At 41.1% G+C, this 209,526-nt stretch overlaps 7 protein-coding genes and 1 long non-coding RNA gene across 29 annotated transcripts; 4 read left to right on the top strand and 4 right to left on the bottom strand.

The window, feature by feature from the left end:
- The first annotated feature begins 3,927 nt into the window (after positions 1-3,927).
- Positions 3,928-6,939, top strand: lrrc10b (leucine rich repeat containing 10B). Its single transcript, XM_074634327.1, has one exon. The coding sequence runs from the start codon at positions 5,297-5,299 to the stop codon at positions 6,485-6,487; it is 1,191 nt and encodes a 396-aa protein (XP_074490428.1). The 5' UTR covers positions 3,928-5,296; the 3' UTR covers positions 6,488-6,939.
- A 2,773-nt stretch (positions 6,940-9,712) lies between these two features.
- On the bottom strand, positions 9,713-21,438 carry saxo4 (stabilizer of axonemal microtubules 4). 2 transcript variants are annotated; one of them, XM_074634325.1, is made up of 12 exons: positions 21,277-21,438; positions 20,849-21,023; positions 20,590-20,713; positions 18,662-18,821; positions 18,526-18,571; positions 18,272-18,372; positions 18,063-18,128; positions 17,865-17,948; positions 17,713-17,781; positions 17,515-17,609; positions 9,883-9,981; positions 9,713-9,797 (listed from the first exon to the last, which is right to left on the bottom strand). In XM_074634325.1, exons 1-12 carry the CDS (start codon positions 21,409-21,411, stop codon positions 9,779-9,781), a joined length of 1,173 nt encoding a protein of 390 aa, XP_074490426.1. In that variant the 5' UTR covers positions 21,412-21,438; the 3' UTR covers positions 9,713-9,778. The 2 variants fall into 2 exon arrangements, with proteins under 2 accessions (XP_074490426.1, XP_074490427.1); XM_074634326.1 differs by having other exon boundaries at positions 21,264-21,322.
- Positions 21,439-40,591: 19,153 nt separating this feature from the next.
- Positions 40,592-131,166, bottom strand: syt7a (synaptotagmin VIIa). 6 transcript variants are annotated; one of them, XR_012593579.1, is made up of 13 exons: positions 130,900-131,165; positions 92,293-92,396; positions 76,063-76,142; positions 74,554-74,688; positions 68,346-68,762; positions 63,184-63,315; positions 51,041-51,143; positions 46,604-46,871; positions 44,998-45,167; positions 44,560-44,674; positions 43,741-43,940; positions 42,592-42,819; positions 40,596-41,819 (listed from the first exon to the last, which is right to left on the bottom strand). XR_012593579.1 is itself a non-coding variant. In XM_074632761.1 (12 exons), the coding sequence occupies exons 1-12, from the start codon at positions 128,782-128,784 to the stop codon at positions 42,715-42,717; spliced, it is 1,860 nt and encodes a 619-aa protein (XP_074488862.1). In that variant the 5' UTR covers positions 128,785-129,323; the 3' UTR covers positions 40,592-42,714. The 6 variants fall into 6 exon arrangements, 5 of the variants coding, with proteins under 5 accessions (XP_074488862.1, XP_074488863.1, XP_074488861.1 ...); XM_074632761.1 differs by lacking the exon at positions 130,900-131,165 and adding an exon at positions 128,754-129,323 and having other exon boundaries at positions 40,592-42,819; XM_074632762.1 differs by having other exon boundaries at positions 40,593-42,819; positions 51,047-51,143; positions 130,900-131,166.
- LOC141766169 (uncharacterized) lies at positions 129,490-158,624 on the top strand. The gene is made up of 3 exons (XR_012593582.1): positions 129,490-129,895; positions 157,888-158,011; positions 158,480-158,624. It is a non-coding gene; the product is annotated as an uncharacterized LOC141766169 (long non-coding RNA).
- slc25a22a (solute carrier family 25 member 22a) lies at positions 136,088-154,308 on the bottom strand. 8 transcript variants are annotated; one of them, XR_012593580.1, is made up of 12 exons: positions 154,154-154,308; positions 145,660-145,847; positions 145,443-145,568; positions 144,819-144,874; positions 144,483-144,573; positions 143,803-143,857; positions 143,065-143,125; positions 142,692-142,833; positions 142,450-142,604; positions 142,285-142,360; positions 138,973-141,298; positions 136,088-138,576 (listed from the first exon to the last, which is right to left on the bottom strand). XR_012593580.1 is itself a non-coding variant. In XM_074632772.1 (11 exons), exons 2-11 carry the CDS (start codon positions 145,677-145,679, stop codon positions 141,145-141,147), a joined length of 936 nt encoding a protein of 311 aa, XP_074488873.1. In that variant the 5' UTR covers positions 145,680-145,847; positions 152,930-153,005; the 3' UTR covers positions 138,916-141,144. The 8 variants fall into 8 exon arrangements, 6 of the variants coding, with proteins under 6 accessions (XP_074488873.1, XP_074488874.1, XP_074488870.1 ...); XR_012593581.1 differs by lacking the exon at positions 154,154-154,308 and adding an exon at positions 150,433-150,609; XM_074632772.1 differs by lacking the exons at positions 136,088-138,576; positions 154,154-154,308 and adding an exon at positions 152,930-153,005 and having other exon boundaries at positions 138,916-141,298.
- On the bottom strand, positions 154,409-168,307 carry pidd1 (p53-induced death domain protein 1). Its single transcript, XM_074632758.1, has 15 exons — positions 167,280-168,307; positions 166,352-166,765; positions 166,087-166,239; positions 165,930-165,981; positions 165,615-165,816; positions 164,229-164,378; positions 163,963-164,136; positions 163,736-163,883; positions 163,527-163,662; positions 162,628-162,778; positions 162,330-162,453; positions 162,065-162,180; positions 160,226-160,333; positions 159,754-159,950; positions 154,409-158,008 (listed from the first exon to the last, which is right to left on the bottom strand). Exons 1-15 carry the CDS (start codon positions 167,854-167,856, stop codon positions 157,747-157,749), a joined length of 2,964 nt encoding a protein of 987 aa, XP_074488859.1. The 5' UTR covers positions 167,857-168,307; the 3' UTR covers positions 154,409-157,746.
- A 3,778-nt stretch (positions 168,308-172,085) lies between these two features.
- pnpla2 (patatin-like phospholipase domain containing 2) lies at positions 172,086-183,254 on the top strand. Of its 2 annotated transcripts, XM_074632724.1 has the most exons (10): positions 172,086-172,414; positions 174,401-174,633; positions 176,122-176,187; positions 177,655-177,864; positions 177,988-178,048; positions 178,735-178,947; positions 180,192-180,324; positions 180,537-180,659; positions 181,031-181,143; positions 181,240-183,254. In XM_074632724.1, the coding sequence occupies exons 1-9, from the start codon at positions 172,228-172,230 to the stop codon at positions 181,137-181,139; spliced, it is 1,335 nt and encodes a 444-aa protein (XP_074488825.1). In that variant the 5' UTR covers positions 172,086-172,227; the 3' UTR covers positions 181,140-181,143; positions 181,240-183,254. The 2 variants fall into 2 exon arrangements, with proteins under 2 accessions (XP_074488825.1, XP_074488824.1); XM_074632723.1 differs by lacking the exon at positions 181,031-181,143 and having other exon boundaries at positions 172,087-172,414.
- A 5,743-nt stretch (positions 183,255-188,997) lies between these two features.
- LOC141766145 (protein phosphatase 1 regulatory subunit 12A) lies at positions 188,998-208,274 on the top strand. Of its 8 annotated transcripts, none has more exons than XM_074632715.1 (25): positions 188,998-189,424; positions 194,374-194,504; positions 196,003-196,121; positions 197,258-197,414; positions 197,553-197,703; positions 197,801-197,875; positions 198,000-198,079; positions 200,162-200,343; positions 200,508-200,617; positions 200,719-200,916; positions 201,015-201,097; positions 201,203-201,292; positions 201,470-201,571; positions 201,658-201,759; positions 201,897-201,987; positions 202,074-202,202; positions 202,296-202,398; positions 202,500-202,603; positions 203,249-203,308; positions 203,549-203,571; positions 203,678-203,732; positions 203,825-203,929; positions 205,056-205,106; positions 205,316-205,366; positions 206,958-208,274. In XM_074632715.1, the coding sequence occupies exons 1-25, from the start codon at positions 189,143-189,145 to the stop codon at positions 207,042-207,044; spliced, it is 2,721 nt and encodes a 906-aa protein (XP_074488816.1). In that variant the 5' UTR covers positions 188,998-189,142; the 3' UTR covers positions 207,045-208,274. The 8 variants fall into 8 exon arrangements, with proteins under 8 accessions (XP_074488816.1, XP_074488815.1, XP_074488821.1 ...); XM_074632714.1 differs by having other exon boundaries at positions 200,138-200,343; XM_074632720.1 differs by lacking the exon at positions 201,203-201,292.
- Positions 208,275-209,526: the final 1,252 nt, after the last annotated feature.

The raw sequence follows: 209,526 nt of genomic DNA, 5'->3' as shown, positions 1-209,526 counted from the left end.
GCTTTTACAGGCTTTTCTTCAGCATCACAACCAACAAAACCGGCCGTCAGTCACAAAACATGGCTGCTATTGTCAGCAATTCAATAAAATAAATAAGTATGTTTAGTACAATTTTGAGGCATTGGTACTTTATTTGAGTAATTACATTTTAGACTTTCCACTCTTTTCAAACAGACATAATCTACTTTTTACTGCGCTACATTTATCTATTGGCTGAAACTTTATAGTTACTTTTTTAAGATTAAGATTTTACATTCAAAACATGAAAGGACCTCATTAAATATGATGCACTGCTACAGATTAAACAACCCGACAGTACATAACTGCATCTAAAGCAAACTAATAACACATTAATGCATTCATAATTTTAGAAGAGATGTTTATTTACAATGAGTACTTTGACCTTGGGTATGTAAATACATATTGCTGTGTTGGAAGAGGTATTCAGACAATAATCACAAGGCAGAAATACTGCATTACAAGTAAAGCGTCCTGCATTCAGAAGTAGAATTGAAGTAGATTTACTTCTACAGAAGTAGTTTTACTACACAAAATTTGAATAGGCCTACTTAAGTAATACTGCAGAAGTAGCTCTACTGCAGAAAGTTTTACTAGGCCTACTTAAAGTGGCAGTAGGTAGTATATTTTTGGCATCATTTGGCAAAAATTCCATAATAACCTTCCTGCATATTGTAATTCAAGTGTTCTGAGAGATAAAGAGACTCCTACACCTCATCCTGGCTCTGTTTTCAGGCTTTAAAACATCTAGCCTGTTACGGGAGACTTTGACCAATCACAGGCCAGTTCATTGAGAGAGCGTTCCTATTGGCTGTGCTCCGGTCATGTGACCGGAACTTGACGTTCCTTCGAAAGATTTCACAATGGCTGCTGCGTTACAAACTTTCTAATTTTACAGCTAAACCGTGCACTACAAGATGATTCTGAAAATATTTGAGGTGAGAAATAGGCATTAACGTAACATAATATTGATTCACATTTGATCAGCGCTGCCTAGTTTGACCGTTTGGTTGGAGTTCGCGAGTGATTGACAGCCAGCTCATAGACAGCAGCTGGACAGCAGACCTCAGATCAGCTCTGACTGCTTGTTTTCCTCCTGTCTGTGAAATCTTGCAGATGCCATTAGGAGCACCGGAGGACGCAGAGGCACATGATTTTTTCAGATTACCTGTTTCATGTACTACTCTCAGGATATAGTGACCGTTTTATAAAAATAATTTATTTTTAATCATATTTGCTCCAATCTCGCCTACTGCTGCTTTAACGACCCCTCGGCGTCACTTTTCGTTAGCTGTAAACACATGCTTTATGTTGTGAAGTAAACAAAAACACTTGCTTAGGTTCAGGTAATAAAACCACTATAGTTACGTTTAGGAAAGAACAACATGGCTGGGCTTAAAACTACTATGTTTGTACAGTTAAAATGACACTGAATGTGTTTTTCAGGTTACCTGTTTCATGTACTACTGTCAGGATATAGCGATCGTTTTATAAAAATAACTTTTTAAATTCATATTTGCTCCAATCTTGCCTACTTCAGCTTTAAGTAATACTACAGAAGTAGCTTTACTTAAGTAGCACTTAAATGCACAAATGCACAGAAGTCGCAAAAGTACTCATTGGGTAGCAGAATGCCCCCTGTCAGTGTTATATAATTTTTTTAGTATTAATATATTTGTATTACTGCATTATTGGATTAATATTACTAATGCATCGCTTTGTAAGCAGCATTGTAATGTTGGAGCTGGTCATCATTTTTTTTGTCTGTAAAATCTTAATGTGCAAAATAACTAAAAAAAACATCCAAATGAATGCAGTGGAATAAAAAGTACAATATTTCCCTCTGAAATGTAATGAAATTGAAGTACAAAGTACGAAAGCATGACATGGAAATCCCCTACTAAAGTATAATTACCTCAAGATTTGTACTTTAGCACAGTACTTGAGTAAATGTACTTAGTTACATTCAACCCCATGTACTATACTCTCAGTACGCAGTTGTAATGGAGTATTTTTACTCAGCTTTAACTAGAAGCGGAGGTGAATAATCCTGCACTGGATAAAGTTAGCTTGTACTGCTGATGTCCTTTTATTTAAAACTTGCTCTGGGCTCATCCACAGTCTGGAGCTATTTTGAGCCACAGTGTATGAATAAATTTGAGTCGTGTCTCATTTGTGACAATCTGAACTGCAATTTAGTGGTGAAACTTTACTTGGTTATTGGCATTTTGGTGAGACTTTTACTTCACTACATTTATCAGATGACTCTTTGCAGATCAATACCAATAAACTTACCTTAAACTTACCACAATAAGCATGTTAAAATAGTGCTTATCCTACTAGTTAATGCATCAATAATAACAACAATTCTTACATTGGTCTCAGGTTGAACACTGCGGGGGTGGCAAGTAGTTTACAGGTTGTTTTTGTTATTTTTGTGTCTGTTCTGTGTCAAAGCAGAAAGTCACATGAAGGCTGTCGTCACAGCTTTTTAATTGGCCTATAAAAACCCGCTGGAGCTAATGTCGTGCCTGTAGTTTGATACAAACCAGCTCTAAAGTTACCATCTTTGGAGGTCTAGGAGACTGTGTGATGATTACTGATCTTTTACTACAATGTACAATGTATCATTATGTATTTACAGTATTCAGATCCTTTACTTAAGTCAAAGTAGCAGTATAACAATAAAAAACACTAGTACAATATTTTCCTCTGAACTTTAGTGGAGTAGAAGTATGAAGTGTCTAATAATAATAATACAAAATTAAAATAATGTCTATTTGAATTTTAGTATCGCTGTTATTGTTTTGTTTCATTTTATTTTGGGGTAGCTTTGAGTGAAGATTATAGGCAGAGAAGATGGGGGTGGGTGAGGTGGGGGCTGATACATTAGTGTATGTCTGGATGTATTTGCGAAAAAAAAAATAGAAAAAAATAAGAAGAACAAGAAGTATGAGGTGATATAATCTGGAAATATTCAAGAAAAGTACCTCAAAATATTTATTTAAAAAAAAAAAAGAAGTAAAAAAGTAGAATACGCACGTAATTGTATTTTTGGTTCTCTGTCTTATTTGAGTGGGCGGGGGAGGGGGGGGCTTAAAACGTTTTATTTTTCATATTAGTGCAGACTTTACAGTAGGCCTACATTAATGGTGACTCTGACAGATAACAGATGGAAAAAAAGACAACAGGACAAAATGTTTACACACAACATATAACGGTAAAACTTCATTTTACAGGTCCTCAAATTTCATGGTAATTAGGTGATAATTAGCAAGTAACCTATTTGAAATTTACTAATTTAATAAAGTACCCCAATATTTATCAAAAATTACTTTGTTTGGCTGTCTTGACTTGGGACTCGATTCTGGACTTTTATTATTATTATTTTATATCTATTATAAATATTATTCATTATTATTATTCATTGTTATTATTATTATTATTATTATTATTATTAATAATACGACTACTACTACTACTACTAATAATAATAATAATAATAATAATAATAATAATAATAATAATAATAATAATGAATAATGAATAAATAGCTGTTAATTTATTTAATACATTCCAGCAAAATAATTCAAAGTTAATTTATATGCTTTACTTCTATGTCTGCTGGTAAATAGATAATAATTAGCAAATAACTTATTTGAAATTTCTTTAAAAAACTCCCTGAATCATTACATTAGCTACCAGGTAACATTTGTGTAGACAATAAGTCACACAATGGTGAGATTTGTGTCTGATCAGAAGTGTCTTCTATTATTTTAAGCGTGCAGCCGCTTCTCAAGTCTAAGGACCCTATTTTAATGATTATATGCTATTTTAGCATATAATTATTAAATAATGTTTATAATAAAGTAATTTTCGATACATTTAAGGTAAATATTGGGGTAATTTTGCAGTAATTCCAAAGAAATTTCAAATAGGTTACTTGCTCATCATCACATAATTACCATGAAATTTGCGGACCAGTAAAATGAAGTGTTACCCATAATGCATTCCAACAAAACAAACAAAAAGTAAACAAACTAGATAAACGAGGGAAAATGAATGTATAGCCTATATGAGACACTATATGTATATATGAGATATTTGTATAATAATAATTGAGATGCAAAATGATTCTAATAACTCAGGTAAAAGGGAAATAGGTGGCACACGATTGGAAGTGTAGGCCTATAACTGCACAAAAATAAGAATAAACAAATGAATTAAGATTTATATCTAAAAAAAGGGGAAACATTTTTGACATTTATATTGAACCCTGAAAGTGCTGTCTTTAAAATAGTTTTTAAACATGTTAAAAAATGCCTATGATAGGAGAGTATCAGTATTCATCTACTACTTTTAACACACACACACTGACACACACACACTGACACACTGACCATGTGATGAATGCCCCCTGCTCCGGTTACAGAGGGAGGGAAGAAGAGGAGGAGGAGGAGGAGGAGGGAGGCAGCAGTTCAATGTAAACCTTCACACTGATGGAGAGCAGCGGCCAACATGAGGAGAGCACAGTCACTCTGTCAGCGCTGCAATTTCCCAAAATGTGCAGTTTCTTTCTCCGGCGCGGATTAAAAGTCTCCGGGAGACCTCGGCCTCTAATGGGGAGCAGCTGCATTAACTAGTGGACAGACTTCCATTAACTGCTTTTCTTTGCCGCCGGCCAGGTCACTGAGCTGCGCACGCACTCTGGGTTTATCCACCGACACCCGGCAGGAAGAGGGACATTAAACTGACTATTTAGAGTCCTAAAGTGGCACTGTTTTCCTGTTCTGATAGAGAGACTGCATCACGTGGACAGGTGACCTCAAAGCTGAGCGTTATCTTTCTCTTACAAGCCTGGAGGAAGTGACAGGAGGAGAGGAAAGGGTAAGGACTGCAAGAATTCAATTTCGGCTCAAAATTCAGCTGGTTGAGCTCAACCAGCAGCAGCACTATAACTACTATTATTACTACTACTACTATTACTACTACTACTACTACTACTACTACCACTACTATCATTACTATTACTCCACAGCTTGTTAGATATTTCTACCGGTGTCTTCTGATCAAGCAACAGATGAAGGGTCAGAGAGACACCTGACAAACATGGCTGCAGGAGTGTTAATTGGGCCGGACTGTGATGCCGTTTGCAGCCGGCGGGTTCAACAACAAGACAACTGCAGCCCCCAGGCGGAGGGTTAACTTGTCACAGACACTACCTCATCAAATGACTCTGTCCTGACTCACATAGGAGTCAGGGGCTGCAGGCCACAGCATGGGCAACTCCTCCAGGAAGGGAGAGGGAGAAGAGGAAGAGGAGGGAGCGAAGGATGGCGAGGAGGCGGAAATCACAGAGAAGAAGAAGGAAGAGGAGGTGGAGGTGGAGCAAGAGCTTCCGCTGGGGGTGGAGGAGATGTTCGAGAGTGGGGATCCCGTGCTGGACTTATGCTACCGTAAATTCAAGCGGTTGCCGTCGCAAGTTAGCGGACTGATGCACCTGGAGAAGCTGTACGTTTGTGGAAACAGCCTGCGCACTCTGCCAGACAGCGTCGCCCAGCTGCAAGGTCTGCGCGTCCTCGCCCTCGACTTCAACAAGATGGAGGATGTTCCCGCTGCCGTCTGCCAGCTCACTAACCTCACTCGCCTCTACCTGGGCAGCAACCGGCTCATGTGCCTCCCGCCTGAGCTGAGGAACCTGCAGAGTCTGCGCTGCCTGTGGGTGGAGAGCAACTACATCCTAAGTTTTCCCCGGGAGCTCTACGACCTGCCTAACCTCAAGTCCCTTCAGATTGGGGACAACCGGATGAAGACGCTGCCTTCTGACCTCTGCCGTATGGAGGCTTTGAGGGGATTATGGCTCTACGGGAACCGCTTTGAAACCTTTCCCAAAGTCCTGCTGCGCATGAAGGGTTTGGAGATTTTAGATCTGGACCGCAACAAGATAACAGAGTTTCCCAGCCTGAAGCGTCTCCCTGCCCTGCGCCTCTTCTCCTATGACCACAACCCCGTGGATAGCCCTCCTAGAGTGGGCGAGGAGGTGCTCGTGGTCGGGGAAGGTGCTGCGGAGTTCTTGGATGAGCGCGAGGCCCGTAACGAGAGGCTACGGAAGGCCGCAGAGCAAGAGGCCGAAGAGTTGGCTCTGGCGGGAGAGGAGCCGGTGATTCACGGCATCCTGAAGAACAGCAGCTCCAACCCAAAACAAGCTGCGGGGACTTCAGAGGACGCAGACGGTAAAGACGAAGACCCTCTGGCGAACGATGAGGAGGATATGGAGCTGCCCGTCACTGAGTACGACGGAGCTGAGCTCGAATATGATGAAGAGGGGGTCGAATACGAAACGGAGGAGCTGATATGTGAGGGAGAGGGGTTTGAGTATGAGGGGGACGAGCTGGAGTACGATAGGGCTCACATGGACTACGAGTATGAGGAGCTGGAGGACACGGGGCGACAAGATGAAGGGGCATGAAGTACCCCTCATACATCCAGTCTCAGATGATCTGCAGGCAGGCGGAGCTGGATGAGAAGAAGCTGACACAAATTAGCTGTGCTGCTAATTTCTAATCTATCGTTAACTGTGAAAATGAACAAGCACTGGGGCATTATGAAACTGTAAACTGACAGCAACATCTCAATCAGCTGCAAATGACCAAATCAGAGCGAGTGTGTGTGTGAGTGTGTATGGGTGTTTTACATTAGGGTTGTTTTTGTGCACACAGTCTTCCCTGATTAAATATTAACTCAGCTGATGAAGTCAGTGTCAATCATTTATGGGAGAATATGTCTTAATTGGGACCCAGTGAACGCACCAGCTACTGTTTACTTCACTGACACTCTGTAGTATTTCCACAGTGTCTGTTTTATGTGCCAGTGCACCTCGGCTCGACTCATTGCTATTTTTATAAACCGATGTTATGTGTGTGCGCATGTAAATGTGTGTATTGGATTTAGATTTACAAAATATTTATGACATGTTAAACACAACCCTTGTCAGTGTTGTGTAAGCAGTCCTGCGAGCGTCAGTGCCAAGAACGAGAGGGAGACGAGGCAAATTATTAGAGGGATGAATAGCTGGGGTGCCTCACCATAAAAGGCTAGTCCATAGGGAGGCTCCAAACATGAAATAGACTCACTATAAGTATCAAGCAGGAGGTCAGCAGGTCAGAGACTCAGGCCCGTCGTGACCTCTGTATACTCCTTTTTGTCGGCGAGCGCACCTTTTCTACCTCCGTCTCTAACATGAAGCAGCTCCGGCTCTTGTTCTCCTCTCATCTCTGCACTCATTATTCATGTGGGGCTCGTATGTAATCCAATATTCTTTCCCTCCACGTATCTTTTTCTCACATCTCATTGACAGAGTGAAATATTTATCCCTAACGCTGAAATATTAATGCTCGTACTCATGTGGCAGCAGCGTGTCTCGACTCCCGCGTCTGTGCTGAGGGAAACATTTGGAGAACGGACTCAGACTGATGATTGCTTTTCTTAAATTTCTAAATGTTAAATGCAAAAATCTCCCTTTATACATATAAAACCACAGATTTTACAGATATTTAAGGCTATTTGTGTTATGTCTGGGGCAGCTGTTAATGACTTTTTGTATCCATCTGCTGATTATTTTCTTGATTAATTGATTGATCCATTGAATATCAGAAAATAGTGAAAATTGCCCATCACAGTCTCCTAGAGCGCAAGTTGATGTCTTTAAATTTCTTGTCTTGTTTGACCAATAGTCTAAAACCCGATGATATTCTGCTCAGAAAAAAGAAGCAAAACATTTGAGAAGCTGGAACCAGTCAATTTTTGTCATTTCTTTGCTTAAAGGTACAGTGTGTAGGATTTGGCAGCATCTAGTGGTGTGGTTGCAGATCGCAACCAACTGAGTACCCCTCCGCTCACTCCTCCCTTTCCAAGACTGCGGTAACGTGAGCCACTGAGTGCAAAATCGTGGTAACGCTGTTCGCCTCGCTCAGAGGCCATCCTTACCATAATACTTTAGGAGCAACGAGAGTCAGACGGCAGCTGGCTGTACCACGGTTTAGCACTTTGTGGCTCACGTTACCGCAGTTTCATAAACGTGTCCGAAAACTATGGTGGCCTTCAGGTAACGTAAAAACGTGAAAGGCTCTCTCTAGAGCCAGTGTTTGGTTTGTCTGTTCTGGGCTACTGTAGAAACATGGCGGAGCTACATGGCGGACTCAGTGAAGAAGACCCGCTCCCTATGTAGATATGAAGGGCTCATTCTAAGCTAACGAAAACACAACGATTCTTAGTTTACGGTGATTACACACTAATGAAAACATAGTTATGAATATTATATTATATTTCTGCTAATAGATCCCCCGAAATGTTACACACTGTTCCTTTAAACCAATGATTATTTTCATTAATTTGTCAACTATTTATTAACTAGTAGGTTAATTGTTTTGTTTAAAGAATGTCAGAAAACAGTGAAAAATGCTCATCACAGATTCCCAGAGCCCAACGTGACATATTCATATGTCTTGTTTTGTCTGACCAAAACCCAAAGATACTGAGTTACTGTAATTATCATAAAATAAATGCAGCAAGTCCTCCCACTGGAGGAGCAGGAGCAGCCACGCTAGCAGCTCTATGAGGCTGTCCTCAGGCAGTGTGGTGCAACATGCCCATAGCGACAACGCAACATGCTGATGTTTAGCAGGTGTAAAGTTTACCATCTTAGTTTAGCTTATTAGCATGCTAACATTTACATATTAGCACTACACACAAAGTACAGCTGATGCTGACGGGAACGTCATGAGTTTGGCAGGTATTTGGTCATAAACCAAAGTATTGGACAAAATGAAATGTTGACCTGATGATGGTGCTAGAGGACAAGCTAAAGGATCAAGTTATTAAAATTCATCCAGAGGGGAACCTGAATGTCTGAACCAACTTTCATTGCAATCCATCCAGTGGTTGTTGAGATATTTCAGTGTGGACCGACCGACATTGCTATCCTTAGAGCTGCTAGCATGGCGTATATTTCCATCTTTTCACTGTTCACCTCAGGAAGATGTGTCAGCTAATTAAACATGATTTACTGTCTATACTTTGCTGACACCAACACTTATTTGCAGACACTGTGGTTTTTATGTACCTCTTGTTTTGACACAGCAATCCTGTGTTTATTTGACTTGAGTTGACAATGTCAAACCACTGCAGAGTTGGCCCACAGTAGGTGTATAGTATAGTATGGAGCTACAGTATACGACACATAATAGGACGCTTGTGGAAACTAGATCCTCCTCCTCCTCGTCGGTCTGTGCTCTGCTGCTCATTCCACAGCTGTGGGTGGCAAAACAGTTTGACACACCGCAGACGTCGATGGGAATCTGTGCCATACTCGGAGTCTGAGTATAATTATTTTGCTCATTAGTTTACACTCCTCTCATTCTCTGTAGGTCAGTGTCAGACAATTCATCATCTCCTTCACTCCCTCTTTGGCTTTCACACGACTCACTTCACAGAACTGTCTGACTGGCAGCTTTTCAGCTCGCACAAAAAGGACTCCACAAAGAGATGAAAACGAGCCGACAGGACTATTGTAAAACAACACAGACGGGGGAGCGATGAAGGTTTTCAGGATATGATTATAACGATATATAATACTGCAACAGTTCTTACTCACACATTCACACGTTCTTATTTCTGCACAAATGACCCAGAGTAATGTGTTAACAAGAAACCCCACATTTTATTTTTAGTCGTGCAGGTACCTTCTCAGGTGTGTGAAGGTCTAGCCCCTTAAGATGAACCTGTGTAATAAAAGTAGGTCATGTGAGTCAAAGGAAACGTAGGCCTATGTATGACAGGACTTCAATTGGTAGCTTGTTTGTGTACCTGTCCATTCCTCGATGATTGTAGCTGCTGTCCATTTTTGCGCTGATGTTTCCTGCACAAGTGTGGCCAGATTTCCGCCTTTCAGCATCACGACAAATCCTGGACAATAAACAATTTTTAGTTGGATATTAGTCAACCAAACAGATGCTTGGATATTATCCTGTAATGTTTGATCCCTGTTAGCTAATCTTAGCATTGTCTGGGGCCAGGTGCATAAACGTAAAGTTTAAGTCTAGTCTTGGCCTTAGACTGGTCTTAGATTGTAAAGTTAGATTAGTCTAATTAAGCCTGTCTGTTGCATAAATATTAAGACTGACTTCATTTGAGGAAAGTTAACCACCTTTCCCCTTGGCTAAGGTGAGGTGAGAGCTTTGTTGCTATGGCAACGATCTGTTAGAAGGTCAGTTAGCTATTTCAACTTTAATTCCATTACTTTTAGCTAACAATTAGCTAACTATTTCAACTGTTTACCCATTACTTTGAGCTAACCACTTCAAATGTTTACCAATTACTTTTAGCTAACCACTTCATCTGTTTACCCATTACTTTAAGCTAACCACTTCAACTGTTTATCCATTACTTTGAGCTAACCACTTCAAATGTTTACCAATTACTTTTAGCTAACCACTTCATCTGTTTACCCATTACTTTAAGCTAACCACTTCAACTGTTTACCCATTACTTTTAGCTAACCACTTCATCTGTTTACCCATTACTTTGTGCTAACCACTTCAACTGTTTATCCATTACTTTGAGCTAACCACTTCAAATGTTTACCAATTACTTTTAGCTAACCACTTCATCTGTTTACTCATTACTTTTAGCTAACTTTTAGCTAACTATTTCAACTGTTTACCCATTACTTTAAGCTAACCACTTCAACTGTTTATCCATTACTTTTAGCTTACTTTTAGCTAACCACTTCAAATGTTTACCAATTACTTTTAGCTAACCACTTCATCTGTTTACTCATTACTTTAAGCTAACCACTTCAACTGTTTATCCATTACTTTTAGCTTACTTTGAGCTAACCACTTCAACTGTTTACTCATTACTTTTAGCTTACTTTTAGCTAACCACTTCAAATGTTTACCAATTACTTTTAGCTAACCACTTCATCTGTTTATCCATTACTTTGAGGTAACCACTTCAACTATTTACTCATTACTTTAAGCTAACTTTTAGCTAACCACTTCAACTGTTTACTCATTACTTTAAGCTAACCACTTCAACTGTTTATCCATTACTTTGAGCTAACCACTTCAACTATTTACTCATTACTTTAAGCTAACTTTTAGCTAACCACTTCAACTGTTTACTCATTACTTTTAGCTAACCACTTCATCTGTTTACCCATTACTTTGAGGTAACCACTTCAACTATTTACTCATTACTTTAAGCTAACTTTTAGCTAACCACTTCAACTGTTTATCCATTACTTTGAGCTAACCACTTCAACTATTTACTCATTACTTTAAGCTAACTTTTAGCTAACCACTTCAACTGTTTACTCATTACTTTTAGCTAACCACTTCATCTGTTTACCCATTACTTTTAGCTAACTTTAAGCTAACTATTTCAACTTTTTACCCATTACTTTAAGCTAACCACTTCCACTGTTTACCAATTACTTTTAGCTAACCACTTTATCTGTTTACCCATTACTTTTAGCTAACTTTTAGCTAACTACTTCATCTGTTTACCCATTACTTTAAGCTAACCACTTCAAATGTTTACCAATTACTTTTAGCTAACCACTTCATCTGTTTACTCATTACTTTAAGCTAACTTTTAGCTAACCACTTCATCTGTTTACCCATTACTTTGAGGTAACCACTTCAACTATTTACTCATTACTTTAAGCTAACTTTTAGCTAACCACTTCATCTGTTTACCCATTACTTTAAGCTAACCACTTCATCTGTTTACCCATTACTTTGAGGTAACCACTTCAACTATTTACTCATTACTTTAAGCTAACTTTTAGCTAACCACTTCAACTGTTTACTCATTACTTTTAGCTAACCACTTCATCTGTTTACCCATTACTTTGAGGTAACCACTTCAACTATTTACTCATTACTTTAAGCCAACTTTTAGCTAACCACTTCAACTGTTTACCCATTACTTTTAGCTAACCACTTCATCTGTTTACCCATTACTTTGTGCTAACCACTTCAACTGTTTATCCATTACTTTGAGCTAACCACTTCAAATGCTTACCAATTACTTTTAGCTAACCACTTCATCTGTTTACTCATTACTTTTAGCTAACTTTTAGCTAACTATTTCAACTGTTTACCCATTACTTTAAGCTAACCACTTCAACTGTTTATCCATTACTTTTAGCTTACTTTTAGCTAACCACTTCAAATGTTTACCAATTACTTTTAGCTAACCACTTCATCTGTTTACTCATTACTTTAAGCTAACCACTTCAACTGTTTATCCATTACTTTTAGCTTACTTTGAGCTAACCACTTCAACTGTTTACTCATTACTTTTAGCTTACTTTTAGCTAACCACTTCAAATGTTTACCAATTACTTTTAGCTAACCACTTCATCTGTTTATCCATTACTTTGAGGTAACCACTTCAACTATTTACTCATTACTTTAAGCTAACTTTTAGCTAACCACTTCAACTGTTTACTCATTACTTTAAGCTAACCACTTCAACTGTTTATCCATTACTTTGAGCTAACCACTTCAACTATTTACTCATTACTTTAAGCTAACTTTTAGCTAACCACTTCAACTGTTTACTCATTACTTTTAGCTAACCACTTCATCTGTTTACCCATTACTTTGAGGTAACCACTTCAACTATTTACTCATTACTTTAAGCTAACTTTTAGCTAACCACTTCAACTGTTTACTCATTACTTTAAGCTAACCACTTCAACTGTTTATCCATTACTTTGAGCTAACCACTTCAACTATTTACTCATTACTTTAAGCTAACTTTTAGCTAACCACTTCAACTGTTTACTCATTACTTTTAGCTAACCACTTCATCTGTTTACCCATTACTTTTAGCTAACTTTAAGCTAACTATTTCAACTTTTTACCAATTACTTTTAGCTAACCACTTTATCTGTTTACCCATTACTTTTAGCTAACTTTTAGCTAACTACTTCATCTGTTTACCCATTACTTTAAGCTAACCACTTCAAATGTTTACCAATTACTTTTAGCTAACCACTTCATCTGTTTACTCATTACTTTAAGCTAACTTTTAGCTAACCACTTCATCTGTTTACCCATTACTTTGAGGTAACCACTTCAACTATTTACTCATTACTTTAAGCTAACTTTTAGCTAACCACTTCATCTGTTTACCCATTACTTTAAGCTAACCACTTCATCTGTTTACCCATTACTTTGAGGTAACCACTTCAACTATTTACTCATTACTTTAAGCTAACTTTTAGCTAACCACTTCAACTGTTTACTCATTACTTTTAGCTAACCACTTCATCTGTTTACCCATTACTTTGAGGTAACCACTTCAACTATTTACTCATTACTTTAAGCCAACTTTTAGCTAACCACTTCAACTGTTTACCCATTACTTTTAGCTAACCACTTTATCTGTTTACCCATTACTTTTAGCTAACTTTTAGCTAACTACTTCATCTGTTTACCCATTACTTCAAGCTAACCACTTCAAATGTTTACCAATTACTTTTAGCTAACCACTTCATCTGTTTACTCATTACTTTAAGCTAACTTTTAGCTAACCACTTCATCTGTTTACCCATTACTTTGAGGTAACCACTTCAACTATTTACTCATTACTTTAAGCTAACTTTTAGCTAACCACTTCATCTGTTTACCCATTACTTTAAGCTAACCACTTCATCTGTTTACCCATTACTTTGAGGTAACCACTTCAACTATTTACTCATTACTTTAAGCTAACTTTTAGCTAACCACTTCAACTGTTTACTCATTACTTTTAGCTAACCACTTCATCTGTTTACCCATTACTTTGAGGTAACCACTTCAACTATTTACTCATTACTTTAAGCCAACTTTTAGCTAACCACTTCAACTGTTTACCCATTACTTTTAGCTAACCACTTCATCTGTTTACCCATTACTTTGTGCTAACCACTTCAACTGTTTATCCATTACTTTGAGCTAACCACTTCAAATGCTTACCAATTACTTTTAGCTAACCACTTCATCTGTTTACTCATTACTTTTAGCTAACTTTTAGCTAACTATTTCAACTGTTTACCCATTACTTTAAGCTAACCACTTCAACTGTTTATCCATTACTTTTAGCTTACTTTTAGCTAACCACTTCAAATGTTTACCAATTACTTTTAGCTAACCACTTCATCTGTTTACTCATTACTTTAAGCTAACCACTTCAACTGTTTATCCATTACTTTTAGCTTACTTTGAGCTAACCACTTCAACTGTTTACTCATTACTTTTAGCTTACTTTTAGCTAACCACTTCAAATGTTTACCAATTACTTTTAGCTAACCACTTCATCTGTTTATCCATTACTTTGAGGTAACCACTTCAACTATTTACTCATTACTTTAAGCTAACTTTTAGCTAACCACTTCAACTGTTTACTCATTACTTTAAGCTAACCACTTCAACTGTTTATCCATTACTTTGAGCTAACCACTTCAACTATTTACTCATTACTTTAAGCTAACTTTTAGCTAACCACTTCAACTGTTTACTCATTACTTTTAGCTAACCACTTCATCTGTTTACCCATTACTTTGAGGTAACCACTTCAACTATTTACTCATTACTTTAAGCTAACTTTTAGCTAACCACTTCAACTGTTTACTCATTACTTTAAGCTAACCACTTCAACTGTTTATCCATTACTTTGAGCTAACCACTTCAACTATTTACTCATTACTTTAAGCTAACTTTTAGCTAACCACTTCAACTGTTTACTCATTACTTTTAGCTAACCACTTCATCTGTTTACCCATTACTTTTAGCTAACTTTAAGCTAACTATTTCAACTTTTTACCAATTACTTTTAGCTAACCACTTTATCTGTTTACCCATTACTTTTAGCTAACTTTTAGCTAACTACTTCATCTGTTTACCCATTACTTTAAGCTAACCACTTCAAATGTTTACCAATTACTTTTAGCTAACCACTTCATCTGTTTACTCATTACTTTAAGCTAACTTTTAGCTAACCACTTCATCTGTTTACCCATTACTTTGAGGTAACCACTTCAACTATTTACTCATTACTTTAAGCTAACTTTTAGCTAACCACTTCATCTGTTTACCCATTACTTTAAGCTAACCACTTCATCTGTTTACCCATTACTTTGAGGTAACCACTTCAACTATTTACTCATTACTTTAAGCTAACTTTTAGCTAACCACTTCAACTGTTTACTCATTACTTTTAGCTAACCACTTCATCTGTTTACCCATTACTTTGAGGTAACCACTTCAACTATTTACTCATTACTTTAAGCCAACTTTTAGCTAACCACTTCAACTGTTTACCCATTACTTTTAGCTAACCACTTTATCTGTTTACCCATTACTTTTAGCTAACTTTTAGCTAACTACTTCATCTGTTTACCCATTACTTTAAGCTAACCACTTCAAATGTTTACCAATTACTTTTAGCTAACCACTTCATCTGTTTACTCATTACTTTAAGCTAACTTTTAGCTAACCACTTCATCTGTTTACCCATTACTTTGAGGTAACCACTTCAACTATTTACTCATTACTTTAAGCTAACTTTTAGCTAACCACTTCATCTGTTTACCAATTACTTTTAGCTAACCACTTCATCTGTTTACTCATTACTTTAAGCTAACCACTTCAACTGTTTATCCATTACTTTTAGCTTACTTTGAGCTAACCACTTCAACTGTTTACTCATTACTTTTAGCTTACTTTTAGCTAACCACTTCAAATGTTTACCAATTACTTTTAGCTAACCACTTCATCTGTTTATCCATTACTTTGAGGTAACCACTTCAACTATTTACTCATTACTTTAAGCTAACTTTTAGCTAACCACTTCAACTGTTTACTCATTACTTTAAGCTAACCACTTCAACTGTTTATCCATTACTTTGAGCTAACCACTTCAACTATTTACTCATTACTTTAAGCTAACTTTTAGCTAACCACTTCAACTGTTTACTCATTACTTTTAGCTAACCACTTCATCTGTTTACCCATTACTTTGAGGTAACCACTTCAACTATTTACTCATTACTTTAAGCTAACTTTTAGCTAACCACTTCAACTGTTTACTCATTACTTTAAGCTAACCACTTCAACTGTTTATCCATTACTTTGAGCTAACCACTTCAACTATTTACTCATTACTTTAAGCTAACTTTTAGCTAACCACTTCAACTGTTTACTCATTACTTTTAGCTAACCACTTCATCTGTTTACCCATTACTTTTAGCTAACTTTAAGCTAACTATTTCAACTTTTTACCCATTACTTTAAGCTAACCACTTCCACTGTTTACTCATTACTTTAAGCTAACCACTTCATCTGTTTACCCATTACTTTTAGCTAACTTTAAGCTAACTATTTCAACTTTTTACCCATTACTTTGAGCTAACCACTTCAACTATTTACTCATTACTTTAAGCTAACTTTTAGCTAACCACTTCAACTGTTTACTCATTACTTTTAGCTAACCACTTCATCTGTTTACCCATTACTTTTAGCTAACTTTTAGCTAACTATTTCAACTTTTTACCCATTACTTTTAGCTAACCACTTTATCTGTTTACCCATTACTTTTAGCTAACTTTTAGCTAACTACTTCATCTGTTTACCCATTACTTTAAGCTAACCACTTCAAATGTTTACCAATTACTTTTAGCTAACCACTTCATCTGTTTACTCATTACTTTAAGCTAACTTTTAGCTAACCACTTCATCTGTTTACCCATTACTTTGAGGTAACCACTTCAACTATTTACTCATTACTTTAAGCTAACTTTTAGCTAACCACTTCATCTGTTTACCCATTACTTTAAGCTAACCACTTCATCTGTTTACCCATTACTTTGAGGTAACCACTTCAACTATTTACTCATTACTTTAAGCTAACTTTTAGCTAACCACTTCAACTGTTTACTCATTACTTTTAGCTAACCACTTCATCTGTTTACCCATTACTTTGAGGTAACCACTTCAACTATTTACTCATTACTTTAAGCCAACTTTTAGCTAACCACTTCAACAGTTTATCATTACTTTTAGCTCATGTTTAGCTGATTCAGCTGTTCTATTTCAGCTGTTTATGACAGATTATTGTGCCATATTCTTGAATTGAAATTTCTGAATGTATTTAACGGCTTATTTAACAAACAAATTGGATTTAAGCTGTTTATCTTTTCTGTTATTTTCTCCCATAGGCTACTTGGTGTGGTGTCCCTGTTGGATCCATAATGTTTTCTCTCCTGTGAAGTGTCTTATTTCACCCATAATGCATTGCGCTACAGGCTATCAATGTTTACATTAGTCACTCACAGGTAAAGCTTTATGCAACAGGTACATTTAAGTCTGACTTAAAGACATATTTAAGACAAAGACTAGGTCTATTTTGATGAAACTGGCCCCTGAACATATTAAAGACACTTACGTGCTTCTATAATGTGAGCTGAAGTGTGAACGATCAAACGGTGTGTTAGGGAAAGCCTGGTTGTTTGAAGCATTGCGAAGATGCCCTGATGGTTCCTAGAAAACACAAAAACAGGCTAAAAACAACAGCTCCAAACACAAAGGAAATATTGATTAAAGAGGGGAAAAAACTAGGCTATAAGATAAAAATATATAAAACCTTTTTTCCAATGGTCGTCTCAGTTGGAGCATTACGTTTAGTCTGTAGTTGTGAGGGCAGAAGGGAGGCCTAGAAGAGCAGAGGGAAGGATGTTTAAAGTTAAAGTAATACCATTACACACTAGAGCTCACTGGAAGGGGATCAATACTCACCGGGCAGGCCAAGGGAGCGCTGGCACCTCGAGTGAATCCTGATTCTCGAGAAAAATAGCTGCTGCACGGTCTCGCCTCAGTGCCCTCAAACACAAGCAGAGAAAGATGCTGTTAAACCTCACAGCTTCTGGAAAATAATCTTACAAACTTGCATCCTTTCAAAGGAGAGGTCAGAGTGGATAAGATATGTGGGTCAACCTGCAGAAATGATGGTGGAATGAAGTCACTTTTCGTCACTGAGCTGCGAGTCTGGAGAGGTTCAACCTGAACATCAGACAAAGAAGTGAAAGTAGATGTTGCTTGGGGATAGATAGACAGACACATACATTAAAAAAGTAAGTGGTGTACCTACTGTGTGATTACAGACACTGATTCATTTGACAGGAATGGTTATTTTTAAAACATACCAGGCAGTTATGTTTGTCCCGAAATGTGATTAGTTGAAGGTTGGTTCCCTCTGTGAAACCACTTTCTCCTCTTGGACCCACAATCACATGTCTCTGGGTAACTGGAGGAAGGGCGACAGTGTAAATGCACCATTTAGAAACGCCATCAGGTCATGAAAAGCAGCATAGAATATAATTTTTTGTCTTTCTCACATCATTTATTTCTATTAAGTCATGTTTTTAAACTTTAAATTGACATAACTTTATTATTTTACCTGTTGGTGTGAGACGATGTGGCACAAATATTCTTTGGTATTCTGACTGAAGAGAAATATTCATGAAAACAGATAATAAGAAATGTACTACTTAGTATGCACATGTGATGCTTATTAACATCTTTCTGTGTCCTACCTTTCCCACCACAGTCACTGTTTTCGGCCGATTCCTCCGCTGGAAGGCGCTGTCTCTGGGTTTGTTAATGACGTTTGGCAAAGACCCCGAATAATCCGACCGGATGTGAGGCTGGAAGTGTAGTTTAGTTTGAGACGTGAAACTGTCAGATAACAGGAGTCTGCAGACAAAAACAACACACCTGTTATTTGAGGAAACAGGCTTAATGAAGCTGGAGAGGAAGAGTCGTTTCAGTTGTCAGTTTAATCAGTTCAAAGAAACTTTGCTATCAAAATGTTCTTGTATGTGTCAGTTCACCCAAATTACAAAACTATACATGCTCTATTGTCTCTAGTGGTTTCTAACCATGCAGGTAGCTTTAGTTTTATTTGCCTGCTTATTGATTAAGATCACCTGTGAGGATTTACCATGAGTGAGCAGGGCCTTAAAGATATCCCTCTCTGGGATTTCAGCCTCCACTCCCATATCGCATTGAAAACTGGATTTTTAAAAAAGCAGCAATGGTAACAGTAGCTGTATAAGAGGGACTATTTCTTTGGTAGAAAGTTCAAGTCTTCACAGCAAAATCTGGACATTATCCAGATTAACAGGGACCTTGTTTCTGTTTAATCAAATTCTTCAATAAAATGAGCACCACATGAACCTCTATTTACTAGATGTTTGTCTTAAAAGCCCTGCACGCCCATTGTAAATTCACACAGGTGATTGATTAGACCTCTTCTCACGACTGTTAGGATGTACAGAAAGTGCTTGATTGACATTATATTGAATAGGGCTTTCACGTTTAGATTTGCCCTAAACGATTATCCAAAAAATAATTCCTGATAACGATATTATTGTGATATCTTTAAAAAAATGGAGGAAAATTTTTTTTTATTGTGCATTTTGGCAAATGAACAATATGAATGTAGGAGCAATTTTCAGTGTGCCAAGAGTCCCGTTCCCCTGTAATGCTGTGTGTCCGACATGATCGCTTTCCTATTGCTACTAGCCAGAAGAAGGATACTTTTATACTGGAAATCTCCCACTCCGCCTCTACACTAGACGTCGCTCAGTGACACCATGTTGTTCCTCCAGCATGGGGAAATTAAGTACGCCATCAGAGGGCCTTCATTGGGTTATTGTGCTTTCTTTTTCTTTGTTATTCTTAAAATCCCTTGGTGATTTGTACATTTCCACTATTGATTGTGGTGCTGGATTATTTACACAATATTATCATGTGTGTATTATTAACATGATATCAATATTGCATATTTAAATAATACCGTATATACCACGCGACACCCTCAATATTCAACATATTAGGGCTGAACAAGTATCCCGTCTATCGGCTTTTTCACAGCAGACACTTTGACTAGTAGGAAAAGCCAGCATGAACAACACCAGGACACTGAAACCCAAGCAGCTAAATGGAAATTAGCCATCATTAGCTTTATTATTCACATCTGTGCTTTTCCTACTGGGAGATGTTGTGATGAACTGACCCTTTCAAGCTTCTTCCCTTTACTCAGGAAGTGTAATAAGTTATTTTGTTTTTTACAATTTATACCTTTAAAAAGTAATTATTTACTTATTACTTGGTATTAAAAGTAATTAGTTACATTACTCGTCATATTACTATATTACTTTCACTGGAAATTGTAATCCCTTACTTACTACACGTAGTAATAATATTACAATTATGCATTACTGCTCAACACTAGTACCGACACAGGTGTTTTCACTTACTGTATGATTGTCTGATCCTCATTTTACACTTTTATCTCGCTGATTTGTGCACAGAGTTCACGTAGCTCCACCCAGCTTCCACCTGACTAGACGTCCAATCAGACAGGGTGATTTGAAAACACCTGTGTGGGGCTTTTTAAACTAGAAATCAACTGTTTAATGAACTCGTTTAATTTTCATACACCTGCCCTGACACTTACCCAAATGGAGGGTTGTCAATGAGGTCCAAACTGGGCCTGTAATATATGGCTGGTCTCTGGTTTGATGTGAAGCCTGACATGCCGGGACGTCCGAAATAAGAAGTGAAGTTCACCCTGCCGGGGTCTGAGACAGTCATACAAAAAATGGCCATCAGAATCCTAATCTGAATCTGAATCAGTGTGATAAAGTTATTTATGTTTATGCTGAGACTGTTTGACTATGTCCTTTAATGTGAATTAAAAGTCCCCCCCCCCTCACCATAATAAGTGTTGTAGCGTTTGACTGTGTTGCTGGTCAGTCGTCCCCTGCTGCCTGTTGCTCCAACAGTCGGCGTGACCATCCTCCCCTGCTCAGCCATCTGTGACTGCTGTAATGGAAACGCTCGCTGACAACAGTGATGGATGGCAAAAGTCCTCTGGGCATGTGCACAGTGCTGTAACCACAAAAACAAAAGCAGCAAACAACGTGTAACTCTCTTTATTTTTGATAGAATCCAACAGAGCTCTCTGAAGAAGTGATTACAGAGTCTGTAGCAAATAATGCAATAAGTGCTCTCTTTATCAAATACTGTGTGAGTGAGGAGAAAAGTTCAGCAGCACTGCAGCACAGCTACAGATATATTCATTTACACCAGATATAAATTACCCCCCGAAGAAAGGAAAGCTTCACTTACTCCCCAGACGTACCTGTAACTCCAGGTGGTTGTTCAGTTGTGGTGGTTTTGCAGGTAAACAGGTCTCTGTTGCTAGGAGACGCCGCACATTGCAGCTGAGGAGTGACTCCAGAGTGAAAGGTCGACTGCTAACATGTAGAGTTAACATCAGATAATGTTTCTACTGTATATCAGGTTTATGCTTTATTTCCTATAAGCAAGTTATTTGATCATTACAAAACTAGATTGCATCCTTTGGATTATTTAATGTTGCAACATTCAGCTGCTTTTCTGTATTTTATAATAACACCAAGTATGTTCCAAATGTGTTCATAAAAGAGGATAGAGTTGCAATAATGTCTTTCATACAAGACATAACAATAATGGAATTATTATTTTTTTTCTTTCAATCAGTAGGGTCTTTGTTTAAGTTTGTATTCATACAACTATTGGAGCAGAGTCTGCCCTATAGACATAGGTGGAATAGGCGAATGCTCGGGGCGCCATCCATCCATAGGGGCACCCCAAATGAAGGAAGAAACAAAATTCAAAATGTATAACTTTTACTTATTCAATCTTGTGAAGGGCTCATTGCATGGGTGGAATATGATCTAAAAACAAGTACAAAATGCCAGTCTCCTTCAAAAATAATCCAAGGCACACTGTAGAGTTTGAACAAAATTAAAATGCCTTTATTTTAATTGTTTAAAATGACCACCGCGTTGCGACCGACACAGGTCATTCCATGCTTAATGACCCTGTTGAAGACCTATGTCGGATCCAAAGAGCACCTGTATGTGATTACCACAAAGACCCAGCATCACTTCTTCTCAGTTGTCTTCATGTATAACTTTTACTGTTTTTTTACTATTATTTCAATATTGTTATTTTGAAATATTACCCCAAAAAGCCTACAACAACATAACCACGTAGCCTATTAAATAGGCCCTTTTTTCTGTGTTGTCCGCAGCATCACCCAGCAAAAAGTCAGAGGAAATGTGATGACTGAATAGTTTATCTATTGCACAGTTGAAGTAGAGCGCTACTAGCTTACTTTGGCAGATAGTAACGTTCACTAATTTAATAAATAGCTAGAGTTAATGTCAGTTACTCTCACCTTAAATTCATTAGGAAAAGTTGGAAAGACTATTCAGGTGTTTGGGGAATAACCTGCAACATAATTTTGAGAAATACTCATTTATTTAAGTGTGATCTGCATAGTTTAATCTCAAAGACATAAAGCTAAGCAGTTTCTGAGTGACTACCTACACCTCGTCCACAATAATATAATTTATTATATTATTACTAGAAGGATTAATCATTTACTAAGTAGTAGCAACTTTAACACTGTAATACATTGCATTATATTACAGTTACTTATTACTTTATAATGTCGTATCTTTTCTGCGACAGTGCTGTTGAAGTGATGATGAAGAATGCTCCGAGGACACTGTTCTTGCTGGTAAAATAGAGTTTATTACAAACAAGCCACACATGTCATACGGACGTCTCGAGCAGTCCGGAGGTTTCAAGTCGAATATGAAAGTCCTCCCTTTGGGGCTCTCGTACCTCCTTATATTGGGTTCAATTCAGGCAACTTGCTGAGCTAAGCGTATGCTTAGGTATGTGACCTTTGACCTACATGTTTATCTTTCAGCCCCTGGATCCACCGCATGACCCCAGGTCTCCCCGTCCGCTTCCTGCACATATGTTTACAACTGGGGGCCTCTCTGTCCGGTGCAAGACCTGAAAATATACCACAATAATGATACAAATCATAACTAATCATTAACATTAACTAATCTGTTTACCAGAATCCAGTTATGGGCTCTTCAAAAAAAGATCTTATATCTGCTAACGACTCCATTTTAGTGTGTTATATACATTTATTAAATGTTTATAAATGGAGGGATTAAAGTAAAGTGGTACCATTATGTGTAGTGTGTGTATACTGCATACAGTATATTATACATACATAAAAACTACTATACAGTATTTCTACCTATATCTATATGATGTACAGTACACACACCATGGCTGCCCGACTTGTTTTACTTTAACGAGTCACTGAACAACCTTAATAGTCATTATTACACATATATATATTTGCACAACCAGTGGTGGAATGTAACTAAGTACATTTACTCAAGTACTGTACTTAAGTACTATTTTGAGGTCCTTGTACTTTACTTGAGTATTTCCATTTTCTGCTACTTTACACTTCCACTACATTTTTTCCGACTGCTATAGTTACTTTACAGATTCAGATTATTAAAACAAAATATAATATAATATCTATTATTCTGCATAATGAGTACTTTTACTTTTGGTACTTTTAGTATATTTTGATGCTGATACTTTTGTACTTTTACTTAATTAAGATTTTGAATGCAGGACTTTTACTTGTATTTGTACTTATTGTGGTATTACTGCAGTAAAAGACCTGAGTACTTCTTCCACCTCTGTACACGATTAATTTACATAGTCTAAGGTATTTGATATAATACATACATGTTTTTATTGATTTATTTAAATCAAATTGTTTTGGGTGTCGTATACAGATTGTAAAGCATTCTGTGATTTTGTGATGTATAAATAAAACTGACTTACATTAAATTGAACAGCCGTGCAGCAGCTCTCACAACCAAACCTCCTCAGCAGAGCAGACAGTTTCTCTGTGTGTCCATTGGATGGCAGTGTGATGCCACAGTGGCTCTGACTTCAGTCCAGCCCAGAAAAGATGTAAGGTTATGTAAAAAATGATGGATGGCTTGAAATTTGCATGACATCTTGATAAAAATGTCCATCCGAGACAGGGAGTTATCATCCACGGCTGTTAGTGGGAGAAAATGTCCGTACACCATCTATACACCTGTACACCCACAGCTACAAGAGCATCTCAATTTAATCTGGATACTCTCCTCCTGGAGTATTTAGGACATCACAGAAAACTGTCATTCTTCCAGATCCAGATATAGACACATATTCTCACTAATTAACCACCAACTGGAGAAAGAGGGCTATTTGGATATGGACTATCGGCTCTGGGCTTGACAGTCAGAGAAGCTCTTCAAACACTCCAGGTGGTGAACACTTCACTGTGCTTTTCTTCACTGTTTTCATTACTAGGTGGGATTACAGGTATCACATCTAACTGGGGGATTTTCTCCCACTACAGCCGTGGATGATAACTCCCGTGATCACTGAATCTGACAATGCATCATCATCCTCACACCGTGTCCGCACGTTTCCTTTAATTCTCACTTCCTATTCTGTCTCTTTCCATCTCATTTCCTTGGACTCACGCTGCATCTTCACCTCTGTCACATCACTTCTTGCTCCCTCCATCTGTCCAACGCTGGCAGTCGGAGGAGCCTATCTTTACCAAGCTGTTGCCGTTCCACAGTCTTTCTTGCTTGACGTGCTGTCGTGCCAAAGCCTGGGACTGTTCATTATCTCCTCCAGAAAAATAACTACAGGGGAAACGCCTGCATCATTGAAACTGACAGTCTCATTTCCTGCTTCTTTTCTCTTAAACACAATGTGCACATTATTGGCATTTCTAATTATAAACTCACAGGGACCCGTGCAACAGGAATAGACCAGACAGGCGACTATTTTCATTCAAAGATTACAGCAGATGATTTCACTTATTAGAACAACTTCATCCATAGAGGAGGGAGTGATCAATGGAAGCACCTGCTGTACTCTGAAATGAAAAACCAGACTCTCCACATGATTGTTTATCTCTTCAGTGCAGCAATCTGTTTGTTCTGCATCTGCATAATTCACATTATGTGCACAAACAGTCCGTTCTCATTCCCAGGGCGTCAAATACAGACGCTTTGTCACGGCACCCTTAAGCGTCGGTATGAGACGCAGCAGGCGTTCCATTAACTACAATGTAAACCCATCTGTGTCAATATTAAACGCTCAGGGAAAGTGGGCCGGGAGTGGTGACGTATTTTAAAGAGTGAAAAGACACACACTGGGCGGGAGTGGAGGTGGATGGGGTCCAACAAACACACGGCTTTCATCCAGGAGACCGCTGTTCGTTGTCCCGTGCGTCCCATAACAATTAGCTGTTCGTTCATATCCTTGGTTCACAACGTTCAGTGTCATTTTCACTGTACAAACAGTAGTTTGAAGCCCAATCATGTTGTTTTTTCCTAAACCATAGTAGTTTTATTGCCTGAACCGAAGAAAGTGTTTTTGTTTACTTCAAAACATAAAGCACGTGTTTACAGCTACCGAAAAGTGAAACCGAGGGGTCGTTTAAGCAGCAGTGGGTAGAAATGGAGCAAATATTATTAAAAATAAGTTATTTTTATAAAACGGTCATTATATCCTGACAGTAGTGCATGAGACAGGAATCTGAAAAAAATCATGTGCCTCTGTGTCCTCCGGTGCTCCTAATGGCATCTGCAAGATTTCACAGACTGGAGGAAAACAACCAATCAGAGCCGAGCTGGAGTCTGCCGTCTCTGAGCAGCTGTCAATCACTCGCAAACTTTGATCAAACGGTCAAACTAGGCAGCGCTGATCAAATATGAATCAATATTCTGTTACTGTAATGCCTATTTCTCACATCAAATGTTTTCAGAAACATCTTGTAGTTTACTGATCAGTTGAGGAAATATCAAGCACCGCCCACCAGCCGGAGCAAACTTTCTCATTTTACAGCTACACAAGATGTTTCTGAAAACATTTGAGGTGAGAAATAGGCATTACAGTAACAGAATATTGATTCATATTTGATCAGCGCTGCCTAGTTTGACCGTTTGATCGGCGTTCACGAGTGATTGACAGCTGCCTCCGTTGAATGAACAGCCAATAGGAACGCTCTCTCTCTCTGAAATGACCTGTGATTGGTCAAAGTTTCCCGTCAGGGGCTAGATTTTCTAAAGCCTGAAAACAGAGCCATGAGGAGGTGCAGAAGTTTTCTCTCAGAACACTTGAATTACAATATGCTGAAAGGTTATTATAGATTTTTTTTACAATTGATGCCAAAAACATTCTGCCTACTGCAGGTTTAAGCACGTGTTTACTGTGGCCAAAAAGAGTGACACCGAGGGGTCTGACAAAGTGTCAGTATGTGACGAGTTGGGACGAGAACGCCTTGCCACATATACTGTTCTGTAGCTAAACTCAGTTACAGACTGCATTCTTGACAATTGACAATAATACTGTGGAAAAAAAGATAAAATGCTGCACCTTCTGTGACAGTTTACACTTGAGATAACACTTTGAATACAGAGGGAGCTTAGAAGACGAAGGTGGGTGCAGCTGTTCTAAAAATAGATGGAGGTGATGCAAGCACGGGTCTCCCGTCGAGATGATGCGCTTGGCTCGCCTGCAGCCGTCTGTTGTAGTTCAGGGAGGGACGAACCCACGGCCTCTGTCTGCAGGAGCTCGGCTGGCTCGGAGCTCGTCTGTGTTTCCTGCCCAACTCTGATGCTCTGCTGCACCGGGAGGAGGATCTCGACGGTTTCTCTGTCGGTTCAATAACCTGTTTCTGTGTCTGCCATAGAATAGCATGGAATTAATATTTAGAGAGACAGCTCAGGCGCTAAGACCCTTCTTTGTGTGTCAGGTCTCTGAGGTGCTCTCTCTGCTTCACCGCCTCACTGTTCTGGGTCTTATCTCCTTCCTGCTTCCTTTCTGACTTCTGTACTTAATAGGCAAATCTGGCACGGACGGTTTGCAGTAAATTGCATTGTCATCTTTTTCCATTTTGAGTTACAGCCTGCTTTGGTGCGTGTAATGCTAAAGAGGCAGGCTGCGATGATGCAGAGGGGGATCCGGGCATAAAATAAAACATTTTAAACTCAAAACGTGTACAAGACAGGAGATTCTGTAACTCGATGAGAAGCAGAGTAAATTAAAGAAAAACTATTTCACCATCACGTGGATGTGGCAAGATATGCCTTTGAATGTCTGGTGGATTGAAGCTGAGACACACAGCTGCTTGGCTGAAATGTCACAAGTGCAACAAACTGTATGAACAATGCAAGAGCTAATTAACGAGAAAATCTGTCATCATCCTTTGAAACGGGATGAAAGATTCCCTCAGAGTGTAGCATGTAGCTGTGCGATTCATTTACCTTCATGCTGACTAATGTGCTGCTCAGAGGCAGAAGCTTTTCCACCATACATTTTTAATTGCACTCAAAGGCAAAAACAACCTTTGCAAATTGCCGCCTCTAACAGCAAACGGTGGGACATGTTAACTTGGAATGGTGTCATTACAGTTCCTAATTGTTTATATAGCAGTTTAATTACGCTGTATCTGTGTCTGAGTTGATTAAAAAAAAGAAATCCAGAAGATACACCATACGCCACGAGTATATGGACACATCTGTTCATTTTTTTTTTGTTATGGGGCTGTTTTTTTTCTTTTCATTTTTCGGCTTGAAGCTTCCAATTAAGAGAAATGTTAACGTTATAGCACATAATGATATTTTAGACAAAACTCAGTGTTCTTACAAGTTAACCTATCTAAATCTCAAAGTCTTTTTTGTTCAACCAACAACTCAAAACCCAAAGATATTCAGTTAACTATCATAGAAGACTAAAAACAGTCACATTTAAAGGGACACTTTGCTTTTCAACCAGCTCTGTATCATTACGATGTGGGTAGTGTATGCAAATGAACAATGTTGAACTTCCCTCCATGTTCCCAAAGGCCTCCGCTCATTTACCAGCAAAACAGTCATCCGGCGAATTTATGCTGTGTTCCATTTACCTCTGAAATCGGAAGTCTGGGAATGACGTCACACCTGAGTTGACTGCGTTCCAGCACAAGTCAAAAAACTTAATGTTTCCTCCAGCCAGGTTAGACATCGTTAGCAATACCAGTTGATAACGACGCATTACGCATACTAACACCGTAGCAAGATGTCCACAGATAGGAGTTGGTCAGTACTGTGTATACGACTGATTTAATGACACAAATAAGACGCTAATAAGTGCTAATAAACAGTATATTACTACAGCTTTTTTTTTTTTTTACTGTTGATGCGCAGAGCAGTCATCTTGGATTGTGAGGTTGGTTAGGTTCGTCCGACTTTCCGTGTCGGAAATCTGACTTCAGGGGGCATTCACGTTGAAGTTTCCAACTGGGAACTCGTAAATTCCTACTTCCCAGTTCGAATGCTGTATGTTCAAACCACAGATTATATTAGCGCATTTTTTGTATGCCCGCTCCCACGGCTCCTCGCCGCTGCAAGATCAAAACAACCAGTGGAAGACAATGGCAGAAGGAAACGCTATAGATATGGAGGAAGAAAGCCAATTTCATATTGTAATGCCGGAATCAGACATTCTGGGCTACTGTAGGCTACAAGAGCCAGAAGACAGTGCGGAGGAATTATGGTTTATGGAGGAGGATGAGGCCGCCACAGCCCAGAGTCACGCACCGCCGGCCGATGAGGATAGCGGCGCAGAACTTGTGGTGCTGCTGCGGAAAATGTGCACCAATGGAAACTGAAGTGGAGTCACTTTGCTAAAGCGAATTTCACAGAGACCAGTTTCTTTTGCAACAGCAAATATTTTTTCTGAAATGTCACCGTAAAGCGTAAAGCGTAACGCAACGAGCCCAGTGCATTCTGGGCGTTGTAGGGTTTTCTTTACTTTGCACGGCAGCTGGATTCTCTTCTGCTGCAACAGCATCACTTATATCAGAACTAGAGAGTATTTCTTCATTGAGAAAGGAGAGCAAACAAACGGCACTGAAGGCTTTTCTCGATGGAAAAGATGTGTTCGCTTTTCTCCCGACTGGCGAGTTTGACTGACGGACGGTTCATCCAATCACCTGCCAAGTATTTTTGTGAAAGTGCTTGCCCTTTTCCAAACAGTTTCCAATGACGACAGATGGTTCTGTGTCACAAACCATCTGGCGGATCAGGTTAGGCATTTCTACCTTTTGAGCCTTTTGAGTGAAAGGAAATACCACAGCCCCCTTACACCAATTTAAGAAATATTTGTGCCTTTCTGCTGAATAGACATACCTTTATGAAAATACCATCTTTCCTGTGGTGAAATACTTCTTTAAGAAGCTGGAACCACTATATTTTTAATTAAAAAAGACTGAGAGTGACAATGACATTGCTGATGTTTAGCAGCTACAGTATAATGTTTACCATGTTCTCCGTCTCAGTTTAGCACGTGAGCATGTTAACACTTGCTAGTTAGCACTAAAGTACGGCCTAAGTATTTGATCATAAACAAATGGACAAATACAAATTTGGGTAACACTTCATTTTACAGGTCTGCAACTTTCATGGTAATTAGTTGATATTTAGAAAGTAACCTAGCAGAGATTTCTTTGGAATTACTGCCAAATTAACCTAATTAAAAAATATATCAAAAATGACTTTATTATAAACATTATTTAATAATTATATGCTAAAATAGCATTTAACCGTTAAAATAGAACCCTTAGGCTTGAGAAGCGGCTGCTCTTCATCGGAGGTAGAAAACCAAAACTATTATAAGACACTTCTGATCAGGCACAAATCTCACCATTGTGTGACTTATTGTCTACACTAATGTAACCTGGTAGCTAATGTAAGATAAGATAAGATATAACTTTATTAATCGCGAAGGAAATTCTCAAAATTACTTAATTACTGTAATGACTCAGGGAGTTTTTAAGAAATTTCAAATAAGTTATTTGCTAATTATTATCTATTTATCAGCAGACATGGTAATGAAGCATATCAATTAACTTTGTATTCTTTTCCTGGAAATGTATCAAATAAATTACCAGCTATTGGGAAATACCAGAATATAATAATTAAATAGTGATTATAATAAAGTAATTTTCGATACATTTTGAGGTAAATATTGGGATAATTTGTCAGTAATTCCAAAGAAATTTCAAATAGGTTACTTGCTAATTATCACCTAATTACTATGAAATTTGCGGACCTGTAAAGTGAAGTGTTAACAAAATTTGACTGGATGATGGCACTAAATGCAAAGTTAAGGGATCACCAACCTTATTTGAATTTATCCTCTGGGGACCATGGATGTCTGTCCAAAATCTCACGATAAACCCATTCAATAGTTGAGATAATTCATTCTGTACCGAAGTGGTGACGTCCCTAGAGACACGCCATGAACACGGCTAAAAGGACTCATCTATAGCAGCATGTTAACGCCCACGGTTACAGAGTGAGATGGATATAAGTGTAATGTTTGGGTGTCTACATACTTTTGGCCATTTAGTGTATCTCCGGCGTCAACGGCCGTCTCTCTTCAAATAACCTTGAAAGAAACACAGAAATAAACATTGAATCTCAGCACACAGGAGTAGTAAAAATGAGTCTTTAATATGGAACAGAATCAGAGCTCAGCTCCTTTGCTCCGTCCACCCAACACACTCTGTAACACTGATGGGTGGAGGAGAACGAGAAAAATCAACCAGTAAGATCACAGTCCGCTCGGCCAAAAAACAGGAGAGGCTAAAAAAACATGGAACGCAAAACCAAAGTGCTACTGGGTTTGACCTCGAGACGCCCTCGCTCCCTGCCCTCCTGACCCAGGATGTGACCTCAGGGACGGGCCTCTCTGCCGCCTACCAGGGCTCTCCCACCTCCTCACCTAACTCACCCTCCTCACCCCAAAGGAGGTCAGTGGCTCCTCAAACCAGTCGGTGACCCGCTGACCACTCGGAGCGCAGTGAGCTCAGCGTGAAGGCGGGTTTTTGGAGGAGCAGAGAGGCGCGTGTGACGGTCTATCAGCTCTCAAAGGGACGTGAGCACAGACAAGACGTCTTGGTTATTATCATGGCTCCAGTGGAAATGTCTGTGGTTCGGTCCCTCTACTGGTTCACTCCCAGCCTACGTGATAAATCTAATCATCTTTAAAATGTTGCTCACTTGAGATTCAGGTGGAATGTTTTGAAGTATTTTGAGGAATGAGACGAGACAGTAGGGAGAGGACGTCTGCGGAGGCCGCCCAGTAAGAACCCGTTACTATCCTAACACAGGGACATCAACAGAAGTACTACACAGATATGTACAAAGCAACCAAGCAACACATCAGAATACTGAGTAATAAATCTGGTGCGGGAAAGGGAAGGTAATAATAGTCCACTACAAATGCACATATCCCACTACTTTTGTGTGTGTAGTTGGTCCAATCTTTAAGGCTATTCTCTTTCTCTTGCTACAAACGGGGCGGCGGTGACACCACCACAACATAGATTGGAGTGCTTGACACCTGAATATGGCTGCTTTGTGTTTCTGCGTGCTGAGCCGGCAGCTGCCCTTCTCCTCAGAGAGAGCGACACCATAAAGAGAGGAAGAATGACCAGGGATGCTGTTTTTTTTTGTGCTAAATCATTCTCTGGTCCACAGAGCTCTGCAGGGAAAACAAGGTGATGTGGAGGGTGACGGATGAGAGCTGCTAATGGACAAAGAATCGCAGATAGATGAGGAAGCATGGATTACTGGGAAATTAGACTCTGGTGGTGTATGCATTACCAGCTGAATGGGAGAGTAAATGAGAAACTGAGCAGAGGAAGTGGAAATCTATACTTGGTGGAGGATTAAGATGAAGCGTTGTAATGAAGAAGCAGAGTGGACATGAGGAAAGAGAGAGAGAGAGAGAGAGAGAGAGAGAGAGGGCATCTGCCAGCTTCAGCCAACAGTCATCCTGCACCTTAACACACACTGCGTCACATGACAAACTACATCAGAGAGGGAGAAAGAGGAGGGAGGCACTGCACAGAGAGCACTAGCACTACTATGGACGGACACACACCTAACACACACACACACACGCTCGCTCACACAGACACAGACACACACACACACACACACACACACACACACACACACACTACTGCACAGGGTCCCAGTCTGCGTTCCACTGCACTCTCCTGGCTGCCAGAACCTCGCTGTGTCTTGTCAAGAAAAAACAAAACCGATTAACAAACGAACGGACGAAAAAGAAGAAACAACACACACTTTGGATCCCACTGGCAATAATGATAATAAAAAAAAATAAACCAGAAACGAAACCTAGGATATAAAAAGGAGCCAGTGGCACCGGGTTTTACAGAAAGCATTTTCTCAATGACTGGCTTTTGAACAGCTCTACGCTTTTTCTTTTAGTCTACCAAGTATATACTATTAACCTTACCAGGCAGCTAAAATCTATACAGTACTGTCTTTTTTCATATATTTATAGATATTTATACACTATACAAAGTTGGCAAAAATACATAAATAAATACATTAAATTAGATTGTACACATCACAATTGTGTGTTTTAAGTTAGAGCACTCTTTGTTGAAGAGGTGGGCCATGGCGAGTTGAGAAAGGAGGTGAAGAAACAGGAGCGTTACCCTCCACATCCCTTAAACGCCACCAGACTCGGTAAGTAATATTTCAGTGTATGGCGTTAAGATTAATTAAGTGTATTGCTTATTACCTACCTGATTAAAAAATGTCCACGTTATGGCAGGAGTTAGAGGCGGCTCTAACCGAGTCACAAAGTCTATTTACAACCGGCGAGGAAAGAAAAAAAACACGTATTGGAAAGGATCTGGGTTTAGGGATAATTTATTTTCAGCACATCGAGAAACGACAGATTGTGTGTGTGTGTGTGTCTTCCGACTCCCCGTGGGACTCCCTCTAAAGGATGGTATTACAAACGAAGACAGGACTGTATCCACCGTCCTTCCTGCAGACAGCTGCTGGGAGTATCTGCTGCACCGTATCATGTCTGTGGCGGAGACAGTCCTAAAAGTAAACTGATAAGCTCTGTCCCTGCACTGTACACACACACCCAGCCAGATACATAAGGCTGTGGCATATGGAAAATCGGAAAGTAGGCGTACAGACACCTGCATTGGAAATAACTGGATTACAGTCCTGTGCACTTTTTCAATATATTTTTTGGATGCGGCAGTGAGTTGAAAAGGCACAGGGCACATTTTGGACATTTGGAAAGATCAATCTTACTCTCCCTCACTTATTTTCAATGATTAAAGGTATAATATGCAACAGTTGGTGTTTGTAAACACACCACATTCAAAGTTGGCCACACCTCCGCAGCTCAACTAGCGAGAGGGAGAGAAGCGGTGGTCGAGCGAGTGAACGGAGAGAGCGGCGTTAGTGAGAAGAAAGCAGCGAATCAGAGAAATAAAACGTGATTTTTTTTTAATTGTTTCATGAAGGTTACGTTCTGAAACACAAATAAACACACAACTAACTCCACACACCTCTGTACAACCCCGCGGGAAGGTGCACAGCTGCCGGATTTTGAATGAATGCAGCCGAAAGGCAGGCTGTCCTCTCTGCGGGTTGTGTGTGCCTCGGTTAAACTGACACACAGCACACAGCAGCCACTGCACACAGCAGAAGAGAGACAGAGGAACAGGGGAACTCACACTGATGTAACAAACTCATTCTCATCCATCAAATATGGCCGCAAAGCATCTAAAGGGGGACTTGTGCCCATCGATGTATAGCCTAATGCTTGTGCCCTGGTCAGAAGCCGAGGGGCGTGACAAGTTTCCCACCGGTTAATAAATTTGTGACAAGGCCGGTGTTACCGATTACACCAGACATTTTACAAGAAAATATGACGGTCAATATGTATAGAGTGCTAACTTTGATCTTTACCGTCGGGTGGCTGTTTGTCTCCGACAAGCCTAGGTTATACCCCCACGTGGGGCCCAAAGGCTGTTTGCTGACGCCCAGAAGCGTCCCGAGTAAAGCAAAATAATAAGAAAAGAGAAAATCCAGGCAAAGGGCTGCAGGGTCGCTGCAGAAACAGACACGACACACACTTCTAGCGGGGCATAAGTGATGATTGAGAGGGATTATTTTTGTGTCAGTCTATAGTTGTTTTTTAGGAACTTATTGCATATTATACCTTTAAAACCCCTTATTTCCACTACACGTCTGCCATATGGAGATTTATAGCGCTAATCCTGGCTTTTTCTGAGAGTTCTTACAAACTAAGCAGGAGACGCATATTATGTGGCGAGTTCACGGCAGTGCTAATCACGAGTCTCACCCCGAAATAAGAGGCTGAGTCACAATGCCTTTACAGGGTCAGACGGATGATGTACGTCCCTCCATACGTGCCTGTCCCCATGTATGGCCTCCAGCTGAGCAATAATGACTCCAAATTCAATGAGGAAAGCATCATCAGTGTCAGTACAGGGCCAATCCCGTCTAACACAATGGCATTACAGTAAATCCCCAAGCCTATAAGCAGACAGGGTGAGATGTGATGCCAAGCAACTGTGGAGGACTGACTCCACTGGGAGGTGAACAGTTTTCTCACACAGCCAAGGAGGAGCCAATTTTTTTGGTAATGCAAATACAAAGATGGCGAAATAACACAGGCTACAATTTGTGCCACATATCGCTCAGTGTATTTCCTGAAAATGTGTCGGGTTGGAGGGTAAAAGGTGTTTGTGGCAGTGTTGCTACAGCGGGCCCGGGATGTGTCGGGTATCACTCCTTCCCTTTGTTTCTCTTGCCCGACCTCACGGCACCTCCAACAAAAATACAGCGGACATCAAAAGCCCTTATTCAAGAAGGGCAGGTATAATCAGCTTCAGCATCATCAACATCACCACGTTGTTATTCATCAATAATCATTGTTTTCTTCATCATTTCAAGTGACAAATGAAAACTCGGCGTACAACAAATGTCAATTTTCACCAACGATATTTACATAAAGTTTCCAAAAACAGAAGGATTTTCTTATCACGTTTTTATAAAGAAATAACACCAAGCACACACATACACACACACTGACCAACAGTCAAATGTGCACGGAAAGAAAAATATTATTACTCATTGTTGTTTTTCATATTCATTTTGTTACCATTCAAATAATGCTTACTTGAACCCTGATTGGGAGAAGTCACATTGGTTTTCACCAGATGCTTAAAACAATTGAAAGGGTGAGTTAGGGGAGGCGAGGTCCGTCTGCGCAGGGCGAGACTCGCACACGGGCCGACCGGACAAAATGACAAAGGTGACCCAGAAGTCTTCTGGGCTGACTCAGCCGTCATAATATGATTCAGCAGAATAAAACAACGACCGCAGTCCCTCCAGGATGAGATTACTACATCCGGATTTTAACCCACACACACACCTGAAGTTCTCCGAGACATAAAGCACAGCGGACCTTTAATTTAATATTGCACAAACTACAGCGAAGCAGGCACCTTTCCAATAGAGTGACTCATTGATGCTCGTCTTAAGAAAGCCATATCCATCAAGGAAACCTAGTGTCGCAGAATAAGGAAGGGGACGAGAGTATGACAAGGACAAACAATATCAGGCTCAGAAATATATCTTGCTAATCCCTTGGCAAACAGGTGTGACCCCTTCAGCCAATAAGCTTTCAGTTTAGAAAGTAAACAGAGAAAGAAAGGCTGCAGGTGACAATGATAAATTTAGGGTGGGCACACCCATTCCCTAAATAAACATCTTAGACAAGATGAAAGTTCTCCCTCAAGCTGTAGACAGCTGGCAGCTCTGTGAGGTTGTACTCACAGGTTTTGCTAATGTCCGCGTGCTCACAATGGCAATGCTAACATGCTGATGTTTAGCAGGTTTAATGTTAACTATGGCTTTACTTAAAGGTACAGTGTGTAGGATCTGGCGGCATCTAGCGGCGAGGTTACAGATTGCAACCAACTGAAACTTCTCCCGTGTGCCAAGCGTGTAGGAGAACTACGGTGGCTGAAGCCAGTGTTTGGTTTGTCCGTTCTGGGCTACTGTAGAAACATGGCGGTCGGCTCCGTGAAGAGGACCCGCTCCGTATGTAGATATAAACGGCTCATTCTAAGGTATTAACGAAAACACAGGATTCTTAGTTTCAGGTGATTATACACTAAAGAAAACATACTTATAAATATTATATTCCATTTCTGCCAATAGATCCCCCTAAATGTTGCACACTGTCCCTTTAAAGTTAAAGAAATTTGCGGAAAACTTAAAAATTGAAATTAGAAAGCGTTCCAACAACGTACAGATTGAAAAATAAATAGTAGGGATGGGTACCGAAACCTGCTATTAAACAGGCACCGGTGCTAAATTATTAAAGACTATATTAAGACTATATTATTAGTATTGATAAGCTCCGACGTTATTGTTTTTTTTATCGGTACTTTTTTAACACACACAGACACAAGCACACACACACAGAGCGAAGTCATAATCCTGTTCTATATTTAATCTTTTTTTAAATAATATATCAAAAAGCAATTATTTAGTAATGAAAAATTACCGATAAGAGTATTGACAAAGAACCGAACTGATAAGGAAAATAGTAGTATCAATAAAATCCTAACAATACCCATCCCTATTAAATATAGAGAAATCTAATAAACTGTGTAAAAAAATAATTTATATAACCCAGAAGTCAGTTTCAAGAACAAATTAAGCGGCACTTAATTCAGAGACAAACTTGTGGGCAGAGTCGTGTCTGTCCTCTTGATTTAAACCTCAGTAATCAAACAGTAATTATCCACACTGTGCACCGACCAGTTGGCTTCGCCAGGGAATGAAACACTGATGGAAGACGGAGCTGAGGCTGAATACAAGTGAGAGCAAGTACACTGAGTGGAGTTAGTGTGAAAAGAAGTCTTGACTGGAGCATCTGCAGCGCTGCCGTGCTGTATTCATGAGCCTCGGATAGTTGAAGGTCGTTGCTGACAGTGTTGCTGCCAACAGAATGCAATACGTTTAGAGGTGCGAGACAGGTGGCAGTATAATAAAACTGGGATTTGGAAATTGCTTTCTCCTTTCTACTGTTTGGCTCTGAGCTCACCATCCGTTTTAATGGTGCTGCTGTTTGACTGCTGGTGATGACAGAACAGAAGGTTCGAGACTTCTGGTTATTTTAAGGAAAGTGCAACTTTCTGGGTACTCTGCTATGAATCATACGCCACCGTGAGACACAGTGTTCCCTGAAAGTAAATAACCTCTCAGACTGAATCTTATGAAAGTCAAGGCAATGCAATCACAGTGGAGCATTTTGTTCTTGCCATTTTTAGAGGTAATAGTTAACTTTGTGACCATGAGCATGAAGAGTCACTCAATCTGTTTTAATGTAGATAGATGTTGGATACCGGCTGAATATTTTGTACTATGTAGAGCTTTGATGTAGACATTTTTGGTTCAAAATCTGCACAAAAAATAAGTTTTATCAGCTACTTCATGACTAATTTTATGAAAATTAAACTTGTTTAAGCATAGCCCACATAACATATAACACATGAAATATTTTTTGGTGTTATGAATATATGGCTTTATGGTCATTTTGTCACCTTCATCAAATATGCAGTTTATAGCAAAGCGAAGGGCTAATCTACATATTGGGTTTTGATAAGGCCAGAAAAAAAGATTTAAACTGCAATAATGAACTAACATAACATTGACATATCTTCACATTTTATGTTGATATGGCAAACTTATAAGAAAACAGTTGCTTATTAACACATCCAGAAGTTACAGAGCAACATTATCATTTATTTGGAGTCGTGTCTCTGGCCACCTGATGAATTTAAGTCCAATAATCACTCTCTTTTAGCTCTGGTTTTGGTCTCAACCAACTCCTGAGGGAAATATCTGACTCTTTAGCTGCTACATGTTCTTCTATGTTCACCAGCTAGTCGCTAACTGTAATTGTAAGCTGTTTGGTGCTGGTCAGATAGTGTTCAGTGGGTTTTAGAGCTTTTTCTGCGAGAACAGCTGCCTGCTGTGACCGACGTTATGAGAGTGAACCGAAACAATAAAGTTGTGGGCCGGACAGCTAAACAATGAGCTGAAACTCAATATAAAGCTCTGTAAAACCGAGGAGAGCTGCAGATTCGAGTGATAATTCTTCACTATGAGTGACCGCTTTCACAATGTCATGTTGTCCTTTGATACAGTGTTATTGTTAAAATATCAATTAGCCACTTTAAAGGAGAAAAAAAAGGTTGATTTTGTCATTATTTTTACATACCTGAAACAATGAGGAAGTAAAGCCAATGTTAAGTGCCAATAAGTGACATTCATTTATTTTAATCATGATGTTTTTTTATTAAACCTAACAAAGTAGTTTTGTTGTGTTTTTCTGTTTTGTTTTATTTCAATTTAGAACGTTAACCACGTGTTTAAAACTATTTGAAAGTGTGACCGTAATCCGGTAGGATATATACTGTTCCCTCGAAACAGATGCAAATAAGTTGTATGGGAGCGTAATTTGGTAGGACACAGGGTGTCACTGGCTAATTATTTGATGACCGTCCCATTTAACTTTTAAATATAGAAAATATTGTTCATCGGAAATAACATTTTAAAAGTCCGTATTCAAAAGTAGTTTTAAAAGCCTGCAGCCCTCCAGCCTCCCTTCGAGGATCAGCGACTTCGCGCTGTGCCTCGTGTTACTAAAAATAAATCCATATCCTCCAGTTTACAGGGTCACTGACGACTGAGCTTTGTAAACCCTCGCAGCATAGCAATTTATCACTCCTTGAGCTGCATGTAATCTTGGTGAAAGGAAACGGCAGAGGTATTGTGTTGACTCATCACCTGCACACCTGCACATTCAAACCACGTCTGGTTTTCACACAGCCTTCACGCAGCGATCGCCCACTGATCATTCTCCTCGTTTTGACTGACAAGCCTTTTATCCCCGTCCATCATCTTCATGCGTACTAATGAGCGCGCTCCATTATAGTTTTTGTTTTTGTCTTAGCAAGTATTACCTCTGCAAATAAGCGAGTCCCCGAGGACCAAGAAAGCAGATATTGCTCCTTTCTGACCACCTAATGGGAGTGTAATGTGCTGTGACACTGCAGGCAGTGGCTGTCAAAACAGTGGGCCCTTTTCCACGGCTGGCCAATTGTTCTGAAGGGTGCTGGACCGGATCAGTGCATCACAGCAGCCAGCACCGAGTCTCACGCGAAACACTCTGCCCAGAACACATTCACGGCACCCAGTGAGCTGCCCAGACCGGCTTATGGAGACACTAGACCAGGACTAACCTGATGTAGATTAGACTACAATTACATAATCTTTCTGGTGGTGATCAAGTTATCATTATCATAAATCAAAACAAGCACAAAACCATAAGATACTATCAAATTATTGCACGATAAGAGGAAATAAAATCCACCGCAGGGCCCTCTGTATTTGAATGGGGCCAGAGTTAGGAGGAACTACATTAACAGGAGCAGTGATGCTTTGACTAAAACACTAACAACTGATTATATTTGCTTGCTAATTCAGTCAAACATGAGACATGTTTGAAAGGTGCTCATTTAGACATAAAAACTAAGCCGCACCAGTTAAAAAAACAAATCCTGAATAGCTGACAGGATTATGCTTCACAGGACTTTATAAATGTGAAAACAGACAGACAGACTGTTACAGTAGAGGAAGAGTAGACGTCTGTGTGAGCAGCTCTTAATGGCCGACAGTGTTCACGTTGCTGCTTTGTGACTGTTTTATTTACGTTACAGGAATATCGAGCTGAGCTGAATGGGCCTGACAAGCAGGGCAGCTACCAGTACACTCTGTGGTGCTCTCAAGCACTCAGGGAAGAGATAATGTCTAATCTGCTTCTACAGTATCTCACAGCGGCAGATCGGACCATCATCTAATATCACACCCACCGTCTGTGATACACAGTCGTTCATAGTTTCTGGGAACAACAACAACAACTCAAGAGAGTTATCTTGTTTACTTTCAGCGTTAAACCAAATCTGTCCCGCTGTTTCCAGATATGCACTGATTGTTCAGCATCGTGGGCTCATGCAGGAGCATCCAGACCATAGGAGCAGTGTGAACTTAAAGGTTGGGGGTTCACAAAAATAAAAAATCTAGAGGGAATGTAATGTGTCGCCTACAACAGAGGCTTCGTTTACACAAAAATTAATAATCAGGCACCAGCAGGTGCATTTTCAGATGCGACGCAGCACTGCGCAGTGCGACGTTTGGAGTTGAACTTTTGTCAGACACTGCGTTTCTATTTATTCCTGTCGCCGGCGCTGAAAGCATTGCAACGGATGAGGAACGGCAGATTTGCGAAGGTTGCAATGAGGAGTTATCTATATGTTACCTCCTCATTTCACAACAAAAACCTAAATAAGGAGGCAGCTGGCTGGAGGGAGATCATCTGAAAGTTTCCTACTTGCTGTTGGCTATACTGTATGTCTGTTCCAGTAAATATCACAATATAAAATATGCTTTTTCTGTTTAAGAGTAGGCTACAAACCTAGAAAGATAGCAAGTGTCACCCATCTTTTAAATGCTTACATCTCCAGTCTGATCTTGAGCGAATGACTTAACATAAAGTGCATATCTTTATATATTTTTATCTTTATATATATTATTAGTTCTGTGTTGTTATAAAAATATAGATAATATTTAAATCCCTACATGCATTTTTGGCTACGGCCACCAGGGGGTTCAGCGAGCCACCAGGGGATTCAGCGAGCCACCAGGGGATTCAGCGAGCCCCCTGAACCAACGGAAACTGCACCTGTGATCCAGACTCTTGGTTAGAGCTCTGACCACAGCCGCTGTTGGTCAACACATTGTGTAATAGCACTGTTGTGTTGGCCGGCCTCCATGATCCTGATCTCTCCATCCTCGCCTGACATTTCAGACACTAGCAGCCTGCCACCGGGAGTCTGCTAGCTGATATACAAACACACACGCACTTGTACACGAAGGGGAAAAAAGAGGAACAAAAAGAGGAGGATGAGAGCCCTTCATCGCTCCTCTGTGTCCTCCACTTCATCTCCAAGCCCTGAAATCACAGAGCGGACGTCTCCTCTCCCCAACTGCTGCTCACCCTCTCAGATACTCCTCCCTTAATTTTCACCAGTACTATAATCATCATCAAAACTGTCATCATTATTATTGTTATTACATTTTCAAAAAAGTGCAGATAGAACTTCCCTGTGCCCTCGTTCAGGAAGGCAGGGCAGTAAAGGAGGACGGGGGAAACGATGGCAGTAAGAAGAGCAACAAGAGCGCAAGATGAGAAAGAGAAAAGAGAAGAAGATTTCTGCCGAGCCTGAATTGTGTTGCTCCCGTGAACACACACACTCACACATACAACAACAGGCACACGTTAACCATACAGTCGGAGGAGATCGACCCCCTATCGGCACAAGACAACGGCACAGGGCAGCACAAAGGATTCATAGCATCAATAAACAGACAGAAGAGTGCACACGCGACCGGATGCATGTGCACAAACAGCGCAAACTTTTTGCTTCTGTTTTCGTCTTAAAATTGGAAAGTTTTAAATTGGTTTCCTCAGTTGGTGATGCTGTGAAAAATGACATCATCGTATCACAGGGGGATTTTTTTTTTTTTTTTTCATCTTCTTTTTTCTCTCTCCATGTCAGGGCTTTTTGTCTGGAAAAATCAGGAGCGATCCATTTCACAAGTTTATTGTGTTCCCGCTTTCCCAGCTTCGGAAAGTTATTTTCTTTTTAATCTCTATTTTTGTTGGAGCTACAGCACAGCACCCACAGCACACAGACGACAAGGGTGGGGGGCAGGGTTGGGGGTCCAGAAAGGGTTGGTTACACTAATATTGTGCCAGAGGAAGAGAAAGAGGGAACAATAAGGGGGAAAAAAGAGATAAGAGAGGAAAAAAGAGGAGGGAGAAAAGAGACAGCGGTATCAACAATTTCATCTAGAGTTCAGCTGGTTTCATCACAAACCGAGTATTGATTGCTTTCCACAACTTCAGCTGAACATTAAACCACTTTTGAGTAAAAGGAGGGTGGACTGAAATGGGGAGAGGATATTGTACACTTGAAACAGATGACAAGGCGACAAATGAAGAGACAGGAGAGATGTGAAACAGCAGACAGGCTATGGAAAACACACCGTATATTAGTCATGTGTATAGGGGGAGTTCTGCCAATCTATCTTTCTAATATATTCATATATATATATATATATATGTACATATTGTACATACTGTATAGTATTGTGTACCTGGAATAGTCATACAATAGGATTATATGAGACTAGATCGTTAAGATTCTCTGTGATCCCACGGGACTGGCACCTTAAATGGGTCGGGGGGGGCTGCAGTGCAGTTCAGAACCAAAGGGGTCGACAAAGAAACTGAACATCGGACCTCCACAGGCAAAGTGCATAAGGACAGACAGACATACAGACAGTCAGAAACAGGGGGACCATCGGCAAAGTGGCGAGACACTGAAAACTAAGACACGGCCGTATGAAGGGGAGGGAACAGAAGAAGTGAGAAGAGTCGGAGAGGAATAGAGATCTTGAAAAAAAAATAAATAAGAGTTTAAAGGTTTAAGAGAGCAGATGGCTAATTGTACCCGTGTTTCGCAGCCTGGCAGCAAGTCAGTCTTGTGCATAAGGACGGGAGGAGGGAGGGAGGGAAGGAGGGAAGGGGGGAGTAGGAGACGGGAAGGGGCCACGGAGGGAGCTGGGCGGTGCGATCAGGCCTTGAGAGCGTGCCACTGGGCGACGTTAGTACGCGGCCGAGCGAGCATGTCTTTCCAATGCTTCACCTCCCCTGGTCCACTCTTCCACGATAGGTAGATCTGAGAGAGGGGAGGAAGAGGAAGAGAAGGCATGATAATGTAGACTTGTAAAATAATCTATAACCCTTTTCAGATCTGGAGTACGTAACATTTCTGGCTTCATCTCTCTGTTAAAGTAATGGCCATTACGTTAATGTTCGCACTTTATTCAGACATGACAGCACCTTTTTTAGAAAGAGCCACGATGTCAGTGCGATATTTGGCATCTGGTACGCGAGAGGGAGCAACGGCGCTGCCGGAGAGCAGCGATGAGTTGAGAAGTAATGAAATGAAGGAAGAAGAGCGGTCTCACTTCTCTCACAGTCTGCATCACTTATGGATTTTAAAACATATTTTGCTGTTGAGACGTTAATCAATGAAGCCTATTTCTTGGATGTAACTCCCTGGAGTCTCCGCTGGTTGCCTGGCAACTGCTAGAGCCAGACCAGAGCCTGGCTAACCGTTTCCCCTGCTTTCAGACTTTGTGCTAAGCTAAGCTAACCGTCTGCTGGCTGTAGCCTTATATTTAATTACCAGACATGAGAGTAGTAGCAATCTTTTCATCTAACTCTTTGCTAGAAAGTGAAAACATTTATTTCCTAAAATGTCAAACTATTGCTTTCAAATAGAGGAAATGGAAATAGCACCATGACAACATTAATACAGTTTTGCTAATTAGGAAATGTTGTGACTGCTGACCAGATAATCAAACTTTGGAGCTAATGTTGCTCCTGGACCGTTTCTCCTCATTGATTTGTTCGTCCACTGCTTGTGAAAAATGTACAATTCAGTAATTAATTACTGTATTGTTTTCCTTACTGTGGTTGCCATGGTCACAGGGACCAAGACCAACATTTTTCTGTCACATTTATGTAACCAGGAGCTGAAGGTGCTCATATGTTGCAACCAAAGGCAACGACACACAACACTGCGAAGCGTTACCTTGCCGATAACGTCGTTGCGGCTGAGCCTGTCCTTGTCCATGACGGTGATGATGATGGTGGTCTCCCTCAGCACATGGGCGGGCACGTCGAAGGGGAATGACTCGTTGAAGATGGGGTTCAGACAGCGCTTCATCGTCACCGTCTTCTTCTTCTCTACGCGCTTGTCCTTTTGCATCAGCCACACCTTCACGTATGGATCTGCGACGTGGAACGTGGAAAACAGCAGTTTACATGAGAGCGAGGATGAAGATGCCCACGGAAGGTGAGTTTTAGAGTCAGGTTTGCAATTACCCTCCTAATTGTTAAAGTCAGGGAAGGCAGCAGGGAAGCAGATACCTAGTTAGAGCTCAAGGTCAACTTGTCCCCTGAGATAGGAAACATACAAATGAGGAAGTATTTATGGAAATAGGGCCTGGGATTTGTACTACCAGTTCTGGAGCATTATCATATTCTGTGATACTAACAGACACTCCTACTACTGCAGTAATTTCACAAAAATATGCCACAGAAAGCGATTCACAGAGAGACTTGATACTTTAAAAACGAGCACCAGACTGAGCTGACACAGATTTGGCTGGAAGGCTGAAGATCCTCATAGATATGCAGAAGGAGAAAGCGAGAGCAGGAAAGGGAGCGATGCTTGATGTAATGTCACCGTGCTGCCGCCGCTAACCCGGCTTAGGAGCCGGACGGCTACCGTCTTCTGCACGGACGGGTCAGCAAATGTTTGAACACGGAGATGGAGCTTCCAATGTCACGAGAAGGGCTTCAGACGTGTGGACGAGGGTTAGGAAGAGAAAAGACTAAACAAACATACCTGAGGTGCCCCCGATATCCATGGCTTTGAGATTGCGCGCTTTGATGATGTTCACAGTGATGGTGTTGGCACTGGGATTATAGCAGAGAGACAGCAGCAGGTCTCCTCGTCTCCCCTGAGGAACACACACACATACACACAAAGGCGTATGAATCAGCCATGTCTAATATCACATTTCATCAGGGAAAATCAAACTCCAGATTACTCACTAGCTCGTTGTGTAATCTTACATCACCGCTCTAACCCCCTTGTGCCAAACACAGATGGTCCAGTGACCAGGCTGGCAGAGCCGAGCCTGTTGCTCACCCTGAAATTACGTCAATCAAGCTCACATGCAGAGAGCACTCAACAAATGGCATCGCACTTTTAATAAAACTGTAATTACGACATCTGAGTGAAAACACTGGATTCGTCATCATCTCTTTTTCCCGCTCTTACACTGCCATCACTGCAGGGCTTGAGCTCCTTCCAGAAGGTCTTTATCTGGCCCAGTTCCACCTTGTTGAGGGGGATTGACACCTCTCCAATGGGGTCGTTCCTGCTGAAGCGGTCGTAGTCCAACACCTGGAGGTATAGAGTGCGCTCTCTCACCTTCTCGTAAGGGAAGCCTAAAACAGAGAAAGTTACAGAGAGTGAAAAACACCTTCTTGACAGTACAGAGAGGGCGTTGTAATGTGCACCCTGCTTACAGGCATGAATTTGGCAAAGGCCAAAGTGCATTTCAAAAACTGCAGGACGAGCCAGCGCTCTCTCAGATGACTGAGAGGGATCATTATACTCCAGTCACAAAGAACTATCTCATTCATTTTTCAAGAGCGCTGGCTATTGTTCTAATTTTGGAGCCTTTTGAACATTATGTTGTGCTGTTTTACCGTTGTGCTGTCATCCAAGCACAATGGTCATAATGAAACAACTTTCAGATCATACAGAGGTGAGACACTTCACTACTCTCGGCGTGGCTGCTACTTAACATCTGCAGCACTCAAGAATATTACTTCTTTTAACAAAACCTGTCTGTAGTTTTTTGAGTTGGAGGTTTAATAAATGCAAAAAAATAATTGCTGTTGTAATTTCACACCCTGTTTGTGAATCTTCACACAACTCCCACAATGCTCTTTCTGTGTTGACTCTTTGTCATTGCCATGAACACTTAATGGAACAATGGTACAGACTTAGGTTTGTGAATGCATTTCAGCAACACTTGAGTCTATTCTTAACCCTAAGAGACCCACATAGACCCGTTTTTGTCTTTTTAAGGGGGGGTACAGTGGGTCTTTTAGGGTGAGATAGCAGGTCAACAGTAGATGTCACATAGAAGTGGTGTACATCATCTGAAGGCTGGGAGCCTGAAGCCTGATATCTTGAGGTCAGAGGTCAAGGGACCCCTTTGAACATCGCCACACCAGTTTTCCCTTGCCAAAATTTTGCCTAAATTCTGAACGTTTGCTATAAGACTGAGCCCCTAATGTTTGTCTGTTAAATATAACTCCAAAGTATAACCAAGGTTAGCTGAGCTTAACATGACTGTAAGCGGGGGGGCAACAGCTAGCCTAGCCCTACATTTTTACACTTCAGTTTTTGTACAAATGCTATCTTAACAAGATACAGCATGTAAATTAGTGAGCTTCAGCTGTTGCTAAGCGAAGCAGTTCCTTGCTTTAAACAGGATTTACAGCTATGCCAAGCCCTAACAATGGCAAACATTCGCCTCAAGCCGGCAAAGCTGACTGAGAAAATGGGCCCTTTATCAATCAGCCTCTTATGATGAGTAATGTGTGAAACTAATGTTATGAACACAAAATGATCTGCCAAAGTTTGAACAGTTTGGTTATTTTACATGAGAGTTTTTCAGTGTTCAACTGTTAATAAATAATGACTAAATATATATATTGTACTTTCATCTGAAGTGTTGCTTATTTAGTCATGAATATTTAATGTTGCAAGGATATGCGTAGGATTTGAAACCAAGTTTTCAAATATGTATTAACAACAATAACATTTGCAACAGCTCTTTGATAAGTAGCTGAGTGGAAACAACACAGACCCTCAAACAGGAAGGTTTCGTTCCAGTGGGGGTTGAGGTTCTTCCTCTTGATCTTCGTCTCCAGCCTGTGCTTTTTGTCGGGCAGCAGGTAGATTTTGACGAAGGGATCGGAGGTACCGGAGAAGTCCTTGGCCGGGAGCTCCTGGCCCCTGAGAACTTTGACGGTGAGGGTCGTGTTTTGGAAGCTGTAGCCTATGCTGAACTGGATCCGGCCCAGCTTCTCACTGATGGGCCCTTCACCGTCATCATCCTCCGAACCTGGAGACAGCTGCGGGGGAAAGGGGCACAAAAAGTCAGTCAAATAAATATAAATGCAACAGCAGCAGCAGCAGCCACTCACATGAAAAGTTCAGTCCAAGGGCGCACACTTTCTCTGACACAAGCACGTGCACACAGACCGTGACAGAGAGAAGCTGTGAGGGGAGGAGATTTCAGAGCTGCATTTCTATCACGGCGTACTCAAGCAGCTGCTCAAAGGCAGAGATTGGTCTGACATTAAGAAGACTGAGAGAGTTTAATTTCCTTTCTAATGTTCTTAAGAGGCAGGAGGTGCTCAGATTGAAGATAGCGGAGCTTTAGACCACCCATTCTCCCTCACAGCCACTCTGACTGCTTTATCACTGCTGTGCACTAAAAGGCCACTATCTGATAGAAGGCGGCGGACAGAGAGAGAGCGAGAGGCAAACAGAAAGAGTAGGAGAGAGACAGAGAGAGAGAGCCTTGCATGAGGGGCACGGAGAGAACCAAAGCCCAGCTCAAGGTTGGCATTCGGCACTAGTGGCTAGGCTTTGTGGTCACTTCTTTTCTCCCTGTGGCTCCACCTTCTGGCTCCGTCTTTCATTTCTTTCTCTCTCTCTGCAACAATAGCACTGATTTGAATGAGGTGTTTGAGGACTTAGAGGGAGACGAGACAACCAGCAGTTTCATAAGACTACTTTGTGCAAGTGCCTCCACTGATACTTTGAAAAAGCCCTTGCAAGCAAACTCTCTCTTGGAGAATTACCTGAAATTGTTGATTTCACTGCTTCAGGTCGGACCTTCAGAGTTTCAAAGTGGAAAAGACTCACTCACTCAGATTTTGTCAATATGGGTTTTAGAAGTGACAGGCAGACCAAGTGTGAAATATTCCAAGCCTAATTTATCAAACAGTGTGAGTCACCTTGAATGGCTTGTCTCGCTTGATTGCCGCGGTAGGAGCTGCCTGTGTGTTCTTTTCCTATTACGGCTCTCTTATTACCACGTGCAGCTTTAAATCAACCTCTCGCATGGAGGATGACTCTGCAACACGAGTACTACCTGCTGACTAAGCGATGCCTTGTGTAGTACATTGTCAGTAGTATGTGGACAGCCACATATTCAGCCCTGTCTCCTAAAATTACGTTCCCATACAACTAAACTGCATTCTCAATTACGTTTTGAAGGAAATGTATTTTGATGCGGATTACGTTTGTCTTTGACGTATCTTGTAAATCCATGAACAGCCGCAGCAAGTGACGTAGTACAACGAGCGACGTGCAGAGCAGGTGACGTAGTATATGGAGCGATACTTAATCACTCGGCAGTAGAGCCATTTTGGCTTCATGCGCCACTGAGTAACTCTCATAGTAATGCTCCCCTACATCGCTGTATCCAGTTCTTTTTATACATCCATTATCCTAACCTTAACCATTCGGGGCTAATGCCTAACTATAACGATCATGCGATAGTTTCACAACTTGGGGGTTACCTTCAAGACATGATGTGGTATGATAACGAGTATAACAAGTAAAAAAAGTCCACTACTGTCGGGTGGATGGGATAACCAATCACAGGACTTTCCTCCAGGAGACTGCTGTTCGTGTCCTGTGTGAAACAGTCATTTTAAGCCAAAGCATGATGTTTTTTTTACTAAACCTAACCCAATAGTTTTGTTGCATAAACCCAACTAAGTAATGTTGTTGCCTTTTTTTGTTTAGCTTTGTTTCAAATTACAATATTAACCACGTGTTTAAAACTGCAACCGTTATCCGAGAAATAATACATTTCCCTCGAAACGTACAGAAACATGCAGTTTAGTTGTATGGGAACACAATTTTGTATTTTGTAGGAGACAGGGTTGCACATATTACACACATATGTGATCACTTATTATTTCATTCCAACACCATGGGCATCAATATAATTCCTCCACTCTTCTGGTTTCAGGCTTTCCAAATTAATTTGGAAACTGATCGGAGGGATTTGCTTCCATTCAGCCACAAGAGCATTCATGATGCCGGGCACTGATTCTGGCTGAGAAGGCCTGGCTCACAGTTAGCGTCCTGATTCATCACCAAAGATGTTGGATGGGGTTGGGCAGGCTAGTCAAGTTTTTCAAACTGGAATTGCCATGTCAAGGTCAGTTTACTCACAAGGAGTACTCAGCCAGTGAAAACAGCTGTATAAAGTCATCTGTGGTTGGCATGGAATTTAAATACACAAGCATTTAGGACGTAGGATGTAGTGTTTTTAGAACTTGAAACATACTCAGGACTGAAAATCAGAACATATTGGCCTTTTCTTCATTTTAATCTGTCTCTTGTGAGTCCGCCATTTTTTTGGAAGTGCAATATTAAATTGCTGGAGAGCCCTTTTAAGATGTCCCTTCATGAATAAGTCTGGCGAAATTCTATATATTTCATACTGTCTAGAAATCCAATGAAAAGCCAAAAACTAACAATGAATTGATCCTGCTAACGGTTGTCTGTGTAGCTAAAGCCTCACATAGCTTATTCCTCTATACCATAGAGCGCCATTGTTATGTTAAAAAAAAAACTATCACTCATAGACTGTATATAAGAAGTAGACGTTGTCACTGTGGCATCACCCATTGGTTTGTGAACTATCGTTTTGAAGCCTTGAATTCAGGTTTTTGACCGTCGCGATTTTGTTTTTTTGCAACCAGAAGTGACACGAGAGGGTGGAGCTAAGTACAACTGAGCGCTGAATAAGACATTTTTAGCTGGCCAAAATAATTAACTTTCATGAACTGAAAATCTACTGTGAAAGGGTTAACGTTCTAAGATGAAAACACGGACAACTCCCAGACCAGACCAACGCTTTGGTAGTGACCTGTCAATCACAAGGTGGCTAAGCCTTAAAGCATACCCTGCTTTATGGTCTATTTGACTCTAAATGGGATCATAATTTACTAAATGAACGTCATGCTGTGTTGAAGAAGACTTGAAACTAGTGATTGAGACCATAAACTCATGTTTACAATGTTTACTGAGGTAATAAATTAGGTGAGAAGTAGGGTCATTTTCTCACCGTTCTATACAATCAGACTTCTTTTTGCAACCAGAGGAGTCGCCTCCTGTTGGCTATAAGGGAGAATGAAAGTTTAAGGCTCTTCTGCATTGACTTCACTTTTCAGAACCAGAGGTTGCCCACTTCTATCAATACACATAAATGAGCCACATCGTTGCACTGGGTGACATGTTCCTTCACTAGAATAAACATGTGCACTTTCATTTATTTTGAGTCAATCCCACATACAAGTGGCGCATATTCATCCTCAGCTAAAAATAGTCCCAAACAAAATCGCTATTTACTCCAATTTGACTCACACTTGCTAAGATCTATATTGCCCAGCTGTTTTAGGAAATAACTTTTTAAATGTTCACGTGTTCAGTAGGAATCAACATGCTTGTGGCTTGATGTCACAGACAGGGTAGGACAGGCTATCATAATGTTTAGTTTTTGGCTTTAAAGGGATAGTTTGGGTATTTTGAAGTGGGGTCGTATGGGGTACTTATCCATAGTAGATGCATTACTTACAGTAGATGACGGTCGGTGCACCCCCAGTTAGGAGAAGCAGACAGGAGCATCGGCACTGGAGCGATGCAATGTGCTGCTGTGGACGGGGCCGGCAGCAAAACGTATTTTAGCCACCTAAAAAAATCAATATCCGTTTAGGTGTAGACTATATTTAGAATATTTCCACCGCTTTATCTTGCCGTCAGACAGCCCTTTCCTTCTCCTTTCCGACAGGGAAATGAACTGAAAGTGGAACTTATCTATACTCTCTCCAAAGCCAGCAGGCTCTGATGACAAAACAGTATAGATAAGTTTCACTTTCAGTTCAGTTCGCTGTCAGAAAATATTCTAAATATAGCACACACTTAAACAGATATACCTTTTTTTGAGTCTTTCTTTTAGGTGGCTAAAACACGTTTTTCTGTTGTTCCCATCCATTACACTGTATTGCTTAGCTCCGGGGCTGGTGCTCCTGTCTTTTTCTTGATGCTGGGGGGCGTGCCGACCGTCATCTACTGTAGGTAATGCACTGACTATGGAAAGGTACCTCATACAACCCCACTTCAAAACACCCAAACTATCCCTTTAATGGGATATGTTGACACCCACCATATCCTCAGCATAAGTTGGCTGAATCTGTGGTGGGATAGAGGCGCTTACCATTACCATGTCTCCAGTGAGCGAGTTGGCCAGGTCAGTTACGGAGGAGTGGCCATCAGCATCAGGGGGTTGGCCCTTAGGGCTGTTAGCTGGCTTGTTGCCCCTGTAGGCAGAAACACAGGTTGATCCGGAGGGAAAGCGGCGAGGACACGTGCTGAGAAGCTAACTCGTCTGCAGAAAGAGAGAATGTCTGAGCACACGGGGAGTCCAACCTCCACCTGTTTGGCACTTGAAAACCCGCCTATCTGAAACGACCAATTGAGTCCAAGTTTGCCTTGGATAGATGTCACTTCAAAGTGGATTGAGCTTTCTCGAGCTATCATGAGCGAAGCCAAATCAAATCTGCCAAAGATTGCACAGATTAAGGGCGGGCGCTAGAACTGAGGACATTTGATGCGGTGAGTTGTGTTTGATGAAACTTGGAATCTGGGATGACTATGCATATGTCCAGTGTGGCAAACATCCATATCTCTAACAAGAAAGTTACCTCCACCAACAAAAAAAAACACATTTTCAGACAGAACACAAAACAGAACCGCTAAATTTAAAATGAAACCAATTCATTATCTCCATAGAGTTCATGATCAACCCTTATTCCCTCTACAGACGTTAACAAGACACACATGTATAATGACATGTATAGCAACATGACGTCACTATATATACAATAGACAGACATGTAGAGGACCAGACGTTTAACAGGACAGATGTTGAACAGTTTTGTGTGTGTTTAAATCTCTCAGTTATATTAAGGATATGCATCAACAACACAAAGTATTAATAAAAACATAAAAGAGAGAACAGAGATCTCCCATGGCACAGCTGGTACTTAGGTGCAAATGTTAACAGATGTTAAGTTGCGTTGCCTCACACGAGGATCGTTGACAACATGACGTTAAAGTGGGACAAACATTCTGGGAGAAAAACCTCTATGTTCATACATCAAGAAAACAAGAAGAATCACACAAAAGAAAATCAGCAGAAGAAGAGAAATTAAAAGAGAATAAATATTATGAGATTAAAGAAAGAATGAAAAAAAGATAGATCGATAGATAGATAGAAGAAGAAAGAGCCAAATGTGAAAGTCCTGGCCAATGTAATGTGACACATTGGACACACAGCACTCCATAGATGACTGGTCAAGGCACATGGAGAGGCTGAACACTGAAACACTGTTAGGCAATAAACAAACAGTAAATAGAGAAGAAAAACAAGAACAGACACACAGAGAAAGAGAAAACAAATGAGCAGAGAGGATGCTGAAGTAGCGGACGCACACACACACACACACACACACACACACACACACACACACACACACACACACACACTGGACAGAAATCATAAAGACTGTAGATAAGATAGAAGGTTCAACAAGGTATGTAAGAAATAGAAAAGAAAGCTGAAAATTATTTATCTGTATTAGAAGAGATAGAAAGTATTAATAGCATGAACAGTGAGGTTACGAAAACCAAAAACCAAAACAGAGAGTGAGATTGTTACAAACACCAGCACATTAGAGAGAAAAACAGCTGCAAGAAAAGATAGGGAATGAAGGAGGGAAAGCCTGGAAACACAAGAGAGGCTTAGTTTGGTCAGTCTGATAAGTATCAAAGAATAAGAGACAAAAATAAAGAGCTATGCACACAGAATATCTCTAACAAGAGACAAAAGGACGGACATGCTAAAGGGAGAGAAAGAGCACAGAGAAGAAAAGAAAAAGACAATAAATACAATTGATCAAAGGAGAGCAAGAACCGTCGTTCTTTACGTGGAGAGCTCAAAATAAACGATAGATGGGATATAGTATGAAAGAGAAATAAGGCGTAGATATACCATACAAAAGTATAATGTCATTGAAAACACAAAAAGGGACGAATAGTAAGAACATAGGAAATGCACATTTAGAGTGTCACAAAAGAGGGCGTTGGTAGAAATGAACTACAAATTATAGAAGTTGACTTTACATCTAACCTGATTTCCCAACCATTAAGCAACACTCTAAAAGTAGTGGACTGGGGACACAGGGGCCAAAGCACAAACTGGCATTGGCTACATGTGCATATATAATATATGCAAGTAGTTGTCACTCAGAGAGTGAAGGCAATGCCTTGGACTGGCAGGAAACAAGGAGCGCATAGAAAGTCTGTCTGTCTGGCCAGCAATCTCTGTCGAGCTTTTCACTGAGAGAATGTACTTTTTTTGTTGCGTTGAGCGCTCTGAACTGCAAATTGGGATGATGTTGAATGCAATAATGTGTACATTTTTGCTGAAGACAAGGACAGAACCGGGGGGGAAACTATACTGACAAATAGACAGACAGAAAAAGCAAGCAAACAAGACAGGCAAACAGACAATCACTTCAACCAGCAAAGGAACCAGAGCGAGACGGGTGGGGGTGGGGGGGAGGAGGGATGTTAACCGTTTCGAGAAGGGATGGGAATATTCATCAATTGGTGTTAGTTGGATTAGTTGCCAAGGGAGGTAATTGCATTTTCAGGGGTCTGTTTATCTTATGCGCAGACTCTTAACTGCAGGCAACGAGCTGGAGAGGCGAGGAAAAGGGCTGGGTAAAACACTAAACCAAGATCTGAGGATCGGCTCAAAGGAGCTCTAAAGCACAGAGAGAGACTTCGGGTTTGAAGTGAAGCAAGGCACCTCCCTCCTCCTCCACCTCCCAACTATCGATGGGGGAGTGAACGTGTTCAATTATTCATTCTGCTTCATGCTTCATTCAGGGGTTCAGTGCATTCTCAGGTAAGAGCTAGTGCAGCTGTGGGAATGGCCTTTCTACCAGCCCTGCTCTGCAACACCTGAGGAGGACCTCTGCTCCAGCGCTGCCTTCAGGCTGTTTAAACAAAACGGCTGGAGCTGCGGATTTGTTGCACAGAACAAGACACTTCCTCCAGATCATACATGAATTGAAAGTGGTTTTATTTAATTTCTAAAAAAAAAGCTATATTAATTGCGGCAGATGGTAACACTACAACTGCTACATCCTGGTGCCAATGCTTTTTCTGTCCGACCCCCTTGGGGGGTTGATATGGAAATTGACGCTCTAAAGCCTGCAGTTGTCTACAGTATCCAGTGGGAGGCAGAGTGGACTCAGATCAGATTCTCCCACAAGCTAAGGCACAGAAAGTGGGCTGTTGGCATAGCAACGGCTCTAGAAACACAGACCATACATTTGGGGGTTTGGGGTGCGTGTGGCAAGGGGTTGTGGGCGCAGGGGAAAAGGGCGTGTTTAGAGGGGTGCAGCAAACAGGCAAACACAGTGAGAACAAAGAAGATAAGGTATAGGATATATGACAGGTACGGGTGAGAACCTCGCAGACACACACACATGAACAGACATATGGAGGCAGGCGGGGGCCACTTTGGGTTTCACCGTCCTGTGATACTATCCTGTTTTTGTTACCTGACCGAGGGCCAGCAGCTCGCAGAGAGGGGGAGGGGGGGATTGACACTCCACTTCTAGGCTGGAGAGAGACGCGAGAAAGAAAGCCCCACCCAGCCCCTCTTTTTTTTTTTTTTTTTTCCTTCCCCACCCCTCTGCAAACATGTCACACTCAAACAAACACGCTCGCCTGAGACCATGAAGTGATGTATTTTCAATGTCTATGCTCAATTTCATAGCCGCCCACTAGATCTATCATTCTTCTTCAGGGGGCCACAGTACACTTCCCAGGATCATACACACTCAAAACCACAGCAGTGAAGCATGGCGCTGCTTACATAACTCATCATCCACATGAAACACATGTACATTCACGCTGGAGTCATTCCTGCTGCTTCACTTCTCAAGCTACGACCAACAATTCTGCTGCGACGTATAAATATGGATGCTTTCACTGTTAACTAATTACTTCCTGCATGTTGGAACTGGAAATGAGTCTGAAATAGCATCGTTTATACTGAAATCCCATTTCAGGGAGAAGCAACAAGGGAGGTGCTAAATGCTGCCTTCTGTGTATCTGCTTCTTCAAATGGAAATAGAAAAACCACAAGACAATTCAGCCGGTGCCAAATGTTGATCTTTATAAGCACCGTTTCATGTCTATTTTCATTTTATTAGAAGCCGTGTTTCAGATGTGCTGCTTTTAACTTTGGTGGCCGGCAATTGCCCTTTTGACTACGATACAGTCGAGCATTGCAAACATGATTACTTTTGAATCCAAAGATGAGCTTAGTGGCTACTCTATCTAAAACAGTCGAGCCCTACCTCCCTTTATGGCCTCCCAATACTCTCCGCAATTTAGCATTCATGATGTCTCCGAGCTCAATTAAAACAACTAACCTATCGTTCTGGGGAATTTCAGCAACATGAAATCATCAAAACATTTTTCCAAAGTCCATTAAAACTCCAAACACGAGTCGACCAAATGTTTAGAATCCCAATTAGATTTCAAAGATTGCCTCCGAGGTGGATGCTGCTGCAGATGTGCCACCTGTTCTGAGGCAGGACACGAGGGTCCCGGGTTAATGCTCCAAATAGCTCGTCTCCGCCAACCGCCATCCCTCTATCTGTATGTATGAGATGAGCATTTATACCAGCGTGTACCTGCTGGCTAGAGTGCAGCCTTCGGCCCCGCATAACGCATGGATGTGCAGCGTACAATAAGTACTCCCTCCTACTACTCTCATGGAAGGAAGATGGATTTGCACCCTGAATATTCCCTCATCTCCCCCTCACATATGGATGGATGGATGTACGAATGCACTAACCTCCGCCTCCTCTCTTTGTGACTCCTTTTTTTCCGCCTTAGTGCTATCTACTTTCCCCCTCTCTTAGCAAGTAACTGAATGCATCTCAACATTCCCCCTGTGATGTGTAGAGGAGCATGGTGGCCACGGGGAGCCAAAGCCTCTGGGATAAGGTCTTAAGCAGAGCCCCCGAAGGTTCGGCTGATTAGCCGGGGCCCGTAAAGCCTCTGTCACAGGAGGAGCAGACTAGCAGAGCATAGCATAATCAATTTACATGTTTATGTACAAACAGATGATATCATCTGGAAGCAGTTTTTTTTCCTATTATCTAAGAAAACAAGGCACAAAATTACCACTTTAAAAGAAGTGTTTGACATTTCGGGGGATCTATTGTTAGAAACGGAATATAAAGTTAACGCAATAGTAACGCGTCAAATTCATTTAATCCTTTTAATTTAATTTCTTTAATGCATTAACGCAACTTGCGATTTTTAGGTTGTAGCGGGTTCAGATCTAGAGTGAAGATACTGGCATCATATAAAACTAGTGTCCACTGGTACCAACAATGTCATACTAGCTTGTCAGGAAGGAGGCCAAATAAGGCTCCGAACTTGCGCTAAATTATGTCGAGGAAAAACTGGCATGGTCATTTTCAAAGGGGTCCCTTGACCTCTGACCTCTAGATATGTGAATGAAAATGGGTTCTATGGGTACCCACCAGTCTCCCCTTTACAGACATGCCCACTTTATGATAATCACATGCAGTTTGGGGCAAGTCATAGTCCAGTCAGCACACTGACACACTGACAGCTGTTGTTGCCTGTTGGGCTGGAGTTTGCCATGTTATGATTTACGCTTATTTTTATACTAAATGCAGTACCTGTGAGGATTTCTGGACAATTTTTGTCATTGTTTTGTGTTGTTAATTAATTTCCAATCATAAATATATACATACATTTGAATAAAGCATATTTGCCCACTCCCATGTTGATAAGAGTATTAAATACTTGACAAATCTCCCTTTAAGGTACATTTTGAACTGATAAAAAATTATATGACGGATCAAATTTGCGATTAATCACCATTAACTATTTTAATCGATTGACAGCCCTAATTAATAAGTATGTTTTCTTTAGTGTATAATCACCAAAAATGATAATTGTTGCGTTTTCGCTACCTTAGAATGAGTTGTTTATATCTACATAAGGAGAGGGTCCTCTTCATGGAGCCGGCCGTCATGTTTCTATATTATCCCAGAACGGACAAACCAAACACTGGCTCTAGATAGGGCCACCGTAATTCTCCTACACACTTGGCATAAAGGAGAAGTTTCAGTTGGTTGCAATCTGCAACCTCACCGCTAGATGCCACCAGAGCTTACACACTGTACCTTTGAAATGTTACTCTGCACCTGCACAGGAGCAGTTTGCGTTGGATCAGGTGGCTCACTGAACCTCCTGGTGTCGGTAGCCAATTAATACATAAGATTTAAATATTATCTCTATATTTTTTTGTAATAACAGAACTAATCATTTATTGTAAAGATGAATAATATCGATCTAGTCGTCTTCTTATTAAAAGAATAAGAAACCAACCAGATAACTTTTTGTGGTCTGATTATTTGCATCACTCGTGGCCTGTTAAGACATTCCAGTAGGAAACAATGTAATCAAACTGTCGCTGACACTCACTCACTTTGCATTCAGTTTGGACACGGTGTAGTGTTTTAACATATATTATTATTATTCATATTAGACGCTACAAGTACTTTTGGTCAGTGGTGTAGTGAAGGGTATACTGGGTATATCCCACCTCTTTTTCTGGCGGTTTAAAGTATACCCACCTATCAGCCAAAAAGCCATTGGAATAGAGAGTATACCCACTTCCTCCTCAGTAACCTGCTACCCATCTACCTACAGTACACCCACCTCATCAACGACCACTAAACCACTACTGTAGGTCTATCGACGAGCCTGCGAGGTCCATCTCTGCTTTACTGTTGGGTTTTGCGGTTTGTGCGAGTTCGGTTTCTACGATAATTCTCGTAATATTACATCACTCATTGGGCATATTATTCGGGATATGAACATGCACCTGCTGGTGTCTGATTATTAATGTTTGTGTAAACGAAGCTACACATTACATTACCTCTAGATTTTTTTTTTCTGAATCCCCAACCTTAAACTTCAAACTGCACCTGTGTGCACATGAATACATGACCTCAGAGTGACCTACCATTACATTAGCCTAAACACACATCCTCCCCCACACTACAAGTTAAACTCCTCCTACTCAGACTCATGTGGTTAGAGCACAAACACGCAGTCATGACGTTAAATAAACACACATTAACTGTATATTGATTTAGGTTAAAGGTCATATGCTATGTTTGTCTTTGCCTTTCATGTCAAGTTAAGCGATATAATAAGCTCATAAATTATGAAGCAATATTGTATAGCCCACTTGGCAATTAACTGACACTCAGAGAATCTCCCTGAGTGCATCACGTCTTTGAGGCAGAGTATACATCTATATTTATCCATATCTGCAAGATCTATTCTGAAAAAAAAAAACTCCACTGGCTTACACAAAATTATGTAACATGCATGGATGAATAATTGAAAGACCACAGGCAAGTGGATTGAATGTTAATGTGGCACAAGGATATATCCCGCCTCCTCTGTCCCGAACCTCCATCCTCATTGGCCCGTTCGCTGGCTGCTCAGAAAGAGCTCTAGATTCAAGGCTCTCGGGGATTGTGGCATCTCTTTATAGCAACACTGGAGGAGAACCTACAGTATACACTAGGTTCACTGAGTCGCAACAGCATTGTATGAGTGGAGACCAATGAGGCATTACCAAGCCACTCCAACATCCTAATTAAGCTTTCTAAGATCCACAACCTATAGATGCCGGGGATACAAACATCTCAGCATGTGTGGCCCCAGAATCTAAGCAAAACACAATCTTTGTAATCCAACCTTAGCTATTTTATCATGCAGCCTTCAGTCCCTCTCTCTCCCCTGAAGATGTGTTACCTTGGTTTCAAAGTCTCAATCACTTCCACCAACTCTGGTGTCAGTCAGCTTCCGCATCACTTCATAAACAAATGGCAACGCAGATCACGTTCATCAAGCGATCACACACACAAGGTCAGTGAAAGAGTGTAATGAAGATCACGCGCTATAACACTTTCTCATGGCCAGTGGGGATAACAGTGTGTTTGTTTGGCTCGCCTTCAACTATGGCCAAGCAACAGTGAAGCGTGTAACACATGGCTGAAGGGTAAATGAAAGGCCTCTACATACATGTTCCCATTAACAAGATTATTTTGCTAACTGTAGTGCAAGACCGCGAGTATTACTGTTTCCAGTGGTGGAAGAAACCCTCAGATCTTTTACTAAATTAAAAAATAACAATAAAACAATGCAAAACTACTCCATTGTAAGTAAAAGTCCTGCATTCAAACTCCTACTTAAGTCGAAGTACACAAATATCAAATAGAAGTAATCATTCTGCAGAAAAATCTATTATAATATGACTTATTATTAGACTGTGGATATGGATGCATCAATGTGTTAGCAACATTTTACTGTTGGATAATGTGGTAGGTAGCTGCTCGAGATCTGACTAGTTTTAAATACTTTATTTACTGTTAGCTAGTGCATTGTCCAGTGTCCAGTGGTTCTCAACCTATAGGGTCACCAATATATCTGACCGTTTTGAGATGGAAAGAAGAAAAAAATAAATTCTGCTACACAAATTTGTATATTTTTAAATATATTCTCTAATCTTTTTTTTTTTTTTTTTTTTAAATATTTGATAATTTTACGTCTTTGGGCCTCGAACAGCTATCTAAATGAAACCATGTGTGATATTTCAGCCGATTGGACTGTTGTCAGGCTATTAAATAGGCGTTATCAGTCGCTATGAGCACCATAAACATGGGTCAATAGGGGCCTACTACGCCAAATATTTTTATCATCGGGGTTTTATCATCTATTAAAATGGAAGATCAGCAAAAGAAAGTATAAAAGAACACAACAGCGACCTCTAGCAACCGTAGTATTTATGACAGGAGCAAAAGCGGAAGTCAGGTGCTGCACGAGACCAGGGTTCACGTCCCATGTGAAACCAACAACTTGTAGCTGTCTTTGTGTTCATAAGCGTTGGAAGTTTCACTTTCACTTTAGAAATGTATTTTAAGCCAAAACACAATGTTTTTCCCTAAACTTAACTAAGTGTTTTTGTTGCCTAAACCTAAAGAAGCCTTTTTGTTTATGTTCAAAACGTAACATTTCATTCAGTTTTACGTGTTAGAACGTGTTGCTTTTATGTTTTGTTTTCACTATTACAACGTAGTAGGTGTAGCAGGACCATATTGACCCACATCTATGGTGCTTATAGCAGCTGATAACGCACATTTAATGGCCTGATAACAGTCGAATTGAGTGGATGTTTAGTAGCGAAATGTCTCTTAGGTGGAACTGATACAAATTAATTAACATCTGAAACGTGACAAGAGGCCGCAACTAAACACTGCTTTTTTTTGAGGAGTTAAAAGCCAAAAAGGCTGGAACCCACTGGTTTAATCTTTAGCTATGCATTATATTTTATAAGTCAATACATGTCTTATTATGTCAAATGTGAATCTGTTCAGTAACTATTAATTATAGCTGTTGAATAAATGTAGTGGAGTAACTTAACTTAGTTGCTTTCCACCACTAGTTGTTCCACTAATGTAGGGCACCACATATCATTAGTGCAGAGCAGCTCTTTGATATTCATCAACAGTGGAGAGATTTCCCTTTTATGTTGGCATTGATGATGTTTACGTTTGAGAGTCCCATCAACATAAAGCCTCTCAAGTTAATATGAATACATTAACTTGAAGGGCTTTATGCTTGACTAAAATAATTTGCCAGTCATGATCCATTGAGCAGAATAAATCCATGGGGTATAACATGAGTGATGCAGGTATGGAGATGAGTGATGGGCACATGAAGGACATGTCTGATGTAAATGCGCAGACTGTGGGGATGTGGCTATACCAGGGGTGTGGAGAAAGCGGGAGACGAATGAAAGCGCAGCTTTGTCTCCGGCTCGAGAGCCCCTGTTAGAATGAGCAATATGCCAAGAGCATGATTGATTAAATCATGGTCAGACATCTGTGAAGTCAGCACTAACACCACGGGGAATGATATACTCCCAGCCAGCTTATACCTTGCATTTCTAATATACCGAGGACTTATTAACGTTTATTTGAGCCTCTATATTTAGCATCCAATTACAGTGTGGCTAAATCATTTATTATACATATGAATTTATAATCAATCATGAAACAAACAAAACAATGAGTGGCTCAAGTAGAATTAGTTTACAGCTCAGGAGAGGGATACACAGGAGCTGGAGGAAGGGCGTTTGAAGCTTTCATTATATTCAAATCAGTTTTTTTTATTACTTCCTACATGTAGTTCTCTATTGTTCACAGACTGCACGCTGCCAGTCATTCTGATTTGACTGAAGGAAATTAAATGAACCTCAGGTTAATCTAGAAAATACCACAATGCACTCAATCACCGTTAAATCGAGTCCTGCTGGCCTCGACCTGGACTGAGCAGCCCGCGGTTCCTGCTTGCTGTTTTAGTCCATTAGTGGATTTCACAACCCATTTAAGGAGGTTTCCAGGTGAACACAGAAGCTGGGAAAGCCAGATGTAATGTGCACAGCAAATTACACAGAAAATTGTACTCCTCTGTAGCTCTACGGGTTTGACACTAATCCTGAACAATGGAGATATTTTTGATGTCACATTGTGCTGAAAGAATATTTTCATGCTTGTTTGTAACTCCGTGCGGTGCTGTGTTGACTCTGGGAAAAAGGCCACAGGATGCTTCAGGGTAAGACTAAAAAGAGGCAGACAAGCCAAAAGACAAATATCTTTCACTAGTTGTTGCCGTAGTGCAGCTCTAAAGGATAACTTTTTAAGATAAATAAAGGTGCTCATTAGTTAAGAGAAGACAATTACTGAAGACACAAGAGACGCTGCAACTGTCTCCAGTTGCACAGCCCACAGGTGCAGCTTCACACTGCAGCTGTGCAGTCTAGATAAGAAAACAGTTACCATCTGTATTGTAATAGAGCCCTAGTTTAAAATCATGTGTCAAATTGATGAAACACTTGTGAATGAGGAATAATTGGTGTGACGAGTAAATCAGAATTTGTTCACCCTCCCCTGCCATTTTGTTTTAAGGTGTGTGTCATATTATGAATCTCCAAATTGTCTCCAATTTGTCACAGAATCAAAGTGAGGTTAAAACCACCTAATTGGACTGCCGAGGAAATTGAGTGTGTCGCATCTGCCTACGGCCGGACTAAACGCAGGATTTCACTCCGTGGTGTTACACGCTGGCGCAAATAATCAAAACCGTCATCCATGGCCGAAGAATGAACCACGCGAGCACGGCGCGGTTTCAGCGGTTTGTTTCACACGACACAGCCACTGTACTCATTTGTTAGTCTTAAACTGTTCCACAAAAAAATTGGTCCGATTCCTAAACAGAATGCAAAACTAATTATTTTGGGAGACAGGGAGATGCGAGCGAGAGAGGTGCATCCTTATGGATGAGTGGAAATATTTTGGCTTCTAGTGTGTGTGTGTGTGTGTGTGTGTGTAAGGTGGCTGGCAAGGAAAAGGTTTATTTTTAGCAGCGTGTTTATGTAAGTGACTAACATGTTGTGGAATAATGAGGAGGCTCTCTGGGCCCTCGGTGGAGCTACAGAGACGGGACTCTCAGAGCAGCAGAGGGTGATTGAAGGAAGCTAATGAGCAGGAGGGAAAAAAACGAACACAGGAGTAGAAAGGATCAAAAAAAAGCATGAAAATACAAAGGAAATACGACAATTACCAATGGGAGGTCTCTGTAAGGCAGGAGTGAAAAGACAAACAAATAGAGATGAAATGGTGGAGGAGAATGTCATTGCAATGGGGGAGATGATTATCATGGTCAAGAAAAAACGACCACTGGCATGAGAAAACATTGTTTCTATTTGATTCACTGAAGAAAGGACTGGAGTAGCAGTGAGCATTTGATTTATGAGCTCATAGCTGCTTTACAGCCAACATCCAAATTGCTTTATCGCTTTACTCATCTCATCATTAGAGGTATTTTTTTTCTACATTTGGTTTCATAGTCAGCTCTCATTTTTTTATTTCTGTAACAGTGTCGGTGCAGGTCTGTGGCACAATTCACTTAAGTGCAGTGACTCACCAAAAACACTACAAAACAAAACTACTCTCCTCTGCCTAGATTCTGAAATCATCTCCTGTTTTTTCTACGATATCATATCCTTCACGTCCTTTCATTAGCACCCCATCGTTCTCACACCCACCCACACACAAACACACACAACAAGCACGCTCATACATTATCGGGTACCTCTTCTCAGGAGGGGGCTCCTGATTGGCTGGTGGTGGTGCCTGCGCTGTTTCCTGCAGGTCAGGGATATTGGCAAAGTCATCTTGCTCGGCCACACCAATGGCCAGAGCCAGGACCACCAGCTTCCCTTCACTGGCTCCCGCATAAAAAAAAAAATACGACAAAGAGATAGAAACAGAGATAGAGGCCAGAAAAGAGAACAGATGCAAAGGATAGGGGAAATCGGACATAAAGAAGGTGTGGTGCAGGGGGGAGAGAAGAAAAGAGAGGTCATTTCAAGTGACAGCGAGGACAAAATGCCGAGGGGCGGCGGGACAATAAGAGACCATATGAGAGTAAACAGAGGAAGCAGTAACAGAGAAAATGTTCATTAAAGGAAAACACCACATAATAACACCCCAGCAGTAAGCACTTTGTCCAGGGAAGGATATTAAGAGGAAACCTTAAAACTAAAAGGCCAAATTAATAATACGGTAATGATGTTAATGAAGTGGAGCTGACGACAGGTGCCGGCTGTGTTCACATCGTACAGACAACAAATAATTAAGGGAACTGCTGGTGATTAGTTAATGATTGTTAATGGATGTGATATTCAGCAGCTTGCACACATGTAAAAGGTATGTACACTCACACACTCACAGTAATTTATTTAGTTATTTAACCTGCCATCTGCTTTCCCTCCAGACTCACCTTTCCCATCCAACACGCCTGTCGCCTTTCTCCGGAGTTAAGATTTAATTAAGCCTCATTAAGAAGATCTGGACTAATTGTTTCTATTTGAGTGACACGGTATCTAGAGGTGCTCGCCGGATGTCACCGCTTTCTGGGTCACTGCTCTCTCACTCTCCGTGTTGCACTCTTCGCATTTCATTTTCTCCATTATGCCACACTTGCTCTCCAAATCCCCTTTCCCCCCCTCACCGCTATATCCTCTACTGTTAATTCTCTGCCTCCTTCCCTACTTCCTGTCACCCACACCCACGGTTCTATAGCTTAAGCCTCTGACTGCATTACAATACGTCCGCCTGGAAAATACGGCGCTGCCAAGCTGTGGAAAGATATCAGCCTAAACTTTACTATTTCATCTTTCTTATGCCGTCAAAAGCTTTTCTTGCAGCATGAAGCCTTGTTTAATAATCTTCCTGTTATACGTCTGTATCGGTGGTTCCCAGCCTCTTTCAGATTAACCTAAGTACCCCGTCACCAACACCACCCGTCATAAATGTGTTCATTTAAAGTGATTTTATCTATATTGTCTATTTCGACCGTGCATCCGTTACTTTTATCTGTTTCAACTTCTTTCCTCGCTTGCCGACTAGTTTCCACAAACTGCAGTAGCAACACATGGTTCCTGTGTTACAGCTGATTCAATATTTGGATTCTTTCCGAATCAGATCATATTAATTTCTTAATTAATTAATTGAGCTACTCCACACAATCTTTCCACATATCCCCTGGCAACTGCAGCACTACTCCCTTGTGAACACTGGGCGATATTGCCAAAATCTTCTATCTCAATAAAGCTCATTTCAAGAGATATCGCATGTTTTCTGGTAATTCAATAAATAAATAAATAATCTATATGAAATAAACCACATGGTAAAGCTTATTTTTGTTTACTCCTGTGTGAATTAAATACTTGACAAATGAAAAAAAAAAAAGTTTGATTTAACTGAGTTTGATCCCATTTTCTGAGAAATTTGAGTTAGTATGTGCTTGTTATTTAAGACTCAATAATTTTGAAAAAAATAACTAATTGTGATTATTTTGACTGATATTGTGATTGAGATATATATATAGGGAATGATAATTTTTACATAATTATTCTCATTTTTATTGAAAAACATATTAAAATGATTATGGTTTGACTTTTGTGGGGATCTGTACCAAACAAAGATGTTTTCTTAAGTCAGTAGAATATGATGTGTAGACCAGAACATCTCTGCAGCACCACAATATTTAATTTTAAATGGTATTTTGACGCACATTTCACCTTATCAAACTGTGCGCCTCCTGCGATTTTAAAATTGCAGCAGGGTTATATTGCGATTTCCGTAAAATGTCTATAAAATGTGCATCCCTGTTGTTATTATAGGTTTAAACGACGTAACTGTGTATCACAATATCTCAATATATGATTTCATCACGATACGATATCATTAAAACACAATGAATTATCATATTGGAGTTATCACCCAGCCCTTCCTACACATACCCCTGGTTGAGAATCTCTGGTCTATAATATATAAGGGTGTTCTGATTGATCGGCCACCGATTCTTAACGGACGATATTCGTTCTAAATAGTTTGATTGGTGGTCTCTGTAAAGACTGATCAGAAGAGCCGATCAGATGAGACAATTTCTCTTTGTGCTGCTAAAGTGGCTTCACCAGAGTTGTGAGTTGTGTCTCTAATGAGAGAGAGTGGAATATGTTGCCTGCCAATAATATAACAGTTGTCAATAAATTATACTTTCTCGTCTCTTAATTGTAATTCTTAATATACAATATTGTTAAGAATAGTTAAATAAATAAATAAGGCTACACGATAAATAGGCCCCAAAAATCCTGCTTGGAGCACCCATAATAATATATATAATGGCATGGTGCTTGTATTGATACTATAAGTGTAGGTTATTGGTTAATGGCTATTGGATCCCTCTTCTCCCACCACCTTTTAAGTATAAGCTTTTACACTCAAGAATATTGGTAAAACACTTCAATTAATGCGGCGAACATTAAGGAAGCAGAGGTGAGAGAGGGAACAGACGTTAATGGCACCAGGATAAGTTATTGATTTTAAGCCAAAAAAGCATGGAGACCAATCACCCAAGAGATCCATTTGGTCAAATGGCTCCAAAAGACTAGATATCTGTGTCAATCACATCAACACATTCATTGAGCAATGATTCACCCCGATAGGGAATCTGGCCAAGAATCTGCCCAAGATTGAAAGTAACTGGCTTGAACAATGTTTCATGTCTATTACTGGACCGCTCAGTCATCAATCACATGACGTGTTGCTGTTGCAGGTAAGGAAATACATCACAAAATGTGACGTCAATCTCACGTTTACAATGATGAGTCGACTGGTTTCGTTGAGTATTACGGGCAATATTCTCAATGACCTTGGTGGTGGCGTGCGCTACATTGCTAAAGCTCAGCTAACCGGTGACATAAGCTCAGCTGTGTCACGCCGAAATGCCCGGAGAAGCTTTTAACACAAATAAAAAAAAGAAAACGAATGGTGAAAAGGGACTGTAAAATGGATTCGTTGCAAAAGGACATAAAACACATGTTGTACCTTGGCGGTGTCCTTCCTCATCCCTTCATCACACCCCTCTCATCTGCCCTCCCTCCACTTCTGGCCTGAAGCAACAATATGTTGTGGGAGTAATGGTGCTGCTGACATAAGATCAATGCTTCAGGGTTAACACAAATCTACACACAGCTGCTTAACCCTTGTTCTTTTATTGATGCACAGTGACACGTGGACTGTGTGATGTCCACACGCTGACACGTATGTCGGCAGGCTATCCGCACAACCAGCAGACGCAGATTTTCCATTAGCATAAAAGTTACCGGAAAAAGAGGTGACATCTTAGTTTGGAAATACTCATGAAATATGGATTAGGCCTACCGGTGTGTCTCCTAAGCAGGATATTTAACAGTCATTCTAAAGCATGGCTTAGGAATAACATCATGTAATTAAGTGGGATGGCGTGAATATAAAATGTGACTCTTTATGACACCCTCTCATGAATATTATGAACTAGCAGCACCAGCTCTGTCCTGTAAAGACAATTGCGGCAGACAGGCTGAATGCCATCCAAACAGATGTTACTGTTTAGCAGAGCATAGAGTGTAAACATTGAACAGTTCTTCACAGAATGGGATAGAAATAGCTCACAATATGTCCAAACTTCCTCGCCATTTTTCATGCGCATGATGTTATTCTTTCTAAAATTAGGAACAATTTGGTTTTTTTTAGCAGATTGTTCAATAAGAAGCTTTGTAATTCATTTAAAATTATCACTGATACGATGATATACTGATATGAACAAATGATGGAAACTATCATTGCTCACGATTCATTAAATAATTGGTTTCAGTTGGGATTTGAAAGGATCATAAAACATAAAGTGACCATAAGTACTCCCCCTCGAAGAATAAAATCTAATTAACATAATGTATGACGTCTTCATAAAATGATCCATCTCTTACACAACCACAGGGCTTAGAGCTAAAAAACAACAGCTTGTTTACATTTATAACTCTACCCTTATTAACATTCATAATAAATCTTTCAAATAAGCCGACCTCTGGCCTCCTCATCTACGTTCAACTTCATCTTCCTACATTAACTAACAACATGGATTAAATTGCCTTTGTAAACTGAATATAGAATATCTCCTTCCCAGTGTTAGTGTGAAAGCAATAAGTAGACTTTGTGAAACAAAATCCTGCACATGCTCCAATAACACAATCTCGTATAGCCGTGAACCTAGGGTAGAGCGATATGGAGAAAATCAAATATCACAATATTTTTAACCAAATACTTCGATATCGATATTGTCGGGTTGACTATCCGTGCTTTTACAAAATATTTACAAAATTAGATTTTTGATAAATAGTCATACGTAACGTGGATATAATGAGTAAGTGGGTAAAGGCAAATAATAGACCAGCTAGAACTGTCTGGAAAGTTCCCCTTTAAAACCAGGAAAACAAACATATTACAATATCCAAAATCCAAGACGATATCTAGTCTCATATCACGATATCGATATAATAGCGATATATTTCCCCGCTTACGTGAACCACAAAAACCACGCCTCCATAATACACATTCATACGTATGTATGCGCACAAACACACAGTACATATTTTGACAGACAGAAATAATATCCTTCCCTGGATATCAGATGCAAACTGAGAGCAAACACCCGAAAGAAGAGAAACAGAACACAAAGGCAAAAGGTAAAAGCAGATTAGTTAGTACTTAAACATAGATCCTATACATTATTAACTATTCGATTCTAAGCCATTAAGCGTTAGCATAGCATAGCATGTACTGTAAGACACAGATAGAGACAGAGGCCTAAGGCAGGTGACACTACAAAAGACTCCATAAAGATATGAAGGAAGAGTTGAAGGGACTCACAGGAAGGACTTCACGTCCAGGCCTCGATTCCGCATCTGGTCCATCGTGTAATCCCAGCTGCCAGGATTGGCACGTGAGCGCCCTGCTCCACCTCCACCTCCCCTAGAGCGAGAGGCCCCTGCTCCTGCTGGGCTGCCCCGTACACCCCTGGGACCGCCTCGTGTACCTGCACCCCCACCCTCACCACTGGCGCCGCCGCCACCTCCCTCTCCTCTCCCAGCACCCCCGCCTCCCCCGGGCTGTCCAGGTGCAGTGTGTAATTGTCCCAAACTCTGGGATGTGGTGGGGGGGTGACCGAGAATGGGGCCCGGTGGCTGGATGAGAGGCTGCTGGAGGCTCTGCTGGCGCAGCAGCGTCCGAGGCCGGGTGGGGATGTGCTCCAAAGTGGATGCGTACGATAAGACCGGATCCCCAAAGCTGGGAGGGCAGAGGAGCAGGGAGGAAAGAGAGCGCGAAGAAGGCCACGGCCGGCAGAGGATAGGATGATGAGGAGGGAGGAAGGAGTCAGAGGGCACGGAAGAGGAAGGAGGAGAAGTGGATGTAGGAGAGGAGCCGTGGCGACAGGAGGTGAGTTGGTCAGAAGTGGTGGGGTCAGGAGATGAGACGTAGAAGAGAGGGAGAGAATCATCAGAGATGAGACAAGGTGGCACAGGGCAGTAGGGAGACACAGCAGAAGAGGTCAGGTTGACGTCAGGATAGAAACAGAAAAGTTCAGCCAAACAGGAAGTTGATGATCGTGAGGAGGGGGAGGAGGAAGGAGGAAGAGTGACATTTGATGACGAAGTGGAGAAAGAGGTAGAGGGAGGAGCGTTGGGAGGTGGAGACAGAAGGAGGAGGAGAGAGAAAGAGAGCAACGTGAGGCAGCAGCAGTAACAGCAGTAGCAGAAATAGCAGTAGAAGGTGCAGCCTGAGTGATCGCTGTGTGCCGTGTACCGCTCATAGGGCTGCGTCGGGCAGCCCTGTGCCGACTGCGAGCCCGCCCTGTGCGTCAGATGTGCGTGCACCTTGCGTGTCTGAGCGTGCGGTTTGCGTGAGGGTGTGTTTCGCGTAGGCAGCGGTCGGATGTGCACTGTCCGCACGGGCGCGGCGCGATTCTGTGCTACGTGACTGCGTCGAGGCGTGTGGGTTGTGGCTTTTTTCAAGGTTCCGGGCCTTCTCGACGAGGGTTTTTTGGTCTGATGAGCGATCCCCATGTCCTCTACTTGTCAGTCAACTTTTTCCATCTCTGATAGCCTCTCTTCCTGTCTCTTTCAGTCTTTTTCGTCTTTTAAACACATGCTGCACCTCTAGGGACATCCCAACAGCCAACCAAGTCCTACAGTATGACTCCCTCCCTCTGTCAGCCGCTCATTTTCCACTCCTCCCCTTTATAAATGCTATTTTATTAGCTCATTGCCTTTCTTACAAATGTTAAACGTTATTTAGGATGTCATCACTTACTTACACGTACACCATTACCTGTGTTTTGTGAGCTCTACAGTATCCTGTTTCATCTATTTTATATTTTTCTCTACTCACCAAATATATCCTCCTCTCCTTCAGATCGCTGTGTAACCCAGACTACCAGAATTAGGTCATGAGAGAGCTATTCACATCAGTTAGGTGCAGTTTACGCCGCTCTGCATTACTTCATCTAACATAATTTCGCACAAGGCTTTTAGTGTCCATCATATTTAGCCGTCACAAATAACAGGATAAAAAGGGTAATGGAAGGTTTTGCAGAAATGTAACAGTTTGTGGGCAAAACAGAAGTAAAGGAGAATAAAAGAGGAATGGCTTCACACATTGACAGAAAGATGGAGGGAGCGATGGGAACGATAAGAGCAGAGGGTGACGATGGAGGAGAGACAGAAAATGGGGTGCGAGACACAAACACAAGAGACACAGACACTTATAGCAGCCTGAAAATAGAATCCAATTATAGACAGGGGGCAAAAAGAAAGATGAGAAGAGGAGAGAAGGAGGGAATGAGGAGTGTGGTAGAGATGAGTGTAAATGTGTTTTGGAGGAAGAAATCACAGGCACGAGGTGCCAACGGAAGGAAGGTGCAAAAAAAATCAAGAAAACTGAAAATGAACTGCCTCATTTACAACACGCTGAATATAGACCCTGACTTATGTCATACGTCATGGTTGGCGGATACATGCAGTCGGTTCCCAACATGAGGCTCACATTCCAGCCTAAATCTTAATTAAAACTAAGGCGGGTTGGCACGCCATGAGGCATTATTTCAGTCGGTGTGTGAAAACGAGACTATTTCTGTATTTCATTTTTTTGAAAGTACACTTGCAGTCAGAGCAGTTCCTCACATAAATAAATCATTTCCTCCTGCAGATTCATACACGAGGCTATATTGTGCAGCTGGGCCGACTGAAGGTTTGAGTCAGTGTGACACAGCTCGAGCAACTATTGTTATCTTCTCATGACGACGAGAGTTCACACGTCCCGGTGATAACGCCATGATCTGTGCCCACACCTGTGCTCACCTTGACACCTGAGCTGCACTTTCCTCCCTGCTGAACTTGACCTGACTCCCCTTGTTTCTACTCAGAGCTGATTCATTCATCTAATCATAGCTGCTGCTGTCGAGGTGAAAACTTGTACGAATAACATTTGCATTGTAATAAGGTGTTTATTCGGCTGCACATTCACTAAAAGTTTGTTTTTTCTTCTACCCGGTTCTGAACTCACTCGCTGGGTCTCAATCCTCCGGACTGCATGTGGCCCTGGACGGTCTGCCACCTCCCGGCCTTCACTCCCTCTGTCACCATGCTCTTCACGCTGTCACTGCGATTAGGACCCCCCCTATCATCCCCATGCCCAGTTGCTGCCCCCTTCTGACCCCCTGACACTGCCCCACTAAGAGCGAGAGACAGGGTGCCGAGGTCCCACAGCAGACAGAAGGTATAGAAGAGGGAGAATAACGACAGGCAGAGGAGAAAAAGACCAAAGAGCGTGAGAAAGACAGACAAAGACACACACACATACACACAGGAAAATAGATTGAGTAACCACATGGCTAAGGAGGTGAGACAGATCAGTAGAGTGTGTGAGGGGGCAGGTCTAGTTTTCCAGGCCAAGTGAGAGGCAGGAGGACGAAAAAGGTCTGTGTGGAGTCCAGTGTGGAGAAAGAGAGGGACGGGGGAGAGGAGATAAGGGAGGAAGAGGAGGAGGAGAATTTACAGGGAGCCTGTGGAGGATGGAAAACCAGCAGGATGTCACTCCTTTGGGCCTGGAGGACCAATACTACAGCTGCCAGCATTCACTAGTGGCAACAGTGTGTGGACGCTGGTCATTTAGGCCTCATTCTCTCATTCATTTAGGCATTTGGGTTGAGAGATGTGCTACAAGGCAATTCAGCGGTGGCAACTTAGAGCAATTGGAGGACGGCTTGTACTGAAGTGCCTCATGAGCAAATAATCGACTCATTTTGGAAGTCATCCAACGTGACATTCGGTTAAATACAAATGCATTTGTTCCTATAGAGAACATCAATTACACTCTGTTTTTAGATCTTAATGTGCAATATTTCATGTTTTAAAGTTCTGCTTGTCATCTGATCACCACTTAGCATCAATAACAGTAAACAGGAAGTAGTGAGATACATGTACCACACGGAAAGAAAGGATCATGAGGGCAATGTAATCATATCGACCTCGTAAAAACGTACAGAAATGAATCAGTACTTATTAAGAGCACTTGCCAACTAAGATTTCCTCTCAAAAACTGGTTTTAGGTTTAAAATGTCACATCTGCTTAGAAAGCAGTGATGATCAAAAATAAAGCACAGTAGTGCCCTCTGGTGACATGACTACATTTCATTAATATGCATGGTGCTCCTGCTCCAGGAGACGTAAAATATGAGGCACAGAAGACACTGGTATCTGGTGTGTAAGCATGGGGTCGGGGGGGGGAGGGTGCTATACTTGCATCACTTCCCTTCGAAGGTCACCTTTCACATTTAATTCTGACCAACTGACCTGACGGTGAATGTGGATAAGTCATCAATCACAACAACAGCATGGATGACACTGCTGAAGCGACGGTCAACACGAGAGACGCAGGCCTCATTTATCGAGCACAAGGTGAACGTCTTTGCTCTTTATTAAAGGTGGGAAATAAGTGGGACCATAAATCACTGAGAGTATTTACAGGAATATAGCTTTCAGATATCAATCCTGTTTTCTGACTGAACTTCACAGAGAGTAGAAGTGATTTACAAAAGAAATATAGCCACAAAATCTTTTGACAGTGCTTCATCTCGAAGCTGTCAGACTGATCAAATGAAGTATAATATACTTGATGCGTAAATTTGAAAAATGGTGTGTGTTTATGTCACCATGACTTTAAAATCTTCATAACTAGTGTTGACATTAAATATATAGCAGGTTCAATATTGAAAAATGATAGTATTGAACCTCCAATCCAATAAATCCTTAAAACATGGAGATTGATCGTGCAGGGTAGGTAACCTGTTTGATAAATGAGGCCCAGCGTCATTACAGAGATTGAAAGCTGCTGATCTCCAGAGAATCTCAAGTAGGAAATAATTCCCAGCTGTCTGTTGGCTTTAGCGTCATATTATTGGTTGGTTGGTGTCTCTCCTAGTTACAAATATCTTCATAATGTTTTCTTATTTTAATTGAAAGTCAGAATTATTACCGGCTCACATACACTACTGATAAAACAGCTCATTTTACCGTTACTGCAGTGGAAAATTCATTTATTTTTCTACCGCTGGAAAGACAGGAGCTGCTGAAAAACAGCTTTATGGACAATAAATGACAACCTTGAGGGTTTTCTAAAAAATGAACTTCTCAAACACGATCACTCCGGTCTAAAGCTGGTTTTCTGAGATCAGCAGCCATCATCTTCAGGCAGAGTTTTCAGACAGCAATCCATATATCCACCTCCGTTCATTAGCACGCCGCTGCCTCCTTCTCTGCAGGCAATTTAACACCCAGTCCTCAACAGCTAGGTCTATTAAAGATGACCAGTTATTAGACAGTTTATCAGACAGATGCCTGGTAGCAGGATGTCTAAGCTTACAGCCTTGTCGGTGCCCGGAGGGAGATAGGTATGACCTTGCTACGGCTTTATTGGATTCAAGTGCCTAGTGAGTGGAAAAATGACTTTCATTGCATCAAGTAAAAAACACTGTTACCTTATCTCCCAATACGATGGACAGTAGACACAGTTGCAGTGCTACAATGTTAGTACAGGTTAGATATTGGGTTGATGGGGATCAGAGAGAAGCCAGAGATGGATGTGAACCACAGGTGAACACAGGCACCACACTGCAACCTGGTTTAACGGTCAACCCTCCACAACAACAACTTCAGTTCACACAGGCAAAGGACAGGGAGATGCACAGAATACAGAGAAGGTGGGTTAAAGTATACACGTGTTTTGGAGAGGGAAGCTACGAGGGTTGTCCGTCTCCATGGTTACAGCCCCATGGGAAAGAGGTGAGAGGTTAGAGGTCAGGGAATATTAGTGGGACCGGCAGGGCTGTAGGGAGTGGGGGGGCATCCGAACATGCGCCTCTGTGTTCATTAGAAGGTGACGGGATGTGAGGAGTAGCGGCAGAAATTAGCCCGGGGAGGTTACAGGGCTGTGCTGCTTTGACGCTGCAGTAATAGTCGAATGGCTGTCGCAGGGACGCTGTAATGTGCGTGTGTGACATTTCCTACACTCACATTTTCCCAGCAGATTATGACTAATCATTAGTAACCATTTGTGCCCTCCAGTGCTCTAACATTGGTTGTTATGGTTGATGTTATTACTATTGTTGATGGAAATCGCATTATACAACAATAACAAGTCTAAAAATGTGCAGCTTGTGTATATTGCAACACTATGACATTTATAGAATGGGCTTTTTCCAAAAAGGCCTCTGGCTAACAATCCCTGGTTACTCATGAGAACATTTTGTCCTCGGGAAAATAAAAATAAATCGAGATTATGAAACAAGTTGGTTTTAATAAGCTGTCAGGCATTTTAACATCCACATCTAATGGTTCAATTTGATGAGTGGCTAGTGGTGGTGTCTGCACAACTAGAAAAGAGGATGGGGAGAGGAGAGGAATGCAAGGAAAGGACTAAAGGAAAGGAAAGAGGGAAGGGAAAGGGGAGAGTGGCACTGCCCCTGCCTCGTTACAGCCCTGCTCAGGGGGAAGTCTCTTACCAACCTTGGACCAAGACTCACTTGAGTGTGAGGCGAGGATCTCCATATGGGGCATAGGGAGAAATGTTTAGTACGAACTCCTTGGGCGGATAGGAGCTCCACCTCTGCTGCACTGTGCTGCTGTCATTGTTATTCCAAAAGTCTCTGTCTAGATCACTGTGGCCAAAGAGAGAGACAGGTCAGAGCAACACAACTATGGACAGCCTTGGCACCAGCCAACCGCTCGCCACAGGCGCTCCTGCTTTGATGCGATGGCATGGTGTGAGGAAGGAGGGCTGGTCTGCACTGAATGGGAGTTTGAAACAAAACAGGGCCAGATTAATGTCTATTTTTCCACCTGAAGTTGACAAATCACCATAGCTGTTTGATTAAAAAATAAAAAAAAGGGGCAGCCTGGGGGGGAAAAAGGCATTCACGAAAGCTTTTTCTTAATGCAATGTGCTGTAGCAAAAGACACATAGAGATAGAGCGAGAAAAGAGGAAGTCATAATCTGATGAATACATACAGCATGTCATTACATTCTGTTCATCTAGCACGGCACCACTGATGAAACACATTCGAGTAAACATTAAGAAGTCAGGCCCCCATCCTCGGCGTGAGCGGCGAGAACGCATGAACACACGAGACACAAGGCAAGAGAGAGATAAATCACAGACAGTCAAAAGTAGGAAGGAGGAAAAGGTGAGCAGAATCACTGATGTCATACAAGTCACACAGCAGTGGTCAGAGCTGTAGCACAGGGACAGAGCAGGAGAGAAAGGTAGTGCACAAAGAGAAGGAGTTTGAAGCTGAAATGACCAACTGAGCACACCAATGCTGCTGGAGCCAGTGAGAAAGAACAAGCAAAAATTAAGAGATCGAGGGACTCAAGTCAGAGTACATTCACATAGTCCATCTTTAAAACCGTTCGTACAGAAAATAAAAACAAAAGACATTCAAAAGCAGCTGAGACAGCAGCAGGCTATAGAAGAGAAGTAGTGATGAGCAGGTTAATAGAGGCATTTTGTGGAATAAAGTATTGTACTTAGCATTACAAAGCTGACATTTCCTGGCGCTGACCTATAGCCTTGTTTCATCAAGAACAGAAAATGCCTTAATCTTAGTTTGAGCCCTGTAAGAAATGTTAAATCCTCCCAAACATTTATACTCCAACGACTTCACATAGAGCGCTCAAAGCCCCTCACTGTTTACTTAAACCTGCACCATTTTAAGCAATGCAGAGGCGTGGTGGCTAAAGGCCTGCACTTAAGAGAGACCTATCTAACAACCCTTAAGATAAGTGCAGGAGAGGCTCGTCCAGCCAAACAGGTAGAATAATGCAGATTTAATCTATACTGATTAAATCACTAACCTTTTGTTTAATGTCTACCCGAACATGCTCTTGTAGAGATTGTGCTCTTCAAGATAAAAACACCAGGCCTCATTTTCTGCCTTTGTTTGTGTGGTGTACGTCACGGGACTCAAAGCGGAACCAAATGGAGTCGATTATCACCAGATTATTCTATCCCGACCAGTTACCAGGCACTTACTTGATGGCTTTCTTCTCCCCTCGCCCACGTGCCGAGTCTGGAGTGTCTGCTGTTTCCACTCCTGGCTTATTCCTCTTCCCCTTGAGCCAAGCGGAGGGAGGAGATGACAGAGAAAGCAGAGAAACAAAAGGTTAGCTTAGATTTGTCCTTTGAAGCTGTGTTTTTGCTATACTAATTTCGAGTGTAAATGCCTCTCCCATTATCTCGGGAACACTGTGCCATCAGTCCTTTACCTGATGGTCTCCTGATTACACTCATCAAAGTCAAATCAAATCTGCGGTGGAGAGCCATCTCTGACTATGATTATCATTCGCACCACCCTGAAATTTACATGCCAATTGCCTCTTTAAGGTAATCCGCTGGGTACTGGAGAGAAGCCTCTAGCAAGTCCTGCACCAGCCTGATTTCAAACAGCTAGAGCATGACCTGCTGTAACCATGGAAATAATGGCAATTTAAAGGCTTCGAAAAGTGAGGTCTGCTGGGCGCATTCTACTGGAAAAGCTCATTACAGTTAAAGGTGTTTCACACGTGTCACAATGCAAGTAATCTCTATTGACACTTTGCTACAAGTGGGACAGGGAGGGGATCAGTCTAAAGCTGCCCCCCGCCCCGAAATACCATACATGCTGAAAGTGATGCTCTGATACACATCAAGGATAGGCGAGGATTCTCCAGCCCAGAAAATGAGTAGGAGGAAAAACACACTGAGCTGCCACCCTGGCCCGGCTTGGACAATTGGATCTTAAGTTGAAGGGCAATTTGTGGTAGGCTTGCTTGTTGGGGATTGAGCATGGAGCCTGAGAGCATGGAGCCTGAGACTGGAGATCTTGGACTAGGCAACTTCTCTGCTTCCACTTTACTCTTGTAATGAGCCTTCATGATAAGCCTTACCAAACCTCACTAGAGTTCTGCTACATGGCCTTAACCCCAGCGAAGTGTGTTTTGTCACAAAAAGTGTCAGTCTTGCTTATTTCCAAATACCATGTATCATTAAATGTGTCCGTGTCTCTTTTCTCTCTCTGATTGTGCCAATCATCTCCATCAATGCCTATCATATGTAATGTCCATTGGGAAGGGCAACATGGCGTAGCCAATAGGGCTGGGACGATTCACCTATCTCCCGATTAGATACTATCACGAGACTTGGGTGCCGATTTGATATATATTGCGATTTTTAAGTATTGTCATTCTACAAGTATTGCGATTTGATATTATGATTTATTGCGATTTTTGTTAACTTTTTTAACACTAGACTGTGGGAAAAAGTTGAATCATACACTTCTAGTGTCTTTTAATTTGAAAAATATCTAAATTAATACATTAAAATGTTTGTTTTTCAGCATGTATGTAGTCAGAGATATACAGTATATTAGTCATTGTCAGGCATTATTTATTAATTTTTTTCCAGCAACCCAAAAATCAAGAATAAAAGACACACCACAATACGTTACCTATCCATAACAGAGTTAGCATGCAGCTTTAGCCATGATGTCTAGCTCTGCTTTTCCTGGCAATGTATGAAACCCAAAGTGTTTCCATACTTTACTGTATGTGTCATATTTACCACTTTGGATTTAATATGTGAGGGTTCATGTTGTATCCACACAGACCCTCCGCTGTTTTGTACTCCCTTGTTGTGTTCGGCTGCAGTTTGTTTTGGTTGACGGATACGGAACGGATATGACGTCAAGTTACTCAGACTACAACTATAAAAGCGATAACTTCCTTCTACCTCCGCATAGACTCAAATGAAGCAAATATATCTATTCGGCATTAAAAAATGGATTTTAAAAAAATAAAAAAATAAATGGCGATACATAGGTGAATCGATTTTTTTCCCACTCTTAACTAACATGTGCTAAAAAGCACACGCAGCCGGCCCAGCTATGTAAACAAAGCACAGAGAAGCTTGGATTACAACACACACAGAGGGAGAGTGACATCATTCTCTGCTCAGGTAGACATCACTCCTCTATATCTTTACATAGCAAATAGTTATTTGCGGCTATATTAATGCTCTAAATATCGAATTTAGCACATTTAAGGAGAGGGCAGCATATACAACTGCTCATATTCAATCTGTCTTCATAAAAACAAACCCATCAAGGCAAGCACTAAACATGGGGAAAAACTCAGAGAGGTAATCAGACAGAGGTTATGTATGAGTTTCTGACAGAGAGTGAATTGACTCAGATATATGTATGATGCATGCTTATAAAAAGCCAGAGCATATGGAAATGCAAACTGCGCCACAGCTTATTAACTGAGCTTCAGAACCTAACAGGCTGACTGACGTAGACTCCATAAGGTCTAGATAACACAGACATCATTTCAAACTACAGTCCACACCTTGGATATTATGGCTTTGGATATTGTTGGACCTGTTACAAAACCAGAGTTGACAAAAGCACTGCTGAGCTAAAATGATAAAGCCCACAATGGCACAACTGAGCAAAAATGATATCCATCACACACAAGGAAACAAAACCGCTCATCTGTTGTATAATCAGCACCAACCTGAAACAGAAAGGTCAACACATGAATAAACATTGATCTGATGGGAACGACTAGTTAAACAGCTGCATACAAGAGATGTGTTTGTAATTTAAACACTGACTTCTAGATTAACAGTCTCTTTATAAACCCTCACAGACATGGAAGTCTATATACTGAACACATCACAATATGCTCCCAGCCAACACCATAGAGGCCATTCATGATCTTTTATAGTCCGCTTAAGGCTTTTAATAGCTGTTATCATTGGATTGAGATGCTGGCTGAATAGATGAAATGACTTCATAATTTTGTACACCATTTTGAAAACACAAAGACGCATACAACCCACTATTAGAGCTTCAAAACATCTGCATGCCCCGGAGGGAGACTCTTCCCCGTACAAGAAAACCATTCTACATAAGCACACCACAATAAATACTGTATTCTTGTACGCCAATTTCTGGGGAGGCGAAGCTGTCTGAATCTCTGTCAGGCGAGGACAAGCTATCAAAGGAAGCTCATGTATCATTCAATGCTATCGTAAAAATTTCAGGAAGGTGGGAAGACACAGAGGATGAGCGCGAGTCCAGTACAGAAAGAGGGGTGAGAGCTGAAAATAGAAATCAAATTTAAAAAAAAAAAAAAGGCAGTCAGAAGGAGAGAAAAACAAGGACAGTGCAGGACGGTATGCGAGACAAAGAGATGGGAGGGAGAGACAGGTGCGAAAAGTGAGCTGAGAGAAACAATGAGTGACAGGAAGTCCCGAGTGGATTGGATGTGAAAACAAGCAATGGATGGGCATCGAGTCCCAAGGTCCGCATTTCCACACACACACACACACACACAACTTCAGAAGCTTTTCCTCCACCTTTCCTCCAGCTCATTCACAAGAGAGGATAACAAACACTCTGCTTCTAGCTTCAAGGGAGTTGTGGAGGCTGCAGGGATCCATAGTGATGAACATAACAAAGCCCACCAGCCCACCAGACAAGATACAATAAAGCAAATCAGCTCAATGCCCCAAATGAGGGTTAAAGCATACCCATGGAAGAGTGAGCAATTTCCCCCCCTCATCCTCTACTCAAATACCCTTGAAAATACTTAAGTCTAATTTAAACCAGCCGTCTTTTTGTTAAGCGACAAAGGGTTTCACACGATTACAGTATTCAGTGCTGTCTGGCTCCGAGCCATGAGTTCAAAAATAGCTCCAGCTGATATGATGAACAAATTATGAGGCAGATCGCAAGCCTCAACTTGGACAAAAAAAAATCAATCCACTAACACGTTTTAACAATCAAACCCCAACAGAGTGTTATAAACGGCATTACTGGAGTCTAGTGCAGTAGATGAGCAGGTGCGTCGTAGCGAGAGGAATAGTGGAGCTAAGTATCAAGAGCCTCAACATAGGGATGGCTCTTGGCAATTTTTAGGTTATTAGCATTATAAGTACACATACTGTTGGCCAAATAAATATAGAGCCTCTATTAGAGCCTTTCAGTCATCTTGATCAGTTTTACTATTGTGTTTACTAGGGCTGACCCGAATACTTCAAAGCTTCGACTGTTGCCATGGTAATCAACCTCCAAATCAGTATTCGAATGCTTCGTTTTTTTTTGTTGTTTTTTTTTTACATAAGTATGTAATAATAATGTATAAATCCCAAAATAGCCCACAAAATAAGGAATAATCCCACAACATTATTCATGATTCATATTCAACGTTAATTATTATAAGTTATTCTCAGATGATATCGCTGTTTGTTCTGTGTAGAGGATTCTCTCCGAAGCTTCGAAAACCAAAAAATTATATTCGGGACAGCCCTAGTGTTTACAAACATTACTGATGTAATCCAATCTTCAGCATCATCAGAGCTGTTTAATAATTTAGACTGAGTTGTTATTTAATAGTACTTCCTGTATTTAGACCAGTCAATAGCAGGTTCTAATCCTGTGTTATTAGTTTCTTTATTGTATATACAGTGGCTTCAGGAAGTATTCAGATTTGCTTTTTTGCTTGTGTTAAGATGTAATTTTAAATTGTTTTAATTGTCATTTTGCCCATCAATCTACACTCAATAACCCCTTATGACAAAGTGAAAACGTGTTTGCAAATTAAAAAAAAAAAATCAAAAACTGATATATCTAATTTACATAAGAATTCAGACACTTTGCTGTGCTTTTAGATGTGTCCACCTGTGGTAAATTGAATCAATTGGACATACTGTAGTTAAGAAAGGTACACACCTGTATATAAGGTCCCACAATTCACACTGCATGTCAGGAAAAAAAAACAACCATGAAATCCAAGGAGCTCTCTGTAGACCTCCACGAAAGAATAGTGATGAGGCATATAGTGCCCTCAAATGGGGTCGTGTTTACCGTGTACATTTTTTTTTGTAAGTACAGTTATGGATGTCTGAACCATAGTCTGTTTATAAGAAGTGGACGTAGTCACCGTGATGTCACCCTTTGGATTGTGGACTCCCGTTTTGAAGCCTCGCGTTCGGCATTTTGGTCGTCACCATTTAGTTTTTTTGCAGCCAGAAGTGACACGAGAGGGTGGAGCTAATGGTGCCTTCAAATGGAGTCGTGTTTACCGTGTTCCCGAGAAGAGTCCATATGAACGCCCCCCTCTTGTGGTCTTCTCGACCTCGTATGTGGAAAGTTTCTGAAAGCTCCAAGTTCACAGGTTGTGACGTGTTTGTTGACGTTGTCAGAAATGGCGGAGGCCAAGGAAGTTAATTTTTCAGTGCATAATTAGTTAATGTATTGTAATATTACTCGTTTATTGTTTTTCTTCGTAATTTTATAATATGTCTGAGGAAAATGTTGATATTCCCAACGGCCTCATCTTTTCCTTCTGTCATTATGCTTTTGCATTTCCTGCATTATGTTACCCACTTGCTAGCTTGCTAAATTGTTAGCCTCTGTGGCTTCGAGACGGCGACAGTAACGTTAACATTGCCGTTGCTTAGCAGCGGTGTTCTTCACGACTTGAACGACTTCACATGTTTATAAACACAAGCTCACGAGTTTCATTTGAAGGCGCCAATAGATCAGGGCATGGGTTTAAAACCATTTCTGAAGCTCTGAGTGTTCCCAGGAATTCAGTGGGCTCAATAATTGTGAAATGGAAGAAGTTTGGAACCATCAGGACTCTTTCTGGCCATCCGGCCAAACTGAGTAACCAGGCAAGAAAACCCTTGGTCAGGGAGGTGACCAAGAACCCAACGGTCAGCAGCACTCCATCAATCAGGCCTTTATGGTAGAGTGGTTAGACGGAGGCCAGTCTTGAGTAAAAGGCATATGACAGACCGCTTGGAGTTTGCCAAATGGCATTTGAAGGACTCTGAGAGCATGAGGAATCAGATTCTCTGGTCTGATGAGACAAAACAAAGAAAGCACTATGTCTGTCAAACACCAGGCACTGCAGCTCATCACCTGACTAATACCATCCATACAGTGAAGCATGGTGGTTGGTGGCAGCATCATGCTATGGGGGAGCTTTTTAGCGACAGGGACAGGGAGACTGGTCAGGATTGAGGGAAGGATGAATGCAGCCAAATACAGAGATGTCGTTGAGGAAAACCTGTTCCAGAGCGCACGCAACCTCGGACTGGGGCGACGGTTCACCTTTCAGCATGACAATGACCCGAAGCATACGGCCAAGAACACAGCGCTGGAGTGGCTTCGTAATAAGTCTGACAGTTGTCGAGTGGCCAATAAAACATCTACTGATTTGAATGGAATCGATATGACGATAGTCAAGAAAGTCATTGACAGTATTGCAAACCCCCTAACCTACATTTGTAACTTATCATTCATAACTGGCACATTTCCACATAAAATGAAAACTGCTAAAGTTATTCCACTATATAAAACAGGGGACAAACATAATTTCACTAATTACAGGCCTGTATCTTTACTTTGCCAGTTCTCTAAAATATTGGAGAAACTGTTCATTGGAAGATTAGATAACTTCATTGACAAGCACCATTTACTGACAGACAGTCAATATGGGTTCAGAGCAAACAGATCAACAGCAATGGCATTAATGGAGCTAACAGAAGAAATAACCAGTTGTATTGATAACAAGAAGTATGCGGTAGGAGTATTTATAGATTTAAAAAAAGCATTTGACACCATTGATCATGATATATTATTCAATAAAATGGAAAGGTATGGTATAAGAGGGGTAGTGCTGAACTGGTTGAGAAGTTATATAGGAAACAGGCAGCAGTACGTGCAAATAGGGGACTACAAATCAACATGCTCAGGTATTACTTGTGGGGTCCCGCAGGGATCAGTATTGGGTCCAAAATTGTTTATTATGTATATAAATGACATAGGTAGGGTATCAAGGACACTGAATTTAGTTTTATTTGCAGATGACACAAATATTTTTTGTTCTGGGGAAAATCTGCAGCAGCTTTTGGAGGTGGCCACAACAGAAATCAGAAAATTGCAACGGTGGTTTGACAGAAATAAATTGTCATTAAATTTGGACAAAACAAAATTTATGTTATTTGGAAACCAAAAAATAGACATACCAGTACAAATGATAATAGATGATGTGACTATTGAAAGAGTATATGTAAATAAATTTCTGGGTGTAATACTGGACCACAAAATCTGCTGGAAACCTCAGATAAATTATGTAAGAACAAAGCTGGCAAAGAGCATAGCAGTCTTAGGGAAAACAAGACACACACTGGATCATAAATCACTGCACATTCTGTATTCTTCACTTGTATCACCATATCTGAATTACTGTGTAGAAGTTTGGGGTAACACTTATAAAAGCAACTTACAACCATTATGCATACTACAGAAGAGAGCAATCAGGATAGTAAATAATGTGGGATATAGGGAACACACGAACACACTGTTTTTGAAGTCACATGCATTGAAATTTATGGATTTAGTCAAATTTAAAACCGCAATAATTATGTTTAAAGCAAGACATAATTCACTTCCGGGCAATATTCAAAAAATGTTTTGTGACAGGGAGGGGGGTTATAATTTAAGAGGAAAATCTAATTTTAAAAAGCATTTTGTTCGTACAAAAAAGAAGAGTATGTGTATTTCAGTTTGTGGGGTGGATTTGTGGAATGGGTTAGGTGATGGGTTGAAGGGGAGCACAAATATAAATCAATTTAAAAAGCTATACAAGAAAGATATTTTTGGGAGGTACATGGTTGAAGAAGAGTTGTGTTAAAGGTTGGTTATATACTTTTTAACTGCGGATGTATTTGTGGGTTGTAAATAAATGTGGGATGCTGTTCATATATTCAACTTGGGATGTAAATAAATCTGAGATAGTTTTTATATTATATTATCATTCTATGATATATGAGTTAATAGAGGAGAAGTGAGAAAGGGGTAGGGTAATATAAGTTTTTCTTCTACCTACTCCTTTTCGGACACTATAACTCTTGTTTTGTTTGTTATTATTTTGTATCTGTTTTTATTTATTATATGTTCGAAATAAAGTCTTTCATTCATTCAAAGCCTGGGCTTTCACCCCATAGAACATCTGACCTGATGATGGCAGTTCACAGACACTTCCCATCCAATCCAACGGAGCTTGAGAGGATCTGCCAGGAAGAATGGGATAAACTTCCCAAATCCAGGTGTGCAAATTGTAGAGACTTACCCAAGAAGACTTGGAGCTGTAATTGCTGCCAAAGAGGCTTCTACAAAGTACTGAATTAAGGGGTCTAAATACTTATGTAAATGAGAGATTTCACTCTCAAGATTTCTAAAAACATGTTTTCCCTTTGTCATTATGGGTTATTGAGTGCAGACTGGTGGGAAAAATGGCAATTTTATTAATTCAAAATGAAATCTAAAATACAATAAAGTATGCAAAAAGTGAAGGGGTCTGGATATGTTCTGAAGTCTCTGTATGATTGTGCCTTTTAAGTTACTGACGTTTTATTATGCTACTTCTATGTTGTAACAGACTTGCCTTAATTATGCAAATAAAGCATGATTCCAGTGAATACAGTGACCCTTTCTCAGGACACTGTCCTCCCCAGAGGGACGACAGCATCAGCTGTTTCAGCCAGTACTCCAACACTACATATGTTTACATTCAAGCTACAAAGCCCCCTAGTGGATTTTGTCATTGTGACAGAGGCCAAAGAGGAAGTCAAGTGACAGTGTTATAGCGTTACAAAGTCTGCGTGTAGGGAGAAGGTTGGGGTGGAAGGATGGGTCAGCAAAACATTGGACTTAAACACTGGAGACCAGCATTTGTTTCCTGTTTCAATTCACGAAACAATTGTTACCAAACTTTAACCACATGTTTATTGTTGTCACCATCACACAAACGTCCCCTAGCCTTAAACAAAGTAGATATTTCAACCCAAACCATGATGTTTCCTGACCTTAACTAACTACTTCCTTCAACTCAAACCACGATGTTTCCCTAAACTTAGCCAAGAAGTATTAATATCATAAAACCAATTTATTTTTCAACAGTAATTTGGAACAGTTTTGGAAGGCACAGACAAATGATGTCGTCCTGCCGATAGAGGAGTCAGATCAGAAAATGCTGTTTAGACCTGATATTAACATGCGTCCTAACTCATCGGATCACAAGTGAACTCTAAGTACAGGTGAGAACGCACTGAAGATGCATCGAAGATGCATTGAGATCTGTTCACTCAGAGGTGGTCTGGCTGCATATGACCACATTCATTTAGCATTGTGTACGCAAATGTGTCCTGGTTCACTTTAAGGACCACCTACTCAACTGATGTCCCGCTGGGATCTGCAGGGTCTCTGAGCCCCTTATGTGAAAAGACAGGCAGACACGAGCGCTTGTCTGCCATATGCCATTGAAATGGCCTCTGTGCTCTGCTGTATTCTGTCGGTACAACTGTATTTTATTAAAATATATCTTATCTATAAGCTACATAATCTACAGACTATCAGACTAGAGGAAGTGCATTATTATCATACTGTCGGTGATGTGTCTGTGTTTTTGTTCCGGTGCTTTGCACGGAGCTGATACCCACCCACCCACTACTACTACTGACATACCTGTAATATTACGTCACAACGTCTGCTGTATTGGCCGTGTGTTTACTACTGAAAGCTTCACACAGTTATTGTAATATGTTGACAAAAGAGGGCTGAAATACGCTATCTTTAATGAACTAATTACTGATTACCCTAATAACCACTACAGATTCATGTGTTTTACTCGCTGAGTCAGTTATAATAGATATATATTTAAAGGAGAAGTGGGCCTGCTGAGGCTTCATATGGGCCCAGATTATTTTTTTGCAACTGGACTGCAGTTGAGTGAGAAGAGACTCTTCGTTGGACTGCCCAGGGTGATGCTGAGGGTTTTCTTGAAGAATCCAGACATGAGAGGAGACAGAGTGAAACTACCACTCTCTCTGGCTCAGTTGGCAGTGCACTGCCTTCCAACACCCAGCTGTGTTTGTTTGCTGTGAATTAGCAGGCAGCAAGAGTCTACATGCTCGCTCAATATTACCCACATCACACCATAATTAGAGGGGAGTGCACTATTAAAATGAGCGTCCGCTGCTAAATCATCAGGCGATCATTCATTTTCAGGATCTGTCAAAACAATCTTTTTTAAATACCTGTGTTCTTGTGTAGTATTTCACTGACACCGAGAGGCATGGAATCGCAGAGACATCCGATTTACATATCACCAGGTACACTGGCAACACTATCTGTCACTTAAATGCGACAGGTCAAAGATAGAGCAGTATGATTATGGCCAAAATGATAATCACGATTATTTTGATCAATATTTACATCACGATTATTTACTATGATTATTCATTGAATTTAGGGACAGAATATTTGTGTTGCATTTTCACATTTAAATCAACAGGGCACTGCTTTTACCTTCACGTTGTGCAACATTCCTGCTAATGTACAAATCTTTGCATCAAAATAAGACCTTAAAATAAGGTACTTCTTCACCCGAATTCAGTCAGTGCATTTTCATTTTGCCCGTCTGCTCTCTGTTGTATATTGCTCTTCTACTCTGGACTGCAGCTGTAATATTCAGGGAAGTTTTTCACAGGCTGACTTTGTAGGGTGCGTGTGCAGTGGCATGACAGCGCCCCAAAAAGCCAAAACTCGATCGCCCCCTGGTGGCTGGCTGTTAGTTTAGGAAGCACTTGATTTGATGTGCTGCAGAGTTTTCTAAGAGCGGAGCACACATTTTAAACAATAAGATCGTAGTCGATCTTGTTCATTTAATTGTGGGAAGTCAAAATCGTGATCGCAATTAATATTCGATTAATTGTGCAGCCCTAGTCAAAGATGCACATAATGTGCTCTTATTATAATATTTCCAATGGTTGTGACAATTCTCCTTCGAAATTCTCTAATTATACACTTTGACATCTTCACTCTCCTAACTGTGAACTCCTGACTTCCACCTAATGCACCCAAAACACTGAGGATTGCTGATACAAGCCCAGCAGGGATTGAATCAGGCTGTGAATGTAGTCAGGTCCAATCTCAACTCCACTCACAACTATGTCACGGATCAAACGGCACGGGGCTCACAGGAGCAAGCAGAGGGTGTCTGAATGCCAAACAGCCACTGCTGCTCAAAACAGATGTTAGCTGCACCACCTCTGATATCTGAAAAATCCCACCCATCACCTCCAACATGAGCCCCTGCTGACGATAATCAGCCCCACAACGCAGCAGCTTACTAACCACGTGACCATTTGTTTTGTTGTTTTTGTTACCTCGCCTTTGTCTCTAATTTCAAAAACCCTAATAAAGACAGACATGAAAACAAACAAAAATCAATCAATACAAAAGAATACTTTGTGAAAGCTGAGTAAAAAAAAATGTGAAGTCGCTTATAAAAGATGATATTGGCTCAGCACATATTCTAAAAATGTCATGCTCATGCATCTATAAACAGCCATAAGCAGGCAGCAGAAGGGGACGATAGCATTCAATGCACAGTTTTTTTCCAGGGGGCTTGGATAACAGAAAGCCAAGCAGGAGGGAGGCTTCAGGATGACTGCACATGAGGACTTTTAAAATAAAAACCCATCACACTGGTTGCCAAAGCTAAAACACCGAAAGCAACACTCACCCAAAATGTCTTGTCTATTAACCTATGAATCATAACCAAAAGTGGCATGGGCCCACTCGCAACTGACACGTGAAGCTTGAGGCAAACATTTGTTCTTATGAAAGCTGACACTGTCAAAGAGTACTCTCGGAAACATCATAAATGAAAGTTTTAGACCTGGCCTGGCTTGTGGTAGCTTTATGTAAAATGAGCATTAACCACTGAGCGCTTACCTAATGAGAACATTTATATGCGTAGAAAATGAATTTAAATTATACTAGATACAGTACGCGTCTATAATAAGGGGTATCACTTGAAAGTAATCGTGTTTATGCAAATTGTACTGTATATACATTCTAATCATGCGTTCAGGGAATATGGTGCTGCCGTAGAAAATAACAGATAAAGAGATCAAGGGAAGTGAGGGGAGTGGAGACAGTTTCTGTAACACGAACAGATTGTATAGCTGCCGCGCCGTCATGGTTGTTAGTCACATATAGAAAACATCACACCTTAAGGATGAAGCTATAAATGTCAGAAAATGATTTTTTAACAAGATTACTAGTATTTGTGGTTTGTCAAAGTGTAGGGCATCATCGATAACACGTTTATCATCATAGAAAAACCTGACGTTTATCTCAGTCACACTTTTTGTACATTAAGCAGCTGTGTTTAATGTGGCTTCACACACACTAGTGGGCGGCTGACATTTTTCCCAAAGTAAGTGGTCTGAACTGAAAACTACAAAGGGTTTAATTAGCATCTTAATGCCACTCTGTTTTACCCCCCTCCACCACACACTTATTAAACACACACCCTGAAGTAACCAGGGTAAGATGCACGGATAAGACAGACAAATTAAAAATGCACAAACATCATCTCCACTGAGATAGCAGCACATTGTGTTGTGTGTGAGAATGTGGTTGACAGTGGCCTTCACAGGGTCACAAGGTCAACAGATCGACACACTATGCCAGACCATCCCTGCCAGAGTTGCCAAGTCCGCTTATTATAAGCGACTTTGGGCTTGTTTTCCTGTAAAGTCGCTAACAAATATTGGTAGTTGGAGGTTGCGTTTTTTGGGGCTTGTTTCTAAAGTGTAGTTGCTTATTTGGGCTCATGTCTCTCTGCTCTATACCGGCGTAGTCTGTCCTTTTCCAGGATCTGTACACCACCACGATCCCAGTCACTGATCAGCACCGCCACCACCGCCACTCAGAGAGATGTTGTTGTAAGGAGTCTAATGAGGATGGAGTTTAGCTAACAATGCCAGGTACTAAGTGGGCGAAATATGGCAGAAAGTACAACAAAGACTGGGAAAAAGAGAGTGGACTTAAAAGATTGGATTCGCCTTCAAGTGGGGGACGATTCAAAGGCAGTTTGCCGTGTTTGTAGGTGTGATATACGAGCACATCATGCCGATCTGGTTCAACATGCTCGCACTGAAAAACTTCAAAGAAACGCAGCATCATTCTCTTCAATGAGGCTTATACCTTACCTGAAAAATGCAATGAAATGCAATGCAAAAATGAAATGAAATGCATGAATTCCAAAATATATTCATACATATATATGAAGTGATCAAGTGGTCGCCTCTCTCTCTCATATTGTGGTAGGTAGGTAAGGTCACGTGTTTTAGGCTTTTTTTTGGGGGGGTAGAGTTGCTTCTTTAGGGCTTGTTTCTATAGACCTGGTTGCTTGTTTCTTGCGAGATCTGGCAACACTGGCCACTGCTCTGTGGCTGCTGCGCAACACAGTCATAGGATAGAAATAAGATCCATTTACAGCAGTGCTAGGAGAGGACCTAGGGGCACTTACCAAGTTACCTAACCCACAGCTGGAACCACTGCTCCATTTACTACAGAGGAATATCAAATATGCCACAATGTTCCAGCGAAGCAAACACTACAAAGACTGAGCTGCACCACTCACAGACCATTTCCTCCCTGCTACATATAACAGCATTGACAAGTAATCTAGGTACAGTCACCCTCTGGGGATTCAAGCAATGCAAATGGCATAATGTAGAGAGACATGTGGTGTGCGGAGGCTGCTGCAATGCCAAATCCTGCCATCTGCGGACCAATAAGTTTCACAGCAGTGCAATGGTGAGCTGAAACAAGTCCGAGCCAACATTAAACTTGACATAGGTGACCTGTGTTCCCAGGTTGTACAAGCACAAGATGAATCAGAAATCAATTAACTCTAAAGGCATGCAAAAATCTAAAAGAAATCAGTCAAGATAAGTGGCACTCAGCCGTACAGCTCTGTCTGCCTAATGACTGGTTGCCTCCCTTTAATCAATCACATTTCATACCACATAATCACAATGACATGCCCTCTATTAGAGGTCAGTCTGCTTGATCTGTGTTGTTTCTCCTCAGTGAGTGGACTGGTACTGATGCTGTATCAGCACCGTTTACTGATGCTGGAGCTGTGTCTGTCTGAGAGATTAATTAGTTTGAGTCTGCTCTGCACTGTTGTGGTCACGTGGACAAAGAGGGGACTGTGGTCATTGTTTACAGTAAAATGCAGTTGTGGAAAGCAAATAGGTACAGTAGTTAAGTACGATTTTGTAAAAATAATAATAATAATAAACTCTATTACAAGTAAAGTCAAAATCTTACTGTACTTAAGTAAAAGCACAGCGTTAGCATCAAAATATACTTAAAGTACAAAAAGTAAAAAAGTACTCATTATACAGAATATCCCCGTTCAGATTAATGTATATTATATCACCATTTAATGATGGATTAATGTGGAAGCATCACTAATGTTGCAGCTAGTAAAGATGGGCATAACGTCAACTACTTCATTTACTGCCGGGTTTCCTAATCTATAATAAACATCAGAATTTATTAGTTGATTTGTATTTTTGAATTAATAATCTGAATCTGCAAAGTAACTTGTAACTAACGTTGCCAAATAAACATAATGGTGTAGAAGTATAAACAAGCATAAAATGGAAATACTCAAGTACAGTACTAGAGTAAATGTGCTTATTTACATTCCACCACTGCACATGTGTATTTCCATTTTATGTTTGTTTTTTTACTCCACACTATATTTATTTACCAGATATAGTTACTAGTTACAATTCAGATTAAGATTTTATATAACAACATATGATAAACCTACATTATTAGAGATTAAAAGTGGTCCCCACCTTTTTAGCCAGCAACCCCTTACAAAAATTCAGTGTCTACCTTGGCCCTCTTCTCATGTTTCACATGTCTATGAATTGTTATTGCTATGAATGCAAAAGATTCCCCTTTTAAACTTCTCACATTGTTTTATTTAAGTAACAGTTTGAGGCCCAAAGAGGTCAAATTATCCAATATTTCACAAAAAGCAAAACTTCAGTCCAAAGAATGAATGAAAAAGTGTATAGCAGAACTTTGTTTTTCTTTCCTCCCTCGTTAATCACCTCACAACTATCCAGATTCATCCTGTGACCCTTATAAATAAAAAAAATATAAAGTATAAAGAAGCTTAAAATAAAAACACTCAAGTTAAGTACCTCAAAATTGTACTCAAGTACAGTACTTGAGTAAAAGTACATATCTAAATTCCACCCCTGCACACGTGTATTTCCATTTTATGATTTTTTTTTTTTTAAAACTCCACTCTACATTTATTTACCAAATATAGTTACTAGTTGCATTTCAGTTTAAGATTTTACATTAAAACATATGATAAATTAGGCATAGGCCTACAATATTACAGATTAAACTAGTGGTTCCCAACCTTTTTAGCCTGCAACCCCTTACAAAAAAATTTGAGTCTACTTAGGGCCCCTTGACATGTTACACGTGTCTATGAATTGTTAGCAGTTCCACTGAAGACACAATTTCCCTCTAAATTTCTCACATGGTTTTATTTTAATTAACAGTTTGAGACCCAAAGCGGTAAAATTATCCAATATCCAATTTATCCAATAATCGTGATAAATAATCGTGATCTCAATATTGATCAAAATAATCTTAATTATCATTTTGGCCATAATCGTGCAGCCCTAGTTTGGTCATTTGTTACCTCAATGCAGAAAATTAGGAAGGGCGCCCACCGGCATTTATCTTTTTCAATTATTTTTTTTTCAGGCGGCGACCAACGCCCCCCAGAAGGTGGCACCCTAGGCAACTGCCTATATGGCTATGCCTTAAGCCATCCTGATTTATGATACTTTAAATACATTTTTGCTGCTTATACTTATGTACTTTTACTTGAGTAGGATTTTGAATATAGGACTTTTACTTGTAATGGAGTATTTTCACACTGTATTTGTATTTTTACACAAGTAAAACATCTGAATACTTCTTCTACCACTGTTAATATGTCCTCATTAATAACTGCTGTTTAACGGAAAATTCCCAGTTCAACAAGACTGCACAATATTTGTACAGATTATTCTAATATTTGCACACATTGTTGTTTCTCCAGTGCACCAAAGTGTCTTTTTCAAGTACAACCACAGCAGACAAAGCATGCTAAGATGGCAACTAATGTGACTACACTATATGTGTTAATGAAGTTTGTGTGTTCACGTGCTTATGAGTGTGTGTGTGTGTGTGTGTGTGTGTGTGTGTGTGTGTGTGTGTGTGTGTGTGTGTGTGTGTGTGTGTGTGTGTGTGTGTAAACTCACCAGCTTGCGTTGACACCAACCACAGACGCCACAAAGAGCCACCAGCCAAACAGCACACACTGTCACTGCGAGGGAGACCAGGAACACACTGAGGGACACTGAGCCTGTAAACACACAAACACACGAGGCACAAAAGAATGAGTGATGCTTCTTTTGCATACATTGTTACATTTTCTTCATTATGTGTCAAATAAAAACATGTTGGGTTTTTTTCGCTACAGAGGTGATTGTATGCCACAATAAATCACGTTGTCAAAGGGGGCAACCCGAAACAAAGCTCTCCCTCCGCGTCTAATTGAATAGCCGGCGGAGCTGCCATTTTTGCATTCTGTCATAAGGAGCTGAGAAATACAATCTCATCACCACCCCCTTCATGCCGGAGCATTTCAATACCTTTCCAATAAGGGCTGCAGCCAGGCATCACTCAGTTGCACACACATCACTGTCATGGTGTCACAACTTGTTAACTGACAGGCTGAGAGTGAAGGGAGGAGGGGGAGGGAGATGGAGAGGAGAAAGGAGAGGAGGGGAGGCTGACAATACATGAGAGCTCATGATTAATGGGTATCAGTAGATGGCCAGTGAGAGAGGTGGCTCTGGAAGAGAGTCATAAAAAAGCATCATCTATTGCTGAGTGTGTGTGTGTGTGTGTGTGTGTGAGACAGTTCACACCTGTGCGGCTGTGTCTGTTTACACGCCGGTTATGATACTGTTACAACAAATGGATCTACACTCGTGAGCACCTTGCGTCTCAGATTGCACACATTTAAACAATTCAATGGCCTTCACTTTAGAGGACAAGGATATAAAGCCTCATTGAGCGTTGATATTTGCGCAGCGGGGAGGATGCTAATGTATTCAAATTCACCATTTCCTTCTAACAATTCAGATTTCCTAAATATACAGTGATAAACGGGTGTCAGGATGCATTTTCACACACCGCTGAGTGACAAACACTGACAAACACCCGTGCTTTCCTTTCAAACACCGGGTTTGTCTTCTCCCCAATTGCTGTCTCCTTCCCTTCCTCTGCTTGTCACAACTGGCCTTTTCATCTCACTCCTCCATCGGATCTGTGCTTTATTCTCCGCCTCGCCAAGTCCTCTGGGAACAGACGGGCTCTAAAAGGAGGAACAGTGGTGGGTAAACTTGTTTTATATGGAAAATAAGACTGGGACCAGCCCTCTATTCCAGTCTTCACTACTGATTTGAAGTCGACGCGACACCTGAGGCCACTTGCAGTGAGAAAACAGAGTTCATAAAGAACAGCTCAGACAATGGACAGCAAATCTAATGAGGTAGATGATGATTAGACTTGTACTGTTGCTACTGTGGAAAATCTTGGGTTGTGGATGGAGAGACTCTGCAGGGAAAGATGGAGGTGAGTGGCTAACTTCAGCTGTGCAGTGAGTCTTCAGTGAAACCAAGATGAATCGTCTTGTTGATCCACTCCACTGGTCTTATGTTGACTGTCCTGATTTCACTCATAACAGTCAAAACAAAAACAAAAGAAACATATTTTTAATCATCATGCAAAACTGGAAATGGCTAACAATATAGATGGTGTTACCAACTGCTTCTTTTCACCTGCCAATGGCCGGTGCAGTTGCCATTGCTGCCTCCATTGTTTTCAGTGTTAACACGACGGCAACGCCTCCACACTTCATATATTATGTATAGAAGTCTATGAGAAAATGACCCTACTTCTCTCTTGATTTATTACCTCAGTAAACATTGTAAACATGAGTTTATGGTCTCAATCGCTAGTTTCAAGTCTTCTTCAATACAGCATGATGTTCATTTAGTGAATTATGGTCCCATTTAGAGTCAAATAGACCATAAAGCAGGGTATGCTTCAGAGCGTGGCTACCTTGTGATTGACAGGTCGCTACCACGGCGTTTTCCGGTCTGAGAGTTGTCCGTGTTTTCGTCTTACGACTTTAACCCTTTCACAGTGTGATTTCAGTTCATGAAAGTTAATTATAACCTTTTTGGTTGCCTAAAAATGTCTAATTCAGTGTTTGGTTGTACTTAGCTCCAACCTCTCGTGTCACTTCTGAACACTTCAAAACAGCAGTCCACAAACCAATGGGTGACGTCACGGTGACTACGTCCACTTCTTATATACAGTCTATGGTGTGAAGGCCTTTATATGTTACTGGTAGTCCACTCAGAAATACATTCACGTCCCCTTAAGCCTGGCCAGCAATTTTAAAACACTTAAAGATGCGCTTGCTTGAGGTACAAAGTGGAGCCACAAAGTTTTCAAACATGGATTTTTAGAAATATAGAGATAAAGGCAAACATTTTATATAGAATAATCTTTTGTTTTAATCGAACTACAATGAATTAACAAACCTTTTAATGCTTTCATCTACAAGAGGAATTAGTGTGAGGTGCATAGGATAATAAATACAAGTCAATTAAAGGTTTACACTCTTCATCAGGTTTGGATCCTACAACATCTCTTCCCAGGCAGGTGCTCCAACCTACCATACCAGTAGGAGTCACTTGTGGGAGGTAGGTACTGCCTGAGAGATAAACATCTTAAACACCTTAATCATCACATACTATATGAGCTAATCTCCTGACATCAGCAGTTGCTCCAGACTGGAAAACACTTGATGCGACTTGACTGATCTGATATCGAAGTATAATCAGCGTAATAGTCATTACAAGTGACTCCAACATTATTTATCTATACGATCAAAGAGACTGCTAATGGTACAGAGACACCGCCATGCCCTCCTGAGCATGAGATAGTCAGTGAAACACAGCCAGCTCCTCAATGATGAATATCACTATTCATAGAGGTTCATAAATAGACGCAGGCTATATACTCTGTTACTGTATATTCATAGAGAGGTCAATAAAGTTGAGTCCATTAGATATCAGCAAGGGTAGCGATGGACTGGTCTCCAGCTAAGGGCATCCATGGTAGCATCAGTGCTAAGTGGCTCAGTGATGGATGCTCTGATTTCTGAAGGGCTCAGAGAAAGTCAGGTGGATCTGTGAAAGCCGGCAGCTGATGTAGGGGGCTGAAGGTCGGGGGGGTGGGGTGAAGGGTGGTGTGCTTTATGATCAGTGTCAGTCGTGAGAGATGAGGGAGTAAAAAAGCCTCCAAATAAAATGCAGCATCCACAGAGGCCACGTTACCGCACTCAGTCAATGGACAGCTGGATTCCCACTTCATGGAATATGACTTCCTTTTAAGAAGCTACAGAGAAGCACGGTGCGCAGGAAGCGCCCAGGAATAAAAGGAAGGAAATACACTGCGTGGAGGTATTAGGGAGATATGCAAATCCTTTGCACTATGGCTGTGTGGAAAAAGAGGCATCATTAGAGTAAGAGAAGGCTGCGCTACACACAGCTATCACAGCACTCAGGAAATTCAATTTATCCTTCCCCTTGAACAAAACAAAAATTTCTGCTTGAAATACTCAAACAGGTGATGCATTATTAAGGTGAAAGATAAAACAGTGTTTGGATGCTGAAACTGGAATAAAGAGACAACTACACTTGATGTTAAACTGCTAATGTGGTAATCTTCACTATATTTAACTAGGTAAGGAAAGAAAAATACTCCCAATGGAGAGCGATGAGTCACATCGAAAACGGCACGACTCGGTAAAAATGACAAGTGCGCTGAACAAACCATTGAACCCTTTGATCAGAAGCCTTTAGAAGTCAGAGCACTCTTGAACTTGAAAGTGGTTTATTTGTTTTAGATTTCAGTGGCTATCTCTTTTTCATGCACATAAAAGGAAATAAATGGCAGTGCGCACTGGGGTGAGGAGTGACAACGATGGTGTAAATGAGCTCACTGAAGAGGACAACAAAGACCAAGTCGTGCTGCGGTTAAATATAGACATTTAACCCCCTGAGACCTGCGATCCTGACCGACTTTACTGTCTTTCAGAGGCTGTGGCAGGTTGAGTTATAGTGCTAGAGTGAACAGATATGAAACTATAAACCTAAGGAATCCATTGGTACCAACATTGTCATGCTAGCTTGTTGGCAAGAGGGCTTAATAATGCTCCAAAGTTGGGCTACATTTTGGCATGGAAAAAACGGGCATGGCCATTTTCAAAGGGGTCCCTTGACCTCTGACCTCAAGATATGTGAATGAAAATGGGTTCTGTTGGTACCCATAGTTACATAAATTGGGTATCACTCTGAAGCTGAGACTCTTGTGGATCCAAAGAGCCCAATTGTATTCATGTGTGATGATGTCAGTCCCCATAGTAGCCATTTCATTGTAATAAGACCTCTCTGTATAAAATGACCTGTGGTGACCTCTAGGATAATCACAGCCTCATGAAACTTTACAACCACAAACTAGAGACCTAGGGCATTCAGAGGATGGATGGCCTTCCTATGTAGATTGACAATAAGGGGGTTTCTGAGCAGTTTCCAGAACAGAAGTGCTCGCCATCTAATCGTTTTTGATACCAAATCACAGCATGACTTTTTCTATGGTGTTCCTCGAGGTCTTGGTGTCTTAATGGGGTATTTTGGAGGGATTATTGATCATTTTTTATAATTCTTGAATTGCAAAAAATGGTTAAATTTAGCACTAAATCTGTGTAACAGATGGTATCAACCCAAAATGTGCTGCAACAATTCTTGAGACATAAATGAGCATGAGGATGGTCAACATATACTTCTATCATAATGTTCTAAACCTTTATACATGTTCACAATTTATTTTTAATAATGAATTAATTCATGTTTATTTCTGATTTATTACTAAAACAACTTGACACACAGTGCTGAGCTGAGCACCTCAAATTAATCTTCAGGTTCCCAGCTTTCAGATGACGTACACCACTTCTATGTGACATCTACTGTTGACCTGCTATCTCCCCCTAAAGACCCCCTGTAACTCCCCTAAAAAGACAAAAACTATGTGGGTCTCAGAGGGTTAAAGGGTAAAAACGCAAAGGCAGAACTTGCAGAAAAGCTCCGTGTCTTTAGTATGGAGAGCTCTTAGTGCATAGCAGCATTGAGTACAACAAGCATTGCAGAGTGGGACTGTGCATGTAGGTGATCTGGCCCACATGCAGTGAGCTAAGCCAAGCAGAAAGGGACCAGTCCTCAGGGGTTGGAGAAATTGCTAATTGGACAGGCGGAACTGGAGCAGTGTCCAGTCAGCAAAGCTGCCACACCGCATCTTTATGCTCAGACTGAGGTGGAGAGGGCAGTGCCTCAGAAGCTCCGGGTGCAAAGCTCACAGCCTGATCGCCACTTCAAAGTGCCCCCTCCTTGTACTGAAGCCCGGGTTCTGCCCTCCTCAGAGCCACTGAGCTGCTGTTGGGGTAATCCTCAGATGTCACTCAGATGTCTTTACAGTCTGTCCCCTCTGAGGCACAATCTGTGTGCAACAGCAGAATGTTACTTACTTCCAGTTATATTGTGATACTGAGTGTTTTAAATTGCTTCCATCTACCTTCTGGCTCAATACGCTGCAGCTTATTGCTCATTGTTTTTGGAGTTATTTCTCCAGACAAAAGACTGAGTGGTTGTAAACAGCACATACATTTGAAGGAACCTAAATATTTGTCCCTTGCTCGTGAGTCGCACAAAATAATTTGCGGGGGAAGTGCGTAAAATTGATTCAAGAAGGGAGATGTGGATAAAATTAATAATCACAGTGGTAAATAATGTCATTGTCAAATAAACTGATGTGGTGACATTTCACACAGTGAGCTCTGGGGTGGCTGCTATACCAGTACGGTGCTAAAAGGATGAGCTGTTGTTTTGGCATGTTTTAGCCCTTTTACTGTTGTTGCAAAGCCAGCCGGTCTGGCGGGGCTCAGTAGGCATTTGCTCGAGACTGAAACGTCATTTCAAGTAGGATGTATGACAGATGATTGACGGTTGTCTCCTCCATGCAGACATCATTGTGAAACCTTCCCACAGCTATTTTAAACGAATGTACCATTTGGTATTTGTTTTTGATTTCGTTACAACCCCCAAAAATACATTGCGGCGCTCTGAAAATGTCAAATATCTCATCTAAACTATTCTACAGTTGCAGAAGCATGCTTTATTTTAAAGCAGCAGTGCGTAGAAATGGAGCAAATAAGATTAAAAAAAGTTATTTTTATAAAAGGACTATATTTCTATCACTATATCCTGACAGTAATGAGCATGAGACAGGTAATCTGAAACAGACCGGAGGAAAACAACCAATCAGAGCTGGAGCTGGTCGTCTATGAGCAGCTGTCAATCACTTGCGAACTCTGATCAAACGGTCAAACTAGGCAGCGCTGATCAAGTATGAATCAATGTTCATATGTTTTCAGAAACATCTTGTAGTGTACTGTTTAGCTGACATCTATAACTGTACTTGCACAAAAAAAAAATTCTTTAAATACAAATTTTCATGATCCTTGACAACATGTTTGTTTATTGTTTGTGTTCCCAACTTCCTGAGTTTGCTTTTGGCAGGGACTACTATACGTCTTGGATGTCAGTGTTTTTTCCACCACCCCTTAATGTTACATTACCGTGCCACGATAATTTAGAGCAACAACAGGCAACTTAATGTTCTCTGTGATGGATTAGCTATCTCAGGCAAGTTGGCAGCAAAGGTCAAAAGCAAATTGATCTGGAAGGTATAGCGAACATCCATTTATCTAAAAAGCTTGGGCATTCTTTGGGAAATTGATGGTAGTAATGTTGACTTTATGCAATTTGCAGCAATTTGCAGCACGTGGGGAAATGACGGACACAATTCTGGTATGGTCCTCAGAACTCCCAGTCCACAATGGAAACTAGAGCCTCATGCGCTGCAAATCACAGGGATGTGTAGAGCAACCAGTGAAATTTTGACAGGTGGAGAGAGCACATGTGGTGTGAGTGAGTGTCTCTTGCATCCCCTGTAGGCTACAGGGAGCTCTGTCTGTCCTCTGTCCCTGTATGCTCCCTGTGGCTCAGCTGCAGCACTGCTGTGCTGTCACAGAGGCTGTTTCACAGCGAGAGTAAGAGGACTGCCACCCACGTTCTGTCTGCTCTCAGATGAGGGATGAGATCCATCTCAGCCCAGTGACAAGCCGGGCTGGAGTCGGACCAGCAAGACGTCATGTGACACATGCCTGGTGTCACCTATAATGGCACCATCATCTTATTAGCACCTCTGACACTGAATGGGTGAATCACCCATAAAAGCCAACGAGATCTGGACACTCGGGGTGTAAGTGAACTGAAGCTGTGATAATGTTTTAATATAGTTACAAGGGAACAGAATCAAGTGTGGTATTTTTTTCTGACTCTGCCATATAACAGATATATATACTGCATGAAAAGTAATATTGATACAACAGATGCTATTTTTAATATTCTTATGTGACTTAGGCAAACACTACATTTCATAATGTATATTTATGAGTCCTTAATATGGCTTAGATATCCTTTGGCGTAGACCATTTTATGTAATTATTTAAGTGTCAACAAATATAATACCCTCATAAATAAAACATTTTTAGAAATACTCAGTTTTCTTATCAAGTGTATGCTAATGGTAAATACTCAGAGTGTCTGTGAAAAACAACCATTGAATAGCTGAATAGCTTAACTTCTGTGTAGTAAATCGGGTCTACTGTCAAAATAACATACTGCAATGAAAATAATGACTGTGTGATTACTGAATATTTTTCTTTTCAGCATATTTAAAGTCCCAGTGAAGAAGAAGTTAGAGCGTCTTTAGCTTCTGTACTGTGAGTATTCCCCGGTGAAACTGAATATTTGAGCGGTGTAAAGTTACAATAGGGATTCAAAACAAATCCTTCGCATTTAATTGGACTGCTAAAAAGTGTCCGGCTTAGAATGTAGCGCCATAGACTGTGTATAAGGATGTATGACGCATCTCCACTTCCTCCCACTGTACAGAAGTGAAGCCAAAATATTCCGGATACCGGAGCTGCCATCTTGAGATTTTGACGTCATTTGGAGCCAGAGTCTGCGAGGTAGTGATCGGGCGGTGGAGCCGCGGTATCTAGGTCACCCTCCAGAACCAATCGCGAGCCGAGCGTGGCCGCAGCTTGTCAGCGAGAGAGACTCACAGCTGCCACTCATGACGTCTCACCCCCTTTTTATAGCATCAAAAAAACTAATTAAAACCAAACTTATCAGAAAGATGAACACTTGAACACTCATCAGCGTGATATGAACTACCTAAAATGACAGAAACCATCTTTGGGAAAAATTTACTTGACGTGTACTTTGACTTTTTAGTTTGGCCCATGTCCCATCCACTAACAGGATTTATGAGCTATACTGCATCCAGACACCAGGGGGCGATCAAGATGTTTTGGCTTCACATTAGGGGAGATGTCCAACCCCCCAGGAAGAGCGCCGGGCTGTGAAGCAAATTTCCTTGGCCAAACGGTGGTACTACAACTTCTGTGTCCGTCACGTGATGCCATTGGGCCCAAAAAGACTTTTTCCCATAGACTTACATTGGGAAAGAGACGTCTGTAACTCAGCAGATACTATTTTTTGAGGTAAATGAACCCAGTATAAACACTTGAATAGCCCTTATTTAAATCATTAAGTCCTAAAAGTTATAAAATACACTAATAGTCGAATCCAGAGTTATTTTTCTTCAACCGTTCATGTGAATGAGACCCAGACCGAGGCTGGAGCGAGGGCTGGGAGGCGGAGTTAAAGGAAACCCTACTGTGCCTGCTCTACGGGCCCAAAGGATGCGGAAGATCGCCGGATGATCCGGGTACTTTATCACTCAGCAGTCGAGCCATTTTGGCTTCATGACCCACTGAGCGACTCTAATAGGAACGAACGGGAGCTCACCTACAACGCTGTATCCAGTTCTCTTTGTACATCCATGGAGCTGTCATGTCGTCCATCTTTATATACAGTCTATGGATACAGCACACACACCTCGCTTGTCGCTAAAAGTTGCAGATTGATTGATGGATGGATGTCATGATATCATTGGTATTGATCCATACTAGCATACGTAAGCACACGTCATATTTAGTTTTACAGGAAGAAAAGATTATTGGATTTTGATATAAAAATAAGAAGAAACAGATTTTTTTTTTGTATTTTGTTGCATACATTGTGATTGGCGATGTGATTTAAAACAGTTAAAAAGGCATTTTTCATTTCATCTAGAATTTAAAGAGGCATATACAGAATCAGCTCTGTTTGATGACTTGCATACTTCTCTATATCACCAGTTTGGGCACCAATTGTTCTTCAGATTATCCTTTTCTTAGAGCCTCTCCCCTTCATAAAAAAAAACTGCAGCCTGGTGAAAACTGCGTGATAATAATATGTTGTATGTTTTCTGTCAAAAATTATGAAGCCCTAGTTTCCGGAAATCAACCCGCTGATTTTGAACTAATTGTCTTTATTGTTGTGATCTCAGTGGGAGGTAAATTAATCAATTTTAATTAAATTATTGAATGAGTGATAACGATAACATTTTGGTTTCATCTAAATCCAGATGAGAGGACTTTATTCAGTATGCATGGTCTTAATCTATCACACAATCTATCAGTGTCTCTGCCATAATGTTCTCCTCCAGCTCTGCCTCAGAAAGACTGAATTAACTGGTCAGATTGAAATGGATGACTTTCATATGTTAAGCCACAAGAAGGACTCAACACATTTACCAAGGACACCTCACAGGCCCACTTGTTTTCCAATTTGTAAGTGCCCCCGCCTCGCATCAAACACACATTAATAATGGATTAGAGTCATATATCACCAGAAACACTACTTTAAAAGAGGCTAACTCATCTGCCTGCTCTGATTTGATTTTAGTGGTGCACATTTGTCAGTGCAGTTTACCAGCTAATTGCATATTTAGGTGACTTTGATTGTGCCAGATCTGAAGAAAATATTCAGAAATAGGCTCATTGATTATGCTTCTCAAAGAAGAAGTACCTCTTGGCTTCACCTCTCTGCTCTTTTCTGAGTACTCTTCACACTTTCACCTCCTGTGAAAGTGAGTGTCACACCGGGACAAGTGGCTGTTACATATTCCAGAAACCTGATCAAGCTGAATGAGCGTCTCCTGTTTAGTGACCCCAGAGCTTTAAGATGTTATGGCTTCCTCGCACAGTTAAAAACATCCTATTACTCACCAGTCCCACTGATGCCCTTCACTTTATTGACTTAAGTCCACATGGTGGCTGTTGATACTCTGGAGGTAGACTAGTGTCCATCTCAGTAATGAGCTGTAAACTAAATCAACCATGACTAACATTATTCCAGGTTCAGTGGCATTAAATTGCCTATATATAGCCTATTTGATTTGTTGTGATGAGCAAGGTTAGGGTTTACAATAAAACAGCTCCTCACTGAATTGTTTTACGGCACTTCTTCCCTGGTGTCTCCTCCATTCCCTCCGTTTCAGTACATTCATTATTACTCCAATTGATCATTCACTAAGCCCTACCTCCCTTAGGGTGTTTTCACATATAGTATTTTTTAAAGGATCCAAACTCAGTCCTCTTAAAGTGGAACAATAAGTGGACCAACAGAAAAGGGACTTAGTTCTTTTTGCGTTCACATTGTCCGTTCATTTGAAAGAGGACTGATGTCTCTTTCTGATCCACTTCAGCTCCAATGAGGCCTCAGTCCTCTTTCTGTTCACACTAGGGCTGCAAATCGATTAAAATATTTAATCACGATTAATTGCATGATTGTCCATAGTTAATTGTGATTAATTCCAAATTAATTGCACATTTTTTTCTGTTCAAAATGTACATTAAAGGGAGATTTTTTTAAGTATTTAATACTCTTATCCACATGGGAGTGGACAAATATGCTGCTTTATGCAAATGTATATTATTGGAAATCAATTAACAACATAAAACAATTACAAATATTGTCCAGAAACCCTCACAGGTACTGCATTTAGCATAAAAATATGCTCAAATCATAACATGGCAAACTGAAGCCAACAGGCAACAACAGCTGTCAGTGTGTCAGTGTGCTGACTTGACTATGACTTGCCCCAAACTGCATGTGATTATCATAAAGTGGGCATGTCTGTAAAGGGGAGACTCGTGGGTACCCATAGAACCCATTTTAATTCACATATCTTGAGGTCAGAGGTCATGGAACCCCTTTGAAAATGCCATTTTTTCCACACCAAAATTTAGAGTAAGTTTGGAGCGTTATTTAGCCTCCTTCCCAACAGGGTATATGACATGGTTGGTACCGATTCCTCAGGTTTTCTAGTTTCATATGATGCCAGTATTGTCACTCTAGCTTTAACACTGAGACCGGTACAACCTAAAAATCGCAAGTTGCGTCAATGTGTTAAATAAATTAGTGGCATTGAAACGAATTTGCTTTAAAGCGCCATTATTGCATGAACTTTTACAGCCCTAGTTCACACTATAGTTTCTCTGGAGCTCAGATTTTATTTTTGGTATAGTTTTTTTACTTGGACGTGGCACTTGCCATGCACTCCTCAGGAGATGGTCTGAGTACGGTTGGTTTCAGGGGGGTCTGAGTTCTTTTGGAGTGTTCATATATGCGCAAAAAATGCTGACTAATCGCTCGTTTGGAGGGCTGAAGGGAGGGAAGTGTGAAAACACCCTTAGTTACTGTTGCTCTGCCTGTCGAGCTTTCTGTTCAGAGTTTTATCGCCTGAAATTCTTAGTAATTTTTGAAACAACGGGTCCTTGATTTAACACAGAGGTAGACAAATCAGCTTGTCAAAGGTAACTCGAATGAAAGTGGCTGGAGTTGCTGGAGAGCAATCTATGGGATGGAGTTGTTAATGTTAGCCTAAATTGTGATAACAACCAGGACCGGCTTCCACACAGTGAGAAAATTACTACACACTAGATGTGTTTGTTGTGCACTTTTTTTTTATTTATATAACCTACTGCAGTCAGTAAATGGTATGCCCCTTTGTTTTAAAAGTAACACCCGGTTACCACTGTTGGCACTCGGTTTGGCAGACACGCTAATGTTTGCAGCTTACATTAGAGCAGATAAACACACCGTTTCATCCATTCCTTACACTTTAACTCTTGCAGGGTTTTTTTTTTGTTTGTTTTGTTTTTGCATTTAAGCATTTGGCATCTGGCGAGAGGCCAATTAGAAAAGCCTGCAAAGGTCCCACCTCCAACCTCTCCGTGACCCTCAGCTATAGTTAATGGATGGATTTATATTCATCGAGGCTTAAAATGGTAATAATCTTGTGAGTTGTGCCAAACATTTTGCCTGCTCCTCTGACTTCCTACACCCCCTCAATGTTCACTTTCTATCACTTTCTTCTTCTCCTCTGTGCTGCAGTAAATTCTAATTCATCGCTGTATCGCCTTCACCCTCTGCATCGAAAGTTGTGTTTTAGCTACTTTCTAAAAAAGAAAAAAAGAAGGGTACAATAGCATGTACTCAAAACTGCAAACACTAATACACACATACTCTTCCACTTGACACAGCTTAAGCACAGTGACATGAGTGGGAACACATGCGCTTTAGGGATGTGAAGGAACCCGGAAAGTGGAGAGAGAACAGCGCAGGAAAAAGCAGAGTGGGAGTGAGGGAAGAGGAACTGTAATGCTATTGAGGAGCAATTTGTGAAGCTTGTGCATATGCATACAGGCCTACAGTCGCCTCCTGCCCACATCATCAGCTCACTGCTGGTGACATCAACCAAGACAAAGAGGTCTCGGATGCTCTAGATGTATTATGTGGGTGGCATTATAAAATCTAATTCAAGTCAAAGTCAATTGTATTTGCCTAAGGATACGGGGCAGAGTCGCATGCATTCATGGTATGTGTGTTAATGTATGTGTGTGTGGATACTTGTGCGCTTTTTGTATCCATGTCCAATTTGCAGTGCCCCTCCTCACATAAAAATATCAGCCTAAATGTTCTCGCTCCATCAAAAATGGGAAAACAATTATTGAGGGTGTAATTAAAGTATTGGCGGGACAAGTGCAACTTTAATTGAATGACAGCTAAATGACAGTGAAGCAGCCAAGTCCCCGCATCTCCGCTATGGTTTTATAAAATCTCATCAAACACCACGCAACGAACACAATGGGTTTAGCTTAAGACTTTTACATGATTATTCACAACCCAAACAGACACACATCTACCGAGCAAAGTACATGCGTAAAAGCCATACGCACTCCATTTGTCACTAATGAATTAATTCAGATTCATGACTACCTGGAGGCCTCTACCTTTGCCTGCTTCATTCAATTAAAAGCTGCTTGTAAAAAGCAATTTATTACCTGTCTGGACAGACCAGGCAGGTAGTAAAACCCCAGGACATGGCAAACCCTCGCCTCACCTCTAGCTAGAGGTGAGAGTATTGACTCGGCCACGAACCCAGCCAAAGTCGTAAGACTCCATAAAAAAGCCACTAAAAGACAGACCTCATGTGACCTGATGCCATCCGTGCGTGTCCGTCTCTGCATCTGTACGTCCCCTAGGGCTGGGACGATACACCTATCTCCCGATTCAATGCTATCACGATACTTGGGTGCCGATTCATATTGCATTTTTTAAATATTGCGATTAGATATTACGATTTATTGCGATTTTTGTTAACTTCTTTAATACTAGACCATGGGGAAAAAAAGTTAAATCATACACTTCTAGGGGGGATTTACTTAGAAAGATATCTAAATTTATAGATTAAGAATGTTTGATTTTCATCATGTATGTAGTCAGAGATGTCCTGAAGTCAAATATATCAGTCATTGTCAGGTATTATTTATTAAATTTTTTCCAGCAACCCAAAAATCAAAGAATAAAGACATTTCCCTCACAAATTAGTGGTATTTTATTTTTAATTTATAAGGGACATGTAATGTTTTATACTTCTGCGCAATATAATACTATCAATCTCATTTCCATACTGTATATGTGACGACTGGCTTGACCGCACGTTACGATGCGATAACGTTTCCTGTCCATGACAGAGTTAGCATGCAGCTTTAGTCATGATGTCTAGCTCTGTTTTTCCTGTCAATGTGTGAAACCCAAAGTGTTTCCATACTTAACTGTATGTGTAGTGTTTACCACTTTGGATTTAAAATGTGAGGGTGCAGGTCGTATCCATGCAGACCCTCCGCTGTTTTCTAGTTTTTCGTTTCAGCTCACTGTGGCCAGCTGTTTTTGTTTGTTTTGGTTGACGGATACGGAACGGATATGACGTCACGTTACTCAGGCTACAACAATAAAAGCGGTAACTTCCTTCTACCCACGCATACACTCAAATGAAGCAAATATATCGATTCTGGCATTAAAAGAACAATTTCAAAATCTCCAAAAATTGCAATACATAGGTGAATTGATTTTTTTTCCCACCTCTAACATCCGCCTGTATTTCTTTGTCTTTCTGCAAGTGCCACTCACTCTACCCTGGAGTTCAAACCTCACACTGACTAACTTGTACCCTAGGCTGGTGTGATGACTGATCACTCGCCTCGACCGCAACCTCCTCACAACTGGTGTCAGGAGTGCCGACGAGGGGAGGATGTACAAGGGCGCGACAGCTAAGTGAGGGACGCCGAAAGGTTGCTTTGGAAGAAGTAATGAGTCTGGTGTTGTCTTTGTACGTGCAACAGGCTGTACTGTAATGCACTGTAACAACTGTAATCTACACTGTGAGAGCAGAGGGAGAACAGAGTAACTCCTCTTCAGGGTGCATTATATTTGTTCAGTGGCTGCTGCTCTCATCAGATGGAAAAGAGAATCCCGTCTCTCCAGCGACCACCGGTCTCTCCCCCAGGTGACCTTTCTCGTCAGCCGCTGTGCATTAACGGTAAAGCTCCACTATGGTCGAAGTGATCCTGTCCTCTTCAGTGCTGTGGACTGAGCAGAGGCCCCCAGGGAAGACACTACATTGGCTCAGTGTCAGGAGGAGATTTAAATACCCCTCTGCTTTTAGACTCCAGCTGGACAGACACCACAGAAAATAACTCTCATTAGCATCAGCCAATGTCAATGGAAGGACAAATTAAAGTAATGAAATACATCCTATAACATCTACTGTAGGTTTTAATGTTTCTGCTTCCTCTGACTCATAAGTGGGTTTCTTCCAAAAAACACATTTAATAATTAATAATACATTTTATTTTATGCGTCATGTTCCTCAGAATTAAGTTTTACTTTTTGCAGACAGGCAGCTTTGTATGAACATAGTTTGCTCTTTGTGGGTCATCTTGGACGGGGCTTCAGCGCTGCTGTCTGTTGCTTGACTGCCCATTGATGTGTTTGCTTGTATAACTGTCAACAATTTACAGCTGGGTAGTACCCAGCAGACTGAGACATATTGATGGTGCCATGCAGCTGCTTGCTCGCAGCAGGATACAGTCAAGGGGCTCATGGGAAATATAGTTTTCCACAACTACCGGTCCTCATGGCGTTCACTTCAGCTGGGAGCAGCCTGTAATTTTCCTTCCACGTTAACTCAATTACACAGCACCTGAAGACATTTTAGCCTTGCTCCATGCTGTAATAGCTCGTCTTTATTCTTACTCAGGAGCATATTAACAGTAGCTGTTGTGGAGATATGAGCTGCTGTTGATGCAGTCAATATCACCCCGGAGTTCAGGAGTGGCCATAGTAGAGTGCTGCACGAATGACGTATTTTTGTAGGCCAACCAGGAAGTTGGAATCGCCCTGATTCCCTTGACAAAAAAATCAGTGGGATTTTTCCATTGAGTTTTGGATTATTGCAGAAAATAAACAAACATTTACGATACTACATTTTGTTCCGTAAAACAATCTTTGCAAATGAACACCACTTTCATGATTTTTGAAATGTGAATGCAATCGCCAGAAGTAAAAAGTGTTAGGCTATAAACAAACTACACCAAAGTCGCATGATTTCACATCACTACCACTTAGCTAAAGGCGGACGAGTCGTTGTGATGATGTTTAGTAGTGTCATTTAGCAACCGCCTTTTTTAAGACACGTAAAAGCTTAAAAATTCATGAGTGGGATATTTATTGATGTATTTTATGTCGTAGAACAAAACGTAACAAATCTCTTAAGCTTGTGTTAACCACAGACATAAATTCAGGCATCTAACTAAAAACTAGGGCTGTCAAAGTTAACGAGATAATAACGCATTAACGCAAAATTTGTTTTAACTCCACTAATTTCTTTAATGCATTAACACAATCGATCTTTCGGAGGTTGTAGCGGGCAAAAAAAAAAACCTAAGCTATCCATTGGTACCAACGATGTCATACTAGCTTGTTGCAAAGAAGGTTAAATAATGCTCCAAACTTGTGCTAAATTTTAGCGAGGAAAAACTGGCATGGCCATTTTCAAAGGCGTCCGTTGACCTCTGACCTCAAGATATGTGAATGAAAATGGGTTCTATGGGTACCCACGAGTCTCCCCTTTACAGACATGCCCACTTTATGATAATCACATGCAGTTTGGGGCAAGTCATAGTCAAGTCAGCACACTGACACACTGACAGCTGTTGTTGCCTGTTGGGTTTCAGTCTGCCATGTTATGATTTGAGCATATTTTTATGCTACATGCAGTACCTGTGAGGGTTTCTGGACAATACATTCACAATCATTTTTTGTGTTGTTAATTGATTTACAATAATAAATATATACATACATTTGTATAAAGAAAGCATATTTGCCCACTCCCATGTTGATTAGAGTATTAAATACTTGACAAATCTCCCTTTAAGGTACATTTTGAACAGATAAAAAATGTAATGCAATTAATCGCGATTAACTATGGACAATCATGCGATTAATTGCGCGACATTGAGCTAAAATGCCAACTCATTGCAGGATTTAGGACTCATTCCTGCAGCTCTCTATACCTGCAGTAGCGAGCAGGATGTCACTGTTTGTTACGTCCACCAACACGGCGATGTTTTCCATCTGGCTGGCAGGGCGGCAGAGAATAAATACAGGCTTGGCTGCTGCCATTAAGCAGAGTGACACACACGCACACAGCTCTCACACCTACTTGACATTATCACCCTTACATCATGACAAGGATGTCATTTGGCTAACTTACAGGCGTAGCTGAGGGGGGAAATAATAGAGGGAGTGTGAGTTCAGGCTGGAGAGTGAGAAAGAGAAGCGATTTAAGTTATTACTGGAAATCACGTTGAGTGTCTCTTTGGCAGGGTAATAATGAGGAAAACAGAATTTCTACTACAAATATATGATTAATTGTGGAAAGCGTGTTAGAGTGTTGTTTCCCATCACTTTCTACATTTGCTTGGTGCCCTCTTGAGAGCTCAGAGTGCTGCGTTCGCTGGGCGACGCCTGACCTGTGCACGTGAAAACAGTAAGTTGTCACAAACAATCTAACTGGCATTACGGGCATTATTTATTGTGATTGGAATGAAAAACAAAGAGGCAGAACTACCCTGATCCGCGGCTGATTTATTAACTCTCTTCAGGAGAGCCATAACTCTCGTCATGTGTAATGGGCCAGATGGAGTCGGCGAAGAATAACGGATGCTGTTGAAGCAGCCTCTCAGCCCCGCATCTCTATGAGGTCTGTTAAATTACTAAAAGGACAAACAGGGTGATTGTGTGATTTGTATGCAACCTGACCTTTAAGCCGATTGAGGGGCTCTTGAGAATACAATGCTGCCCAGGAATAAACAGTAGTTACTGTTAAATCAGTGGAGAAGATTTGGTTATATTAAACAGAGGTTTTTCCAGATCATTTTGTTTTTGGTTATTTCTAAAAAAATAAAATAAAAAAAAGCTCTGCTCAGCTCAGTTTAGTTTGGTAAGGATTGGGTCAGTGTGGTGAAGAAAGTTCAGAGGATGTCTTTGGCCATCCTAGCAGTATGGTCAGTCAGTTAGACCCTCACTTCGGTTCAAACCATAGACTGTATATATAGATGGACGACGCGTCTCCACTTCCTCCCACAGTACAAAAGTGAAGCCAAAATATCTCGGATGCTAAATTATAAATCCTGCTATAGTGAAGGCATGACTCACCCTACTCTGCCTCTGATTGGCTAGTACTCGCTGCTCCCCTTTTACAGCATGAAATAATTAAAACCAAACGTATCAGTAAAAAATCACTTGAACATACATCAGCGTGATAAAAATGACCTAAAATGACAGAGACCATCTTTGAGAAAAATATATGTGTACTTTTTTTACACTCGCTTTTCATCTTGCGATATCAAAATTTTCTTTGTTCAGTACCTTGGTTTATGACCTGCAAAAATAATGACATTTCCATCAGCCTCAGCTGTATTTTGTGCTATTTAGAAAATGTAAGCATGCTAAAACGATTAACTGTAGGTGTGCATGCCTGCTACAAATCAGCATGTTAGCATTGTCAATGTGGGTATGTTAAACATCCTGACGTTAGCATTTAGCTCAAAGCACCGCTGTGCCAACGTGGCTGTAGACACCTAGTTAAAAATATGTTACATCATTAAACATGATCACGGGCATGGTTACATAAAAAAACAATGCAATTAAGTCCGAAAAGTAAAATAAATATTGGATGAAGCTCATGAGTGCTTTGTGGACATTTAGTGACTAAACACACCACATCTACTTGAAAATCAGCGTCTATTCACAAGTTAATGGAACGGTTTCACACAAATCCCTGACGGTTATCTAATGGCTATGTGTCAAGTGGCTAGCGCTATACCATTTCAAAACGCTAATTGATGCACAGATGAAATGTAAGATTCGGGAGTGTGTGTGTGTGTGTGTGTTTGTGTGGGTATGTGTCCAGGCCTATTTGTGTAATCGTCAGAATGTGTGCCGTGCTTAGCCTGTGGATGCAGGCTGATTCACCGGGCTGTTCTGGAGGATTCCTGTGTGGGCTGACAGCCGTGGAGAACGGGACCTGAGACGAAGGAGAATGGGGGGGAAGAGAGGAACAGGAGGGAGACAGCACAATGGTTTCCCTTTTTGGACCCTTGACCCCTCGTCTCCAGCGACCGGTGAAATGACGAGTGCCACTTCCACAGCGTTCTTGCGTGATGTAGGGTTTGAGTGGTCATAAATGGGTGATGTAATAATGCGTAGGGGGAGGGTTCTGAAGTGTCACTCTTTCCTGCATCTGGGCTGGAGAGATTGTGCAAACCTTTGCTCAAAAAGCACCCAAAATAGGATGAGTCCAGAGCACATTAGGACTGCCAGCATGCCCTACCTCCAGGCTGTGCTAGTTAGGGGCTGGCAGACTGGAAGCTGCTGGGGAGGGGGAGAGGAGACCACGCGTATGGCCGGCTGTGACCGTGTAGCCTGGCTGGAGGAAGACAGTGAGCGAGCATGGGCACGCAGGCCTACAGATGCTCGGAGTTTTTCATTAGCCTGCTTTCCACTGCAAAGCCAGAAAGGAAAAAACAAGGCTTACGCATCACTTGTAGCACTAATTTCCCCCCATATAGTCCCTTTAAGGTTGGGAGCTCACAAAAAAGAATGTAGAAGAGAATGTAATGTGTACAACGCAGAGATGTCTAATGTATTGGGGTGTGTGTAGCCTACATATTACACCCTCCAAACAGAATGCAACACATTGTTTTCTATTGGAGTGTCCTGGCCGAGAGTGACGAAGTGATGCGCAGCGCACCGTTTTGAGCTGAACCTTTGTCGGACGCTGTTTACATTTATTCCAGTCGCACGCTTTGAAAGTGCCGCTGTGGACGAGGAAGTTTAAACGAGGAGTTCCTCATTTTACTACAAACACCTAAATAAGGTGGCAGCATACATATTATTTCTACCTTTTCCAGCTGGCCATGATTCTGACAAATCCTACGTGGCCTTATTGTTGTGGCTGGTGGCCCATAATCCTGTCAGAGAACAGCCCTTCCACATGTGTTTCATACCCCGTCCAGACCAACTGTATCCAGAATGCGTCTAGATTGAGCTGCAAATCACACTTGGCATCAGAACGTGTCTTAAAGTGACTACACTCCTTCCTGGCTCACATTTGATTTTTGTCTGTGGGAAACTGCAACCGCTGCTGAACAGAAAAACACATTTGTGCTCAGCCACAGAGACCAAAAAAAACACTGTTTGGTACCTCCCCTCATGAATTCACTTCAAAACACTGCCCATGCTCTCTGCCACAAACAAACAACTTGTCGTGCTGTTGTACAAAGTTGAAGATGACCCCACGGCCCTTGCTTTCACGTTACATTGAATATGCACTCACATGCATCACTGACCCCCCTCTGAATGCTGTTTGAGCGATTCAATCCCAAGAGAGCCTCAAAGCTGTGTGGATGCAATTACACCTGTGTTTAGAGCTGCTCACTGGTGATCAGATAAGAAGCATTTTGGCTCGAAATGCAAACAGAGCCTCAGAAAAGAGGATCGGTCATGCACACAGCCCTGGGATCCCAACAGAAATTCTCACTAAAGTCGACTTGCCTTTACCAGGATGAATGCCTGCAGGAATCCGGGATTTTTAGCATGTGATTGCATGTCTGTTTGCACACTGAAGCCTATCGCATGTAGTGAAGGGGCAACAAGAAAACTGTTGTTGGCAAATGCTTAAATGACTAGTGTGTAACATTTAGGGGGATCTATTGGGATATCTATAATATTAATAGATATGTTTTCTTTGGTGTATAATCACCTGAAATTAAGAATCGCTGTGTTTTTGTTATCTCAAAATGAGCCATTTATATCTACATAGGGAGCAGGTCCTCTCCACGGAGTCCCCCATGTTGCCCCGCCAAGCCCAGAGTGGACAAACCAAACTGTGTTAACTTTTCCTGCTTGGGCCGGAGTCGGTAACATTACTCGCTCCCGTCGCCGCCGCTCTCCCTCTCTTGCTTCACCACTCACTTCCCACCTCTGCTCCAAATGACCTACGCTACTCTTACAACAACTGGCTCTAGAGAGGGCCAATCACGTTTTCACGTTGGCTACCTTAGTTCTTCTACACGCTTGGCACACGGGAGAGGCTTCAGTTGGCTACAATCTGCAACCTCACCGCTAGACATCACCAGATCCTACACACTGCTCCTTTAAAGGTACAGAGTGTAACATCTGGCGGCATGTAGCGGTGAGGTTGCAGATTGCGTGTGCCAAGCGTGTAGAAGAATTACAGTGGCTGAAGTGAAAACATGAATGGCCCTCTCTAGAGCCAGTTGTTGTAAGAGTAGCGTAGGTCATTTGGAGAATAGGGGAGCCAGTGTGTAGAGGGTTTGTGTACGTGGGAGAGCGGCAGTGAATGTGTGTGATGTTGTGAGAAACAAGTGAGCAAGTGGAGCAAAAGACAGTTAGTTTAGCTTTGAGATTATCAAGTGACTAAAATAAATGCTGCGGCTTCTCGAGACCAACAGAGGTTTCCTGTGTCTTGTGAAATTAAATGAAAACTATGCATGTAGTTCAACAAGTGGCTTAATCAGATTGCATCCGACAGGTGGAGCATCGAGTGCATAACATAGCAACTTAACGCCCAACAGCACTGCCTCAGACCAATGAAACAGCATGACAATGGCTGCACGCCATGGATTTTCCTTCCCCATCACTGCACGCAGTAATAACCTGAGGTCAGCGCTACAAGATGGTCATACGCTCCAATATAACCACTCAAGACACATTAAAGCTTGTAAGAGGTTATTTTGAAAACCAGAGCATGAAACGATTGCTTATGTTTGGTTTTGTGTTCTGTCCACTTCAAAGATAATGCACTTTCAAGGAATTGTTGCTCTACTAGAATCTAGTTTAAATGAAAGCCATGTATTTAGAATTAAACTTCATTTATGGTGAGAAATCCTGCATGGCTTCTCTCCTCTTTCCACTTGTAAAACCTCCCAGACTCCACGTACCTGGGCTTGTGATCTCTTGCTAGATCGTACTCTAAGAGGAGGTATTTTATGGTCCAAATCCAGCCTGTCAAATCTGTCTGGAGCACATTACATAAAGTGCTGCTGCAAACAGTGGGCAATAAACAGAGGGAGACGGAGCTGAGAGCGCTGTGTTTAGGAGAAGAAGAAGAAGAAAATGGAGCAGCCAAAAGGACACAAGAAGGATTTTCAGTGAACTTCCCGAAGCGATTCCCAGCTCGCCCACTCCACACTCCCCCTGCTCTCCCAACCTACCGCTGCTCCTTCATTCTCATTCTACCCCAGCCCTGCAAGTGTTTAAATTTCAACGGTAATCTAAAGTAATACTGACCGGCCGTTTATGAGATGCAAATATGACACGGAATAAAATATTTAATACAAATAGCCTGTTACATTATATTAATATTTCAGAGGAGAGGGTGTGAGTGTGGCTCTGGGAGTTGGGCTGACACAGAGGTGAGTGCAAAATCTGTCTGCACTGAATGATAATATTCACACTGTTATCAAATAAGTAATTTACAATTTTGAAATTGATTTTTTTAATGCCAGAATCAATATATTTGCTTCATTTGAGTCGGAGGTTGACGGAAGTTACCGCTTTTATTGTTGTAGTCTGACTAACATGACGTCATATCCGTTCCGTATCCGTCCCACTTTGGGTTTCACACATTGCCAGGAAACTTGGCGAAGTTAGCGGAAGTATACAAGTGTGACTACGTCCGATTTTCCAAATAAGGTGTTAACAAGCAATACTTAAAAATCGCAATACATATTGAATCGGCACCTAAGCATCATGATTGTATCGAATCGGGAGATAGCTGTATCGTCCCAGCCCTATCACTAAAGTAAGACCCGTCATTTTTTCACACCAACATGTGACACAACACGAGTGACCATCCGTAAACACCACACATACATCAAATGTGCCATTGTGTTTACAGTTGAGGTCAAAGGCTTATACAGCACATGGATCCACATATAGGCTCTGCCATATAACCTTTGGCGACTCATGTTTAATACAAGACCCTTTCTCTGTATGTCTCATGTCAATAGAGCCTGCGTGAAACGCTCCTTAATGAGGTTTGTCAGGCGCTTTAAGAAGGAGGGAGACTGTCGGAAGAAGCTGGGAGCCACATGCCTGTCAATCCTCAGCCATGTCTGATGTGCAGTCATTGTGTGTTTGCCTCAGAGTCAGAGGCTGTTCAGCGGGGGATCTCAGAGTGCAGCCATCATCAAATATTAACTGTAATTTTTAAGGAACGCTTCTTCTAAAACAATCCTAATTACGAACATTCGCCCTATCCGGCATCAGTTTCTCACAGCTGCTCTGGTGCGCCCATTTTACCTCCTTTGGCTACACGCTTAACGCTTCCTCTCGCGTATTTCTGGCTTTTGCTCGTTTCTCCCACTTTGTCCTCACCTCCTCCCTCTGTTGCTCTGTAATTAAGCAGTGTGTTTTAGAGGGCAATGGACTCGGAGACTAGGGAGGAAAAGATATACCCCAGGGAAAGATGGTGTGAGAGGCAGATACTATGACGTCCCATGCATGCATTATCCCTCTCTATGATAGCTCAATTAACAAGTGAAGACCTCCATCATCTCGTTAGGAGTGTGCTGACCGTCACTGGAGGGGGGGCGAACAATGCATTGTCATTATTAAGTGGATAATGGCATATACGACAACATAATTTAGCACAATCAGCCTCATATAGCAGCGCGCAAACATTACCACCTAGGAAGGAGCATTACCGCAGGATGCACTATAGAGTCAGCACTCTGGATGATAACATGACAATTATTTTATAGTGGTTTTGGCATTCGGGGCTTCTTGTTTTGATTATGTAATCAGCATGCTTATTTTGCTGGTGAGTGAGCTGAATCACAGTGCATTCTGGGAGCTCTCTGTTTGACCTGCATGTTTGCTTTTCTCGGGCTGTGCAGCAGGATCCTGCCGGTGCCCAAATATCCTGAGCGCATGGAACACGCCATGGGACTGGAAAGTCAAGATTTCGATGTTTACTTGTGCAAATGCGTGTCTGAGGGCATTTGAGCGTGCGCCAACTCTGTAGGCAAATAGACTCTGAGAGAGAGTGACCAAATATTGAAATATCACCCAATGTCAAGACTATTCGAGTGTATAATTTTCCGCCTTTTATGACTCATTAAGGGTATCAGTGGCCCCTCCCGAGCCTGAGAGCCTTAATCACTAAGCAGGGTCTCAGGGCGGTTGGCATTAATCAATGAATGTTGCGTACATGAAAAATGATCTGTGGATGTAGAAAAGCGCAGCCGTTCATTAGCGTGAGAGAGAAAAAGAGTGAGAGATATTTCTATAGCATGTCAGATTTGTGGACCAGCGGCACAAGAGGCACATTTCAGCTCTGTAGCCCAGACCAATCAGAAATGTGCTGCTTGGACGAGCCAGCCCAATCTGGTGTGTCTCAGCTCTACTGAGTCCGGGGCTGAGCTCTCTCAGCTCACTCCCATGCATGCACAATTGCTTGCATCCAATTCATTGTGCTCTTCCAGCTGCACCAATTCACGTCGCTGCCAAGGCAAACATAGTATGATAAGTCTGCGATCGCAAAAAAAGTTAGATGACTGGTGGGGAATCAAGTGGAGCAACGAAAACAGTAATCTAGCTCATTTTCTTTGGAGATGGAGAGGGAGGAGAGAACAAAAACAGGAGTCTCCCAGCTGTTGGTATCAGTAATTTGATCTTTTTGTGCTCACAACAGGTACTCAGTTACACTGTGAATGGGGCAAGCATTACTGTTCTTTCGCTAAACTTCCAGCTGATGAATCCCAAGCCCACTAATCTGCCCCCTCCCCAGGTTTTCCATTTCCTAATCATTCACGTGAATCCGTATTTGGGTTTAGAGATGTGGGACTGTGAATTTCTTTTTGTCTGTGTCAGGCTTTCCCACCGCATCATCTGTTCCTCCGGTCTGGGCTCATTACTCCCTGTCCTGCCTGCTCCTCCTCCTGCTCCTCCTCCTCTCCTCCATGCTCCCTCAACGTATCCTCATATAACAGTTCGTATGGTATCTTACGAAAAGTTATTCCTAATTTTTCGTACGTTTTCCTACGGATGTCGAGCAACACGTGTCAATTTCCGCTCGTTACATACTTACAGTCTGTTCAAATTAAACTTCCGTCTTCACAGGAGCAAAGAAAGAGCAAAAGAAGACATACTTATAGCCGAAAATCTTTCTATTGTTGTCACTATACTAGTAAAAGCACAAGTGTGAGAACAGTTTGTGTGAACTCTCCCCACACACACAATCACTCTGTTGAATGCTTTTCATGACCCCAGCCCCTGCAGAACAACACCTTCTTCTTCATCTACAGTATCTGTGTATTTTCTAACTAGTCCTGATGCGACCACAAAGTGAGAAGAGCTCTAATGGAGGAGAGTAATGCAAGGACACACCCGGAGCGCTCGCTGCCATCTCTGGCGTTTTAACCTCACACGTTCATAAGCTACCTCCTCGGCTGGAGCGCAGGGGAGACGGACCTCGACGGCTGATCTATCAGGTATTGTAGCTACAGTTATGGAACAGTGAGTGGACTTAATCCAGGGAGAGGGCCTACCTATACAGCTGGATTGATAAGGCAAATGAAGGGAAAATATCCCCTGCCCTGCTGGTCACCACTGAAGCAAGGTAACAGGGAGATGAGACAGAGGGAGGAAGGAGAGAGGAAGGAGGAACGAGGGAGAAACGCTCAGGCAGCCAAGCTGTGGAGATGGCACTCACACAGCCCAATCTGTCAGTCTGACTACCTTGCCAGATACAGGGTGGCTCACACAAAAATCACACACTTTTTTGCTAAATACCAAGAGACAGTGCGGCTACACACACACAAACACAGAAATTAATGCTGGAGCACACACACACACAGACTCGTGGAACATGCTGTACTGGAGCAAACAGCGTGATGCATCTTTTGTAAAAAAAAAACAACAACATTCACTTTGTTAAAAAAATACCTGCTTTTCAGTTTTTCACCTGTCTTCCTTTTCACAAAAAAACAGCTCCTGCACACTGCCAACACTTTTTTGACACTTAAGTGTTTTCAATAAAAATTACTTTTACAATAAAGTGTTGGCAGTGTGTGGCAGCTATTTTTCTCCTACGCACCTGTCTCAACACAGGTGTGCAAAGATCACTTTTCCTGTATAACTTTCTTCTTTTACCACATATTTTTTACTATTAAAATATTTTTAATTGGAACTAACTAACTGACTGCTTGGCTTTGTAGGAATTGTTCAAATTTTGGGGATATACACTAATTTGCTTTCTTAAAGGTGCTAAAGATTGAGATTGGGAGCATTCCTAATGCCTGCGCACGGCTCTCCCTTCCTTCAGTCCTTGTGAATGAGACCCAGACCGAGGCTGGAGCGACGGCTGGGAGGCGGGGTTAGCAAATCATGACGACAGCGTGATGGCTGTGACCCCGTGACCGAGCCATGTGTCTGAACAGACGTTACTGCGCCTGCTCTATGAGCCCAATGGATGCGCGAAGTCGAGCCATTTTGGCATCATGCATCACTGAGCAACTTTCATAGGAATAAACCGGGCCCCCCTCCAACGCTGTATCCAGTTCTCTCTATACATCCATTGGGGGGAACCCTCCGCAGGAGGGGTGGTGGATGGGTCAAACCGACACAAAACTTTCAACCAGGAGACCTGTGTTCATGTCCCGTGTGAAACTAAAAGTAACGTTGACTTATTTTGTCACGTCAGTCATTAGTCACGGGAGTCGTTATCGTCAGTCCTGTGAGTCACTTGAGTCACTAGTCAGTGAAGTTTCCGTCAAGCACGACCGTTTCCTAACCCTAACTAAGTGGTTGTGTTGCCTAAACCTAACTTCCTGTGAAAACGGAAGTTTCTTTTGAAAGGACATGATGCATGTCACAAGCGTATATTGACACACCGTCCCCAGTCCGTCCAAAAGTAACCCAAGAGGGGTACCCCGTGCGTTGTGGGTGAGAATGTGTTGTCAACAAAGAGAGGAGAAGCTCGGATTACAACACACATGGAGGGAGAGCGACTTCATTCTCTGCTCAGGTAGACATTATTCCTCTATATCTTTACATAGCACATCGTTTTTTTGCTGCTATATTAATGCTCTGAATATCGTTTAGAAAACCTTTAATGAGAGTTAGATGAGAGGAATGATACCACTCAGCCAGCAGCCGGTTATCTTAGCATTAAGACTGGAAACTGTCTCATCCAATGTCAGAGAGGTGTGGGGGGATCAGAAGCTGTCCATTCATGAAGAGTAATAGCTTCTGTAATAATGGGTTCAAAGCATTTTGACAGCTATAAACTGTAATTGTACTCATCTCAAAAAGACCCTGCAGAGCTGACCTGCAGTGTGTGGTACTGTACAAATGACCCTTAAAGGTCCAGTGTGTAGGATCTGGCGGTATCTAGCGGTGAGGTGAGGAGATTGCAACCAACTGAAGCCTCTCCTGTGTGCCAAGTGTGTAGGAGAGCTACGGTGGCCGACGCGAAAAACGTGTATGGCCCTGTCTAGAGCCAGTTGTTGTAAGAGTAGCTTAAGTGGGGCAGTTTTGTTTCAATCAAAGCCAGGGTCGAGACGCCCTTGGATGGATGACGCCGGTTATGAAGATACAATATACCAGCAAAGCCCCTGGTCTGATTCCAGCTGGGGACCCTTATTGCACGTCATACCCTGTTTCAGTATCCGCTAGTTTCCTGTCTGTCTCTATTCAATCAGCTGTCCAATATAATGATACAGAAGTTAAGGGTCATTTGTACAGTACCACACACTGCAGGTCAGCTCCGCAGGGTCTGTTTGAGATGAGTACAATTACAGTCTATAGCTGTCAAAATGCTTTGAGCCCATTATTACAGAAGCTATTACTCTTCATCTGTGTAAAATCACGGTGTGGAAAGATTAATTACTCTTTGGAAATGGTAATGATGTCTGTCAACAGGATAATTTGCCAAGAATTCGCTGGGAGTCTTCAACTGAATGGGATTGTGTGACCACTAGAGGTTTAATGTGAGGATTAGTGATGGGTGAATAGGATGACGGAGAGGAAAAAAGGATATTTTTCTAAAAAGTAAAATAAAATAACATCAATGGAGCATGAACACATTAAGGCTATGTGAAACAATGACAGTAAGAGCTAGGAGTGACCCTCCGGGGGCCAACCACAGGGTGAACTCTTGACCCGCAAACAAAGTCATCATACGTTATCACGACTCCACACACCATTGCTCCGGAGAGATAATGTCACAGAGCACCCGAGCCACCTCAGATCTTTCACATCAGCACCTTGGTGCTCCAAAACGCTATGGCAACTGCTCGCACACGTAATCTCTCCTGGGTGTGAGATGCAAACAGGGCTAATATGTTTGAAGAGACAGCAGTGATCGCATTTCCAAGTGACTCCTTGCATCCCGCTAGGATAACCGAATAAAGGATGTTCTCAGCAAACCACAATCCCGCTCTCAAAACACTTGATCCTAAGATGACAAGCACTGGGCTATCCATTATGCAATAGTCCCCCCTTTTCTCCATCGCTAATCAAAACTGGAGCAAGTTCTCTAGATGGGATTAACGGTTTCTTACTCTTGTCTCATTGCTTTCAGAGGACAGGAAAGATGGTAGGATGTAACTGCAGAGCTATTGCATTTACTCTTAACTAGAGCTGTCAAAGTTGAACGCAAATTTGTTTTAAAGCCACTAATTTCTTTCTTACGCATTAACGCAACTTGCAATTTTTAGGTTGTAGCAGGCTTACTAAAAATCCTAAGGAATCCATTGGTACCAACCATGTCATACTAGCTTGTTGCAAAGAAGGTTAAATAACGCCTCAAACTAATGCATGGCGAGGAAAAACTGTCATGGCTTTTCAAATTGGTCCCTTGACCTCTGACCTCAAGAAATGTGAATGAAAATGGGTTCTATGGGTACCCACGAGTCTCCCCTTTACAGACATGTCCACATTATGATAAGCACATGCAGTTTGGGGCAAGTCATAGTCACGTCAGCACACTGACACACTGACAGCTGTTGTTGCCTGTTGGGCTTCAGTTGAGCCATGTTATGATTTGAGCATATTTTTGATGCTAAATGCAGTACCTGTGAGGGTTTCTGGACAATATTTGTCATTGTTTTGTGTTGTTAATTGATTTCCAATAATAAATATATGCATACATTTGAGTAAAGCAAGCATATTTGTCCACTCCCATGTTGATAAGAGTATTAAATACTTGACAAATCTCCATTCAAGGTACATTTTGAACAGATGAAAAATGTGCAATTAATCGCGATTGACTATGGACAATCATGCGATTAATCGCGATTAAATATTTGAATCGATTGACAGCTCTACTCTTAACAGAATGCATTGTGGTACCCACTGAAATTGGGAGCTGCAGTGAGACGGCGAGGGTCATCGAGTGCATGGCGAGGGGGAAAAAAGGCAACAGGGAGAATGAGAGAAAGAGAGTGCAAAGAGAACATGGATCAACCCGACAGGACAAGATGGTTACGCAGCACCATGCACGAAAACGTTCACTGCACGTACACACAGATAACCATGTTAAAAGTTACAAATGTATTAAGCCATTCCTGTCATAAATAGAGGATTGAAGAGACTATTAAGTTGAAGAGTGTTGTGAAGCCATATTACAAGCTCTTTTCATCTCTCTCTTTCCCTCCTTTGCTTCCTTTCTTCATCCCTCCCCCATAAAATCCCAGACTAAACCAATCCGCCGTCACCAACCCTTCATACTTTACTATGTAGGCCTCCCATCCCTGCTGTTTTTCCCTTAACACACACACACACAGAGATGTACACGCCGGGGCCTCCTCTCCTCTGTGTGACCTTGACTGGCTAGCACTCCAGGGCTTGTTCTTTGCTTCTCCCTCTCCCTCTGTCTCTCTTGTTCTCTCCATCTTTTCACGCTCGCCTCCACTCTATTTGCCTGCCTCTCTACCTCTTGCTTTCCATCACTCTCCCCCCGACCGGCTGATGTTAACCGGCGCTGTCCTTTTTCCTCCTCTTCCTCCTCGTCCTCCTCCTCCTCCCCGAGACACAGAGGAGAAAGGGACAGAACATGGCAGAGAGAAGAGAAGTAAAAGACCTCCTCGTCCTCCTCCTCCGCAAACCGGTCAGCTGAGAGAGAGAATAACTGTATCAACAAGTCTTATTTCTTATGCTGTAATATTTAATATTAAAAAACAGGACTTCCATCTTTAATTTAATGTAAGGTCAAATAACACATTTACATTTGATAAGGCTTCATGTTATTTAAGCGTGGTATTTCAACCATTCTGCTTAAAAAAAAGTATTTTTTTTTTCTTGTATTCTTTACAAATGCTATTTTATTTATTTGCGGCGCACTTTGCTTGATGATTCAAAGTGTGATTAGGCTCTGCTCTAATCAGCTGATACGGCTTCCTGTTTCACCGGGGAGGATGATGAGCTCTCTCAGTGGAACAGTGAAACAGCAGGTCCAAATCCGCGTTTCATTGCAGGTGTTACTACAAAAGCATCTAATTGCCTTCCATCTTAGCCTGTTCCTCTGACTCCAGTGATCCTTGAGATTTTCCCAATGGCTTAGTTCACAACATAACATCTGTATAATAAATCAGAGATGTTAACCGTTTGACTATCCATTCAGAGCTAGAATAAACTTAAGCTCAAGTGACGGCGCGATCTATTAAATGTCAAACGGGCTGATTAAGCGCTCTCTACAATTACGCCATTATTCCTGTTCCAATTTATGTACCTTACGTATCTAAAGGTCTCCGCTGCAATTGTGTTCACCAGTCTGATGCTGAATCCACTGCGTTTAATTCCGGCTTCGCTGTAAAATATGACATTTTCATCTATCTCTACTCCGATATCAACACAGCGAGTTGACAGGGCCACAGAATAGCTCGCGGCGGCTTTATGTTTTAAACAATATTAGGAGAAAAAATAGAGGGCATCATGAATGAATATCTCCAGTAATCTTCCTTTTAAGTTTGATCACAGAAATACAGACTTGTTGAATGTGGCTGGTAAGCCCATGGCGATACCTTTTCTCCCAGCATCCGGCTATTTTTTAATTCATTTTGCTCTAAGAGGCATGGATGTTACAAGACTGCCACAGCAATCTTCCCAAATAATTGCCCATCCCGCATTAGTAAAACAGCCATGAAGTAGAGGGACATCATCAATTTCTACAGGGCAATAATAACAAAGAGGTTAGGGACTCACAGTCTAATGCTGACACTTATACTTCACACCATGTTAAAGGCTCCCCACAGACTCCCTCCATTTCACATTTCATTTCCTTAGCAGTTAAAATCCTTTGATGCATAGCAAGAATTGCCGTACACCACCAAGCCAGTATACCAACACCTTCCAAAGCCCAAAGGGCTTAATGGAGGCTTTTCCATTTAGCACTAAGCTCTAACCACACCTACAACATTTTATATAAGAGCATATGTACAGTCGTTTGAAAGGTAGTAACAAAGTCATAAGCCACCAACTGAAAAGGGACCAGTTTCATGTATCTGTGTCACACGGGTTACGCCACTGCCCCGCCCCTTTAGGAGACTGGCGGCAGGTCTGGAGTGTATTAACTCCAATGGGAGAAGTGAACGTGAACACAGATTAATGACTGATTCTTTCGCCCCATAGTCACCAAAGCAAATATTGGACCCATTTTTCACAAGCCACATATCTTCTGAATATCGTGACACAAAATTGGCATTTTTCAGACAGACGAATCAGGAGAAAATTAACTTTGTTTGAGATCTTTCTCTGTGTCAGCAACACAACTCAGCTAACACATTTTTGTAATGCTAAATGTGGCTGTTGGATGTGTAAATATCAAATGTTAGCAAAAGAAAATATAAATACATTATGCAAATATAATTCAATAACATGCTCCAACTGTCAATGCTAACATGCTAAACCAAGATGGTGAACATGGTAAACATCATACCTGCCAAACATTAGCATGTTAGCATTGACAGTGGGTGTGTGTTAACATTTGTTAAATAGCAATAAACACAAAGTACAGCTGAGGCTGATGTGAATGTCATTAGTTTTGCAGGTATCTGGTTATAAATCAGATTATTGGACAAATTCAATTTTGACCTAATGATGGCACTTGATTAAAACGTTATAGGATCACCAGAAATTATTACAATTCATCCTCTGGGGACCATGAATGGTTGCACAAAATTCTATGGCAATACATCCAATAGTTGCTAAGATAATGCAGTCTGGTCCAAAGCAGTGGACCAACCGATATTGCCGTCTCTAGAGCCAGTAGTGTGGCTAAAAAAGGAGCAATTAGGTCAGAATTAGGTCAGGCTGTCTTAGAATAGAGGGAAATTTCCATAATTTACTTTCTATAAGTTTATATTTTTTTGACATTCATGGTATTCCTCCTCTTTTAATCATATCAAACCTTTTAAGGTTGCTGATTTATCTGCAAAGATGCCAAAAAAAACAAGGTGTACCTGAGAATCTCTCTCAGTGCAGGGCAGGCTCGGCATGCCAAACTCACGTCAGTTAGATTGGTTACCCCTGGCCGGAGGGTTTTTAGACTCCAGCCCAAATTCAAGGCCAGCATCGACCTTAATCAATAGTGAACCTGACGTTGTACTATATATCATATTCAAGTGGTAGATAGTGTGGGATGCCTGACAGTCCGAGTACAGGACCACACATCAAATAAATTTACTGTGATTTGTCAATGATGCACAAACTCCGTCTCCAGACTTGACACCACAAAAAGGATGGAGATAACAAAATGTCGACACACAGAAGGATAATATTTATGCTGCAAGGCGAACAAGTGACGCTCTACACAGTTTTCTTCATTATTTTTGGACATATTATGCTATTCTGCACTAGACTGAATTGAATTTTGCAGTAAGACAAAAGGGGAAAATGTTGAGAAGGGTTATTGCTCCACTATGAGAGGCCATAAACAAAAAAATACTGATCCACCTCTTGTTGTCAGTTATACAGATCAGGGTGATTAAATGCATAACACATGAAGTCAGTCAACCACAGGTTCCCCCTCACAACACGTCTACCCAAACCTAACCTGTACGTGAACCATTATCCGTCAAAGGAATCAATAAAGGCATCAGCTCCTTCCCCAACAAATCTACTACAGTCAGTTCATCAAAACAGTCATCAATAGATGGAGCTAGAAAGCTCTTCATTTATTGGTCCCCTGCTGTTTGACAAGCTGAAAACTGCACCGTGTTTCATGTGCTTCAGTTTCTGGCTTAAATTCCTGCTGAAGTGGGAATAGAAGTGACTGTGTGTAGCACAGACATCTCACAAGTAGGAACGATCTTCTACTTGTGCATGGGGTGATGATGCCGCCTGCCTGACAGATTTTTCACACTTGCTGGTGACGGTTAAAAAAGAGAAACACACACTATCATGTGTAAAGCCTCATACAAACCCAATAACTAATTCACTGAGAAAATAAAAATGTGGTCAGTTAGCATAATTATCATTAATTAAGATACAGTAGGTATTTATGTCAGGAAATCTTTCTTTAAAAAGTGACTTAAGATTGTAATCTAGGTACAAACATGTAGAGATGACACAATTTATTGATCAACAGAAAATTAATCAGCAACTATTTTGATAGCTGATTAATCGTTTCAGTCACTTTCACTTTAGACTGTTATTAAATAGGTGTTATCAGGCGCTATAAGCCCCATAGATGTGGGTCAATAGGGGCCTACTACACCCACCAGTAGGTTTTATCATTAGTCACATGGTAGATCACCAAAAGAAGGTATAAAAGAACACAACAGCGACCTCTAGTGACCGTAGTAATTATGACAGAAGCAGAAGCAGAAGCCAGGTGCTGTAGTATAGAAACTCCATATGGGGAGGAGGTCGGGGACAATGGATAGGAACAAAACAAAGGGTTCTTTAGGTTTTGTTGCCTAAATCTAATGAAGTTGCAGTTTTGTTGCCTAAACCTAACTGTTGTTGTTTTTTTGCCTAAACCTAAAGAAGTTGTAGTTTTGCTGCCTAAATCTAAAGAAGCTTTTTTGTTTGTGTTCAAAACGTTATGTTTCATTCTGTCTTACATGTTGCTTTTAAGTTTCACTTTCACTTTTACAAAGTAGTAGGTGTAGTAGGCCCCTAATGACCCACATCTATGGTGCTTATAGCGACCGATAACACCTATTTAATGGCCTGATAACAGTCAAATCGGGTGCTTCTTTAATGTGCCAATTTGCTGTTTTTCATTGTCCAATATGACAGTAGACTGAATATCTTTGGGTTTTGGACGCTTGGTCGGACAAAAAAAGAAATTTAAACATGTCACCTTGGGCTCTAGCAATTTAAATATTTTACTATTTTTCTAGCATTTTAGAGAATAAACTATCAATGAATTGATGGAGAATATTGTTGGCAGATTAATTGATGATGAAAATAATCATTACTTTCAGCTAACAAAGATGTATACCAAACCTAAACTCTATTAACATCCAACATCTTAGACTAAGCTGTTTACTGCTGCACAGGCGTTTAATTGTTGTGTTTGAATAGTCACTGGTTCTACATCTTTAGTGTTTCTGTACTCTGACATACTGTTTATAATGTCTATTCTCTGAAGAGTTTCAAACCGTAAATTCCTCTTTTTGCCAAAGGCAAAATGATGACTGCCACACCCATCACAAACAGGAATTTGTTTGTTATTTTTAACTTTGCAAAAGCTTCAAATCAAATTCACCTGCTGACACATAACCTAAATGTATTCTTAAACTGACCGCCCCATTAAAGAATATTTTTTTATAAATATTATTTTCAACAAAGAAAAATTGGCTGTATGTGGGCTGGATGGTCTGAACATCCCCATCTGTTAATGGCCTACAATCAAACCCTGCAGGAGCCCACACTGCTGCATTTTCAACATCATTAAGTAGTCTAAATAGTTGTTGAACGTTTTCCAGTGGGTATAAATAACGAGCCATTTAGCCGTCAGACTGAAGAGACGATAGTAGGGTGCAACTCATCCCCAGCATTCACCCCTTTCTACAATTTACTTTTTTTTAAGTTCAGTATTGATCGGAGACCACATCCAGCCTTATTTGAGATGTTTATTTGACAGTTGCCGGCGGTTTGTGTGATTGTCAGGCTCACATATGATCAACCTGTTTGTCCTCACCCCCCTTTAAGCCTCTGAGGCCATAATCGATATATCCCTGGTAGACCTTTCTCCATCTCCCTGCCACTCCACCTTGAAACGCGGTGTGAATTTAAAGGCCACAGCAGTGCGGCGAGGGAAACACCCGCCAGAAAGGAACACCCACCCACATAAATCAATCTAAGGCGCGTGCCAATCAAGGATTGATCTCCTTATTTAAAAGAGGAGCCCCAACACATTAGTAGTCAGCCTACCCATAACTTTACTACAAGACTTGCAGTCCAATAATCCCTGGAAAGAGCCTTTTATCTTAGCCTGCCGAATAACCACCAAGTCTAACAACAGGTTTCAGGTACATTCACTCTGTAACATCTTGCCTTAATTACTTCAGCACCTCACACTAATGATCACTCCTGATTCTCCTACCCCACCTAACACCTGCTACCAACAAACATGACCTCCTGGACCGTGAAGTCCCATACACTATACAGTCTCATATGCTCCAAACATTTCCCTTTGCATCCCTCTTTGACCTTCAACAAGAAAAGAGCTAGCCGTGCTAGCAGCTCTGTGAGGGCGTACTTAGACACAATGGTGCTTTGAGCTAAATGCTAATGTCGGCATGCTAACCATGGATGTATTAAGAGAACTGGATACAGCGTTGGAGGCGGGGCCCCGTTCATTCCTATGAAAGTTGCTCAGTGGCGCATGAAGCCCAAATGGCTCGACTTCCGTCTGGAAAAGTACCCGGATCTTGGGCACATGGAACATGCGCAGTAGCATCCGCTTAGTCACATGGCTCGGTCACGGGGTCCCAACGTCACACCGTCGTCAGGGCTTGCGCTCCAGCCTCGGTCTAGGTCTCATTCACATGAACGGAGGAAGGGAAATAACTCTGGTTTTGGCTATTAGTGCATTTTACAACTTAAAAAACATATTTTTTTAAAAAAGGGCTATTTAGGTGTTTGTACTGGGAAGTTGATTCACCTAAAAAAAAATGATCCGCTGAGATACAGACGTCTCTTACCCAATGTAAGTCTATGAGAAAAAAGTATTTTTGGGCCCAATGCATCACGTGACTGACACGGAAGTTGCAGTACCGCCGTTTGGCAACTATGAAAGTCTGGATCGACAACCGGCGCACTTCCTGGGGGCTTGATGCTAACATGCGCACAATGACAATGCTAGCAAGCTTATGTTTAGCAAGTACTGTTTACCATCTTAGTTTAATGTTTTAGCATGCTAGCATTTGCTACTCAGCAGTAAACGTAAAGGACAGCTAAGGCTGATGGTAATGTCATGAGTTTAGTGTGTTAGCATGCTAGCATTTGCTACTTAGCAGTAAACGTAAAGGACAGCTAAGGCTGAAAAATGTCAACCTGTTCTACCATATTATTTAAGATATCAACACATATTACACTTCATTGTCTGGGGAACATGAATGTCTGTAACGTTACCAAAATTCAAGGCAAACAATCATCTGGTAATTCTGATGTTAACTCACCTCCCTCAGCTGTGAATGGACTCAGCAACATCCTGTCAACACTTCCAGGTAAAAAAACTGGAACACGGCTAGCTAACGCTAATTAATTACTTGCACAGAAAATTAATTAAGTTTAAATTAGTGTCAGTATGATTTTCAAAAGGGTGACAACTAAAAAAATTCAGATAAAAAAGACACGTCTTCTTCCCTAAGACACACTCTATTAATGTTTAAAAAAACTACGTACTGATCCATGTTCATCACCTTCAGTTACACAGCAGCACCGTGCTTCTCTTTCTCTCTCATACACAGCACCGTCCTCATACGAGGTCTTACTTTGTAAATGGCAACTTCCGGTCGCAGAAGATGAAAAAAAACGGGGAGTTTTTTGCGTCTCTTCTTCTTTTATTTAATTTTTTGTTTTTAGAAATAAAAAAAATTAAATCAACCCGTTTTTTAAGTTTAGTTCATCCCCTTTTTGACCCCAATAAAGAAAAACGTCTTGTATTTCCATATTATTTTTTGTAAAACAAAAATCAAATAACTACTAATTTTTTGTTCTTTAATATCCGTTCGTGAAAGGAAAATCAAATGACCAAAAGATACACTGACCCAGTAGCCAAGCAAATGAACTAGCTAGGCTAGGCTGCTAGCTAGCGACAACTTGCAACCGTTCGGTTACCAAGGCGGTTACCAAGGCGACCAACAAGGTCATCTGTAGCCACAGTAGAGATAATTAGCCTCATGTTAGCTAGGAGGAAGGCTAACTATTCACTTAATGTTTGTATTAGGACTTCTGTGGAGGTCAGTTTAAAGTGACCTTACTGAGTTTTCTTACAGAATAGGACAAAAATGGATTTAAGTTGTTCAAGTTTCATTTGAAGGCACCAGTAGCCAAACAAATGAATTAGCTAGGCTAGGCTGCTAGCTAGTGACAACTAGCAACCGTTGCTAATAACGGTTACCAAGGCGGTTACCAAGGCGACCAACAAGGTCATCTGTAGCCACAGTAGAGCTAAATAGCCTAATGTCAGCTAGGAGGAAAGCTAACTATTTACTTATTTTTTGTATTAGGACTACTGTGGAGGTCAGTTTAAAGTGACCTTACTGAGTTTTCTTACAGAATAGGACCAAAAAAATGGATTTAAAGAACTTTTCTGGAGGTAAGTAGCTATACGTTATCCTTTACAGGAAGTCATGATTGCAGCTTCTACATTTGTATTTCTGTCAACACATGTTCTCCTCCTCCTCCCCACGGATGCTGTTGCTGCTGCTCGCACACACATCCCCGGTACAGTATCATGTTGTTGTCCATGTGTGTGGTGGTGAGATGAGATCACATTATCTCACATCACAGGGAAATGAACAAAAACGGCTCCTCCCACTCTGCCTTTTGCTCTTTTACACCCCCCTTCTCTCTTCCTCTCCATCCTCTCCTCCTCCTCCTCCTCGGTCCTCGGTAGCAGCAGGTGTTATTCTCGTATAACCTGAAGATTTAGGTGGTAATTAGCATTACCTCTCAGCCCCTAGAGAGTTATTTAAATGCTTCATGGTAACAGCAGGGGGACACGAGTCGAGTGTGTTTCTGGGCAGCCGATGAGAGAAGAAATCACGCCTCAAAAACACGTGGGAGAGATTACTCAAATATGCCTCCTTTGTACCCTCCTTACCCCCTCTCTCTCTCTCTCTCTCTGCTGCTGGCTGCACGGTTATCTCCACGTTAAGCTGTGTGGAGCACCATAAATAACCTATACACACTTGGGTTAGTAGCTATAGAGGCTTTGACCTTGTGTTATGTTGCTCCTTAATGTCCCAAACATTGCAATGCACACCGGCAAAATGATCCATATATAAGATAAAGTGGCTATACAACAGGTTAATCGGTGCATTGGAATAAATGCAGGATTTTTTTTGGGCTAATGATAAAAAACATCCTCCTAGGAGGCAATTAACTGCACTGCTATTACATAATGACAGCCCACACTTTTTTCACTAACCGGTCCTTTGCATGTCAAAGGTTTTTTTTTAAAACGTGGTGTGTGACTAGTATATATACATCCTCCACCTCTTCATGTCACCTCAGAGGGAAACAGAAATGAAACACCTTGAAACTGTCAGGATGCTTCCTCGCACAGAGTGGCACACACATTTCTTGACAGGATCTTACCTTTGCTATTGTCCTCTTCCCTGTTCAGATACATGGCTGTTAATTCACTCCGAGGCAAAAAAAGAAAAGAAAGCGATGGCGTTGTCTCTCAATGATGTGTTGGTTACTCCTCTCTGGCGTGTGTATGGTGAACTCCGCCGATGTGGTTTGTAGTAGTAGCTGTTTATTGTTTTGTTGCTCCTCAACAGCCTCTCCTCTCCTCCTAGCGGATAGGTGGGCTAACCAGTTTGAGACTCTCACTATCTCCCTCCCTCTCCTCTCTCTCCTCTCTCTCTCTCTCTCTCTCTCTCCCTCTATCTCTATAATAACCACCGGTTCACTGTGGCTCAAAGGACAATATATAAAAAAAGTGACTTTTTTTTGCAGCTGCTTCCTCTGCTGCCACGTGTGAATCTTGATTCATGTCTGTGCATCCATATGTCATTTTTAAAATTATAATATATTGGCTGTGCGTGTAATGAGGAGCGCAGTTATATAGCCCACCCAGGGGATTTATAACAAGGCTTGCACCCGAGTTGCATGGCTTAATTGGGAATCTCATTAGTGGTGGAAGAAGTAGCAAAAGTATCCACAAAGTACTCAATTACAAGCAAAAGTCCTGCATTGAAAATGATACTTATACGTAAAAACATAAATCATCATGCAGAATGTTATATTATTATTATTAGGGGCTGTCAATTGATTCAAATATTGAATCGCAATTATTCATATCGTGTGCCCTCCGGTGTCTTCCGGGGCTCCTAGAGGCATCTGCAAGATTTCACAGAAAACAACCAATTAGAGCCGAGCTGGAGTCTGCCCTCTCCGAGCAGCTGTCAATCACTCACAAACTCCGATCAAACAGTCAAACTAGGCAGCGCTGATCAAATATGAATCAATTTTCTTTTACTGTAATGCTTATTTTTTCACCTGAAATGTTTTCAGAAACATATTTTAGTGAACTATTTAGCTGTAAAATGAGAAAGTTTGTGACCTGGCAGCCAATGTTGAGATCAGTTGAGGAAATACCAAGCACCGCCCACCAGCTGGAGCACAGCCAATAGGAACGCTCTCTCTCTCTGACATGACCTGTGATTGGCCAAAGTCTTCCGTCACGGCTAGATTTTTTTAAAGCCTGAAAACAGAGCCATGAGGAGGTGCAGAAGTCTAGTTTTCTCTCAGAACACTTGAATTACAATATGCTGAAAAGGTTATTATGGGATTTTTTGCCCAATGATGCCAAAAATATCCTGCCTGCTGCAGGTTTAATCACGGTTAATCACAAATTAACCACATTCTTTATTTGTTCAAAATGTACCTTAAAGTATTTTTTTTGTCAATTATTTAATGCTCTTATCAACATGGGAGTGGGCAAATATGCTACTGCATTTAGCATACAAAATATGCTCAAATCATAACATGGCAAACTGAAGCCCAACAGGCAACAACAGCTGTCAGTGTGTCAGCGTGCTGACTTGACTATGACTTGCCCCAAACTGCATGTGATTATCATAAAGTGGACATGTCTGTAAATGTCTCGTGGGTACCCATTGAATCCATTCTCATTCACATATCTTGAGGTCAGGAGAGGGGGGGGGGGGTAAACATGTTCTAGTAGAAACCCAAACTACAAGTATGAACCTGAAAATAAGCATAATAGGTCCTCTTTAATGCTGTACCTGGTCAATGTAGAGCTAATTTTAGCTGTCTTGTATACAGTAATTGTAATTAATTGCCAGCTATTGTGATAATTGATTAGTCATTTATAAGGGAAGAATGCCTAAAGTTAACTAGTATAGTTTCTCCTATGTGAGGATTTGTTGTTTATTTAATTATAAAATGATCGTGTTCGTCAGGTAAAACAATACATTTGAAGATGTCTCCTTGGGTTCTGAGAAGTTACGATTGACTTTTGTGTGACAATGTGTAAACTAATCAATGAATCAATCAATTGAAAAAATAATCCACAGATTAATCCAGAATGATTATAATCGTTAGTTGCAGCCCTAAAAGTATAACTATAGCTGTCAAATAGGTTGTGGAGAAAAACATGCAATATTGAAAAGAGGCAAAAATGCAAATGCAAATACCTCAGAACTTGAGTATATGTATTGAGTTACTTTCCACTATTATATCTCTTAAACCACGATGACAAATTAGTCATTAAAGCAACACCATCGTGTGTCAGTGATATAAGGAGAGGAACCGACAAACCCATCTGGTCCTGTCACTTCCACCATGCCCCACCTGCTGCATATATATCCATATCCTCATCCCTTATATACAAATGATGGTCAGATGGTCCTGTATGCACAACGCCGTCCTGTGTGAACCCATTGACCGCATTATTAGGCACGGGGACAGAGATTAGCAGCTCTCGAGGAGTAACTGTCTGCATCCTCTGCCAGTTTTGGATGCAAGGCGATGTGGCTGCTCTGCAAATACGTTCCACAAATGGGATGTAGATTATTTTAACGCTCAGTATTCAGGCTGTCTTACATCACACGTACGGCAGCACTGTGGTGAAGGAACAATTTGTCCGTGACCTTGACTTAGTCCTAGAAACATCCAGTCTGGAGGCAATTTAAAACAATTTCTTCAATTACTCTTCCTTCTTGTTCTCAGAGCACATTTCCAATTTGTGATGGGACTTCTTACTTCGTTATATGAAGCTGGCAGACGGAGACATGGGACATTATAAAATAAATGGGATAAACCATGACAGTTATTACAACTACAGCAAAAGGCCAGCATCACCACTTTGCCTGGTTTAATTATAAATTGTGTAATTAATCTATGATATTAAAATGATTACAGTGCATGCTCATCAACCAATGACCTCTGACCTGAAATCTTTACAGTGCGGTCTGTAATGTTTTTATTGTACTTCACAGCCTCTTTCAGTGACTCTCTGAGTAATAAATATGCAGGTTTCTCTTTACAAGCCTGCAAAATACAAAGCTAATATTCCATTCAATCATGTGGCTCTCTGATATCACAGATTACAATTCAAAAGGATATGAGCTGAGCCGTACTGTAGATGCAAATGCGGTGAGCAATAATACCACATCTAACTGTGTTTTGTCAATAGAGCTGGGAAGGTCATTTGCTCAAAGCCTTCTGCAGTGATTTCCATTTGATTGTGTTTTGTTTTGCGCTGCGCTCCGTGCTATTTGTTCACTACTGAGAATCTTTTGCCATTTGTTAGGAGAATTCTCTGCAGACTAATTTGACCACAGTCTATTCCCAGATTTTCCCCCTCCTGAGCTCCCAGCATCATTGTGCCTGTCACTGATGCATCTGTCTCCACTGGTTTCTATAAATACCCCCTTCTCTCCCCTTCAAAAACCTGATTCCCATTGATTTAGTGACCTATATACACATCAACACCATCCCTCCCTTCCTCCGGCTCTCTGCTCCTTCTATCGACGGCCTTTTACTGTCTCCACTTCTTGGTTTCCCTCCTTCCCTCCATCATTCCTCTCAGACTACCTTTTCCTCCACCTTCTCTCTCCTCCTCTTTGCTAGAAAGCAAACTAATAATAGTTTGCGGTGGAGGCTCAAGTCATGACACATGAAAGGGATCCGAATGAGCACAAGAACAGTGGCTGGTGCTCATTTCTATATTTCAAAGTCTCGTCGTTGTGGTAAACTGAGCCTTTGGCTAATCTCTGGTGAGTGTAAACACTGGAGTAGATAGTCTGATGAAAGGAGTCTCTCAAAGAGGCACAAAATCCAATATGAAATCTGACTCTGGCTGAAATAAGACCTGGATACAAAGACGCAGACATATGGAGAGACAGCAGTGTGTGTGTGTGTGTGTGTGTGTGTGTGTGTGTGTGTGTGTGTGTGTGTGTGTGTGTGTGTGTGTGTGTGTGTGTGTGTGTGTGTGTGTGTGTGTGTGTGTGCGCAGGGTTATATGAAGGTGCTAAGATTTAATTATGCTGCAAAATAGCATTCAGGAAACTAATGCTATAAACAGTAATGTTGAATACGTAGCAAACAGAAGGGGATTAGCAATGAATAACCCCCTGTCATAACATCAGTTCTGCTGAAACGTACAGGAATAATGTGGGATTTATAAAAACCTCAAACATCCGGTGAAAAATCCACAAAAAAGCACATTTCCACATTCTTATCATGCAATTTATAAACATACACCTTGTTTATCAGGTGAAACCACACAGATCACAGAGGCACATCAGTGCACATAACACAGCTGCAAGAGATAGGAACTATAGCATGACTGGGAATGAGAGAGAGTGAGATCGGTGCACGTGATTTACTGCCACACCACCCAAGCTTAGCATACACCTGTACCACACAGCACTGCTCACACTCCCACCACAGCAAGACACTAACACACTAACAGCTCTCCCGCAACCCCACACTGACACCTGGTGGCTCAGCGAGGCAGCAAATCATCACCACACACACAACCGTCTCAGCTGCTCTCGTGGCCCCCGGGGAGCCACACAACGTCATCCTCACACTCTTCAAAAACTTCGCACTGCTGCTTGGTTTTCACAGCAGTATTACAGACGAATACGCAGCGTCTGTTCTTTTGTATTCTGTCAGACGACTGCTGGACCTTGAAAGAAGATACAGCGATGAGCTGGGGTGGATTAATGCATATGGCTGGCCTGGGCTGCAGAGGGCCCCAGATTGGCCAGATTATTGTTAATTATTTAAATGTACTTCAAAGAGAGACATTTTTTTTACACCTATTGGCCCATAAGAAACATTAAAAAAATTAAGCAGTTGGGTAGATTGATTGATGTGGGACAATATGTGGTACACATCTACCCAATCAGCTAATGAACCTGGTCCCATGATGTGACCAGGTTCATAAGGTCAATTTGTTTTTCAAATAATACGTCACTACTGGACAGAATAGTGGCAAAATATCAGAAAGAAAATGTGATCATGAAGCACAAAAATGAAACGCACAACGGCTGAAAGAAAATCCCTAAATTGATAATAAATTTCAAGGCTGTGTGTGTGTGTGTGTGTGTGTGTGTGTGTGTGTGTGTGTGTGTGTGTGTGTGTGTGTGTGTGTGTGTGTGTCAGTGCTCCCCGAGTGTGTATGTGTAATATTCCTAGCACACTTTTACACATGGCACTAAATTACTTTTTTCTGGTAACGTTAAAACCACCTTAATCAACCACTGGCAATGAGTGTAAAAAAAAAAAACACAGCATCAGGCGATTTCAGGACAGTCAGTTTATTGAACAGCAAATTGTGACATGGAACACAATATTTGTTTTTGTTTTTTTCAATTGCATTGTCAACAATGTCTAGAACAACGGTGTCATTCAGCACACATATTCATCTCTTTGCCACAGAGAGTTTGTAGATGGACAGTGGGGTGAAGGTCCTTGTTTTAAAGTGCTATAATGCACAATTCCTCTTGGAGGAAGACAACAGAGGCCCAGACGGCCTCCAAGGTCCCCGCTTGCATCACACATTGTGTTTGTGTTTCCTTCTAGTGTGTGTGTGGCTCCTACTTATTGCATATCAGTGAGCTGGTTCGTGAATGTTTTCAGTGAATGTGTAAAGCACGAATCTTTATATTAATAAACTCTTCACTATAATTATAATACATCTCATAATATCTAAGATACATTCTTATATCTGATTCATTTAGAATATGTAGGCGATATACATTTTGTGGCTAACTGCTGATGGGTGACGTAGGGGACACCATCACACGGGTCTCTTACAATGACCTGTCGTCTCAGCCCTATGGATCAAGTTTAAACAGACATAGATAAACTCTCTTACAAGACTAAAAAGTTAATCTCAATCGACATCTCCACAGAAATAAACCAGACTTTAATCCATATCTGCAAAAGCAGCTTTCCAAAGACTTTGAGTATATTAAAAGTGGGCCACGTGGTCTCTTGTGCCTAATAATCCTTTGTGCTTTCTTTGATTGTATACACTCTATAAGTCATACATTTGGTGTTTTAGAGCTCCTCTGCGTGTACCTGCAGCCCCAGCTGTAGGTGCTGGTCAGAGTACATGGCAGAGGAGTGTGAAAGAGAGAAGGAAAGAGGGAGAGAGAGCATGGGTCTGACAATCAAAGAGAAAAATACCGCAGTGTCACACTAACAACTACACGTCGACTACAGCACTACACAGTCAGACACACACACACACGCACGTATTTAACCAAATGCACAAGGTCAGTGAAAATTCACAGCTGAGTAAAACAAAATGACTTGCACAACATTTTCAAGATTCAACCAAAGAAACGGATTAAAAAAAAAATCTGAAAACAACATGGGAGGGTTGGGGAGGTTCAAAAATCATAACAATAATCTCAACAACACAAAAATAGGCATTAATACAATAACAGCATATATGAGATGAACTGGCGATCGGAATGTTGAAAAACTACGACAGTAATTTATTATAAAGACAACGAGTTCACACGAGTCGACAGGTTTTTTTTCTCCTGTGGCTCAGCTGTCATCTGTCGACATGGCTGGAAGTGCCAGTCCACGTCTAGCAGTTCTGTTGCCCCTCCCTGACCTATGGCTTTCAGTTAAGACATTGATTAACGCATGCGAGCATGTGATTCAGTCGGCACAGCCTTGGTCGTTGGTGCCATCAATGTCATATTGCAGCTACCTCATGAAAGAAGCACCATTCACAGATGTTCGATTTACAGTCTGACATCAGCGGGTCCCTATTGGCCTTGTCCAGGCTGTATCTCACTTTCAGAGCTGTTTCAGTAGTGCCACAGGTCATTCACTTAAAACTACATTCCTACCATCATTACATGATGTTCCGTTTGGTCCTAGTTGATAAAACTTGGGGAAACAGGACTGACCCAACTTAACCAATAGCTCAGGAGAAATGGCACCTCCAAAAAACCCATCCTTGATCTATTCTAGTGTTCCCCTTTGCATACAGTAAAAAACCCTCATCAATATGCTGCATTTAAGTTAAAATAATGTTTGTTGCATTAAAACATGTTCCTTCATTTGACATGTCACCATCATAACATAAAATCACCATAATATGGATTGGAGGGGGGGGGGGGGGGGGGAGGGAGCTGGAGAGGTAGGTGTGCAAATAAGCCATCATGTACAAAACAAACAATTAATCCTAAAACATAAAGTTCATATCATCTGTACAATATAGTTAAGGTGGACACTTTGTCACAGAAAAAAACAACACATACAAATATATAGTGCTATACAGCCTATATAGAAAGGAATATCGATAAATAGACCTCACTCCCACAACTGATAATACATTGAAAAGTTGCATCTACAGTGCAACGGTACAAGTGACGAGCTGCTTGAACAGTGGGAGCGAGGAAGGAATGTGATTGGGTAGTACCCATCAAAGTCACCTTGATCTCCGGCGAGATAAACCAATGGCAGCGCTTCAGTGTTGTGATGCATCAACAAGATACGACTGGGCCGCTTTCCCTCGCAGCTTAAAGCAAACAAAACCTCTAAAGCAAACAGGCCGAGATGTTTGGTAAAAATCATAGAACGCTGACAACACATTGGTTTAATTTTCTGATAAAGAAAGGTTTGTCATTAGCTCTTTGGGTCCTGCCACTGGATTCAAGTTCGGACAAAGAATTTAAATGAACTCATCTGTAAACAATAATGATTATGTCTGGATCTAAGGGGTCTGAACTACTGCAGGGCTGTGGTCGAAAAGTCAAAAAATTACTGTGGTATATTTTCAGGTCTTACACAAGACAGCGGGGCCCCTAAATGCAAACATGGGTGAATAGCATACGTAGAGACATAGGGTCGGACCAAAGTCCAGGGGTTGAAAGATAAACATGTAGATAACGGAGACACACATGGACTTATGCTCAGCTCACATGTTGCATAACATCATGGCAGATGTTGCATAACATCTGAGCCCGATATAAGGAGGCGCGAGAGCCCCGAAGTGCAGGACTTTCAGATTTGAGTTGAGACCTCCGGACGTTCTAGACGTTCGTTATGACATTTGTTGCTTGTTTGTAATAAACTCTATTATACCAAAAAGAACAGTGTCCGCGGAGCATCCTTCCTCATCACTTCAACAGCACTGTCGCAGGAAAGATACGACATTACTTCTAATGTCTTTTCTTAACCACTTTTCCTTGACCTCGATGGAAAACGTCATGAGGTCAAGGAAAGGTGTGAAGGAGAATTCAGAAGGACTCAGGAAAAGACAACCGTGGTGTTCAGAGAATCCGACTGTACTTACACTAGGCTCTGTAATGATGACACAACGGTGGTTATTGATGGTCTGCTGTGGTGAAACTACAATGTTCTGTGGATGGACTACAAAAGGTGCATGCTCGCCCCGTGCGTTCTTAAATAGCTCTTTCAGAGACAGGTTGCCTCAGCCGCGGTGTGTAAAAGAGAGATACCGGTGAAAAATATCACTTCAGGTCCACCACAGGTTGGAATTGAAATAAAAAAGTAATAACTTTGGGTTACCACAAAGTTTATAAGACAAATATTGAGTTATTTTTTTAGTTATGGTGAAGGAGTAGAACCATTACATTTCTTTCTACTCCTTTACGGACATAATATTTATTCATGTTGATTATTTGTTTGCTATGTTTACAGTTCATTGTATTTATTGTTTGTTTATTCTTGTTTTGTTTTTTACTTAATTGTTACTTATTCAAACATGCCCACTCATATTTATCAACATGAATCCCAATTAGTATATGACTGTATGAAAATAATATGCAAGATAAGCATATTGTTTGTTTTCATGAACGGCAGATTGGGGCGTCGCTTTAAAAGTTGAGGCCACAAGGAATTGTGGGGTGGCATTATCTCCTTTCCTTTGGTAAAGGATGGTCCAGTGTATCCTATGCTAAAGGAGATAAGAAAGGAAGCACCTTTCTTTAGCATTTAGAGAATTCGAACAGCTCTCATCATGGCTGCTACTGAGATACTTCCGGGTCATTTCAATCCGTTAGGAACCTTCCTAAGCAAAAAAGACTTTTCGACCACAGCCCAGCTAAGGTCTTACTGGCTCGACAATGGATGACTGTACTCCTGAGGCCTCAGCATGTGATGTCTGACCATTTGTCAGCATAATTACTAAATATCTACTCATAATCTGGCATTCTATTAAAATTGCAACCCATTTAGTGCTCAGAGCTTTTATCTGAACCCACAATGAGTCACACAGGGCAGAAAACCGCTCTTTGTGAACTGACATTTTTTTAAAGCGTGCAGCACTTTTGGCCACAATCCAATCACTGATGATGTCACAGCATGTGTTTCCCATCATCCCTTGAAGGCAAAACCCCCCGCTGTAACATCACTGATTGGGGTGTGGCCACAACTACAACATCCTTGACAGTTTTTCGACCCACAGAAAGAAGCACAGAGGCAGTTTTAAACAATGCGTGTGTGTAGTTTGGTAGCGCGTAATGCCCAAATGTTGTCCCTTCAGTCTAGGGTGCGACTACGAAACAGGAGATATCTTTTTTTCACGGAGGAAAAACAGTCGAATCATTGTGGTAGTTCTAAATATCAGATGGAACCTGATCTATTTAAAAAGCCAAGGCAATGAAAGTCTGCTGCTCGGAGCTGAATGGCTGAGTTCATTACAACCTCTTACAGGAAGGGATGTGGCGTCTGAGGACAGATCATAGCTCATCACATTCCCACACAGAGGCCATACTATAGTTTTAATTCTAAGTATACTATCTTTTAAGACATAAGGTCTGGGGGAATTCTTTGAATAGCATTTCATTAAATAGTCTCTTCTTCTAATGTTCTCAAATATCTTTCTAAGTAAAGTATGTGCATTTTTTTTAGTTAGTTATGGTGTATAATTGTCAATAGATCACACGCATTAGTCTCGGTCATTCAGAGACTAATGCTGTGTAAAATTAGGTAGTGTAGGGCGTGCAGGACTGCAGCAACCTAGGGCAGTACATGTACTTTGAAAATTCCACAATCATATTCATAAAATACAGTAAAATGCTGTAATTAAACAGCGATATTCCTTTAAAACTTCAACTGATATTTGTGGCTTAATTTCCAGAGAGCTAGCTCAGCATGCCTTCTGGATTTTTTTGTGTGCCACCACAGGCAGCTTGGCAAACAAAGGCTCCCTCCTAAACTATTTCGACATTCAACACAACAAATTCAAAAACGACATGTACTGATCGGTCATGCTTTTGACCCATCGAAAAATTTCTTTCAGAATGAGATGAAAATCCTCACGCGGCTGGCGTGATGCCTTGTGGGAGGGAAAGGCAGATGTGCTTCTTAGTTGTCTTTTTTAGGCAACAAGCTGAGGAGAAATTCACCCACGCCCAGGAAGTAGATCACCTGGGCGATGCCAAACAGAGGTGCGATGACCAAGGCTCGACAGTAGGCTCCCTTCAGGAAAGCTGATGGACCCTCGTTACGCATGATTTTCCTAGAGAACAAATAAGAGATAAATATTATATTTAAAGTGAAACATACAGACAGCACTAGTTATGTAGAGGTGTGGTGTTGGTTTATCTCTATTTTAATTTGTGTTTCTTGTAGGGCTGTCAAAGTTAACGCAATAATAACGCATTAACGCAAATTTGTTTAAACGCCATTCATTTCTTTAACGCATTAACGCAACTTCCAATTTTTAGGTTGTAGCGGGAGAAGATACTGACATCATATGAAACTACAAAACCTAAGGAATCCATTGGTACCAACCATGTCATACTACCCTGTCGAGAAGGAGGCTAAATAACGCTCCAAACTTGCGTTAAACTTTGGCGAGGAAAAACTGGCATGGTCATTTTCAAAGGGGTCCCTTGACCTCTGACCTCAAGATATGTGAATGAAAATGGGTTCTATGGGTACCCACGAGTCTCCTCTTTACAGACATGCCCACTTTATGATAATCACATGCAGTTTGGGGCAAGTTATAGTCAAGTCAGCACACTGACACACTGACAGCTGTTGTTGCCTGTTGGGCTGCAGTTTGCCATTTTGTGATTTGAGCATATTTTTATGCTAAATGCAGTACCTGTGAGAGTTTCTGGACAATATTTGTCATTGTTTTGTGTTGTTAATTGATTTCCAATAATAAATATATACATACATTTGCACTCCCATGTTAATAAGAGTATTAAATACTTGACAAATCTCCCTTTAAGGTACATTTTGAACAGGTAAAAAATGTGAGATTAATTGTGATTAACTATGGACAACCATGCGAATAAATATTAGATATTAGATTAAATATTTTAATTGATTGACATCCCTAGTTTCTTAATAATCTATCAGCTGTATTGTTTGTTGTTTCTGTTGTTGTTTTAATAGTTTTTTGAGACACTCTTATGATGATAATGCAATCCATTTTGACTTGACTATACACGCAGCATCACACATGCTGCAGCAGTAAAGACATAATGAGGTCACCTGATACAGTCAGTCACTCCGCTGTACGTGTCTTCTGTGCTCCCTCGGGTCAGCGACTGCAGTCTAGTCTTTATCACTGCAACACACACAGAGCTCGGGTGAATATACGACATCAACGAGCGGTGCACGCATCGCTGTAACAACGTTCACAGTCCCGCTCCTCACCGTCGACAGGGTTGACAGCGACAGCCGCCGTGCTCCCTGCGAGGCAGCCTGATATAAACGACACGTAGAAAGGAGCGGGCCCGTCTGCGCCTCTTTTGCCCAGGTTGTTCAGGTTGGCAAAGAGGGGGAAGTAGATGACGGAGAAAGGAACATCCCTGCAAAAAGATAGAGATATAAGGCAGTAAGTCATGTGAAGTTCATTGCAGTAAACTAGTTAAAACTAGTTGCCAGATGTGTTTTACCTGAGCAACGTGGCACCGAGGCCCTTATACAGCCCAGCGATGCCCTTTTCACTCAATAATTGTCTGGTGAGCTGCATGGCTGTCTGGGACTTCGCCACAGTACCTTCCACCACCGTCTCTGGCATCAGCTTCCTCTGAGCCTCTATGGAGCATAAGGAACACAACATGAATAAGCTTCATATAAAGCCTCTAGAAACAAGCAATGCTAAGAACAGGTATGTGGGCAGACATTTTGAATTCATAACAGTAATAAGAAACCAGAATAAAGCTGTTGTAATCTCTGACATGACCACATGAGGCCACTATTTCTCCAGGTTATCGCCTTCACTTCATTCTTTGCTAAAGCAGCCATCTGGATTTCATTTCCTCTCACCAATTCGTCCAGCATCTTGGAGCTGGATTTTCAGCATCTCCATAGGAGTTGTGACAATAACCTGCAACAAAAAAGAAAATAAAGGGGTCAGGTACAACATATGCACACTGTGAACAAGGGATAATTAGTCTGTCAGGCCAAACATGTGTCCAGTGTAAAGCTTCTGGCATTAGCTACGTGTCAACTCTTGTTTTCCTCTGTAATCCACACAGTAGTAACTAGTTAACTGGATTAAGGGTGAGATGGCCATGTTCTCAGCCGCAATCTTAATCCAAGGTCTGCTACACTTAATCTAATCATGTTCCTCGCGCTTGAAGCCTTTGTCCTCATTGACAAGAGGCATTTCCCTCTGACTCACTCACTCAGTGCACACGGTCAAGAGCTCTCACAGCGTCTTATCTGATCACTCAAAGCTAGCTGCCAGCCTGCTAACAGGACAACATTTCAGTAGTTCGAAATTATTCATGAAAATGCGACACTACAGGTCACATTTAGATCACAGATAACAGGGACAACCTACAGAGACAAACTGTGAGCATGTTTGTGCAACTACCTCCTCTCATTCGAACGTGCTCGTGGCTAATTCTAGCTGCAGGCAGGTGATAAATGAGGCGATGGCTGAGGCCCAGTGGTGTGTGTGTGTGTGTGTATGTGTGAGCTGACACTGGCAGCGCTAATGGCGGCACTTCCAGATGGAGAACAGGAGGATGCAATTAAAGCGGCACCTCACTCACTCACCTGGCATGTACCTGCCCCGCACCCAGCCAGCATCTCTTTGGGAAGAGTGAGTTTTCTGAAAGGGAAAAACAAAAGACGACATAAAGCTCAGATTAATGGAAGCACTTGAGTGTGAGAGCCAGACAACTTTATTACTGCAGTCCTAGAAAAAAGGAGTCGTCACCACCTGCGTTGGTGATGATAATCTTTGTCTTCTATATCAACATGTCAGGCACAAGGGCAGATTAATAATTCACAAGGTGAGCGGCTGGGCCAGACAAGTCAATCATTCATCAGCTCGCATGTTTGTCACCATAGCGATGGAGATAAATGCCCCAGAAGCCTTCAGGTTTATCATGGGGGGGGGGGACAATGGGTGGGTGATTGACTTTAGCAACACCAGATGATGGTTGCTAATGTATGACGATGTGTGATACCATCATGTGCTAATTTTCAGGGCTTCCGCTGACACACGTACAAGGAATTCCGTATTTTTAAACCAGACAGCTAACGGACCACTGCGAAATACTCAGTGCCTTTCGGAGAAGACGACAGGGCGGTGGAGGATTAACTAGAGCCTTGGTGAGAATACAGACAGCTAATGTGTCAGTTTACATGTTAGTAAACACGCCAGTTAATCACAGTGTGAACGAGGGGAGTGGGTGTGTGTCAGTCAGCCTGTCGGCACGTTCATGCCTCACCCATCCTTGGAGAGGTGTTGCCTGAAGAAGTCGTTGGCAGCCAATTTGATGGCTTTCTCTGGCGTGACTAGTGTTAAGTTCACCGCCGCTCCTGGGAGGATAAAAAAGGACAGAGAGCAAGAAAGAGAAAAAAACAGAGAAAGGAGAGAGAGAATGAGAGGTAATTGCCTGCAGCAGTGAGAAACAGATGATCCCTGTATTTGGTGTCTGAAGCCTCACTGTGAAGCTGAAAGTAATCACAACCGTATGCTACCTAACAGCTTTGATGCTCTCGTTGTTTACATTTCAGTGAGCTCAGACATGAATCACAAGAACTTAAATTAAAAAAAAACGTACCTCGGTACATCCCAAAATACCCCTCTGACCGGATGGTCTTAATAAGGCAATCGGACCTGAAACACAACAGTTGTGGCATGTTATTTACGTATAAATCTGATGATAAACTGGATGATACTGCTGATTAGTCCTGACTTCTGACTATAGAGCGCTCCAGGGATGACGTATTTTTGAAGAACAACTAGGAAGTTAGCATCGCCCTGGTTCCCTCGACGAAAAGCCAATGGGATTCTTCCATTTGAATTATTGCAGAAAATAAGCTCTGTGGCAAACAAACGTTTATGATACTTGCATGTTTTGATCTGTAAGATAATCTTCAGAAATTTAACAATACTTTTATGATTTTTGAAGCATAAATGCAAACGTCAGAAGTAAAAAGCCAACGTTAGGCTATAAACTAACTACACCACGGTCGCATGAGCGTGAGTTTACACAACGAGACTGTAAAGGCAGACGAGTCGACGTGATGACGTTTAGTAGTCTCATTTAGCCACTTGTTAGGAACCGCCTTTTTTAAGAAAAGTGCTAAAATGCTAACTCATTTCCCGATTTTAGGACTGATTCCGGTAGCACTCTATATGTTTATATGTTGATATGCAAATGTCAGATACGGAAATGTCATACATGCTGGTGTAAAGGCGACATCCATTTTGCTGGTTTTGCAAGCGAGTCTTGGCCAGGTCAATGGGAAACACACAGGTCACTCCAATTAGGCCAGCGATCCCCCCATTGATCAATTTGGCAGGCAAACTGGATGAGAGACAAGAATATGAAACGGTTAATAGATGTAAACAAGGCCACGGCGCTGATGTATTTGTAGTCGTTCCACACTCCACCTCACCTGATCTGCTTGTCAGCCATTTATGTGAATCCCCGGCTGGTCAAAGTATCAATCTGTCTGTCAGCTAGTCACTCTGTGGTCGGTTTGTTACAGTTGTGGGTTGCTATCCAGGTGGGATTATGTGGCTTGATTGTGCTTTTTTCCGCTCGTCTAGCTTGCAGTTGATGTTAATTCAAGTTAGGGGATATCTGTAAAGAAACAGGACAGGTCACATTAAACACTCTCATAAAGTGGCTGTTAACAAAACCGCTCCAACAAAATAGAGGATCAGTACATTTCAAAGGTTATAATGAAGCAATGTTGCCTTCACAAACATTACAACATATACTTGCTTTTAGTAACACGGGGTTACACCACCTAGATATACTGCAAAAAATCAATATCAGTTGGTTAGAGCTGCAACTAATGATTGTTTTCATTATGAATTAATAGTTTGGTATATAAAATGTCAGAAAACTGTGCATCACAATTTACTAAAGCCCAAGGTAGTGTGATTAATTTGTCAAAGTTAACGCAGTAATAACACTAGTGAAGATACTGGTATCATATGAAACTAGAAAATCGAAGGAATCCATTTGTACCTACCATGTCATACTAGCTTGACACGAAGGAGGCTAATTAACGCTCCAAAGTGTGTACACACGAGTCTCCCCTTTACAGACACGCTTTATGATAATCACATGCAGTTTGGGGCAAGTCATAGTCAAGTCAGCACACTGACACACTGACAGCTGTTGTTGCCTGTTGGGCTGCAGTTTGCCATGTTATGATTTGAGCATATTTTTTATGCTAAATGCAGTACCTGTGAGGGTTTCTGGACAATATTTATCATTGTTTTATGATGTTAATTGATTTCCAATAATAAATATATACATACATTTGCATAAAGCAGCATATTTGCCCACTCCCATGCTGATAAGAGTATTAAATACTTGACAAATCTCCGTTTAAGGTACATTTTGAACATTAAAAAATGTGTAATTAATTTGTGATTAATTGCGATTAACTATGAACAATCATGCGATTAATCGCGATTAAATATTTGAATCAATTGACAGCCCTAATCATAAGTGTCCAACATGAGATGGAAGTGCTAGTGTGGGGTGTCGAGGTATATATATATATATGTATATATATATATATATATACATATATATATATATAATAGTTACTTATTAATCCCTAAATAGGGACAATAGCACAAGATACATTTCCATAGTTCCATAATTAGGCAAAATTGATAGCTCCTTAAAATAGATCTTTAGCCATCACTGTAGAAGGACTTTCTGTTTAAACAAATCTATCATCACTGAAACATCTGTGTGTCATGCGTGTCCTTCAACACTCGTTTGCTTATGCATGAACTCTCTGATTGTACTGTACATACTGTATATGGGTCGCCATGTACAGGGGAAGTTCTGTCCTCTGTGTGCTGAAACAGTCATTTCTGAGCAAACAAATGAAATATGTTTGACCTGGCCGAGAAGATGCTCCATATTTTTGGTACAGAATGCCCTCAGTGTGAAAAGATGCTTCCCATTTCCTCTTTTCATTCTCTCCACCCCCTTCATCCACCAATCACAACCTGCCTCTACGTGTGCAACCTGCCTCCTCCTCCTCTCCTCCTCCTCACCGGCCCTCCCCAATCATTTCCCTCAGTCACGAGTCACGACTCACAAACACAGCTTTTCCGTCTCAGATCTTTGCTGACTTGCGGGTTTTCTTAGTGAAGTGCATCTGTGCTGCGTATGACAAATCATATCACTAATTCCTCACATTCTGTTTCAGAGAGATTGCACAGCAGGATGTTTAGGTTTCTGGGCGTGAATGCAGCTGTGGTCTGGTGTGTTTGGTTTGGATGGGGACTTGAGGCCCCCGCTGGCTGCTCCAGAGGTGGAGGAGGGAGGAGGAGATGGGGTTTCAGAGCAGGTCAGCGAGCCGAGCCGCCTCTCTGGTCTCTCTTGGCTGGGTTTCTCCTCTCGGCTCCCTGGAGCCGACTTCACAGCCTTCCTCACCGTTTCTCATCCAGCTGTGATTACACACACATTTTCACTTTAACCACGCTACTTTTGTTTCCCCATTTCCTGTCACTGACTTCCTCCTGAACTTAACTCCACAGTCAGCACACTGATTCTCTTCAAACAATAATTTACAGACGACTATACGCTGTCAGTAATAGGACTGAGGAGATAATGTATGGTGCATAGAGCGCTGCAGTCTTACATGAGTCACTCATCAAACCATTCTCCCTCCTTCCCATCACGCTCGCGGCTTTACTCGTCCACTCCGGTTTCTTCTAGACCACACCACTGTGTCTGCGCCAGGATATTTATTTGACCCGCAGTCATAGCTTGGCTGTATTGTCTTGTCATGACAATTGGAGTCTGTATGGAAACAACTAGCCTCAACGTGCAGAATCCGCAGCACACAGTGGCATCACTCATCAACGAAATCTCCAAGGAATTCCTTTTATTCTCACAGTAAGAGAAAGACACAACAAACTGTTAGGAAACTGCAGTGGAACTGGTATTTCATCTCTCCAGACCCGCATCACTACACCACTTTAGAGGCCGCAAAGGGTTGCAAGGTCATTTTTCAAATCACTACCATAGACTGTATATAAGAAGAGGACGTAGTCACCGTGACTTCGCCCATTGGTTTGTGGACTGCCGTTTTGAAGCCTCGAGTTCGACATTTTGGCCATCGCCATCTTGGTATTTGGTCGTCGCCATGTCGTTTTTTTTGCAACCAGAAGTGACACGAGAGATTGGAGCTAAGTACAACCGAACGCTGAATAAGACGTTTTCTAAAAGGTTATAATTAACTTTCATGAACTGAAAACACACTATGAAAGGGTTAAAGTTGTAAGACGAAAAACATGGATAATTCCAGACCGGACAATGCCGTGGTATCGACCTGTCAATCGCAAGATAGCCACACACTAAAGCATACCCTGCTTTATGGTCTATTTGACTCTAGATGGAACCATAATTTACTAAATGAACATCATGCTGTATTGAAGAAGACTTGAAACTAGCGATTGAGACCATAAACTCATGTTTACAATGTTTACTGAGGTAATAGATCAAGTGAGAAGTAGGCTCATTTTCTCATAGACTTCTATACAATCAGACTTCTTTTTGCAACCAGAGGAGTCGCCCCCTGCTGGATATTAGAAAGAATGCAAGTTTAAGGCACTTCAGCATTGGCTTCACTTCTCAGACCCTTAGGTAGCCCAGAAGGTTCACTACACAATTAAAGAGGAGAGTTACTTAAAGACAAAAAATAAAACTTCTTTATCCAACTAGCCAACCACAAGTGACTGGAAATCACTCTTAAACACACATTCACACAGAGGTCATATTTTACAGTATTCACCTCCAGAGCAGATAAGCACTGATGAGTAAACAATAGACAAGGTGATTGTGAAACTTGCCCGCAGAACCTTGAACCTAACGACTTAACTCAGACAGACATTGGACACACTTGATTAAAGAGTCAGTGGAGCACCTACTGAGATAACAGTTGAGTTTTTGACCCTTGTTCATCAGTTCAACTTGAACAATGAAGCAATAAACACTGTTTTACTGACAAGGATACTGAAAATGTGTGTTGAACCATGTCAGTAAAGCAGCAAGCAATCTTCTTTTGCTAGACGTTAGGATATTATAAATGAATAAATTGTAATAAATTCCAAAAAACGTTTTACTTAAACCTTTAAAATATGTAATTACAAGTTCATGGACCAATGTTTATATAAATTTAAATGCTCATAGGTAGTGTATGTAATGATCCAGTTCATATAATCCCACAAATGTGGGGCAGAGGGTGTCAGCACACAAATTTACATATAATTTATGAATGACACCAAATGTTATATAAGGTGCAGTGATGTAATAGAATAATGTATCAATCAAACACGGGGACAATGATCATAAATAGGACATTATGACATGATTTTTAAAGGATGTTGACTCACCTGAAATGTCAGCTGATTATTATGTAAATAAGGTATTATGTAGAAGAAAACGATGAATAAAATATTCATAACACAACACAGGCTCTTAAATGTTTCTGGAATTAGTTTCAATACAACAACATCAAGGACATAATTTTTGGACATTTAAGATTTAAGACTTATACTGGGATGATAGCTGGTAACAACTGTGTAACATTTTAGGTAACCTTTTTCCACCTCTTTTAATTATCAGCAACATTTACTTAAAGTGTCAAAAGTAAAAGTACTAATAATGCAGAAGGACTCCTGTCACAGTGTTATATAAATAAAGAATATTATATTATTGTTTTTATGATTGACAAATACATGCAAGATCATTGTAATGTTATAGTTCTTCAATGTGGAGACAATTTTAGAGTTTAGTTTGTTTACCAATGGATAGATTAGCAGTAGTAGAAGTACTGCATAATATACTATATCATGTTTTTTATGTAAAAAGTAACTTGGATCTTTAGGTGTCAAGTAAATGTAGTGAAGTAAAAAAAAAAAAAACATGTATAAAGTATCAGAATGAAAATACCCAAGTAAAGTACAAGTGAAATTGTACTTAAGTTCAGTGCAAAGCATACATGTAGCCAGCTGCTTCTACTAATCTGCTCTAAGGCTTGTCTCAATCACAAAGACTCACAAAAAGATCAACATAACCCTGCAGATACTGAAAATCTGGAGGCAAATCCACACCAGTTAATTTCCTATGCAAAACTCAATGCAAATGATTTTCCACTCATTCAAAACAACTAGAGAAAAAAATGTACCTTATCCATCACAGTTCCTTGGCTACCTCTCTGCCCTCCAGTGCCAAACAGAGTAAAGGTCCTGCTGACTAAATGACTAAATCAGTTTGCTTAATGACAGCAGGAAGTCAGTGGCAACACTGACAAAGCACTGTGGGTAGTCAGCACTTCGCTCACGTGACTATGGTTGCTCGAAAAAGACAGCAAAAGAAAGGAAAATCACACGTATCCTTCCTCATTATCTCAGAGCAGGCGGTTGTTACCAGTCCATCTGTCTCACATGTACTGGTTTGATTAACGCACTGTGTGTTCCTGCAATCCTCTATCAGATGTCAAGTACAGCACAAATCTCCCTTCTGAACACATTATTTTCTATACAAGACACATGAATTTGTCTATTATTAGTCTACGGCAAAGCTACTATTAATATACGCTAGTATTATATGGCTTACATGCAGTTTGATATGTCCTTGTGTATATTTGTTTGGATTAGGTTTTAAATAGTTCTCTGCACTGACAGCTGTATGCCTATACTGTTCTTCACAACAAACCTCACAGCTGCTGTCGTGCTCTTACCGTGCTTTTTTTAAATAAAGGTTTATGAAATGCAGTCTATTTTTGGACATCTAGAGCACTGCGGAAACAAGGGATGAAATTTGTGGTGTCACATAAATCTGATTACTATTCCCTCTTCCCTACAGCCTCGGGATTATAAACCTAATTCCTATTTAGGAAAGCTCTCCCGCAATCTCCATTTACAACCAGGGGAGTGATATGGGCACAGCGATGCATTGAGGTGCTCTACACATTACAGTCATTAAACCTGCACAGTTATGCAATGTTGTTATTACCTGCTGTAGAAATAACAAGCTGGATTTAACAAGCAGCACAAATGCCCTTTCAGTACACAGAGGTGGTGCAGTGTTTAGTTCCACAGGTATCTCTGGTGGCCCAGTTTCATGAGTCACCTGGGGCTTGTCTCTTGTCTCTCCTCTGTTTTGCCGCCCTCTCAGCTTTCCCCCAAACTTGATAGGAAAATAATGATACCACTGTGAGTGGACTTTCCTTTGAAAAAAAGCTAAATGCAACATTGAAGCATCGTATTACAGTTGGCAGATTACAGTAAGGCCTTGAATGGCCTGAAGGACTGTAACACTCACACAGCATCTTCCCACGGCACGGCTACACGCCACTTCCATTCAGTGCACATAAACCAGTGACATTTAGTAGTCCTTGCCACTGGGATTTTTAGGAAATGCTTTACGGTTGTAGTCCTGCATGCAGATTAAATGGATATTTAACATAATGTTGTTTTCTACTTAAAGCAGCAGTCGGTCGAAATGGAGCAAATATGATTAAAAAAAAGTTATTTTTATAAAACGGTCATTATATCCTGACAGTAGTGCATGAGACAGTTAATCTGCAAAAAATCACGTGCCTCTGTGTCCTCCGGTGCTCCTAACGGCATATGCAAGATTTCACAGCCCTGAGGAAAACAACCAATCAGAGCCGAGCTGGAGCCTGCTGTCTCCGAGCAGCTGTCAATCACTCACAAACTCCGATCAGAACGGTCAAACTAGGCAGCGCTGATCAAATATTAATCAATATTCTGTTACTGTAATGCCTATTTCCCGCGTAAAATGTTTTCAGAAACATCTTGTAGTGTACTGTTTAGCTGTAAAATGAAAATGTTGGTGACCTGGCAGCCATGTTGAGATCTGTTGAGGAAATACCAAGCACCGCCCACCAGCCGGAGCACAGCCAATAGGAACGCTCAATAGGAACGCTCTCTCTCTGAAATTCAATTCAATTCAATTCAATTCAATTTATTTTTATATAGCGTCAAATCATAACAGAAGTTATCTTAAGACGCTTTATATATAGAGAAGGTCTTAGACCGTACTCTATAGTTTAGAGACCCAACAAGAGATCCCACCAAGAGCATTGCACCGGAGCGCGCTGTGGCCAGGAAAAACTCCCCATTTAGCGGGAAGAAACCAGCTCTAGGAGACCTGAAATGACCTGTGATTGGCCAAAGTCTCCCGTCACGGGCTAGATTATTTAAAGCCTGAAAACAGAGCCATGAGGAGGTGCAGAGGTCTCTCAGAGCACTTGAATTACAATATAATGAAAGGTTATTATGGAAATGTTGCCCAATAATGCCAAAAACATTCTGCCTACTGCAGGCTTAATGACAGTAAAGCAATGTTTTCAGCATTACCAGTACAACAGTTCCATTGGAAAACACAGGATGTCACCCTACACCCATGAATGGCTCACCTCATCAATTATTTCAAGGCTGAAGCTTTTATTACCTTACACAGCTTGGCCTCATCATAACCTACACACAATGCACTGGGAAGACTCCTCTTGAAAGGATGCATTACTTCTTGACATCTTGCTCAGCAGTTAAATGTCTCCCTTCTGTGAGGCGTTCAAGGCCTCAGCAGTGGGTAACAAAGATATAGCCTCGAGCAGGCAAGATATTCAGCAATTAATAATGATTTAATTATCTCACCTTCCTTTCATCCTGTCCGTAGAAGTAACAGTATGTTAATGTTTAGCTAGTGAGTTATGAGTAGCTTCACGTCTCTCTACCAATGAAAAAAGGAGGTGGGTACGGTTGAAGTGGGTTTACCCTTCACTACAAACACATGATAATTACATCCTGCTGTGTGTGGTAACATCCAAAACACCAAAGCAAGCTAACATATCCATACAAACTGATAATATTATTATTAATAATAATAATAATAATAATAATAATAATAATACATAACCGTTACACCTGTCACCTCGTCGGTTTTATGGGTAAAATATGACGAGGCGCTTGAACGTCACATTAACCGTTATTTTAGAACGTTCACATTCATAACCGTTGGGAGTTCTACATTCTAACAGCCGTTAATATTCAAAAACCACCATATGTAACGGTATAAAATATGCTATAGGCTCGCCACATAACGGACATTATTATCTTACAACGAAGCGGCAACACATACAATCACACTACTAGCTAGCTTTTCATCTCGTTTTTTTAAATAGGACATTTAACGCTAGCTTGGTACGTCGCCTCACGTTATTCTCAGGTAACGGCTTCTATTCATTCTCTGAACAAGACATCACGACTCACAACCAGACTTTGTGTCTGCCTGTCAGAGGTGAGTAGCTTCACGTTTCTCTACCAATGAAAACAGGAGGTGGGTACGGTTTAAAGTGGGTTTACCCTCCACTACCAACACATGATAATTATTACACCATCACTACGGGAGCGGAAGCCGGCAGAAATTCGGTAACCGGTCCGGTTGCTGTGTGTGGTAACATCCAAAACACCAAGCTAACATCTCCATACAAACTGATAATAATACATAACCGTTACACCTGTCACCGACGGCTCGTCAGGTCTTATGGGTAAAATATGACGTTTGAACGTCACATTAACCGTTATTTTAGAACGTTCACATTCATAACCGTTAGGATTTTACATTCTATTATGTAGCCGTCAAACCCACCATATGTAACGGTAGAAACATAACGCCACATAACGGACATTATTTAAACTGCCTCTTACAACGATTTACTATCTTTACATCTCGTTTTTTTTTTTATAGGACATTTAACGCTAGCTTGATATACGTCGCCTTCACGTTATTCTCAGGTAACGGCTTCAATTCATTCTCTGATCATCACGATTCTCACAACAAGACTTTTTAACTGCATCCCGTTATATCTTTCTACATACCACATATAGAGCCGTTTCCGTTACCTCTCCCGGTGTGGTTGCAGTGTGAAATCAAAGACTCTCTTGTATCTTTGGCTTGACAGACCGACAATCGCTAACCTACCTACCGGTGTTCCTAGCATTGGAGTCCAGCGGAGGAAGGTGGAGGAGGAGGGAGAGTGAGAGAGCAGGGGAGGAAGGAGGGGGAGCTGGAGATGGAGTAGGAGCAGAGTAGGAGTCCGATAAAAGAGATTTAAAGAGGAGGTCCTCTAGTGGTTTATAGTAGAAGTACAGACATATTTGTTTTATTTGCAGTAAAGGTGTAGAAAGGGTGGGGGATGGTGGGGACAGCGTCATCATGACGACTCATCTCAACCCTCATGACCTTGAATACTAAAATAGAAAAGATGGCTACAGCTGAAATATTGGGGATGATGTGCAGCATGCAGCTATAAAAGTGTCTAATGACTCACTACAGGACTAGATTAAAAAACAGCTGACACATTTCTTTACATAACAGTTTTACGAGAGATGAAAATAGTGGAGATTCATATTAAGGGTGTTTCTGCAACTATACGGGCATTTTTAAGCCTCAGCAAATTAAATTGATGTTATGTCATCCCCCTCGGCACAACACAAAGCGCCTGGGTCAGTCCTTCATGCTGGTAGCCATCAGGCTCCACAACCAAGGCTGACCCCCATATGAGAACTATGAGGACTTTAAGACCTTTAAACATGCACTATCTGCAACCATCTTGGACTCTAACCACTGGCACACTTTACACTTACTTTACACTATACATCCTATATACCACTTTATGGACTGCACATATGTACATACTACATTTATTTATTGACGGACTGTGCACACTATGTTCACCCATTCAGTCTGTATCTTTTATATCTCTATTATTGTTTTTATCATTTTTGTATAGCTTTACCTCCTGTGTTTCACTCTGTTTGCTGATGTTGCTGCTTTGACACCTGAATTTCCCTCTGAGGATTAATAAAGGTCATCTTATCTTATCTTATCTTAAAGGTCCCATATTATGCTCATTTTCAGGTTCATACTTGTATTTTGTGTTTCTACTAGAACATGTTTACATGCTGTAATGTTAAAAAAAAAAACTTTATTTTCCTCGTACTGTCAGCCTGAAAATGCCTGTATTTACCCTCTGTCTGAAAAGCTCCGTTTTAGCGCATTTTGGTTGACGGAATTGCAACAGATTGCATTGCTAGGCAACAGCTTGGGTCCATGTGTACATCCTGTCAGCTGGTGACATTCGCATACACTGCAACCAAGAATAAACTGGGACACATTTAGAATGTTTACGTTTAAAATTGTGTCAAGGGTCTAAATATTGTATATTCGTGAGATCACGAATGGGCAGAAATCCTGACAGCTTGTTTCAAATGCAGAGTTTCTGAACACGGGCTGTGTAATTCCCTGTGGATTGAGTGTTTTGATACTTTCACAGTATTTATATAGGACTTAAGCCTGCTTTATAATAAAAGAAACATGAAAATCTCACTTTTTTATAATATGGGACCTTTAAAATTTGCAGTGCAATGCTTGATAAATATATACACAGTGTTATTACCCATCTTGACATAAAAATAATTACTAAATAATGTGATTTAATACAATTTAAAAAGCATTTTTATGGGTCCAAACACCACTTTTCATCATGTCCCACATGTTCAGATACGTAAAATGAGCTAATTCAATTATAATATGACATTATTTAAAATGGAATGGTTTCATATACATATTACATTACACCATATTAAAATTATTATTATTTTTCATCAAAATTTAGTATAAGAACAAGTGATGAAAAATAAACATGTTACAGATTAAAATCTTAACCGCTAGCCTACACGTCATTTTTGTGTACCTGTTTATATGTATTACATACTTTAATGGTAAAAAATTAAAATTCATAGGTTTTTTTATTTATTTTTTATTTGGCAGAGTCAAAAGTGACTGTAGTTGCAGAAACACCCACATACATTTAAAAATCTAATGTCCTGATATGTCACTGATGTGAGCTGCAACTAAGCTGGTTTCTAGGTGACCAAAGGCACACAAGGAAGAAATTCAATCATCCATAAAAATGGCCTCCTGTTGCACTTTCAGTAAGTAGTCCAGGCCTCCATGTTCCAACAGTGTTTGCTCTGCCTCTTAACTCTGTCCAGAACAGCTAATAGTGACTGCCAAATTTCTGCCAAGAAATAATACAAAATTAAACATGAAAGCGATTCAAAATACTCATGATCTTTTGGTGCCTTCAAATGAGGTTGTGTTTGCCGTGTTCACCAGAGGAGTCTATATGTGGCATTCGTAAACCCGTAATTGGAAAGTTTCTGAAAGCTCAGAGTTCACGAGTTGTGACGTGTTTGTTGACGTTGTCAGAAATGGCGGAGGCCATGGAAGTACATTTTTCAATACATAATAAGTTAATATATTGTAATTTTAGTCGTATATTGTTTTTCTTTGTAATTTTATAATATGTCTGAGGAAAATGTTGATATTCCAACTGCCGCATCTTTTTCCTCTGTCATTATGCCTTTGCATTTCCTGCATTATGTTACCCACTTGCTAGCTTGCTAAATTGTTAGCCTCTGTGGCTTCTAGACGCCGACAGTAACGTTAATATTGCCGTTGCTTAGTAGCGGTGTTCTCACGACTTAACCACTTGAACGCCAAGCATATTGTGTACAGGACTTTTGAAGGCGCCATAAGTCAAAATGATGATGAGGAATCAATTATGATATTGCTGTTATTCACAATTCTGAGGTAGTAAGTCAAAATGATGGCACACAAAGTAAAAACTATTAGATATTAAAGGGACTGTATGTACGTTTTTAAACGTATTAAAAGTTTTTTTATTGCCAATGTGTGAACAGGTTGTAACCTAACCTAAAAAATGAGACCTTCTGTGACTTTCTGGGTTTCCTCTATCAGCCTATAGACTGCTTTTAGAATGCAGGGCGTTTTTTCTGGGGAAATCCAACGGATGTGACGTCATGTGCGCTCGCGAGTGGCTTTACTCGCTTCAGCTCCGCTACAGGGCTAACAGTGTGCAACCATAGCTAACATTCGGTTAGAAAGGGAGTCTGCTAACACCAATAGAGGGCCAGACCCCACCACAACTCAGACTCCAACACAAACTCCACAAATAAAAACAAAGTCATATCTAGTGAAGCCCGTCTTGCAAAACAAGAATGTGACCGACGTCGGGGGAAAACTAGGATCAACACTGTCACTGTTAATTCTTACATAGAGCCCCTTTAAGTAAAAAATCATTTTGAATTACAATGAGTATTTTTTTTTCCATCTTGTATCACTTTTATCTGGCAGAAATAGGCTTCCACAGAGTTGAATACTGAGGCCGTTTTTATAAAGTGTGAAAACACAAGCCTCAGGCTATTGTCTTTATCAGTCCATCCATTTCACCTGACTCCTGAAGATCTTGTGAAAAGCACCACCACCTGTTAAGTGGCTATCCTGATTGTGTTAAGATAGATTTTTGTACTCCAGGAGAGTTGTTTAGACAGCAGGATGAGATGACGGGGCACATTGTAAACAAACAGGTTACTCAAGTGTAAAGTCAGCCATCTGCACCCAGCGTGGCTTCATCTACTGCTGCTTCACCGAGGGAGGAGCTCTCAGCTTCCAGGCCCACTCTCCTCAGCGACTCAGAGTACTTTCTCCTTCCTATACTGACAATGTCCTCAATCTCATCCGCGAGGTCTCTCCTGCCGCTCTCGATCATGGCGGCCGCCAGCCTCGACGCTGCTCCTGGTCCTGCGTTCTTCTGTCCCCGGGCCCATTGGAACAGCATGTCCAGCACCAAGGCTCCTAGGTTGTCCCTGGTGAGGAGAGCAGAGCAACACAATTAGTTCAACATCGGCTGCAGTGACCTACCAAAGGTTTGAAAGATAACTGATGTATATATATATATATATATATATATATATATATATATATATATATATATCTGCTGGGTACTGATGTTGTAATGGAACGAACAATTGACTCACTTCTTGACAATATACGTTCTTTGCATATAGTACAATATATACTATATGAAATGTACTAACACAGCCTTTTCATGTGAGGTATTAGGGTCTCCATGTCAAGATAAACCATGTATAAACTATAAGGTTTTGTCTATGCATCACCTGTTTCCAAAGAAACACATTTATCTGACAATTTCCATCAAATACACAAATCATTAAAATAACATGTGAATGAGTTCCTATATAAAAACTTCTTACAGAAAACCACCTACGCAACATGCACGTATGATTTTACATAACATATTTTTCTTCCGCCTCCAGGATGCGTCACTCTGGGGTTTCTGAGCATGAAGAGCAGTGGGGGGGGGGGGGGGGGACAACAGATGAGCAGATTAGATGTGTGTGTGTAATCTCCTGCAGTGTCCCAGATGGCTTAGTGATGGCTGACAGTGCAGATTAAAACAATCAAAATTCTCCACCATTCCTCTCTCCTACTGCGGTTTCCCTTCACTCTCATTACATCTCTCCAATCCCATCTTGTTCCCTGAGAGGCTTTGGCTGAGCTAACACACGTGTGCGCACGCACTGCTTACGTCATTCACTTGTATAGAGATGCTTTAAACAGAAAATGTACATTTTTATCTAAATCTCTCTTTCAGGATCTACAAAAAAAACTAAATTAAACAGGTCAGGTTGACATAATGTTGGAATTCTATTTTATATATATATATATTACCATTATAATTGAGCTTTGTTTTCATATGAATGTGTACCACATCTCTTAAGCTCTTAAAGGAACAGTGTGTAGGATTTCGGCGGATCTATTTGCAGAAATGGAATATAATATTCATATTAGGGCTGTCAAAATTAACATGATAATAACATGTTAACGCAAATTAATCTTAACGCCACTAATTTCTTTGACGCATTAACTGCTATGTTTAGGTTGAAAGCAGATTGTAAAGCTATAGTGAAGATACTGGCATCATATGAAACTACAAAACCTAATGAATCCATTGGTACCAACTATGTCATACTAGCTTGTCGGGAAGGAGGCTTAATAACGCTCCAAACTTGCACAAAGGAGGAAAAACTGTCATTGCCATTTTCAAAGGGGTCCCTTGACATCTGACTTCAAGATATGTGATTGAAAATGGGTTCTGTGGGTACCCACAAGTCTCCCCTTTACAGACATGACCACATTTTTTCGGCGGCTCACGTTACCGCAGTCTTGGAGAGTTAGGAGTGAGTGAAGGGGTACTTAGTTTGTTGTAATTGCAACCACACCACTAGATATTGCCACATCCTACACACAGAATTGTTCAAACACCCACTTTATTTTATTTTCTAGTCAAGATATCAAAGTTTCCTAAGAAACCAGATATTGAATTTGTACTGTTATATTTTGGTGTTAAAGTCTTGGCCTTAAAATAAACACAACTGCACTGAATTTAGATGTCAAAATCATAGAAGTAAGAGTATGAGAGCTTATATGACAGGTTATAATAGAAAATATCACAACCTGTGTTTTACCAATATTGTTGAGTTCAATTAAGGAATTTTGATCTGATCATGACGCAATCCGTCATTCCTACCTGTACTTGAACTGGATACGGTCCAGCTCCTGGTAGCTTAAGCCAAGACTGATGCCGATGACACGCCAGTCCTGTCCTATCTGAAGAGAGATGGACAGCAGGTTGGCCTCCGTCAGGTAGCCGCTCTCAGGGTCACCCAGGTTCAGAGGAGGATACTGGAGCTCTTCCATTATAAAATTATTTTCTGAGTTTAGAGCCTATGACAAAAACAGAGAAAAGATAATATGTGCAGTGTTTCCCTCAGGTTGGAAGAAATAAGCATCTAGTTTAGATGCTAAATAATAATGTGTATGGAAGGTACACTGTACATGTTTAATATTTCTATTTCTAACCACTATACACAAGGATATCATCCAATATTCTAAGACAAAATGCACAGCAGGTTCATACTAACTCATATACTATCCATAAATGCTGAAAATATCTATGTTATCATATGAAATAAAGAAAAAAAACTGTCACTCCAACTGACAGGAAGTCTTAGTGGTAAAGTGGCAAGCCACTGGCTGTCAGCTCCTTTCCTCTTTCTTGACACTTCCTCTGGCAGGTTGCTGGGAATCTCCCCTCTATAAAAAGACACCTGTAACAGAGATACAGAACATATTTTCAAAGTATTTTCCAAACAATAAATACAGACTGATTGATGAAACAAAATAACTTTTCTAACTGGCTCTGAGGCGGGCCACTGTGGTGAACTGTGACCACAAAGGTAGAAACATCCATACAACGTAATACAATAAATACTTCTAAACTAATACTTTTCGGTCTGCTGTATTATGCTGAAAGGTGTATTTAACTCTTTTTCATAGTATATGAACATAAATATGAGAAACACCTTACTATATAATACAAACCAATACAAACACAACCCATTACACAATCAATATGGCTCTGACAGTTTCACAAAAGTAGTGTATAATAGAGGATTGGTTTGGTTGTATTACAGTGTGCAGGGGTTTCTACTGTCTGGTCACTTAAAGCCCCATTCAGACTGGATTTATTTCTCTAGGGGAGGTGGAGTGATTTTAGTAATTACAGTAATAATTACAGCTACAATTACCTACTGTTTTTCTGCAGACTGGTTGGTCCTCCTGTAATTTATATCCTGTACAGAGCAACGTCCTCGTATTTTAAAGTGGATCTCTGAGGGTTTTTTCCGCGGCAGGAGCTGCTGTCCTTTTTTTCTTCTTTTTTTTTTTTTTTTTAAATCAGCTCTGACTGCTTTGACTTTTGTGTGAAAATGGAGTAAGTCAAAAATGTGTTTAGGGCTGCAACTAACGATTATTTTCATTGTCAATGATTATTTTCATTGTCAATGATTATTTTCTTGATTAATCAATTAGTTCTTTAGTCTTTAAATTGTCAGAAAATGTAGAAAATGTCGATCAGCGTTTGAGATGACGTCCTCAAATATCTTCTTTTGTCCACAACTCAAAGATATTCAGTTTACATGTCATAGAGGAGTAGAGTTTTACATTTTTTCTACTCAAAATAATTGTCGCTAAATTTAATAGTTGACAATTTATCGATTACTCATTGCAGCTCTAAATGCGTTTGCTAATCTGATGTATGAAAACCTGCTGACACATACACAACATATACAACATATACAGGTAGGCCTATTTGGGTACGGTACCACTATGATGGCAGAAAAACCACGTAAACTCATCAAATGGGCTGTTATCATGTCAGCTACAGGTAATAGTATATTCTCTTTTGAGCCCTGTTGTTGGCCTATATTTGTTTACAATTTGGCAGACTGTTCCTGTTTGCAATGTACCCACACATGTGGAGACAACTATCACTGGATTACTGTGATACTGAAGAAAACTTAAAAATGTGATGCTTCTCGGGCGAGTGGATTTATGGACATTTATTCGCAATGGAGCAAATGGTATCCTCAGGAAGTGAGTCACTCTGAATGATATCAATATGTGTTTCATATCTGTGTGTTTATTTGAGTTAAAACTCTGAGAATATCCAGGTCTATTACAGACCATATCCTGCAATTTCCCGATGGTTAAAATGTCCCCCTGTAATGTTTATCCTGTCTGAATGGGGCTTTAGTGTAGACTGTAATGTACGGTATGTAGAGGAGTGATTAAGTACAATCTGTTACTTATTGTTTGTTATAACATTATGTAGATGAGATCATGCAGTCCTTGCACCAGTTGTACCCCCATGTAATGTGGAAATGTAAGATTCACAAAGTGACACACAAAGTGTATGTCAGCAAACAGGAAAACACAGCAGAAGTAATTATTTCCAGTCACTGAACATCCTTGTCTGATGAATATCGTGTCTGTCTTACTTGTCCCCTCACTGGCCCCGTCTGACCCTGAGCTGGACAGATGTACACTTCCTTCAGATTCTTCAGGCTGGAGTAAAACACAAAACACAGCCTTCCCGCTACACAGTCGGGTCTCTCTGGAGAAAAAAAAAAAAAAAGGAAAATATAATCTCAGGACTTCTGACTAATAGCTGCTCCAGAGGATAATCATTCCACAGGAGCACATCATAAGCCTCTGGCAGGAAAGGAAGAAAAAAAAGTTGATTTAAGATAGAGGACTTCAGACCTGTGCTGATATCTAAGCCCCTCTCAAAGCCGGCGAAGAACTGCTCTCCTTCCAGCAGGTCACACAGGTCTGAAGGCTGAGGGCCGTCGTATTGCTCTGACAAAGACTGCACTCTGCCGTCCACCTGGGCAGGAAGCACCACAATCACTGCTTAACTTTTATGCATAAAAGTTTTGATGCTATGATGAAATCAGTTTGACTCTCACACTGAGAGAAGAGGGCTACTATACAGACTGTCCTTGGTGTAATTAGATCTATTAAACTACACAGTTAGATCACAGAGAGGAGAATTACAAACCTTGTTAGCAGGTAAACACTGCAGCATAACTTGTGAAGGATCAGTCTTCCTCTGGAGGACGAAGAACTGGACTTTAAACTGTTTTAGCCTTTGATAGACCTTCCTGACCACCCCGCTAACACAGCTATGAGTAGTGTACCACAGCCAGTACCTGTGATGATGCACACAAAGCTGTGTTAGTAAAATGCAAATATGTAAATCAGACATACATTATGACAGTGGTTCCCGACCTAATTTCTTTGGAGCTCCCCCTACTTGTATCTAAGAAAAGCTGAACAACGAAATCCTCAGTTTGAATATAATAATATATTAATATTAATATATTATTCAGTCTATTAAATGAGTCTTTTTAAAATTAAATCAACTTTCTTTAATGAATAGAAATCGACAGTTTTGTCAACATAAATAAAGTGATGACATCTTGACAGATTCGCCAAGCGAATGCAGATACGTAATATGATCCTTTTTTGTAACGACTTAATTAATTTACTATAATAGTGTTAGTGCCAAAACAGATTTGCTGTTGTTGTGGTTAAATAAATGTAATTTATGGTGTTAGATTGCTGCTAGACCGCCCCGTTAATACAGGTGCAGGCCTTCCTTTGTGTGCAGAAAGCGGGAGAGCAAACAGTTTTGAGCCAACAAATATGGATTGCAGCAGAATATTTTGATAGATTTTGCTAAGTAGCAAAAATATATATCTTTTCAAATAGTTTTATATACAGACTTTTGTATAAATTATCCACTATGTGTGTTATTTTGATTTTGATATTTTGATATGACACGAGCAAATCTAATTTTGACAACTTCAGACCACACAAATCCTGGCGCGTCCCTGTGATGTTTTGGACCCCAGGTTGGGAACCACTGCATTATGAAAACATATTCTAAAAACTTACCAGGAGAAATGTGTGATGTAGAAAATGGCGTATAAATGGGTGATGTTGAGAGACACTTGTGATGTGATGTCAGTCCAGTTTTGGGCAGTGGGGTCTCCGTGTAGCAGATGCAAACAGGACGCATCGACCGTGTGGCCTACAGAAGCACCAGACATGTTAATACTTGCTATGTTATAAACATGTAACATGATAATGAAGGCATGTTGTACCTGTGACTCCAGATGGCAGAGGGACCTGAACTTTGATAGGCTGCAAAAACTGCATGCTGGGTGTCTGGGAGAGGCAGAGCAGAGGGCTAACTCTGGCCTGAGGATCACCACACAGTGCCTGAACCTCTGACACAGAAACCTGCAGCACCTATAGAGAGAGAGACAAACTAAAGCCGTGCAAACCACAATGACAAACTGACACAGACCTCCATATAACGTAGTGTTACCTGTAAGGTTATAGTGCGGTTCTGCACAGTGGAGTCTGGAGGGAAGTGAAGCTTAACTCCAGGGTCAGCGCTGGATACCAGCAGGGCTCCGGCTGGTGTAACGGAGCAACTGTCCTTCACTGGACGGGACACTGCCATAAACCAGGAGAAGTGGCTCACTGAGCAGCAGGCCAGCTACAGGTACACCAACACTCATATTACAATTTGTACTCCCAAGAAAAAAAAAGCTCAACTGTAATAAAATGAATTTGCGTTTTATACGTTACCCTAGCTGGACGTCCACCAGGGCGGCTGCTGTGGCTCTCGCTTCCTCTCCTCAGATCAGTGGGCAGAGTGCTCCATGACTGTCCGTCAAACCTCTGCACCACCACCTCCCTTCTCTTTGTCCGATGATATGGCACACACACCTCCACGGGCTGTAAGGATTCAAAGTTGAAGCATGTGCAAGTGCAGAAAAAAGGATACAGTGACAAGATGGAGCGAGAATGAGGATCAAAACACAAAAGATTCAGTATATTTTCACAAAAGTCTTCACATTACTAATTCATTTAAAGAAGTAGTCCAACAATTTAGTGCTGCACTTCCATCAAATTGAGGGACTTCTGAAACGCATATTTAAAAATAAATAATCAAAGTCTGTGCAGCAGAAGTGGAGACATCCTGACTTTTAGTCCCTGTTGGGTCAAGCTCCACAAACACTGAATCCTACATTTCCCATAATGCAACTTTTCCATTAGATCCTCACTGCCTGGCAAATGCCCATGTCTCTTAATCTCCGTAAGTAATACAGACTTTCTGTTATAGATTTGTCTTTAAGCCCAAACTGAGATAACAGTGATGACATCACTATGATTTAATCAGGGTTATTTTTCAGGCTTGTCAAAGCTCCTCCAAAGACAACATTATGCAACTGTTTACAAAGTAAAACCAAAAATGACGAGTAAACTGATCATGTGGAAATTCGGTGGAGGGTTTCGATAACATATGTGGTACAGAGACAAATTAAAGGGATACTGTAGTTGGAGTGTTTTGAAGTGGGGTTGTATGAGGTACTTATCCATAGTCAGTGTATTAACTAAAGTAGATGACGGTCAACACGCCCCCAGTTTGGAGAAACAGACAGGAGTTACCGCACGGAAGCAAAGCAATGTACTGCTGTGGACAGAGCCGGCAGCAAAACATATTTTAGGCACTTACCTTAAGCTTACCTAAATAAAATCAATATTAGTTTAAGTGAATGCTATATGTAGAATATTATCTGACGGGGAACTGAACTGAAAGGGAAACGTATCTATCATGTTTTTGTCAACGGAGTCTGGCTGCTTTGAAGAGAGCATAGATAAGTTTCATTTTCAGTTCAGATCCCCGTCGGAAAGGGCTGTCTGACGGCAAGGTAAAGCTGTGAAAATATTCTAAATATAGGAGTATATTTATTTTTTTAGGTGAGCCTTTCTTTAAGGTGCTACAATATGTTTTGCTGCTTCCCCGTCCACAGCAGTACATTGCTTTGCTCCTCTGCTGGTACTCCTGTCTGCTTCTCTAAACTGGGGGCGTGCTGACTGTCATCTACTGTAGGTAATACACTGACTATGGATAAGTACCTTATACAATCCCACTTCAAAACACCCAAACTATCCCTTTGAGTTTAGTACCTTCTGAAATGTAATTCCATGAGGACGAAGTTCCAGTGGACGACTCAGCAAGATGTCATGCTCCTCCAGCCACACCCACTTCCTATCTGGCCGTTTCTCGAGCCACTTCAGTCTTGTGGTTGTCTCCAGGCACCCCGGGGGGAACAGCAGCTCAGCCCCCCCTGGGAGAAACACATGACACCCAGCAGACGAAACACAGAAACTAAGGAGCAAAATGAGCATGACACCTTCAATCTTAATCCAGTAAGAAATGCCGTAATTGACAATATTACTGCAGGTGGAGAAAATATTTCCATGCCGAGAGTGACACTGTACCTGTGCTCGTTAAATCCGAGGTGCAACTCTTGAATCTTTGTTTCTGCTTGATCTGGTAAGAACGATGCAACAGAGTGAATATGCAGACAGAAGATGTAAATACAGTCAAAAAGGATTTAAGCTCAAATCGATTTGAAGCCCTGTTTTCTCTGCTCACCAGGTGTAGGAGGGAGAGGAGGAGGGGTTGGGGGTCGTCCCAAAGGATTGTCACGCACATCTATTTTCAGCAGAGGCAGTTTGTAAAGACATTGTGGGATCAGGCGGAGGTCATTGCTGTAGATGACAAGCTCCCTGAGGGCGAGGAGGGAGCCTGGGCCACAAAGAAGACACCTTTTTTCAACGCTACATTCATGAACTTACAACAAATAAAATGAGAAGTAATGCTCTTTCACTGACACACCCACTCACCCATACACCCTTACCCATGCTCTCTGGTAGCTGCGTCAGCTTGTTGTGGGACAATTCCAGCTTAACAAGCTCCTCCAGAGAACCAATTTCATCAGGTAGCTGCTGAAGGAGGTTATGTGAAACATCCAGTGTCTGTAGGTGTTTCAGCCGACCCAGACTCGGGGGAAGAGAGACCAGCTCGTTCCCCAGGAGGGTTAGGTAGGTGAGGGAGGACAGCTGGCCTATATCGGGAGGCAGAGCTGAGAGGTGGTTGTGACAGAGGAGCAAAGAGGACAGCGCAGGCAAGCTGAGGAGGCAGGACGGCAGAGAGGAGAGCTGGTTGAAGGAGAGATCCAGGTGCACCAGATGAGAAAGGGAGGAAACAGATGTGGGCAAAGTGGTGAGGAGGCCAGGCAGCGGGTCACCTTGCGAGTCATAAAAACAGTGTCCTGGAATTAGAAAGAAAAGTGCCGTTAGAAGCAGAAAGATTGGAGCAAAGGAAGGAAAAAGACAGAGAATGACACTTATATTATAATGCATTAACACAGTATTTATTGTATCTACTTTTGTATGTAAGAAAACAATGAAACTGTGTGAATTAAAGGGACTGTGTGTAAGTTTTTACACATATTAAACGTTTTTTTATTGCCAGGTTATAACTTAACCTAAAAAATCAGACCTTCCGCGACTTTCTGGGTTTCCTCTATCAGCCTTTAGACTGCTTTTAACGTGAAGAATGCGGGACGTTTTTTGCTTGTCGCCTCACTGTTTTGAGCGATGCTCGTACATGTCTATGTAGAGCGAGCACAAGCGCGAGCCCGACGCTGACTTTCGTTGACTTAATGGCCACAGGTGTCACTGTTAACAAATGATTTCTGATTCTTACATAGAGCCCCTTTAAGCCATTTAACCATCTATGCAAACAAGCAGCTGATAACCACAATAAATGATTGAGAAAAGTACCCCGAACAGCCAGTGAACGCAGAGCTGTCAGATGATGTAGGACACCCAGTGCACCATCCAGGCCCGGCTTCTCCTCAGAGCCCAGTCTCAGGTACTGGAGGCCCCTCAGCTGACACGGGATGGACCCCCAAAGCAGAGGCAGTGCAGCTGATCCCCCCCGGTACACATCCAGGGTCAGCCTTGTGTCCGTCAACAGAGCTGGGAGCTCCACAGAGGGAGGCAAGGGTGGAGTCAAAGACAAGACAGAGGAAGAGGAAGATGAGGATGAAGGATGATGATGATGGGAGGAGGAGTAAGGAGAGGAGGAGAGGCTGGATGTAGAGGGACCACAGGTGTCCATGAGGCTGGAGGGAGACACGGAGGGAGCGTCCCTCTCTGGATCTGCTGGACTCTCAGACATCATCACACCACTGGATACAGTTGGTCCAGTCTCCTGGTACACCAGGTCTCTGCAGAGCCTCAGAGCCAACATGGCCTCTGATGGGTCTGGTACTTCTTCTTCATCCTCTGACCTGCCTGGCTTCACTGCCTGCTCTCCATCCTCTTCATCAGCAGCTTCCTCTCTGCTTCTCTCCATTGAAGACACTACTAGCTAACAGTGTCCTACTAGTCCAGTACTGGTCCCAGGGTTTATTATTATTACCATTATGTGTCTGTAACGTTACTCATGACACTACTACACACTCAGATAAGAGCTAAATGACATGAAACACGAGGAGGAATATGTTACCAGACATGTTAGCTGAGAGGTGTAACAGTTACAGTGATGTTAGCTGGTAGCTAGCAGCTGTTTACATGAATATTAGCTATAAAACTACATATCTGATGTCCTCTGTGGCTCCTCTAGTGACCTTTATGTTCCGTTTCTAATGCTGCTCACTAGCTGATGTTGTGTTATTTACTAGATAATGTGTAGCATTAGTGTCTGTGTTGACCTGTTTGTCCCTCGGTGTCCCTCGGTGTCTCTGCTGTGTCTCTGCTGTCTCTGTTGTCTCACTTCCTGATTGTCTGACAGTGTTTTCAAAGAAAGAGCCCCGAGTCACAGCTGCTTGCTCGATTTTATGTACAGCGTCCACCGACGGGAGACGGGCGGAGTCTAACCGTCTGTATTGGTTTAGGTCAGGGGTCAGCAACCTGCGTCTCTTCAGCTCCTCTCCAGTGGCTCCCTGTGGATTTATAAACATGGAAATGAATAACTGTTTTTTGTTTACATTTTATTTGTATTTATCATTGTTGTAGGTCTATGGTACGACGGTAAAACGGAGTATTAGGGCCACATTGAGGATACAAAATAAATCTGAGATTTCAAGAATAAAGTCATATTATCACGAGAATAAAGTCAGATGTTTATGAGAAAAAAAGTTGTAATATTATGAGAATAAAGTCAGATGTTTATGAGAAAAAAGTCATAGTATTATGAGAATGAAGACATAATATTATAAAGTAGTAATTTTACGTGTTATTTAATTTTTTTCTCGTAAAGTTCTGACTTTATTCTCGTAATATCACGACTTTTCCTCTCGTAAAATTATGACTTTATTCTCGTTATATTATGTTTTTTTTCTTGTAAAGTTATGACTTTATTCTCCTAATTTTATGACTTTTTTTCTCGTGAAGTTATGACTTTATTCTCGTAATATTATGACTTTATTCCGTAAATCTCAGATGTTTTTCCCTCAATGTGGCCCTAATGGTCCGTCGTACATTTGCTCTTGGTCCCTCACTGTATTAGACTTATATACTATATACTTAGACTATAAACTGTGCTACCTTCATCACAGTGATCAAATGTTTTGCGGCTCCAGACAGATTATTTTTTGTTGTTTTTTTGCCTAAAATGGCTCTTTTGCTAGTAAAGTTTGCTGACCCCTGGTCTAAACAAAACGTAGCCCCGCCTCTCCGGTTGTCGCTGTGTCTCAAACCGAGCGCCTCGATGCTGGAGCCGCCAAAGTTTCAACTGAGGGCGGGACGGTTGTGTCAACGTGTGAGCTCGATGTCATCATCTGCTCGGCCCGCGGGGCGGCGCTGTTCAGTCAGCTCCACTACCGTATTCAGGTACTGTGGTGTCTTGTGTACATTACATACATTAATTGCACATGGCTCACACTGTAAACAATTCTTATTATATTAAATTAAAATGTTTACAGCTTTGTAAAGAGCAGTACTGGTTATAGTGCTTGTTATTTAGATTTTATTTGTTTACACATATAAAAAAAGAAGGTACAAGTTGATATTACATAAACAACAACAAATGTGATGGAGAGGTGCAAAAGAAAACTTCAGAGGGGCTTGATCAGGGCACTCTCCAATGCATACCTTAATACATTTTAAAAAGAGAATAAATGATTAAAAAAGGATGGTAAAGAGAGAAGAAAAAAAGAAAAAGATAAGATTACACACACGCAGCCATCCATGTATGTATGTACGAATAGACAAAGTTGTGAAAATATCATCAATAAAAACTCATTATTAGTAAGCAATTTACAGAGATAATCCATAAGGAAAACATTGGGGAGATAAAAACAAACTTTTAACGGCTTTCTTAAATTGTTCTGGAGCCAACTTTAAAAATATGAAATGGCAGAGTGTTCCATATCACTGAACCCATTCCTGACCCATAAGTAGCCTACAAACTGCACCGCATATTGGCAAAGAAATTGTGTCAAAAGTTCATCTCTGTTTTGTAAACCATTTACTTATGTAAAATATTTTTTTTCAATTCAGATACTCTGTGCCAAAGGAGACAGTAGTTCAAAGAGCTAATTTGGGTACAATAACAAAATGCTCCTCAACCTCCCAGTACAGGTCAGGGCAGCTGTCATAATTTGTCAAAATGTTTTATTATTTTTAATAGATGATGTAACCTTGGTGATTTTTGTTGTTATTATTGATGCCAGCAGACTGTTTCAATCTGAACTGCATTATTGCCAGCTTGGCCGGATTAACCTGTTTGGTTGCCCAAGGGGATAACCCCCAATACCCACCCAACCTATCCCAGGAACCGGAGACTTTTGGGGCCCTGGGACAGTTGGCACCCCACACATGATAGAGTGGGAATATACTGTTTTAAGACAATGAACCCTAGTTGATGGTGGTTTCACAATAGGACTTGTTCTCTAAGGAATGATGTCCTAAACAGAATTTGAAACAGTTCCCATAAATATGAACTATTTGCAGCCTAATTCTGTGAAAAGTGTTCCAGAAAAAACATTTCATTGTTATTGTTGAATGTACTTCAAATGCAAGAGATGTGATTTCATTACTATGAATTACTGTGAAACTCTACTACCGTGTACTATTTTATAAGGAGGACTTTGCAAACAAACCAAATGTGTATATCCATTAGGACATGATGTTCAGGCCCTCTCTTGAAAAACATTGGAAGTGTTTGTTATTTAGTAAAAATTACCACTATCACAAATAAACAAGAACAACCATTAGTGCGCAATTTCGCAGGTTTGCTTTAATCCAGGGGTCTGCAACCTGCAGCTCCGGAGCCACATGTGGCTCTTTAGCCCCTCTCCAGTGGCTCCCTGTGGATTTTTAAAAAAAATTAGTGGAAATGAATAACTGTTTTTTTGTTTACATTTTCATTTTTATTTATCATTGTTGTAGGTCTATGGTACGACGGTACGACGGTACGACGGTACGACGGTACGACGGTACGACGGTACGACGGTACGACGGTACGACGGTACGACGGAGTATTAGGGCCACATTGAGGAAAAAAAACTAATCTGAGATTTCAAGAATAAAGTCATAATATTATAAAGTAGTAATTTTACGTGTTATTTTCTTTTTTTCTCGTAAAGTTATGACTTTATTCTCATAATAGTACGACTTTGTTTATCGTAATGTTATGACTTTATTTTCGTAATATTACGACTTTTTTATCGTAATGTTATGACTTTATTCTCGTAATATTATGACTTTATTCTCGTAATATTAAGATTTTTTTTCTCGTAATGTTATGACTTTATTCTCGTAATATTCTGACTTTATTCTGTAAATCTCAGATGTTTTTTCCCCTCAATGTGGCCCTAATATTCCGTAGTACATTTGCACTTTGGCCCTCACTGCATTAGACTTATATACTATATACTTAGACTATAAACTGTGTTACCTTTATCACAATGATCAAATGATTGTAAAGGTTGATAGTAAAGGTTGCTGATCCCTGCTTTAATCAATTGTAAACAATAGGTTCCTATTGCATGGTCGGAAATCAATACTCATTCTTCCAACTGATAACAACCAAAAACAAAGTCCCAATTTAGCATTGTTTTTTTTATAATATATTTATTGGGTTTCTTATTTTCACAAACACAATAAGAATAATAATTAAAAAACAACAACAACAACAAACAAACAAACACTGGTACAGCTCAGATCAAAAAATGTAGGAGGTCATAGGAAATAGTCCATAGTGCAGGGAAGTCACAGGAAAATATAGCATAGTTGATAAATTACAAAACATATGAACACTAGATAAATTTAGAAAGGACAAAACAAAACGCGTTGTTCCTTCTGGGGACAAACATTTGACAGCTGTCATCAGAAAGAGAACTGGGTGCCCTCTCATTGACTTCACCGTGTTTACACCGGTGTGACTTGTGATTGGTCATTCCATCAGCGCTCTAAATCGTGATTGGTCACTCTGTTATGCAGGGTCCAATCTGATTGGACGAGCCGGTTCACTCAAAGCCCGCCTCCCAATACACACCTAAGCTCTGATTGGTCGCTTTGCTTTGCGGTCTCGATTCTGATTGGACGAGCCGGTTTTACTCCGTGCCCTCTGTGAAACAACAACAACTCACCCATGAGGTCACCACGTCACTCTGCCAGCTATTTAACTAGTTTAGGGCTGTTTTTAATCACAACAGGGTTTAGCTGCAACATAACGGAGTTCTTGTAGTGTCAAATAATGTTAATTTAGCAAGGAGAAGGTATGTTTCCTCTCGACTCTCCGTGGAACATCTCGTTTGCAGGCTGCGGTTTCCTCGGTATCTACCACGTCGGTGTGGCCAGCTGTCTGCGGGAACAGGCGCCTTTTCTGGTGGAAAACGCCAGACACGTCTATGGAGCATCAGCTGGAGCTCTCACTGCCACTGCTCTGGTCACTGGAGTCTGTCTGGGTAGGTATCTAAGATTAAAAAAAAAAAAAGACAATTAGGATGCTAAACTCAAGTATTTAGTTTAAAATGCTTGTGCTGTGTACTGCTGAAGTAAAGGCTGTGTTAAGTACTCATAGTACACTGTAAACATACTCAGCATTACCACCAAATCAGTCAAGTATTGGTTGTAACATTGCTCATCAAGCAAATGTGCCCCTATAGTGGTATAAGGTTATATACTGCATCTACTATAGCATTTTTATTTTATTTTGTATTTATTTCTTTACACATATATAAAACTGCACAAAATCCAGTCTATGAAAAAACAACAACTTTGCTTTAATCGATTGTAAACAATAGGTTCATATTGCATGGTCAGAAATCAGTACACATTCTTCCAACTGATAACAACTCAAATAAAGTCCCAATATATCTACTGTGCAATGCATCTACTATAGCATTGGATACTTGTGTTGTAGTAACATATAAGCAGCATTTTAATGTTATAGCTTGAGAAGGTGGATCCCTGTATAGATAGATAGATAGATAGATAGATAGATAGATAGATAGATAGTAACTTTATTGATACAGAGGGAAATTCAAGTATTCAGCATCACAGTTCCATAGTGCAAAATATTTTAGTAAAAAGGCAGTAAAAAAGTTAGTAATACAAAGTACAAAGTACAAAAAAATATACCAGATATAAAAATACAAGGAGATGAAGAAAACTGTTAAAACTGAATTTAGTGCAGGGTAACAGCTGTGATACAGGACTATTAAAAAGTGAATATAGTGCAGAAGAGACTGTTAAAAATGAGTATAGTTAGGGGGTCCGGAGACAAATTCTTTTCGATTTGGGAACCGATTTTGACTCACTTAGGCAAACTGAAAACAATGCCTGACACCCTTTAGCAGTTCCAATCAAATTAGGACACTCAACCTTGTAGACTTCAACTTACAGTATAGTCTAACTATCATTCTGACTTATTTACTTTCTTTTATTTTACCCACTTTATCTTATTTATATGTACAGTACATGAATGTGGGTAAATGTATGTCTATATGTATATATGCAATATATACTTATGTACAGCAGCACAATGTGCAGAAAACCTAACCAAACAGTTGAAAACAAATCAAATAAAAACAATGAAATACATACAAAAAACAGTACAGGAAAAAAAAGAAAATGTATCTAAACATATCAAAAGATAATTAGACATCATTAATTAAATGTGATGATAATTTCCTTTTAAAATGTTCTAAGGATAACGAGCTCTTGATAACATGTATTTTGGTGTTCCATATTTGTACACCACGATATCTGAGGGAGTACCGGCCATAATAATCCATTGGATTATTACTTGTGTTGCAGTAACATATAAGCAGCATTTTAATGTTGTACCTTGAGGAGGTGGATCCCTTTATAACTACATTATATACTGTTGAGTAGTTTAACAATGTAACATGTTGTATATGTTCATCTGCAAAGTAACTAGTAGCTGCAGCTGTATAATAACCTTTCCTTCTGATTTGTAGCAGAGTAAAATGAAAAAGTACCATAAAATGGAAATACTCAAGTAAAGTACCTCAAAACTTACATCCCACCACAGGTAGTTACATAAACCACTGTCAAAGGACCAATATGGCATCCTGATCATAACCAGCCAAAATGAATATGCCACACGAACTAAGCCCTTTACAGTTCAGTGATGCTCTTCAAAGTCATCATAACCATCTTTGCCTTTCAAGGGGAAAAGGTTTAAGGCAAACACAGAATCCTCCTGATTGTTCTGTAACAGAATAACTGTAGGCTATTCTGTAATTCTTACTTTTCCAAATATATTTGAGTACAATATCGAATCAAAAATCTACTTAACTGAAGCTGCAATTCCTGATTTTATAATGGAGACAAAGTACAGTTGCATGAAGAACTTTATTCATCCCAAAACCTCCTCTTATGTTTATCTAATCATTTACGGTAACAATGTCTTAATGTCTTCACAGGAGAGACTGGTGCAAGCATCATCGATGTTGCCAAAGAGGCGAGGAAGCGATTCCTCGGGCCCATGCATCCTTCCTTTAACCTGGTGAAGATAGTGCGTTTCATGCTGCGGCGCACTCTGCCAGATGACTGCCACCATATCGCCAACGGCAAGTTGGGAATCTCTCTGACCCGAGTGACAGATGGAGAAAACGTCCTGGTGTCACACTTCAACAACAAGGAGGAGCTGGTGCAGGTGGGCATCGAGTCTGAGTTTATTTCTCTCAATATTTTGTTGGCTGATATTAATGAAACCAGATGTCAGAATACAGCTGATTTAATATCTTTAGATGATGTGACATTATTTGGGGATGCTCCATGTGTGGTTTCATAGAGGCACATTTTCAGAAGTGATCATAAGTGATGTGGATATGATTGTTGATTTTAGAGCTGAAACGATTAATCGATTGATCAATTAAGTCAAGAGACAAACACTCTCTGGTTTCAGCTTCTCAAATGTGAGGATTCACAGTTTTCTTGTTTATATCATTGAAAACATTTGAAGACGTCACCTTGGGCTCTGGAAAATTATAACACCTTTCACTAATTTTATAGACAAAGCAATTAATCGATTAATCGAAAAAATAATCTGCAAATTAATCGAGCGCTGCAACTAAAGATTATTATCATTAACAATTAATCTCTTGATTATTTTCTTGATTAATCTTTTAGTTGTTGGGTCTATAAAATGTCAGAAAATGGTGTAAAATTGTCGATCAGTGTTTCCCAAAGCCCAAGATGACGTCCTCAAATGTCTTGTTTTGTCCACAGCTCAAAGATATTCAGTTTACTGTCATAGAGGAGTAAAGAAACCAGAATATATTCACATTTAAGAAGCTGGAATCAGAGAATTTCTTTTTTTCTTTTTTACTCAAACCAATTAATCGATTATCAAAATAGTTGGCGATTAATTTAATAGATGACAAAAAATCGATTAATCGTTGCAGCCTTAATGACAGACTGTTTATTTGACTCAGCTACAGTAATATAATAAACAAATGTAATTTAAATGCAATGCAGTCTTTAAGAACAGAAAAAGTTAAGTTATATCATGACATTGTGATAACTAGTTGGGGCTGTGCAATAATTCAATATGATAATTTGTCATCTTTCAGTGGAATCATATCGTGATGAAATCATATATCGAGATATCGTGATACACAATTACGTCGTCTAAATTGATAATAACAAGCACATACTAACTCAAATTTCTCAGAAAAGCTGTAGTGAAATATTTTGAGGGAATATCATTTGAAGATTGTGGTTTTGTTTTTACATTGTTCAATGCGATTAACAAACGGTGTATAGCAGGAAATATTTATTTATATTTTCGTCTATAATTTCACTTGTTCATTTTGCAATAAAGTTCTTAATTAAATGAGAAAATACTCAGTACTTTTCACTTGTCAAGCACATAGAAGTATACAAAAATAGGCTTTACCATGTGGTTATTTCATATAGACTATATACATATATATAGACATATAGAAAATATGCTGTATCGTGATATATATCGTTATTGAGATATAAATTTACCTATATTGGGATAGAAGATTTTCATATTATCCAGCCCTGTAACTAGTATAGTTTTACACTGTAATACCAACATTATATCACTACATCACCCAGCTTTAATTCCAACTCTAACTACTATGTTTCTTAAATTATCTCTTTTGTTAACCAGGCATGTGTCTGCAGTGCCTTCATCCCAGTGTATTGTGGCATCATTCCTCCCACACTGCAAGGAGTGGTGAGTAGATTCAATATTATTCAGCATGTGTGCACACTGTTTGTCGATATCCTATATTTGGTCTAATGAAAAGAAATTACCTTAATTACTTTCATTGATTTTTAGAAAGACTGCGCGTTAGGTATTGCCATTGGAGAGGTGTAAAGACCACTCTAGAGGCTTTATGTACTGTATTTCCTCTCATTGTATTTTGTTGTTGTTACATTCGGCTCTTTCTTCATCTGTAACTGCCCCCCGTCAGAGGCCTCCCTTCCTCAAGAATGTGTTTGTTCTGTGTGTGGAAACAATGATTAGAAACTCACTCAGGAGTCAGTGTTTATCAGAGATCTCACAACTAAATTGGAAAGCAAAACTTTTTGCTGGACATGTATCTAGCGCAAAGGTCTTCTATATTGAGCAATAGCAACGCTGTCACCCTCCCTCTGTGGCCTTTGTGATGGGTTTTAAGAGCTTATATGTGCCTGTGTGCAGGGCCAAAATGTGAGAGTGGCAGAGCTAATGTTGGCTCAGGATTTTAATGTTGTAATGTTGTTTGTCCTCTCCAACTCTCAGTAGCTCAAATTCAGAAAAGTTATGTCACACTGGTCTGTTGACACACACATCATCCGTCCCACCTCGAAGTTCAAAAGTTCACCAGCTTCAGTAAAAACAAATATTAACCCAATACACAGGATACGATAGAGTAGAGGTAGAGGCACCGATTAGAAGTTTTACAAGCTATCGTTATTGGCGGAACTGGGCTCTGATAGTGGCAGATGGCAGATGGCTGCACAGTCACACAGGGATGTACATCCCCATTTTGCATGGAGTCTCCGTACACAAAGTCAAGGTAGAGGGGGAGAAAGAAAGTTATCTCTCAAATATATAACGCAACACTATCAGCTCTGTCCACAATACAAGACAGGCAGACAGGGAGGAAAATAAATCATTCACTGCTACTCCAACTTGGTTATTTTACCAATTTGGCGTTCTCTCTTTCAAATAATCCAGCCACGTAACCATCCATTCATGAAATGAAATCGCACACGTAAGGATCCTCCTTAACCCGGATTATCCAACATTAATGGTTTGTTAGTGGCATTTAACTATGTACGAGACGCGCAACAGAAGTAATCTTGGCCAGTCATACTGTAAACTACAGAACATCGCATCGCAAATTGCAATTAAATAGAACATTTTCCAATAATGTAATCCACCAAAATCACACTTCAGGATATTCTCACGGAGTGACAAGAAACTGATATACTAAAAAACGGCGTATGCAAAAGTAGCCGACTAGGCTGCTGCAGAAGTAAAAAAGATATTGGCCGATTAATCATCTATCGGATTTTTCACTATTATCACATCCCGTGTGATGATTTTCTCCGTGGCCAAATTTAATTTACAATCAACATTTTTGAAGAGATCCTGCAATCCGTGATCTGTTTCTGTTTGTCCTGATGCTAATATTTATCTCTTATCATTCAGCGATATGTCGACGGAGGAATCTCAGACAACCTGCCTCAGTATGAGCTGAAAAACACCATCACCGTGTCCCCATTCTCCGGAGAGAGCGACATCTGCCCCCGAGACACCTCCACCAACATACACGAGCTGCGATTCACCAACACCAGCATCAAGTTCACTCTCACCAACCTCTACAGAGTCTCCAGGGCACTTTTCCCTCCAGACCCAATGGTATGTCACCTGATTACAACCTTCCTGATACACACACACACACACACACACACAAACACACCTACAGATTCATTGAACAGGAGTGAACTCAGTGGACTTGTATGTGTTTGTTTTGGAGTGCAGGTTATGAAGACCATGTGTAAGCAGGGATATAAAGATGCTCTGCACTTTTTAAAGAAGAACGGTAAGAAACTTCTCCTCATCCTGTTATGCTCTGTTTAAAAGAATCGGGTCAGTAACAACAAGCCTGATTGATTTTTTTGACACAGTATCGTCCTGATATGCTATCAGACAGGATGCTTCCTGTGACCACATGTCATCAAATCAATAGACTGCTTTTGCTTATTCATGTTTTTGTCAATTTGTGAGCACACAATCAACGAGGTACATAACAAATGTGTTGATTATTACAAAACTAGTTGAATATTTTAAAGCCCCTGGAAAGGCAAAGATGATGATGCTAAAACACTTAACTTCTCAGTGCCGTGATGTTCAGCAACTAACAACATAGTTTCAGATAAAATGACCAAACAAATATTTACTGCAAACACAACTTCAGTAAAAATCTGTCCAGATGATAAATTCGAGAGGTCATATTTACTCTCTTTTATCTCTCTTACCTACGTTAGTCCATCAAAATATCACACTCACATTTAGAGTATTTATAGTAGTAAAAATGACTCATTTAATGTCTGTGATTTCACATTTCTCTATGTCTCTCTTTGTCATTTAAACTAATCGTGTATGTGGAAATTGGATTGAGGAGTATTTATGTTTTTGTAAACGATCTAACTAGCAGCTAACTAATTACCTCACCGTTGATCACAGATATGAAATAATAATAATTTCACATTTTGCTTCTGTTCGCAGGATTGCTTAATTTCAACGGGCCTCATAGAGACCGACCCCTGCTGGCTAACGGCGAAGAAAATGAAGATTATGATGATGATGATGAGGAGGAGGCAAATAAAAGGGAGGAAGAGGAGGGAAAGCCACATGTGGAAGATGGAGCAGAGATGGTTGATATCAGTTCCGCAATAGAGGAGCATATCATCGAACACCTTCCACCCGTCCTGCACAAAGGTAACAGATTATAGGAGAACAAATGTATGTAGTTGTGGCTTCATGTCTCGCCTACTCAACTTTTCATGGGCTAAGAAAAACAGCCCTGCTTTAGCTTCGTGAAAATGCATTTTTCAGATAAACCACTGGGTTTTTATGGGTATATACTATTATCTTTGGAAGTAGGAACATTTCTTCAACCTATTAGCAATGGTTATTCTTTTTTTTATTATTTGCATTTTAAGAATTTATATAGTTACAGAGCATATGGTAAAATAGAATGAAATAAAATAAGATAAGAAATGTTAAAACATAGCGTTAAATAACAATAAAAATAAATAAATAAATACATAAATAAATAAATAAAAAAGAGAGGAAAAAATAATTAAATAAAATAACTGATTACATTAATATCAGTTAATAGGATATCGTTGACAGAAGATACATTACAAACACCAGACAACCGGGTGGCATAGGTACACACATGCAATCATTTTAGTTGTCACGTCTAACAGAGGGATTATTAGAAATGTTATACCTCACCCATTTTTACCATCCTTCTTCAAAGATATGAACTTGATTTCTAATTCTCATGGTTATTTTCTCCATTCCATATATTTCATTTACAAGATCCTTCCATTTGGAGTTAATTAGGTTATCATCTTTTAACCAATTCCTTCTTTGAAACAATGGTTATTCATTCAAATTGGGGGATACATGGTACAAGGACAGCTACGCCATGTACTATGAATTACAGGTACTTTATACCACCACTGACACCATCAGTGACTATATCCACAGCATCCTGCAGTGGTTTAGAGTTTTGAAAGGTATTCCTTCTACTTTGTAGGCCGGGATTTGTTCCCATTAATTTCCATGTAAAAAGTAACACACTTACAATTTGTTTGAGTAAAAGAAAGACAGAATTGCGGTTGAGAGGACACATTGATTTGAAAAAGAATTGGATAAATATATAAAACATTCAGAACACCATAAAATGGTCAGTTAATCTAGAGTTTGGTCCTTTGAGGTAATGCATACAAATGAGCTGGTATTGGAACAGTACTGTCACGCATATCAGTGAGAGAAATACTGCATTTGCTTACATGAAAGACTATTATGCTCACTGTTCTGACATTTTTAATTTGATATACACGTTTTAACATATGTCTCCTGTTTATCTCATGAATAGTGCTGCATAAAGCAGGTTCATTCTGTGAATAGTTTGAGGTAAGTGTTGTGGTCCTCTTTGCCTCCCTCTGCAGCTCTAATTGAGGCCTGCATGGAGAGGAGGAGCCTGGCGCATTCGCTCAGCAACCTGCTTCCTGTCAGGATGGCCTCAGCCATGATGCTCCCCTACACTCTCCCTCTGGAGTCCGCTATGTCCTTGACTGTCAGGTACCGTAGTTACATCTGGTCCCATTCCCTCCATATTTGATGTGAATAGTTCTACAGTACAGTACAGTACCACGCTATTTTGAGTAGAATTTTTAGAAAGTTTTTATTGATTAGTGGAACTGACTGTCCTGTAACAGTAACACTGTTGGCCATAAAGACATTGAAATGGCGGGAAATACTGGACTGACATATGCATCATGTCCCTTGTGTAGACTTCTGGAGTGGCTGCCAGATGTGCGAGAGGATGTGGGATGGATTCGAGAGCAGTTATCAAAAGTCCTACAGCATGTTCTTCGCCAGGCCTCCAAAAGCATTTCCCAGCATGTGTCTGCCAGGTAGGTGACAGTACAGTTACACAGACATATAACTTACATTTTCATATGTTTACAAAGATTGCAGTTATTTGTCTTTTTAAAGCAACTTTTAACCTCTAATCATACCAGAATACATTAAATGTCCAATCTATAATATGCTCCGTGATTGATCTAGCTGCTATCTACAGTATTTGAACATGGTTGGTCACTTTGGGGCAGCAAAAACAAGTTGTGAATAAAACATTGCCACATCATCAAGTTGATAAGTTGAACTTGTGAGCAAACAGTTTGTTATTTACACATCCAGCAGACACAGAGCAGCATTATCATTAATTTGGAGTCGTGTTTGTGGCCACCTGATGAATGTAAGTCCAATATTCACTCTCTTTTAGCTCTGGTTGTGGGTCTCCTCCAACTCCTGAGGGAGTTGCCGATTGCTGCATTATCCCTCAATACTGGACCGATCTCAAAAATTGTCATCCCCAAGTCACTCAGACATAAAAACGTGAGGAAATAGGGTCCAGGTTGAGAAATACTAATAAAGTCACCATTTGATGACAATAAGTGAAACAGTTCCTTCTGGCTCCACTTGTTCCTCTAGGTTGTCCTGGCAACTGGAGCTGCACCACTACCAGTCCCTTCAATCCCAGCTCAGCTCCACCAACCTGTTTCCCAACTGGGTGAATGGGAGCAGTTCTTCAGTCCAGGATGTCTTTACGCGTCTCGACCAGTACAAGAGGCAGCTGCTGTCTGGAGTGCTGTGCATCAACATGGACCTGCAAGGCTCCTTCAACACTGGACTGATGACACCAGATAATGTTCCTCCCTCCGTCCTGTCCCCTGAAGGCCTCACTATGGTTATGGATGATATTCCACCTGCTGCCGACTCTGAAGAAACCAGCAGCAGCTCCTAGGAGCTTCTGGCGGGTTTCACGCTGCAGATGCTGCGGCACTGAGGTTCAGATGTTCTTATTCTAGATTCAGGAACGTTTTTAAAGAATTTAAATCAGACTTTAACGTCTGTCTACACCCTGATATTTAGATATTTTTAAGATGTTAGGAAGACAGTTTTAATCAAATCAGCCCCTTTGTATAGTGGTTGGAAATGGTAATAATTTACCATATTTACACTTACTGTGTATAGAGAGGCGATGTCCCGCCCTTTCCGATGGGACATTATTTCGGAAAAAACATATACGGTAGTTTGAATTGCGTCATGAATCACACATATGATGTTTGTGAATTTAAAACATAATTTTACATGTCAAGAAAGTCTCAGTTTGTCGTAGTATCATTTCGTTTTGTGTGAAACTGCTGAGTGAACTACACCTCTCGTCTTGCACGACATACGTCACCATCGCTAGCTAGCTAGCTAACTAAGCAATGTTTCACGCACAAATGAAACGTTATCTTCCTGCTGTGTTTCATCAAGCGACTCCTGGTCTTTTTCTCAGCCGGGAAGAGAAAGAACGAGCGAGACCCGTTGCTGTGTGTGAGTACATCCCAGTACGAAACCCACAGACATCGTAGCTTCAGCGAGAGAGACGTCACTTACGCCACTTTTGGGTGTGTCGTCTTTCTAATTACACATTTTCACAGTCTTATACTTCAACAGTTTTACAACAAACTGCGACTTTCTTGACTTGCAAAATTATCTTTTAAATTGACAAACATATGTGTGATTCATGGCGCAATTCAAACAGGATCAAAAAATGATTTGTCTCGCCGTTGACAACCGTTCATATTGTTTCCAAAATAAGGTCCCACGGTGGTCCACCGGAGACTTCGCCTCTATATTGAATATATCTGACTGATCCATAACACTGAAATACGTCTTTAGCTACAGTATAATCAGGCGAGCCCATAGACACAGTATGTCTGTAGCTCTACAGAAGTGCATTTAAACATGTGCTCAGACATGTAGAAACTTGAATTACAGGGAGTTACTAACAAAAATGCACACTTGAAACAGCGTTGTACAGTATCGGTGAGTGTTTTAGTGGAATGTAGTCGGACCAGTAGTTGAGCACAGTGTTCCTCCTGCATCCTAATAAGAGCTTCTGTCACTTCTGACCAACAGTGGATGCACCAATCTGTTTGTTACTCCATTTATTGATGCAAGAGTCAATGCAGTATTGTGAAAAAAGGTATTGTTTTTATGTTTCTAGGTTTGTATGAATGTCTTTACAAGTATTTATATGAAAAATACAAAACTGCTCTGCTCTGTTTTCCCAATCATAGAAACATAGAAACTATCATCCTGATTTACTCACATGTGAGTTACAACTCTTTTAGATTTCATTTTAAATCTACATTGTATTGAATTTTTTGCTTAAAAATCACAAATTTTATATTTTAATGCGAACTGTAAATATAAAATGATTATATTTTCATAATCAAAGAATCACTTTAATCTGAATTGCACTTTCTGAGTCTCTTAGGTAATAACCTACCCCTTTGGAATACTTTGCTTGTACTTTGTACTACAATAAATTATAACTATTGTGCCTTGAACTTCAATGAAATAATTGCCAAGTGAAATCAACATATTGTCAAAATGTTGCAGGGAATATATTTTATGTGATCATTAAATAAACTGGTATTGTTTAACATGAACTGCAGCTCAGGAGTGCTTTGTCATTGTTGTGAATACTCAGTTGAATAACAATGATCCTCACATTACCCAGAATACGCTGTGAGTTACGGTGAAGAGTGTACACAGAGCGGAGAACAGTACACATCCGTAACAGTAACCAAACAGTGAATCAGGACTTCTTTGGAGGCTTCCAGACGCAAATGTTTCCAGTAAAATGACAAATAATCACAGGTGATTCCTAACTTGTAGGTCTAAAGTGCAGGAATAACGTAGCAGGACAGTTTGACAGTAACTGAAGGAGTAACAAAAGAACTGTGAAGTCTGAAAATTGGTTGAAAAAACAAGATGAAATTAGTTCATGTTTCATTTTGCTATTAAATTGATTAAATGTTATATTATTTCATTCATAAAATCCTCCTTAGAAAAATTAGGAACTGGGACGATAAAAGCCACAAGTCTAAAAATCGCTGACAATTATTTTTGGTTTTGTGAATATAGTAATGGTTGCAGCAGCAGCACAAGAAGAGAAACAAGTACAGATAAATAGAGAATGTAAAAATATATATAATAAGAGCAAGGTACATAAAACTAAAATAAGAATACTAGTAAAACCAGAAACTAGAAGAGCAATTAAAGACAAATATAACAAGTGACAGCAGTGTGATCAGTAGCAACAGTCAGCAGTAGGTAATGATACTTAGTGTTTGTCAGTATTAATATAGAATTATTGTATAAATGCCATACAGTATATAATGTAATAAAACAGTATAACATATTAACATGACATGATATAGTAGCCTGTAGTACAGACAGTATGGGAGAGTGGGGTGAGTTGAGCCACCCCTTGTTTCTAGGCAACCGTAGACAAAATTGGTCATGTGACCACACATTTATTGACCCTGGCCCTTTATGACATGTTCAAAGTGATGTTTTTAATGTTCAAGGAGTCGTGATTCTTGTGTCGGAACAATTACAGAAAAGTTTGAAAAAATATCACATGTGTTAGTGTTTTAGGAAGTTACAATATGAGGCTGTACTGTTAGCATGACGTTAGCTCCAAACTGCTGGATGATACAAGTTTGTTAAAATGGGATGGGGGGTAATTTAAGCCAAAAGGCCTATAGGGGAGGTTGAGCCATTTACTTATAGATTATAGTTTTAACTTTGTAAATCTCAAAGTAAACTACAATGGTTCAATAAAGGATAAATAAAAAAAGATGATCATATAGGCTAATCAACTTTTAACCTTTTCTAGGACGTGATTGGTTCACGTTTTAGGGTGCGTCACCATCCGTCATGGTGCACTCCTGAAGCAACCTCCTTCAGAAGAGCCACTGCCTTTAGGCCCAATGTGGGGGAGTTCTTTGATAACTTCACTTCAGTGATGGACAGGTATGACTGATAGACTAGGCGTACTGATATAGCGCAATTTATCCCTTACTGGGGGCAAGTTGAGCCAAGAGACCTTTTTTTTTTGGAAACTCAACGGTTCATTTTAGATCCAAAATGAGTATTCCCAAGGATGCACCATATCCTGAAATAGATGTACTGTACATTCCGGAAAACGGTGAGGGAGTTCAAGTATCTCAGGGGGTCTTGTTCATGAGTGAGAGTAAAAATGGAGCATGAGATGGACAGGCGGTTTGGTGCAGCGTCTGCAGTTATGTGGGCGTTATACCAGACTGGCCCATCTACGTTCCAACCCTCACCTATGGTCATGACCTTTGGGTAGTGACCAAAATGAGTTTCCTTCGTAGGGCTCAGTCTTAGAGATAGGGCGAGGAGCTCAGACATCTGGAGGGAGCTCAGAGTAGAGCCGTTGCTCCTTCCCGTCGAAAGGGGCAAGCTGAGGTGGTTCGGGCATCTGATCAGGATGCCTCCTGGCCGCTTCCCTTTGGAGGTATTCCGGGTACGTCCAACTGGTAAGAAGCCCCGGGGTAGACCCAGAACACGCTGGAGAGATTATACAGTATATCTTGGCTGGCCTGGTAACGCCTCGGGGTCCCCCAGGAAGAGCTAGAGAACGTTGCTGGGGAGAGGGATGTCAGGAATTCCCTGCTAAACCTGCTGCCCCCGCAACCCGGCTCTAAGCGGAATAAAATGGATGGATGGATGTTTTAGTTATGAGATATAACTCATTCCCTCACTTTAAAGTGGCAGTAGTCAGTATATTTTTGGCTTCATTGGGCATAAATTGCATAATAACCTTTCAGCATATTGTAATTCAAGTGTTCTGAGAGATAACTAGACTTCTGCTCCTCCTCATGGCTCTGTTTTCAGGCTTTAGAAAATCTAGCCCGTGACGGGAGACTTTGACCAATCACAGGTCATTTCATTGAGAGAGCGTTCCTATTGGCTGTGCTCCGGTCATGTGACCGGAACTTGGCGTTCCTTCACCAGATTTTACAATGGCGGCGGTGTCACAAACTTTCTCATTTTACAGCTAAACCGTGCACTACAAGATGATTCTGAAAACATTTGAGGCGAGAAATAGGCATTACAGTAACATAATATTGATTCATATTTGATCACCGTTTGGTCGGAGATTGCGAGTGACTGACAGCCGGCTTTCATAGACAGCAGCTGGACAGCAGACCTCAGATCAGCTCTTACTGCTTGTTTTCCTCCGGTAAGTGAAATCTTGCAGATACCGTTAGGAGCACCGGAGGACACAGAGGCACATGATTTTTTTCAGGTTACCTGTTTCATGTACTCCCGTCACCATATAGCGACCATTTTATAAAAATAACTTTTTAAAATCATATTTGCTCCAATCTCGCCTACTTCAGCTTTAAAGACACCTCAAATAAAAACTGGCTCAACTCACCCCACTCTCCCCTATAGTATAGTATGGGATATAAGATAGTAATAGGTGAGATGTAGTGATATAACATAATATAGTACAGCAATATAACATATTTTTTGTCCCCCTTTTCCACTAACTTAAAATGTATGTTATATTATATAGCCTATTCTTCTCTAAAACAATTCTATTAACTTAACTTTATAAATCAAGATGAGTGACTTGTCATTATAACATAAACGATTCATACCGTACTGTCACCACTAGAGGCGCACATCGGGAATCCCCTCAGCAGCAGCTCAGTCATCATCAGTCATCATCCAGGTCACATCATAACAACACTCATCACACACCGTCTTATCAGTTGTGGTCTGTTGCGAAAGCTGTTTGTGTGTCCTTGATAAACTCAATGAATCCTGGCATGAAACAGGTCAGCGACGTAGACAAAATATTTGTTGAACTGGAGTTTTAGATTACAGTGAGTTTTACCTTCGACATGGTCCATTATTGTTGTGTAGATATGCCTTCAAGTGGTGTAGGAAAAATGGACTCATATGTTTCCTCATAGTATTGTATGTACTGTATCCTATGTTTAATCTGCCTCTGAAGTTTTAAGGTGGAGGGCATGGAAGCTGTGATTTATTGTATTTAACATGTGTATTTGAATGTTGTGTTGGCCCTACTGATATCTATAATTCCCCTCTTTTGTTTCTCACTAATTTTGTGAGGCTTAAAGTACATATAACCTTTATTTAAAGGTACTACTATATGTAACTTTCAGAAAATCCTTGTTAATAATGACAGTTAAAGGGACTGTTTGTAACTTCTTACACGTATAAATCAATCCGGGTCGGTATCCCATGCGAGCTCGCGTGTGGCTACGCTGTTCAGACTCAGACTCCAACACAAACTACACAGAAGCACCAAAACCGCAAAGTTCTATCTAGTGAAGCCCGTCTTACAAAACAGTGTTGGCCGCGGTCGGAGGACGCGGGGGAGACCGTAGCTTTGGTCTCCAGGACCGGAGTCTCTGCTGTACTCTGCTCCTATGCCTGCCTGCTTGCCTTCACTCACACGCCGCGCTCGTTCTCGCTATTTCGCTCCACTCTCACGTGCATGCGCGCACACTCCACACAGCAGAAGAGTTTGTTTAGCTCTGAGAACATCTAGTGAATGTACAGTGGACGTTTGTGCAGAAATAACTGCTGCAGCTCCTCCAGACCAACAGAGGTTTCCCGTGTCTTGTGAAGTGACAGGGCTCCGCAGCAAGAAACGTTATCGTCCCCGACCAAAACTCCGGTGTCTCCCCTGTTCCCTCCAACCGGGGTCGGGAGGCTGAAGCAGGAAAAGCCAACACTAGGATCAGCAGTGATTCATGGAGAGACCTTCGTCTGATCAGCTAACATTACTGCCAAGCAGGTGAAATATAGAGTGATATTGTGGTTTTAGCTGACGTGTGTCGCCTCACTGTTTTGAGCACAGGTGTCGCTGTTAACAAGCATTTCTGATTCTTAAATGGCACCTCTAACAAAATGAAGATACACATAAACAGAAATTAAATATATAGAAAATAAATAATAAATAAAATAAAAATATTTTCAAAAACAAGAATCCATTCCCTTCTGAGGGTCTACCACTATTGTGAATTTGGACGTATCCTATCTTAATTATTCTGCCTGTAGAAGCTCTCCAATATCACTACTTTTTATGAAATCGTTAAATGATTTCCATATTTCCTCATAAACACCCAGTTTGTTTTTCAAGGTATATGTTATTCTCTCCATTGACATACATTGTGCCATATTTTTAATCCAAGCGCCCATTGTAGGTGCATCGGATTTCTTCCAGTTAAAAGCAATAATTTGTTTTGCCTGCAATATAGAAAAATCAATAGATTTCCATTCTTTGGTTCTCAGATTGAGATCTGATGGGTACAAATGTAGCAATTGCATTTTGGGGTCTAGTGGAATGTTTACAGACAAAATGATCATGATTTTATTGATCACCTCCCTCCAGAATTTCTTAATTTTGTCACACTCCCAAATGCAATGCATAAGTGTTCCTTGAGCCTCATTACATTGAAAGCAAGTGTCAGGTATATTACTGTTATATTTATTCAATTTGACAGGGGTTACATAAGTCTGCATCAACCAGTTGTATTGAAGTAGCTTCAAATTAGTGTTGGCTGTTTGTGTCTGAGCCTCCTTGCAGACTATGTTCCAATTATTATCTAAGATGTCCTCCTTTAAATCCACCCTCCATGCGTCAAGTTTGGATATTGAGGTCTCCTGAGAGCCAGATGCAAGCCAGTTGTTTATTAATGAAATTAAACCAGTACTATTACAGTTTTTGGTAATAATTTCTTCTAAGGATGAAAGTGCAGGAATTACTAACGACTGGTTCGTCATAGAGGAGATACAACTTTTCAATTGCAAATATTTAAAGAAATGCTTCTTTGGGATGTTATGTACTAGAGAGATTTCCTCAATGGTCATTAGAACCTCTTCTTTATAAAGGTCGGATAGTTTACTTAGCTCTTTCTTTGCCCATAGCTGGAATCCAGCATCCAGCTTGCCTGGTTTAAATGAAACATTGCCCCAAATGGGACTATATTGGGACGCTAAAATTAAAAATACTACTGTACTGGAAAGATTTTCTTTTCGTGACTAATCATTTATTGGGGTTATTTGACTACACTTTAATTTGTGTAGACTTATTTTTGTTATTATTATTTTTAATCCAGCTAGAAACGTTATTCCTAACTGTATTATAAATCATAACATAGTCTATGAGGAAAAGACACTTGTAATATTTGTATTTTTTTAGACTGTTGTAAATCAAAGAAAAGACAATAGATTGTCAATGCAGTATTATGAAGACTGTCCTTCCCACTGAGTCTAAAATGTCCGAGCAGCCCTGAAGGCAGCATAGTACTGCCACCCAGTCAGGAGTTCGCATGTGAAGTTCACGGCCTGTTTTCCGGTGTTAGTCCACCAGGGGGCGCATCCCGGATCCGGGGCAGACAGTCTCTATCCAACACCAACCGCTCCGCTTCTCCTCCTCCGTACCATGAGCTGAATCTGTCCGGGGACAGACCAGGGGAAGATGGCGGCCACTGACCATTCCCGGTCCGAAGCTGCCAAACAGCGCCGGCAGGATCAGCTTCAGCGATGGCTGGGCTCGGAGACGGACCAGACGGGGTCGGACACCAGGGACACTTCAGCGAGCGGCTCCGGGACGCGGCGGCGGGCGAGAGTCCGGTTCGCCCAGGGTGCCGTGTTTATGGCCGCCTGCTCCGCCGGGGACCGAGAGGAGGTGGCGGCTTTACTCCGGCAGGGAGCCGACATCAACCACGCCAACATAGACGGACTGACGGCGCTGCATCAGGTCAGTCAGGGCGGTTAAACTCTAACGGCTAACTAGCCGTTAGCGACGGTTATTACGGGTTCATGAGTTAACCGTTGAGTTGTTGCTAACTGTCGCTCAACAAGCGGTTTAACCGTTAGTGATCCTCACAGCGCTTCATCAGGTTAGGACGGTTAACTCTAACGGCTAACTAACTGTACTCTAACGGCTAACTAACCGTTAGCGACCCGGGTGATTTACGGGTTTATGAGTTAACCGTTGGAGTTGAATGCTAACTGTCGCTCAACAAGCGGTTTAACCGTTAATGATCCTCACAGCGCTTCATCAGGTAGGACGGTTAAACGTCACTCTAACGGCTAACTAACTGTTGACAACCTGGGTGATTTACTGGTTTATCAGTTAACCGTTGAGTTGTTGCTAAGTGTCGCTCAACTGGCGGTTTAACCGTCACTCTAACGGCTAACTAACTGTTGACAACCTGGGTGATTTACTGGTTTATCAGTTAACCGTTGAGTTGTTGCTAAGTGTCGCTCAACTGGCGGTTTAACCGTCACTCTAACGGCTAACTAACTGTTGACGACCTGGGTGATTTACTGGTTTATCAGTTAACCGTTGAGTTGTTGCTAAGTGTCGCTCAACTGGCGGTTTAACCGTCACTCTAACGGCTAACTAACCGTTTTTCGACCCGGGTTATTTACGGGTTTATGAGTTAACCGTTGAGTTGTTGCTAACTGTCGCTCAACTAGCGGTTTAACCGTTACTCTAACGGCTAACTAACCGTTGGGTTGTTGCTAACTGTCGCTCAACTAGCTGTTTAACCGTTAGTTATCCTCACACAGCGCTGAAGCGTTGACTTAACTTAACGTAACGTGGATTTAACGTTAAAACCGTCATTTCCGTTGCTTTTAACATAGCTGTAACGGAACCCATCTCTTTATCCTCTCTAGATGTGTCTTTAAAAGTCCCAGCAGCAGCATTTCTGGCCTGTGTGTTAGTTTACTAGCCTGTTGTTGGTCTGCTGGGCCAGACTGTTGTCTCTAGTCAGTTAAAGGCTTCTTCTCTCATAGCACACAATGCAGCAGCAGACTGTACAAAACGGCCACCTCGGAGCCTGTGGGATCATTTATAGACACTGACTAGTCCCTGGTGGAGTCTCACTACAATAGTATCTCATTTTCATCATCTGATCTACAGGTCTTCATAGTGTTTTTCTCCAGAAAGAAAGCAAAATGGAAGCCTGTTGACTATGCAACAGGGGGATGTATGGTATAATCAAACAGGATTCAATTTTTGTTGCTTTAGCATGTCCCAGATGGGCTGCACTTCTTTTCTGAGCTTAATGCAGCTCAGCCTCAAAGGTCCCTCCCTCTCCCCTTGACTTTAACATAGCTGTAACTGAACCCATCACTTTATCCTCCATATATGTGTGTTTAAAAGTCCCAGCAGCAGCAGCAGCAGCATTTCTGGCCTGTGTGTTAGTTTATTAGCCTGTTGGTAGGCTGGGCCATCCACATCGTTGTAGTCAGTTATAGGCTTCTTCTTCTAGCATACAATGCAGCAGCAGACAATAAAAACAGGCCACCAAAGAGCCTGTGGGATCATTTTTAGACACTGACTAGTCCCTGGTGGAGTCTCACTACAATACTAGGTCATTTTCATCATCGGATCAACAGGTCTTTAAAGTGTTTTTCTCCACAAAGAAAGCAAAATTGGAAGCCTGTTGACTACCACTATGCATGGTCAAATTATCAAAAATAGAATCAAAGAGGATTTAACCTTCAATTTTTGTTGCGTTTTGCATGTCCCAAATTGGCTTCACTTCTTTTCTGAGCTTAATGCAGCTCAGCCTTAAAGGTCCCTCCCTCTCTCTCCCCTTGACTTCAGTCATAACACAGAGGAGCAGTCTGGACAACATCACTTGTCACACAACCCCTGCTTGATGCAGTATTTCCTCTGCTTGCATGCCTTAAAACACTTGTGAACTCCCAGTCACATGGATTCAACTTTGATATCCAAGCAAGCTTGTCAACATAAAAGATGTTTTAATTTTTTCTGCCCCACTGGAGCTGAATTTGTGGTTCAGCTGTGTGCTCGCAGTGACGTCATGCTTCTTAGAGCGATGCTTTCCCCTTTAAGCCAATTGTGTGTGTGTATTTGATGAAGTAACTTTCCCATGACCGCTTCAGCAGATGGAGCATGTTCCCTGCCTGGATGTTGGCTGAACATGCCCCCTTATGGTTGATCCACATGTTGGACCCAGTGTGGTCCCTCTCCTGCCCCTCCATCCCTTTCTACCCTGTTGCTCATCGGTCGCCTGGCAACCAGAATTAAATATAGGCCCACACTCTCCAAACTTTCCATCCTCTCCATCCAAAGTCTGTCTTCTCCACTGTGCTCTCTCTCTCTCTCTCTCTCTCTCTCTCTCTCTCTCTCTCTCTCTCTCTCTTTCTCTCTCTCTCTCTCTCTCTCTCTCTCTCTCTCTCTCTCTCCTTTGCCCTCCGCCTCCTCCTCTTCTCTCTCTCTTTCTCCTTCCCCTTGCCAATTCCCCATGGAGGGGACTTTAGGGATTTCGGATGAAGAAATGGAAAACATTCCTCAAACAGCCCAAACTGCTGTTGTCAAAGGCGATTTCCACAATGAGTCACTTGATGACCCAGTGAAGGAGTCTGCTGGGAGGCTGTGTGTGTGTGTGCACCCTCATAGTAACGCCCTCTGTTCATTCATTCAGCTTGGAGCACCCACTTGTTCAGAGGGATCCCCCCCTCTGCTGCCAGCGAACGCTGCTTTTGACTCGCATGGTTCTGGCTCTGCTGCTTTGTACCACGAGCCTCATCTCACTGGCTCTTAAAACGACCACGTTTTTTTCCCCAACTTACTCCCTGACTGATTATCTTATATTCTGAAGGAGGGTGGAGACGACTTGTAGCAGCTTTGTGATTAGTTGATTTAGCCCGAAAGCAAAGCCTCTTACAGTAGGTGACTTAAGACGGCCTGATGGACAAGGTTCTGTGTGATTACAGACACTTGCTGTTGTGACATCCTGCAGAGTTAAACTGATGATAATGAATGTCTTGAAATGCTGTGCAGTCTTGCTCTGAGCAGATGTAATCTCATCAGCTGTTAGTGATAGAAATCTGACATTGAAAAATGGTCATTGTCAAGGTAATATCACAGTGAGAAAATTGTTTCGTTAAACTATAAACGAACTATAACACGGGTATAAACAACAAGGCTGTAAAGACGGACAAGTCGGCGTGATGACTGAATTTAGCCACTTGTTAGCAACCGCCCTTTTTAAGACACATAAAGGCTTAAAAAATTCACGAGTGGGGTATTCATTGGTGTATTTTATGTCGTAGAACAAAACGTTAAAATCTCTTTAGCTTGAGTTAACCACAGACCTTAATTCAGGCATCTAACTAAGAACCCATTCAAAAAAACCATTGACTTCCAGAGGAGGGAACCGAAGTGCTAAAATGCTAACTCATTTCCGGGTTTTAAGACTCATTCCGGCAGCACTCTATTTCTTTAAAACAGACCGTTGCTATGGACGCTGTTCTGATGTCGGACTCTGGAGGACCATTTTTGTGTCAATATTTAGATTTCTTAAGTTAGTAGCCGTGTAATAAGCGGTATAATGTACAGCTAGCAGGTCATTGCATAGCATTTAGCTCAAAGCACCACTGTGTCTAACAGCCTCACAGAGCTGCTAACATGGCTCTGGACTCCCAGTCTTGTTTTTGTCTATAATTGGCTCCTAAAATCCTTATTTTCCACAATACGTAGAGAAACTCCCTGTGTACTCAGTGCAGGAATGATTAATCAGTTAGTCAGCCAACAAAAATAATAATATAATCAACTATTTTTGCAATAGATTAGCCTAATTGTTAAAGTAATTTATCAAGCAAAAGTGCCCTTATATTCTCTGTTTCCAGCTTCACAAGAATGAGGATGATAATTGCTGCTTTTATATAATTTCTTTTAAATATCTTTCGTTTTTTACTGTTTTCAGACAAAACAAGCCATATGACTACATTGCATTGGGCTCTGGGGAATGGTTATGGGCATTCACATTATTTTATGCAGTTATCAGAAATATTTTGCGGTAGCCTATTTCTTATTAGGACTGGAGGCTCAACTTTCTTTCAATTTAGGCTTATCTTTATCTGTTTTAGAAAAGTCAAAAAGTATCTTTCTCAAGTCATTTTTGTCAATAATTGAAGAATAAAACTCTTGTCTTTTTAAAAAAGTGAAAAACTACCACTGTTGGAAGGTTAATTCAATCTTTTTTTAGTACAATCAACTTACTTTGATACTAGTGCAGACATCTGCCTCATTCTCTCTTATTTCTAGGAAATTCTTGAAAGAGGCTGAAATAATCTTACCCCACTGGCAAGTTTTATGACTTTTTTAAAGAATGATTTAATAAGCAGAGCTTTTTTGCAGTATAAAAAACTGTTTGAAAAAGGAGCATACGCATACCCTCTGAGGTTTTTTCTCATAAATATGAGCTGAAATTAAAACAACATATCATAACATTATACCATGAGGTCCTCATGGGATTCATTTCAGAACTTGGGATCTCAGCTTGACTTTGCTTCAGGAAAAGCAGTTAAATAGATTCGCTGTTTCACTCACGCCACAAAATGACTGTTTTGGAAAGTACTTGAGGGCTTTTAGCAGCCCACTTCACAGAAAGTCATTACAAGTAGACACAGTAGTCATTGTTTTAGCCGCGGTGCTTTAAGATACATTTAATAGATTTTGGAAGTCTGCAGTTTTGACTTTCACAACAAACCCAAATGAAGTGGGTCTAAGATCTCCTCTCCTCTACTGTACTGAAACTAGAGTGATTGATGTGTGTTGTCTGGTTTCCTTTTTTTTTTTAATGTGTGGAGATTCTTATAATAAACTACTAACAATAAACACTTGTATAGCTATCCATCATGTGGTTGTGTGTCCTCTGACAGGCCTGCATTGATGAAAATGCTGAGATGGTGCAGTTTCTGGTGGAGAGCGGGAGTGATGTCAACAGAGGGGACAACGAGGGCTGGACTCCTCTGCACGCTGCAGCCTCCTGCGGCTTCATCCAGATCGCTAAGTGAGTCACTGCCATTTAACTTACAGTGCCTTGCAGAAGTATTCACCCCTGGAATTTAAATGGATTTTTTTAATATAATGGGCCTACACAAAATAGTCAAAATTGGTGAAGTGAAATGAAAAAAAACGGTTACGGAACGCTCACTAACGAGTCAGCAGCCGACGTTTGCATTTACAGTGAGTGAGCTGACCATCACGTTACGTTAACGAGGAGTTGAAACTCTAACAGCTCAAATCATGTTGCTAATGTTAACCACTTATGTGCTTACTTAATCCTCTTCATCTCCTATGGGTAGTAAGGCTGCAATGAGATCTCCCCATCACATTTTTTCCATGCTGTTCCTCTCCCCATGACAGGAACATCTTGTCCTGCAGCTCCTCCAACTTTAGGATGCACCAGCTAGCAGGGTCGGTTCCAGCTTTTCGGGGGCCCATATGTAAAATCTTGTTTTTTGACCAAATGCTACTTTTTAAACATACAAAATATTTTAATTTAACTTAGCTGCTTTTTTACATCAATATCAAAACAAACATGCAAATTATAAATTAAAAAAATTGATAAATTATACATTTTTGAACAAAAATAAACCACTTTTGATGTTCCATTTATGTTAAAGGTCACTTTGAATGATAAACTAATGATAATATAGAAAAACATAGGTTTTAAATTTGGGACGGTCCGCATTAATTTCGGGGCGGCTTAGGTTGTATTTCAGGATGGTTCTGGGAGGATGGTGAAACAAGTTAGAGAGAGCCCTGCCTCGGGGAAACAGGTCTTTTGTCTTTCTTTTGTGGTGCCGTATTTTTCCATTTTATAATAATGGATTTAATGGTGCTTCATGGGATGTTAAAAGTTTTGGAGATTTTTTATAACCCAACCCTGAACTGTACTTTAGCTTTGTCCCTGACCTGTTTGGAGAGCTCCTACATGGTGCTGCTTGCTCACAGATGTGGAGCCTTTCAGAACAGATGTGTATATATACTGACTTCACTTGACCTTTACTTAACTAGTATATGTGACTTCTGGAGGTAATTGGTATCACCAGATCTTATTTAGGGGCTTCATAGCAAAGGGAGTGAACACATACTGTATGCACGCACCACTTTTCAGTATTTTATTTTTTAAAACATTTTTTATTTTTTTCATTTTTCACTTCACCAATTTTTAGTTTTGTGTAGGTCTGTTATATATAATCCATATAAAAATCCTTTCAAATTCCAGGTTTTAATGCCACAAAATACTAAAAACACCAAGAGGGGATGAATACTTTTGCTGCGCACTGTAAATACCCCAAAGTATTAGGCCTACATTAGGCTGAGTAACTGTTAAAATGCTATGGTTGTGAATAATATGTATAATATTGCAGGACATTGTATAAACAATGCTGATGTCAGTGTTTATACATCTAAGAATTCTAATATGTATCATCATATTCTAGTTTAACTCTTTCATTCTCAACTCTGTGTGCTATATGCTGACTGTGTCTTTGTTTTTGAAGATACCTGATAGAGCACGGTGCTCACGTCGGGGCGGTGAACAGTGAAGGAGAGCTTCCTCTGGACGTGGCCACGGAAGACGCCATGGAGAGACTACTCAAAGGGGAAATCAAAAAACAAGGTGAGGAATCGACATGAACACTTCCAATCCGACAAGTCAGATGCTGAATCATGTCTGTCCTGTTTAAACATGGCTGTGCATGTGATCTTTATGATAATCTCAAGTACAATATGTGACGTGTTTTATCATCAGAATTAATTGTTCAATGAATTCATTTTTCAAGCAAAAGCATTTGCCAAACTTGGAAAATATTCTGTCATCTACTGTAGGTAATATACTGACTATGTTTAAGTACCTCATACCACCCCACTTCAAAACACCCAAACTATCCCTTTAAAGTATAATAATCTTTTACTGCCTTTTTTTTCTTCTTGATAAATCAGTATTTATTTTCCTCTATTCTTTCATTTCCAACTAACATTTGTACTCCTTTCAGTGACAACATGCCATTCCTTCAGAAATATATCACAATAGTATGTTGTATTGTTGCCAGTACTTTAAGCCTTTTCCATGTAGAACCAAAAGTTTCAGTATGTGAATTAATTATGCCAAATTAACTGAGCACTTTCTGCAAAGTTAGTAGTTTCACTGATGGGTAGAGGCTTTCCTTTACAGTATGTCTTTACATGAAGTATTGGATCCTAATTTGCAGTTTGAGCGCTGTTGATGTTTGAAACAATGTGAGCACAGTGTAGCTGATGAGGTGCTTTTAGGTAATCCACTGTATATTCCATGTGGTTTGAAAGAATGGTTCTCAATAGCTTTGGCATCAATTAATTTCTCTATGAGCCGAATAAATTAGGAACTCACACAGAGCTCGGGCTACTTGGAGCGAAAAAACTCTTAAACAAATCAGTCTCATAAATGGCAAAAACCTGCTTTGCATTTTTGTCCTGTTTTAACAAGCGGTCATGTTTAAAGCACACGTCTCGCTCAAAGACAAAAATAGGCAAAGGAAATGAGGACAGAGTCACTGTGTACCAAATGTTCTGTGACCTTCATAGCACTGACGTGTACTGAGGCTCCAGGCTTTTATCTTCAACACAGTCAAATACACACTTCGCTTAGATCCATTATGCAACTGAGATCACAGCTGATAAATGAATGTGAAATTGAATATTTAGTCTTTTAAAATCTGATTTCTGTGTGTGTGTGTCTACATTTTCAATCGCCACTGTTTCACGTGTGCGTCACAGCAATAGACGTGGACATGGCCAGAAAGGAGGAGGAGAGGGTCATGCTCCAGGACGCCATGGCGGTGCTGGCAGGAGGTGGCACCCTCACACCTCACCCAAACACCAAGGCAACCGCTTTGCATGTCTCCGCCGCCAAAGGCTACATCGAAGTCCTGAAGTGAGAATCAGTCTACACTACGCACATGAGAGCAATGACAGCTTGTTAGCTTTTGTCTTAATTTGGTATCACACCAAGTCAAACAGCTTTTATTCACAGCCTCTCCTCGTTACCCTCTCTCTTTCCTCCTCTCTTCAGGGTGCTGTTACAGTGTGGGGTTGGGGTGGACGTGGACAGCAGGGACATCGACGGGTGGACGCCCCTGCATGCAGGAGCTCACTGGGGGCAGGAGGAGGTGTGCTCCCTGCTGGCTGACAACATGTGCGACATGGGTGCCGTCAACAATGTGGTAAGCGCGAGGCAAACAACCTTTCCTCTCTGCATAAGCTGAAGATGAAGGCTTTATTAGTGCCATGACTGATGATGCTCTGTGAATGTCCTTGTAGGGCCAAACACCTCTAGATGTCGCAGACGAGAAACTTGCGGACACTCTGGAGGAGCTGCAGAAGAAGCAGAACGCTGTGAGTGTGCCTCCATAGAGGCTCCACCACAACTATCTCGCTCAGTTAGATAAACCTTATATGATTGATAGTGTTACAGCGGCGAATGTTCTCCGTGTTTATGTGTGTTTATATTCCTCTTCAGTTACGCAGCGAGAAGGAGAAACAGACTCCTGTTATTGAGACCAGCCCGCCGGTCTCCATGGTACCAGCTCGCACGCGCAGGTCAGTGCCAGTGTGTCGGTGTGTGGGCATGTGTTTGTGTGTGTGTATGTGGGCACACGCTACGCTGTTCCTCAGCTGAATCCCAGTAATCCCAGTACCAGTAGTTTGCATGCAGGTATGATGTTAACAGTCCCAGCATTCCTTTGAACCTTGTTGCCTCTATCCACTGACATTACACTGGATAGATGTAGCAGGCAGCGACATTCTGTGTCCCAGTTTCATACTGAATACTAAATGTTACTGTTGTCAGTATATTATACTTCTACCTCAAATTCAGCATAGTTCTAAAGGATACTTTTGTCCTACACTGCAACAGAGAGAGAAAAGAGTTACACGTCACCTCGCCAGATTTCAGAACGAGACTTCTTGAGCAAGACTCTTTCCATAATGTCAGACACTTATAATAACAATCAGAGCCTGTCGTGGCAAAAACAAGCACTTTTAGTGGATGTTAATGACGGAGCCAGCTGGACACAATAGCTGCCGTCTACTGCGCTCTCCCTCAAAACTGGACCAATATCATAAATTGTTGTCCCTATTAGTCATTTAGACACAAAAACATGGGTAAATGGGGTCCAGGTTGAAAAATACCAAAGTTACCCTTTAAGAAAAAAAAAATCAAATGATAAATAAACAAATGTCTTTTGAAGGAGCACTTATAACTAGCACTTTGGGGTTTGCAATATGGATAAAATCCTCCATCACGGTATATGTAATCTATCATGCAGTGAATTGTCTTGAAAATCCATTGCAAAGCTGTTTAAGTTTAAAATTACAAGACAGTAATCTGTTCTTGGCTAATCTAGCAAATCAAATAACTGACAAATCAAGATACTTGATTACACATACACATTGCTCACTACCATCAAAGGGATAGTTTGGCTGTTTTGAAGTGGGGTTGTATGAGGTACTTATCCAGGGTCAGTGTATTACCTACAGTAGATGATGGTCAGCACATCCCCAGTTTGGAGAAACAGCCAGCACAGAACCAAAGCAATGTACTGCTGTGGACGGCAGTAAAACATACTTTAGACACCTAAAAGAAAGACCCCAAAATAAAATAATATCAATTAATTTCCCTTTAAGTTTCCTCATCTTATACTGGCAGCAGTTTCGAACTCTAAACTCAATATAAATGAATTTCTTTCATACTGAAAGCCAAAATGGTACACTATGTAATTAATAAAAGCATATACGTTGTAATATACAGTATGTGGTTGGGACACACATTTGTGTGGATTCTGTAAAGTGTGCATTATCACATGTTATGAAAAGATTATAGAAAATAAGTGATTAAAGGTAGGGTTGGTGATGCTGATAAACACTAGATTTAAAAAAAAAAAATGATCCAACTTAAAAACAAGCCCAGTGTTGCTAACTCTTTTCCAATGAGTAAGTAGCTAGCAGCACCAGCTCCAAAAGTTCCTAAATCTAGCGAGAAAGTCGCCAAGTCGGCAGCACTGACAGTCCGTCGCTTCAGGCTTCCCTCCAAAGCCAGTCCCCCACAATTATCATAATGAACGTAAACAACATGGCTGTTGTTAGTACTCACATCTGTCAAGCTAGCAGCTTGTGGAAGACTCCGGTGATGCGCAATGAGTGCACAGGCAGAGTGCACGCAGGTAGACGGGCAATTAGCCCGTCCAATCATTACATTCAGGCCAAATGAAATGATTGGACGGGTTTATTACAGTCCTGTAACAGCCACAGATACTGGATTTTTTCTTTTTTTGCCATAGCATTTAATTTATTGATTGCTGTCAGGATGTAATGAGAATTTCAACAAATATAAAAAAAAATATTTGAACAGCACTACCAGCCCTACCTTGAAGTAAAAAAACTGTAGGTTGAAGTTACACATAGCTAAGTGGTGATCTAGCAATAAGACAGCAGTGCTACACATGGCATCATCACAGGAAGTGACCCACTGTTCCACCCACCGACTTGTTGATCGGCGCATGCTCGCTCTAATTGGCTGCACGTGGAATGATTGCCCTCACTGATCAGCTCCCTGCATGCCACCTGTTGTTCCACCCCACCTTGGCCCCGCCCCTGCAGGACTTCTATCTCTCGTATGAGCAGCAAGGAGAAGATCTGCCTCCATGAGCGGGAGAAGCACCCACCTCCTGCCCTGCAGAGCAGCCCGGCCGAGGACGAGGAGGAGGAGGGCCAGACGGGACAGAGACAGCCTCAGAGCCAGGGGAAGGCCTCCAGCAGCTCCAGCTCGGAGGAGGAGAGCGAATCGGAGAGCGACGCCGAGTCGGGTAAGAGGAGCTGCTGGAGTCTGTATTTCGAAGGGAGTCAGTGTTGTGATTTATTGATAATATTTAAGAGAGAAGTTGTATGTCTTATCAGGTGGGTTTTATGAATGATTTTTTTTATGATTCTACTAGTGATTTATTAATTACCGACCTTTGCACGGTTGCAGAGAAAGCGAAAAACCGAGAGATCATAAACAACTTGAACAACAAACGCAACACCACCAGCCTGCTTCCTACCTCCATGCCAACGAGTACTGCTGCAAGCCAAGTGAAAAAGGTAAATTATAAAGATATTATATAGAGAATATCAAGTGTGTGTTTTAGTTGCATGACAACAATACTGAACAACACAGATGATGACTTGTGCTTGCTCTGTAGCAGGACCCAGGCAAGCCCCCAGCCCCTGAGGCCCCGGGCTCCTGGAGGACGTCTCTGAAGAAGGCGGGCAGCTCGGTGACTCTGGGCTCAGCTGGACTGTCTGACACCAGCCAGGACCCCAGCAGACCTACAGAGACCGTCCTGGGCATGACCCGCTCTGCCTCCAGCCCCCGCCTCAGCTCTGAGGCCGACACCAAAGTACGCACCACGGGCACTCACATGATTCAAGGATGTATACGCTCATGAAACCAGTTATTGTTTTATAAATCTCAATAACGCTCCCCCCTCGTTCTCAGGAGCCAAGGCTCGCTCGGGTACCGCCCATCCCAACACGGAGACTCTTCAGTATTCCAGACACCAGCCCTGACAACTCCAACAGGTGGGCCGCTGCTTTCATATGCTTCTGCGCTTGTGAAACCAGAATTTTGTTTGTCTGAGTCACCGCATATGTGCCCTTGTCACCCTGTGTCTCTCTCTCTCTCAGTTGGCTAAGTCGTAGCTCCTCTTACACCCGGCGCCTTCATAGTCAATCAGGGAATGATTTCACTAGTTCCACCCCCTCTTTGCTTCACAGGTCAGTCACGCTGCTCACTGCCCGTCCTGTATTTGTTTGCTCTCCTGTTTGTGTGTGATTTTTGTTATTGCTGTGTCACAGCTTATTACATTCCCCCAGCAGTGAATAATAATTTGTGTGTGTGTGTGGCTGTGAAAGACGCCTTTGTGTTTCCAATGGGCTTTGTCTCGTTTCTAGCTCATCTTATGGAAAGAGACTGGATGACCCCACCGTGACCTCAGCTAACACAGGAACAAGCTCTGCTGGACTCAGCCGCCTTAATAGTGTCTTGGCCCAGAGGTAGTTCATTTTTATACTCATTTTCCAATTGATTTTCCTCACTTGTGTGAAAGATCTGATCGTTACCTCTTCTCTTTCTCCATAAGACTTCCTCAGGAACAGACAGAGAAGAAGGATCAGACTGCCGTCCCCACCTCCAACTCTCGGAGCACGACCACGGGCGAACAGGAGGCCAAGCAGAGGCGCAAGTGAGTCAAGGCTGTTTGTGTGTGTGTGTGTGTGTGTGTGTGTGTGTGTGTGTGTGTGTGGATGGCAAAGGGCTGTTGTTTGTAAATATTATACCTGATGGTGTAGCATTGAGTCTAATAGTGTGTGACCTTTGTAGATCATATTTGACGCCAGTGCGGGACGAGGAGGCAGAGGCGCAGAGGAAGGCTCGCTCCAGACACGCACGCCAGTCCCGCCGCTCCACTCAGGTACAAACGTCATCCGCTCAGATGTTCACTCCGTGTTCACAGAAGTACTGTGTGTCAGGATGGTGTGATCTCTTTTTCCCATCAAGGGGGTGACGCTAACAGATCTGCAGGAGGCGGAGAAGACGATGAAGACGGACAACAAAGGGAGAGAAAAGAAGGAGGAGGAAGAGAAGGAGAAAGAGAAGGAGGCAAAGGCCAAGAAGGGAGAGGAGGGGGTGAGAGCTGTATATCAGAGTTATAGGCCTGTGTTGGCTACTCTTATATAACGCCTTGTGACATCACTTAGCGGGGGGATACTGTGTTTACAGGAAGTGAGCTGGAGGTCTCGTATTGCCAGTCTGCAGAAGTCTGACCTGCTGGGCCTCACGCAGCCCGCTGGTACTCCACGCCCTCAGACATCTGACAGGAGAGGTACGCATCACCACTTCACCAAACGTAGAGCTTGACAGTGTGGGTGTTTGTTGAAACATTTTGATGTACTCTTAAACGACTGCTGTCTGGCTTTGTTCCAGATGTTGAGGCCAGCACAGGGGAGAGCGAGACGGAGAGATGGGCCAGGGAGCGCAGGGAGAGGAGACAGGCTCGGGCCAGAAGGAAGGCACCGAGGACCGGGGAGGTAAACACCGCAACATCTTTTACAGTGCTGGCCCTGACCAATTTGGTGCCCTAGGCAAGATTTTAGCTGGTGCCCCTCCACCTCTTTTATTTTTATATATATATCAAATTTCATTTAAAAGATCATATAGTCATCATAAAGGTTATATTTTAATAAGACTTTGCCTGTCTCGTTGATCACCATGATCTTAAAATTGGAATTATTCTCCTCCTCGGTATTTGGTTTACTTGGCCTAACCCTCTGAAAATGATGGTGGATCATCTGCATGCATTAACACGACTGTCTTTTAAAGGCTGTCGTGGATTTCAGTTTTTAAGATAGTGGATAGACAGTGGTATCAAATGAATCTTGAGATTGCCATGAATCCGTCGATATCAATCTTGTGATGTTAGCTTACTGGGAAAGGGTCTAAATATCGCTCCATAGTTGAGCTGTCTTTACCACGAGGTCCGCGACACCTCAGTGGCAAACGGCAGTGTTATGGCCAGGCTGTTTGTGCCCCTACGGCACTTGGTGCTCTACGCACAGCGCGTGATGCGCATGTGCCTAGTGGCGGCGCTGATCTTTTCAGCTGGAAAACTGATGCAGGAATGAAAAAAACAAAACCAGTAATGTTTTAACTTGACTTGTCTGTGTCATCTGCAGAGCGATGACAATGATCCCAGTGGAGAGGAAGAGTTCTCAGGCAGTGGGCAGGATCCACAGGTGTGTGTGTGTGTGTGTGTGTGTGTGTGTGTGTGTGTGTGTGTGTGTGTGTGTGTGTGTGTGTGTGTGTGTGTGTGTGTGTGTGTGTGTGTGTGTGTGTGTGTGTGTGTGTGTGTGTGTGTGTGTGTGTGTGTGTGTGTGTGTGTGTGTGTGTGTGTGTGTGTGTGTGTGTTTATATATTGGTCTCAGTGGACTGTAACCCAAGACACCTGCCATAACCTGTTTGTTCTCTGTTTACAGACAGACCAACACTTGAGCTCCAGGTATGAATTCAGCCTTTGACCTGTTTGATTTGCCCTCTGTCTTCATTCTGTCAGCACAGTCTCAATGATAGCAGCGTCTCTGACCTCTGCTCTGCTCGTCTCTCAGGTCTTTTAACGACTGCACCCAGGGTGGAGGCTCTGACAGCAAGGATTTTAAGAAGGTCAGCAGACGGTACTGGTATTGAGGTCAGAAAAGGAGTTTTTCCTGTTTGTCCCAGCGATTTACTACTCTGTGTGTTTGTGTGTGTGTAAGATGTTCGAGGACGTCTCCAGAGAAAACAGTCAGCTCCAGTCTCAGCTGCAGGACACCCAGAGGATTATCAGTCAGACCAGGTTGGACCTGGAAAAGGCCACACAGGTGATGACACAGACACACACTGAAGCTGCATTCACACCAGATCCAGCGGTGAGGCGAAAACGCAACTCCTCCCATTCATTTTGAATGGGGCGTAGGGGTTGGTGAAAAAAAAGCAGTGGCCTGCGGTGAAAAGTAGTAACAGAATCAACTTTTGGTAGAACACACCCGAAATCACGTTGCGGTGGCCAGTCAAGTAACCAGCGAGTCAGTGAGAGAGCACAGTTAAGATCCCTGCCTCTCACTGCCTTGGGAGGGGGGCCAAAAACAACTTTGATACAAGAACGTTTAAAAAACTATGCTCAGAAGTTCGTATAACAGCTGACAACATGGATGCTGGTAAGAGAACTCTCCAGTTCTGATATCACTGACACTATTATAGCATCTACGCTAACCTCTTCAGGAGTTGTTTAGAGCGAACAGTCGCCACACTGGCTTACCGGACACTAACTAATTAATTGAAGCCTGACCAAATGGATTTTGATGTGATATGTGATCCTGTGATTCTCGCATGATCCCCTGACATTGTAAGAATCCAGTTGCCGTGCAAGTGTAACTGAAGATTATGTAGATATAAGAAGCTCATTCTGAGCTAACGAAAACACAATAATTCTTATTTTATTAAAAGAAAACATACTTATTAATATTATATCCCATTTCTGCCAATAGATCTCTGGAAATGCTACACACTGTTCCTTTTAAAAGAAGAACTAATTCAGTTATCCTCTTACAAATGAAAAGTTGAATGCATTAGCAATACAATGAATGCATCCTTGCTTTCATCAATGCACTCAGGAGTTCTGCTTCCTTACTTGGTCTGGTATGACCAGTAGCCAGTGGTGGCTAAAGTAAGCTAATGTAAGCAAACATAGATAATGCTGTGTAACTGACGTTTGTAGCTTTATGACTACTTGTGCTAATGTTACACTATGTTTTACCTTTTACCATCATCCTGTTACTGTCACTTATAGACACAGTGGTTGTTGTTTTGCTTTAATGGAAATTCTAATTAGCAAAGACACATCAAGATGTTGCAGGTTGTAACTTTGATATTCATAATGGCTTTTGATCATGTAAGCCTACTGTTGTGGTGATGATGTTAATGTTATTGGTTTGTTGTATCCAACAGAGACAGGAGCGCTTCACTGACTGCTCAGCCTTGCTGGACCTGGAGAGAAAGGTAATGCATCCGTGTTGATGGTGTTACTGGTTGTTGTGGTTGTTGTAGCTTCAACTGCCTCACTACTGCCACCCCTGCTGTCTGTTGACGCTCTCTCCTCTCTCCTCCCCACTTGAACCACTTTCTCACCGGTTTTCACTCACCTTTTTCTTCTCTACGTCACCTCCTCTCTGCCCCCCCGACTCTCCGTCACGCTTTCCTGGCGTCAGGACCGGAGGATGTTGGAGCGGCGAATGGCAGAGCTGGAGGAGGAGCTAAAGGTGAGGAGAGACGAGTCTTATCGTGGCCGCAGACACTTTGCATGCTTCTGCTTGATTAGCTTGGCTTTAGCTTGTGCAGGCAGCAGTGTTGTGGAGGCACACTGTAGAGTGGTTTTATACAGTACACCTTCTCTCGACCTGTTTTCAGGGTGGGTGATAATTGTTTTCTGTTACATGTGACTCATTTGGTTGTTTTTTTACATTAATTGATGTTTCTGTTTCCCTACTGAACAACTAACTCGAACCCATCTGATCTCTGCGCCCTCTTAATTTTGTCTCTTAATTGTCTGACGTCTCCAGTACTAGAGAATGAAACAGGTAAAGTCCTTTTGTTAAAGGAAAAATGCAACATTTTTGGAAATAGCTTGCTGAGGGTTGGATAAGAAGATAGATACCACTCTAATGTCTTCATGGTTATTATACCCGCCCGACAACGTAGGCGGGGAGAAATAGCGCTCCGCGTGTCCGTCCGTCCGTTCGCGTGACACACTTTCGTTTCCGGAGCAGAACTCGAAAACTATTTAACTTAGGATCTTCAAATTTGGTATGATGGTTCACAGTGTGTTCTAGTTGTGCCTTTTGGGGGTTAGAAGTCCACCGTGGACACAGGAGTCCAGGTGTTGAAATAAAAGCAAGTAATGAAGTGGTTAAAACCTGGAGAGCATCTACTGGCTTTATCCTGAGGAAGGTGAGCTAATAACAAGCTAGACTGTGCTCAATAGACTAATTCCATTAGTTCCAAAAGGGCAAAACCGTTGGCCCTACTTTAGTAGGGGTCAAGCAGTGAGCCATGCTCACTTTTGCCTTGTTATAAAACTACCACCAGCAGCTTGGTAGCTTAGCTTAGCATAAAGACTGGTAACAAGGGGAAACAGCTGGCCTGGGTCCGTCAAGTAGTAGCTTCAGCCTCTTGACTGGAGTCTCTGCTGGTCGCCTGGTAAAATAAGCAGGCCTCCAAAATAATAGGGAGCAATCGGTCTAACCTGGATATTCATATTCACTTCATATTTACCATACAGACATGAGAGTGGTATCAATCTTCTCATCTAACTCATAGCAACACAGCAGATACATTTATTTTCCAAAATGTCAAACTATTTCTTTTGATACTTTAACATGCTGTGATTCTAGGATGCAAAAAAAATATATTTGGAGTAATACAGATTTACTTGAAGAAATGATTTCTGTGCTGTTATTTCTAGTTCTCTGCTACTGTTTTCTTTTTTTTTTATCTCCTCCTTTGAGGCTTTTGACACTTCAGTGTTTCTCACAGAGGATTCAAACATCACTTGTTTGCATTACACTAAAGCTAAAACAGTAAAGCATCACAGTCCTTATGGCTTACAAAAACCTACCAACTTTAAAAATGACCCCGCTGTCTTCCACTCAACTGTATTTAAAATGAATTAGGTGTCCTGCTTCTCCTTAAATGTTGTGATGACAGCTTTATTAGAAACATTTATAGCATTGATATGAATAAATCGTCAAACTGTCTGCAGTATCTCATATTACAGTAATGTGAAAACAAGCAATAACTTCATAAATCTGGATTTATATTCTGTTTTAATGCAAACACAATTTTTACCACCAGGTTCTGGTCGATTTGAGAGCAGACAACCAGCGTCTTAAAGATGAAAATGGAGCACTGATCCGTGTCATCAGCAAACTCTCCAAATAGACCGAGAGAGAGACACGAAGAGCAGGGAACCCCCTACACCCTACACCCTCCACCCTCCGTCCATCCATCCATCCATCCATCTTTCCATCCCTCCCTGCTTCCACACATTCCTCCCAGTGCCAAAGAGAGAGAGAGAGAGAGAGAGGAAAGAAGAACACCACAGCTTGACTTGGATTGTGATGCCTCTCTGTGAACAGCTGGAGTGGCTTTTGTGTGCCTTACTGCCCGTTAGTCACAGGAAGTCCTCTGGCGTGAAGGCCTGTGGCTCTGGTCAGAGGCTCCCAGAGTGGCAACATGAGACTCGGCAACAACCAGAATGCCCACGGCTGGTGCAACACACAAAACATCTACTACGACTGTGCATCAGGGGAACACCGACGTGCACGCACATTCCTATGCGTGCATCACATACTTCCTCCGTGCACATTCCACGAGCGCACAAGGCAGCTTGGGCCTTAAAGCTCCCACTTTAATATTTATTTTTTTTGTGAACACTCTCACGTCACACATTCACGAATTTACCCCACTCACAAATCTAACGTGTTGTCAAGGTTTTGGTGAAGTTCTTTAAAAAAAAAAAAAAAAAAAACAGCTCTGAAACCCATTTCAGGTTCTGTCTTTACATTCAGCACCGTCCTGACGACAGGGGGAAGTCCACGAAGCTTCGTTGGGTTGTTTTGTTTCCCACATGCAAGTGTTTGAACCCACCTACCTCTCCACCTATGCACTTCCCCACATACATTTTTATTTTTGTGACCACAGACACACTCCATGCTCTTAAAAAATGACCGCAGAACCAGGTCAGTCGACCACGGCACTTTACTCTCTACAAAGTAATAAAAGACGTGCAACGCTTTGCCCGTCCTCCAGACAGACCAACTTATTTCAGAGTAGCATCCTCTCACTTAGCAAGTGGAGGGAGAAGTTAACCATAACTGAAGGTCAAAGGTCATTGCACAATTCTGAAATAAATTGCTGTTCTGTCAAACGCCTATTCTGCTATGGATGGTTTTAATTATCACCATTGATAAAGATATTATTTTCATAGTTTTTCATCGTCAATTCCTCTCTTGCCAGAGAGCATGGTTATGTATATTATATTTGTATAAATATTAGTCTTGAATAATACCCCCCTTTGAAGTAAAATTCCATGTAGCCTTTCTTCACATGTTGGTTTTCTAATATATTGAATGGATGTCTGCACCCTAATAAAAAAAAAAAGTGTGTTTGTAGCGACGGCCTGGTTATTATGTACACTGCGAGAATTTGTATCCACCTCCATCACTTTGTATCTTAACATCGTTCCCATGCACAACGTTGAATCCTACTTGGATTCCCGGCTTCTTAGTCATCAAATTTCTCACTTTTGAGATTTGTGGTCACCTGGTTGTTTGTCTTTTTCGCTGCTTCACTGTCATTGTATCATCTCTTCCTACAGTTGTTGTGTTTTCTGTCAGCCAGATGTCCTTCATCACTGGGGAGGGGAAAAAAAGAGGAACAGAACAGCTGCAACACAGTGAGCATAACTGAGGAAACAAGGCAACACAGATGTATTTACAGTATGTTTGGACTGGTACAGTAATCTACTGCTGCTCCCAGCTGGACGGTACATCATGAGTGGCTTGACTGACAGGAGAGGAATGAGTGTCGTTACATATGCTGGTGCTCAGTAGATGTCTGAGAGTCCCGTTGTGTTTTGAGCTCCCGTACATTTGGCCTAAAGTTAACAGCAGTCATCCATCTGTATGTCTCATCTGGGAGCAGAGAGATGGACCACTGTCCTGCAGGGTAGAAGTACTGACAACAAGCTGAGCTCCTAATAAGGCAGGGCAGGCTGGCCGAGGCACTCTCTCTGTAAATATCCCTCAGGTCTGAGAAAGACAGAGGAAGGGAGCTGGGGAGGAAGAGGGAAGCGGATGGATTGCAGCCTTATATGGACAAAGCACTGCTTTTCCCAGGGTTTGTGGCTCTGACCCCCGGCATTTTGCCAGATGCTGCACAAACGGCTCCTCGGCGCCACCAAGTGGTGCAACTAATGCAATGCCACAGTTGAGCTGAGAAAATGTATCTTGTCGATTACAGTTGTTTTTTTTACATTTTTGACAGCTAGTTTTCCAGAAGCACTTACAATAAATAAGAAATATTGTGCTTTTGTCAACAAAAGCCTCAGACAACTTTGTAATCAGGGCCCTTCATTGGAAACAAAAACTGACCTGGTATCAGCCTTAAAGTGGTTTTTGCATGTTTACCTAATCTTTAGACTTAAAATTAAGTTTTTTTATAAAACTTATATTCTACATACAGGTACATACGTGAAATTTAACCTCTGCATTTAACCCATCCTTTAGAGCAGTGGCCTGCTGTAAAGCACCTGGGGAGCATTGGGGTTCAGTGTTTCGCTCAAGGACTTTGACATGCAGACAGTAGGAATTGGGGATCGAACCGTCGACTTTGCGGTTAAAGGACAACGACAACCCCCTCA

The sequence above is a fragment of the Sebastes fasciatus genome, chromosome 4 (assembly GCF_043250625.1).
Source record: "Sebastes fasciatus isolate fSebFas1 chromosome 4, fSebFas1.pri, whole genome shotgun sequence".
NCBI lineage: Eukaryota > Metazoa > Chordata > Actinopteri > Perciformes > Sebastidae > Sebastes > Sebastes fasciatus.
The sequence above is the reverse complement of the archived record's forward strand: the minus strand, read 5'-3'. Positions and strand labels throughout refer to the sequence as shown.

What these genes read in the sequence shown, in the direction of transcription:
- lrrc10b (XM_074634327.1), top strand. Translation starts at nt 5,297, where the DNA reads ATGGGCAACTCCTCCAGGAAGGGAGAGGGAGAAGAGGAAGAGGAGGGA.
- saxo4 (XM_074634325.1), bottom strand. Translation starts at nt 21,411, where the DNA reads ATGTTAACTCTACATGTTAGCAGTCGACCTTTCACTCTGGAGTCACTC. An exon ending in GGGACAAACATAACTGCCTG is followed by an intron (nt 18,129 to 18,271) that starts GTATGTTTTAAA and finishes TCTGATGTTCAG; the next exon opens with GTTGAACCTCTCCAGACTCG. An exon ending in TTCCACCATCATTTCTGCAG is followed by an intron (nt 17,949 to 18,062) that starts GTTGACCCACAT and finishes CTTGTGTTTGAG; the next exon opens with GGCACTGAGGCGAGACCGTG.
- slc25a22a (XM_074632767.1), bottom strand. Translation starts at nt 145,679, where the DNA reads ATGGCTGACAAGCAGATCAG. An exon ending in GCGGGGCAGGTACATGCCAG is followed by an intron (nt 143,126 to 143,802) that starts GTGAGTGAGTGA and finishes TTTTTGTTGCAG; the next exon opens with GTTATTGTCACAACTCCTAT. An exon ending in CTCGGTGCCACGTTGCTCAG is followed by an intron (nt 142,605 to 142,691) that starts GTAAAACACATC and finishes ATCTTTTTGCAG; the next exon opens with GGATGTTCCTTTCTCCGTCA.
- pidd1 (XM_074632758.1), bottom strand. Translation starts at nt 167,856, where the DNA reads ATGGAGAGAAGCAGAGAGGAAGCTGCTGATGAAGAGGATGGAGAGCAG. An exon ending in ATGGAATTACATTTCAGAAG is followed by an intron (nt 164,379 to 165,614) that starts GTACTAAACTCA and finishes GAATCCTTACAG; the next exon opens with CCCGTGGAGGTGTGTGTGCC. An exon ending in AGTGTTTACCTGCTAACAAG is followed by an intron (nt 162,454 to 162,627) that starts GTTTGTAATTCT and finishes CTTCCTGCCCAG; the next exon opens with GTGGACGGCAGAGTGCAGTC.
- syt7a (XM_074632760.1), bottom strand. Translation starts at nt 130,933, where the DNA reads ATGTATCTGAACAGGGAAGAGGACAATAGCAAAG. An exon ending in GTTGGTGTCAACGCAAGCTG is followed by an intron (nt 76,143 to 92,292) that starts GTGAGTTTACAC and finishes GCTTGGCTCAAG; the next exon opens with GGGAAGAGGAATAAGCCAGG. An exon ending in AGCCCTGCAGTGATGGCAGT is followed by an intron (nt 44,675 to 44,997) that starts GTAAGAGCGGGA and finishes TGTGTTCCTCAG; the next exon opens with GGGAGACGAGGAGACCTGCT.
- pnpla2 (XM_074632723.1), top strand. Translation starts at nt 172,228, where the DNA reads ATGTTTCCTCTCGACTCTCCGTGGAACATCTCGTTTGCAGGCTGCGGT. An exon ending in ACAAGGAGGAGCTGGTGCAG is followed by an intron (nt 174,634 to 176,121) that starts GTGGGCATCGAG and finishes TTTGTTAACCAG; the next exon opens with GCATGTGTCTGCAGTGCCTT. An exon ending in GCTATGTCCTTGACTGTCAG is followed by an intron (nt 180,325 to 180,536) that starts GTACCGTAGTTA and finishes TCCCTTGTGTAG; the next exon opens with ACTTCTGGAGTGGCTGCCAG.
- LOC141766145 (XM_074632714.1), top strand. Translation starts at nt 189,143, where the DNA reads ATGGCGGCCACTGACCATTCCCGGTCCGAAGCTGCCAAACAGCGCCGG. An exon ending in GGCTACATCGAAGTCCTGAA is followed by an intron (nt 197,415 to 197,552) that starts GTGAGAATCAGT and finishes TCCTCTCTTCAG; the next exon opens with GGTGCTGTTACAGTGTGGGG. An exon ending in AGGCACCGAGGACCGGGGAG is followed by an intron (nt 202,604 to 203,248) that starts GTAAACACCGCA and finishes TGTCATCTGCAG; the next exon opens with AGCGATGACAATGATCCCAG.